Source organism: Podarcis bocagei (assembly GCF_964188305.1).
Source record: "Podarcis bocagei genome assembly, chromosome: 2".
Lineage (NCBI taxonomy): Eukaryota > Metazoa > Chordata > Lepidosauria > Squamata > Lacertidae > Podarcis > Podarcis bocagei.
This window is the reverse complement of record NC_138126.1, coordinates 104,345,097-104,620,767: the sequence shown is the minus strand read 5'-3', so window position 1 is coordinate 104,620,767 and position 275,671 is coordinate 104,345,097. Positions and strand designations below refer to the sequence as shown.

Genomic DNA, 275,671 nt, shown 5'->3' with positions numbered 1-275,671 from the left:
CACAAAAGCCTCTTTTGTCTCTCGGCAATTGCCAGTTGGAAAGAAGGAGAAAGATTCTGGGCTTTTATCTGATGCAAGTTTGTTCGCTGTCCAGGGTGGGGTGTGTGTGTGTGTTATGGTGTTGTTTTTTTTAAGGGAAATTTAAAATCACCTCACAAAAAACACACACAGCGTTTTTGCAAATGTTCCAGAAATGTTTTGCAAATAACGAGTTTAATCAGAAACTGTTTTACCTGTCAGGAAAAAGGAAGAAGGGTGTGTGTGCTTACCATATAAAGGGTCCAAATATTTTAAAATGTGACATTAAAAATAACCCATTGGGCATAAGGGATAGCTCAGTCGGTAGAGCATGAAACTCTCAATCTCAGGGTTGTGGGTTCGAGCCCCATGTTGGGCAAAAGATTCCTGCATTGCAGGGGGTTGGACTAGATGACCCTTGTGGTCCCTTCCAACTCTACAATTCTATGATAAGGCTATCATGGTGATTGCTGATCCTCACCAGCTGAATGGGAGATGACACATGCAAAGGTTCTCCATTTATTTCCCACACTCTCAGACATGTCTGGTTCTTTCCTGCTGTGCAGCACACCTGGACTCCTGTTTGTAACAGCAGAGGAGGGTGATCACCAGGATTGGGAGTGGGGAGAAGAGGCTTCAGTTGCCTCATCTCCTTATCCAACGGTAAGAAATGAATCTTGGAGACGTAACTTAATATCTCTAGGCAAGAGGTGGATCCAAGAAGAGTGAGATGCTTGGGTAGTTTATGGCAAGGGTTGCTAACCTGTGGTCCTTCAGGTATAGTCCAACTCCCCATCATTCCTGACCAACCATGGACCATACTGGCTGGGGCTGAAGGAGTTCATCATCCACAAGGCCACTAGTTCTTCACCTCCCTGCTATGGAGGCAAGGGAAAGAACATTGCTGTGCAGAAATATTCATGTTAGTGTATTCCACTGGAGGCATGTACTGTAGGAATTTTGGAATGGCTATCAAAAAAACTAACTTTTTAAAAGGAGGTAGCAAAACTATGGGGGTGTTGAGTAAGCTTGAATGAGCAGAGGGAAAACCATGTTAATCAGTCCAATGTTTCCAGTACCACCCACTCAGATGCCTCTGAGAAACCTATAAACAAAGCACCAATCCAGGAGCGCTCCTCTGTTGTATGCCATTATCTGGTATTCAAAGGTATATTGAATAATACAGTGAAGGAGCACTTAACCTCGTCTGTTTTATTTTGATTAAGTAAAATAATTTATTTGAAGTACATAAAAAAGGTCGCAGAGAAACTGGTGGTGGATTTCATGTTGTTGTGATAGGCACTAGCCAGTAGGTGCTTGCAGTTTCACGTAGCTACATTCCACATGGTACTCATCAGCAAAGCAGATGCACAACATGGAAGAAGCACTAGAATTTGCCAGCAACAAGGATTGTGATATAAGTGTTGGGGAATTTTCTCACAAGAGGAGTGCTGCCTTGGAGAAAAACATCTGGGGACCTTGACAACAACTATGAAGTTACTGTTCTAAAAATAATTGAGGAAGACACAAAGATCTGGAATATTAAATGTTTTACAACTTGATTCCATCTCAACATTTTCTTCTTCGGGTTTATCTTCCAGGTTTCTTCAAAGAATGTATAGTTCAAGTCCACAATAATTTCTTCCACGCCTTTTCTTTGAACTTTACAGCAGAAATGGGGAACATTTCCCCCCCTCAGCCTGAGTGTTGCATTGGCTCATGGGCAAACCTCCCAGAGGCCTCAAGCCAGGGATGGGCTTCGCCAGAGGCAAAAACAGACAGAGCAATGGATGTGACTCTTACCTTTGTCCAGTTGGCTGTACTACAGCTAGGAAAAAAACCAGACATTTCTACACAAGCGTCTCTCCATTCAATCAAGAGCCCTCATCACTGCTCCAGGACATATTACAGCCAAGCAAAAGCATTTGAGGACACAGAACAGGGACGATGAATCATGTGGCCTGAGAAGGATCCTGAGGGCCAGGTAGAAAGGCCAGGGAGGCCACGTTCAGCCTGTGAACCTGAAGTTCCTTGTTTCTGCTTAAGAGGCTGCAGTGTACCTGTTGATGTCTTACCTAGGATGAAGTGGAATGGAGACAAAACTTACTCAATCAGGATCACTTCCTGTCTAGTGCTACCTCAGTTCCTTCGCTGCCTGTAAAATGGAAGCAAGGGTTTTCTTGTTTTTGCTTTGAACATCTTAGACAATACCTCGAGGCATGTATTACCTGTAGGTATAGTAGGCCATGCATCTCAGCATTAGGCACAGAGAAAGCCATTTATGACGGCATTGATGCAGCACTGATAATAAGTTATATACCCGCTCTTTAATTACCCTTCCTCATATATGAGATCAGCTGCTTCACAGTCCTCTCTGTGTTGTTCCATTTCCTGCCCCTATTCTGGCACCCTTCCTCCCTCCCAAGAAAGCTGCAAGATGAGGCTGCTCTCTCATTGCCGTCACATACAATCAGACCCTTTGATCAGCCAAACAGAAATGGGGGCCAGGAGGAGGGGGGAAAGGGACAGAATCAAAGAACACTCGAGTCTCAGTTTCTCCGTGAAAGTCTTTCTTCTGTCTGCTATATTTTGGTTCCTGCTCTCTGACAAATAACCCCCATCGCTAAGCTTCCAAGCACTAGGCTTGAGAGGGCGAGCCTGCTGCGCCTAACTGAATTGGCCTATAATGAGACCCTTGCCAGGATTAGCACTAAGTCCATGAGGAAGCAATCCAACCACATCTGCCCTTTGGGTGGACCCAACACGGGCTGGAATGGAAATACAAACACAAAGTGTCCTTCCTCTGTCTCTCTATGAATCCTTAATGGTGCCATATCCCTGTTGCTACCCTGTGGCAAAGATCCATTGAGGGTAGCACCAAGATCTAGGTTGATTTGGAGATGAGGATTGGTCTAGGCAAGGTCCCTCAGATCTCGGATTTCTGTTAGCAGTGCTGAAGGCCAACAACATGGGCCCCTCCAGAGATCCTTTTAATTGTGCATTCGTGGTGATCTGTGCTCATGACGGCGCTGGGGTGGTTATACGCTATCCCACTTTCAACGCTCTTTATACCTGCAAAAGACTTTAGTGCTTCATTTCCAACCTGTGCATGTCCCAGAGCTTCGTCCTAAAATCCTGTAACTTTTCATGCCACTTCTGGGGTGAGGGGTGGAAGAGTGCCAGAGTGCTCTTCCGGATGGCAAATAAATAAAGCAACATTGGGGAATCACAACAACTAGGAAAGTGTAAAGCATGGAGGGTCCAGTATGAATCCACTACTCATGCACTATGGTTCAGTCTTTTGGTGGGCCCTCATATCTGAATACTAAATCTCAGCCTTTCCACCTCAGGTCCAATTATTGCACCGCACCTCCTGTAGTTTCATCAGCTAGGCTCTTCTTTCTATTCATGTGCATCAGCACAGACAATGTGATGTCATTTCAGCTCTTTCAATTTCCTTAAGATGCCTTTTTCATCCATCTGGCTTGTTCAGCTGCTTGGCTTAACTTTATAGCTTTGCTCCCAGATGTCTTCATATGGACTAGACAGGTTTGTTTGCTAACAAGTCTACACTGATTCACCACGGCAAGTTCTGAAGAATCTTGAAGAACCACGTACCAGCCTCTGAGCTGCATGCAGAAGGTTGCAGTTTCAGCCTCCAGCAGCTCCTCCAGGTAGGGCTGGGAGAGGCTTATTGAAGACCATACTGAGCTACATGGACCAATGGTTTGACTCAATATAAGACACCTTCCTATGTTCCTATGTAAGATGAAGCAGTGATTAAAGCTCTAGGATGGAAACCCGAGCTTTAACCTCACACTCAGTTGCCCTCGTGCAAGTGTATCAGAGTCTCAGTTCTTATCAAAAGAATAGGTAGAGCTTGCCAAATTGTCACAGCCATATTGCAAAGGCTATCTGAGTCTGAGCTCCTGTATTCATGCATCCTACGGCAAAGTGCTGTACCTTAGTGGCCGTGCAATGTTTTGCATGTAAAACACTTGTGTTCAGTCCCAGGTCGAGCCAAAACTCTCATCCTAAATTATGGAAAGTGACTGCCAACCAGCGTAGACCATGAATGAGTAGCCCACTAAACTACTCCCTTCATTTTACAGTCTGTTCCATCCACTGCAAACGTAAGCAGATTTTTGGCAGCACCGAAACATCACAGCCTCACGATCCTTTGCAGTAAGTTTAGCCAAGTTTAGCCAATTTTACCGCAAGCGATTCTTGCCAATTCCGCTAAGACATTTCTTGATTCACCCTCAGCTGGCTATCCTTTGCTTTGGTCTATATAGCACGCCTATGAGAAATATCTGGGGCATTCATTTGAACACTGGTTCCTCCATGGCTCAAATGGACCAATACTGCTGAGGCTTCGTGGAGCTCAACCATCATAAAGCCACATCCCAATAAGACTCTCAGTGACTTTGGCCCCGTGGAGGCACTGCGCTGAGCAATGAAACCCAGCGGTGCTCAGCGCTAATGATGAGACGGGTGGCCTACAACCTGCTAACCTGGCGGGCAACATCCCCGCACCAATTTGCTTTGAAATGAAGGAGTCACTGAAGGGGTGGAGAGGGAAGGATACACAGCGACAATGGAGCACTCAGTTTAACTAGCATGGCCAATAACTAGGAAAGATGGGAGCTGTAGTCCAACAACACCCAGAGACCCACAGGTTCCTCACCCTGATATCTACAATGCTGAGCTGGATGGACCAATTGCTCTGGCTCAGCAGAAGACAGCTCCTTAGGTTTTTAGCGGACATGTTTCAGCAATTAAAAGTTAAAAGAGGAGCCATTTTAGTCATTGCCCTTTCTCTGTAGATACTGACAGTGCTAATTGTGTTGATGTTCCTTTCATCTGTGGATACTTCCCAGTAAAGCATCCAGTGTATGTCCCACCCCCCACCCTTCCACAGATGCCTGTTCTGACGAGGTTGCTTCCGAGGACATCAGTGAAAGACACTAGTAGGCAAATGAATAGATTCCCTGTCCGCTGTTATGTTGCATGCATTTCTGTAGGGCATGTAACCAAGTTAATATGGAGCAGGACAAAGAAGGAGCTTGACGGCAATGGATCAAACATTAGAGGATGAATTTCAGTAAGCAAGCAAAAGGGTTTTTGTTTTTTGGGGGGAAATCAAATAGTAGCTAAAAGGGCCCAATGTTCCTTTTGATGACCATTATCCTAATTCTGGCCCTTAGTTAAGCAAGGATAGGACTGAGCATTTTGATCAGACCAGATAGTTTGGCTGCATTCATATGCATGTTTACCCAAGAGTAAGCCTCTTTTTATTCAGTGGGGCTTACTTCCATACAAATGATTGTTCTATTAGGCTACTTATTCCTAGGCAGCCCCTCCCACTGTTGGGTTACAATAACTCCCATCAGCATCCCTGACTATTGACCATACTGGCTGTGGCTCATGGTAGGTGGACTTCTGCAACATCTGGAATGCTATAATATCTAGAGAGCCGCCAGTTCCCCATGCCTGAGGATATCTACTATGCGGACTTTGGTTTCCTTCTTCTCTTCAGTAATGGTCACTGGGAGAGGACCCTTGTAGGGATATCCTCACTACAGAAGAATGTGGGGCTGTCAGCAACACCACGGTCAGCAGATGGTAACTGGGGGGAAGAGTGCAAATCCAGGTTTTAAAAAAATCTGGATACAGCAGCTGTGGGTGAACAGCTGGAAACAGTTGGAGCCAAAAGGGTGAGAGAGGCAGAAGCAGGGCAACACATGTAGTCCAGCTGCTGTTTCCCATTAACTGTTTGCAAGAAGGTAGTTTACAGATGGAAGCTCTTTAAGGAAGAAATAGGAAGATAAATGTGGTAAGAGAACAAGGGTTATGTGAAGCTTCTCTCCAAACTGGTGCCAAGGAAGGACACCTTTCCTAAGTGTTGCTGCAGGAGAAAATATATAACACAGAAAGGAGAATTCCTGGATACTACCGTAAGTTCCAAGTTTGGGGCAAGTACTCTTTGGTGAGAGAAGCTCAGCCGGGATTTAAAATCACAAAATATGTAGCAAAGTATGGAAATATAGGCAGTTAGGCCTCTGAAATAGTTCCTTCCAAAGTTTCCAAGTTCCTTCCAAAGTTTCCCTCTTCCCCTAGCATAGAAAAAGACCACATTGGTAAATTAAATTGGTTTACTTACAAACTTTCCAAAGGTCAGATTCATGTGCTTTTCCATACAGAGTTCAGAAAAAGTTGCACAGGCAGTAAAAGTTGGCTTAGTCACAGTGGTGAAAGCTTCAAAATTATTGCTACAGGAACTCAATAAATGCTTGTAAGAGCTCACAGTTGAACTTCTTGGGTAGACTGGAGGTTGAACAAAGGCTTGATTACCACATCCCTCCCAAAGTGAGCTAAGTCTGGCAGGACAGCTTACTCTATAGTGTTAACCCCTTCATGTTGGTTATATGAAGCTGGACATGAAATCTCCATTAAAAGGGAAAAGAATCAAGGATGCAGTGTGTGGACTTGGGCAAACCAATCCCAAAGTCCTCATTTGTAAAATGGTAATAAGAGACGTCCACCGCCATGAACGTTGCAAACGTCAAAGCACCTCCAGAACTGGGAGGCCTCCTGCCTAATCTCTTGCTTGGCCAAGTGGCAGAAGCGGCAAGCAGCAATAACAAACCCAACCAGCCCCATATGTTGGCCCTGATCCACTGCAGCCCTTCTTTTCGGAGGGCGCCTGCAAAGAGCTAGAAGAGCCTGGGGAGCTGCTGATGGATGCCCACGTCCGTAGGAGCCAACGATGACATGTATTTTGGAAATGTACATTTTTTTCCCTTTAAATTTTTTTTGGGCCCTAAGCTATAGCTTGTTTAGTTTATACGTAAATCCGGCACTGGGCGCCCCCCCCCTCCAAGTTTATTGGCATTGCCATTCAAACGGTGATCAGAATGTGATCGATTATGCGGAGCGGGACTTACCTGACCCCCCTCCAATATCTCATTCAAGTTGGCAGGCGCCCCTGCCGACCTCTTTGGGAACCCAGAGAAGGCTGGTTTGGCCGAGCGCGCCTTTCGCGCACACGTGTGCGCTCTCTCTGTGTGTGTGCGCAGAGCGGCGCTCGCTTGCGGAATTCGCCAGGGCTTGAAAGGGCCCTCGGTTTACAATGCTAACTTCCTGTTCCAGCCCGGCTGCCAACATGACCGCAGGCAGGTTCACCCAGAGAGTGTCCGGCGGCGGCAACAGCAGCAGCAGCCGCGCTTCTTGGCCGAGAGGAGATCCCGCCCCGCTGCCGCCTCGGATTTCTGGCGGGCGAATAAAAACGACCCGGGAATCCAGACGCTCTTCCAGGTAGACGAGGCTTTATTTAGAGACTCTTTCCCCCTCCTCTGCTCCTTTCTTTCTTGGCCGCCGCGCGGTTTCCAAACCCAGCCGGGGCGTGGCGTGGTGTCCTTCGCCTGGGTAAATATTTGAGCGCTCGCAGCCAAGGAGGAGGAGAGCCGCTCCGCGAGGCACATGGCGCGGAGACACCGGCGGGAAAGGGCTGCCAGGGAAGCCGCCTCCTCCGCTGCCGCCGCACCCTTTGTGCTCCGAGTGAAGCCCCTTCGCTTGTTGCAGCATCCTTTACTGTTTGGTCGGGAAACTTCCCCTTCAGGCTGGGAAGAAGGGTGGGCAGAGTTGAGAGGGGGACCTGCCTGAGGAAGAATTCAGACGAGAAAGGAAGCGGTGTGTTGTGTTGACAGTCGTCGTCGTCTTCTTCGTTTTAAAGTTTTTTATGTGTGTTACAAAACAAACAGATAAAGGGGGAAAGGTACATCTCTTGTCTCCACCTTCAACCTGTCGTCCTTTCCACAGTTTGTTTGCATTTAGTGAGAGACACTTTTTGTCATGGACATCTTGCACTGGGGTAGGAAAAGGGGTGTTGGGGGTCTTCTTGAATTTAGGGTGCAGGGGTTGTGTGTTTGTGTGCCAGGTCACTTTGTTTGGGCTTAGTTGCCCCCTGACAAGAGTATAGGTACTTAATTAATAATATAATGATACAGTGATATCTTGGTTCTCAAATGCCTTGGTACTCAAACAACTTGGAACCCAAACACTGCAAACCCAGAAGTAAGTGTTCTGGTTTGCAAACATTTTTTGAAAGCTGAACATGCTCCGTTTTGAGTGTTATGTTTCCGTTTTGAGTGCCACGCTGAGGTGTGTCTGCTTTTGCTATTTATTTTGCATTTTTGTTTTTGCGGCTTTTTTGTTTTGTTTCCGTGACTGTATGGAACCCACTTCAGCTACTGATTGATTGATTGATTGTGTGACTTCAGTACATTGATTATTGCTTTCATTTTATGGATCAATGGTCTCGTTAGATGGTAAAATTCATGTTAAATTGGGTGCCACTACCAAAAAGACCCTCTGCCTGGTTCCCTGTAACCTCACATCTCACAATGAGGAAGGCCTTCGGAGCTGAACCTCAGTGTCCAGGCCGGATGATGGAGGTGGAGACAATCGTTTAGGCCAACTCCTGCCTTTGGTTACCATTAGGCTTCTGTTTCCAGAGCCTGTTGCTTGAGAAGAATAACCCTTTGTGTAGAACGTAACAGCTCTATACAGTACTAGACAACTAGATATGTACTGTACTATATACTAGATATATTAGATAAAGGAATTATTATTATTATTTGTTATTATTATTTGAGGAATTCAGAACTATCCCACCAGCGTCCCATTCCCATTGTGCTGTTCTATAGTGTTCTCCCAAGTCAGTTTCCTGGGGTGCAGGATGTTGGGCTAAACATCTTTCAGAGCTAGTTGACTAATATTTGAAAATACTGATAAACTCTTTTAACTGTGACTTCACTTTTTGTGTTGTACAGAAGGATGACATTCCCCAGTTACTTGTGCAGCACACATGCACTCAGTAGCAAACTCAATTGAGTTTAATGGGACTTACTCCCAGGGAAGTATGTGTAGGATCGCAACCTTACTGAATCAATTCAATTTTTCTGAGCATCTGAGTATAGTTTGTCTCTTCCTATTGTGCCTCAGTTCTGGTCCCGACTATCTTAAATTTAAGGGACAAATTGCAGCTGTGTGACAGAGCCTAGGCAAACAGTAGAAGTCTGTGATATGCAATAGGACTTTACACTGTCAGATGGAGGTGTTTTAAATGCTATTATCCAAACAGTGTTCTCGCTCATCTGAAATACTGTATGTACTCAGGCGGCTCATCTCAAAAAGGGTATCGTCAAATTGGAGAGTGTTCAAAGGAGAACCGCAAAAAATGATTAAGGACTGAGAGGAGCTCTCCTGCAAAGAGAGAGATTTGAAAGATCTGGTTTGTTTATTTTAAAGATGAGACAATTTAAAGTGCAAGGCTAAAGGTCTGTAAAATAATGAATGGTATCAAGAAGGCAGATCAGGAATTTTGCTGTTTCTGTTTTGCAGGATGAGTGTGATATTGAAATGTGAAGATTGCAAAGTCCTAGCAAAGAAAAGGCTTTTCACAGTTAGGGATAATTTAGCCTGTGGAACACTCTAACACTGGATATTGCAAATCTTACAAAAATGGACTGAATCCTTCTAAAGAGTATTGTTTGCAAACCCAGCTGTCTTAATAAGCGAAGGATGGTTCAGCACCACATTCCTGTCAGTTTCAAGATATCATATTCATCTCCGATCCAATAGCTAATACTCTTGACGTAGCATCCATGCAATAATAATGCTCTGACAGTTCATTGATCCAAGAGGTACATAGCCTAGCAGCACCTTATAGGGATGAGTGGAATGTATGGTGCTGCTGTGTCATAGTATATTCGCTAGGCACTTTGATGACATAATCACTTGCCTTCATGCTGATCTTCAATCCAGTCTCTGGTAAGGTATCCAGCACCCTGTCTTATCCACTTCTGTGGAATGAGTTTCATTTATTGAGGCCTGAAGGTGTGGACAAGGTGCTTTTGGCTGTCCATGTCTTATTTGCGCTCTCCTGCCCATCCTGGCTCGTTCGTGCAAGTTGCAGGTGGGAGAGTGGACTGGCTGAATCTAAGAGGAGGTTAATGCATTCTTGCATGAGAAGAAGAGAAGAGTTTGGATTTGATATCTTGTTTTATCACTACCCTAAGGAGTCTCAAAGCGGCTAACAATCTCCTTTCCTTTCCTCCCCCACAACAAACACTCTGTGAGGTGAGTGAGGCTGAGAGACTTCAGAGAAGTGTGACTAGCCCAAGGACACCCAGCAGCAGCATGTGGAGGAGCGGGGAATCAAACTCGGTTCACCAGATTATGAGTCCAGTGCTCTTAACCACTACACCACACTGGCTCTCACCAGTGAGAGGGTGGTCACCATTGCTTTGTTGGAGGTGTGCATCTCTTCCTGGAAAAACCTATCCTGAACGCTGGGGTATTTGACAACTGTTGCCTGATTGCTAATACCCACTTTTTTGGGAAGGTTGTGACACTTTTGGAGTTAACATAATTTGGACCAATTCCAGTCTGGGTTCACGTATGGCTTTGGCACAGAATTGGCTTTGGTTGCCCTCTTCAATGGGGCAACAGGGAGAGTGTGAATCTGTTGCTCCTGTTGGCCCTCTCAGTGGCTTTTGATACCATGACCATGGTATTCTCCTGGACTGTCTCCATGGGCTGTGAGTTGGAGGTGCTGTTTTATGGTGGTTCTGCTCCTACCTGCATGGGCAGCCTCAGAGGATAGCATTGGAGGACTATGTGTCCAGATTCTGACAGGGTATCCCTAGTGGTATATGAAGCCATTAGGAGCAGTCACCAGGAGATTTGTGGCATGGTGTCATCAGTATGCTGATGACACCCAACTCTTATCTCCCAATTAATTCCAAGCCTTGCAGAAGCTGAACCAAGGGCTAGATTCTGTGGTGGGCTGGATGAGGGCCTGAAGCTGAATCCTGTTAAGACAGAGACACTGTGGGTGAGTGGTTTCCAGGTCTGAAGAGCACCTGTCACCCAATATTTTCAGGAATAACTTGGCCACTGTGACTCATATATTGGTAGCCTCACATTTAGACTATTGTAATGCACTTAGTGTAGAGCTTCCCTTATGGGTGGTCCAGAGGATGCAGCTGATGCAGAATGCTGCAACCCAAGTGGTCAGTGGTGCTCTGCATCAAGCACTCCAGTGCTAAGGGGTCTGCACTGTCTGACTGTTATTACCAAGCCAGTTTTAAGGTCCTGCTACTTACTTTACAGAGCTGTAAAGACTTCTGGACTAGGATATTTGAAAGACCGCCTTCCCCTCCATTGCCTGATAAAGGCATTCAGATTGACAAATGAAACCCAGTTAGAGTTGCAATAGTACTATTATTATATATTATTATTACTATTAATATATATTATATATTATTACTACTAATACTACTAGTATTATAATGGTCGGTGGTAACATAGAGATGGGCTTTTTGAGTGGTGGTTACCAGTGTTGGGAAATTCTCTCCCTGTTGAAATACCAGAGGCCCCATCAATATTGGCATTCTGCTGGCTCTAGAAGACATTTCTCTGATTTCCTGACCTGAACCTCCTGCTTTCATTTTTTTTAATTGCTATTTTAACTTTGAATTGTTGTGCTGTTTTATTGGGCTTTTATTGTACTTTTTAACCGTGGATGTTATTTTAACGATGGAATCGTTTTATAATGCATTTTAATTATGTGTGTTGTTTGTAATTGGTTTTATACTTGTAAACCACTTAGGAGCCACTTTGGCAATTAAGCAACATATTAATTAATTAATCATAATAATATATATTGATTCAGCCAAACTCTGTACATTAAAGACATGGGCAAGGATATTGTGTAAGTGAAGCATCAGTCTTTTGTTGGATTCTGACAGTCTTTACTTGCCCTGTAACTCGAGACAAGCTACCAAGTGGCAGCCACAAATCTGTTAGTAAGCACCTTCCTTTTACAGAGGATGTCTTGCATCCTCATCATGCTGAGGAAGTTGATTATGTGTCATGCAAGCTAGGAGAATAGCTTCCTATATATGATGCTTTTGTACTATGCCAGCAGCATAGGAAGTATTTCCCTACAACTCTTTGAGTTTCCACATTGCATGAAGTTTTGTGCATTGTTTCCATGCTTGATATGACATCTTCCACTTACACCAATGTGCTCAGGGTACTACAGTGAATTGGCACAGGGACTAAAATGACAGGCAGGTGCTTTGCATAGATCACGCACACTGAATCAGCAGGTCTAAATCCCAACAGCAAACTTTTGTAGGCATGCCATTATATTCCTATTCGTACAGGTAGCTAAGAAAAAGTGAGACACTTGATGTGAGCCCATGCTATAATATTATGGGAATTTGATCAATGCCTTTCCCCCTAGGCTTAAGATTGCCTGGTCATTAATGGGAGACAATGCAACTAATGTGCAATTTGGCTGCTGTAGTGTAAAGTCAGCTTGGAAAGTACCTTGAGTCACAGCCATCTGGAACCAGATTTGCTAAGCATTTTCAAAGGAGGAATATTTGGGAGAGGGACACGTTCCAAAGTTGCTGATGGTGCTTTGCGACGAGCACTGCCTGCTTAGATGCATTTTGCTGTATCCTTTAATTCCTGTTCAATCTGCATATCTGTAAGTAAACAGACCACTACAAACACATACATGTTCAGTGTACCCCTCTCCAAAGGAAACACCTTAGTAAAGGATGCCCTGAACTTTTCACAACTCCAAATAATATCCTGAGGTTGCTACCCGGTAGATCTATGGCTCAGCTTCTATTTGAATCTCTGCTTTCCCAGTTCTAGTCTGTCAGACAGTCTATTGAACCCAAATGCAATCCTTTGCAACGAAAGCCTGTTTCTGAATCAGGTGGAACTTGGCAACAGAACCCTCCGACATGAACATCAGCGGAACGGTCACTTTCAGAAAAAGGTACCCTGAAAAGAAATCCGGTCAACCACAGATAGGTGTGCTGACGTCTTGTTTTGGCTGCATCAATTCTCCACGGTGCACGCCAAGTGCCGTTCCTCCTAGCAAAACGATCTGTGCAAGTGGAGCAGAGATTTACAGCGGCTGACAACCGGCCCCTTCCACTCCTACTTGTAACACAGTGTTCCCATCGATCCTTCCCCAGACACTGACACTCTCAAAATGGAATGAGCGGCTTGTTCCCATTGGCAGTGGGGAAGGATTCTTCAATATTCCGCTGAGCAACAAGACAGCAGCAAGCAACAGTAGCAGCAGCAGCCAACCGCAGCAGAAGCAGCAGCAGCAGTCTCCGGCCCTCTGCAGCAGCCCAGCCCGTGTGCCAACACCACATCACAAGCTCCACAATCCGCCACGCCCCTCAGCAGCCACCACAATTGCTGTGACATCCAAACCGCCTCCAGCCATGGCAACATGCCACCTGCTATAGCATCTCTTACTTGCTGTTACGCCTCACTGTGACTTTCACCACCACACCGCACCACACACTGCAGAAACCCATTGCCGCCACACAGGCAGAACAGTAGCATGTTTCAGAAGAAGGAAGAGTCTGGCTGGGACTCATTCATCTATGGGAACGTAATTTGAGAAAATGAAATTGTATCAATTTTTAATCTCGGAGACTGAAGAAGGGGCGAGAGAGAATCCAGTGCTGCCAGCTTCAATGGTTTTTTGGGAGTTTTTTTAAAAACCCATAACAAATCACAAGCCAAATGCTTAGACCAGCTGAAAAAAATCTTTCATCCCCCCCTTCCAGAAAATTGTATTCTTTGGACTGCAAGCTGTAATCTTTTTAATTTTTAGAATGCACAATGAAAGCTTTAGCTGATTAATTAGTGGGGGCAATTTTGATCAGTAGGCTTACTATATATATATATATATATATATATATATATATATATATATATATGTATTGCTTTGGCTCTGATATGATATGATGCCATAGCAGGGACAATATTAGCTGAGGCCTTCTAACAGTAAATGATAGATTTCTTTATTAAACTATAAGTTATATTTTGCTCCCTCCTGTATTTCAGAAAGGGTACCCATGTTGAGGTTTAGGAACTTACATATTTATTTAAATTTATTTAAATATGAATTAAGTAACAATTACTACCAGGTAAAGTGTGCATAGGATTTGTTTAGGAATCACTTCCCATAAAACATCCTTAAACGATTTAACAATAAAAACACATATAAAAATTATTTCAATTTCGGCACAGACACAGATTGAGAAAAACAAAAAATCCACTTAAAGGATTTGTTGGAAAAGGAAGGTCAAATAAATATCTTCCTGGACATCTAGGTTGTCCATCAAAGCGGACCTCAAAGCTGTTTCTAAACATTAAATAAACAATCAGTAAAGCACAGTTAAATAATAATACTTAAAACAACTAAGTTTTATACAAACCTCAACAAACAATGAAATGAAGTGCCGGCAATTCATAATGATTGATTAATTGGTGAATGGTTAATTTATTGGTTGATTAAATAAAAGGAAGATTGTTAATCAACTTTAAATTCCTTTAATTTGGTGACAGCAATAAGCATTTTGTACTGTTTTATTGCACAAATTCAGAGCCTCTTCTGTGCTAATGGGAGGAGGGACTCAAGTCTAACTGGAAGTTGTGCAGCCATCTGACCTGGGAGCTCAATGATCCCTGATTCCTGCTGTGGAAGGCTTGCTTCAGTTACTGAGCGGGATAAAGCAAATGCACTCTCCCCATGCTCAGTGGCACTCTTAATATTCACTTGGAAAACATGTTTTAAAGCCTGTTGACATTGGAAAGCTGGCATTGGAAAACACATAGATGCAAAGCAATTCAGGTTGCAGTATGAGGCTTTGTGCTTCAAGGCCTGATCGTGAGAAACATATGGCTGCTTAATTTCTTTGACAAATGGAACTCAGTCCATTTGGATTCAAATCTGCGAGCATCCAGGAAGACGAGGAAGAAGCTCTGGCAAGCTCTTATATTTTGTTCAACTCTTGCAAGGCTGTGGTTGCAAGGCCAAAACTATTGCTCTTGAGATCTCTGGGGAAAGGCCAAGGTAGTAAGAATGCATTGGCCTAAGGGGACACAAAATGTAAAAAAAAAAAAAAAGGATAGGAGAAGAAGGTGGGTCATCCCAAAGTGTGGGGGCCACTGCAGCCACCCCTATTCACCACCAGCACAACCTGTCTTCAGGGACAATTTTGATATTGGCCACCAAAAACATGGGTTCTTGTCACTCTCATTCCTAGCCCAATCAAGACACATTCTCTTATTTATTGTATATGTTTTTGCCTGTATTTTTGTATACCACTTAGATATTTTTAGATGTGGTGGACACATTATAATATTACAGAGCTTTGCTACAGTCAAAGGGAGTAGCAGTGCTGGTGTTTTGTCACATTCAATTTTAAATTTTAAAGAGTGGGAAGATGTGAGGTTGCCTTGTACAGAGTCAGACCATAGGTTCCATCTAATTCAATATTGTCAATGAAATGGCTGACAATGGCACTGCAGGGTTTCGGGCAGGGAGACGCTACCTGGAGATGCTGTGAAGTGAAGAATGTGCTCTATCCACTGAGCTTCAGCTGTTCCCAAGGATGCATGAGTGCTCCTGCTATTGAGCTGCAGAGTGGGGATGTGGGATTAAACACCCCCCCCATAAAAAATACAATAAAACATAAAATACTGACAAATTGTGAGCATTGGGGAATCTGTCTTGCTTGTTGCACTTGTTGAACCACACTCTGCACGACGTAAACTGCTACGATTAATGTGTGTTTTGTGGTAGGCGGGAAGACCATTGCATCTTCCCAGCTACCAAGTATTGTAAGTGAATGCTAGGGAAGTGCAGGTTGCCTGCTGCAGAAGTGCTCGCTTGAGGGAAGATGGTTTGGATTCCATGCAATGAACTGACTAACCATGGTGGAAAGGGCTGCGTGCTAAACACTGCTTGGAAAGACCTTCTCAGAGAGCATCCAGAGAGCATCCAAGGTTGTTGCCCAAATGAGCTTGGTGCAGAATGTTTTTGTATCCGAATGTTTCGGTCATGGTTTGCTGCTTCTAAGCTGAAGTCACCCCATAGGGCTTGCCAACAAGGCAAATGTGAGCCTTCTTTCCTCATGGTTTCAGGCCTCAGACCATAGCTGTCAACCTTCCCTTTTTTGGTGGGAAATTCCCTTATCCTAGCACCGTTTCCCACTGCTTCCTGCTGCTATCCTGGATTGTTAGATATCCCGTAGACTGTCCCCGGGACAGGTGAGGCTGCTGATCCCTTATTTTCGAGGCTGCTGATCCCTTATTTTCAAATCTGAAAGTTGACAGCTATGCCTCAGACCCATGGCTCAGCCTTCGGCATCTGGATGCCATCAGAAGCATGGAAGCGGCAGAGTCAAGAAATTGGGAGGACAGGGGCTTAGATTGCTGGAGCAAGCTGCCCAAACCAAACCTTGACAGCAGTCAAACAACCAGGGTGTTTTCCCCACCAGCCTGAAGTCAATTCTGGCACCTCTCAGGTGGGCGCCATTGCCATTCTAAGAGAACAAGGGAGGTGTTCATGGTGAGTTCTTTTTGCTGCCACTCTTTTCCTAATTTTGCTTACAAAAATAGCACTGCAAACAACCAAGGCCCAATCCTAATAGGGGAAGTAGCCAACCAGGCTCTTCTGGTACTGTCTTATGTTAGTTGTTAGCTTATCAGAGCTGTGACATCTCTCTCAGTCTCCAATTCTGCTGAGCCGATTTCTGACACTCTCTCTGTTACAGCCTGCAAACACGCAAGATGGGTGCCTATGAGACAGACAACTCCCTCATAAAAGGTGGCATATACTTCAGCTTCGTCACTAGGCAGCGTTGGGAAGCTGAGGATGGGGAGGGGGAACAGGATAAAGGAGAGCTGGGTTCTCCTGTTAGTCAGCACTCTATAAACAACACAAATGAGCCTACACGATAGAGGAAAAGCCCAGCTCCACAACTGATCGCTTCTTCCCCTGGTAGCCACAGAGAAACTGACAACAGGGAGGCCCTGTTGCTGGAGAGAAGAGAAAGCAGCCCAATGGCTGACCTCAAAGTCTGACACCCACACCCCTTGTCTTGGGGGGGGGGGTTTAAGTCCATGACAATCTTCTGACATGTTTGACAATGAAAGGCAGCCCTTGCCAGGTCAACCCCGAAGGAGGCGACCTGTGACCCAGCATGCGGTTGCATCTCATTAAAAACATATATTTCCATTTCTGTATCGACGGGCTCACAAGGTGTCATTAAGGAAATATTGCAGCCCTAGGGCCATGGCGTCAGCTAGCAGTTGCCAGCGCATCAGTGCAGACTGTCGAGTAAACACAGCAGTGATGGTGCAGGGACAAAGTCTCTGGGCTTGCAAGGACCAGCGGCTGCTCCAGATTGGTTCAGCAGGCACAGGATGGACAGGAGGGAGAGATTTGCTAGAAGAACCCGATGAAAGATTACACTTTGTTTGGTGCAAGAGGCCTGCTTAATCAATTCCAGAGGACTTGGCGGCTGGCAGCAGAGCTGCTTACCTGGTCAGAGGAAAGATCAGCATTTGGCAAGGTCAAATAATGGTCAAGCTCTCTTAGCTCTTGATAGAGGAAAGCAATGTCTCTTAGTGAAGCCCAATGCTATCCGTAGGTAGTTACATGTGCATTATAGATTTTAAAACTGCCTTCCTCTATGTGGTCACCCCCAGATGTTTTGGTCTTCAACTCCCACCAGTGCCAACCAGGTTGGAGAAGGCTATCTCAAATTACGGCAGATGTTCTCTCATAGTCACCTCACCCATTGGCTTGATTTGTATTGATTTGTCACTGCTGCGATCCCTGAACCTTCCCAATTTCCACTGCTAGGCCCATCCCACGTGGTCCTCCAAGGTTGCTCCAAGAAGACCTCAGTTCATCATCTGTCTTGAAGCATTTTGTTCTAAACCAATGCATTATTTGCTGCAGTTGCAATTGCCTGTCTAGAAAGAGGAATAGTACTTCTCCTTCTTCTATGCTTGCGAATCCGACATGAGCTTCAAAGAGCATTTGCCCCTTTTAAACCAATCCAAATGTTGTGAGTGCTCCAAAACCTTATGAATCCAACTAAGAAAAGAATGTACTCTGCAGCCAGATAATGAAATCTAATTGCTATAAAAGTCCTAGCTTTATGCTACTGTTAACACATTCTTTGAGACCAATTATGTTTCTGTCCTATGGTGTCAACCTTTTACGCTACTTTTTAATGTCTTGGACTTGAAGCACCATTCCCAACAATTGACCCTCTCCTGTTATTTGGAATCCAATATTAATTTGGAAAATTCTCTCTCTCCACCACCCCGGAATCTTTTCCTCCAGTTGACACAATTTTTTTGGCAAAGGGAGACATTGGGATTGAGGTTCCCCTATACACATAGTTTAGTCCTTTGTGCTCTTAACATTGAAGCAAGTGGAATATATGACTCCAAGAGGAAGTCCTCTTTCTGCCCCAAGAGCAGCCTTGAGTGATGTGAATCAAGGGGCTGGATTTCTATCAGCAAGAACTGTTTCCTCCTCCTGCAATTAAAATCACTTTGAATTTGGCCTTCAGGAATATAGAAGAAGGGGAAATCCTGTCTTAGGAACTAGCAAGTGAAGCAACAGACAGCCTAGATGAGAGGCTTTGTAATCTGTGCTGGAAACAAATTTTGGCTCTGGGCAAATTGGATAACTTTGGAATTGAATTAGACACTCTTACCAGGTGCTCAGAATCAAATGAAGAGAAGGCAAGTGGTTTCTTTCCCTTACGAATAGCCTTTTCGTTCCTGAGTTCTTCACCATGGAATCTGCTTATTAGGAGACTTAGGACTCAGCTACATTAGTCAAAAAAATAGTGTTTTGAATATGTTATAAACATGCAACACCAGATGGTACTGTAGAGCAGAAAACTTTTCTATGCAATTTTACATAGCGTTCCCCCCCTTTCTTTATAACAATTTAATTTCTTGATTATTTTTAGCATTGTTTTTCCCCCTGTGTGTGGATCCACCCTGAGTCTTCCTGTCCTTGATAAAGGCATCTCTCAACTATATTTTACAGACTGTTTTCTTTGGCAGGGGGGAGGGGAGCAAATAGCACTGAACTCCTAAGAATGTATAGATAATATATTTTACTGGTTGGTTTTCAAATCTCTGTGAGATATACAGTGTCCTTGTTTTCACATAAATAAATGTGAAATAAATAATAGTGGTTTATTAAACTATGGTTTATTAAACCATGGCTAGGTGTTATGACTGAACCCTGCCCAGTAACTTAGATATGTTTTGTTCACTGCCAACAAACCATGATCTAAAGCCATGGTTTGTTGCTGCCTTGTGAATCTTGGTTTGTTTTAAATATGGCTTGGTGTTACATACAAATCCAACAGCCTTCCTTAACCATGGTTTGTTTGGCCAACCCACCCCAGACTTTCATCGTGCTTCAAAGGCATGAAACAAGAGCAGCTGAGAAACAAATCAGACTTTGGAGAACCAAGCCATGGTTTGTCTAATCAACTGTGTGACAATTTGGGGTTAACTGGTCCTCCCCCTGCCCCTGTAATAAAAGCTTGAGAAGCTAGTGGGGCCATGCCAGGAACACCTTCAGCTGCTTTCTTTCTGCATATAGGGAACAGGACCCAAAAGGTGATTATCCTATATCTGACATCCTAAACTGAACATGTCTTGACTCAACATTGGGACTTGAAGGTTTCTATTTTCTTTTTAACTGAGAGTCTTGAATTAATATTGTGATTTTAAAGAACTGTAGGATTCGTTCCCAAGGGGTGGCAGCATTAAAACCATGTGCTTCTCCTCCAGTATAGTGTTCCTTGAATCCAGTAGCAAGGAAGCAAAAAATAAAAATTGCTCCCTCCTGCCCACTCTCTTTTTTTTGCTAGCACTGCTGGGTCTGTGCATTTATTTCCATGGTTTTACTTACAGAGGCTTCCTGTTGGCAGACTGTTCTGCTACAGCAGCCGAAATGCAACAACCTGAGCAAAGTCCCTAGAGTAGGGTACGCACTTTGTGCAGCTGCCTATCACTGCAGCGTGTCTAAAGCAAAGCTAATATATGAAATAATTCTCTGTAGAATTGAGCCTGTAAGTTAACTGCTGTTTGAAATGAGTCCTTTTGCTAAAAAGGTGAAGGGCAATGTAATTTTTGCCATTACAGGCAAAGTCTGACTCCTGTGTTTGACTTTTCAAATCCCCTTCAGAGCTCCAGAATGGTCTGTTTGTCAAACTGAGAGCTCAACCTCGCTCTGCCAACTCCCAGTCATATATGGAAATTCACTTCCAGTGGGATGGGGCTTCCTGATCCACGTAAGGGTCACTTCCTTTAATCTGGACCCAGAGGACCTTATAAGCAACTCCAGAGAGAATGACACGTGGCTTTCCTTAATTTTTCCCTAAGGCTGTGCTCATGACAGGCAGGTTTAACATGCACACACACACACACATTTTATGTTCTAGTGCAGACCTAAGACTCCTACATGTGTCCACTTAAGGCACATTTCTCTCATTATACTGCAGCAAATCTGGGTTTGTTAGCAAGCAGGAGCCACAACCAATCATTTGCCCCTCTCCCTATTGTGATCAACACGTTTCCAAAGCAGATGTTTGTCCCTTTTGCACACTTCAGTTTCAGGCGTGCAATTAAATTCACTGTGTTTGCCAAAAATATGTTAACGTGTGAACAGTAGCGTAGCATGGGCTGCCAGTGCCCGGGGCCGTGCGGAGGGATGGGAGGGAGGGAAACTGATGGAGTACATATGCACATTCAACTGCAAAACAGTGTCTGCGTCACCCAAGAGATCACAGCTGCAGAGAGAAAAAAAGAAGAAGAGCCATTCTGTTGTCTGGAGAGGTCACTTCCTGGTTCGCACGGGGAAGCCATTTTCAGCAACGGAAGCATGCAGCTGTATTGAGGCAGCCCCGGGTGTTGAAATGTTGTGTCCCTAACAATTTTGCGACCGGGACAACCACCCCTGTGGCTCCGCCCCCGCAACAGTATGCCAGTGTGTGTGAAATGTCCAAAGAGGTTGAAAGCAACTTGCATCTCAATCCACTGCAGGGAAGGGCTGATTCCCACAAACTGAACGTAAGAAGATCAGACCAACCAGATGCCTATGGGAAACCCGCAAGCAGGATTTGAGCCCAGGAGCACTGCTTGCACATGCATCTCATCATTGTGATCACACAGCCAGCTTGTGATTAGATGGGGAAGGGTGAGTTGACACAAGATGTAAAAATAAATAAATTACAAATTCTATTTATAGTCAAAAGAATTGCCACTCTGCCCAAGGTGAAAGTGAATAAAAAATAGAGGAAAGGCACATCAGGGTTAATTTAGAATTCAACCACCCTGAACTAGGGCATAATAAACAACGCCAAATTCATGTTCTGATATCAGGCAGGCAGGGGAGAGACATTGTCTTGGGGGTTTACTCCCAAGTAAGTGAGTCTAGCATTGCAGCCAGGAACACCATCCTATATGAAGTGAATCCCATTGGATTTGATAAGGGCTTACTCCCAGGCAAATGTGCACAAGACAGTGCAACCCTCTACAGCCTCAACCAGAGCCAGGGCTTTTTCAACTCTGGCTCCGACCTGGTGGAACGCTCTGCCTCATGAGACCAGGGCCCTGCAGGATCTGATTTCTTTCCTCAGGGCCTGTAAGACAGAGTTGTTCCGCCTGGCCTTTGGCTTAGAATCAACTTGATCCCATCCCCCTCTTTCCATTTTTCCTTTCTCCTTCTGTGATGGAACTCATATTTGGCGACTTCCCTGGCTTTTTTCTGGCCCACGTAGGACCAGTCTGGATAGTTGGCCTTGGTGAAGACTTGACGTTTTCATCCCTCAAAAAGTTTTTGATTTGAGTTCCTACTGAAATGAGGCCGCATTTTAATGTTGTATTTTAAGTTGTATCTCAATCAATTTTTTTTGTATCTTGTGTTAGCCTCCCTGAGCCCAGTCTTGGCTGAGGAGGGCAGGGTATAAATAAAATTTATTTTTATTTTTTTTTTATTATTATTATTATTATTATTATTATTATTATTATTATTATTATTATTATTATTATTATTATTACATGCCAGCTTGGAAGTAAGTTCCATTAAATTCAGCGCGGTTTACACCCTGGTTTGTGTATAGGAATGTAGCCTTTGTACTTGGGAGTTTCAGAAGCCAAGCCAGCTCTGAAGCAAATCCAGCAGGCCATTTCCTGTGGCTTCTGCCTTTGATAGCCAGACTGCAGTGCGTTCTTCTCCCCTCTGATCCGTTGAGGAAAGGGGTCCTGCCCAGGGAGTGTTGTGTCATTCTACCTAAATAATATCTCAGCCCTATGAAACACACAGGGAGCTGCTTGCCTATTCTGTGTAGGCTTTGCAAGTAGATGGTGTTAGTGAAGTGGAGGAAGGGGGCTTGGGAGGTACTAAAATGTGAAAAGAGCAAGGGGGTGGGGAGAGACAAAGCCCCTGTGTCAGCACTTTGCCTTTCACTGGGAGTAGGGGCAAAAACTGCCCTTGAGACTGAAAGCAGAGTGGGGAGGGGGTTCTGGAATTGCCCCGTGGCAATAGGAAGAAAAGGTCTTCTGTTTAGTCGCTGAACAAGTGGGGGGAGCTTTTGATGTTGGGGAAGATAATTAATGTCACAAATGTCTGCAGTGATGATAATAAATGCAGATGGAGAGGTAGACAGCAGTATCTGGAGTCCAGCAACTATAATCCCCCGAGGGGCATCCCACCCACTGGAGCAACCACTCAAGCCACATTCTTCTGACAGCACACACACACACACACACACACACACACACACACACACACACAGACACTCATTCCCCTCCTGTTGGAACCCCTCCCTCAGTATCTCCCACCTTCAGAACAAAAGTTTCTCTTACTCTCACTCTTGTTTCTGCTTGGCTCCTGTTCCTCATTCCACTGGCAGCGTGTACCCGAAGATCCTGCTTTCAAAATGATGTATATTTTTGAGAAGCTCTTCCCCTTAGTTAAGAAAGTCCCAGCTGAATCACAAAAGTATTGGGGTGTGACACATATATAACTTTCCAAGAGTGCCGAGTATACTTTGCTGCTGCAAATAATAATAATAATAATAATAATAATAATAATAATAATAATGCACCAAGGTATCCCAAATGAAAGATGAAATGTTGCTATCAACGTAATTTAAGCACATTTGTTTATTTTGGTTCTGCTGATCATAAAGAGAGCAGGCAGTTCCAGCCACTTGGGGACTTGTGAGCACGTTTGCAAAGTGGATAAAGTATTGTGGGCTTCCCTGCAACATGCTCTATTGACTACAGCAGAAAGGTTCTCTCAAGCCTAATTTTAGGGGGAGGAGGGAGGGCACCCTGAAGGCTTATAAAGGGTGTACAGACACTACCTTGGGGCCCCCATACCACTGTTTGGGTATCCTTTTTAAATACCTCCCCATCTCCCAGGCTTCTACGATTCTACCCACAATTCCCCACACATTCTGAATTCTGTCGACACAGACCTAGACAAGGTCTAGACAAGGGAGTGAGAAAGCTTCTTCAGTTTGATGGCCACTTTCCCTTTCGGACAACCCCCTGATGGCAACATGGCAGTGGTGGGCGATTCCAGAGGCAGAAGCAGGCAGAGCAGCGAATGCACATTTCTGTTGTTTTATACGAGGTCACTTCCTACGCACATTCACAAACCCACCTCTGCCCTCTGTCCAGGCAAACAAGAGGCATTGACAAGAGTCCAAGGACAAATTCTAGCCAGGCAAAAACATTTGGGGTGGAAAACAGAGTGTGGCCTGGGGAGAGTTCCAAGGGCCAGGTAGTGAGGCCGGTGTGTGTGTGTGTGTGTGCGTGCACATTTGCCCCCTAGGCATGAGATTTCCAACCTAGAAGCTTGCACTTTAGATGGGGGATGGTAGGGTGGAACCTGAGTGTCTCAGGTTGCAGAAGAGTGTTACCCAATATTAATTTCTTTTGTGCTTCCACAGAGTAATACTGTGGAACACGTAACCTTGAGTTTACTGCTTTACGCTGTTCCTTTTATGTGCATCCATGCGACATCCCTGTGATACAGATGCTTCCCATTTCATAGATAAAGAATGAATTTTGGGATTCAGTGATTTACTCAAGTCCCGTTAGGAAAGATCTTTATCCACTGAACCTCCAGGGATGCTGCCACACTAGATGTTTCTTGCCTCACTATGGGAATTACTTCAAAGTAGACATGTATAGGATTGCACCACTAATAGTGCTTGAGGAGGCCTAGCCCTCCTTCAGCTTTTCTCTAATCCTTCACTTTGATAGGAGTTGCAGATTCTCTGCAGCCAAAGAGGAAACCATATAACTCATCTTGTTCCCAGGTTGCACTTCTAAGTGCTACTTTGCTTTCTGTCTGGAACAAATGGACCTCTTTGTACTCTGCTGGGTTCATTCTAATAGATTAGGAAGATGCCTGCCGTTATGGGGTTTGGGTGTGTGTGTATAAGTAAGTCATCCACTGTATGGGAAGGATGGTAAATTGCCAGGCCTTGCAGCAGGGTCCATTGCCATTGCACCTCTTCCTCAATGAGGACTGGATTCCATTTTGTCCTCATTGTAAACCAATATAAGGTAAAGGACCCCTGACCATTAGGTCCAGTCGTGGCCGACTTGGGGGTTGCAGCGCTCATCTCACTTTATTGGCCAAGGGAGCTGGTGTACACCTTCCGGGTCATGTGGCCAGCATGACTAAGCCGCTTCTGGCAAACCAGAGCAGTGCACGGAAACGCCGTTTACCTTCCCGCCGGAGTGGTACCTATTTATCTACTTGTACTTTGACGTGCTTTCGAACTGCTAGGTTGGCAGGAGCAGGGACCGAGCAACGGGAACTCACCCCGTCGCAGGGATTCAAACCGCTGACCTTCTGATCGGCAAGCCCAAGTCTCTGTGGTTTAACCCACAGCGCCAACAATATACCAGAGTGCAAAGTTTTACTTCTCTGCCGCCAACAAATGGCAGCTGTTCATCTAGTGGGAGAAAGTAAAGGGATGCTTTGAGAGACAATTTAGAGGTGGGGGCTAAACCTGCTCCCTGCCCCTGGTGATATCAATGGCACTGGCAATCAAGATAGAAGCCAACCTTCTTTTTAGCACTGTTTTAGACTGTCTCTTGTTCTTGGTCACAGTAGAGCATGACAGAATGCTTGCTCACACATTCCATGGAACGCAGATACAAGCTGTCTCTACACATGTTCAAGTGTTTGTTTGATTTGCGTGTACACTTGCTGATTTGCACAGCACATCCTATGCGAACACAGACTGTACACTCCTGGACTGTTACATGTGAATAATTGTAGAAGCGTACAGCTCAACTGTTTGGGTACACACATGGCATACTCACTCAGTGCCACTTCCTACTGGCTTGGGAAGTGGGTGTTCCATAGCTAGATGGCCTTCCAATGGAAAAGCATAGCCTACTCCTGAGATTGCAGGTGCAAAGCAGCCCCAGTGATTTCACAAGCAAAACAAAAGAGAGAGAGAGAAAATCTGACCCAAGTCACCAAAGAGGACAAAGATGGCAATAAACTTGTCACATGGCCACCTTTTAATTGTCCTGCTGTTCTGCTTTGCCTCTAAGCGCCTCCAATGAAGCTCCAATGCACAGAGACTTTTCCGACTGCAGGCGTTTCGAAGTGTCATATATGCAAATGTGAAATAGTCCCCTTTTCCTCCCTCTGGGAGAGGTGTAGCCAGTCAAGTGCTTAAGCTGCTGCCTCTCCTACACTAATCATAGCAATTCAGGCTAGCTAACCACAGCCTGACCGTTGTTCTCTCATCTATTTTTGCTCTGGTCTTCCAGAACAACCTCTTACCAACTTCCTCAATCAGCACAGCTAAACAGTGTTTGCCACCCACTGGCAAGTGAAGAACCATTTTGGAGTGTGGAGGGGGTTGGGGGGGGAACCTTCCTGTCTCAAAGCTCTTAACCTGCTGTTTCCCAGCAACCTTCCATCTCTCCGGAAGACTTGGCGCATACCTCCCTCTCTCTGAACACTTGTGCCTGGATCTGATTCTCTCTCCTGTCTCAAAGTGTGAGGTAGATCTCCCGAGAAATATGCAAGCTACGGATCTTCTCTGTGAAGATCTGGAAATTACTGATACAGTGGACGCTCAGGTTGCGAACGTGATCCATGCGGGATGCACATTCACACCCCGCAGCGTTCGCAACCCGTGTCTGCGCACGGGCGGGTTGCGATTTGGCGCTTATGCGCAAAGCATGATTTAGCGCTTCTGTGCATGCGCGACTGCCGAAACCTGGAAATAACCCGTTCCGGTACTTCTGGGTTTTGGTGGTCCGTAACCCAAAAAACGCAACCTGAAGCGGCTGTAACCTGAGGTATGACTGTATATTTGTTTAATGGTGGTTATACAGCACCACCAATTTGTAGGGACACCTGAGCAGTGCTTTTCTTCTAGAGAAAAAGAGGGTGCTGGTACTCGCCATGAATTTGTTGCACTGAGTGCCACACTTTTAACCAGTGTTTTAATTCTAGGGAAAAAAGGTGCCAGTACAGTGGTACCTTGGGTTACATACGCTTCAGGTTACATACGCTTCAGGTTACAGACTCCGCTAACCCAGAAATAATACCTCGGGTTAAGAACATTGCTTCAGGATGAGAACAGAAATCGTGCTTCGGCAGCGCGGCGGCCGCGGGAGGCCCCATTAGCTAATGTGGTGCTTCAGGTTAAGAACAGTTTCAGGTTAAGAACAGACCTCTGGAACGAATTAAGTACTTAACCTGAGGTACCACTGTATTGCATACCCTCGAGTTTCCCCCAGAAAAAAGCACTGCACTTTAGTATAAGAGAGCAAGTCTCTATCCAGACATCTTACAATCTATAAATTGATAGGCAGGAGGCAGCAGAAGAAATGGAGACAAGAGCAAATGGCGAAAATGTGTGCTATTTTAGTCACAGGTACTTAGGCCTTCTCACTTTAGGTCAAAGAAAGAAAACCTGCAGTCCTCTAGATGTTACTGGACTACAAAGCCCATCTTCCCTGTCCACTGGCCATCCAACAACATGAAGGGGGGGCAAAGACTCACTAGCCTTCGCATGAGGGCCGAGGGGCTGTACCAAAGGCTTTATGGAAAAAGGATTCTAAGGATGGACTTGAAGGAAAGAAGAGGCATCGCTCATGTTTAGCGCAGTGCAGTTTCAAGTACAAGGAACATCAAGGACAAAATGGTGGAGTTGTGGAAGAGATCAGGAGCTCTTGGACGGTGATGCTGGAAGAGTGAAGGTCATGGTCAGGGATGTGTTTTGATATAAGAGCAGAGGGATGCAGGAAGCGAGGTCATGTAGGACTTGGAAGGTAAGGAACCTGGATCTGGGAGCGGATGTGAAGCCAGTGTAGGAAATTTAAGGATTTAAACTGTGTCCTTTACAATCTAATTTGTGTGCTCATTCTCATTCCTCCCCCAGAGTGAAAGGCCGAGAGCAATATATTGTTCCGGGATGAAGGAGGGAAGGTATGTGGGGAGAAAACCTATTACTTGGGCAAATGCTTCGGCCTGCAGAAGACACTTCGGATTCCTCACACCAAAAATGTAATCTAATAAATCGTTAAAGAAATTAATAGTTGCCTCCAGGAGATTCCTTGCCACTCCACAATCTATACTAGTGTGTTTTGGAAAGTTGTGACAGTGTGTGTGTTTAAAACATGTGCGCCCCCCCCCCCATCCAACCCTCTAGATCAGGGGTCAGCAAACTTTTTCAGCAGAGGGCCGGTCCACTGTCCCTCAAATCTTGTGGGGGGCCAGACTATAATTTTTTGGGGGGAGGGAAATGAACGAATACCTATGCCCCACAAATAACCCAGAGATGCATTTTAGATAAAAGCACACATTCTACTCATGTAAAAACACCAGGCAGGCCCCACAAATAACCCAGAGATGCATTTTCAATAAAAGGGCACATTCTACTCATGTAAAAACACACTGATTCCTGGATCGTTCATGGGTCAGATTGAGAAGGCGATTGGGCCGGATCCGGCCCCCGGGCCTTAGTTTACCTACCCATGCTCTAGATGTTATTGGACTTCAGATAGTCAGGGGTGATGGATATTGTAGTCTAGCCACCTCCAGAAGGATACAGGTTCGCTACCCTTGATTTTTGTTCTTTTCTTTTTTTAAAGGAAACATTTTTTAAAAAACTTTTTGGAACATCCTCAGACTAGGGGATGTTCAGCTGACACATGATCATCACTCATTGAAATGATTCTGTGGATTTGCCCTGAGCTTCAAATAAAAAGAGCCCCTGAATTAGTCTGCGGGGACCCTAAACTCAAGGAGGGTGTTGACAAGCTGGAAAGGCTTCGGGGGATAGCTGCAAAGATGATAAAGGGTCTAGATAAAAGGTTCATGTGAGAAAGGTCTGAAGGAACTGGCTACGCTTAACCTAGAGAAACAAAGATTAAAGGGAAGGCTAGGCAGGTCATTTTTACCTATCAGCATGCCTCTCAGAAAGAAAAGGTGGAGATTCTGTTGCCTGCGTCCACTGTGGGTGGAACATTTCAAAGCAATAGCTAGTGGTGCATTTAGGATCTTTTGCATTTCCAGCTTATTGCACAATGAATCCACATTGGTTAGGACTGTCCCCCCACGCAGGTGCAAATCAAGGCTGGTCACCAAGTGTGCAACAAAGTGTAGATTTCTGGCTACTGTATACCTGTGTCATCTGTTGGGAGGGGGATAGGCCCCCTCAGCACTGAGGAGGCCGAGCGTGGAGCTCAGCGCAGCGTGGCATGGCTTCAGTGGCCTCCTCCTGAGCACGAGAGAGGAGGAGCCACTGGCCATTGAAGCCTCAACCTGCTGGGTTCCATGCTTGTTCCCGATGATGCAACATTGCACACTCAGTGTGCGCATGACGTCACACGCACACGACGGGGGCCCCCCTCAGTCTTGGGACACGAGTCGGCGCCTCTGGTGATGTCAGCCTCCGGGGAATCAGGTCCCTCCCACGGACACAGCCAAGAATCAGAGAAACGATCAACGTTCTTACCATGCAATTTATTCAATAATTCACAGAGAGTGACAAAGGAATGCAGCCTTCCCTAAATATGGCATTGCTCCAAGTAAAGTCCCGTTACCCCCACGTCTCCCCTATTTGATGCCATTCCTATGTTGGGTAATCTGAGCTTTCTGCTGCTGAGCTCTCTGTTCTACTACCCTAGTCCGGGGGTGGGGGGTGGGGGCTGGTCAGGAATGCTTTCCAAGGACACTGAATCTGTCAGCCGTCTCTCCCCTGGTGTTTCTTCTTCTACTTCCTGCTGTTCCTCTTCCAATATTTCCCAACTTCTGCCCTCTGCAGCCTCTGAAATATGCCCTTCTGCAAACCACTGTTCTAAATCTATACTGTCCTCCTGTTCTCTAGAAGCTTCAGGGGAAGGGGGAGGGTCCCCACTATTCTTCCTCAGTCCAGCCCCTGACAGGTGAGACAGGATGCTGGACTGGAAGGACCAATGGCCTGATCCCACAGGCTGTTAACGTTCTTATGCTCACAATCATTTCTTCTGGCCTCTGAGCCTGTCTGGGAGAGAGAAGATAAAACAGTAACAACGGGAGGCATTTGCATGGGAAGATACATCAGGGTACAGGATGGTGTGGAGAAAATGGCTAGAGAGGTGATTTTCTACCTCTCTCAAGGGGAATAGAACCAGGGCTCATCCATCCAAGGAGAAGGAGTGCCAGGAGCTTCTAGATAGACCAAAGGAGGTGCTTCTTCTCGCAGCGCCTAGTTAAGCTATGGAAGATGCAGTGATGGCTACTTAAAGGGAGATTAGAATAATTAGTGCAGGATAAGGCTACCAATTCCACTAGCCAGGATGGCTCTCTTACCTCTAATATCAGAGGCAATACGCCTCCCGAGTACCAGTTGTTGGGGATGATAAGTGGGGAGTGCTGTTGTGCTCATGTGCCGGTTGTGGACTTCCCATAGGCATCTGCTTGACCACTGTGGGGACCGAATGCTGGACCAAATGGACCTTTGGTCTGATCTAGCAGGGCTCTTACGTTCTAAAGAGCTTCAAACCACACCGCCACCCTTTCTAAATGTAAAGAATTCTTAAAACAGACAAGGAAGGCAGCATGAAAATACCTCTTGAGGACGCTTTAGGAAATGTTTATATGTGGGTTTTTTTAAAAAAAATCAAAACCGTGTGTGTGAATAGATGTACCGTGTGGCATGCAAAATTGTGATGAATTGGCTTTAGAAAACACAATGATTTAGTACCATGCAAACATTCATGTTTTAAAAACGCTGCTTTGGCTTGTTAGATGCATATCTGGCTTAGGGCAAGGTGTTTTTTTGTTTACTTAGTTACCCTTAAATTACTTCTGTGCTACCCCATAAGAGGAGTTCTCTTGATGGAATACATAACAGAAACTGCTAAAATACTAGGAAGACAATTTTTAAAATTAAAAATACCTATAGTGTAAAATGCCATAAGAATCATAAACAAGTTGTGGCAGAAGTTAAGTAATAAGATTAATTGAATAAAATTAAATGCAAACAGGTCTTACATGTCTTTAGAAATGCCCGAACCTCAGAATTGTTGTGATTCCTGATACACTCCATTCAAAACCTTCCTTGGAGGTTTCTAAGCAGAGGCTGGATGGCCATCTGTCATGGATGCTTTAGCTGAGACTCCTGCACTCCAAGGAGTTGGACCAGATGACTCTTCCAACACTACAATTCTATTATTCAGTTTCTGTGAAAATCGCCAAAACGTTTACCCCTGAGGGAAGGGGCATTAGCAGAGTAGAGTTAACCTCCAGCCATGGTTGCCCTGTGAATCTGATTCCTTATGCGTTGGACGCTAACTCCATTTGGGATGCTTCACAACTCAGTGGCGCAAAGTTCAGTGGTGCCTCGCAAGACGAAATTAATTCGTTCCGCGAGTTTTTTCGTCTAGCGAATTTTTCGTCTTGTGAAGCACGAAATCCCATAGGAATGCATTGAAATTCAATTAATGTGTTCCTATGGTCAAAAAAGTCCAAACAAAGCCAAATTTGGTACAACAAGAGTTTATTAAGTGCTCTTTAAAGTCACACATAGTGTAAAGAGCATTTCAAAAATTGAAGGAACAATAAATTAAGTTTCTAAACATGGCAGAAAAACATTTAAAAATCAACAAAGTGTACAGTACATTTTCTAAGACTCTGGGGGACAACTCGAAGAAGGTTCCTCTTCCACTCTTTGCTTCTTGCTGAAGAACCCCCTCCCCAACTGTTCCCCCAGCCGCCCACCACACAGAAATTCAAATCCAGATTTTTTAAAAAAAAAACAGCAGAGTCGCCCAATGGTCACAGAAAATCATAAAAATGCAGAAAAAAAAACACAAGCTTCCAGATTCTTGCAAACCCCTCCCCAACACCAAGTCCTTGAATTCCAAACACCCCAACCCAAAATCCAAAAACCGCCCAAAAAAGTTTTAAAAGTTTAAAAGAAGTTTTGGAAAAGCTTCAAAAATCACCAAAGTCTTCAAAAACTTCAAAAAAGGCTACCACACCGCGTTCTATGAGTTGCTCCTCGAAGTCAAGTCGCAACTGTATTAACGGTGTTAAGAAAAAGGAAACAAACTTGCAACACGTTTTCGTTTTTCGTCTTGCGAAGAAAGCCCATAGGGAAATTCGTCTTGCGAAGCAGCTCAAAAAACGCAAAACCCTTTCGTCTAGCGAGTTTTCCGTCTTGCGAGGCATTCGTCTTGCGGGGCACCACTGTATCTGCTTTGCATGCAGGTCTAATCCCAGACATCTCCACATAAGCCTGGACAACACCCATCTGGAACCCTGGGAAATCACCGCCCACCAATGTAGTTGGGACTCAACTATATGGTCTGACTCAGTGGTCCCTCGTGGTCCCTTCTAACTCTACACTTCTGTGATTCCATGTCCACATATTCTTCCCTCTTCCTTGCCCAAACCTGTGTGAAGTCCTTGCCCTTCCTCTCCCTCCTGATTGATTCAACTTCCATGGGGCCAAAACCCAGGGCAAAAGCTGTTGAATGACCAGAGGTGGACTGAACTCCTCTACTTTGAATAGGTGTGTAGAGACAAGGGAATGTCGGCGTGTTCGGCCTTTCTCATCCCTGCACAAGTTTCCTCTCCTAAGTACTTCCTGTCTATGCAACTATGAAAGGTGCAAGGGCTCCTCCCTGCGTCCCCATCCTCTTGCATCCTGGTCTGGGCACCCTTGGCAGATGCCATATACGGTTGATGAGTCAGTCTGTTCTAAGACAATCTTGGCTGAAAATATATTCCTTGTGATCAGGCGGTGTAATTTCCTGAGACTTACTAAGCGATAAGGATGTCGAATCTGTCCCACGCCTTGTGATGTGTTTGTCCTTTATCCTCATGCAACCAAATACAATGATGCAGCTGTGTTCCTTTACAAAACATGGTTTTACAAGCCCCGTCAAAGGCAGATGTGAATGGGAGCATGTGATACAAAGCAATGGGAAGCCATCCCTGCCTCAAGGAGTTAACCATCATTGAAAAACAACAACGACATTCTGATTTCAAAGTGAGCTTCTCAGGAAACAGGGAAGGGCTAATTCCCCACCCCACCCCTTGATTACTTTTACTTTATCTCCAGTTGTTTGCAGGGGAATGTTGGTAGATAAGCATTACTTGGCTTAACTGTGGTCACATCTACCTACAGTACAAATTTAAAACAACATGAAACTGATTGAGGGGCCAGGGCTATGTCTTGGGGACTGTGGTGTTGTGAAGATGCTGAGAATTTTTCTTGGGATCCCTATACAGTAGTGTTTTCACATTCAACTACAGTTCCCAAGTTCTATTGGTTGGGTGCTGTTATGGCCTGGTTCCAATTTCTAGTGCAGAAATAGCCATAATTATTGCATCAACCAATCCATATGCATATCTCAGCCTATGCCATGTTTATATTGTGGGAGAAAAATATGAATCTCTGTGACCCACTTTTGTGAGGTAAATGCCAAAAGAACTGGCTGGATTCAAAATGTGGGGCTAAACGCACTCTCCAGCAGGGGGAATCACCCAGTTGCAGAGTTTAAACTCACAAGGTAAGTAATGTAGGTTGTTAGATCATTTTATCCCATTAAGTTGTATACAGCGCTTGCCTATTTTTACTCCTCTTGCAATGAACAGACCACACACTGCTAAGTACTGTAAGTTAAAATGCTTTACTTACAGATTAAAAGGTCAGATTCATGCATTTATCCAAGCAGCAGCGAGGAGAACACAGGCAAAATACTCTTGGGGAGAAAATACAGAAAGATAGCTTCAAACACATGCAGTAAGCTTGGAGCAAAGCTGAGACATGTCCTTCCTCATAGGTTACGGAAGATAGGGCTTGCCCTTGGTGAATATGTACGGTGTTAGAGGATATGAAAAGAGGAATGACACCAACCCACATCAGCAGTGATCAGGGAGCTTGACTATTCTGGGATGTATGTCAAGTGCCAATATTCTGAAACAGATCCTCAGGAGTCAGAAAGTTTCTGCATTGGGCCAAAGGAAATCCAATACAAGCAAAATGTAAATCTCCAAACCTGTCAACATGGAGACTCCCCCCCCCCCCCAGTTTGTGATCTTCAAACTTTTTGAAAATACAAAAGTCATTTAAAAAACAACAACTAACATAATCCTTTTTTAAAGGTCTTTTTTAAATTCTTGAAATGCAAAACATAATACAGTGAAAAACACAAATATATCAGTATTTGTATACATACAAATATATCTGAAGGCTTTATCCATGGAAACAAAACAAAAAACCCTAGACATTTTGCCAAATTTCAAAATTCCCACCTGGACACAAATTTTAAGGCTGAGAAAGAAGATGTACTCAGGAAAAACCAGACGTATGGCAACCCTGGCCTCTCCCTGGATCAGAGCCCTCCTCCAGCTCCCTGAGTTCCTCCCACTCTTTCTCCTCACTCAACCAATCCCCTCCATGGGGTTCATGACGCTTTCAGCATATGATACCTCTGCTTAGAGATCTGCACTGCTTGCCCATTTGTTACTATGCCAGATTCAAGGTGCTACTTACACATCACTTGGGAAGACAGGTGAACTAATACCATTGTACTGGAAGAAGCAAATATCACCAGTGTTGAAGCAATGCTTCTTCAACATCAACTTTGTTGGACTGGTCATGTTGTGAGGATGGCTGATTATCGTCTTCCAAAGCAACTACTCTGTTCCGAACTTAAAAATGGAAAGCGTAATGCTGGTGGTCAACAGAAGAGGTTTAAAGACTCTCTCAAGGCAAATCTCAAAAAATGTAGTTATAAACACAGACAACTGGGAAACACTGGCCTGTGAGTGCTCCAATTGGAGAACAGCCTTTACCAAAGGTGTCATGGGTTTTGAAGACCCTTGAACGCAGGGTGAAAGGGAGAAACGCGCTAAGAGGAAGGCACGCCTGGCAAATCCACACCGCGATCAACTCACGCCCAGAAACCAATGTCCCCACTGTGGAAGGATGTGTGGATCCAGAATTAGCCTCCACAGTCACTTACGGACTCACTTTTAAAACCGTCTTTATGGAAGATGACCTTACTCGGCTATGAGTGATTGCCAAAGAAGAAGAGAAGAAGAAGAAGCTACTTACTGCTGCTGGTATGTAGGTTCTAGAATCATAGGGTTGTGAGGAGACCCCAAGGATCATCAAATCCAACCACCTGCAATGAAGGACTCTTTTGCCCAGTGTGGGGCTCAAACACAGTAAAGCCCTTCACAGACCACTTGTGAGATCTCCCTACTCCATAGATGTCCACTTCAACCACATCGATTTGTGGAACTGCCACTGTTACAGGTGCCACATAATACTCTGCAGTGTAAGAGACATCTATTTTAATGCAGCAGTACCTACACGTTGGAACTCCCTAATAATTTCAGCCAGGCACCTTCGCTGTTCTCTTTTTGGCACCCGTTTAAAACAGTTTCGTTTTAAGCCTATCCGGACATACAGATCTTGACGTGTTTTATTCTCCTTACTGTTGGTTTTAGTCACCTTCAAATGTTTTCTAACTGCCTTTCATGGACAATTTTAATATTTCTTGTAAATTCTGCGAGATTTTATTGCCATCAAGGGTTATATATTTTTCGATAAAAATGAATGGCCTAGCAAGCGATATGGTTGGGCTTTGACAGCCTGCCCTCCAAAACCTTCAGGATCTAAAGGAGGGGGGGGGGATTTTAAACAGAGAGCCAAGATTCTCAGCAAAGTTCAAAGGCTCATCCAATATTAAATTGCACACAAGCTGTGAATTTCAAGAGCAGAGGTGGCGGCAAGTTTTTGAGGCCTCACCAAAAAGCAAAGAAAAAAAGAAAGCAATGTTAGCCATACAAGGCAAGACCGTCGCTCCCTCTTCTTAAAAGTAGAGGGGGGACGTCCCTTTCACAATGCACACCTAACCCATAGCATAGAAAGTAGAAACCCATAGATTATCTCAGGGGTTCAGAGAAGCCTGGCCATTCCAGCTTTTAAGACCCCTAGCTATAATAAAAATGACAACACCCAAAAAAAAAACAGAATTAGGTGCCAAAAATAAAGAGGGATGTAACTTTTTTGAGGGGATACTTAACAAAGCCTTTCCTATCTGAGAGTGCGTCACATTTGGGTCCAGTGTGCATATAAACAAGCTGCGAAACTTATAAATTTTTTTAACAAGTGTCTAAATCTGAGGCCTCCTTTGAGCTCGAAGCCCCTGGGCCAAATGGTCACCCTGACACCGCCCCTCTGCCCTGATTGTCCCGGAGGCCCCAATAAACAGTAAATAACAATAGCCCCTTAGTGTGTAGGACCAATGAGTCGGCCAGAAAAATAGGTTTTCCCAGGGAATCGTCACATGATGGCTGGACCGTGAGGGAGGGGGAGCCCTCCGCTTGGCCTTCCCCCTTTGGCACCTCCACCAGGACAGAGCTCCCCAGTGGCAATGGGATCTGACAATTGGCTTTGTGTAGCCTGTCAGAAGACAGCCTACATGGCAATGACATGCTTTCTCCTCTACTTCAGGACTCCTCTTGCCTACTTGCTGGCTGACCTTTTCTGTAGCCGGCGCGGATGGAAATCCTAGCAGCAGCGGCAGCTAAAAGCAGGGAGTGCTCTGCAGAAAACTGATTGGCCCATCTGGGTGGATATATTGGGATGATTTGTGAAAATCCAGACAAGCAAACAAAGGGACAAGGACAGCAGCCCAAATAGGTCATGGGAGGCTCATGGGCTGTTGTTGTCGCTGCTGCTGCTGCCGCCACCACTCCTTTTTCCATCTCGAAGAAAACACATTTCTAAGACAGGAAAATGCTGCCGCCTGCGTATCCTGGTCCTTTAAAGTGCCCCCAGTTCAGCCTCACACCAGGTGTCTTAAGTTCCCCACCCCCAGCTCGCCATTTGCCTCCGCTCCAGAAATAAATCAAAACGTCTCTTAAAACTCATTTGTGTTCTTTTGCTTCTGAATGTCTTCAGCACAGTCTCTTTGCCAAGCCCTTTGGGCTGAATCACAGGCAGACATTAGCAGAGGACACTTCATCTTACCAACCTTATGTATCTGTTTTGTTTCTTGGAGGAGAAAAAAGAAGCAGGAGGACTGTGGCGTGGGGGGGGGGAGGGAGGGGGAAAGCACTTATGCAGAGGGGGAAAGATAGGGAGGCGGCTTGGTGCAGAAATGAAAAGGGCCTGAGTCAGAATAATGAATTGGGGACATTATCTCCGCTCTGCCACGCCGCTTGCAACTTTCCCAGACCTGCATGGGTGACACTGACCTTTAAAATGTCTGTTGGAAATGCACACTGAGGCAGACTGCAAGCAGAGCCAGAGAGTGTAGGGGTGGGGTTGGGGAAGGCATCAAATTCATTTCTTTCCCCATTCTATTGCATTTCCAAATTGAACCAGGACCTTAAAGTTTAGTGCTACTCCAACATGAAAGCTTCTTTCCAGTCACACCTTAGAGACCAACTAAGTTTGTCATTGGTATGAGCTTTCGTGTGCATGCACACTCTAAGTTTGTCATTGGTATGAGCTTTCGTGTGCATGCACACTCTAAGTTTGTCATTAGTATGAGCTCTTGTGTGCATGCACACGAAAGCTCATACCAGTGATAAACTTAGTCGGTCTCTAAGGTGCTACTGGAAGGATTTTTTAATTTTTTTTTTTTGACTACGGCAAACCAACACAGCTACCTACCTGTAACTAGAACAATGAAAGCTTTTGTGTTCTTCCTCCTTCCTTTACCACTTACCCTGTAGACCAGCCTTCTTGAACCAAGTGGATGTTTTGGACTACAACTCCCATAATCCCCCTGGCCATTGTCTGTGCTGGCAGGGGGATGATGGAAGTTGGAGGCTAAAACTTCTGGAGGCCACCAGGTTCGGAAAGGTTGGCATGCCATGTGTTATGGTAGGATGGGGTAAAGATTAAAGATAATAATGATGATGATATATGGGGCAGTTGAAAGAATAAAAAAAAATTGTCCAGTAGCACCTTCTAGACTAAGTTTGTTCTGGGTATAAGCTTTCGTGTGCATGCACACTTCTTCAGATACACTGAAACAGAAGTCACCAGACCCTTATATATAGTGGGAGGGTGTGTGGGGTTTTTTCTCAGGAGGGTAGTAGGAGATGGGTGATTGACTCAATGGGTATGGTAAACCTGTTGACGACTGCAATTGTTGTTTAGTTGTTCAGACGACTGCAATAAGTCCTACAGAAAAAGGCAATAGATAGTATGCAGATGACCAAAAATAGCTTTAGCATGTGTAATGAGACAAAAATCCAGTATCTCTATTCAGACCAGGTCTCTCCATAGTTTTCATTTTGGTAATAAGTTGTAATTCAGCAACATTGAGTCAATCACCCATCTCCTACTACCCTCCTGAGAACAAACTTAGTTGGTCTCTGAGGTGCTACTGGACAGTTTATTTTATTATTATTTCGACTGCATCAGACCAACATGGCTACCTACCTGAATCTAGATATATGGGGCAGTTAGCAGATATCAGCCCAGATGGAGTTGCTTTAAGGCCAGTGCCCATCCTTAGACGCATAAGAGTTGGAAGGGACCCTCAGAATCATCTAGTCCAACCCCCTTCATTGCAGGACTATGCAGCTGTCCCTTATGGGGATCGAACCTTGAACCTTGGCATTATCGGCACCTTGCTCTAACTATCCATCTACTATCCAACCAACGTTCTGAGGCGTTTTAGGGCCTTGGATACAACTTCCAGTTGATACACTCACTCCTATCGGTTAACATGGGCTTCAGTTCATCAACAGGGTCTCCTTTAACCAGCCTTGCACAAGTTCTGGTTCACTTCAGTAAGGCTTGCACAGTTAGGCTTGTGTGTAGATTGTGCTTTGTGGGTGAGAAGGCACCTGTCATGTAAATCTACCACCTGAAAATGTCACCTCAGCCTGTCGTCTAGGAGTGGCTGGATGCACAAGAAAGATGAGGCTTCCTGTACCTCTAAATAGTTTTCTTAGGAGACAGAATTTCAGCAGGTGTAGCTTGCAGACTTTGGTTCCTCCTGCTGAAATTCTGTCTCTAACACCATGGCTAAAGGTATAAAAATTCTATCCTGTTGTTTACACGGCCACTCGACTCCTGGGCAACCAATTGAAGTTGACCTCCACAAAACAGACACATGAAGTCAACCAAAATGAAATTTGCATCAAGCTTGATTGTAGACAAATGTTCAGAATTTGCAACATTTGTTCATGTTATTCCTTCAAAATTTCATGTCTTAATTTCTTACAAAGTATTTCTTACTTTTTTCTTAAAGAACTAACAAGTAAACTTTGAGTTCAAGCAGCAGCAAGAATCTGTTTTCTTGCCCTCCTTCCTTAACCCAACCTATTTGGGCACCCAGAACTCAAAAACTTGAGCAGGAGGGAGAAAATGTAATTAGTATGAGAGCAGGAGATGCCATTTATCACTCAAAGTCTTCTGCCAGCCTCAAGGGGAGGGGCCATCACTCAGAAGCAGGGCACATGCTCTGCATACAGAAAGTTCCAGGTTCAATTCCTGCTGTCTTCAAGTAGAGCTGAGAAAGATTTCTCTTTGGAATCCTGGAGAGCTCAATGGAGACAGTAGTGGAGCTGGTGGACTAGTGGCAATAACACAGTTCCCTATATTCCTAGATATTCAAGCCAGTCCATGACCTGAGGCAAATAGCTTCACTGTGGCGCTGTGGGTTAAACCACAGAGCCTAGGACTTGCCGATCAGAAGGTCAGCGGTTCGAATCCCTGCGACGGGGTGAGCTCCTGTTGCTCGGTCCCTGCTCCTGACGTGAAATCACGTCAAAGTGCAAGTAGATAAATAGGTACCGCTCCGGCGGGAAGGTAAGCGGCGTTTCCGTGCGCTGCTCTGGTTCACCAGAAGCGGCTTAGTCATGCTGGCCACATCACCCGGAAGCTGTATGCCGGCTCCTCCGGCCAATAAAGTGAGATGAGAGCCGCAACCCCAGAGTCAGTCACGACTGGACCTAATGGTCAGGGGTCCCTTTACCTTTACCTTCTAACAGAGAGGCACCCTTAGGCTCTCGGTGACTGTGATTTTTCCCAGAGTTCAGACAAAGTCTTTTTCTACTCTAGAGGTTGCATCAGTTGCTTTTAATTTCAGCCTGGACTTAAGGAAGCCAAAAGGTAAACATAACCAACAACAGTTCTCCAAGAAGCTGTGCTCCTCACTAGCACTTCCACTACCTAAAGACTCGGAGAAATCAAGAGAGGAGCTCCCAACTGTCCTCATCTCACTAAGGAGGACCACACCACGCTTAAACAGCCATTGTTTAAATCCCATGAAAATCCCTTTCCTTCATTGCATCCTTATCCTGCTCGGCTTTTTCTAAATAAGTGTGAGCTTTCCGCCTAGGAGAGGGCCAAACTCCGTTTGTGGGATTCGATGCCTGCTGTGCATTGTTCCATGCAAGACACTGCTGATGTGTCTATGCAACGCCGTGTGGTTCAGAGCAAATCTACAGAAGCTTCCCATCAATGGCTTCCTTTCCTGATTCAGCTTTTTGTACACCTGCAATTTAGGGCACACCACACTTAACGCAGGACGTTCAGAAATTTGACTTTAAAAAAACAACAAAACCCCCCCAAAAGCACTGAGTGATGCACTTTGTAATGAGGGACAGTTTGCAAGCTTTGCTCCAAGGGATATTGAATTAAAAACAGCCCTTTGGTACTTCTGGACGGGCTATTTCTATAATCATAGAGCTGCAACAAACTGCCTTTGCCATAGGCTTTTATTTGAGATTCTGATAACAGGCTGTGGTTTTGAGGAACTGGAGCTCTCGCTAGACAAGGCTCGGTCTTGTCGAATTATTGACTTTGTAGTGTATATCATTCCCCATTGTAGCGAGGTAATGGCAGCTCTCGCTAACACACTAGGAATATGTTAAGGAACTGCACAGTGCAGCGATAGCAAGTTTCTGTTTTATCTTGTTAGACTTACCCGACGTCACGTTGGTATTCAACCCAGCTAATGCCGTGCCGTTAAAAAGAGAGAGAGAGAGAGAGGGAGTCTTACATTAATGACTTTTGTCACAAAAGTCATTAACATAATAGGACTTCCACATCAAAATTGAATATTAATGCTACACCAGGCTGAGGTAGTAAGAGGGATAATTGCTCTAATACATTTTCCAGTCGGATTTTCGCATCGTGGTAGCAATTGCATTAGCAAACCCGATTATTAACACATCTGATACAATGGCAGTGGCTAATAGGAGTTAAGTTGGTTCTTTTTCTTCTCCCCACTCAGGGCCACAGCCCTTGTTCCAAAGCAAAAAATCACAGGCGCTGCCAAAATCTATGCACAAGCGTCAGCAGGACAGCACAGAGCACAGAGATAGACCGGGAATTTGGGATAAATTTGCGAGAAGGACAAATTACGCCTCCCCACTTTGTTACTAGGGGCAAATTGCTCCAGCCTCCAACTTTCCATCTGCGAAATGAAGGTGAGGGCTTCCCTGCTTAGATATTGTGAGGAGGATCCTCTTACTGTCACAAACAATGCTGAAAGGGCTGGTGATGATCACACGGAAATGAAAAATGTATGATTTTGTAAAAAAATGCAAATGTTGCAGTCAGGCTGATTGTGCAGGAGTGCAGCCATTGTCACTGCTAACTCTATGAATATTTCCCCTAATATTTTAGGACCCCTGTGCAAGACAGATAAACATGGAAGCAAGCCCCTTTGATGTTCGCATGCAGCATGCTTTGAAGTAAATGCGCTGCTTAAGAAAGCAATCCTGCAATCAACCGGGCAGGCAACTGAGAGGCTGTGGGATGGCTGCAGACCCTCTCCAGGTGAGAGCAAGATCAAGGGCAGAATGGGAGCCCATGGGCAGAAGTCTCCCTATTGTGGCACCTGAAAGCCCCACTGATGTCACTCTGTAACTGAAGATGCTCCAAGGCGGAGTTTCTCAGCCTGTGGGTCCCCAGATGTTGTTGGACTGCAACTCCCATCATTCCTAGCCAGCATGACCCGTAGTCAGGGATGATGGGAGTTGTAGTCCAACAACATCTGGGGACCCACAGGTTGAGAACCGCTGCTCCAAGGGGGAGCATGTCCAGAAACAGGGTGTGCTCCTGGGGCATGTTGGGGTGGGGTGGATGAGGGTGTTGGATCTGCCAGACCAGAAGCCGCTGCCCCCTCATTACCATGAAAAGAGTGCATCGTAGAATTGTAGAGTCGGAAGGGACCCTGAGGATCATCTAGTCCAACCCCCCACCCCTGCAATGCAGGGATAGTCAGCTGTCCCATACAGGGATCAAATCTGCAACCTTGGTATTATCACCACCATGCTCTAAGCAGCTGAACTAAAAGCAAACTAACTGGACAACATTTTCCCTACTGTTTGTGTCAGTGGCAGAATGTGTGTTCAAAATCTGCCTGCACACCTTCAGTCCTGGCTTGCTCAAGCTAACAGGGTTTAGGCAGTGGCATTTTTACTTCCACCTTAGTCTGTTAGGGCGTATAGCCTTTCTTCAGGATCGCAGCCAATTTTATAGCACACTCCTAGGCTTGCTTACCCAGAAGTAAGTCCTGCAGCGCATCAAGGGCATTTCAATCTTTCTTATCATTTCTCCTCAAAATACCCTTTGAAGTAGGTCTTTATTTTTCCTAGTTTTACAGATGGGGGAACTGAAGCAGTGGGAGTGTGGCTTGCCTAAAGCCTCCAAGCGGAAGTTCTGTCTGCTTGCAGTGCTCTGGTTTTTGCAGAATTCCAGTATTCTGACGAGGCTGGATACTGAAGGAGACCCAGACTGGAATGAGATGGATGTGGGAAGACTAGGTTCAGCATTGGACAGTGATGGTGATGGAGTGCTTTGCAGGGCGTGGTAACCTTGCCTCTAACAATTACTCTTCCGTGAATTCTAATGTACTTCTGGAAATCAAATTCCTTGCCAGATAGCAAATTTCCAGTGATGTGAATGTGTGTGGGGGTGGTGGTGGTGGGAATAATATATGCAGCCAAAAGATCAAAAGTTTGCAGAAGATCTGGTACGCAGGATGAGACCCTACCTGTCCACAGACTGTCTCATCAAAGTGGTGCATACCTTGGTTTTCTCCCGCTTGGACTAATGTAATGTGCCCTATGTGGGGCTACCTTCCAAGGTGACTTGGAAACTACAGCTAATCCAAAATGTGACAGCTAGACTGATGACCAGGAGTGGCTGCTGGGACCATATAACACCAGGCCTAAAGTATCTTCACTGGCTCCCAGTACGTTTCCGAGCACAATTCAAAGTGTTGGTGATGATCTTTAAAGCCCTAAATGGCCACCGCCCAGTATACCTGAAGGAGCGTCTCCAGCTCCATCGCTTAGGTCCAGTTCCGAGGGCCTTCTGCTGGTTTCTTCACTGAGAGAAGTGAAGTTACAGGGAACCAGGCAGAAGACCTTCTAGGTAGTGGCGTTGTCCCTGTGGAACGCCCTTCACATGTCAAGGAGATAAAGAACTTTTAGAAGACATCTGAAGGCAGCCCTGTATCAGGAGGTTTTTAATGCTTGATATTTTTAGATATGCTGTAAGCCAGTGTTCCCCAACCTTGGGCCTCCAGCTGTTTTTGGACTACAACTCCCATCATCCCTTGCTAGCAAGACCAGTGGTCAAGGATGATGGGAATTGTAGTCCAAAAACAGCTGGAGGCCCAAGGTTGGGGAACAATGCTGTAAGCCGCCCAGAGTGCCTGGGGAAATCCAGCCAGATGGGTGGGGTATAAATATTATTTATTATTATTATTATTATTATTATTATTATTATTATTATTATTATTAAGCTTCTATCAAAAATTGGGAGGGGGTTGTATAAGGTCTGTGTGCCAAAATACCATTGCTTAAACTCCTTGGGTTTCATCTTTCTCAGCCTAAAAACTATACATGCAGGATGGGTTTCTATACAGTTTGATGACAGTTTCAACCTGCTATACCTGCAGGGCTTCAGCTCAGTGAAAAAACAAGGGTTTCACCTTAATGCACAAACAGGTTTATACCTACGTATCATTGCCTAGAGATCAGCTCAGTTGTTACCACAGGGCTGTATGCTTTTGCTAACACACACACATAAATCAAATACAACCACAAAATGCAAATTCTGTAACCGGAATGCACCATGCAAATTGGGCACATTTAATTGTGTAAACTTAGTGCGAAGCATGCGTGTTCTACTTCCGCAATTCAGATTCTGAAATAATGGTGGGAGGGGAAGGGCCTAGCCATGTTCTACAGCTTTAGTGGCCAGTGCTGGCGCCACCATGAAGGCACATCATCGCTTCTTCTTCCTCTGAATCCTTGAGAGGGTTTTCCCCCAGCCTTGCTTGGGCATCCTTTTCACAACTGCACACACCTTTTCCCATCTGCCCGGCTTCTGTTGCCTGCCAGCAGTTCTCAATTTCTTTCCTTAAACTTAGTTCCAAGACACCTTTCTAAGAAAGGCTCACTTAGTTACATGTTGTTGTTTACAAATATTGAAATATTGAAACAAAAAAATACTGTTAATAAAGTCAAATTGTCAAGAAGGAAGGAAGGAAGGAAGGAAGGAAGGAAGGAAGGAAGGAAGGAAGGAAGGAAGGAAGGAAGGAATTTACTTTTCCAACTTGCTATGGGTGGAATAAAGGTATTCTATTATTTGGTTGGTTGATAAGCTTATACCCTGACCTTCAACAGATTTCCAGAGCCAGCAGGATGCCTAATGAAAAGTTTAAATTTACAGTAAAGGAAATGAAAACACAAACATTAAAAGAAGAACAAGACACCACAGGATAAATGAACAGTCAGCAGAATTACAAACAAATGAGCAGCACAAAAGCAATGTAGAAAGGATTAAAAAGCCTCTGGAAGGGAGGGGGGTAAAAGGTATTTCCCTTGAACCAAAATGGTATCAAGGTAAGTGACTGGCAAGATCCTCAGGGAGGGTGTTCCACAGTTGAGTGTCACCACCAAGTACACCCTTTCTGTTGCAGCCACCTGGTGCACCTAGAATGTCAACAGGAATCAAAAAAAAGACAACCACTTAAGTTCCTAGATTAAATGTTACAGCAGAGGAGAGGGAAACTGTAACCTGCCAGACGTTGTTAGACTTCAACTCCCATCAGCTCCAGCAAGCATGGACAATGGTCATGCTGATGGGAGTTGTAGTTGAGCAAGATCTGGAGGACCACTGGTTCCCCTCCCCTGCTACAGGAAGGTTTTCTTGGCTGGTGTGGTTGGTCTCCCTGAAGTTCTCTTTTGGCCGGAACTAGCTGATACGCCAACGGCTAGATTCACATCTACCATTTCTTAGGTTCCCCCATTCAAGACCCACATTGGGTAATTGGAAAGGAAATTATGTTCCAACCAAAGAAGAATGGTTGAATAAATTATGTGAATACTTGGAATTAGCAAAGTTGACTGATTTGATAAGACAAAAACAAAAACAATAATAATCCAGAAACAATGGAAATGTCTAAATGATTATTTATTTATACAAGGATTAAGGTATTGGTTGTGTTTAGAATAGATTTATGAAAGATTTAGAAAACTTATTGATTAGAATATTTGTGTGAGATTGTATGGGAAAAATACAGAATAACAGATACAATCTTGCTTAAAATGTATATAGGAAGTGCAGTGTAAGCGGTGGAAGTCAATCAATGAAATTTTATTATTATTTTCATATTAAGATATTTGTAGAATAAATTTGGAAGAAATTCTTCCAACTTTTCTTCTTCTTTTCTCTTTATTTTTTCTTCTTTTTACTTTTCCTTTTTCTCTCTTTTGTTCTTTTTTCATGTATATATGCTTATTTGAAGTGTATATGTGTGTATGTATTTGCAGTGTTTTGCTTATATTTTGTAACAATTATGTTAAATAAAATTAAAATTTTAAAAAAGACCCACATTGGGCTTCCATGCTGCTGACACGGTCGCAGCTATAGCCAGCTAGTTCCTGCCACCCTCATCATTCCAAAACTAGTACAGAGAGAATACCTCAGGTGGGCAGGAGCAAGGGGAGCAGGGAGGACCCGATTCTTGCTGGAATTGTGCATGGTGGCTTTTATGCCCCTGCCTCTCATCCAGGGGCCAGAAAGGCATGATTACACCAGGAGCAGCATAGTAGAAATGAAGGCACAGAGCATGGAAAAGGTCTCAGGCCCTCTGGAATGACTTCCGTCCTTTCAGGCTTATGGGGCAGAGATCCCATTTCAGTTATCTGGGAATTTCAAACAGAGGCCTAAAATACGCCCTAAACTCCAATCCACGTCCTCAATCAATTTAAAAGTAGAAGTTTCCCGGCAACCCTAGTTCCTTGCATTCTTGTGGTTGTTGGCACTTATTTTTTTTAATGGAAAGGAGAAGATGCATTTGCTCATGTTAAAGTATTTAAATTTATGCCCTTTACTAACAATGACCTTTGTCCAGCATGGAAACTGACCTTAAAAATTTAATCTACACGTCAGCTAAATTAGGGAAGCCATTTAAAACCAATCACTGGGTAAACCATCTTTTAATCAAGTCTACATGTATTCCAGACACATGCGCGGCCCAAGAGGACATCTGATTCATAATATTGATTATTGATTAAAACTCTTAATTTTTGATTTTTAATTAAAAAGCAAGTTTCTAGCCATGTTTGTGAGAAAGACATACAAACATTCAGAGGTGCTTTCTGACTTGCAAAGCAGTGGAGCTGTCCATTCTCAGTCGGATCAGAAGTTAGGCTGGCAATGATTGCCCCATTGTCATCTCTGAGCTTTGCAGCCGAGGATTTGAACCCAGGCCTTGGTCCAAAGACAACACTTGAAACACCTGCAGGCCGGATTCACCAAACCGGCCCCATCGGCAGAAGAACTGCACAAGGACTTCTGCTTGAGCAACAGGGCTTTCTCCCTCTTCTCCTCCTGCAGCTCCCAAATTGGTTTGGCGGTGGAGGAACCCCCAGAACAGCATACAGGGGGTGCAGATGGAATGATTAGAGGAACACAATGTTGGAATTTTACCCTGCATCTTTATAGAAGAAGAATAGAAACACAGAAAGCAAAAGAGCACTTTAAAGCCAAATGCTATAAATAATCTATAGAAGGTTTCAAAATTTTCTAGTTTCTATACCCCACCCCATGCCACCCAACTACGGTACTTTTTGAGCCCTTGTAAAGTCCCTGCATCAACATATCTTCTCAGGTTCTCTTCTGTAAAGCTAAAATAAAGATTGATAACCAGAGCAGGTGACTTAGAATGCCCGGATGTCCCTGATATCTGTGTGGCTCCAGGAGTCAGATCCATGCTCGTTTCTTTACTCTGGTAAGCATTTCAAGTTTAATTTAGGGCACATCTAAATTAAACAAGAAAACCAGGTGGGAAAACTGAAAGCCGCTTAAGGAACCTGCCTGCCTCCAGCGCAGCATCAATTTGGTGCAATTTAAACTGAATTAAGTGCGGGTGGTGCTGTGGGTTAAACCACAGAGCCTAGGTCTTGCCGATCAGAAAGTCGGCGGTTCGAATCCCCGCTCCAGTGGGAAGGTAAACAGCGTTTCCGTGCGCTGCTCTGGTTCGCCAGAAGCGGCTTAGTCCTGCTGGCCACATGACCTGGAAGCTGTACGCCGGCTCCCTTGGCCAATAAAGCGAGATGAGTGCCACAACCCCAGAGTCGGTCACGACTGGACCTAATAGTCAGGGGTCCCTTTACCTTTACCTTTAAGCCTGGTAAGAGTGTGTGAACCATCCCAAATCTAAAAGCAGCCTACAACTACAGACCTAACTACCCAGAGGCATAGAAAAGCTTGTGAGTCTTCAGAAACTCAGAAAAACTTTTTTAAAAGGGGGGAAAAGGGGTGGAGGAGAGGAAACAAAGCAGATGTCCTTCATGATGAAGAACATCAGAAAGGTATTTGAAATCACCCCTTGCCCTAAGCTAACAGGGCACCTTTCCAAAGAAAGGCAGGCAAAACGGGTACATTGACCTTTTCCATATGAAGCTGGCATGAGTAGGACAATACCCAGGCACGTCACCTTCCTTGCCCCAGATGACTAACCTTGCACCCAGCCGGAATGCAATTAAATACCCACATACTTCTCCATGTGGACACGATGCTCAAGACTTCAGCTCACAGACAAGGTGCTCTGGGGCATTTCTCTTTACAGCAGTGGAGTCCTCTGCCATGGGCTGAGGACAGCCTCTCCGGGCCTCAGCTACAGAATCAGTCTGAAACTTCCTGCTTTGCCCCCATAGGAGGTCTATGAGGTCCTCTGGCATTGCAGAAGGGAAGGGAAGGCAGATAATGTCACCAAGAGACATTTCACTGGGGCAAATGCATGTAAATATATACAGTGGTACCTCGGATTACAGACGCTTCAGGTTACAGACTCTGCTAACCCAGAAATAGTACCTCAGGTTAAGAACGGACCTCCAGAACGAATTAAGTTCTTAACCCAAGGTACCACTGTGTACATATATATATGGGGAAAACATATTAATAGCCTCTTATTAAATCTGGACTCTATGGCTTGAGATCTGTCAAGCCAAAAACATCCTCTTGCTGAGCGTTTGGGGCCTGCCAAGTGGTAGGGAGCCTACCACTTGTGCAGGCCTGGGCAGGCAAGAATGTCTCCTCTTCCATGTGAGTGGCTTCAGTATGGGGAGAGGTTGTGGGAAATGAGCCCCATATCACCTCTTGTTTCAGAAATCGAGCCGGCATGAATTCCCTTCTGTGCGCGAAGGTCCAAGCTGTGCAACAGGGGTGCCATGAGCTCAGAATGCGAGCTTTAACGTTGAGAGGTGAGCAACAAGAGAAGATGATAAACGGTTGGTCCCAGTGGGACAGGAAGTGATACCGCCAGGTCTTGTTCCAGTCCCTGCGGCGTCCGAGCAACAGGTAATGAGACATCCAAATCTGTATTCTTACTCAGGGGCAAGAGAGAGGGTGGAGAGGAAGGGATCTAACCATAGTTCTTCAAGGTAGGCATGGTGTGAAGGTAGGCAAGGGCAAAACAAGGTCAAGGAAACAAGGCATGTAGGAAGAGAAACAATGCACAAAATGTTAGAACCAGACTTCAGTCTTGTCTTCCTAGACTAGAGGGTCATTTGCATAAACACTATTCCACTATTCCCTGGAATTATCTATAGCAGTGGTGTCCAAACTTTTTTCAAAGAGGGCCAGATTTGATGAAGTGAAGGGCAATGGGAGCCAACCAAAGGGCCAACCAAGGTTGTTGACCTTTTTTAAAGAATTGAAGTTGTTGAGCTTTTAGGGTTGGAGTTGTTGAGGTTTTTTAGGATTTTACCCCAGGAAATAAACTGCCACAGGGACCGGATTAAACCGATCGGTGGGCCGGATTAGGCCCCCAAAACAGACTTTGGACATGCTTGATCCAGAGCATGTATGGAGGACTTGTTTGGTCCACCAGACCAGATACTGTTGGACTCCAAATCCCATCAGCCCCAGCCAGCATGGCCAATGATCAGGGATGATGGGAACTGTAGTCGAGCAACATCTGGAAGGCCAACATCTTGAAGGCATTCATCCAATGCAGTGTCAGAAGACTAGGTTATAATATACTCTAAGAATGGAGCATCATTGGACATGGACACAGCCACACACGGTGTTGTAGTCGTTTAGTCATGTCCGACTCTTCGTGACCCTATGGACCAGAGCACGCCAGGCATTCCTTTCTTCCACTGCCTCCCGCAGTTTGGTCAAACTCATGCTGGTAGCTTCGAGAACGCTGTCCAACCATCTCGTCCTCTGCTGTCCCCTTCTCCTTGTGCCCTCCATCTTTCCCAACATCAGGGTCTTTTCCAGGGAGTCTTCTCTTCTCATGAGGTGGCCAAAGTATTGGAGTCTCAGTTTCAGGATCTGTCCTTCCAGTGAGCACAGTGAAGATCCTCTAATATCACATTCCCCAGCAGCCAGCTGCCTTTGTGACTGCAGTATTGAATTTTATTTTATTTTATTTTATTTATAGCTTGCCTTTCTCCCAGTGCAGGACTCAAGATGGCTCATTGCATAAATTAAAATAGATACAGCTAAAGCCACACAATTAATATAACACATTACAAATCAATTTAATAAAGTAACTGATTTAAAAACAGTGCTGAAAACATTTAAAAGCACGCACAAAATCCATTCGTTTGAGAGCAGTTTCACTGGAATGCTGCAGCACAGCTCAAAAACAAGTAGGCATGGCCATTGCTTGGCTTTTATGGAACTTCATATTGACCCATTGATACCCACAAGTCCAGGTACCATTTTCATTACAAAGTGGCGGATTTCAAAGGAACCAGATGAAAATATTGCCCCTTATTACAGGCCTATGGTACTCCCTGCTACAAGACTGAACTCTTGCATGTGTGTGTGGAGGGAGGGGGCGCTGGGGAGGGAAAGGTGGAAAGCCGTGTCCTGAGGGAGTTTGTGAAGAGGCCAGGCTGGCTGTGCTGGCTGCTTCTGCAACTCTTCTGATGTCGATGACCTTCCAGGCATGAACAGACAAAAGAGGCTGAGGAAGGAGCCAGTTGGGAGCTCCCGGTGTCCCCCCCCCCGCCCCCTTGGAAGGAAAAAAGTGCAAAATCCACTAGATTCATCCAGCTCTTCCACCGGGCCATTGTTATGTCTGTGGCGCTGGGAGCAGCCGCGGAGTTTGTAAACTCATCTCCAGACAAGGACGGTGATATGGGAGGTGCCGTGGGGGGGGGGGGGGAGAGCGGAGAGGAAAAAGGGACGGCAGAAAAGAAACTTGAAAGTAAATGGCGAAGCTCTGGACAATATTCCTCCTCGCCTCCCTCCGGCTCTTGCAGGGTGTCTTCTGTAGCTGAAATTGCGAGTCTTGTGGGGGAGGGATTTAATTGAGAGGAGCCTGCTGCTGGGGCGGTGAATGGGAGCTTCTCTGGCTGTTGTGGAAGTACGTGTGGCAGATAGGCTGTGCAACACACGCACAGAAGGAGCCAGGGAACGCAAATCTCGGTTTCCTCTTCTGGTTTGGAACGCGGAGGTGCTGGGATTTCCTCTGCTCACTCCACCCCCCCCTGCACGCGCGCACACACACTCCCCCGCGCTGCTTTTGCAGCTGCAACAGGGACGTTACTTTTGTCTTTAGTCCAACAGATCCCGCTTGGGGTCGTCCCCCCCGCCGCCTTCCTCGCTCCCTCCGCCTTCACTCGCCCTCTCCTATGTGTGTGTGTGTGTGTGTGTGTATGTATGCATGTGTGTTGACGAGCTAGATAGCGCCTGTCTTCTAATAGAGGCGGAATGTAGCCGGCTCCAAAAGAAAACTTCTCATTTTGCGCATGAATATTTTCTTTATTTCCCCCCCCCCCTCTCTCCCAAAGTGTGGTACATTGAGAAAGTCCCTCCCCAACACACACACATATCCAAAAAAGCAGGGGTTCCGATTGCATTTCTTGAGCCAGGGAGAAAATGCCACTTGGCACTAAAAAAAAAGTCAGGTAAATCTCCGAAGCCCAAGCCGCAGATTCAAAATAAAATACAGCGAGATAAAAAGGGGGCGGGTGAGAGGGAGTGGAGAAGATGTGCGTGAAGTAGGATTGGGGGCGATTTCGGAAACTCCGGCAAGCTCCTTGCTCTCCCTTAGCACATGCCTCAATTGTACAGGGATCGCGAGAGGGTAATGAATAAATGGTTCGGATCATATTTGCCTCCGGAGACTATAAACTGTGCTGCTCTCCTCCCCACCCCCACCCCGAGCGCGCTCCCTTCTCACACCCACCACCGCAACCAACAAGAAAATCCTGTCTCGCCCTCCCCGCCCCCCACCCCGCCGCTCCAAACCATGGAAAAAAAGGCCAGCGAGTAGCAGCAGCAGCAATGGCGTGGAAGAAGTGGGGGGAAAGAGATTAGATTTCGCTTCTCTCTCATCAATTTTCTGTTTAATGTCACTGGTCTCCATTGTGGGAGAGAGAGGCACGTCATCCGGCCATAAATTTGAGATTATAGAGCCTCCAGCTCCGTCTTGGTGCCCTAATTGAATGGATTTACTCCACACGGGCAAGTAGGAGGGGAGGGGGACCTCGGAGTGGGAGCAGAAGACTCGCGACTAAATGCCAAATTCGTAATAATAATAATAACAACAGCAACTGCAGCAGCAGCAGCCAGAGAGAGGACTGTGCCGTCGCCGTAAAAAGCAAATCCTCAAACGCCTCGGCGGCGGTGTGGGGGAAAAAAAGAGATCTGTGATCTTGCGCGCACACATGCAAAAACCATCTCCAGTTTCCGCTTTCTAGAGACAGAGAAAGAAAGGAGCTCCGGGGAAAGGAGAGAGGGGGGGGGAATCACCTGTATTCTAATATTGGCGTTTTCCAGTCCACGACTTGGATATCTCCAGTGGGCCCCCCCCTTTTTTTACAGTGAAGTGGATTTTTTTTGTTTGTTTGTTCCTGCGGTTTGTTAAACAGAACTTTGACCCAGGAAAGCAGCGATCTGTAAGTAATTGTTTTGTCTCGATTTGTTCTCATTGTTTGTATTTGTGAAGTTTCTCTCGCCCCCCCCCCGCTCTTTTTATTATTTTTAACGCGTTCTCTTCTTCTGTTTTCCTTCTCATTAACTGCCGCATGAATGGAGATTTAATTCCAAAGCGGGAGGGGGGGAGGAGAGAGAAATGTCGCCTTCTGCCTCCCCCACCACATGGCAAAAACATTCCAACTCGCCCAGCCCCTGCCTGCCACTTTTGTACATCTCTCTTTCTCCCCCATCTTGTAACTCAAGAAGCTCCTTGCAGATTTCTCCTTCAAAACCTCCACGCGCGCATACCCAGCCGAAATCCCCCTCAAAAGGAAAACACTTCATTCATACATGAAAAATATATATATCACAATGCCCCTCCCTCCAAAATGCAATTTTGCTCTGTATTTCCTTTGGCGCTGTAAAGGAACTTTATTCATTGAGGAAGAGTGTACAATTTATTGCCCCCAAGTTACGGTTTTGTGTTTAAATGTGTGTGTGGGGGGGGGGGGGTTTACACACACACACCTCCACTTAAAATGCCCGCACCCACAAAAAAGAGGTACAGGGCTTCACACATCCTTTTAGAAAACCCGAGTTGGTTCCCCGTAGCGGTATCACGTCGCTTCTCAATAATTTTGAAATCGGACTGCTAGGAGATAGCCCACACCGTTTTGCAAGGTTGCGTGGAAATGGACATTTCTTCGCCTCTTTTGTTAACTTTGTAAACAACAACAATAAAACTAATGTGATGCCCTTGCATAGAACTGTGGTCAGTTTAGAAGGGGGCAGGAGGGCTCCCCGTTTAAAAAAGATTAATAAGGGGGACATTTTGCTTTTGAAGCGTACCAGCAGTCTGGGCTACAAAGACTTGCCTTAGAACAAAACCCGCGGCGCCTCCACGTTGTTGCAGGAAGGAAAGTAGAACCCCCTTCCAAACGTTGGCCGCGACTCGCAGGCAATGTTTTAAAGATAGCCTTTGAATCGAAACGCAAATCGCCCTTCTCCCCCTTCTTTGTATAATCAAAACCCCGATTTAAAGTTGCTTGCAAAAGCATTTTTTAAAAAATAAAAAACCCCACCTCGCTTCCCAATTGCCACACTCCCAAGTACCGGACTTTTTCTTTACGCCCGTTTTTAAGCTTGGCTCCCTGCGATCTGCTTTGTTCAGGCCTCGCTTTTGTTTCCCGCTCGAAGAGTAAGAAACTGAGCAATAATCCGATGCATGTTTATTCACAAGTAATTTCGATAAGACTTACTCCCTCGTCCGGGTGTGGGCCTTACTCAGCACCCCCATAAGCAGCACCGGGGCGCTTACTCCCGAGTAAACATGTGCAGGGTTGCGCCGTGAAAAGAAATCTGAGAAATCTAGTGCCTTGGACAAAAAAGAGTTGCTCAGAGACCCAGGAGTTTCTGCACGAAGAAAAGCATTAACTTTCTGTTTTTCTGAAGAGGCCAAAAAGCATGTAGATGTGCATCTGTGTTATATTTTAAAGTCCCTTGTTTCTTTTATTTTCTCTTCCTCCTCAAATCAAATTATCTCTGGACCTCGCCGCGCGAGAACCTATCGATGTCTTTGCAAATTCGGCATAGAAAGTATATTTGTGCTAGTAAAGAGATAGATTTATTTAACGATTTTTAATTAAAGGGATTGACTTTTCTGTTAACAAAAGAGGTAGTGAAAGGACGGGTTGGCGAGGCGGCGGCAGCTGGAGGGGGCGGCGGCGGCAACAACAACTGTGCTTTAGGAAGGAGGCCTCGGACCCGGACAGCCTTTTTTTGCAACTCCCCGGCGTTCTCTTCTCCCCATTCCCAGGCCTCTTTTGCTAGATCCTTTTCAGATTTCCTTGCTGGTCGGAATTTTGTTGTGAAAACGTTGTTTCCTTGCCTCTTTCTGGTGCGCTCATATATTGTGGCGCTTATTCCTCTATTAATGGGTGAAACTCATCCACTGCTAGGAAAAACGGAGGGGAAACGCTGGTTGCTACAGTCTATTTTGTTCCATCGACCAGGGATCCCGTAGGCACCTTTCTCCTTAACTCTCCCATTTCTTTATTTTTTAATTAAACCGTGAAAAGGGGCTATTTGGAAGAGGGGAGAGGGAGCATTTGCCTCTGCGCACAGTTTGCTAGCAATACCGAGTATGATCTCTTTTTGATCAAGCAGGGAGAGATCGCACACACTTAAGAGGGGCGCTTTTCAAGGGGGGGGCTGGGATCCAGTCGCGAAACCGCACCGATCCTAGGGAGAGAGCGATCGGCGTTGGCGAGGGGGACGAGTTTGTAGAAACCCAGGCCTCCTGCTGTTGCTGCTCCTCCCGGCCCTCCTTCCTCCCCAACATACATACGGCTCTTTTTGTTTTGCTTTTGTTTTTGCTCCTCGGAGGAATCGGAGCCCAGGAAGGTGAGCAGAAGACGGCTTCCCCAACCAACCAAACCCAGGGTAAAAGAGGGCGCGGGTCAGCGCGGGAAGAAAGCAAAAGAGGTCGCGAAGATGGCCGGCCGGCGACTCGCTTCCGAGCCAGCCGAGCGCAGCAGCTTCGTCTCCCGCCGAGGCCGCTGCTCCCCTCCGAGCCGGAGCTTCTTCCCTCGCTGGCCAAGACGAAGGAGGCGCTGCGGCTCTTCGCTTGCCTGTTTCCGAGGGGAAAATAGTCCAGTGTAAAAATACAAAAAAATAAAATTAACTTCTGCGTTCTAGCCGACGGCCGGGCGCACAGCTCCGGCGCCTGGATCTTGGGGCCGAGGAGGCTAGGGAGGCGGAAGATCCTTTTCTACCTTTGTGTGGAAGCCGAAGTTTGAGAGCGGAAGATCCTTTCGCCCCACGATCTCTCTCTCTCTCTCGCCCTCCCTCGCGATGGCAGAGGCGCGGGAAAAGGGTTTGTTTAGTCTGTCGATCCCGGAGAGGCAGCACAAAGGCAGCTTGGGACGCAATGGTCTTCCCTGCCTCCTTTTTTCTCCGTTTCTAGGGTAGACGAGTGGGGGGATCTCTTTTTCTCTCTCTCTCTTTCTTTCCTTAACCCCTCTTGCCGCCCCTTTGCAACAGGAAACTGGAAGCTCCGTTTGGGGAGCAGGGGGAGGAGGTTTGGGGGAAATGGAGAAATTTAAAGCGGGGGGGAGAACCTCCATTAAGGAGAGATCGTATTGTTCCCTCTCTGATTTCGGAAGGGAGGCAGAGAGAGAGAGAATAAGAGAATCTTGGAAGGACTTAAGACTTTCTCCCCACAACCACCACCTAATGTTCAGCGTAGAATGACCAGTCTCTTCCTTTGCCCCATTTTTGGACAGAAAAATAAAATAAAAAGAGGTGTATAAAACGATGGCGTCTTCTGTCCTGCATTGAGGAGGAGAATGTAAGAATTATCTGCCCCGAACACTGGACTGAATCTAGTTCCGCTGGAATATTGTACAGACGATATTTCATTCATGGATTATCTGGGGTCTAAAGGGAGGAGGGTGGACCCCAGATTCTCGCCCGCTTGTTTTTCGGCGGGGAGAATGGATGTAGAAGCGGAGGAGCCGGCTGCAGCTACGATATGATGCCTCCCGTTTTGAAAGAGAAGAAACGCACGAACTTAAAAAAGAAAAGGTCCCCCCATGAGGTTTACGTGGTACAATTTAACAACGTGGTAACAATGGTTGTATTCATGGTGGGCGAGAGGGGGCTGCTAGCACCAAATGGGGAATGGAAGCGCGTGGAAACGGGCGATGCAATCAAAGGCAGGAAAAATGGCATGAGGAAAAAAATTAATTCCTGTAGCTTCTCTTAGAAACTATTGATCTTTAATAGGAAAAAAAATAGGACCAATGCGTGGGGCTTCGGCGAAGTTGCTGTGCGCCCCCCCCCCCGGTTTTTGTGTGTGTGTGTGTGCGCGCGCGCGCCTTTCTTTCGCACTCACACAAGAGAGTTTCAGTGACTTTTAGTCTTTCACCAGCAATCCGGTGCAAACCCTCGCCGCTGTTTTTTATTAGAGAGCCGTGAAGTTAAGAGTGTTAAAAGTTGCTTGGGGTGGAAAGGGGAGTGGGGACTTGAGGAGTGGGGAGTTGAGGAATAAAAACAGGGATGTGATGTCAGCCAGTCTCTTGGATGGCTTCCTTCTGCTTCTTCTGGGCATGGCGTTTCAAATGCTCCCCTTACGTGTTTTGGGTTCTAGAAGACCCTGCTTAATATGTGTGTGTGTGTAAAAAAGCCTCTGCAGGAGGAGCCCCTCCCTCCCATCCCTGGATTCCCCCCCCCCCCAGTTAGTTTGCATTGATTCTTAACGAGCCCATAGTGCAAAGAGAGAGGGAGAGGGAAGGTGCGCGGCGGACACTTCTTCTCCCTCGCTCTCTCCCGCACTGGAAGCCGCCTCCCGCACCTCTCCCTCCTTTCTGGGGGGTGGGGAGAGCCTTGAGTTGCTCCCTTCTCCTATCGCAGAAGACCATTCCAGGAGAGGAGAGAGCTCTCTTTTTTAAAATGAAGAAAGACGACAAAAGGGGTCCCTTCTGAAAAGGCGTTCTTGGATGCTCTAAGATTTGGAGACTGGGGAGGTGACCGGGTTTTTACGTGGTCTTCGTTCCTGCCTGCCTTGGAGGTAGGAGCTCCCTGGCTGGGAAAGCTAAAGTGTCTGTCTTTCTGACACACACACACACAGAGAGAGAGAGAGAGAGCAGGGCCTTCACTTTACACAACAATAAAAGTAGTTAAGCATCCAGCACCATCACGGGAACAAGGCAGAGGGAGGGAGAAATGGACAGAAAGGATTGGACACCCCCCCACACTCCACCCCAGCAATGCATTCTGTCCAGTGGAGCCTACCTTAGGAAACACTTGCTGCTCCCCCCTTTCTTTGTGTGGATGTGGGTGGGTGTCTGCGTGGGGAGGGCGTTCCCTCCCTCCCTCCACGCTCCCATTTGCCTGACCCCCCCCAATCCGGCTGGGCCCCCTTCAGCCAATGGGGGCCCTAATGACCGCTTTAAAAAAAGCTTTGCAAATCCGCTCCTTGGGTGTGTGCTGCTGCTGCAGCGGCTATTATCTAAGTTGCGCCTTTTTACGCAGCTGCTCATACATCCTGGCACTAATTATGTGTTTATCAAAACAGGCACCCTTATGACATGTCACAACATGTTTGCTGGGGAAACGGTCTCTCTCATCTCCCCACCCCCACCCCAAATAACTCTTCTTCCCTTGCCCAAATACTTGCTGGGATTAGGTTGCCTTGACTCTAAAGAAGGGGCAGTGGATGACATTCGAGGAACCTTTATTTCTGCATCTGCAGGTAGCTTAGGGAGGTGGGGGCTGGGTCCTCTGTGTGCGTGTTTCTGTGACTTCGTTATCGCTCATCACCAAAGTGCCCAAACCCTCAACTTGATCCAGAAAGCGTTGAGGGGAAGTTATAGATGCTCGATGGCTAGTTGGTTTAGTTCTTAAAATAACAGGCACGCACAGCCCACACCTCGCCTCTTGCCTCCGAAGGTTTGTCCCAAATCTGGACTACTTTTTCCACCCGCAGCTCAAGTTCTATACCTCCCTCTTTCTTAACCAAAAATAAAAAGGTGGGGGTGGGTAGGTGGGAATTGTATCCCACCGATCGATCGGTGCTGTATATCTGCCTATCAATCTGGCTCCAGAATGGAAAGAGAGATTTGGCTACGCCTGGGATCGTTTATTAAACTCTCTTTAATTTAACCCAGATGGGCGGGTTCCTTGATAACCTCACACAACAAACACAGTGAATTATACTTCCAGTGTGTGAACACACTAGGATATATTTAGCTACAAATTACAACTCTGCATTTAACAGGGCTTTAGCTCAAGGTTTGGGGGTCTGGAACACCGACTTGCCCCCACCCTTTCCCTTTTTTAAAATCCCTTGTTTGGGGATGATCCAGCGGAGAACGTTCTTTTGGGGGGGGGGGAGTCTACGGCAGGTTGGCCTCTTCCATCACACCGTCCACAATTTCTTTTTAAAGCTAAACTACACTTTCCCTTATGACTTGTACAGTTCATTGGGATTTGAGGAGAGGGTGCAGGGCCCAGCCTGTATAGACTGGATGCGTGTAAATAGTGTGTGTGTGTAATATATGTGCACTAAGATTCTTGGTGGGTTATAAATGCTCATTAGCTCTGAGCAAAGTAGGACCCCTTATTTGTTAGAAATCACTTCTTGCTGTGTGCAAAGAGCCCTCGCTCACACGTAAGCACGCGCACACACACACACACACAACCTGCCTTTGGAAGCAGCAGAGACGTCTCTTTTGAGATTAAAAATGTGTTGTAAGCTCTGTGCAATATCGGTCTGTCTGCCACTATAAACTTTATCTATTTAGATTTATTTGATTAACAAATTTGTCAGTTTTCCTTTGTATATGCATAGAGAACCAGGGCTAGTGGGGGATCTCTCTGCCTAGTGCAGAAAACATCTTGTGTTGGCCTGGGGAAGGGTGTGTGTGTGTAAATAAATGATAGATAGATAGATAGATAGATAGATAGATAGATAGGGGGAGGGGGAGGAGAGGAATTTGACCATTTGCTTTCTTGTCCAGGTTTGATCGAAAGGCGGGGGGAAAGGGAGTAGATCTATTTGGATTCCACCTCTATCTCTTTCTCTCTCCCCCCCCCCATCCCCACTTCTCCTGGCTGATTGGACTGTCCAGATCATTGATATTTCTACTCGCTCCTGCCGAATTTGCTTCAATGCACACTCCCCCCCCCCAGATCTATGCCTTTTTCATTTCCCTGACTACTCTTTGTAGTCCCCATGAATAATGCAAAGTCCTAAATTCTCCCAGCTTCAACAAACATACATACAGTATTTAATAATAATAATAATAATAATAATAATAATAATAATAATAATAATAATAATAATAGGTCTATCTTAGCGGGGCAGGGGATGAGGATTCTCAAAGAATCTGAATTCCTTCCGAGCTCTGGATTCAGAAAACCTGGAAGACTTGGGAGATGTGTTGTCTTGACTTTCCCGCTTTCCTGATCCTGGTCTAGCTCACTTTGAAGGGACTATTTCTGAGAGATGGAGGAAGACGACCCAAGGCCAAAATCTCCAGCCTATGTTAGTGTCCTGTATTAAGGAAAGGGGTCAGTTTTGGAGAGGGCTAAGTGACCTTGCTGTGGATCCCTGACCACGAAACTGCAGCGCTCGTTCGCTTGCAAGTCTCTTTAAGCGACTGAGGCTTTCCGAGGCCGGTCAGCAGGCTGGTGCTCTTCGGAGGAGCTGCAGCCCTGTTCTGGAGTGGGGAGGGGGTTGCGCCCATCTTGGATGACTCGGGAGCCCCCCTTTCCAGACAGCGGGGAAAGCGAGGCGTGGAATGAACCAAGGCAGCAACGCACTGCGAGCGGCGCTCCTGGAAAGTAGGCAAGAAACCAGAAGGAAAGCCCGGCGCAGCAACGCAGGAGTTGCTTTTGTGGGTGTCACTGGAGGTGTTTGGTTCGCTTGTTTGTTTTGGAAAGGAAGAGGGGGAAGATGCAAGATGTCTCTTCCCCTCCAACAGTCCATGGAGCAATTTTGGAATAAAGGAGCAAACATTTCAGAAGGGAGAACAGGATTCCCCTCCAAGATATTTCGCAAACATAAGGGAGATATATATATATTCATTTCTAGGGAATGAATGAATATGAATGTGTGTGTGTGTGTGTATACACACCCACACACCCTAGAAACCGTGTGTCCAGTACACAAGCCCCAGTCTGTCCTTTCCCCTCTTGAAGATGCGCCAGGCCTAACCTTTAGCAGAGAATCCCCTGAACTGGGTCAGAGAGAGATTCGTGTACAAGCCTAAAAGGTTTGTTTATTTTTATGCTTTTTAACTGTCCCCCATACCACCCAAAAGACTAGATCGTGTGTTTATATATATTTTATTTTAAAACATTAATGCAGGCGCAGCGCAAACAGAGCGCCCCATAAACTGGGCTTTCCCTCCTCTCGCCTTTGTCCTTGTTAGATAAGGGGAAGAGGGCAGGTTTTCAAGAATCAGTTCAGTGGGACAAGAGATGCGGCGGAGCTGGGGGGAAAGAAAAGGGAAGCTCTGGGCATCTAAAACGATGGCCGAAGGAGCCTGACGCCCCTATCCGAGGGGGGCTCCCCTTCCTTGGAAGGAGCACAACTGGGTTTTAACCAGGAAACCTCCGTGAACATAAGCCAGTTGAGCCGAAGCACTCAGACTGAGCCGAGCCAGGTTGGACGGGGGAGCTCAGAAAATAGCTTGTTTTGGAGGCAGATGCGGAGAGACTTGCACCGCGCGACCAAGGTGTCTCTTATTCTCCTTCCCCTCCCCCGGAAAGCCAACCCCCCCCCCCGTGTCTCTGTCCCCGAAGGGTTTGGATTTGCGTGTGGTTTTCTCTCTCTTTTTAATCCTACAGTAGTCTGTTTTTTAGCATGTAAAATAAAACAGGGCATGTTCGCGCGGGGCTGTTGGCAGCCAAAACGCAGCACGTGCTCGGCCTCCCCTCCACCCGCGGACACGTGTATCTGTGTGGGGGGGGGGGATCGCGGGCTAGCTCATTGGCTTTAAGGAGATCCGGGCTGCCCCCTCGAACAAATCGAGGTGGGCTGCCTGGGAGCCCACCGGACGGATACTTTTTTCCAGAGGAACCCGGGAACGAGCTGCTGCAATGCTTTCCCTTCCTTTCTTTACGCAGAGATCAATTGGATGTACTCCGTGTACGTTCAGGATCGTACCGTGTCATTCATTCATTCATTCATTCATTTGTTCGTTTCTCCCTCCCTCCCTCCCTCCCTCCCTCTCTAATCCACCAACCTCTCCAACCCCAGAAAACTGGAGCCCGTTTTTAAAAGTTTGTTAAATGTACTGAGTGGGTAGGTCCCCCCCCCGCACCCTCCTCCGCGCCGCTTCCTCCCGGTTTCCAATGAGCGTTTTGTGCGCGAGAAGAATTAAGAGTAATTCTTCCTAGCCAAGAAATTGTTTCTAATTTGCTCGTTGACCAAATAGCACATGGAACAATGAACCGGGCCCAAACAATTGCATTAGGCAAGGCACCCAACATACAATTACCCAAATGCAAAGATTTGCGTCTCCCAGCCCTTATTAGGCAATTATTTAGCGTGCTGAGTTAATCCATAATTTTATTTGACATACTGGGGTGGGGGTGGGGGTGGTCCCCCGTCCTTCCTTCCTTCCTTCCTTCCTTCCTTCCTTCCTTCCTTCCTTCCTTCTCTCTTTTCCAGATGGAAAGATATTAAATTGCAATATTTTAACACATTTCCCCAGAGTGTGAAGGTTAGATGAGGTCTGAGAATTTAAAATGATTGCATATTCATTTGGACATGAAAAGGAGATGTTTTCATGTTGGTTACCTTGAGGAAAAAAGAAAGGTGCGGGGGCGAGGGGGGGTTAGCTGCCATTTCTTCCAATGCCAGCTTGTTTGAATACTGAACTTAATGTGAAGATTTGTCTCTCAGCGCGTTATAACAAGAGGAAAAGATGCTAACGGGCTGCACAACAAACGTTTTACCTACCAAATAAAAACATAAAAAATGGGAAGGATATTGTGAGCTTAGATCGCAAGTTAGTTATGTGGAACAGCTTAATAATTATGATAATAACAGGCCCACGGTGTTCTTTGAAGGGAGGAAGTGGGTGGCAGGTCCCTGCCCCGAGGAAATTGCATTGTGCGTTTTGACAGCGGGGAGACAATTGCGGAGGGAAGACGCAAAGGGAGAGGAGAGGAGAACAATGTCCTTTTTATTTTTTATTTTGTAAGGCCACCTCTTTATTTCGCCAAGGCAAAAAGCCACGAAATTGTGAGCAAACTGCCGAGTTCTCCAGAAGTCTTCATCGGGTGGATGGCAAACATTAAAAAAGACAAGGGCACCACTCGCGACAAGGTGGCAGAGACCTGGGCTAACGGGGAAGGAAGCCCATTAGAGTCTTCTACATCTGGCCCAAGCCTCCATGCAGTTCGTAGTCTGGGCTTTAGAAGTGGGAATCAGAATTCTCTCCCGAGTAGCTGGTGAAGGATCGGAGCGAGATGGCTTTAAACCGGACTGAAAAGAGAGTCGAGCTGCCTACGCAGAAGTGGCTTCTGCTAGAGCCCGATCCTAAATATGTCAGGGTTGCGTGTTTGTGTGTGTGTGTGTGTGTGTGTGTGAGTGAGAGAGAGAGAGAGAGAGAGAGAGAGAGAGAGAGAGAGAGAGAGAGAGAGAGAGATTTCCCTGAGGGCTGAAGAGCCGCGCTGGACACGCATCCTGCTCTGTATCTGCTTGATCCCCTCCCTCAATACTTCGATTTCATTGATTCGCAGACAGAACACGACACCGAGATTTGCGAGGCCTTGTGCCAGTTCTGCTTTAAACGCGATTCCTTGACAAGGCACTTTTTTTCTCACTCTATAAGAGAGAACGAAACTGACCAGGATCTTGCTGATCACCAAACCAGAGTTCTAGCAATTGCTTTCGGGAGAGGAGAGAGAGGGAGACAGTTTGGCTTTTAAATCTGGCCTTGAGAGATGAACCAAATCTTCTTAATGTGTCCCGAGATAAACGAGCTTAATTCTCTGCATGAGACTGGCTATATTAACGGAGTCCCAAGCGCGGCTTAATGGCAGCAGCGGCAGACCAAGCCTGCGCGAGGCTTACTTGCGAGTAAACGCCCACCGAACCCAATCCGGATTACTGCTGTGGAGGAGCAGTGAGGGTCGCCAGGGGAACCTGATCGATCCTGGATCGATTTATCCCACTCACTTCAGCTTCTAAACACCCATTATCATTTTTTAAAGGTAAAAGAGAGAGAGAGAGAGAAAAGAGGAAAGGTGAGCGTGACGGTTAAGCGGGTGCTTTGGACGAATTTACAAATAGATATATATATATATATTTGGGGGGGGGGTGCCAGGCGATCTTTCTGAAGCCTACTCTAAATATTTATTTCTCCTTCCATTATCTTCGCTCTCTTATGGAGGAAGTCTGAGAGAGATACCGAAGCTTTGCTCCTGTTAAATTAAAAACATTTGTTACCCCTGGACAGATTTTTAAAAATGGGGAGGGGGGAGAAAAGCTGTAACTTCTGCTGACAGTGTACTTGCGGCCCATCTAAAAGCTAAATGGAGTTTCCTCCTTTCTCGTCTACCTCCTCTCCTCTCTCTCCCCCCCCCCTCCATTCCCTTCGTGGAGAATACAAAACTATCTCTAAAAACTCTCTCTCTCTCTCTCTCTCTCTCTCTCTCTCTCTCTCTCTCTCTCTCTCTCTTACTTTGTGTAAGTGAGCAGGCAGAGTACGAGTGAACTGGTAATTTGCCAGCAGACCTCTGGTTTATACACTAGTCCTGTCTAAAGTTATTTGCTGTAACAACTGTTTTGAAACAATAAAAGAAAAACAAAAAAGAAATATCAGAAGTGAACAGAAGGAAGGGAGGGGGGGAGAGACTGGGGAGGGGGAGTACGCGGTGCAGATATGGAAGCCAAAATACGAATCTTGGACATCCGTTTCATATTATTATTATTATTTCTTTAAAAAAAATCTGGAACTGTGGATTTGAAGGGGGTGGTTCTTTCCCCCTGACCCAGCAAGTCCTAAGGTTGTCCTGATCAGAATCCTAGAATGGTAAAATAAAAAAAGAACAAGGAAAACAACAACAGAGAAGCTTCAGGATGTGATTCAGGATTTAGATCGAGACAAGTTGGGTCAGATTCGTTTCTGGTCAGCTTCGCTTATGGGTGCATCTGTTTCTCGACTCCATTCCCCTCGCTGATCTCTCTCTCTCTCTCTCAATTTGTTAATCTCTTTTTTTTAAATTTGAAATTATTTAAGGGGGTGGAACACACACATACACACAGTTTCTTACTATATTATCGGCTCTGGAAATATATTCGCCTTAAAAACAGAACCAACACCACAAAAAAAAAACCAAACACAATCCCGTAGACGCGCACACAAAAACCATCTTTGCTAAGCCTGTTTTGTCAAGATTCTGCACCCCCGTGGCCTGAGCCGAGTGACAAAACGCAGCGCCTTCGGGTCCTCGCCTTCGCCTTGGGGCTGGGAAGGAAAGTGTCAATCAAAGGACGCTTCAATGACCAGGGACAATCCCCTTTGCTGGACTGGCCTTCTTCAAGAGCAATCAGTCACTTTGCATTAATTACCCTTCCATCCATTCCCCACTGCAGGGCAACCGCTGCTTTCTCGGAGACCTGGCGCATTCATTACAAAACACCACCTGAAAGAGTGGTCAGCAGCCCGCCCCCTCCTCTAACCTCGTCTCTACACCCCCCCCGTGCAAGCCCCCCCAACAAATAGTTAAAAAGGGGAGGGGGTAGAAAGGCCTTAGAACTACTTCCCGCACTTCGAAGTTTTGCAGTCTCCCCCTTCTAATCCCCCCCCAACCCCTGGAATTGCTGGGGGAGGGGGCAGTAGTCCCGCCCTTTGTTGTTGTTGTTGTTGTTGTTACAGTCAGTAATCAACTGTTTTCCAAGTTTCCCGCCCAAAGGCCCTTCGGCTGCAATCCTCATAACCCGACTTACCTGGGAGTAAGCCCAATTGAATTCAACAGGACTTACTTCTGAGTAGACGTGATTAGGCTTGCGAATGCAATTTTGTGCAGAGTTGCAATCTTAACAGAGGTGGGACTTGCGCTTTTGAGCAAACTGTCCAGAATCGGGCCCCATACCCACCAGGTCATGCTTCAATCCAGAGAGTAAGCACGCATAGGATTGCGCGTAACGTTTGCTGTTTGCACGGTCCACACACACCCCTGCCCCCAACCATCCACATCAGCTTGGAAGTAAAGTTGTATATATTTCAAGGAGACTTTATTAAAGTGTGTTTTAGGATCGCCTTTTGCGCTCCTAAATATGATGACCTGGAAAAAGGATCCAGGAAGCTGGAATTTGCTTCCTCCCTGTAAACGCGTCCAGCTGCTTGTGCTAAATCCCTTAATTTGAAATAACAACTCCAATATCAAACCAATCAGCCTTATCCTCCCCCGCAAAATGGGATCAAGGGGCGAAGTTTTTTTGTTCGGACGTTGCGCGTCGGGATAAAGCGTCTTAGTGGTCTGGCTGTAACGTTTGAACGTAGCCATATTTGCCTTTATCTCTGGACATCTGGAGAGGCGATACGAGCAGGCGGAGAGGAAACCTCGAGACCGCATTTCCCCTCTCATCTGTTTACGGATGCGGAGTTGAAAGCTCTCCTCTGGACCTTCAGACCAAGGCAGAAACCTGGGGAAACAGCGGAGAGTTCTCGCACAAAGGGTTTCCTCTCTCTCACGTTGCTGTTTAACGCCGGATCCACAAAGGTGGAGGTGGAAGGGTGGACGCGGAGCCCGTTTGACAAGGGAGCCACGGTTAAAAGGAGTTGGAAATTTAAGGGCGGACAGGAGGGACTCCCCAATGATGGGAATGCAGGAAAGGAAGAAGGGTTCTTAATGGGTGCCAAGCTGGATATACTATGGGGTGAAGGAGGAGGACGCTCCCACTGTCCCGAAGCTAAACTGTTCTGGATCTGGATGGGTGACCGCTCAGGGACCACATGTATACAGTCTTGGGTTCCATGACGGAAGAAAGGCGGAATACAAAACCGAGGAAAATATGTACAACTCACTCGCGTTTCTGTTTTTAAACCTACTTCCTTTCCTTCATTTGTATTTCAGAAGATGTAGGCTAATAATAATTTAGAGAGATAAGGCGGAAGACACGTAGGCACGTTGCCTCCGTCCCCCAGTAGAAAAATCGTCATTCAAAAGTTTTCCGTGTTTCTTCTGTGCTGACCTGGATTTTCCTTAGGGCGAGTGGATATTTACAAAAATAAATCTGGACTCTCTACTTGCAGCTTAATGTAGACTGCTGAATGTATACCTTCATATAAGTTTCCCTGTCAAAATCCGGAGCCTACGGCTTTTTGTTAGAGAAACAGTCCATATATATATATAGGAAGGCAGGCACAATCGCACCTCTTGTGACACAGAGTGCTCCCCCCCCCAACCCCACCCCACCCGCCTGTGTCCTGGCTAAAAGCCTGGCTTGATGGATGAGCAGAAAGAGGGGCAGATTGAAGAGATCGAGGACAACACACAATCGTTATTTTGTGCATGCGTGAGAGTCGTGTGTGTGTTTACTGGTGATTTTTTTTTTAACTCTGGAGAATACCACTCCTCCAATTTCCATACTCCACTTCAAATCTGCATGCCCATTCTGTAGCTTCTCTTATTCTCCCGGACTCCAGATGAAGGTACCGTCTGAAAGTGCACTTGCGTGTCAGATCTTCCTTTTTCTCCCACTCGTCACTTTTTAAATCAGCGATTCAACACACTTGCTTTGTATTTGTCAAACCATTTCCTCTCCCCACCCCCTGGTCACAACACGCTCCTTTTCAAAACCCCATTCCCTCTTTAAAAAAAAAAAAAACAATGGTTTGCACGTTTGTAATTTCTTCTAGATACAATATTAAGATTCTCAGTAGAACTTTCTCAATCACTCTACACACACATCGCCTGTGAACTCACCCAGGGCCTCTTGGGTTAAAAGTTTCTTTCCCTTTGGAGATTCTCTCTTCCAAAGCAATTTTGCGCGTGTTTTATTGGGAAGTCAGTCCCTCGCCGCTGCGTCCAAGGGGCCTTATCCTAGGAAGTGTCTTCCAAGTGGAAGCCTTCCTAGGCTTGTCCGCGTGGCTCGTGCTTACGGATCGACTCTTTCACAGTTTAATATAAATACAGCGTTAGGAGCAGAAATAGAAAACTTGGCAAGTAAGCACCCAAACAATCCGCGGGCTGGCAAGTTTGTTTCAATCGGTGCCCTTCCTAGGTTTTAAACACGAGGCTACTTCGCTATAACCCCATCGTCACCACCGCGGTGAGAATTGCAAACACACACACACCCATTTGCGTGTATACAGGCGGGCGCACGCTTGCTCCTTCTCGGTCGCCTTAATTCAATTTGCCCCACCGGTTAATAAATAGCTCCATTGTAATCTAATATTACTTACGGGTTATTCTGATTTATTCTGCATTTTCCAAATCAATTACACTCCCTTTTAATTTTTTTAAAAAACCCATCAGTATAGGGAAGAGAATCTTTGCGCCGCCACCGCACGGCAAGCGCGCGCGCCTGCCTTTCCACCTCGCTCGATCACTAGGGCGCGGGCATTTCTCCCGCTTAGCTTCGCTGCATATTCCGCTTTTGCAAAAAATTTAAAATCCCCGGAGGAATATCCCGAGGCACGCAGTTTGGCAAAATGGAGGGCGCGATGGCCCTGTTGGAAAACTGGGGGGAGATGTGGGAACCAGCTGCGTTTGCAAAGTGGGGAGCGGAGCCGGATCCGGGCCCGCTTTCCCGGGGCATCCGGCTCTCCGTGTACGGGAAGGAGAAGCCTCGGCTCTGCCTCTGCTCCCCTGGAAACGCTAGAACTTCCCCGGCTGCTGTGCCCATTCTGCGCTGCTGCTGCTGCGACGGCGGGTGCTGCCGGGTCCCCCGGTCCCCATTCCTGCGCAGGGAGGCGAGGCTGCCCGTCCGCCCCGCGGTGCTTGAGCACCACCCTGCCTGGAATGAATGGCTTTGCTTTCAGACTCGCTAATAGTGACTCAGTCCGTTTCCCCTTTTCTTTGCTCCTTTTGATCCTCTCCACTCTTTGACCTTCTTTTGGCTCCAGGGACAGTCGGCTCGGCCTCGGGGGTGGGGGGGTGCCTGGGGGGGTGCGCTGGAAACAGTCCCCAGCTTATCTCCTTTCATCAAACCAGCCCCGGGCCCCCTGCAAACCGCGGGGCCAGTAATTGCTTTTTTCAGGCAGCCCAGTGCGGACTGGCGAGCAGCCAATCAGCGCCTTGTTTACACTGGGTGATGGACAGCGGGCTGGGGGACTGCCAACCAATCCGGGCGTCTACTGGAAGTGGGGAAGGGCGGGTTGGAAGAAAGGAACGGGGCGGGGGGGGAGGAGGAAGGGAATAAACGGAAGGCGGTGTGGTTAACCTCTCCGTCGCCGGTGTAAAATCGGAGGCTCGGTGTGGGGTGTGTGTTTTTGCACCATGCAGCTATTTTTTTAAATGAGTTTTAATACTATATAGGAAGGAGCAGAGAAAATTATGCGGCCTATTTAAGAAGCAGGATGGCGGGTAATCGAGGGAAGCATAGATGGTTGAAATAGAACACTCTGCCAGCAGAATCGTGATTGCAGTTTGCTTGCTTGTTTGGGTTTTTTGTTGTTTTTTTTTTACAATTTCAGCGAATGCGTTGGGAGCTTTGCTTTGAAGGTGGTTGAAGGATGGGATTAATGGTGATGCGAAGTGTGCGGCGGGTGAAAGAGAGCGAGCCGGGAGGAGGGAAAAGGATGACTGTACAAATAAATAGATCTCGGTTTATGGTAACCCACCTGGGAGCTTGCATGTGCCTCGGCGTAGCGCGAAAGAAGAGGGGCTTCCTTTGCGTCTGGAGAAGCACGTGCTCACGAAGCAGTTGCGCCCCCCCCCCGCCCCAAATCCCCATGGGAACTCGTGTCCTTGAGCGCTTTAAAGACTCCTCACCCCCCTCCATCCCAGCACGGAATATCATCCAGGGATGTTGAAATGCACGGGAGTGCTAGGGACCCCTACGGTCGTAAATCTCTCTCTTAAGTGTTTGGTTTGTAAAGGCATACCTTGCTCGAGAAAAAAGCTGCCGTGAGCCAGGCGCTCCCCGCCCCCCCGCAACGCACTGATCGGTGAAAAGGCGACTTCGTGGCGATGACTGGGCTCTGCGGCTGCAAGACACACACACGCACTGGCCAGCCTAGCTAAGCGAAAGAAACAACAACAAGGCACCCCCCCCCTCCAGAAACCCCTCACCACCCAGCTGGCGTGCGTGTGTGGGCTGGAGCCGCTCTCTCTGGCAGGGCTCTTCCCCTCCCCATTCCGCAGAGCTTTCTTCCTTCCCCCTCCCTCCCCCCCCGCGCTTGCTACGTATCCCCCCATTCAGCAAAGCGGAGGCTAAGCTGCGCGAGGGGAGCTGCGCAACTGGAGGGACTTGAATTAGGCGCCGTTGGGTTGAGTAGTAACCCTGCTGCTCTCTGATTGGCAGCTCCCTGGCCCCGCGCCAGCCTATGGGGAAGCCTGTTTACGCAGGGAGAGTGGCACGAGCTTATTACCGTAGAGGGCCGGGCGTCCAATCAGCGAGCGCGCTCACCCTGAGTGAGTGGCACGAGCTTATTAGTATGCAGGGAGAGTTGCTTGCAGGACTGAGCTGCGAGGTTGGGGAAGCTGGAGCCCGCGACAGGGTCTTTTTTTCCTTTCTGCAAGGAGCAGCAGCCAGTGCATTTACAGTGCAACAGTCAGCACAGTGCAAATACCAGTAGGAATACAACAAAGTCCCAGTCACTGATTTAATTGTATTGCGTTCCCTGTGTGCAAAGGAACACCCCTCCCTCCAGTAAGTAATTGAAATTTATTTAGTATATATATATATTTTTGAAAAGTGCATTATTTGGTTTTTTTATTAAAAATATATATTATTTTTATTATTATCGAGCACACCCTCACGGTGGTCAGGTCTGAATTAATTTATTTTTTACATTTTTTTGCAAAATATTGCTAGCAGAAATTATTTTGAGCTTATTTTTCATTTTAAAAGCAATTCAGACACCTGGTATTCGCTGTGTGTAACATTGATATCCACCCACTGACTAAATTGTATCAATTCCTTAACTAAATTGAATATAATTTAACGACATCCTTGGGGGAAGGAGATGCGTATTGTTTCTAACGAAAAGAAAGCCTGCGAAATACGTGCATGAAGGTTTATTTTATTTCTCAGTGGTTCAGCTGTGCCTTAGAAATGTTGTACCGAGCTCCGGGCAGTACTAACAAAACCCACGATTGTTCGCATATTTCTTACTGAAATTCTAGTTGTTGAATTGTGTGGGGGGTGGGGTGTTTTTTTTCTCCTAACGGAGACGTGAATGGGGGCTTTGCAAGACAAACAAACGCAGGCATTGTAGTATTTTTGGGGGGAGGGAGAAGGAATGCATGCAAATGTGTAGCCTCCCTTGTTTAAAAATTAAATCACAATAAAAATTAAATCACAATGCAGGCGAGAGTTAGGGTTTTCTGCTCGACGCTAAGTGCTGTCTGCGACCGAAAGTGTTTCATGCATATTCGGCTATTCCGAACTGCAAAGGGGGAAAAAATTAAAATACTTGGAACAGATGCATTCTAATTTATTTATGCCCCTGTCTGTGTTTCTGCGCATGTATGTCGATTTTACGTAGGAACTAAGGCTTTTAAGTTTTGCAGTGGCGAGGAAAATGCCGCCGTGGTGTTGTGAGGAAATATTTCATTAAGATTGGAGGTAAAGGCCTTTCTTCGTTTGTTTTCGGTTCAGCTTAGAAGGTTGAACCAGGTTGCGTTTTTGCACGGGAGAGGCAATCGTCTTGCAAGGGAGCAGCTGGGAGAGGCGCTTTGTCTCTCGCTCTCCGATCTCTCCCCGCGTCCGCCCCTCTCTCGGTCCTTCCTTCTCGGATCCCTTTAGTGATAGCTTTATTTTTAAGGGGGGGGATTGGCTCTGGCCGGAAAGCTACATGCACAGCAATTTCAGTCTGGCATCCTTTAAATCTCTCTAGATTCAAACACGCACACATGCGATTTGGCAAATAACAAGATTTGGAAAAATGTATAATATTGCATAAAATGCACCGTGGGGTGGCGGGGAGGCGTCGGTGGAGGCACTTTTAGGGCCGATCTCTCCGATTTCTTCGCTGGCCGATGATGCCTAGCGGAAGCTTTCTACGTTCCCGGCACCGGAAGATCCTTTTGCTCGCGGCCGCTCGAGAGGCCTCTTCGCTGGGCTATAGAAACAGCAAGCACCGCCGAGGCTGGTGGTCCTCTCCCTTCTCCCTGCCAGGCCCGAGATCGGTGCGCCGAAGCGTTTGAAAACTCGCCGGATTTCCCAGTCCCGTCCCCCCACTAAACGCCTCGGAACCGTCCGAGAGGATAAAATATTTCTGCTGCGCGCAAAACCGTGGATACTCGGTAGATTTGACAACACAGTATAAAACTGGATTATTACATTTCCCCCACCCCATTTCTTTCTCTATCCCTCATATATATATATATATTTATCTATATATATATTTTGGGGGGAGGGGGCGTAACTGACTGGAACCGAACCGTGCAAATTTGCAACATCCTTTTGTTCCCTTTGCAACGTCTGAATCCTCCGATTCATTCCAAACCTCCTCGCTCTCGCAAGCGTTTTGTTCTTCTAAAGAATCGCCTTAGTCGTTTTGACTATGCGGAAAGCAAGCGCTCCGGATCGAAGCCTCCCGCGAGATCCTCTTATTTTTGTTTTGTTTAACGCCCTCCTTGTTCTGCAGATAAGCCCCCGCGGAAGAGGCCGCTGGGGGAAGCCTGCTTTCCTCCTTCCCCTTCGGCTCTCACTACGACCAGGATGGACACGATCTTGCAGCAAGTCCTCTCTGCGGTACGGGGTGGTGAGAAAGCCTTGCTGGAGCACTCAGACCGAAACTTTGCGTCGGCCTGCAATCGCGTTTTTCCAATCAGCTGCTTTATTTCAGTCTTGCACCTCAGATTTTCTTACTGTTTTCCTTCTAGAGAGAAAAGGGGGGCGGGAGGGAGAGAAAAGAGAGGAGAAATCCTACACAAGACGTTTCCATTCACGTTGATGTATCGAACCCCAAAGTTGCTGAAGCTGCTAATTTAGCTTTTGTCTTCCAGGCTTCAATTCTTCTCTCCCTCTCCCCCCACCCCCCATTTCCCCCCTTTCCTGACTCTTTGAAGTGGGTCCCTCATATATAATCCGCTGGTTTTTACATGATTTTTGTTGATTGCTGAAAGGGAAAAACTGCTCCCCCCCTCATTGTAGAAGACAGAAATCCTTTATAATTCCTTTTAATTGCAAAGCAGAAAAATCTTAGTTGAGGGCAGAGAGATGATCCTTTCAGGGAAATAGAGAAAAACCCTGCCCTTTTGTATTTAGTAATTTCATTTATTTACAATGCAAAAGCTGCCCATATATTTATATTTTTAGCGTGTGTGTGTGATATATATAAAGCTTATCAGCTGTGCAAATATGTAGTCACTTAATACATTATGTTTTCAGTTGTAGATTAAATCAAACACCAAATAGTCCGGCACTGTTAAAGAGCTGCAAGCGTTGAATCCAGCAATTAAAAACTGTATTGAGTAAATGGGAAGCATCTCACAGTGCAATCCTCTGCCTATTTACTTAGAAGTACATCCTATTGTGTTCAATGGTGCTTACTGCCAGGTAAATGTGCACAGGACTGCAGCCTGTATGTGGCTTTGTTGTGATTGAGGCACACTACTGTGTGTGTGAATTCTAAGATTTACAATTATGCATTTTCAATAAACTGTAGTCTTTACCTTTTTTCACACACACCCTTTCCTTTTGGGTTTGGAGGTGCTATGAATCCTTCAGACATTATTGAGTCCCAGAAATATTAGATGTGTGCAGTAGTCTTAATTGTCTGGACATGGGGGTGGGCAGAAGGGATCTAAATAATTTGGGTGTGTGTCTCTACCTCCCATAGCAGATGCAATAGGGTAGCTCCCCCCCCCCATTCATATATCACATTTTTACAGGGGAGTTGCAAATATTTGTAGTTAGAAGTCAGCAAAAAATATTCCAATGCAACACAACCTTGCTTGGTAAATCTGAAGGGGGGTGAGGGGGGGCGAGGAGGGTCTTTTATTCCCCCTTTTCCCTTCCTCTTGGCTTAATGTTACACATTGGTCGTAAGCCAAAAAAACCCCTTACGTGTAAATGGATTGAATGGATAGGAAGGACTTTACATAACTGTTTCGTCAAGGAATACAGTTGTAGGATTTAAACCTCTGTCCTTGGAGGAAGAATGCAAGGCTTTGCCACTAAGGTGTCTTGTGCAGTGAAATATTTGTTCCTGGGCTTGAGTCGTGGAAGGGCACCAAGCTCTTTTTCTCTGGGCTGATCTCCTTTTTCTCTAGTTTGCTGAAGGGGGCTTTCTTTTTGGATCCCATCAGGGCAACTCTCGCCCATAATCAAAGCCCGTGTACTGGGGAGGGGAGAAATCTCTTTTTCTCTTCAAAATACCCTCACCCCACCCAAAATAACTTGAAATGCAATTGATCGAAGCTTAATAAATCAGGTTGGGAACCCACCCCCCTTTCCCACTGTAATGAAAATAACGACGCATTCGTCTGGTTTGGTTTGCCCATGGAAGAGAGCAGAACAGAGGACCCAAATATTATTGACCAGCTCTGGAGAGAATCCCTTAGCAACTCAAAGGGGGTGGGTGGGAAAGGGTAATAATCCAGTGATTTAAACTCGACATACAACTACAGCAGGCAAATAAAAACTTAGCCATTCGGGAAAAAGATGCATAATTCCATCTTCGTTCCCAGCCCCCGCTCTCGGTTCCTGGGCGCCCTGGGGGTTTTTTTGGGGGGGGGTTCTTTTCTCTTTTTTTTCAACACCTTCCTCTTCGTTTCTCTGCCGGGGAGCCGCGCAACGCGCAAAGGGGCCGAGGTAGCAGCGCCGAATCGACGGGGTCTTACCTCTCCAAAATAAATTTTAGAAAGGGCTTGCTGTTCTCTGCGATAAATCCGACGCTCGCTTCGGTAATCGATAAGGTTGGCTTGCTTAATTGTGTTGGGAAGCCTCCTATTATTTATTTTTAAAATAATAATACTAAAAATCACCAGTAGCCTTTTGCTGCTATGGCGGGGAAGCGTTGGGTTCCGTGCGCTCTCGGATCGTCCCCTTTCCCCGCTCACCTCCTCCAGTTCCCAGCTGCTTTCTCACGCTTTTCTCCGCTCTGTCCCTACCCTTCTGTTTTCTGCAGAGAATGAGGCTGGATCCCCGGGGCCAAGAGAAGCGGAGGAGCCGCGGAGGGCTGCCGCCAGCCTCGTGGTGAGAGCGGGGAGCCCTCGGTCCCCGGCGCCTGGTGCGCTGCCCGTTTCCTTCCGCGGAGGGGGACCCGCCTGCCCGCCCGTCGGTGCCGCTCGCTCGCTCTGCTGGCCTCCCTTCCCTGCTGGAGCTTCGGTGGCGGCGGCAGCAGCGCGGCCCCGGGATGGATGGCCGCGAGTTCGCGCCGCCGCCTCACCTCCTGGCCGAGAGGGGCCACCGCAACAGCTCCAGTCGCCTGGCTTCCTCCGGGCACAACTCGGTGCAGCACGCGGGGCACTTCCAGCCCGGGAAATACTTCCCCTCGCCCATCTCCATGGCTACGCACACAGGTCAGTGGGGGCACCGGGGTGAGGAGAGGGGAGCAGAGGAGGATCAGGCCTGGGAAGGAGGGAGGGAGGGAGGGAGAAAGAGGGGGAAGGGCCCGGTCACTTTTCTTCCTGGCTGCAAAAGGGTCGCGATCGCCAAAGGATGGGCGCGCAATTGTGCAAAGATTATATATTTACTGTTAAAAAAAATAAATTGCGTCTTGATCTTGAGGCTGATCGATCCTTGCTCCGGTTGCATCCGTGCAGAAAGATCTCAACAGCTTACTTAAGAGGAGCTACCCCCCCCAAAAAAAATAAGAGTTGAGGGGAGAGAGATGTTGCAGTTAATAGATTCACCACTGTAGATCGGCTGCTCTTTGCAAATGCCCTTTCCGCTAACGTATTTGTTTCTTGTTTTGGTTTTATTAAGCATTAATACTTTCTAAATTTTTAATTAAAAAAAACCTCTTGGAAAGAGGGGGCGCGGGGACAAACAAAAGCCCTCAGCTGGCCTTTGATTGCATGGAGGGCCGGGGCAGAGATTCCAAGCGAGGCAGGCATGTTAGAAAGGGGAAATCATCATAATTCAAGAGGATTCGGAGGGAGGCACGGTTTTCCTTTCCTTTCCTTTTTTTTTTTTTGCAACATCTTTTATATGGTAGAATGGGGGGTTCTCAAAAGTGAGGGGGAGACGGCCCTTTTGCCCTTGGCTAATAATTCATAATGATGGGGGCGCACGTGCAGCAGCTCCGTTTAGTGGATGTGGAAGAGGAGGAAGCTGTATATTTTCTCTCAAATCTGGATGTACCAGGCTGATAACAAGCAAAATGCCTCCCGTCCTCGCTCTCTAGCTCTCTCCTCCCCCCCCCCCCTGGCAACCCACATATTCCTTACCGTGGAGTCTTCCTTTTTTTAAAAAAAGAAAAATTTAGTCATGGGGGAGAAGTGGTTAAAATAAGGGCATTTCCACCCCCTACCCCACCCCCTTAGTAGCTGGAACTGAAGGGAAATAAATCCCACAGAAGAGAAGAGGGGGTGTGTATGGGGGGGGGGGGGAGAAACCCTTTTTCTGCATTAACATCCTTAAGAAATTCTATTGCCTGAACAAAAAGGCTGTTATTTGCCAGGGAAGGGTGAGCACCCAGGAGCCGGCTATGCTCTTTCAGATTAGGGGTAGCTGTATGTGCAGGGTTAGCATTAATAGAGCGGGTGGTGTAAGACTAGAAAATCCTGTTTCTATATAAAGCCCTGAAGTGTCAGGGTGAGAATGGGTTTGCAGTGCATGTGTTAGCTTTAACAAGTGCTTGTGGTATCCTGCTAAAGACACAAAGTTTGGCAAGAAAAATCAGAAGTGGGGGGGTTGTATGTGCCAGGAGATGGTCTGTGGCATCAATTAGTTGTTTGGGAGAAGGGAATGTACCAAATAGAATCTTTCGGGGCTAGCTAGCTAGTTTGCTGGATGTCAGGACACACAAAATTTAAACATCCACTGTATGCTAAACGACCCAACTCCAAAATTCAGAATCTCGTTGGAGGTAAGAACTATACTGTCTTGGAAGTCTTCATTAACATCCTTGTATACGATGAGGAGAAGGGATTTAAACTCACGAGGCTTGAATGCAAAAATTCCCTGGACTGGAATTTTCCCGAGGAAGGAATAAGAAAATGCTGAGTAAGGGAATATGACTTTGTATATTTTGCCTTTTGTTTCTGAGTATTTGTAGTCTTTTTGTTTGCGAAGGGTTTGATTTAGCTGTACTGGATTTATTTTTGGAAATGACATTGCTCTTATCAGGGATAGATGGTTTGGAGTTAAAAACATTTCGTTTTCACTGTGAATGTTTGAATTTGTTTTCAGTGTAACCTAACCAGACTCTATATTTAACCCAAAGTCGATAAATGCATTTCTGTCCTCAAAGTTTTTGTCATATGGTTGATTTTCAAATGCTGTGGCAGCCTCTGAATATGTAGTGAGCACCTTCATTTTGTGTATATTGCATATTGGCTATATATTTATGGTAGTGGGGATTTAATCTTAGATTTACAAAACCACACACAGCCAATTAAGTTTTGTTTACAAGTTACTTGAAACATCAGAGCAAAAAAGAAAAAGATGTTGCCGTTTTTATTTTTCTCTAAACTCAGCAGTCACAGCCATTGTTTCTAGCTTGATGAACTGTGAATGCTAATAAAATTATATCTGCTTTAATGGGATTACAATTAGTACATGGATTAAAAAAGATGGCATGAGGTAAAATTATCTACTGGGAGTGCAACTCAACGTTTATTTATTTATTTGTTTAAAAATACATACCCAAATTCGGAGTTCTTAATGGACTTTTAGCACGATCTGATTTAAAAAGTGCTAACAAATGTTATGTGTAACACAAGTTACTTGTGCTTTATTTGAAATAATTGAATCGTAGCTTTGCAGGGTTTTCTCTAGGCTTTAGATTTTATCCCTTTTCTTTAAATAAAATAGAAGATGCTCATTGGAGTGAAGTCGTCTTCTTTTTTTAACCTGTTAGGTTCAAACAACACCAGGAAAGAATTTTAAAATGCAAACCCAGGCAAATTGGATGAGGAGTATGATTGGTGTCAATCATTGTGCTTTTCTTCCATAGTCTGGATTCAATACCCCTTGTCCTTCTTCCAAGCCATATGAAACCCTTCTGTTGATCTCTTTTATTTTTCTATTCTATTGTGGGGTAAAAAATGAGAATTTTGATTAAGCTCATAATTAGAAATATGGGGAAGGAATTCTGTTCCTACAGCCTCTTTTCCTTTTGAATGTGTGCTTTTAATGTTTTTTGTTAGGTGCATTTTCCCCCCTTCCCTTTTCTTTTTTTACGTTCAAGAAGCAAACTGTCAATTCCCGTGGAATAAATTATTGATGGAATCTTGACACTGATGCACAATTATAATACAGGGAAAGGCCTCTCCAAAACCAGAGGTCACAATATGTGAATATACTGTGCTGTGCTGAATCTTTGCCAGGTGCTTTTCATTATTATTGTTGTTGTTGCTGTTGTTGTTTGTTGTTGCTGTTATTAAGTCTATAAAGGACGGTAAAGTCTGCCTAAGGTTTCTTTTTCCTTTTACACTTGGAACAAGCAACACACTTATCTCCTTGTATCATTCAACAGAGGTAGGCAAGAGACCCTCCCGCTTATATATAGTATAGTTAGTTTAATACTTAGGGCCTCACTCGCTCAAAAGAAATAGGTTGGGAGGGGCTGGTTCCGTTCGTAAGCTGCGTTTCGGGCACCCACAACTCTTTGGGCAACTAAAGCAGAAACAAAAACCGAGCACAGAATTCCAAAAGGCCGGATGCAAAGCAAATCCACTGGGAGAAGACTGGAACGCAAAGTGCTCTTGCAAGAGTGCGCTTAATTTTTATGTCCACTCGGACGAAATTCCACAAGGCATGCATTCACCGTTCAAGCATATATTCCAACACTCCCTTCTCTCTGGAATTCTTTCCCCATGGAGATCTGGTGTACCCTCCCTATTCCTTTCCTCAAGCAGTCTCTCTCTCTCTCTCTCTCTCTCTCTCTCTCTCTCTCTCTCTCTCTTTCTCTCTCTTTGAAACAACAACAACAACAACCTGGCCAACGAGACCTTGGATTTTTAAATTTTTTTTTTGAAGCTAGCTTTTAGCGTTTAGCAAATTGTTTTTCTTAAAGCAGAGTGCTGATAGTTTTATAATCCTGCTGTAGAAATTTTATGGTAAAGCGCTGTTATAGTAACCTTGTCACAAAAGGTGCAATTAAAATGTTTTGTCTCATTATTTTTCTCACAGCATTAGATTTGTGTGTTTGCGCGCGTGTCTCTAATGCAGATGGTCCAAAGTCAAAGCTGTGAAAAAAAATACTATTATTTTTTTTTAAAAAAAAAAGGAAGGAAGGAAAGAAAAGGATATTAGCAGCATTATTCATCATTACTCCTGCCTGGAGCTGTTTGGATTTTCACATTGCAGTTGACTCTTATTTGGTATTCAAACGAGAGTCCTACCAAGAGGGCTGGTGAAAGGGAGACCCAAATGCTATCCGTATCCCCCATATCTGAGGAAGGTAGCTGCACGCCATTCAATTCCCCCTCAAAGCTTGGCTGGAAATACTTGCCTGAAATAGCTTGTGCAGGTACATGAGATTAAAAAGAACCAATTGTAAGTAATTGACAGGAAAAAGAAAGCATGGTAGCTGCCAGGAAGGGGCTTATGCTTCCAACGAGCATAGCAAAGGATCTCAAAACAGACATTTCTTATGAATGAAAACTGTCGCAGCGGTCCTAGGCTGGAAATTTCCTTGGGAGTAATAGGGTGGGGGATTTGGTTTTTTTTGTAGATGCAGGTACCGTTAAATCCAGTGATAGGAAGAAAGACAATAAATTCCTGGGAAGGGAGACTCAGTTGCAGGATTCACCCCACCCTACAGTTTCCTCATCTGGCATGCTTCCCCTACCTACCCCTCTTTTAAAGAAAATACATTTTAGTAAATACCTCATTAACTATCTAACACCAGTGGATGTTTCTGCAACACAGTTCCTAGCATTAAATAGGTGCTAAAGGAGTTACTGTTCAAAGGCATGTTCTAAAGACTCTAACCATCTTTACTTATAAATGACAAGAAGCATGAGACATCAAAGGCAAGGCAGAGATAACAGCAAGGAACTGCCAGCGCTGATCTTTTGCACGGGAACTGCAAGGCGCACATGGTTACACAAGGTGGTTACGGTTGTACACGAGAGAGGGAGAGGGAGAGAGCGCACAAAAATTAAAGTTCAAATTTGAAATGTACATTATCCCACTGGGAATTGCTTTGCCATCATGTCTAATTATTCATATAAGAGGTAGATTTTCCCCCCTACAGGAGCAACTAGGCGCACTGTGTGTGTGTGTGTGTGTGTGTGTGTGTGTGTGTGTGACTATGATGCTAATTTAGAGGCAAGGCAATATTTCCACGTGCAGAACAAGTTTCCCAGTACAAAATTTACACCACTGCTTCGAAATGGGCCTTAGCCTCGGAGCAGAAGAGGCTGTTCAACATATGGGAGTCCAAATGCAAAGAAGGTTGTTTTAAATAACAGGCAGAAGCCTAAAAATATCCCTTCAGAAATATATATATATATATATGAGAAAGAAAAATGCCAAACCCTAGAACTGAAAGATCTAAAAATATTCAGGGCTTTGGCAAGGCTCATGAAGTTAAATAAATTATACAAGAGCCATTCATGGGAGAGACTACTTTCTCTTACAGGAACATTGTTCAAGCTAATAAAAATTATAATTTACTAGCCACCAAGCTTTTCATGAGTCTAAATTTAATTGGTCAGGCTTCTGGAGTCCATCATTTCCTGCTGGATTAGTAGATTTGTATTGGAGTTTTTGACATAGCAGAGAACGAAAAAAGACAGAATCATGAAATGGCATATTTCTGGGCGAGCGCACAAAGCGGGTGGAGTGGGGGGGTGCCTTGCTTCATCCTCCCTCCATCCTCCCCCCACCCCGCCCTGCACCGGGCAAACTCCCTCTTTTATTCCTCCCTACCCCATTGCATCTTGAGTAGCTTGGAAAGGTGGGAGGAGACTTCAGGGTTTGGGGGGGGGTTGTGCATAGATGCAGGGGGTATTAGGGACGCGAGAACGCAATTTAGATCTTCAGAGCCCTTTGAAACACAGCACAGTTATTTTAATTTGATAAATGATCGGGCACCTTTAAGAGTGTGTTTGAACAATCAAGATACACTTCAGCAAGTTGATAGGATGTATGCTGTCAACTTGCATATGCCATTAGCGTAGACTGCACGCATAAATAATGTGAGAGCACAGCTCCTCTCCCTACCCTTCAATTCTCCATGCGCTACCCACTTACAAAAGAGCCCTTTACCCATTAAACCAGGGGTCTTCAGAGCCAAAAAATCCCAATATTTCTGGCTCCCCTCTCTTCCTCCTCCTTAAGGACAGTCTGTTCTAACTGAGTGCCTTTAAAACAGGAACATATTAAGAATAATGAATGTACCAATCCACTTCAACCAGGGTGTGTGTGTGTGTAGAGGAGACAGACAGACAGAGAGACCCTGTTAGCTGTGAAAACTGCTTTCTTATCATCTCAGCTTTTTTTTTTTTTACCTTGTAGCACAATTCTCCTCCTTTTCACTGTTTTGCCTGTGGTATGTAAAACTGCGGGGTTGGGGGGGTGGAGTGTGGTATATGTGTAAATGCGTAGGGGGAGCTGGCATTTAAAATATGGCATGTAATAATTAATTAGACCCAACTAATTAACACCAATCATTTCCAATAAATAATAAAATAAAACCATCAGTTAGCTTTGACTTATGGGCGAACATCAGAAAAGGCTTTTGTGATAATTCATAGGCTGCTTGGTGTGTGTGTGGGGATCAGTGAAACTAACACGAGAGGGTGCAGAAATCCACCTGCCTTCTTTGGTCAGTTCCTTCTGCAGTTGTAAGCCAGCTGTATTTCAACTGGTCTGCCTATCTATCTATGTTTGTAGGTTAGGATTGTGCAAACTTGAGTCTCGCAGACCAAAGCGAAAAACTTGTAAGGCTCTTCTTGTCAGTCTGTTTTGGAGTGCCATCTTCCTCGCTGTATCTCTCTCTCCTGCAAGTCAAACTTAGAACAATTCTTATTTTGAACAGAAAGCTCCAAACCACATGGCGAAAATCCATTTTGGCCTCGTTCACTGCTTCCTAGGCTCAGTGACAATCTAAAAATCTATGGGATGGGGTGGCCATACAAATACATGAAGCATCATCGGTATTAGAAGTACAGCATGTGGACTCCTGAAATGTAATTCTTAATTTTCCTTTCTGTGTGCATATGTGTGTGTGTGTGTCCTGTCTGTTCCTCTGTTTGTATATCATTGAAATATGAATGCAAGTACTTAACCCATTTCTCACCAGTGATTGAATCTCTATAATCAAAAAGGAGAGGTGACGTTAACCGGAGATTCACAAAACACAGTTGTGTTTCTTTTAGAGTGGCCATTGTTCTAAATATCTTGAAAACATAACATAGCTGAAGAAGTAAGTAGGCAACTCTAAATGGTTCAGAGGATTCTTATTTCCCTAATTTACCAAAAAAAGGGGGGGAGGGAAACCTTGTAAAGTGTAGCCGTAATAATTTGTGGTTTATTGATCTGTGTAATTTCTAAGAAAATATCCATTAATGTTGGTGTGCTCTGACCACTTTGCCGCAGAATACATTCAGGGGATTCAAAATATATATACACTTGAATGTTGAGAGACTGGGCTGAATATCTGAGAATCTACTCAGAAAAATAGTGGAGATATAGTGGATAAGATATAGATAAATATCAAAATCCCACAAAACCTTTCTTTTGCATGCTATAGTTTTCAGAGTTTTCAGACTATATCTGAAACCGAAGGCTTGTTCCAAATGTATGTGCTATAACCTTAAACATGCTCCGAATATTACGCTTCCTGCATATAGTACTCCTGAGAACTTTATTACCAATAGATCATGTTTCCTGGTGTGTGTGTTTTTTTAACATGCGAAATCTGCAAAAATAGCAAACAAGGTACTTTTATACTTCCAAACCTACAGCGCCAAGTCTTTACCATTCTCCTAAAAATGTTGAAATAGCTGAAAAGTCTAATTAGAGTGTTGTAATTAATAACATATAATGGTAGTAAAGCCTTTGAGCAATTAAAATTCTCTCAAGTGACCAGAAGGGCTATTACGGCAGGCCCACAATCGCCTTGTAGCTATAAGGATATCATAAAGGGAAAATCCTTGAGGGTGGTGAATTTTAGACAGGGGCAAATTAAAAAAATTTCCTCTGGGTTCCCCCCGGTACTCTTACCAGTGGTGCCTGCCCCTTTAGGTTTACGCTAGAATGTCATTTCAGTGCTCTGGATGAATACATAAAATAAGAGATGCCACGATAGGCGTGGGGCATTTGGGACTGATGTGTCCTGCAAACTTATTATTGTACAAGGGGCCTGAATTGTTTTTCTCCCCCTTGGATATCTTAATAGCGCAATACAGTAGAAATTTCCATTTTCTAAAACCTTGGTTAGCTGAAGCTCGTGACTACCTAAACTCACTGTGGGTCTTCCATGTTAACACAACCCCCACATGTAAATGGCACACCCATTTATTCGTACAATTTGGATGTCCTTCAGACCATTGCAGATGAATGAGAAGCTACCGTACAGAATACAGCGTGTGCCTGTTCCGTATATATGCAGCAGTGTGTTTTCTTTTTTCCTGTTCAGCATTCTACGCTAAATAATACTTTTGGACGGTGCAGCAAATTGCTTTGCTGGGAAGGGGGTTTGCATAAGGAACAGTGGGAGTTCTGTGCAGGCAATCTCTTGAGTGTAAGCAAATGGCTGGATGAGAAGGAGATAGTGTCAGCTCTCTTTGGGCTAAGTCTTCCTGGCAAATTGTTTATTTCTTTTGCCTATCAGATGGTTGCATTCAGTGCCAAAGTTGCAATTGTCTCTCCTTCCTTCCCTACAGCTGTCTCAATGGATTAAATTCCAAACGGATCAGAAGCTGTTTTAACAGGGAGGGGGAGGCATTACTGGGAAATTGATGGGGCCTAAACAGGTGGGGTTGTGTACTATTTAAGAGAGAGAGAGAGAGTTGTTGCTTTTGATTTTCTAAGACCTTGAAAAGCAGCGGAGAGAGTCCAAGTCACCCAAGGTTGGTGGTAGGATCCCTTGATCTCTCTCTCTCACACACACACTAATATGTAGCTGTGTCTCCAACGCAGATCCATTGAGCACGGCAAATAAATAAAAGCAGCCCTGGGTGGGAGTGAATGGATCAAGCGGCAAGCTATCTTGAAACCTTCTATAAAATACTTTTTAAAGATTTCATCTTGGTGATTAGCGAAGCATGGGTCGAGAACACGCACGTACCCCCCCACCTTCATCCAGCCAGTTGCAGCGTGAGATGATAACCCATCATCTTTTATGGAGCAAGCTGGAAGATTTCCCCAAGTTTCATTTAGCTATTTATCATCCTGGCAGGCGCTCTCCCCCTCCACCCCATGCACATACTAGTCCTTCTCTTGCTCCTATCTCTCTGCAACACCTCCCCCCCCCCAAACACACAAAAATATGCCTCTGCAGACTCACTAGAAAATGAATTGTGTATTCTTTTTTTTCCTGGAGAAGGAAAAATAAAAAGTGTATGTCAAAGTTAAAACAGATTTTGAGATTAACTTGTCTACTCCTTATTAGTGGCACTCCTTCTGAAGCTTACAGAGGATGCAGATAGAGACACATGTGTCAGGCAGAAAGAAAGCAGAATCCCGAGAAACCAAAAATCTTAGAGAATTACGGTTTGAGTAGTTTCATCTGTGTGTTAGCGTTTGTTTTCTGGATCTTCCCAGAGATGCTATTTTGCCTGCTTGCATCTGTGAGAGATCGGATGGGTTACGGGGCCTGGAATAACTATGGGGCATGTTTTTCACTTGTGGGTACGAAAGGGTTTTTTGGATGTACTGTACATACTATCATTCATCCCAAAATTTTGTAGCCCGGGGTGTTCTTCTTGGGGCTGCAAAGCGGGCCTTTGGTTTAGCAGTGGCGGCTCTCTCTTTGATGTATTGAAGCCTCCTTGTAAACTTGTGAGTCATCATGGTGAAAATCAGAGGTGTAAATTCAAGCGGTTGCTTGTGATCTAAGCTGTATGTTTGTGTCTGTGGGTGAAAGAGAGAGAGAGAGAGAGAGAGAGAGAGAGAGAGAGAGAGAGAGAAGCAGATCACACAACACATGATTAGGACAGGGTTTTTATGGAAAGCAATTGTTAATAATAAAAACATTTGCATAGCCTGTTTTATCCTCCCAACTTTCAGAAGGCAGCTTAGTAGCACAGGTGGGATTCACTGAAATCTTTGTGAGGATGGCTGAGGGTGGGGCATCCATTCAGTTTCCTCCTGGGTCCAATCCATCAGTCACTGCAGCTGTGCACACTCCCGTCATACAGGGAGGGGGCAGGTGTGGGGGTTTTTGCGCTGGGGAGGAGGAAATGAACAGAGGTCCTGCCATGAGACTGGAAAAGTTTGTGACTTAATGGCTGGGTCCTGAGTTCTGCGCATAGGACGGAAAGAATCAACTGCCGTGTAGGCAGGATGTAACAAATGGCCGTGTGTTAGCGCTGCAGTGGCGAAGGAGATAAAATCTTAAGTATTTGTGGCCGTTGCCCACAAGAGCTAAACAGAACTGCCACGTTTAGGGGCGGTCTGGCAACAGATGCTGAGAGCAAACGAGAGAGCAGGATTTGTCCCATGTTGGATGCGGGGCTAAGTAGACCCTTATCCCCAAACCAGCAGGGCAGTTCTTATGACCCAGGTTTGCCCAACTGTAGCTACTAAGTCTCTCACGCCACAGCGGGCCCAGAGTCCACTGGGATGGCTTCTAGTTTTTTCTTTTTTAAGCAGATGTCAAGTAACATTAAAAGGAAAACCAGAGAGAGAGAGATCATGAATATTAAGCAAATCTTGCAATTTGGAGGCTGGGGTCTCCCCCCCCCCCCCCATGGTGTTCAGGCACAGAGAAGTTGCAGACTCTTGCCATGCAAATGGCGTTTAAGACTAGGGAGCGGAGGAATATTTCTCAGAAGTCGTTTATCATGGGGGCTTGCAGTGTAACCAAAGCTCTCTTCGAAAATGATCCCTTCATTCTGACAAGCCACATCCCCAAGGGTGTGCTGGGACGCAGAGAGAAGGGGGTAGGGGCTTCGCTCCTCCTCCTGGGCTACTCTGGGACTCCCCCAATTCAGAAGGGCGTGGGACAGACAGTGACACTGGCCGGGAAACATCTGTTCTGCAAAATTGCTGGGAATGTCGACTGAGCTACAAGGATTTGGAGAGAGGGCTGTGCTAGCGTTTGGTCTGCTGCTGTGTGTTTTGGCCTGTGTGTTGAGGGGGGAGGGCGAGTGAGCCATGTGCCGTGTGGCGATAGCCTAATTAAATATTAAAACACCCTGGTATTACAGCATCTTTTAAAATGTACTTTTCAGAAAGATATTTATGACAGCTCATCTCTGCGAGGAGGGCTGACTCAGCTGTCTCCCAGAAAAGGGGTGAATTCATCCTTGGCATTCAATCCCTTCCTCTGTGCAGAGTTGGGGGAAAGGCTGCTTCCAAGACATGGCCCAGGGCTTGTGCTGGGTAGATGTCTGAAGGGGTCAGCTGCCTGCTTTCCGCCCTAAAGAGGCAGACAAGAGATTCACAGGCAAACCACAGCTGTTTAGGAGTGGTCTTCGTAGCAATGCAACAGGGGTTTACAGATCAGGTTGAAGACCGATAATACAGTGGTACCTCAGGTTACATACACTTCAGGTTACAGTCTCCGCTAACCCAGAAATATTACCTCAGGTTAAGAACTTTGCTTCAAGATGAGAACAGAAATCGTGCTCCTGCGGCGTGGCGGCAGCGAGAGGCCCCATTAGCTAAAGTGGTGCTTCAGGTTAAGAACAGTTTTAGGTTAAGAACGGACCTTCGGAACGAATTAAGTACTTAACCTGAGGTACCACTGTAATAATAATTTAATAATTTATTATTTATACCCTGCCCATCTGGCTGAGTTTCCCCAGCCACTCTGGGCGGCTTCCAATCGAGTGTTAAAAACAAGACAGCATCAGATATTAAAAACTTCCCTAAACAGGGCTCAAGACCGCCCTCCCAAACATGGGATTTACTCTGAAATGTCTTGGGCCTAATGAAATATTTCCCTGTGCATCTGGAGCCTTCCTCTTTTTTCCCTACCAGCAAATGATGCCTTCTTGGGTTTTGGCTTCACACTAGTTTGTGACTCTCTGGGATGCTGGGAGTCGATGCAAAGGGCGCTCCAAGAATTTGGGCAGAAAAGAGAAACATGCAAGCCTTGTCTTAATCTGCTCCGTAATAGCTTAGGATGGACCTGAAGGAAATCAGGTACGGCACCTGAAATGTCCCCAAACTAAATATGTGGTGTTGGGCTCCTTGTCAGCACAGTGCTTTGATACCTGTGCTGGAGCCTGTATTTCGATATACAGTGCTTGAAACTGTATCCTTTAAGCTGCTTCAATATAGAAAAGCCAGGTACAATATATCAAAATAGAAGTTTTCATTGCATTCAGGGATGCTTCCTTCCTTCAAAGTAAACCTGCATAGGATCAGGCCGGTAACAGTGCCTTCTATATGGAAATTCCTCTTTTAAAGGGGGGTCAGAAGCACTTTTAATGCACACCTGTAAATAGCTGGTGGAGACTTCCATCCACGATGTTTTCCTAGGGGACAAAAAGGAAGAGTTTGGGTTTTGTTTTGTTTTTTGTAAATCAGGTGAGATGCTCAACTTCAGCATATCAGTGTGCCAAAAATGACTTACATTGGCATGCATTTTTAAATGGCTAGGAACTATTGTAAGGCTTCTCTAATGGATTAACTAAAATATATATGTATGTGTGTATGTGTACACCCCGCCCCCCGGTAAAATAAAATGAAGCAAGATGAGACCGGCAAGTCTCCATGTGGAACTACAAGTGCGTCCTGAACCCTAACTTGATCTTGTCTTTTTCTTTTTGTCCAGAAACAGCATTGTTTTCTTTCACTCCGCCACACCCCATCCTACAAAATTTGCACGCAGCACACTTCAATTGCTTGACACTTGTAGCCCTCTCAGGGGCAGTTGCTGTCTTTATTTAAAATATGTCTATCCCAGCTGCTGTACCGGGCTCAAGTCAACTTCTAACCACAAAAACACCACAAGTTGCAATGTCTTCCATTCTAGATCCTCTGCCTGTACAACAGAAAGAAAGAAATGGATCCCCTGGGGGCCTCTCCCATCTGTTCACCTGAAAGTTCAGCACCTTTCCTTCTTCTTTGCCTCCTCCTTCCTGAAGTCTTACAATTCCAGCTGGTCATTATTTGAAATCTGTAACTAGGAAAATGTGCCTGCATATTTGGTTCTTTCCTCCTCCTCCCAAATTTCTTTTCCTTTTGTGTTATGACTTGGCAATCTCAAGCCTGATATTTTGTAAATCGGAGGCCTTTTGGGGGCTGAAAAGCAGGGTGAAAACGCTTTAACTACATGAAAGATGTGGTGTCTAGTGCCCTATCCAAGCAATTTCCTATGTTTATAAAATCACTTTGGAGAGAGAGTGGTATTACCTGTTCTAGACCTGCTACCACATCATCATCATCATCATCATCATCATCATCATCATCATTATTATTATTAAAAATTATATACCACCCTCCATCCAAAGATTTCAGGGCAGTTCACATCTCAGGAGTTTGGTAAGGAAGTTGGATATTTTTACTGTTAACCCCCCCCAAAAAAAACCTTGTATTGGAACAAATAAAGCAGAAGGGTGAAATGGGCGAACAACAATGCAAGTTACTTTTGAAGTCCTTGGAGGAAAGGCGGAATATAAGTGCAAAAACAGGAATAATATAAAGGCACGTTTCTGGAACAGGGGAAGACAATCGTTCAACACTTGCCTTGGCAGTGTCTGAAGAATATGCACAATTTTGAGCATATGTATCCTGCCAAGCCATCTGTGCGCAGTCAACAGGATACATTTATTCAGACCTTTTGGACATTACCAGGATGTGCGTGTCTTAGGAGCAAGCAGGTTCATCCCCCTCCCCTTCCATTCCCCCCATGTCATCTTTAAGACACGAGTAAGGAAAACTAAGCATGGAGGGGGCAGGCGTTGAATCTGGAACAGGTGCAGGTGTTCAAGTGGGGCTGGGGACCCTTGTAGGTGCTGCTGGTTTTGTAACCTCAACCCATTCCCCTTAAATCATACTCTGGGCACGCTCAACTCTTCTTGGCTGTAACTCTGCCTTTTTCTTAATAGGCCAAAGGTAAAGGGACCCCTGACCATTAGGTCCAGTCGTGGCCGACTCTGGGGTTGCGGCACTCATCTCGCTTTATTGGTTGAGGGAGCCGGCGTTCAGCTTCCGGGTCATGTGGCCAGCATGACTAAGCCACTTCTGGAGAACCAGAGCAGCACACGGAAACGCCGCTTACCTTGCCGCCGGGGCAGTGCCTATTTATCTATTTGCGCTTGACGTGCTTTCGAACTGCTAGGTTGGCAGGAGCAGGGACCGAGCAATGGGAGCTCACCCCGTTGCGGGGATTCGAACCGTCGACCTTCTGATTGGCAAGTCCTAGGCTCTGTGGTTTAACCCACAGCACCACCCGCGTCCTTATCTTAATAGGCTGCCTGGATGCAAAAAGAGGATAGGTCTCCGGAACATTTTAATAGTAGTGTGGAAGAGGTGACTTCTATGGATGTAACAGGCATGCCTCTTCTGTGCAATAGTTAGGGTTCAGGAGTCCTGCTTTCTTTTGTATCTGGGAACCCCGCTTCTTTAAACAAGCAAGCAAGTTAGCTCAGATGTAATTTATCACTATATACTGCTGGACCATAGAGAGCACCTGGCGTAGTATTCTACCCAAACCACAGGTTGCAAAAGTGAACTGCTTTTTATGGCAATCCTGTGCCACCTCTAAACCTTCTGCTTTGTCCTCTGTGCTTGAAGAGTACGAGTTCTCTTTCACCATTGCTTCAAGCGTTACAGTCCGAGAGCGGTCACATGGAACGATTTCTTAACCTGTAACGTTGTTAACCGATGGAACTCACTGCAGCAGGATTAGGTTGCATCTAAGGACTCATTTTTGATGCAAGTATTTCTGTTATTACAACAGGGGCCTGCCCCCATACCCCCCAAAAATTGGCTGGTGGGGGGTTGTTGAGAGAACCCCCAGAACCAGCCCAGGACAAGCAGAAATGCTTTTGCTGATGGAGTGGTTGTAACAGTGAGACACTGGATTCCTCCCTTGGTTTGCTTTTCATCCACTCCCTTTTCTATGTAAGTAGTGCTCTCTTCTCAGAACACTTATGTCTATATCCTTTCCCAGTTAAACCTAACAGTTCCAAATTTAGTTACACTTTCTCCTCGTACATTTCGCTATTTCATTCATCTACCTGCTTGCAATCACATAGCAGAGCAATGAAGAAGCCCTCCTCTTAAGGCTGAAGTGGGATTCACAAAATAAAACCAATATTTATCTTACTGGTGGTTGGAAGGCACGCACCTATAAATTCTACTTTATTGCATGCAGCCTGTTTGGGTAATTTCTCTCTCCCCTCTTTCCCCCTCATGTGAGGCTTCAATTAAAAAAAAAAAGAGAAAGAAAGCCAACCACCCTCTTGACTTAAGTAGATTTTCAAAGAAACTCCTGCGAAGTTAATTTTTTAGCTATTTGATGTCCCTACACTCAGGGCCCCAGAGAATCTATAGCCTGTCCTGGATAGTATTTCCTTTTCCCTGATTTTTTTTTTTAAAGTTAAGTCCAGGATGTCCTGTGAATACACCAAAGGAGTGTCCGCAAGATCTTGCTGGACTACAACTCCCATCATCCCTGACAATTGGCTTTGCTGGTTGAGGCTAATGGGAACTGTAGTCCAACAACTTCTGGAAGGCCCCACATTGGCTACCCCCATGTTTTCCCAGATAGTGAACTATGGGAGTAAGGTCACCCAGTTTGGTAGGGGGGCAAAGGATAAAATAAACTACTTTCATGGACCCTCAAGTTGCCCATTCTTGGCTTATAACATTCCTGCTTATAACATTGGTCTAGTAGTAGAAATCACTGCACCTAGATTGGAAGATGAGACCTGTCAGGGTTTCCCAAGCTTGGGTCTCCAGCTGTTGTTGGACTACAACTCCCATCCTCTCTAGCTAGCAGGACAAGTGGTCAGGGATGATGGGAATTGTAGTCCAAAACAACAATAGTTGGAGACCCATAAATGCTTCACCTGCACAGGCAGCGAACGATTTGCATGGAGGTTATGTTCCAAGGCACCACACACTTACGTGAAATTGCATATAATCGGAGCACCCATGGAAAAAGCCTGGAAACACCGTTCTGCTGCCTTCTGGAGCCACGTATTGGAGCCTAGATGCGGGTGGTGGGGAGAGGATGAATTTGTTACTCCTCCATCTAGGTTCCAAAATTGGTTGGGGGGGGGAGAGGTGAATTTGTGGTTTTCAGGGGTTAAGTGACAGCTAAAGGGAGGGACTAAGGATTTCCACACATGGCAATGACCCTCTGCTGCACCTGCATTCCCATAATCTCTGAAAACATGCAAATGGGGCCAAGGCTGGAATGTACAACTCCTTGGAATTCGAATGGCTGGGGAGGCTCACCAAAAGAATAATGGGGGGGGGGGGGAGAGATATAGGGACAAAATGGCCTTGGATCTTGTGCCTCTACCTGGTTCACACTGCTGCTAAGGAGGTGTGAAAATTGCCAGCATCACAGTAACAGCGATTTTACACTCAGTTCTTCCCAGAGTGTGAATTACACCACCCAGGGTGAAGAGGGGGAACAATTGCAAGCTGCAGTGGGTGTAAGAAACCACATGGATGCAGCAGTTCTGCATTCTAATTTCGGAGGCAGAGCTGAGCAGGATTTGCTGCATATCTGCCTTTATTGCTGGCAGTGTGCTGCATCACACAAGGCTAATGTTATCCTTAGCAAGGGGTTAGAGGGGGGGTGAAAGACCCACCTTTTGACCACTGAAGGCCGCATGTAAGGCTGTTCCTGGAGTCTTGCACTCAGTTTTTGGAATCTACCTTTGAAACTTAAAAGTTGCTTTCTGTGTGTGCGCACACGTGCGCACAATGAAGAGAATGATCCAAGGTTTGAAAGAAATCTCTAAGGAGCAAAAGCTTTCAAGTGTGGCAGGCAGTTGATGGGGAATGCGGACAGAGCAAATGTTGACCACCTTAATCTCGGTTTCCAAACCGGGCTTTAGGCTATGGTTGCAGGGGGAGTCCACAGAACCGTGCCTGGTGGCCACAGGTGAGATGCAGCATGGTGACATCACTCCAGCCTAGATAGGTCAGTTGGCTAGAGTGTGGTGCTGATAACACCAAGGTTGCAGGTTCTGTCCCCACCATATGGGACAGCTGCATATTCCTGCATTGCAGAGGCTTGGACTAAATGATCCCGAAAGTCCCTTCCAACTCTACAATTCTGTATATCTGTACATACAAATCAAAGGAGCGATCCAGCTCCTCCACTGGCTGTGTGGCTGAAAACCTCTGGTAGGAGAATGGGGAACGTCAGAGCAACAGATCTGAATGTTAAAAGTCGACACGATGGTAGCGAACTATTACTTTTTACCATATGGCGTGACTGGATTCTCCATTAATGTGCCCATGTTGGAGGCTCTTTGAAAACCTGGACCCAAAACAAGAGGGGCTCAGATAACAGACGTTACAGTGGTACCTCGGGTTAAGAACTTAATTTGTTCTGGAGGTCCGTTCTTAACCTGAAACTGTTCTTAACCTGAGGTACCACTTTAGCTAATGGGGCCTCCCGCTGCCCCCGCGCAATTTCTGTTCTCATCCTGAGGTAAAGTTCTTAACCCGAGGTACTGTTTCTGGGTTAGTGGAGTCTGTAACCTGAAGCGTCTGTAACCCAAGTTACTGTATTCAGCTGGCATGTGAAAGTGGTCTTGAAATCTCCGACTTTTTGAGCTGCTTTGTCTTTTAGAGGTTTGCATGTGTTTCTTGGCTTTCTGCAGCAAGGAGTTTCCACACTATCTACTCATGAATGTCTGGATCTGTTCTTAGGGCACATTTCACAACAAAATTTGCTGGAAACCCCAAAACCTTGCAGAGCTCACTAGCCTGAAATTTTGCCTCTTTCTAAACTTCACATTTTATATAATTGTAATATCTCTTGGATATTATCTTTTACCTATCATTTTCCTTCATCCTTAAATACATTTTCATGCAGTTAGTTTTACTTCTCAGAAGCTTTCGGAGAAACTTATGGAGCAGTAAAGCATCACCCCTCTCCCATACGTGGATTAATGCATATCCCTTACAACAATTTATAATAAGCCTAGTTTCCCTATTCTTGGAACAAGTAGCAAAGCATACATTTAAGGTCTTTTTCTTTTTCTGGTATGATTTGGAAGCCATCTATGTTTGCATCTAATCAGGCCCAGTGGAGATAAAACTGAATGCAAATAATACTTTTTTTGTTTTCTTCCTAATCACATTATAGCTAATATAATTCTATTAGTCTGATCTCTACCACCAGTTGTCCTCTGAAAACGCCGCACCGTAATCTTAATCAACACAAACTCTGGGCATGCAAGCGGGGGAAGGCTTTTTCATCCTGTGGTTTTTTTGTGCAATGTCTCATGATTGCACCAACTGTTAAAAGCCAGTGCTCTATAGGCATGAATTTATCTCTCTGTTTCTGTAAGGATGCCACATAAATGTTGCAAGGGAACCGTATATATCAGGAGAACAGTCTTTTTTTAAAATGAAAGTGGGTTCAGGGGGAGATATTGTCTCAGCCGGTGACAGTGCTAGGGTTTCTTCTACTTCCGTTCCTCCAGGACTAGGTAAGCAGTTTATTTTTTGCTAGAAAAGCAAAGGCACTTCTAGGAAGTGTACCTTATGGATGCATGAACTGCTAGCTCTCCCACCTCAGAATATTCAAAGTATGGTGATTATCCCTGCATGAGATATGGTGGCCAAGTACTTGATGTGCTTGTCTGCGCCACTAAAGATTGAGGAATCACCCTTTACTGTACAGAACAGTTCTGTTGGCTGTAAATGGATGTGTGTTCCATTCAGAAGGTGACATTGGTCTTGGTTGAAGCTAAGCAGGTCTGGGTCTGGCCCAGTACCTGGATGAGTTACTTACCTGGGAAGCGCATGTGCGCACCTTCATTTCACGATGGAAGGAAGTTTCATAAATGTAATAAATAAGCAAAATAAGTTATACCATAAATTTCTTAACCCATGCCTGTTGGACTGAATACAGCTGAAAATGTTTCTAGCTAATATCCTAGGACAGGGGTGGCCAGACTTTAAGCTTGCTGGATCTACTTTGGTGGATCTCAGTTCTAGTAAAAAACAACAACCAAAGTTAGGTGCAAAATAGCGTCTCTGTGAATAGGGTGCCTCTGAACACATGCTAAGTCCAAGTCACAAGACAGGAGATTCCGACTTAAAATCTTAAGAACTTCCTGATGGTAAGAGCTGTTCGACAGTGGAACGGACTCCCTGGGAAGGTGGTGAACTCTCCTTCCTTGGAAGTTTTTAAGCAGAGGTTGGATGGCCACCTGTCATGGATGATCTAGTTGAGATTCCTGCATTGCAGTGGGTGGAACCAGGTGACTCTCAGGGTCCCTTCCAACTCTACAATTCTAAGATTTTAAGTATTTGTGATCCAGTCCAGAACTGAGCTCAAAAGCCCTTGCACACAAAAGTTCAACACCTTGTTTCCCCCCTGAGTGTTCCGTTTCAGCAACCTCTTTTAGAGTGGGCAGGAGAAAGATGCTTTTCAGTTAATGCTTCTTCCTAATTGCATCACAGCTCATAGTAGCAATGCAGCAATAGAGGTACTGCTGATCTGTGCCGCTGGTTTTCCTCTGAAAATACCATTTCACCAGTTGTAAACCTTTCAAAGATCCTTAATCTGCCTTCTGCCCACCTCTGTCCCAGAATATGTTTCGCCTTCCTGCTGGACTACAGGAAGAGATGAGAAGTTCTCCACACAGTTTGACATTTCTGCCCACTTCTTGTTGGTCACTTGGAGGACTGAAAATGGAAAATGCCATTTAAAATGCCATTTTAAAACACTTGATGGCAAAATAGCATGCAACAGGCAACTTGACCATGATCAGATATTTTATCAGCAGGAGCAAGAGATTTAATATTCTATAGAAGAAGATGATGATATTGGGCATGAAACCCACTCTTGATATTCTTCCCTCCTGTTGCACAATCTCATGGCCCTTATGAATCAGAAACAACAGTGTACTCCTAGCCATGTCTACTCAGAAGTAAGTCCAGTTGAATTCATAGGGTCTTACTTCCAGGTAAGCAGGGCTAGGATTGCAGACTAAGTTAGATGATACAGTGGTACCTTGAGTCTCGAACTTAATCCATTCCGGGAGTCCGTTCTACCCCCAAAACCATTTGAAAACCAAGGCACGGCTTCTGATTGGTTGCAGGAGCTTTCTGCACTCAAGCAGAAGCCGTGTTGGATGTTGTTCGGCTTCCGAGAAGCATTCGCACACCGGAACACTTACTTCCAGGTTTGCAGCATTCGGGAGCCGATTTGTTCGGCAACTAAGCTGTTCGAGAACCAAGGTACCACCGTACTCAGTTTGATTCCGATCAAGTAGGCTGTCCCTCTTGGGCTGGAGACAGAAGATAGTTTTAAAGAGTGTTTCATTTTAATTATTGGGTATATATGTGTATTTCATTTTTCTCACAGTCATCTCATGCAAAACAGGTTTTTAAAACAATACAAAAAATGTACATGAAATGATAGTGCGATGAGACTGTATATACAAGATGGGCTTTGATGCCTCTTTCAAACCACCTTCCGTGGTCTTTAAAAAACAAACAAACCCGGCTGTCCAACTCTTATCTTTAGTGGGTAGCTTGTTGGTATCCAAATCCTGGATATCCTGCTTTCAGTATTTCCCACCCACTACCAGCAGACAGGAGTATAAAGAATGCTTTATAGTTTTGTAGCCAAAGAAGTTCAGGATCTATTTGGGGCTTTCAACCATTGGCATTGATCAGGACATCTATTCTGCATTCTCTCTCTCTCTCTTCCCCCCGCCCTCTCTCTCTTGTCAAAAGGCGACAGATTGCAAGTGGCACTTACAACGTAGAGACTAGGTTGTGATTACCCATTGGATAACATTTTAATTGTGCTTCTGGCACTCTGTCAAGCTAATTTGAACTGCATTTCAATATTACAACATTTATTTAGGCCCATAACAATATGGATTAATCTTAAATTATAATACAGGGAGAATTCCGCATTTATTTCCTATTTGCCAAATATTTAAAAAGGGAGCCCTGACAGGAAACAGAAACGTGCAAGCACCCGAGAAAAAACAGCAACAACAACCCTTTGTAACCACTGGGCGAAGGCACAGATTGAATTGAGAAGAGGACGAGGAGAAAAACTTGCATTTATTAAGATATGTGGACAGAACTTAAGAAAGTAACTTTAAGCTTTCATAATGGCGCATCTCTTTCTTGATCGGCCTTTTGTGATTTGCATTGGCCAAGTTGCACAGTTTCAGTTTTCAGTGAAATTAATAGCTGGTGCACACTGATTTTTTATTTTTGTCTAAACAAGCAGTTTGGAACGTGTTCGTAAGCACACAAAAGTCCGGTTTGCAGGTCCCGTTAAACCAGAGATGATGAACCTGAAGTCCTCCAGATGCTGTTCTATCAGCCACTGGTTTGCCACCCCTGTGTTAAACCATCGCTAAAAACAACAACCCATGTTCCTACTTTAGGGAAGGGCCATAGCTCTGTGGTAAGAGCATCTGCCTTGCAAACATAAAGTCCCAGGTTTAGTCCCCAGCATCTCCAGGTAGAGTTGGAAGAGACTTTTGCCTGAAATCCTGGAGAACCGTTGCTGATCAGTGTAGACCAGAGTCTCCCAAACTTGGATCTTCCACTGGTTTTGGACTACAACTCCCACCATCCCTAGCTAGCAAGACCAGTGGTCAGGGATGATGGGAACTGTAGTCCCCCCAAAAAGCTGGAGACCCAAGTTTGGGGAAAACTGATGTAGACAACACTGAGCTAGATGGACTACTGGTCTGACTCAGTATAAGGGAGCTTCCTATGTTCTTAATATGAATAAGCAACATGCTGGTACGTACAGCTCAAAAGTTCTTGCTCTGTTCCTCCTCTGATGCTGCTACAGCACTAGAAACAAACTAGAACCTGGCTTGATGAGATGTCATAACCCAGGTTTGTGGTTTGTTCCACTCCAGATAAATTGTGAATGGTAACCATGGTTTGTTTTTGACTTACTGCTTGTGGTTTGATCGTGGGGAATAAGCCAATTGCATGGGTTTCTATATTATGATAAGACAGGCTCTTGACTCATGTGGAATGAGACCTTTTCAGCAATGTGCACCAGCACACTAGGTGTTCACATAAAACCATAGATTTTTTTTAAAAAGAAGCCTATGGTTTACTGTCACATGCAAAACATGCTATACATGTGGAAACCTAAGGTATCAGGTGATATTGAATACAGGTCTGCCTGCGGCAATTCCTGTGATTGTGACAGCTGTAAAATGTGTTGTCAGAATTGAATTATTGGTGTGGACCAATAGCCATGATCACCTCTGTTACAGATTACATTGTTTCAGCCTCCCAAATATGGTAAGTCTTGTAGACAGAAAATATAGCGTGTGTGAACAGGTTCTGAAAAATGTATTTTCGCCTGTGCAATGGAATCTCTTAGATAAACTTTGCTAGTTTTCTGTCTTCTCCCCAAACAAAATATGCCATTTACCCAAAGCATTGCAGATAATCTCAAAGTATCCTGAATTTATTTTGGATTAAGCCAAGGCCACTTGTTCACTTATTTTGTTTTATTAATACTTTATTGAAACACCTTTTCTGCCAGCAGACCCCTGATGAACTTGCCACGTAGCCATGTTGGACTTTAGGAATGTTCCATATGTATATTATCTTTTTGATGGTGCCCTGTGTTGGATACTTCAGAGAACAAGGTGTGAAAGTACCATATACCGTATTTTTCCGTGTATAAGACTAGGTTTCCCCCCTAAAAAATAATGTCAGAAATTAGGGGGCGTCTTATACATGGGGGCATCTTATAGATGGAAAAATACGGTACATTAAATCAATTATTTTAGTTTGCTGTCATTCTTCAACTGCCGGAGATGAACAGCACAGTTCTATTGTATATCGCAAGTCCAGCTAAGTTCAGTGGGGTTTAGACCCAGGTTAGTCGATATAGGATTTGCAGTTTTACTGATGCTTGGTGCAAAACGGTTTATTCTTCTCCCCTTACCATTTTTTAAAGGAATCCACATGCTGTTTGTTGTCAAAGCAATCAGTATCTTAAGCCAACATAATATCTAAAGCACTTTTGTTAATGTTTATTAACTTTAGGTATTTTATATGCCTCCTTTCCCCAGCTCCAGGCAGTTTATGTAATGGTGCAGCAACAAAAAAAGTAAATAAAAATTGCCAGCACTTTTGTATAATTAAAGCCTACTTCTGTCGCTTGCTAATTTGTCTGCTGAGGGAGAGTCTGGCCTTCATAATATTGCTTTGGTGCTGCAGAATATGCCTTTCTAGGAGTCCATGCCTTGATGTCTTAATGAAAGGCTTTGCCGTTCTCTCTGTGCCAAAGTTTGGGAACTTACAGGCAGCAGATGACAAGAGTCTTCCCTGGTATTACTCACTGGCTTATCCCTCATGGGCCTAAAAAGAAAAGAAAAAAAGGCACCCCATTGTTTTCCCTGGTTCCAGCAATGCTGAGAGGGAACATGGGAGCTTTTGAGAACTGCAGCAATGAGAGGGGATGTTCCGAATGTCTGACAAGTACCTTGCATATTGTAAGGGAAATATTGCAAGCTGGTGTTCTCTTCTACCCCACATGTACCCACCCCTTGGGTTCCAAAAGAGGCAAAAATGGCGCCAGAAGAGATCTGAACTGCCGGGAGCGTAAATGGCATTTTCTCCCCACTTTGCCTCCCAATTCTTCTCTGGGAGTTTATTTTAGGAAGAGAGGCATCGGTTGAGGGCGCAGCACTCCTCGTTGGCCGGCAGCCAGGCAGACCCCAAGTAATTATAGCGAAAATCCAAACAATTCTCGGGGGCTCGGAATCTTTAAATCTATACGGAGAGCACCAGGCCTTTTAAAGAAGAGGGTTTACAAGCAATCCCCTCCTGAAGTGGATGCAGCCATCTTGGGAGACACGGCTGACAGGAACCGTCCTCTGAGGAGGCTGTCGCGCATGCATGTAGTCGCCTTGTTTTAAGAAGTTCTGGCGTTATCAGCCGAAGGAACCAGAAACTGATTGGGAGATGAGGGGACAAGAGCCAAGAGGTAACCGTGTGCCTTGCCAATGGGTCACTAGGATGGGTTCTGACCCCAGCTTGCTTTGACTTGTAGCGGGGTCTTGTTTGTTGAAGCAGCTGGTGAGCCTCTCTGAAGGGGCTGTGTGTGTGTTGGGGACAAGGGCCTCTTCTCTAAAGACATCCCTGGTGGTTTCACTAAATTGGTCCCTGCACTTCAAGGGAAGTTGCTAGGTTAAGTGGCCCACCAGAACCCCCTCCCTCCTTTTGCTGTGTGATGGGTAAGGATGCCTGTGTACTGTCACTGCCTGCATGTGGCCAGCGTACCTGTGTGTGACAAGCAGCCTAACTCGGGGCCTTTCCTCTGTTGTTTACTGCAAGAGCTAACGAGTATTTTCAGGTTTCCTGGCCGAGAAACTTACTGAGCTCCTCTCCAGAGGTTGAGAGCAGATCCCAGGCCACTTCAGGGCCTAAGCTGGAGCAGGTTTCATCCTTCAAACAAGTGTCAGAGCTCGGAGCAATATGCAAAGAATTAATCGAATGCTCTGAGCATGTGCAGAGTGGTTCCCCCCGTCTCTCACAGACTTCAGAGGATTAGAGACAAGGGTTTCCAAGGTATATGTCTTCCAGACAGGCTTGAACACCAGCACTTTTTAGTATAAAAATGGTAAGCAAGGGTGTCAGGTGTCCCTACTTGTAGTGCCCTTTGCCCACCAAACTTGAATTTGTTACATACACAGATACAGCCTTCAATCTCCATTTGTGTACCCCCTCTGCCCTCCACAGGTTTGTATTTGGATGGTGTTAACAGTTTCCTCCAGTCTGCCCTTCCCCTCCACTTCCCAGGGTTTCCTTCCTCCCAGAGGTTCCTGTTCCATGGAAACCCTGTTCTACAAGGAAGGAGATGGGCACCCAGGAAAGTGGAGACGGGTGCAAACAGAGGAAGCAAACTATAGGCTGCGGGGAGGCAAAGAAGATATTCATTGACACTGGAAAGCAGCTGTTTTATGAATCATCAAGAGGAAGACTTGCTCACTTGCCCCTCAGCATGTCAGCCCTTGGGAGAGCTCGCTGCCACAGAACTGAGGCCTAGGCCGCAATTTCTAACAGGACCCCAAAATTGACCGGGCACATATTTTCAAAGCTGAAAGAGTTAAAAGTGGTTTAAAAAAAAGGTATTGTATTTCCAAGGGGTGCACATTTTCCTGGGCTTCTCTTACATTATGGGATTTTGCCACACCCACCCACCCTAATTTATATTGTTAGCCGCTTTGAATATCTCCATTGGAGTGGGAAAGAAAGTGGGATAGAAATGTTCTGTTTTAAATAAACTGGTTGTCTCACAATGGGGCGACTGCCAATCTTTCTCTGAGGCGTGGAGCGTTGCCAGAGTCGGAAGTGGGGCAGTGGCCTAGCAGGACTGAAAAGATCTGCTGATCTCATACGGCATTTCTTCTTCGGTGACATAACTAACAAGATAATAATTAAAGACAGTTGCTTTAAGATGCCTCCAGATAATCACCACCAAGATCTAAGAATCTGTGCCCTAAGCTCAATTCATAAGATCAGAAATAATACATTTCTTTCCGGTATATAGGGAAATCACCAAGTCGTACCATGGCTGCAAACGCGCACGCACAAACACAAATGCACACTGCTGTATCCAAGGTTGGACTACCTCAGGGTACCTAGAAATATGATCTTAAGCCATGTCCAGGGCTAATTCTGGGAAGTCCCAAATAAACATTTTAAGATTAGCACTCTTTTCCTGGCCATCATTGTTTCAGCAGGGACCATAGCCCATTGGCAAAGCACACAATGCAGATGTTCCCAGGTTCAATTCTTGGCACCTCTGGTTAAAAGAATCAGGTAGGAGGTGATGGAGAAGACTACTGTTTGAGACACTGGGTAGCTGATGCTATAGTCAGAGGAGACAATATTAGGCTAGATCAGGGGTCAGCACACGTTTTCAGCAGGGGGCCGGTCCACTGTCCCTCTGACCTTGTGGGGGGCCGGACTATATTTGGGGGGGGGAATGAACGAATTCCTATGCCCCACAAATAACCCAGAGATGCATTTTAAATAAAAGCACACATTCCACTCATGTAAAAATGCCAGGCAGACCCCACAAATAACCGAGAGATGCATTTTAAATAAAAGGAAACATTCTACTCATGTAAAAACATGCTGATTCCCGGACCGTCCGCGGGCCGGATTGAGAAGGCAGTTGGGCTGCATCTGGCCCCCGGGCCTTAGTTTGCCTACCCGTGGGCTAGATAATGGACTAAATAGACCGACATCTTCCTATGTTTCTGACTGTAGGTCCTTGCATCCCAGATTCCCTTCCTGTGGATTCTAATATTCAGCGTCATGCAACTCTTTGAACTGCCATGTGGGGGTCACTAGAGAGTTCCAATGAGGGATTGCAACACCATAACAGAAGTTGAGTTTATGTTCTTACCCTAACCCTACCCCCCCCACCTTTTATAAGGTGTTCACACAGGTTGTGATTGGGCACATGCTTTGCAGTCCAATATGGGGCGCAGGTGGCTTGCTGAGGCAAAACTGAGAAACCATCCACTCTTGCCTTTTGACACAGCTCCAGGAAGTTCTCCAGTTACCTTCCGAACAGGTTTGGGACTTGGAGGGTGCTTTCAGGATGAACTTGGAAGGGTTACTTTCTTCTCCATCCTGTTTCTTCAGGAGTGCACTCTAGCAGTCCCTGTGAACTTCCCTGCTTCCCAGACAGCGGTGTTTATGCAGCTGTGCCAACTGCTCTGTTACGTAGTGCTTAGAGCCAGGCAGGGACCATAACACAGCATCTTTTTTCCCTTTTCTTTTTTGGGGTCTGAATTCTACAGATTTGACCTCGTTTAGTTAGGGGCTTGCTTTTCTCCAGAGCTCTTTACAATAAGATTTAACTAGAGTAACCTCCATGAACCTAAAACACAGAGATCTGTTGGCGGAGGGGGGAGAAAATACTTTGAATTGTAGATTACCTAGGAAAACAGCCCAGGAGATCTTACCACCCCCTCCCCACTCCCCTTTTTAACTTGCCTCAACTCCACTTCCTCCTCAGAGGTTGAGACTCTTATTGGGCCTTCTGCCATTTATTCTTTATTTGTCGTGATCTGAGGGGCGGGTGTCTATTAATTCTCACTTTTCACGAGCATGAGATTTGTTGGAAATAGACTATTAAAACATGTCTCAATTCTTCAAAGTCTTTATAAAGTTTTTAGGTGTGCATCCTTAAGACTTTTACAAGGCTATGCCTGAAAATATTGAGTGAATGTGACTCACTTGTTTGTAAAAGGTGCATTTTAAAAAATAAATTATTTTTATTTCTAAGTTTCAGATGTTTACAAATTGATACATGCTTTTCCATTTCACTTTTGACTTCCCCACTGCCCGTCCATGGTTTGCCCCATATTTTCTAACATTGCATCATATCATGTTTGTTAAATGCGTGTATTGCACAGGTACACTCGTGCAAGTTGCCTGCTCTAAACATCCCATAAGATGCACATCACGTCGTATCTTGCGATGGGCTTTCATGAGAAGCTGCTAAGGGAGTCTATCTGGGCTGAAGAGCAGAATATAAATAGAAGTAATCAGGGAGCTGTGGTTGACTGTCGCTCCCTGTTCAAATACATATTGGGTGACAAACCTGGGTTTGCTTCTCATGTGTCAAATGCGTGAAACAGTCTTGAATCACGGTGGCCTGTATAAAGGTACCAAGATTTTCCTGTGTAAAGAGACCTTTTTGCCAGGTTGGATGGGGTTGAAAAAAGGTCTCTGTAAGAAATTCCACCTCCTTCTCCCTCTCTCCCTCAGTTCTTTGATCCTCCTCTGTCTCTAGCTTGTCACCCCTCATTTACCACAAAACATTCACCACATTTTCCATGTTGGTTGCAATTTATTTTTCAGTCACCAGCTGCTTTCCCAATCTCATTCTCTCTTGCACACAACCATGTTCTCTCCTCGCTCCTCCCATGCTGCCACCCTGCTGCTCCCAACTTTTTTAAAAAAAATATTATTATTATTGTTGCAATCATCATCGCCATTATTATTTTGCAATAAATTAGGAAGCGTAATCAATATTTGGAGAAGCCCAGTGAGATTTGTTCTGTTTGCATAAGCTGATGGAGTGGATGTTTCTCTGATATTTCAGTGTGTCAAAGGGCTTTATGGGGCAAATTGATTGATGAGCAAGACAGGCTAAGATTACACCGGGTGGTGGCAGCACTTACAGGGGAAGACTTTTGGAGGCCCAGCAATGGCGAGTGGGGGGGGGGCGTGGAGGAGTTCTTAGCCTGTCTTGCAAAGCTACTTGGGTGCTAATTTGCAACCGTTGGCTTCTCCATTCCTTATTACGGCACCTGCTAAACTGTTTACAAAGGCAGCTGCCAGATTGCTGGTTTCGCCACAGGCCTTTTCACACTTTTAGGGCCAAAACTTTAGAGATTGTTTCAATAAAATATAACGTTATCATGGAAATGAACCTCTTTCTCTTACGCTGTTGTTCCTTTACCCCCACCCTCAGATGAACAGCCGTTAATTGTGTGTGTGTGTGTGTGTGTGTGTGTGTGTGTGTGTGCTCGCTTATGTGCAATTTAGAATGTAATCTTCCCACCGTTTTATTTGCAGCAATATATCTCTGGATTAGATCACTGGTCTTAACAGTAAATTGAGCTAGTGGCACCTTCATTTAGTTCTTCTTCTTCTTCTTCCTTCTCCTCTTCCTCCCCCCCCCCCATCTCTCTGACACACATACACACGCAGGACTTGTGTGATGTGGGTGTGGGGGGGCAGACTTGTGAGCATCTATAATAGAAATAGAAACCTGGCTCGCATCTTCATGAGTCAGCACAATATAGCATTAGGTTTTGACTTGGGAAAAGTTGCATTCAAATGTGTATGCAAACCTTAAAAACACACACAGACACATACATCTTGAGGATAGCACACTGCTCTGAAGTGAAACCAGTTGCATCCCTAAATCTAAGCAAGATTTAGCTAACACTGAGCCCTCCCAGCCAGCGTTGTTGGCCTCCAAACTCCCATTAGCCCTAGCAGCTTGACCAATGGGAGACGGTATAATAAAGGAGGATGGAGAATTTGATGGGGTCTTCCTCCTCGTACAGAATCTAAATACCTGTTTCCCAACCAGTTGGATGAACTTCTGTGCTGTCTTGAGTTGGCTCTGTTCACCTGGCACAGAATTTATATAGTGCACTATGACTGATTGCACATTCCCTCATTTTATTTTTTTGAAAACGGCTTTGATTATGCACTTTCCTTCCAAGGCTGCATGCGGTTGCATCAGAGAGAGAGGCAACTCAAGAGGCTGCAGTGTCGCAGTTCATTTCTTTGCCCGGACCACTAAAATTAGGGTGAGATGTGCGGGGGTGGTGGTGGGGAATAACCACTGTGACCTTGCACAGCTCCCATTCACTTCAGTGGGGTGTGTGCAGGAGAACTTTCCCATGGATTTTATCCCAGTTTATTATCAAGCAGCTTTATTACACCTTTTTTATTCCTCAAAATGCTCTGCAATTCCTTTCTCACTCTGACTACTTAATGTGCTGCGATTGTAACAGGTACATGTTATAGCCTTACACTGTGTACCTGCTAAAGCCACAATATTTGGAGCACATTAATGTTTCTCCCCTTTTTTAATTAAAAAAAAACCATGCATGCCACAAAACAGGAGCTAGAGCCTCTGAGGATGCTTGGGCAATGTATGCCAAGTTTGAGAAAGACGTTCTACATTTCAGACATTTCCATTTTAGCTGAAGTTCTTTCCTGTTGAAACGGCCCCTAACTGTAAAGTAACCAAGCAAGACAGTGACTTGCCCAAGACTACGCAAAAATGCTAGAATTTGAACCAGGATCTCTCCCAGCCACCGTGCTGGCCCTCTGTAAAAATGACCCAAATTCCTGCAAACTCAGTTGAATTTTGAGCAAGCTGGCTTTGCCTTCTTCCACCATCGCCAGATAAAATGGTTATGTTACGTTATCTGCTGTAGCTCAGCTCGTTCTAAGCGAAGCCAAGAGACGTCAGGCGTTGGAATTGCAGAAGTTTTGAAAGAAGGCCTGTGTTGCATGCATCAAACCTTTACCCAAATAGCAACCTCCCATGTGAGCCAGCTAAGCATCTTGCTGCTGGCTTAAGACTTGCATCCATGATGAAATGCTATGAAAAGCTGAAAGAGCTCTGCGTGCAGTTGCTGTCCTGCCCCAGCCTCCTGTATGAGCTTGCACAATGTTCTCTCCCTATCCCAAGTTTGCCACCTCTTCCCCACTCTTTGCTGCCCATCCATTCCCCACCCCACAACAGAATTACTCATCCAGGGAACATTGTGTTTGGGAGGGAGGAACCTGCTCTAGGGATTGCTACACTGGCCTGCAGTCGAGTCTTTCCTGGCTGCCTGGATGTCCACAGAGATGCAGGAGAAGCCATAGCAGCAGTTGGAGTGGAGGCTTCCATACACTGAGGTTCCTGCTAGCGTCTGTTTTTGGTTCCAGTCTTTACAGTGCGCTGTGAGCGAGGACAGATGGTTAGACGTCATACCTATTGCTTAATGAAATGGGAAGTTGCTGGTGAGATGGGGTGGTGGAAGAGCTTGCATTCTCGTGTAGCCTGGGGGAGGCAGATCTTTGGTGCACCTGGGACTCCAAAGACGAGGTAGAGAGGGGTATAGGACCTGGTTTACCTCGATAGCCTTTGAAAGAGGCTGCTTCATTGTTTGGCTTGCCAACCTTTGTTGCCAACCTGGGCTTGCCAACCTGGCAGAGCTGCTGTCAGCACCTGAGTAATAGGCAGAAATCCAGGAGCAGGGTTTTTCCTTTTCTTCCACCCAATGCTGTGCTTCCCTGCAGGGAAAAGGCCCAGGTGCTGGATTTTCAGCCTCTCGTCTGTCTAGTAGAGGCACAATAACTCCCACCTTAGCCCCATCCTCCCAAAAGCTGACAACACTGTTTGGTGCTCCTGCTGCTTGAGGATTTTTTGGTGCTCGTCAAAGCACATTGATTTCCTCACTGGGAAAAATGTGTGGGCATCCGGATAGAGAGAGCTAGTGCCCCAAACCTCATGCCCCACGATTCTCCGTAATTGCAGGCTTCCACATCCGACTGACTCAGGAATAGAACGGAGTGCTCTTCTTGCCCAGGACTGAAATAAGAGAATAGTATTTGCTTTGGGGCACATGCCATCTAAGCAATTGATCCGCAACCTGCAAAGATGCATAGCAGGTGACTTTCCACAGCACCATTTCATCTCTGTGACACCTGCTAAGTTCCTAATTGCTAGCTGTTTAAAAGCACAGGAGCCCTGCTGGAGAAAATGGTGGCAACCGTAACTCCTGTCTTTGCAGAAGTGGTGCTGACTCCTACAGGGAAGGATTCCAGACCAGTGTGCATTTATTCTGAGTACCTGTGAGCTCTATTGTGCTAATGTGGACCCTTATATTTGACATCCTAAGAAACTTGCAGCGGAATCCTATGTATGAGCACCTGAGAACAAGGTTCTCTGTATTCAGTGTTTTCTGTGTGACTTACAAATTGCAATCACACCTATATTTTCTTAAAACCAACTCAGCAAGTCTTGTAATTGCTGAGGATTGCTAGTGGGTCATGTCTGATGTAAATTGCAGAAACCAAAGGAAACTGCTTGACTTGGATTTCAGCACTCTGTCCCTTTTCCAGAAAGTTACTGTTCATAATTTTCCTGATCCTGCTGATCACCTGTTGCCAGTCCCCTCCACCACCTTTCTTCTTTTTCTCACCCTGGTTTTTGTTGCAACACAAATTACCAGGTTCTTTGAAAAGATGAACCTTGGAAGCAGAAACAGCCATCCAATTAAGTTAGCATATTCAGATTGACGCCGCGGATTGCGGAATTTGTCTGTCCTTAATGTAGAACTTTGAATGAAGCCCAAATGCTATCTAAAAGGACCAGGGGACATCAAAGGGGAGAAGAGAGAAAGCCACGGTATTTTAAGGGGGGGGGCCGACCACAATGCTTACACACACACACACACACACACACACACACACACACACACACACACCAGTTCTGCTCTGTTTTAAAAGACTGGAAACCCCTGATGTTACAGAAGGAGCTGCTGGGTCTGCCTCAGCATGCCGCACTTTTGAGCTTAAGGCAGACTTTGCATCCCTTGATGTGGTCAGGAGGAATTTTGAAATGTACACATCGCAGTTCCACACCAACCTGTGGACAGTCTGAAAAGACCCAGTGAGAGCTTATATCCAATTACAGTTAATAACCTGTAATTCAGGCCAGTTTGAGGCTATTTTTCTCCTATGTTTGCCACTGCCGGCTATTAAGGCTGGGCGTTGATTATGGGCCTCATTCAGACGCCCTCTCTGATGAGATGTGCAGGCTGGGGAGGTGGGGACCAGGCGTTTCAGAGCAGAGAAAAGCCCCAAGCGGGAGAAGGAACGCAGATACAATTGGGCAGTGCATGTGTTTATATTGTATTCAGGTGCCGTCTCGCTCCGCCATGTGTACACGCAGAGGTTCTAGTGGGAACTGTCTGAATTGGGAGGGCAGGACGGTGCTCAGGGAATCTTTATGGTTGGTTGGCTTTGGAAGAGAAGCGGCTTTTCACATGCCCTTGAACGCAGAGGGCTGGCTGCGCTATCTAGAACCGGGCACAGCGCAGCTGGCTGTGCTTCTGTCACAGAGAGCCTGGGCATCCTGGCAACGAGCTATGCATAATGTAATTTATTTTTTTTAAGATGGGTTGCTAACAAGAAGGCCAGAGCTGTGGCTCTATGCTCTCACTGCTGTACATGGCTGTTTGGGACAGGAGCTCCCAAATACTTTGCTGTACAGTAGAAAGTCAACCAATCTATTTTTATCTTTCTTTGGGATCTGCCTATTAGTTCCGGCTGGTAGCCTGGAAGTGATCCACCTTGTACCCTATTGTCACTAGCACTGACAAGTGTGTTACTAGTCTGAACCTGGCAACTTTCCACAAAGCCGTTAGCAATCTACCTCTGGGCCATTTTGGGATATTTTTTGTCTCCATATGTAGAATTCAGAGATGAGGGTTCAGATGTCTCAGCATTCCCACTTACTTGATCATGTGGGCAGTTTAACTGTCTTTCTTTGGCACCTGCTATGACTCTTCCAATGTTTCATTATTATTATTTTAAACAGAGTTTTGTTGTTATTTAGGTGAGCGTTTTGCTTTTTGGGTTTTTTTGGTCTGTATTCTATTTGTTTGGGGGTATGTATGTATTAAGTGTCCTGCCTATTTCAAGGGAGTTATGAGCATTTTCAGATCTTCTTCTGTGAAATGGATATTTCATGGTCCCTGCAACCGTTTCTTGATTTCCAAAAGTGCTCCTAGGCCCTAAAAGTTTGGGAACTCCCTACTGTAAGGACTTACCAAAGGAGCAGTTACGTTGTGTGTTATTGTAATTTAATACTCTGGCCCCAGCAAACTGGAGTAACCACCCCAAACTGTTAAAAGTCAAGACATCAGGTCCTTAAAATTACAAGTGACTAAAAACTGTCAGATTTTTAAAAGGTGACGATTACTTATTTCCCTTTTTTATTTGAATTTTAATCATTTGGGGCACATGCAGCAGTTCTCATTTTTAGACAGTTATATGTAAGAGTTAAAATATTCTTTTTTTAAAAAAGTGGAAGTTTAAGTTCTCAGATTTCCTCAGTGAGTTCTCCTCATCTCAAGAAAACTGCCTTATGGGTAAGACTAACAACCAGACAAAATTTTACTAGCTGAACTCCCATGTTCTTATCAGATGTATACATAATGGCTTAGACTTTTTCTATGATTCAGGCAATATTTTTTTCATGTGTGTGTGTTTCTTATAGCTTCGCATAATGTCTATACAGATTCCACATATGCTCAGCGACACTGACTCCTTCAGGTTGTTTTAAAGCGTACACACACCCCCAAAGCTTGTTGCATTCACAAAGAAAAATGAAATATATTTTAAATAAGCTCAGAGCCACTCAACCCGAAGGGCCATAATTTTTGAAAACAAAAGCCAACAACCATACGTACAGACCACGTGATATTACTGTGTGGAAAATGGTATTTGGGCTGTGCAGCACATTGGATATCGTGCTGGCTTCTGGGTTTGTGTGGTGGTGCTGGTAGTTGTTGTTTTCACACTTTCCCCCAGATCCTTCTTGATTCAAGGATGGGCGCAAACCCAGACCTTTCCCATTCCCAGAATTTTCGCAAATCCAAAGAATTGAGCAACGGAAGCCCTGGAGCCAAGTTTTTGCCTCCCTCGCCCTCACTGGCACAAACCCTTAACAGCTAGTCCCTGACTCATGCATGTTGTGGTTTGCCTTCGCGGCCAAGGAGCTTGTTTCAAGAGAAACAAGCTCCTGATTGGGCTGAGCATAGGAATGGGCCTAGCAGTCCCCGGGCTGCCTTGCCTCTGCTATTGACTCATTAAAGTTCCCTTGGGCAAGGTCCCCTCCCTTGTTCCAGCCCTTCCCTCCCTTTGCTTCTCCAAAGAGATGAAGAGGAGATGAATTTCTACGTGCAAAAAGCTGAGAAACTCCACACGGAATGCACTTACTGCAGTTGCAGACCCTCCAAGGGTCCCTATTTTCCAGGGGTAGTCCCAGATTCACAGAAGCCATCCCAGTTTCTAATTTGATCCCGCTTTTCCTTAGGATGTCCCCATTTTCATCCGAGAAATGTTGGAAGGTATGGAGCTATTCGACCCCCCAAAGCCATCGGAAGGCAGCCCTGTATAGGGAAGTTTTTAAATGTTTAATGTTTGATTATGTTTTCATATCTGTCGGAAGCTGCCCAGAGCGGCTGGGGCAGCCCAGTCAGATGGGCAGCGTATAAATAGCAGAATTATTATTATTAAATAGGATGTCCCTGTTTTCATTGGAGAAATTTCGGGAGAGTATGCAGTTGGTGGTTTGGTAGCCAGTGGGGGTGGGTCAGATTCCCATCAGCCACATTGTTGGGTTTTTTATTTTTTAAAAAAAGGCTAGCAAGGTTATGTCTTCCTGCTTCACAGTGCCTTACACATATTGAGGGCAGTGCGTTGAGAACCCTTGAATGCACCAAAGGCGAATTTATGATACTTATCTGGTTGTGCATGACATGCCCTCTCTGCGTTTCTTGGTTGGCGCTTCTTCAGTGCTCAGCATTACATTTCTGTTGTTTCGCACCATGCATTTGAATGCAGCCTCCCCCTCCGCCTTACATTCTGCACGCTGGTGTGATTATGGTTGACTGTGCTGGCTTTGCATTCATGGGCATGCTTTTGGGTAGGTAGCGTTTGTTTGCTGTGAAGATTACACAGCAGGAAATATGTGTGTTTGCATCACTTCTTCGAGACAGGAAATGTGCGCTGAATAATTTGTGAAGCACTTAATTTGAGCTGGGTTATATAAAGGCTTGGCCCCGTAATCAAATTTCCACGCCGGGGCTTAGAATTAAATTGTGAGATAATCGTTTAACTGAACATGTGCAGAGTGCCTGTGATATATAAAGAAAATTAGCATGTGTCTGGGGTTAATGGAAAATATTTGCATCGCTCAGAGCGTATAGCTTCCGGTCAGAATTGAAGCTCAGCACCTCCTCTCTGGGAAGTACTACATTTGTGTAGCTATGAGGAGAGGTTGGTATTAGCGTTCTTCCTCTGAGTTTGGATCTACTAGGCATGAATCTGCTTCTCGAAGTTCTGTGTGACTTCTTTTTTTAAAGTTGGAATGTGTCTGGCTTCAGCTCTTGGTGTGTGCTAAGATGGCGGCTGTTCCGTTTGCGATGGAGCCCAGAGCTGGAGGTTATTTTCAAGGCAGTCCTAGCTGCTGAACCTTTTCCCAGCAGAGCTGGTTTGGGCCAGGCCTCTCCCACAGAACTTGGCCTCCTTTTCCAGCCACTGAAACCTGACTGGGAGCTGCACAGATGTTTGTCTGAGTATTTCCCGCACAGCCCCCAGAGGCTGGGGCTGGGTGAGGCCCTCCCCAGCGCAGCTCTTCTGGGGAAGTCAAGCTTGAGCCCAGTGACCTGTGTCCTGGGCTCAGCTACAACTTTCCAACCACCAGAATAGCCTGTTCCCTTTTCTGTAATGGCTCCTGAACCTGAAACAGGAGTGGGAAAACCCCCGCTCAGCTGCTTGAGTTCACTCACTTGAGTTAATCATGAAACAACACACAAGGTAGCTTAGTTGGCTAGAGCGTGGTGCTGATAATGGCAAGGTTGCAGGGTCAATCCCTGAATGGGACAGCTGCATATTCCTGCGTTGAAGGGGGTTGGACTAGATGATCCACGGGGTCCCTTCCAACTCTGATTCTATAGGGAAAAAGAGTTGGGCTTCCTCACTTCTGGCCATATTGTCCTTGTTTCCACTCCTCAGATTTGTTCTGTTCAGACACCTCAGTCCACTGGGCACCCAGCCGCCCCCTCTCTCACACACCCCCGAAACCCCTTTTGCTTCTGCCTCACTTGTAGGCTTCCCCCATATTGCCATTTCATGCCCAAGTCAGGGCCTGTCTGCTTTGTATAACCTCATATAGTTCTGTCACGTCTCTCAGGATCAATCTGTAGTTTCAGTGCCTGTTGTATTTCAGCCCGGCTGAAGTGGTTATTGAAATCTAGCTGGACAATTATAGTTCTTAGCATTTATATAGCGCTTTTGACTGTGGAAGGCTCTCGGGAAGCTGCCATTTTTCATCTGTGTGTTTCGGTCTTCATTGCATTCTGAGCCTCCAACTTTGGCAAAGAAAGTACATAGGGGCACCATTTTCCCCTCAAGTTAAATATATCAACCAACTATCCCTCCCTCCCTCCTGGTGTTTGATTAGGTGAGAGACATATGAGTTGCGTTTGATTTGTGTATCTATATCCATAGATATATATCTAGCTGCATGTGCACGAGTGCATTTGCAGCACAAAAATGTAGTTTTTTCTCGATCTGGAATCCATTATGCAGCCATCTCCAACATGTTGCTTCCAAACGAGATTGATTCCAGATCCTGCCATCCACAAAGGTGGGTGTGGTTACTTGATACAATTTTGAAAACCCTCCCCTTGATTAGGTTAGCTATTCTTTTCCCTCCCTGCATGTGCCCCAGGTGAATGAAGAAGGAAGGGGTGATTGCAATCTTTAGTATACACAACAGCATCACTGGCTACATCCATTTTCATCTGTTTTCAAATGGACACAATGCAGGGAAATGCAGAATCAATGTGCAATGAGCTATTATTTTCAGAATGAAAGCAGTTTCTCAAATAGCGCTTTTCAGGGGCAAAAAAATATGCAATAGATCTTGATTGTGTGTAGACTGTAAAAACAAAACAAAAACCAGGTATTCACTTCCCATTGATTCAAGTATAAAGTATTGTGCGTATGTATCCTATGTATTTGTGTGTGCATATAAGTATATGTTGTGTACTGTGAAGTATATCTTTATGGATGAACTGCTGCTTTGTCTGAAATAATCAATCACATTTATCCACGGAGGGCATAAATGCTCAGTTTTTAATGTCGGCTTCTGCTAGAATGGTTGTTCTGTAACTCAAAAGCTGGGACCAGTGAAAGATCTACATTATCTACCATTTTCTACCATTTCTACATTATCTACCATTTTCATTTGGCAGTACCTTTGCCAAGTGTTGTTAAAAGGAAAGTGAACAAGGAGTTGTCAGCTCAAACTATGAGAGTGTGAGCCCAACTCTCTTGGGGCGGGAGGGGTAGGAGTTTGTTGCTGGTTCAATTATTCTAGGTTCTAGAATAAATTCCAGCAAACCTTCCCCCCCCCCCGCCCCTCGAACTCACAAACTTATTGAGTGTGTGAGCCACAGATGTCTGAGATTCTAGCATGGCTAGGCTGGGGTGGTGGCGGGTAGGTGGGTGGGGAGAGAGATGTCCCACCACTGCTTTTAAACTCTAAAATTGCTTTACAATTCAGAACAATGAGGAAGCTGCACATCGAATCAAGGAGACCCACAGAAAACAGGAGATGTGGGCTGGCTGAGTCACAGAAGGCTTGTCAGGTAGAGAAATGAGAGGCTAAGACGGATGGGTTTGGAGCTGTGCATTGCCGTGCAGCAACAGGGCAGGCATGAATGGGTGCTGTTTGCCTCAACAATGGCAATCAAGGCAGCTGCCTTTGTAAGCCAGGGCAGCTCTACAGAGAATGTGTGTGTCATGCGCTGTTTGAATTGATGCTTCCAGGGCTGATAGAGTTGCCTCAGTAACATGGGGTAAGTGGGGACAACCTGGGCTTATCCCATTCCCCGGTTTCCGCCCCATTCACTTAATGATCTGGCCGCAGCGGTGGGGTCCCTTCCCTGAAGCCCAAATAAAGCTGCCAAACGAGAGTTTCAAAATAAAAAAACACCATGAAGCAATGATGTCTTGAAATATGGACTTAAAATGTGGTTGGAGGTTATTTTGGGCAGTAGAGGGGACGTTTGGGATGATCTGGAGAAAGGGGCATTGCCTCGAAGAACGAGGGGCAGCTGCAGTATCCAGCAGCTCTCAGTGGCCAGTTAGATAACTTCATCCAAGCCTCAGTGCAAATTAGCCTCTTCCCTTTCGCGCACACTGCAGAAGCTGAGCTGTTTGGAGAGGAGAGAGTTTGGAGCTCAGAGCCCAGGACATCCCAAATATCACACACACTCTCGCAGAAAAGTCATGCAAGCCTCCCACTCTCAGCTAGCCTGTCGTCGTCTCTCACCAACTTCCATGCTCTTTTTCACGCTGGAAATAAGATGGCAGACGGGCTGTGGATGGACTGAGGGGCACCAGCCAAGGCATGTGCGGGGCAAGGAGTGCATGGCTTTGGGGCAGAAAGGGGCGTTGCGGATTCATGCCATGGGAAGACTAGGAGCCCTGGGCTTCTCTTGCGGGTGGGGGGCGCCTAGTGACACCTGGAAGGTTTTAAGTGGGAAATAACAGCCACCTTTTGGGTCAGAGTTGAAGGGCATTAGTGTAGCTATGAATGATGGGAAAGGAGCCCAGCCCCGAGGGAGCAGCAACTGATAGCTCAGACTGAGTACTGTAAAGCCTTGGAATAAGGGATGCTGTAGCCCTGGCTCGGTATCCTATTAGTGTCCAGTCTGGAGCTGATTGCTTTGTTTAAATATGATTCACTGGTGGCTCCACTGATTCACATCAGGAGATCCTTAGGTGCGGCTAGCAGAATGTATCCATTACAAAGCAGCTGAACGGGCTTGGCACCGGCCTTGATGAGCCCTTCAGTCAGACTTTTCAGAACATTATTATCTAGCTCCAAGGAAAACCTCCCTCCTTTGGCCTAGCTTACAGAGCAGGGCTTGTTGCCTCAAACACCTTGTATTTAGGGGGAGGCGGTGTTGCTCCCTTGGCACAAGTGAAATTAAGCACACCACTGCTTCCAAACAATGCCTCCCCTAGCTGGCACGTTTTTCCACTGGGCTGGCCACAGCTTGGCCAGAGGACAGGTGCTGTTCTTGCTTCCTTTCTGCTGGCTGTACACTTTTTTTCGTGCACTTTTCTTGAGTCGTAATGTCTAGAATCTGCAGGATCACAAAACCTTGCAACAGTTTGTCCCTGCCCTGGACCAGAAACCACCAACATACCTCTTTGTGAACTCGAATTCCCTAAGGTAATTGGATTGGGCACCTTCTTCCAGCCCTTGAAAGTTGAAATCAGGCATCCGTGTTGGAGTTCCTGATCCTTCCAAATGAAGACTGGACTTCCTCATCCACAGTTGCCCAGAGTACCACATGCACTACTTTTCAGCAGCGCATCATCTGCCCCTGTTGTGTGTTGTGAGGCCCGCCCTGGAGATTGGCACAACAGTTAAGGAAATCCCTATTCAGAAAAGGAGATGAAGAGAGTGGCTGCTTGTCCCACAGTTTTGGGGTTCTGAAAGTTGGCTTTCGGCTAAGCTGTTGTTGATTGCTGTTTTATATGAACTTTTTTTTTTGTCCTGGTCTGCTTCTGCATGCAAAGTGCCTGTGTTTGACCAGGACCTGTGCTTTGCTCTTATTTTAGTGTCAGGGCTCAGCTCTGGCATACGGGAAGCAAATGTGAGAGTGAGTCCAGTGGGTGGTTTGGGAACAATAGGTACTGCAACATCCTGAAGCAAATGAGTAAACCTGATTTGTAGTCTGGATGAGACACCACTGGAAGCCTCATTTAGGGCACACATAAATAAATTATAAGAACATCAGAAAAGCCTTGCAAGATCAGACCAGAGGCCCACCTAGTCAGCCCACAGTGGCTCGCAAGCAGGTTTTGTGTGCAATAGCACTTTCCCCATCTTGTTTTCCCCATGCTGCTTCTGGCAATAGAGACAGAACATAGCAATTGTGGCTAGTAGCCTCTGACAGACTTAACCCTCCATGAATTTGTCTAATCCTCTTGTGAAGCTCCAAGCTGGTAACCATCACATACAGTAAATAACTAAAGGAAGGAATGAGTGCCACTGAATTTGTGCAAAATGGTTTTTCCTCTTCATTTAAAAAAAAGAGAAAACAACCAATAGCCATAGATCTGTGGTTGGAGTTGCAAACAAGCTGAAAGACTCAAGACTTCTTCCTTTAGAAACCTGACACTTTCCCCTTCCTTGTCTCCTTACTCTGACATCATGAATGAATTTATGGTAATTCTTGCCCAGTGGTGAAAGGGGGAAAGTCCCCCCCCCAGTGTTGTTTTTAAGGTGGAAATTCCTGTTTCCTGCAACTCATTTGAAGGGTTGGGGAACCAACATAGCCTGGTTTTTTCCACAGACAGTGGTGGATGGCGTTCCTCCTGGTCATAATGGTTTGCTTGCTAAGATATTTGGATTCTGCTTCTATGAGGATTTTATAAGGATTCAGATTATTATTTTTCCTGGTTTCCAGTGGCCAGAGAGAAGTAAAATCCCCTGTAGAGCTCTGGTTTACTGACTAAAACCACAAAGAGTTTGAATCAATGGAAAAACATGGGAAGCAGTTGCTTTCTCAGCCTTTGTTGTGTTACTCAATGAATATTCCTTTCCTAGACCTGCTTTTGCCTCCTGCATCCACATCTTGTAATGATGTAAAGCAAACTGAATTTCAAGAATTTAGTGGGATTGGACCTGGAATTCCCTTTTATACAGGCAGACATTCAGTCAACAACGGCTTTGAGGAGACGGATGCTGTGCTTCTTAAAGAATTGAATTACAAAAGCAGGGTAGGGTGGGAGTTGGGGGCAACTGAGCCTTAGTGGGCCCAGCAAACAAGATCCACCCCACCTTCCTTGAAACTTCTATGCTGAAAAAAGCAACCTGATCTGCAGAAATCATCTGGCGTTATCACTTGCTAATCCCTGCAGATCCCTAAGATGTTGCTAAAGGCACAGGTGCAGAGCCCAGTAAAATAGTTGGAAACCCTTCTTCCCCAGCCATGTTGCCACCAGACCCCAAGAGAGCCTTTTGAAATTCAATTTGAAAGGCAAATTTATCAGAGCAACTATCTGCAGCAAGCCCACAGCTCTTACGCACATTTAACTTGTGCTCATTCAGCTTGGCAATTATACTGGGGGAGGAGGTGGAGAGAGAAAGGGGCAACCGTCTGGGGGAAAAAGACTTTGGCAATCCCACCCGCCATTGAACCCAATGTGTTTTCAACTTACACAAGTTTTAGGTGCGGATCCCCAGAACATAAACCCTGTATAAGTTGCGGGTTTACTGTATGCACCAACAAGCTGTGAATTGCTGGTCATGTGAATTAATACAGCGGGGGGAAAAGGGGACAGCACCAAAACTACAGGTGAGGAAAGGAAGGAGGTGGAGACTCAAAATGATTTGATATCAAAAAAACCCAATAGGTTTAGGATGATTCTTTTTTCATGTATGGAATAATATATCTTGTCTGTGTCCATCCTTAGGGTCATTCCGTCCCAGAAGCGAACATCTCCATTCAGTTATGTGTTTTCCCCCTTTCCTTTCCTCTCAATTATTGTATTTTTGGCTCGAAATGACTGGGAGGAGGGAGTTGCCCAGAGATGCGTTTCCAGTTCATGGGATCCAGGGGCTCCAAGCGGAGCGCGAGAGGTTTGGCTAAGGATTTGGCTGTTTGAGGAGTGGGTGGGAAACTGGAGAGGAGCTGATCAGCTGCAGAGTCAGGGGAGCAGACACTGCCAGCAGCTTGTGACTCACAGGCTGGGAAACGCTGGCAGGCGTGAGAGAGCTGAGGCGGGGGGCTCCGTTCTCAGGGAGACGCAAGCCAAGGCGCCGCACCACGGCTTCTCAGATAGGCTCGGCCTAGAAACAGGAACCGCCTCCCTCCCCATGCCAGGACCAAGTGCTCCTCTCCTCCGTTCCTATTTATCCGGTCTCCTTGGCAGCTCGGCCTGAGAGGGCAACTCTTTTGCCCTGAAACGGCTTCAGAGTCCGTGGGGGCTTGGATACACGGCGGGGGTGGGGAAGTTTTATTTTCTGCAATGCATCCTGGGTTTGTCTTAGGCCTGGTAGTACTGCCCATACTCCACACACAGCTGTGGAAAAGCGGGATGGGAGAGGACAGGGAGAAGTACCGTAGCAACCACAGCTGCCGGAAATGGCACCGATTCAGCGGGATGGGGAACCGTGGGACGCAGAATGCTGTGTGGTCTGAGGCTGTGCTGCCAAATGGGTGGAGGTGCTAGGAATGCATGGCCACCGGCTTCCTGATTTGAAATTGTAGCTGCAGATAAGGTTGCTTGTTGAAGCGGGGAGCTGTAGAGCACAACACTCCAGAGCCAGGCTAATGGTGGCGCGGGCCTTGCTTTTTAATTGTCAGCTGTTTATTATACAGTGGTACCTCGGGTTAAGGGACATGGGTGGCGCTGTGGGTTAAACCACAGAGCCTAGGACTTGCTGATCAGAAGGTCGGCGGTTTGAATCCCCGCAACGGGGTGAGCTCCTGTTGCTCGGTCCCTGCTCCTGCCAACCTAGCAGTTCGAAAGCACGTCAAAGTGCAAGTAGATAAATAGGTACCGCTCCAGCGGGAAGGTAAACGGCATTTCCGTGCGCTGCTCTGGTTCTCCAGAAGTGGCCTAGTCATGCTGGCCACATGACCTGGAAGCTGTACGCCGGCTCCCTTGGCCAATAAAGTGAGATGAGCGCCGCAACCCCAGAGTCGGCCACGACTGGACCTAATGGTCAGGGGTCCCTTTACCTTTACCTTTTACCTCAGGTTAAGTACTTAATTCATTCCGGAGGTCCGTTCTTAACCTGAAACTGTTCTTAACCTGAAGCACCACTTTAGCTAATGAGGCCTCCTGCTGCTGCCGCGCTACCGGAGCATGATTTATGTTCTCATCCTGAAGCAAAGTTCTTAACCCAAGGTACTATTTCTGTGTTAGCGGAGTCTGTAACCTGAAGCGTATGTAACCCGAGGTACCACTGTAATGCTAGGTGTGTGACGGGACAGGGGGGGGGGGAATTTGGCCAGGAGCTTCTACAAGCAGGCTAGTTGTACGCCGATCAGCAGTTTTGCCTGTAGCCCATGTAAAGTGGGTTTGGGCATGTGCACATGTGCTCATTGGCCCCAACCACTCTTCTGAGTTCCAAGATTGAGAGAGGTAATTAAACCTGGTACTGATTTCTTGATTTATGGATTGTTCTAGCGGTACTTCTGTGCTAGCTGTTCACTCTGGAATAACCACATCTTGTTCACTTGCTTTTACAGAGAATCTATATTATAATGTCACCAAATCATTGCCCTCGTGTTGTCTGCCGCTTTCAGACTCTAGAAAAATAATAATCACATTTTGGGGAAAGAGCACTCGCTTAAGGTGTAGATTGTGTTAGCAATACGTTTCCTGTTTTTTGTTTGTAAAAAGTGTGGTTTTAATGTGTGTTTGTTATTTAAATATTTATAATATGCACTTCCTTGTGTCAAGGTGGTTGGTAACATACAAAATGCAATAAAACCAGACTATGAATGCCCATAAAACATAAATACAGTGGTACCTTGGGCTACATACGCTTCAGGTTACAGACTCCGCTAACGCAGAAATAGTACCTTGGGTTAAGAACTTTGCTTCAGGATGAGAACAGAAATTGTGATCCGGCGGCGGCGCAGCAGCAGGGAGGCCCCATTAGCTAAAGTGGTGCTTCAGGTTAAGAACAGTTTCAGGTTAAGAACGGACCTCCGGAACGAATTAAGTACTTAACCCGAGGCACCACTGTATAAAGACATCAGTAAGTACTGGTTAGCTAAGAAGTGACACTCATGTTTTAAGGGCCAGCCTAAATAGTATAGTTTTCAGGAGACATCTGAAAGGCAGGGATAGTTCCTGCCAAACGTCTACTGGCAGACAAAGGTCTCTTTGGCCTCTACTGATAGAGGTGGATCAGAGAGAACCCTAGATGCCGTACATGATTCTTCCAACCCTATCCAGAACAGGCAACTAACCTATCTCACAGACCTGGGAACCACCTGCCCCCAAGGCCATTTGACAGTGATATCAGGCAGGTGAACCTATTGCCATGCACCTTCATTGGCACACCCTCACTATTACCTTTCCTGTCAGATTAAATACTGTAACTGGTTTTAAACATAAGACAAAATCATGTGTTCAGAATCTTCCCTTCTCCACCTGCATCGCTGTGTCACACCTTCTAGGATGCATACACACAGGAAAAACTATGCTGCCTCCAGAAGTCTAGAAAATCAATTGCAATTCTGATTGTTAAGTTACTGCAGGATGACAATAGGAGCTACCAGCCAAACTAGAGAGACAAACTGGGCACGCCCCTATGATGCCAAATTTCCTTTCTGAACTGGTTTGATGAACTCTTGCATTCCCAGGGGGGAGCCCTCAGATCTCCACTGGGTATCTCAGACAAATATACAAAGATGTTGGTGGGAAGAAATGACGGGCATTAAAATTAAGATAAGAAAGTAGTATCCTGATCAGCCCTCAGTCATCTAATGTTATTTAATGCTCAGCATAGCAATAGTAAGGCACAAAATGGGAGATCAGCGTTTTAATTCAGCTAGGATAGCCCTTTAGTGGTGATTCCAAGGACTGGGGTGAGGATCTGTTTTTGCTTACACAATCACTGGCGTACTGTGATGCTCCAGCATGGAATTGCGGGGGGCGGGGACACAAGTGAGCTGCGTTTCCTCTTCTGGGGTTCCTTTATGACATTTGAGGCTGAGCCTGAATATTAGGGAGATATGTAACTCCTGCTAGAAAGAGAAGTGCTTCTCGCTAGTATTTCATTTCCCATCCTCCTTCCTGCCCGAACTCTTGTGTCTTCCCACGTTCTGGGCAATTATATACCGTATTTTTTGCTCTATAAGACTCACTTTTCCCTCCTAAAAAGTAAGGGGAAATGTGTGTGCGTCTTATGGAGCAAATGCAGGCTGCGCAGCTATCCCAGAAGCCAGAACAGCAAGGGGGGTTGCTGCTTTCACTGCGCAGCGATGCCTCTTGCTGTTCTGGCTTCTGAGATTCAGAATATTTTTTTTCTTGTTTTCCTCCTCCAAAAACTAGGTGCGCCTTGTGGTCTGGTGCGTCTTATAGAGCAAAAAATACGGTATCTGCTGACCTTACAAAGCCCTCTCTACTTACTGACTGCATCACCCAGCTGAGCCCTCTAAAAAAACCCACACAACGCCACCTGGAAGAAATACGAGTTCAATAGTACAGCTTTTAGATATTTGGGGTGCGGTGCGGGGTGTTGGTATGCACAAAACAACAACAAACAGCTCTGCCGCTCCCATTCTTTTCCAATACGGTATTTTAAAATTAGGTGTCACTTAATTCTTTTTGTCAAACTCAACAGGAGTTTAGGGATGTTATGGGGTTTGGGCATCCCTTAAGGAAGGAAGTCTGTGGCCCTGTTGGGCAGTTCTGGATCAGGTCTGAGACTCAGAAACTCCCCAGGGATCTCCTTAGTGCTCATAGGTTTGTGCTTAGCCTAAGGGAGAGCCTAAAGTGATAGGCTTTTAAAGCTCCATACTGGGCTGGCTCTCTCACGCCGCCACCGCCTACTCTGATCTGACCTAGTCTCTTCACAATGTCATGTCCAGAAAGGGACTTCCCTAGCTAGTGATCAGGCTCCCACCCCCACCCCAGCTGTGGGGAGAACTGCCTTGGCCCTGCCCTTGTAACCACTTCCCCACACTCATCGCTGAGGCATCCCAGTGGGATTAGCCAGGGAGCGTGGGCTGGCTTAAAGAGAGGAGTACTTCCTGCTTTTTGGCTGGATGCCTCACCAGGCACTCGCCCACGTCAAATACCTAGGGGTAATGACTAAAAGGTCTAGGACCGTTGCCCATAGATAGAGCACAGCACTATTTGCAGGCCTGGCCGGGTGAGCTGCCATCTTTTCTGGTAAGCTTTCCCCTTCACCTTAAGCAACTGTTTCACAGGCAGAAATTTGGTGGTGATGAATTTTCCCATGATGAATTTGAAACCCTGCCAGAAAACACACACACACACACACACACACACACAGAGAGAGAGAGAGAGAGAGAGAGAGAGAGAGATTTTAGTATCTGTAGAGCTGGATAAGCCATTGCAGTGAGTGCCTTGGAAGCGAGAAAAGCAAAGTAGGGGAACAAGCTTACAAACTTTCTGCATTGAGGAGTTTTCCATTGTTAGCTCAAGTCTTTTGCCCTAGCAGGGCCTGGAGCAGTAGCCACCCCTGAAAAAGCCAACCACCTTCAAGAGGTGCTGTTACACCTGTATAGCTGTCCTGCCATCTCACGGGCAGATACAGCCATGATCAGTAAATACAAGGAGTCCCAAGTGTCAGCCATGGATTAATAGTATTTCCTAAATAAACTGTTCTAGAGTCAGTTTTGGCAAGAAATCACAGGCTGGCCTGTGCAGTAACACTGTGCATTGTCTAGGTAAGCGAGTAATGTAATGCAGGTTTACATGAAATCATCTGCTCCCTCCCATGAACTGTGTTCTCTTCACTGAGCAGGCTATTAAATCTCATAGAGCTCCCACGTCACACAGCTCCCATGGGTATGGACTGGTGCACAAGTCGAGCTCCACTACCCTCAGGTGCTTAGCTGATGTGACAATAGCTGCATTTAAGGTTTGCTGCACTGGGGAAGTGGGTTCGGGATGTGTCTCCACAGGTATTTCAAAATGAGACGGGGTCCTCTTTCCAGTGGTTTGGAGGCCCAGTTGCAAGGAACTTGATTGCCAGAGACTCATTGACTCAAAATGTAGGAGGACTGCGTTGTTTCACAGGAACTGTGAGCATGTTTGCACTCTATACAGTAAGCAATTTTTGAATACTTCTTTCTGGAGAACTTGAATCCATCCGGTTCATTTCCCTATGGTTAATTCTCCCTTCCTGGAGTCATTCTGGACATGGAAATGGAGGTGCTCAATATGTTGCATCTGGGTTGTTTTCCTTTGCTCGTTCTGCAGGGCTGGTACATTTGCGTAGAAGCTGCTAGTGTTGAGCTGACGTATGAGTGCTGACAAGGTCACAGGCTTGTATATTAAAGGGTTCTGTATATGTGCCAGCTACTACCCAGGTTTCAAGGCCTAGTGACACATTTACCCACAGTCATTTGTTTCCTGATAAGCTTGTAGATTCACAACTATTAGTCGCAATGGATGCTCCCAGTCTTTCCTTGCTTGTATGCATCTAGGTACCATGCTCAGGAGATGCATCCAGTTTATGATTCTCAGAAGTCTTCGATGGGGATTCACATTAATACCAACTCCTTCCTTGGAGTAGACAGCAGGCAGATGATATTTGCCCACCAAAGCTTGCCAGATTGAGTGGGAAACTGTGTTTTTGCATCCAGGCACTGCGTGTAAAAGCACGTAGGTGGGCTGGAAGTGTTTTCTTTCCTCCTCAAGCCCGGTTCCAGGGACAAACATTTCAATGAACTAGGATTTTTATTCGATTATGATGAGCTAGGTCTTTAAGCAAAAATATGTATGGTGCTATTGCATAAATGTTGCTTTCAGATTAGTGCTTAGGTATTTTATTTGCAAAGTAGCGCACTGTACCATGAGCCTATGAGAAATCGAGAACTCAATAATTGCTACTGTAGAAAGTTTGCTGATCTTCATGCTGTCCATCCATATGCCGACACTCTTTCTTTTTCCTCCCTCTCCCTTCTCTCTTTTTTTGTGTGTGTGCATCTAGCAGGAAGTGGGTTGATGGGAAACTCACCTGCCTCGTCTTTTATGGGCAGCTTCCTCAGCAGCAGCTTGGGTTCAGCAGCACCGCCACATCCCACAGGCCCGGCGTCATCCCCATCAGAACCGGCCTTCCGCGGCCCCCACTCCAGCACTTCCCAGATTTGGTTCTCACACTCCCATGAAGGTAAAGGGGTTTGATGGAATTACTCAACGCTGCCTTGGTGGAATATCCAGAAGCACATGGAAGAGGGGAGCGGTGCTTCTCAATTCCTATAAATCTCTCAGTTCTGCCTGTATTCTATATGTGCACAAATTAAAAGTTCAAATAATAAAGCCAAGAGAGCTGGAATTCTGTGCTGCGACTGCTCACATTCTGCTAACAGAATAAATTATGAAAACCAATACGTATATATAAATTTCCTTAATTCATATATTAGCCCTGTCTCTCTATGTATATGGTATCTTCAAAAATGCAAGTTTTGTGATGGCAGAACAAGATGAATTGGTACAATGGCATACGTGGGAAGTGCGAAAGGAGGGAAAGGTAGGCTTGCAGCATATGGGTCTTTTGGGATTGTGGAGACTTGCATTTGCTGCCCAACCATCCATATTGTCACAACCACAAGGACTAGTAACATGACTTTGAAATAAAAAGAAAAGAAGACGACCAGTATTTTTGTACCAGGCATCCATAGAATATTTTGTGCATGTCAAATTGCAGAAGATACATGACCTTGTTTAGGGAGATCCCAGCATTTGTGAAAGAGAATGGGCCTCATTAATATTGACTCGAGTTTAATTCCGTATCATTGCATGCCCCATTCTTAGGAAGGAGGGGGAATAAAGTGTCAGAAAGGAACATTCTAGCCCAGGGACCAGGCCTATCTGTTTGAGAGCCGGTGTGGTGTAGTGGTTAAGAGCGGTAGACTCGTAATCTGGTGAACCGGGTTCGCATCTCCGCTCCTCCACATGCAGCTGCTGGGTGACCTTGGGCCAGTCACACCTCTCTGAAGTCTCTCAGCCCCACTCACCTCACAGAGTGTTTGTTGTGGGGGAGGAAGGGAAAGGAGAATGTTAGCCACTTTGAGACTCCTTCGGGTAGTGATAAAGCAGGATATCAAATCCAAACTCCTCCTCCTCCTCTTTGTCTTCTTCTTTTTCTTCTTCTTCTTCTTCTTCTTCTTCTTCTTCTTCTTCTTCTTCTTCTTCTTCTTCTTCTTCTTCTTCCTCCTCCTCCTCCTCTTCCTCTTCCTCTTCCTCTTCCTCTTCTTCTTCCTCCTACTCACCATTGCTTGAAACTCTTGCTGCCTAGTTGTAACTCCCTAAATGAGAGTTGGGGAACCTGCCACCCCCTCAAGATGTTGCTGGACTCCAGCTCCCTTCATCCCCAGCCAACATGGTCATTGGTCAGGGATGATGGGAGCTACATTGAAACTACATCTGGTGGTCCAAAGGTCCCTCATCCCTTGTTTAAACTGTCCTGTCATGGAAGCCCAGAGGTGGGGCCTTCCCCTTGTATATATGCTGGCAGGGTGTTGGAGAGGAAGAGGGATAAGTAAGCAGGAGGGAACAATGGGGTTGTTTGCATTTTCTCCTCACTTGTGAGCTAACATTTTCCTTCTTTTTAGCTGCAGGAATTCCCCTAAGATTTCCCAACTGGCCCCCTACTCCCTTCCGGTTTTTTTTGTTTTAATTGAAAAAAGGAGGAGGAACTTGGAAAATACTTTTAGAATGAACTTGCTGCAGTGGGGTTCCCAGCTTTGCTGCCCCTCACTCCCACCAAACCACCCCTTATCCTGGCCCCCAAATTCCCAGCCAATGCTCCCAGTCTCCCTCTCCAGTTATTCTGTCCTTCCATCCTTAGCTTGTGGGTGCAAGAAAGAAAAAAAATGTCCCGTTTTTGTGTTTCGTGTGTGACCCACAGCCCTCCCCTGGGGGGGGGAGAGAACTAGTCTCCCCCGTTCCCCAGCCGTCTCTGCTCCCAAACCACAGGTCTTCCTTGAACCCCCTCCCTCCCTGCCTTGGTCCCATTCCTGGCCGCCCCAGCCGTGCTGCGATGATGCTTGTCCCAACTCTAGCTACCCTAATTCTTCGCAGTGTGCTTTCTTCGCTTCTCCCTCTGTGTCTCCTGTGGTGACTCGCTCTCGCTGAGCCCTTCCCCCAACATCCTCCCCTCCGTGCGAGATGCAGAAAGTTCAAGTGTGAGCGGCAAGGTGCTGCTGGCACGGTGCCCTGGCAGCCAGCCCGACTGCTAGTTTGAACGGCTGCCAGCTGGCTTCCGGCATGCTGGGGCTGCTGGGAGGGGGGGTGGGTCGGGGTGCAGGCAATGCTCTCGGCATCATGCTGACGGGCGGCCTGTCCGGGGGGGTGGTGGATGGGGGTGGGGCAGCGGGGCTGAAAGTGCTGGTGTGTGGCTGACTGGGGAGATTAACTTGGGCAGACAGACAGAGAGAGAGAGAGAGGAATAAAGAGAGTTGGCTGCCTCTTCCTCCTAGAGAGGAGTCTAACAGACAATGGCGACGCTCAGACAAGGGTGCAGGTTAGGGTGGGAGCCTTTGGTGGCTTGGCCTGACACGCTGCACGTAGTGATTGCCACCGCTCAGATCCTAGCCCTGGGAAGCTGTGAGTCACCAGCGAAAGGAGCGTGGAAAAACTTTTCCTTGGGACTCTGCTGTGTACAGTGTCTGAGGAGATGTCTGTTGGGATTATTTGGGCTAGCTCTCATTATTATTAGTCATCTCTATAAATTGCAGGAATATATATATATATATATATATATATATATATATATATATATATACACACACACGTATATGTGCTCTTAGTAATGCAAAGTCTTTTCCATTCTAATTTTCAGGAGGACAACCACATACCTATTAATATAGTTCAACATACTAAATAAAAAGAAAGAAAGAAAGTGAAATACTGTCTAGCTCAGTGAGTCCCAAAACTCTGGTCACTGGCAGTTTTTGAACTACAATTCCCATCATCCCTAACCACCAGCCCTGCTAGCTCGGGGTGATGGGAGTTGTAGTCCGGAAACAGCTGGAGACCGAAGTTTGGGAAAAGCTGGTCTAGCTGAATGCACGCATCTTATTCCCCCCCCCCATTAATAAAGTACATGGCACTTTACTTTTTAAGTGGTACTTTTAGTTTTCTTCCCTCAGAGCAAACAAAAACTTTGTTCTTGTGTTCGCCAGTTTATTCCTACCAATATTAAACACCCATCTTTTTGGCCAATCCTTCAAATTGGTTTCCTTACTCTGAATTGTAGCAAGAGGCAGTTTCAGTTTCTGAAGTGCTTATAGTAGCAAGCATTCCTGTATTCTCCCCCAAATCTCTAGTTTGGTTTTAGTTTTCCCTTTTTTTAAAAAAAATGCACATTGCTGTTCCATCTCACAATATTAGTGAGATGTGTCACCCCTGATTCCTCTCATTTTACTAAGGAGGGAGCTGAGGTTAAGTTGTACAGAGTTGAGGTATTTATCTAAAGTCACTGCAGATGAAGTCTCTGGAGGAGCCAGGAACTGGGCCCACGTCCCCCTGAGCGTTAACATCCAAAACCCAGAGCTAGCGTTCGTCAAGGCTGCAACAGGCAGTTCACCTTGGTGCCCATCAAAACGCTTGGCTCTCCCCTGCCTTCCCTCCCAAGTAAAATCCTTAGCTGCAGCATTTGACACCTTGACCCAGACACAGACTGGCAGGAAGCCAGGAGGATACAATCCTAGTAAAGGTTGTAAAGTCAGTGACCGTGTTTATTTCATGCCTCTCTGGTAACTGCTGCACAGGAATGGATTCAGGTGCATATGGTAGCTCCAGGTTCTTTAAGATCTGGGCTATTCAAGTTAATATTTGAAGACGTTTCTAGCCTGCAGAGAGACCCCATCAGTGTGGGCCTGAGAGCATGTATTTTCAATCCCTTCAGCGGCTCCGCATTTGCCCCAGACGGCATATTCACTTATTCATTGCCTGACCCCACCGGCACATTTCCTCCTCTACCAATCCCATTTATCCATTCTCTCTATCGATTCTCAAAGCATTATTATTATTATTATTATTATTATTATTATTATTATTATTATTATTATTATTAATTTATTGGTAAAGCTGAAACCATGATGTGGAATAAATTATTGCAAATAAACCTAGAGGTGCTTGATTTCCATAATTAGTCACCCTGGTGCAGAACTTGATTTATTTATTCCTACTGTATTTATTTAAGCACAGGAGCATGCCCCAGCCTTGTGAAGAGGCAAGTGGAGGTTTTTTGCCCCCCCCCCCCAACTGCACATAATTGTGGGACTAATATTCGAGATATCCGTGCTAAATTTTATGAAGAACCCAGTGATTCATCAGGATTTTCTTGTGCTCATGCTATAGGGTGTTTTCATTCCCCCAAACAGCCTTTGTTTCATGGGATCCCCCTTCCCAAAGAGTCCCATGGGAGCTTCTTCTGCCCAGCCTAGCACCAGAGGAGTTTTCTGCTGTGGTACCAACAATTTCGGACTACCTTTCTATTCACCTCTTGCTGTTTGAAAGCCAGATATTTCCCAACACTGAGCACTGGGTGTTTATTTGTACTGCCATAATAAAAATCTGTCTTAACAAATGTTTTGAATATCATTCCCCACCCACCCACCACTGGCAGTCTACTTTTGGCATTTATGGTACATAGAGACAGATCAGACTTAAAGGCCCAAGCCAGGGACTTGACTACATGACCGCTGTGTTGTGAAGCCAGCATTTCATTCCTCGCTGCCTCTTGTTTTAGCTCCAGGTTACCCGAGGTTCTCCGGGAGCTTAGCATCCACTTTTCTTCCCATGAGCCACTTGGATCACCATGGAAACAGCAACGTCCTGTATGGCCAGCACCGTTTCTATGAAAGCCAGAAAGGCAAGTGTTGAGTCATGGTTGGGATTGCAGGGAAACGTGCAGATACGCCCTTCTAAAGGGGTAGAAGAACCACTACAAAGTCCGGCGCCTTATCAAGGGCACAGATTTGGGAGGCAGCTGCACAGAGAGGGAAGGGAATAAGGAGTTGGTTTTTCTGTAACTGAAGGGCATCTGAGGCCAATGCCACCATCCCAGCACAACATCTTTAGTCTCTGCCTTGCAAGTGGCACAATTCCTAAAAGAGAGCTATTGCAGCATGCAAGCAGGAGAGACTAGAACCTTTAGACTTGCTTGGGCAACAAGGCATGGGGGATATTATTATTATTATTATTATTATTATTATTATTATTATTATTATTATTATACCACCCTATACCTGCAGGTCTTAGGACGGTTCACAACATAAAACCACAATATGCAAAATACACAATAAAAATAAAAAGAAGAACCCAATAAAACCTTCTGCTCCCCAACACATTTTAAAAGGGCATTGGATGTCAATCAATATTTATAGGGGAGGAAGAGATGGGGTGTTTGCCTGGGGCATTATTTCTCGAAGGAGATGCTTCCTAACCACTTTCCCTCTTTCTCCAGACAATTTCTACCTGCGGAACCTACCGGCTCAGCCCACCCTACTGTCAGCCAATCACAACTTCCCCAGCATTGCCCGGGCCGCACCAGGGCACCCCATTGGCTCCTGCAGCCGGGACCGGGAGGCAGGCCACGGGCAAAAGTGCCACAAGGACTACGAGCGCTTTGTGCTGTCCAAGGGGGACAAAGGGGCCAAGGGCGAGGGGAAGGACCGGCTGGCCGAGGAGGAGGTGGCGGCCAAGGAGCGGCACAAGCTGGGGATGCCCATGACGCCTGAGGCCAACTGCAAGGAAGGGGCTCCCCAGCGGGGCTCCTGCGACAACCGCCCCAAGCACCTGCCCTCCTGCCTGCTGAGCTCCAAGGTGCTGAACGGCGACTCGGGCAAAGCCGTGCTGCCCAGCTGCGGCGGGGGCATCCTGCCACGCCACGCGGGAGCCCAGAGCCGCTGTGCCAAGGACCTTGGCCACCACGAGCCTCCCCAGTCCTACAGCGAGTGCCTGGAGCGGCGTCAGATGCTGCACCACTCGGTTTCCTACACCGTCCCGTCAAGCCTGCCCACCGGGCCCCCGGCCTTGAGCACGACCACGGGCAGTTTCCCCTGCCTGCAGCTCCACTCCAGCCCTGACGGGATGTGCCCCCTGCAGGATAAGGCCGGCCGGGAGCTGCGGATCAGCGGAGCCACCTTTGTGCCTTCCGTAGGCCACTTGACTGACAAGAGCCGCTCCTTCCAGGTGCCCTCTGAGCCCTGCGAGGGGAAGGAGCGCCCCCACGACGTGGGCCCCGAGCACCCACCCCCTTACGGGAACCACCCTTTCTCTCACCTCAAGGTGGAGGGCAAAGCCGAGCGGCGGCTGGACTGGCCGCAGAATTCCAACGCGGCCCGCCTCAAAGGCCTGGAGTACCTGAACAGCACGGGCTCCGACGGCCATTTTGGGAGCTTAACCCACCAGCCTAAAGGCGGGCACTTTGAGATGGTGCCCCCTCAGGACTGCGCGCGGCCTAGCCCTCAGGAGACGCTGTGCAAACTCAGCCAGTCCTGCTGCACTTTAGACAAGGCCCCCAAGGAGCCGCCGACGCCCGGCACCCAGAAAGTGGCCCGCATCCGCCACCAGCAGCACTTGCAGACGGAGATGGAGCAGGCCGGGGTCCACGCAGAGTCCAAGCGCAAGTCCATGGAGCTCGGCTCTCTGGGCTACAACGGGCCGCACCTGCCGCCGTGGCCGGTGCAGGGCCAGGGGCCTCCTCCTTTGCCCATGGTGGAGGAGAGGAAAAGCTCCTACCTGGACCCTTTCAGCAGCAGCCTCCAGCAGGCCGCACTCATGACTCAGGGCTCGGTGCTCACCCAGGAAATGCAGGCGCCGCCCGACGACGTGTCGGCCATGAAGAACCTGCTGAAGTACAGCAACCAAGCACTTATCGTGGGGCAGAAAGCTCCTTTCGTGGGACTAGGCAGCCTCAAGGGCAGCTGCGCCCACCAGGACGGGGGCAAGTTCCTGGGCGCCAAGGGCCAGCAGGAGATGGAGCGCCCGGACTGCGCCCGCAGCAGGGAACACGAGCTGGGACATGGGGACGGCGAGGTGCGCCAGCCTCCCGTGGGCATCGCCGTAGCCGTGGCTCGGCAGAAGGATACGCTTAGCCGGCCCGAACCGGCCTACGGCTCCAGCTCCAGTCGGCAGAGCAGGGCTGCCATGGGGCTCAAAGGTAAGATGGGGGGGCAACTGCAACAAAGTCCTTGTTTGGGGGACAGGGCCATTGGCCCCTCCCCAACATCATGCTGTCCCTGATGTCTACAGACCTGCATTGCGGGTGCCTACATGCACTTAATCACTAAACTGGGGCTCCCCAGACTTTTGGTGTTGATGGGCACATTTGCAAACTGTGGTCAGCAATACTCACATGCCCATGTGTGCAACCACAGCCCAGCAAACACTACATACTGTTCTTTGGGTCTCAGTAGAATGCTTCTTTTAAACCTATTTTCAGTGGGGAGGGGGACCCTGTGGGTACACATGCTTCCATAGGCAGCACCTTGGCACCTCCTTCTCCAGGCGGTTGGGGGATCCTGAGCAGTCAGGAATGCACACCCATTCAGTTCCCTGGTCTAGACAACTGCAGTCCCCAGCATGTAGGCCCTACATGGGTCTGGGTCGGTTAACTGGGAGAGATGCAACGCCATTGGCTTCCCACCGTGCGCCATTCCCAGACTTGCCACACACACTCCTATTCCTGATTTGGCTGCTAAGTTCTTGGAATTCATTGTCTAGCCATCTGCGTTTGATTTATCTCAAACACAGGATTTTCTGATAAGCCGTCTAGTGAGATTCCTATCTGTTTAATTTTTACATTCGGTCTATAACGCAGCCGCAACCGGAACTGAAACGTTAGCAGCTACGCTTTTGTTACTAGAAGTCTTTGGTTAAGTTTCGAGGCGTAGGGCAGCAGAGGGACACAATTTGGCACGCCAGATTTTTATTGAAGGAAAACTGATTTTGAAGTCTTTCCGTGGCCTGATTGAAGGCATTTATACAAACTGGGATCCCGTATAGTAGGGTAGCTGCTCTCAATATATGGGTGGCCAGGGGCAGGACTAGGGAGCTGTGCCATGCCGCTCCTTCCACATGCAGAGCCCCTTTAACATAGAAAGGGAAGGGGCTTCAGCCCATAGGCTTCTGCAGGATTTAACTTCCTTCCACAGGGCTTGTAAGACAGAGCTATTCCGCCTGGCTTTCAATTTGAACTTAGCCTGATCTTTTATTCCCCTTCCTTCCCTCCCCCTCCCCTTTTTATGAAGATTACCCGCTCTGGGATCCCACAACTAATTCTCCCCTGGTCTCCTCGTTGGCCCAAATAGGACAAACTTAGCCAGCTAGCCCTGGTGATCATCTAATGTTTATTGGATGGATTTCCCTCCCTAAATTGATTTTTGAATCATGAATGTATTGTTATTCATGTTTTATACTGTATTTTATGCTGTTTTTTGTTGCATCAATTAAGTGTTTTAAATTCGTTGTTAGACGCCCTGAGCCTGGTTTTCTGAACCGGGAAGGGCGGGGTATAAATAAAAAATTGTTATTATAATTATTATTATTTATTAACCAGACCATGGCCTTGCCCTCCCTCCTATCCGAGAACTCTCATTCCAGACTTGCAGCCCCTGGCGCTTGAGCTGCAAGCTCACTTTTATAATTCCATGCCGAGTTCTTAAAGAGGGGCCTGTGCTCCATCCCTTATTCTTTAAGTTCCAACCCCACCCTGGAGTGGGAGATGGAATGCAGAAGTGAGGTGCTCCTGTGACCTTCCTTTCTCCTGCCTCCTGCTCCTTCGCTTCCTGCCCCTGCTCGTGTCGCCAGGAAAAAAGATGCCAGCCCTTGGGGAAGTCCTGCCAGAAGGTGATAGCTAATCTTACCTTTTCCGTTCTTCTTTTCCTGCAAGCTGGTGCGGCACGGCCTGTGCATGTCATTGACCTGGATGCCGAAGAGGAACGGAGCCGGCTGTGTGAGGAGCGCCTGGGGCTTGCTGGGAGAGATCTCTTGATCCAGTAAGGGCGATTTGTGGTGCTTTATGGTTAGGCTGGAGAGGCTTTCAGAAGGCCCACCTGCATCTTGGAAGCACAGTTGTTGCTGGCTGCCTTACATCTGAGGGCAGGAACTATCAACTTTGTATTGATCTCTAAGCCACTCTGGGCTGGCACCAGGCTTGAGTGGGTCCTGTTAGTAGTAGGCCCTTACCTTGCACCAACATAGGCCCCTGTCTAGGTCAAATGTTGCCACTTCCCCTTCAGAGTCCCTGCTGCTGCTGCTGGCACTTTCCTTTACCTCCTCCCAGCAGAGGTCTTTATTGGTAGCGGTGCATATTACACTTCCCGGGAGTGAGAGGCGAGCACTGGCTTGGCGTTCTTCTGTGGCGGCGGCTGCCACATTGCATTTCCCAAAATGCAGTGCCTGCTGCCAAGCGTTGCATCTTGGGAAATAAATCATGGTGGTCTCTCTTCCACAGAACGAAACAGAGCCAGTGCTTGCCTCCTGTAACAAGCAGAACTGTCTGCCACCATCAAATAACGAAACAAGCACCACTCCCAATAAACAGGGAGAAGGCAGTGAGGTGAGTTAGGGAAATTGCAACAGCAAGTATAATACGATCTCAACTCATTTCTGATGTTGGCGGGCACTTCTGAGTCCCTGGGTCTTCAGCAGGTGCCTGACTGCGGCGACCTCTGTCACCGGCCTTGGGTCCCTTTTTGGGGCGAAAAATTGGTTTAAATATGTATGGTATCTACCATCAATTGGTATCAAAGCTGGGGAAGGGAGTGCAGTGGGTTTTGCATACAGTGCTCTTAATGCTGGACCCATGATGAGCCTGTTCATGTGATAGCTGGGCTTCTGGTTACTCCAGGAGCCTGACAGTGCCTGACCTTTAGACCTGGAGGCTACAGAATGACCATTACAGGCAAACCACCACCCCACCCCGGTCATTTGCGTGTATTCAACATGTGCACGACTGCACACGCATTGCACCGAATCTGAAAGGGTCCCGAAAATGTCACAAAAGGGGCAGAACAGGGTGTTTGCGGGCTTTTTCAGATGTATTGCAGAACAGAACTCCCATACAAATTTGGAGAGGGGGGCATTGCCTGTACATTACATGATAGCCCACATTGTGTAGTCCCTTTACAGTCCTGGACGATCCTGACCTGTTGCAGCTGACCTACCTTTGTCCCGTCTGATTTTTGATGTAACAGGGATAACAAGGACCTTGTGGAATTTGCCCGCATCCATCCGTCCAGCAGCTGCCCTGGAGACCTTACACCCCACCTGATGATTGCGGGCAGTTCCTCGTTGCAGGCCAGCCAGTTGGGAGGAGACCCAGCAGCCCATACCCACCCGGCTCATACCCACTGGTTGCCCCGGACCCGCAGCCCTTCTCTTTGGATGGGTGGACACTCATACGGTCAGTATTGCTGGGTGTCAACGTTCTACCTAGAACCCTTGCCTAGGCCATGCTGACAGCAGCTCCTCTCCTTATCTTTGGTCCATTTCTGAACTCACTTCATGCCTGATCTACAGTTTTCTACTCTGTTCTCCTGGCAGTTTCAGTTTCCTTCTGTGCTTTCCTGCTGCCCCCATCCCTTGGCGTTGCTTTTAGTCTCTGGATTGCTATTGTCCCGTTATTTGCGACCCCCTGTCCTGCCTGTTTCCTGCCCGTTTTTTTAACTGGTTATTGCGTAAGCCTCACCGTAACCTTTAGCCCTAATTGCTTTCGAGAGCCTAATGCTTAGTGACATTTAGGACCACTTCATATGCTTAAAAAATTCTTGCTTCAAGAAAGAGTCATCTGTACATGCAGCAAAAACACCTGCGTATACATATGATTTTCTATATGGAATTTTATGCGGGCAAAACTAGATTATTGCCTGTCCTATGACTCAACCTTCAGAGGTATTGCAGACCTGGGAGACTTCCTTCTCGGGGGTCACAGCTGATTGTCAGGTAGAGATAGGTGGAGGGGATTCTCCTAGATCTTGGAAGGCCTGTGTGATACATTGTGATCTTCCTAAGTGGATATTATCTGCGTAGTACATATGTGACCTGCTCTCTGCCTCTTGCAGTGGATTTTGGTTTGTCTGCATATGCACGAGAAGCCGAACGCTTCTTGGCCTACCCTGAGGGAACCGTGAAAAAGCAAAGCCTCACTTGGCTCTGATACGATCTCTTTCCCTAGGGAAGATGTGGCTACTGGGAGGGTGTGTTGAGTGGGCTGGGCTTTCTATGTCAAGTGCATTCTTCTCTCTAGGCATCGGGCACCCTGCTCTTCATCAAAACCTGCCTCCCGGCTTCCCAGCCTCTATGCCCAGTGCCATGCAGCCAGTCTTCCCCCTGTCGCAGGAACCACCTGCTCAACTAGTAATCCTGCCTTCTGAGCCTCCAGCCCATGGGGCGCCCCATACCCTGGGTAAGTAGCAGCCAGGCACTAATTGGCTGGCACATCCCACCACTGCTGCTGGATAGTAGCTGGGATGGGGTACACGGGAGCTGCCCCTCTGATGAGAGGAAATGGGTGTGGCTCTCTAATTCAGGAATCAGGGAGGCACCTCCATACTCTCTGGCTTTGTTTACCTCTCTGATTAATCTCCCTGTCTCTCAGCAGCTGAGGTGATGGATCAGGCATCAATTTGGCCACCCATGTATCCCAGCCGGGGGCCTGGCTCTCACCTGCAGCACACAGGGCAACTCCCTGTCTATTCCCGCTCCCAATTCCTGCGTCAGCAAGAACTCTATGCCCTGCAGCAGCAACAGCAGCAGCAACAGCAGCGTGCAGCACAGGCACTGGAAGTGCAGCGGCACACACACAGCCAGGTAGGCGTGCGAAGTGAGGCCATCATCACGGTAACCCCTCTCGGTACCCATCAGGCTTCTCTTGTTGGGCAGCTAGAAAGGATCTGCTTACTGAGGAAGGAGCCTCCTCCCTCTGGGGGACATGGGTAATCTGAGGTCGGGGGGGGGGACACACCAAGGAATCATCAAATATTCTCTCTGCATGAAAGTCTGGGCCACCCATGCAGCTGCTTTGCAAAAGCTCAGCCCCTACAGTCCAGGCTGACACACATTAACACACACGAAGCAAAATGCATTGCAGAAAGATGACTGCAGCTACAGACGACTCACCCACTAAGTAACCCACCATGCTTCAAGGGAAAAGAAATGTGCACACACACACACAGAGAGAGAGAGAGAGTGTTCTCCAGCCAATCTAATCTGATGAGAAATCCCTCACTGGCTCAAAATACGGTGCTTGGCCAGATTCTGAGTGAGTGTAAGAATTTATCTCCTGAGTCATCTCAAAGAAAGTTCTACTGGCTGCAGAGCTACGGTCGTCAACATCCTGCTTCTTGCTGCATGGTGGTGATAGACGCCAGTATCCTATGTGGAAGAACAGCACTCTTCCTGTGGGTGACGACCGGGGCTTGTGTGTGTGTTGCGATTCTGAGCAAGCACTGCAAAAAGCAAATAATAATTATGTTTGGCCTGAGGATCAACCTTCTCTGAAGCTCAGCTCCCCAAATATAGTTGCAAAGATGTGCTTGGAAAAGTGTGGGATTGATGCCTGGAGACATCTTGGAAACCAGAGGGGTGTGGCTGGATGAAAAACCCCAACAGTCAAGAGGATGGGGTTTCTGCCCCCTGCATAGGTTATTGCCTCCTGCTGCCTCAACCAGCAGAAGATAGATAAAATGATCCCTGTTTCCATAACTTCATCTAGGTTGCAGTATTTTGCTTTTTGCTGTTACGGAATCTGAGTTGCTTTGGCTTGGAATCCTGATTTATTTACAGTGGTGCCCTGCAAGACGAATGCCTCGCAAGACGAAAAACTCGCTAGACGAAAGGGTTTTGCGTTTTTTGAGCTGCTTCGCAAGACGAATTTCCCTATGGGCTTGCTTCGCAAGACGAAAACGTCTTGCAAGTTTGTTTCCTTTTTCTTAACACCGTTAATACAGTTGCGACTTGACTTCGAGGAGCAACTCATAAAACGCGGTGTGGTAGCCTTTTTTGAGGTTTTTGAAGACTTTGGTGATTTTTGAAGCTTTTCCAAAACTTTCCCGACACCGTGCTTCGCAAGACGGAAAATTCGCTAGACAAAAAAACTCGCAGAACGAATTAATTTCGTCTTGCGAGGCACCACTGTACTTGGAAGCACACACAGCTCACATCTGCTAGAGTGGCACAGAGCACTAGAATAGGAAACCCCAAATAACCTTCATCGGAAGTGTATCCAGGTTTTCCTTGAACCCATTGTTCCCGACTGAGAAGGGGACACAATCGAAATAAACGGCTACCGATTCAACCCGAGTATAGGATCAGGACTGGGGTGAGGAACCAGAGCTGGTGGGCTGATAAGGACGTATCAACAGGAAGTGATGTGGAACCAGACGTGTTTAGGATTGCAAAGCACTGGGAACAAATGCAAGTCTTAAGATGCATATACTGACTGTATTGCCGTTGGGTTAATTGCCCTTTTGTGAGGTTGGTTGCGTGGGGTTCAGGCACTCGCTGACCCGTCCATCTCTCTCCCCCTTGTAGCGGAAGCCCGAAGAGCCGCCCCCCGAGCTGGAGATTCCAGGCCCCGAGAAGCCACTCAAACCATCCCACAAAGCTGTTGCCTTAAACGCTCCCCCGAAGGGCCTGTCGCCAGCAGCTGCCTGCTCAGCCAAGCTCTCCCCGTGTTGCCACCCGCCCAAATGCCCTGCCCCCTGCACTTTACCTGTCTGCCCTGCTGTGGTGCCACGCTCGCCTGCTGTCAGTCCGGTGCCCTCGCAGAGCTCCACTGGCCCGGAGGCCGAGGACAAGCAGCCTGAAGGGAGGCCAGCCCAGGACTATCCCAAATCACTGGAACCAGGTAGGGATTCGTGGCAGGCTATGCATGGAAGGGGGCGTCGGGAAGAGACACGGTATATTTGTGCACTGCTTGCACCCAATATCGACCACAGGGCTGGTTACTAGCCCATGGCATGGACTCCTTCTCCCTGTAGTAAGTGTCTTGATCTGTGCCCTGCTAGGCATAGGCATCAGCATGTAGTTCAGAGTGCAGTTATTTTACGCAGGCTTTAGCCAACACATTCAAAGTTGGAAAGGGTGCACTTAAAGGCCCAGGAACCGGATGGGCTTCTAGAACAGGGTTTCTCAAACTTGGGTCTCCAGCTGGTTTTTGTGTGTGTGGTTTTTTTTTTTGGGGGGGGACGACTACAATTCCCATCATCCCTGACCACTGGTCCTGCTACTTAGGGATGATGGGAGTTGTAGTCCAAAAACAGCTGGAGACCCAAGTTTGGGAAACAATCAGTGAAGGATTTTCCACTGTTGAGGATCAGAACCTGATCAGCCCCTCTTGGTCCCTGTTCATGCTTTCCCCCCCTCTCTTCCCCCTTCCTACAGGCACGGTACCACAAAAGTCTGAACGCCATTCTTCCTAGGTAATTTGTAGAAAGTTCAATGCTGCCAGAAAATAAATAAACAGCAAGGGAGTATGTTCCATTAGCATAACTTACTGCAGTCACGGAAGTTGTGAGAATGGACCAGCCTTCTCTTAGGAAGGGTGCAGGATATGAGGTCAGGCTCATCTGAGTTATCTAGATAGATAGATAGATAGATAGATAGATAGATAGATAGATAGATAATTTATTACGGTCGGAGACCAGCTTATAAAACACACTTGGGGGTACAATCCCAGAAGGAAAACAAACATTTAAAACAATGTACAACAATAAATTTAAAATTTATAAATGCAATAAGCGTACAGACACTTAAAACTTTAAGATAAGCTACCGCAGAGAGATGACCCAGAGTCACCCATGGAACCGAGTTTGGGGTTTTTCTTAACAAACTAGTTTGGTCGGAGGATGGTCTGCGCCTACAGATCTGTACACAGAATCTGGTGACCATCCGGGTCATCTTATGATCTTTGCCTAACAGGAAAAGGTCAAATTTTTGCTTTTCCGGGAGGTCAGTGAGCCTCACCGGCAGGGGATCAATGGTCTCACTACGTGCCTCTTCATAAAAGGGACATCTAAAGAACAAGAGCTCTGGGCTTCCTATCTCCCCCAATGAACAGGCGCCAAGTCTCTGAGCATATGGGATTTTTTTAAAGGATCCTTCCAGGACCGGCGAGGGCAGAGCTGAGCTTCGAGTTATCTTGAGTTTTGGTTTGGAGAGTCCCAAGCTGACCCTGTGCCCCCTGCTCTTGTGTGTGTGCCATAGCTTATCTTGGTGCTCTTTCCTTGTTCTTTCTTCCTCTAGATCTTCCCCCTGGTTACTCCTACCCTGTGGCTGGCCTGGGCTATGCATCACCTTTACCCCTGGACCCAGCTGATCCTGACACTATGCAAACGGTTTCCACGGCAGCTGAGCCCGAACAGTCGCGCACCTTCCCACCGGAGCAGGAGCCACAATGCGAGTCGGAAGCTCACCCATCCAGCGGGGCTGGGGACCCCAAAGTGGATTCCTCCCACCCTCACCCTCCCCACCTCCTTGTGCACCCCCAGAGGCCGAGCTCCACAGAACTGGCCAAGGAGACGCCGTGTTGCCCCCTGCTGGTCGGGGACAGCCCAGATGGCTTGGACTCTGCCCCGAAGGAATGCCAGGAGGAGCCTAGGCCGGAAGCTGCTGTGCCAGGGCCTTCGCCGGAGGTGATGGCTGTGGAGGACAGCCCAGCCGCAGCACTGGAAGATGAATGCCAGGAAGACGAGAGCGATGCCAGCTCGCCAGATGACCTGTCGACGCATGCTGAGGTGCAGGTGGCCCCGTGCGGCCTGGACGCCCTCATTGCTGCCAGCATTGATCTGGGCGAGCTCCCAGCCTTGGAATCTCCACCTCCTGCAGATTCCCTTCCCCTGCCCTCGCCATGCAGCTCAGGGATTCCTGGCATTGCCCTGCTCAGTGAGCTGGCAGAACTGGAACTCCGTCGCCAGCAGTGCGATACTGCCGCCCATGGTAAGGAACGCAGGGGCTATCTTTCCTCTCCCCCTCCCTCTCGTCACTGTTTTGTCCCTTCCCTGTCACGGAGGCCAGTGACCAGCAAGCAAGCAAGGGGACTGGGAAGAGGAATCTGTCTTTGTCTGGGTGACTTGCCCACTCATTTTGTTCATGGTAGCTAAGCGCTGCTTACTTCTTTGGTTCAGGAGGGCAGCCTGCCAAGAGTCAGAGACGGGGCTAAATTTCCATTGTCGTTAGAGGAATGAGAAACTTCTTTCCTGTACGCCAGGGATGGGGAACCAGTGGCCCTGCAGATGTTGCCGGACTCCCATCACTCCTGACCATTGGCCTTCTTGGCTGGAGCTGATGGGAACGAGTCTGTCAACATCTGGAGGGTCAGTTCCCCGCCCTATCCTTGCTATGCACAGCCCTGCCTCCTGCCTGGACAGCAAGGAGTTGACCGCCACTCCTCTGCGTGTTGTAGGAGCTTGGGATGCGAAGGAAGGATGACAGCCCACTGGAGACTGAAAGGTTGTTCATGATGGGAACATTATCTTGGGACTGGAACCAGAAGTTCTGGAATTTTTCCCCAGACCTTGGTTCTTGTCAAGTTTGTGCCTTTGAGACTGTAGAATTTGCATCCGTGCCAGGGCCTGCTCCCTTGATATCTTCCATTAGCTCTCCAGTGTTGGCACTGAACGATTAAGCAGCCGAAGGGCAAATGCACATCACTCTCATGTGCGATCTCCCATTGAACTGCTCAAACAGCCTGTCCACAACTGTAGCCTTTCAGCGTTCTCCACTAGCTTGCCAGCAGGGCCCCCATTATTTGCCCCACATTGCTTCCGCACCAGGCATACTGCTGGTTAAGAGAGTTGCTCTGCTTCTTCCTGCCTTATACCCCTCCGTGAGAGCCATGCTGGAAGCTACCTGCTGCTCACCTCCCCATCCTCACAGGAATATTTGTTTAATCAATATACAGTATAGATAAGATTCCTCTAAATCAGGGTTTCCCAAACTTGGGTCTCCAGCATAGAAGGCAACTTTCCCCTTTTTTAAAGGAAAATTCCCTTATTCTGAATAGGACTCCTCGCAAGAAAAGGGAAAAGTTGACAGCTATGGTCTCCAGCTGTTGTTGGACTACAACTCCCATCATCCCTGTCTAGCAGAACCAGTGGTCAGGGATGATGGGAATTGTAGTTCAAAAACAACAACCAAAAAACCGAGCTGAAGGCCCAAGTTTGGGAAACCCTGCTCTAGATAGAAAACCTCTAAGCAGTTTACAAAGTAAAAGCCACAAAACCACAAAGCTAAAAATAACAAACAAACCATACTGCGGCTATCAGAATAAAAATGTAGAGTCAAAATACGAAGCCATGTAATCAAACCATTGTGACAGTCAGTATCTAGTGAACTAAAAGATGGCACCTGGTTGAAATGGGTGCAGAACAGAACTGCAGGATCCACTTTGATCAGGAGCTTCTGCCTCCCCAGTACTAACCCCACCACTTCCTTCACATAGATAAGTGATGCTGTCCCTAAGAACCCTGCAGGGCTCTTCCTAACAGCCCTGTAGGCCTTTATATGTACAAGTTAAAGGATCCCCTCCTGACCTTAAGACCCTCCTCGGGTTTGCAGAACAGTATCTGCACTCGCTCAGATCACCAGTAGAACTGTACCCTATTTTTGGTCCCTCGTAGGCCATGATATCCTTATGCAGTGCCTTTGGAGTTACGTGATCTGCCACCCAGGCAGGAAACTTGGACGGCTCTGGGGATCTGGAAGTTGAGAACCATGGCGAAAACCCCAGAGTTTGAGCAGCAGTTGCCTTCCTAGGCTTCTGCTCTAGGTGCACTCTTTTATGAAGTACGGACTCTGCATGTCGGGCCTTGAAGCATCCTGGTGCCTAGCTAGGGAAAACGGTGTCTTTCATAATTGCCGCCGTAAAGAAGAGCTAATCGTTAGGGGTTGCTTATTCCTGGACTGTGGGGAATGGAGTGATTTCCCCCCCTAGAGGCATGGAGTCTGGAGTCCTGCCAAACTGGGGAGTGAAGTCAGGGGTCAGGCAGCACATTGGGGGCTTGCCTAGCCAGCGCTAGGAGTAGCTCAACCTTTGATTTGAGCTCTCGGAAGAGGATATTAACCCCTTGTGAGTCTGGGAGGCAAGAGCCTTTGAGGCAGCTACTCTGTCGCATACAGAAAACAATTTAGGGAGGCTCGTCATCTAGTTTGGACCTTGAATTTGGGCAGTGTAGAGACTTGGGATAGGCCTGTTGTGATTATTATTATAAGGGTCCTTTAAAAATAGGAAAATACCTGTCTTATTCAACTGCATTAACCAGTGAACACCTTTCAGTGAGAAAGAGTTGCCTCCATATCACTTAGATGCTTCCTGTTTCAGAATCTCATCGCTCTTGAGAACTTTCTAGTGCTCTTGTTTGGCGGGGTGTTGTTTTATATATATATATATATATATTCAGTAGAATGAAAATAGTGAAAGTCTTGCTTTTTTTAGTCTCTACCACCTTTCCGCTGCCGTTTTCAGCCTCCCGTTTTCCCACCTCCCCAGACGAGGGGGTCTGCACCAGCCCACATATGCAGATGGTTATCACCCCCTGTGGCTAAGCAAAGTCTGCGCTTTTCATCTCTACGGCAAACGGTTACTGCTCACACACCGGAACCGTTCTTTGCCCACAGTGGAACGGAAACCACATACAAGGACTCCCCTGCATGCCTCCTCGCACATGTGTGCAGGCGCATTCGCAGGCAGACATCCTTGTACACAAGCACAAAGCAAATTGATGTACAGCAAAAACCTTAGCTGCAACTCTCCGTCCCCGCCCCCTCCTCCATCTGCTCATCATCTCCAGGGACTTTAAAAATTTGTAGTTTGGAACTACGTTACCCTTCCGATCAATCCCCTCTGGGCAAGGTTCTTCCCAAAAGCCTCCTCGCAAGTTTGATGCTATCTCAAGAGGCCCCTCTCCTTCCCCCAAGTTCAGACGGTGCTGGCTCCTGGCTGCTGCCCCCTCGGCTCAAATTGCCCCCCCCCCAGAAGTATGTGGCATCCCAATAACTTCCCCTCTGCCTGGATGAATGTGTGGTATGTGCCTGAGATAAACACGACCGTGTGCCTGATGTCTTTGAGTAGCAGGGTATGGAGAGCAGAGCAGGCAGAAGCAAGGCAACCTTTCCAGAGTGAGCATTGTGCCAGACTAACCTCCCCCCCCAAAAAAAAACTCTTACCAGTGGGTGTGTCCGAGAAAGGAACAGAGCCACAGTTCGCTCGGAAAAATAGGAAGACATGGCCAGTAGTAACAACAAGCCGGCACCCAGTCGCTACCCAAGGTTGCTTTGGGGGCATAGAGAAGGGACAATGGTTTCAGGGTGGTGTGCCCCTTTTATGTGCCCGGAAACACCCAGTAGAATCATAGAGTTGCCGAGTTGGGAGGTCATGACCCAATGGTCATGCAGTTCAAAGTAGGGATCTCAGCTAAAGCATCCATGACAAATGGCTGTCCAACCTCTGCTTACAAACCTCTCCAAGGAAGGAGAGTCCACAACCTGCTGGGGGACCCAAAGACCCAAGATCCAAAGACCAAGGTGTATGATATCTTAATGTATGTCTCTTTCCCCTGTGGATGAGAATGGTTTTTCCACCACAGTAACCTTCCCCCCTTTCCACAGTGCTGGATGAAGACCTGGCAGCGTTCAATCTGCAAAGCCTGGCCACTCTCGCTGCCGCCTGGGCCCTGGTCGAGGCAACTGGCCTGGAGAGCAGCCCCCCTGACCTCCTTGACCTGGCAGAAGCTGCTGTGCCCTGCGTGGACCTGCGCCCTCGCATGCGGGCCTCCCGCCGCAAATACATCTGGACCCCTAAGACCAAGCCTGTAAGTATCCTGTGTACCCAGGGCATTTAAAATAGGGGACAGAGAGGATGTGCTTGTTCGTTGATTGCAATCATTTGTGCCCTGCCGTTCGTTTCCTTCCAAGGAAGCTAACAGGTGATGTCAATAAATTAAAAAGCATAAGAAGAGCCTGCTAGAACAGGCCAGTAGCCCACCTATTCTAGCACCTTGTTCTCATAGCAGCCAGTGGGATGCCTATGGGAAGCCTGAAAGCAGAACGCCAGAGCGGTGGCACACTCTCCACTTGTGACCCCCTGCCTCTGACAGCAGAAGGAGAATAATCAATGTTCCTTCCAGGTGTCCATCATTCCATCCTGGCAGAGTTCTGGCCCTGACTAGAACAAGTCAGAAGTCTGGTGTTTCTCTGAACCACACATGCCCTGTTCCTTTTAAATCTGCAGAACTCCTAGCCACTTTATCTGATGAGATCCCCCTCTTCTGCTGCTGAAACCTGTCAGCTGAGATAGGGAACAGCTGGGCCTGTGCTTTTAAAATCCCTGACAATGCAATATTGGTTGTTCCCCACCTTTTTGGCGGTCGGGCCCTTATTTCTTTCCCTGAAAGCATTCAGCCAAAACCTGACACTGATTGGGGTAGACCACCCAAAGGTCAGCTTTTCCAGGCAGCTGGCCATCCCTACCCCTTCTTCACCTCTGGAAGTTCTTGGGCCTGCTACTCGAAGGGAAAAGAGAAGGTTAGGAATGAATGGACGACTTGCACAGAGCATGGTGCACGTGGCATGGCCTCTTTGTTTTCCCACCCCAGTGAAGGATCCTTCCCCCTCTCTCCCGCAGGTTTGCCCCCTGAAAGCAGCCATTGAGAACTTGGACACCCAGGAAGTAGAGATGCGGCTGCGGCTGGCAGAACTGCAGCGGCGCTACAAGGAGAAGCAGCGGGAGCTGGCCAAGCTGCAGAGGCGGCACGACCACGAGTGAGTGTCTTTGCCTTTTTTCAGCAGAATAAAAAAATTCCTTCCAGTAGCACCTTAAAGACCAACTAAGTTAGTTCTTGGTATGAGCTTTCGTGTGCATGCACACATCTTCAGAAGAAGTGTGCATGCACACGAAAGCTCATACCAAGAACTAACTTAGTTGGTCTTTAAGGTGCTACTGGAAGGAATTTTTTTATTTTGACTATGGCAGACCAACACGGCTACCTATCTACTACTTTTTTCAGCAGGTTTGCAGGGCAAGGTGCCCCAGAGAATGTGGGTAAGACCACAAAGCATTGAGAAAGAGGCGAGGGTGTGAAAAAAAACACCTGATCTTGGACCTGTCTGTTATGGCTCCTGCAGCCCAAGCAAGCAAATGGGTCTCTTGCATCGAGAGTTTCAAACTCCTCTTCAGCTTTGTAGACCATAGGCAGGCACACACACACACCACCAGCCCTTCCAAGCAGGAGCTAGGGGAGCGCTTGCCCCTTGGATGTGTGCTTATTGTGGCTGTTGCCCATAGGCGAGACGAGAGCTCCCGGAGTCCGGCTCGGCGGGGACCAGGGCGACCTAGGAAGCGCAAGCACTCCAGCACTCTCAGCTCCCTGCGCCAGGGCTCCATCAGCAAGAGCGACAGCAGGAAGGTCAAGTGAGTGACCGGGCTCGGTTCGCAGGGGGCGGGAAGGGCACCCTAGCCGCTGCGTGCGCAACACGCTGTGTTTCCAACGTGTGAGGAAGTGTGAGTGTGCGTGTGCGTGAATGAGTGAATGCGTGTGGGGACATCATTACAGGAGTGTGAGGGGAGAACTGGGCGTGACACTGGCAGGGCTGCGTGGCCAAATGCTGGGTAGCCGCCAAGTCCCTCTAGAAGCAGGGGTGGGGAGGGCACGGAACCTTTCCTCCACCTGCTGCTTTTCTTTCCAGATCGCCTTTTCCTCCCCTGCCTGCCTCACTTATTCCTCCCCAAGCTTGAGCCCATTTTCCGTCTTGGAACCGGGGCCTGCGGAGAAATGTGGGAAGCACAGAAAGGCTTATGCACCCCTTCTGTACCTTCTACTCTTGCGTTCACGGGAGCCAACTCCTAGGGGCTGAGGGGTCTTCACCACCACCACCCCGGTCAAATATTTGAAGGGGCCAACCCCCTCCCCCGAGTTGATGGACGTTGCCATTCAAATGGTGTGCATGCACCACGTTATGTGGGGCAGCCCTCCAAGCTACCCCACCGATCACTTTGCAAGCGCCCACTCTGCTTACGTTTACTAGGGTGGCTGTTGTGTATGAAGCTGTATGCATGCTTCTCCTCTCTTGCCCTGTTGTATCTTTATATACTTAAAAAGCCAGCACAGTTGCTAAGGAAGAGGGAGCAGGGGCACCCCCCACAATTCCCTGCGCTTACAGTGTAGCTATTATAGAGCATTGCTTGCATTGGCGGGGGGTAGTGCTGGTGGTGTTAATGGAGTCCCTTGAGGTCAAAGTCTTCCCGTTGTTGTTCGTGGCTGTTAACCAGTGCCTTCGCCCCAGAAGTGGTTGCATTTCAGTGCCGAGTGCAGGGGTTTGTCTTGCATGTTGCAAATGGGCACCGAGACCCAGGGGAGCAGCGGGGCTGGAGAGAGGCCTGCTCCTCTGTGCTCCCCCACCTCGTGACTGCCTTGCCTCCTGCCACCGTTCTGGGGGGAAAGAATTGCCCCTCTTTTGAAGAGGAAGGCAGTGTTGCATAAAAGCCTCTTTATCTGTGCTGTATAAAGTCATTGGTCACACTGCAGTGGTGTTCATTGCTGCTGGCGCTTTATGATTATCCATTAGCCGCCCGGCACAGTCATTCCCGCACTCACGGGCCCTGTATAATTGTCCTTCTCTGCTACAAATTGCCTCTCCCGGCAGGCCCATTTGCATAAATCCTCCAAGCTAGTCCAAACATGATTGGAGCACGCGTGTGTGCGCTGCATCAATCCTGATGATTTGGTAATAATAGTTAAATCTGTACTAAATGGTTCCTTCAATTAAGACAGAAGAAAAAAAAATTAATCTCTAGGTTTTATGTCACAAAACATTAGCAAATGTAGTGAAGGTTACAGAGGAAAAAAAGCAGTTAGTGTTGGCTTTGGGTTGCAACATGGCTCCACCATATGGCTCGTGGAAATCTTCCAGGGCTTGCTGGAGAACTTGCTTGCCTTCTCCCATTCCTCCCTCCCTCCCACCGCCCTTGCCTGGACCCTTTCCCCTGGATTTATTCCTGTTCCCTCCCCAAACCTTGCAGAGCTGTGTAGGTTTATGCAAAACCAAATCCAGAAGGGAATACATTCTTAGCTGATTTGGAAGGCAGTCCCTGTTTCGGGCTCTACTAAACTGTTCTGTGGCTTCAGAGGAACAGTGGAGAGGAGTTCAGATGGAGGCAGGAAACAGGGACCCCTCCAAATGCCGGTCTTTCCCACCATACTGTCTACATGTCTCCAGCAGCGTACGAGCAAATCTTAACAACCAAGCCTCACCACCCCCCTGCTTTTAAAACGTGGGGTTGCATCCTTTTGAGTTCTGTGACTTACACACATTCCACAGCGGTAGGAGGGCTCCCGACTGTTCGGAAAGGGAAAATACCGGGTCGGGAAACTCTTCCGCTTGAAAGGAGGGACGAATATCTTTGACCATTTTCATCAGTGGTGAAACGAAGCTGTTTATAGGTGGCAGGTTATTTGCAGACTTGAAGCGGGTATGGATAGAGCCAATATCCTTGCTCCGGGACATTGGCATTCCATCCTCATGTGGCCTCTGCATTTTGCAAATGTTATGAGAATCTGTAAGATACGTTGAACCAGAGACTATGGCAGGAGGAGGGCTGGGGGCCGTGACCTTCTGTAACGGGGCATCAATAGTCCATCATACTGCCTTCATGTCTCTGAAAAGCTGCTCTATTCAGTAGGTGGGCCCAGTTGGAAATAGCGTAACCACATTCTACCAATGGCATTGCATTGGTGAGGCTCTCACTGTCCACAGTGGGGGTGTTATTCTCAGGTCCCAAATATAGTGTATATTTAGGATGCAATGTCTGTCTGTCTATCTCTCTCTCTCTTCCCCCAATTTCTAATTCCTGTACTTAGGGAGTGCTTTTTGCATTCATGAGTTGCAACCTAAATAATACCTGCACCCTGTTCTACATGCTTTAGTGGGCTCAGAGCATGGTGTAGCTTTTCCTGGACTTTTCAAAATGGGCTCAGTAGGGGAGATGCTGTTCCAAATAGCCCTATAAACACAGCAACGGCTCAGCCCTTCCTGGGAGAGTTCGCGCAACATCGAACCGACACCCCCTTTCCCTGCAGATCAAAGTATTGCAGGATGGCTCCAAACCACACAGGCTGCCAGCGGGGAACTTGCACACCCACGACACTCACCGCTCCACACCTGAACGGCAGCTTGTGCTCCTTCCTGATTTGCATACTGGCGCACAGGCCTTGCCTTGTAAACCCAGCCAGGCGAGTCACGGTGGCACAGGATCCCATTGCTGTGCATTGCCAGGCCAAGTCTCCCAGCCATCATGGCATCCCTTCCCTGCTTTTGGCCTCGCTGAAGCAACACATGCTCCTGTGGCAGCTGCAGGCCCGGCCCCTTGGCCTGCTTCCTATCGGGAACATTCCCGCAGCTTCCCACGCCGAGCGAGAATCCCTGCCAAGCTTGCTTCCCTCCAGCCACTCCCCGGAACTGAGCGGTGGCCTGGAGCCACAGTAGCTCTCTGCCCGCTGGTGCCCGAGGTGTGAAGATGGGCAGCTTGGCTTTCTCCGGAGCCCCGAGTTGCTTGATGGCCTGTTTTCCGCACCCCGCCTTCTGTCCATGGCCCTTTGCCTGCCTGCCTGCCTGAGGGTGCTCTGCTCCCTTCCCATCCCTCTGCTTGTCAGGGAATTCCCTCTTTCCTCGCCTGCTGCAGCCGCAGGAATGGAATTTGGCACCAGCTCCAGGGTCAGCCCCGGGTCAGAAGGTCGAGGTGCAGGGGGCAAGGCCCGGGAGAGGAGTGTGAACAGAAGCCGTCTCGGGGAAGGGGGAAAGGGGGTTTGCGCGGCCTCAAACCCTGGGCTGCATTCCCAGGGTGGAGCAAACAAGAGGCGGCTTCTCTGGGTGCCGGAGTGGAGCAATTAGAACTAACGAGCGCTGGAGATCCGAGCGGGAAGCCAGCCAGCAGTACGGGGGGATGGGAACAAAGCCTTCAGGGAGCTAATTCATTTCATATTTACTATGCTGGGAGGACGCTGCTTGTGAAAGAACTGCCGGCGCGATGCGGAGCGGATCCCTTGCGATGGACTTTCCCAACTTGTATTTGGACTACAAATCCCACCAGCCAGCATGACCGGGCTAATGGGACATTTAGTCCCAAACTCATGAAGGGCACCAGATTGGGGAAGGCTGATTTAGAAGGTGTCAAAAAGAGAAAAGAAAAAAGGACGGCCTGCTTCAGATTAGGCCAGGCTTGATTCTTTAATTTGATTCTTGTTTATGGATAGGGAGTGTGCACCTCCTCTGGCTATTTTTTAGTCTTGATTCTGCTTGAAACATAAGAGTGTTGTTCTCTTTGCCTTTGCTTCCTGCTCCTTTTCTCCTGACATCAAGCAACGTGTCCCTTCGTTGCTTTTTTTTTCAGTGTGTCGGATGAGATTGATCCAGGCTTTCCTCTACTTGCTCTATGTAGCTTGCACACACAAACATGCTGCCCTTTGTGGAGACAGGAAGTGTTTGGAAGGCAGCAGTGACTACACACTAGCAGCAGGAATCCTGGCACTCTCCTCCAATGGGTTTTACTGGGCCAGTGGGCCATGGCTTATTCCATGGAAGAGCCGGGCACAGATGCCTGTGGTGCAACTATCTCGCTCCTCTAAGAACATGGCTTTGCATGTGCTGCAATTCCAAGGGAGCACAGAAGGGCACTAGGCATTCAGTTCAGCTTGAATGAATGCTCAGCTTCCAACAGAACTCTCGGCTTAATTTCCTTTTTTCAAGAGCATGTTTCTAGAACTTATCGCTGCAAAGATCTGCCTGAAAGTTACACAGCTGGTTTCTCCCCAAAGCAGAAAAGGCTGCTCAGCAGTGGTTTGGGGGCTGATCTGTAGTGTCCTAATATATAGTTAAAACGGCAAATGTCCCAGAATCAGTTTATGCAAAATAAAAGAAAATGCACAAACATGCTCAAATTCAGATAGGTCACGGAATTCTAATTTCTGTGGTGCAGAATTTGTGTTTTATACAGTATGCGCACGCATGCAGCCATGGCCGAGATACGCCAAGAGTTCTTGCCAGCAGCTGCGGGAGACTGTGTGCTTGCAGCAATGCTACAGAGCACAGATATTAACTCTGATCCCATAGTTTGCAAAAAAAACCCCTGAAAATTTCACCTCGTTTCTTCTGCATCTCATTTTCCTTAGCTAAGTTTTGTCCCAGTGCTGGTTATGAAGAAACAGCTCAAAACTATGCTGGCTGTTTCTGCCAAACTCTTAGGATCCCTTTGCACAATACCAGAGTCCTACACAGAAGGTACTTTGTGTTAGGAATTAATGTGGTGATCATTCCCTCAGATTTTTATGGTGCACATTTAGTTGGCATGCATATAGTGGGAATCTATGATAGCTCTTAGCTTATTAGTACATGCAGGAACATCAGATGTGATAATCTACGTGGAAGTTTCATTGCAGCCCCAGGAAAATGGGAGAGGTGGCTGAGAGAGCTTGCATTGGTCAGGAGGGCAATACAACTTAAGTCCATGTTACTCATAGTCCTTCCCCATGGCTCCCAGTCCTCCTCTTCAAGAGACCTATCCTGCTTCTCATATTTCTTCCATGAGTCCTTACAGGTCTTGCCCTGCTCCTTAAGTAGAACAAACACCCAGAATTTTGAAAAAAGAGGGGGAAAAGAAAGCATAGTCTTTGTAATTTGCTTTATCCAGTTGCATAATTTGAGTTGTAATACTACAGAATTGAGGGGATTTTCTTCCAGAATTCCAGATCTTCTTAGCTCGATTCAGGCATTTGTGTGAACATATCAGGGCTTAAAGCCAGTGTTTCCCAAACTTGGGTCTCCAGCTGTTTTTGGACTACAACTCTCATCATCCTTAGCTAGCATGGTCAGGGATGATGGGAACTATAGTCCAAAAACAGCTGGAGACCCAAGTTTGGGAAACACTGACTTAAACTGAAGATAGGAAAGCTTGTGATTCTCCAGATGTTTCTGGGGACTCTGCTGCCATCAGCCCCGGGCAGCATAGCCAATGGACAGGGATATTTGATGCCGTGGTCCAGCAACATCTGAAAGGCCACAGGCTCCACATAACTGAGGAGGGGAACAGGGCACACACACAAGCCCTACCTCCAACATCCCAACCTATGCCAGCTTCAGTCCAGACCTTGGTGGCACCCTTTTATTAAGGTCCCCTATTGCAGAGGCTTCAAAGCCCTTTCAGCTAAATAGGAGTCACCCCAAATTCAACATTTTCCAATTAACTGCCAGTTAGCATTGGACTTCCCCTCCACCACTCTATGGTTTCTCCAACTTTTTCAAATATTGCTGCATGTTATACACCACAATTTTCTCAGATATGATTTTACTCCTCTTCTTATTCAAAGCCTACTTGCGTTTTAACATGTTTACAATAGTTTTTTCCTTAAATAATCTACAAACATTTTCCACTCCTCCTTAAAAGTCTGCTGATCCCCGACTTTACTTGTTGAACATGCTGGTTCAGCATATTCCGTCAATTTCACCTGCCAATCCTCTTTAGTAGGTACCACCGCATCTCGCATTTTGCGCATATAGTATTCTCGCTGTGGCTGTTGCATATGAAAATAAATTTGTCTGCTTTGGCGGGGGGGGTACTTCTACCCTACCAGGGACGCGGGTGGCGCTGTGCTCTAAACCACAGAGCCTAGGGCTTTGAATCCCCGCAACGGAGTGAGCTCCCATTGCTCGGTCCCTGCTCCTGCCAACCTAGCAGTTTGAAAGCACATCAAAGTGCAAGTAGATAAATAGGTACCGCTCCGGCGGGAAGGTAAACGGTGTTTCCGTGAGCTGCTCTGGTTCGCCAGAAGCGGCTTAGTCATGCTGGCCACATGACCCGGAAGCTGTACGCCGGCTCCCCCAGAGTCGGTCACGACTGGACCTAATGTTCAGGGGTCCCTTTACCGTTATAATAATAATAATGGTAATAATAAGTCTGCACAAGTGCCTGAACAGGGCTCTTATCATTGTGCGTATCAGAGAGAGGCATGCCTCACTTAGCTTCTTGGTTCCCCCAAGACCCACATCCACCCACACACGCCCATAAAACCTGTTCCCTCAGAGCCAAGAGCGGCGGTGCTGAGGGAGTTAAGCTGCCCGGGCAGGAGCTCCGCTGTAGCTCCTCTGGCAATCCCCTTGCACATAAACCCTTCTGACAAGCTCAGCTGAAAGAAGCGATTGTCCCAAAGCCGCCCCCCCTCCCAATAGCTGGTGAATTAATGAGCTGCAGCAGAAGTGGCAGCCGCTCCGGAATGTTGCTGGAAGGCATGAAAAGTCCAAGGAATCTCCTCCTCCCTTTTTCTAAAGCAGCAACAGGACCTGTGGGAGGGATGCAGCATGCCATCTTCCCCACCTAAGGGAAACGGGAAAGAAAGAAAGGTGTGTGGGAGCATGCATCCAGCACTGGCGTCAGCTCAGACTCTTGTCTTGCGGACAAGACCCTCCAGCTGCTTTTACCTACCCCACCCCCCGGAAGTACCTTGTCCTGCTAAACTCCCCGTATAAACCCTCATACACCTTTCGACCCATAAGGGAGGCACACTTCAATTTCACTTGGTGAAGATGGGTGACATTTGACAGGGGTGCAAAGCAGGGCTCTTTACTCAGTAACGATCTCTTCTTCCCCGTTTTCTGAGCATCGCACAAAGGGAATCCATTCAGTCTCCTCGCCCATTAGGGAGGAATGTCAACCTTCCCTGCTTTGGGGGAAGGGTTTGCAAACTTGATTTGGCCACATTTAGATACCCAATTCTATCTGCTTTACGGTGGTACCTCTGGTTACGTACTTAATTCGTTCTGGAGGTCCGTTCTTAACCTGAAACTGTTCTTAACCTGAAGCACCACTTTAGCTAATGGGGCCTCCTGCCTCCGCTGCGTGATTTCTGTTCTCATCCTGAAGCAAAGTTCTTAACCCAAGGTACTATTTCTGGGTTAGCGTAGTCTGTAACCTGAAGTGTCTGTAACCTGAAGTGTATATGTAACCCGAGGTACCACTGTATGTGATCCTGTTTTAAAAGTTGCGTTCTGGTTTTTCTCTCTGTGAAAACAGAGGTGCAAGCAGAATCCAAGTGAGGTGTAAATGTGTGCACAGAACATAGAGGTGTATTTAAACACACACACACACACAAATACTGCTCCCCTGCCTGTCACAATCTCAGACATTTTCCTAGTAATACTAACTAGTCCTTGTATGTGTCAGGAGAAATTGGGTCTCCTGTTTTACACAGCTACCACAATTCAGTCTTCATCCAAGCGGCTTCCTGAGGAAACAGTGGAGTTCAATAAAACCCAGATGTCTTGGCACCTAGTTCCTGCTGTGCCCTCCTGCTCTGGAGAGATGGGGGGGGGGGGAGGAAGGAAGTTTCCAGCTCTTCTTCCCCAAAGGCAGAAGAAATGCTCTGAGCTTCTTAGAAACTTTAGTGAGCACCCAGCACCAAGACAGCTGGATCAAAGGGTAGAGACCGGGGACTTGAACCTGAACATTTGCCTGGCACTCTCCATCCTTGTATGGCAACCTTGGACTCCGGGGCATATAATGGTTATAATGACGCAGGTCCATTACTGTTTTACCAGAAGGAAATTCCCAGATCCTGTAGACCAAGGCAGTATTGATTTTCGTGCTCAAAATAAATTGTGCCAAACTGAAAAAAAATTCAGCACAAAATGGGCTTCTATTTTACAAGTTTGCTTAAAAGTTGCATGTGTCCTTCTCACCCAACACATTTTAACCCTTGTATACGGAGAACTTGGAATGAGTTTGAATTAACTGGGAGAAGGAAATGGGAGACAGGAGCGCGGGGCTAGGCAGGCAGCAGTAGCCACAAGAATTCTGCCATAGGTTTTTATCATATAGCCATAAAGTCTAGAACCAATGTTTCATGGTAATTGATGCTGCATGGAATTGCAGAATGCTGCGAACTGGCGTGTGTGTGTCTGTGTGTGCTCATTCCATCCTGAAAACCTAGGTAAAAATTCCTTTGTGTAAGGCTCCACCTCTGCACCTTACCACCCCGTGGCCTCCAGCCCCCAAATGGAGGTGTCAGTGAGCTGAATCGTCTTTCCATTGGGCTTTCTCCAAACTGAGCATTCTTTCCCATTCACAGGTCAGTAAAGGCCAGCTTATCTCTGCTGTGTGCAGAGCTGCGGGCTGAGGGAGAGCCGAAGAAGAAGAAAAGGAAAATATCAGAGACTGCTTATGGTGGCATTAAAAACTCCCAGGTGAGTCCAGCACAGAGCCTTATCTAGCACAGCCATCCTCTTCATTCTTTCACCTTCCTGGTCGTTGAGTAAAAAGTAGCTTGTCGGTGAACAAGCTAGGCCTGATCAGAACCATTGACATTCTGCCCCTGCCTTCCAAAGCCAGTCAGATGGGGATGACACTCACCACATCAACCACGATGCTTTAGGCTTTGAGGACTGGCCTAGTGAGATCTCTGGGATGCTGTATCTTAATATGTGAGACACTCGCATCTCCTTCATCTTCCAGTATATTGTGGTCCTCTCCCCCCCCCCCAAATAGGCAAAGTAAGGCAGAAATGTGCACAATTGTACAATTTGAGAGTTTCATTTTACCGATCACAAAGGAAGCTGCCTTCTACTGAACCAGACCATTGGTCCATCTTACTCAGTACTGTCTACACTGGCTGGCAGCAGCTCCCCAGCATCCTTTCCAATGTACCCTGATTGTAAGAAACAGATGTGAGCGGGAGGGAGTGGGAGACGGCGGAGAAGGCATCTTTTGGACTGTAGTGACTCGTGTTTGTTTCCCTGCTGCAGGAGAAGGTGCGTTGCAAGAAGAGCAGCTCCCAAAACAAGCTGGCTTCCACCGTGGTGCACAAGGTCTCCCATCTCAAGCAGAAGGTCAAGAGCAAAGGCTTGCCCGCAAACATTGGCCCCTTCCGACGGAAAGAGCCCAGCCCCGGTACCAGGATCCAAAAGAAACTCTCCCGGCCCAAGAGCTCCAAAGCAACGCCTTCTGCCAAATACCCACAGCAGGACCTCACTACCTCAGAGGTCAAGCCAAGCACAGGAAATAGTGATGCAGGTATGGATGGCGGTAGAGAAGGGTGGGGTTCGCTGGGAAGCAAAGGTTGGCAGTGGTGTAGACCCTGGTCAGAGATGCACGCCAGTTGCCTATTGGCTACCAGCATGTTGCTATTAGTAAACGAAGCCCTTAACAGCTTGGGAGCAGTTGACTTGCAGGATCACCTTGCCTCATCTTGCACTTGACCACTTCGATCTGTGGAAGTGGCACTGTTACAGGTGTTGCAAAATCCTCATTCCACACTCAAAATAAATCAGTCTTCGAGTGTGGCAGCACCTGCACTTTGGAACTCCCTGCCTATTGACAACAGGCAAGCGCCTTTCACTGTACTCTTTTTAACGACGTTTCCGTGCGCTGCTCTGCCACATGACCCGGAAGCTGTACGCCGGCTCCCTCGGCCAGTAAAGCGAGATGAGCGCCGGAACCCCAGAGTTGCCCACGACTGGACCTAATGGTCAGGGGTCCCTTTACCTTTACCTTACTTAAACCATTGTTTCTTTAGGCAAACCTCTTCAGACATGTAGCTGAATGTTTCATCTCTTTTTAGCAACCGTTGGTTTTAATTTTCTTCTGGATTTTTTTAAAAAATAACCTGTTTTAAACTGAGTTTTATCCACTGCGGTATTGCTTTATTTTATATCTTTGTAAACCACTTAGTGGTTTTCTTGCAATCAAGCAGTAACTAAATGTTCTTAAATAAGTAAGAGGTGAAGAGGATGTTAGTAACTTTGCAGCTGTTGCCTTGCTGTATCTGTCACGGCTAAAACAGGCCCTGGGACAATTGATGACCTCCGGCCCTGTGGAAAGGGAGTATGTGTGTGTCCTGTAGGGCAGTGTGCTGGACTCCCAAGACACAGAATCCCTACCAGCCCTCCCACCTTCCCACTAGGGAAAGGCAAAGCGCAATTAGTCGCTCCCAAGCCATTCACGGAGCAAGTTCATCCTCCAGGGGAAAAAAAACCCTGTTATCTTCTGCTCTGGCCAGGAGCTTTTGCCGCTCAGCGCGTTTCCTCCTGGCAAGCAGAGGAAGCTGTGGAATTTAAAAATAGCCGCACGTGCTGGCCTCTGCTGGGGCCAATGTCCGCTCCAGTTTGACTGCAGCCTTATGGGTTTCCCTTGGAGCTTCTGGGGCATCTTATCAGGAAGCCAAGGCTGAGACAGGAATCCTGCTTCCACTCCCCAAAGCCAAAAGAACAAAGGGACATTGTCAAGAGGGGCAAGAGCCAGGATGTAAGAACTCAAGATTGGGAGAGGGGGAGGAGGATACGCAGGCCAGATTTGCTGCGGGGTTGACAGAGGAGGGCAGTTGCGAGGCCCGAAACACCCTCCAAATTGTGTGCTTGGCTTTTTTTGTTTCGTTACGTTTGGAAGAGCTTCTGCCCCACTGTTGTACCCATGATGAGCACCCCAGGGCAGTTTATCAGGGGCTCCTCCTGCATTAAGTCCTCAAATCCAACGGTTCCCAAATGGTGGATTGCTGCCAAAAATTCATTAAAAAAGAGGCAGTGCAATAAAATGCCCCAAACAAGATGTATAAAATGTTTTGCGAGCTGCTGGCTTTGAACTCTGGCTTCTCAGTTCGTGTTAGGGTATAGGCCTCAAAAACAAGGCAGCGATTGTCTTGGGTGTGCCTTGATGACAGGAGCATGGGCATCAGTGTAGCGAAGCTTCATGTAGAATGCCTTGCATCCCCTCCCTGTTATTGTCCACACTGTCCTCTGAGTCCCTCCCCCATCTTGAGATGGCCTGCTCCCTCCCTCCCTCCCTCCCTCCCATTTCTTCTGATTCTCCTCTCTGCCCGCAGATGACAATCGCCACAAAGACTATGAAAGCGATGACGACGGTGGTGTTGACGACTTGACCAGCGACACCAGCTCCACCCTTCACGTGACAGTAAACCCTGCTGTGATTGGCCCCTCTCCTTCCTCGGTGGTGAAGATGGAAGCGAATCAAAAGGCAAAGAAGAAAAAGGAGAGGCAGGGGCTTCTAGGTAATGTGAAACAAAAAGTGGCAAAACGTTATTGGTAAGGTGCAGGATTCATCCCAGCTGGCAGAGATCAAGGCACTGAAGCCTGTTAAGAAAATAATGTAAGATTGCATCAGGTCCTCCTGTCTTCCCAGACAGTCCATCCTGCCAAATTGTGGCTGTGTATGCACTATGCCCTTAAAGCACATTCAAACCACATTTTCCCTTTCAAAGAATTCTGAGCACTGTAATTTATACCTCCCAAAGTTACTGTTCCCAGCAACCCTTAAACTACAGTGCCCAAATTTTTTTGAGTGGAGAGAATGTACTTTAAAGGTATAATATGGCCCTAATTTTACTCATGTGCAAGGATAGATGCAAAATGGCAGTGAAGGATCCATATGGGCCCAATTCTTAAATTACGGGGAATCTGTAGGTGCCCATCCAGGCGAGGTTCTGAGATCCAGCTTCTGGTATCACACTGCATGCCAAAAGCAAAGCCCCCAAAGAAGGGGGGGAGGCTATCAGATTGGCCCACAAGCTGCTAATAGATATGAGGCTGCCCAAAATCTGCACTTGTGTTATGCTTATTCCTATTATACAAGCCAGACTGTGCAAGGAGAAAGGAAGACCTGGCCAAGGCAAGGTATCAAAAACACAAAAACTCTTAGACTCTTTTGTATCCCCACAGGGCCCTGCCGGATCCCCAGTCCCGAGGGCCAAGTCAAAATCAAGCGGCGCCCGGTGAAGCCCGGAGTAGGGAGGCTGGAAAAGGTACCCGTCTGCCGGGCAGCATCTTGCGAGGCTTCCAGCAAGAAGAAGTTGAAGAGCAAGGCCAAGGAGCTGCAGTGTGGGCCGGGGACATCGGCCGTGAACGAGGGGCTCTTCTCTGGCAGCCAAGCCCGACTGTTTGCAACCCGGGATGACGCAGGAAAGCTCAATAGTGAACGCCTCAAGAAAGCCACGCGGAAGAGCAAGGTGCTGCAGTCGGCCCTCAGGGTGAGCAGGCGCGCAAAGAGGCCAGACTGGAGGTGTTCCTCAAGGGAGTGGGGGGTGCCAGGGGCAGTGTCCCTGGAAGGAAGGTGGGACCCAATGGGCTGGAGCGAGCTGGATGCAACAGGGGCGGGGTGTTTTTGCCAAACAGACGGGCCCCGTCTAGGTACGAGGCACTGAGGGAAGGGGTGGGTCTTAGGATTGACGCGTAGAATTGGAGATCAGAAAGAGGCCAGTTTTAAAGAAGATTGGGAAATGTTTGCAGAATACTTAAAAACTAAGTAGGATTTGAATAAGGGCAGCAGTGGGGGTGAACTTTCTGTTTTTCTTTTGTGATAAGGCAAAGGTATAAAATAACAATAATATGCAGCCTAAATTGAAATTTTTGGGGGGAAACATGGAGGGAGGGAAAGTTGTAGATGAAGAGATTGTTAAACTAGAAATGTTGTTGAAATGTTTTTTTGTTTTGTTAAAAATTTATAAATAAAATCATTATTTTTTAATAAAAAAGAGAAAGGAGGGTCTTTACAGCCATTTGTGTCAGGGTAGGTACTCTGTAGAGCACTGCTCCTTTGCCCGAAGATTTCTGTTGGCTGGCCTTTTGCCTAACCCCATTTTCTCCTCCCTCCCCCTTGGCAGAGAAAGAATGGGGCACTGGCGCTCTCTCCCCGCAATGCCAAGGCCATCCTCAGCAAAGGCAAGAAGCTGGCCAAGGTCAAGAACAAGGTGGTCAGCAAGCAGGTAGGAAACAGCCGCCACCTCCTGCAATGCAGGGCATGGGTAGATCAGCACCACTTGCCCCCTCCTAAGGGTCCTATGGCCGCCACCATTTTCTTCCAAGGAGGAGCTGGCTCAGATCTGCCTTGCTACTGTATTTGCTGGGTGGGAACTCCTCTGGCTGCCCTGAGAACTCTTCCAGTGGGAAATGGCCCCATCTGGCAAAGGTCAGGGTGGAGAGGTTTCACTATCGATTCGGGATTTAGGAGACCCTTGTTCCATCCCTTCGCGCCTTGGGCACAGACACAGTTTGTCACGTGTGATACATTTTCTCCTTGGCTTTTCCAGTGCAAAGGCCGGGCGGTCAGCCGGCTGATGGAGAGCTTCGCCATTGAGGATCACTTTGAGTTTGATGATAACAGCAGCTTCTCTGAAGAGGAGGAGATGCCCCCCACTGGTACGGAGCAAGACATGACCCCCAGTGAGTTTTGGCGCTCCCTCACAGTTTAGCATTCTGTTGCTGGGGGTGGAAGCAGGGGCCAGTAGAGTCTCTCTCTGCATGTGTGTGAACCACACAGATCATTGGACAAGAGCAAAGGCAGACGAAAGGAGGAAAACGTATTCGAGGTGGAGGGTGGTGGTGGTCCATAAGCTGCTGCTGAAGCGAAATCTGAGACGGGGCAGACAGGGGTGCAGAGCAAGACTGCTGCAGTGGGTCGCTGGGAGGTGCAGAAAGGATTCTGCTGAGCAGCTCTGGGATGATGCCGGGTATTGGAGCCCACACCACTGGGTGCATTTCTTGGCTCTGCTCCAGTCTCCACATGTGGACGAGGCTGGGGAAACATCCCCCAAGAGCTGCGGTAATGAAGTTTGTTAACGAGTCTGCAAGCCCACCCTCTGTTGTGTACTCGCTGCAAGAGATGCAGTCTTAATAGCTGCAGGTCTTAAATGAAGGTGCTTGCTGGCCAGCTGGATATTCCTTTTTAATAATAACTTTTGTCATATTCTGGAGGCAGATTCCAAACTATATATATAGTTGAGAAGTATGCTGGTTTAAAGGAATGGGGGAGCAGTGTGAGCTGTGGATTCATGCCTTGCTCTGCCTTGTTTGGCTGCAGCCCAGTCATGCACCATTCACAAGGAGGATCTCCAGGATGGACTGCGCGTGCTCATTCCCAAAGAGGACAGCCTGCTCTACGCCGGGAGTGTGAAGAGTTTGCAGCCTCCAGACATGTAAGAACCCCCATTTTCCCAGGCACAAACATGGGCAAGAGATGCAAGAAGAGAGGGCTCGGCGTTTCTTGCAAAGAACAAATGGCAGCACGGCGATATTTAAGGGGGCAGGCAGTTCCTTTCCTCTGCTCTCCGGGGCTTCCTTCCTCCTTTGTGCCTGCAGACAGTTGCAGTCCCTTTAATACCCTTTCCGTTAAAGCAGGGTTTCCCAAACTTGGGTTTACAGCTGTTTTTGGACTACAATTCCCATCATCCCTGAACACTGGTCTTGCTAGCTAGGGATGATGGGAGTTGCAGTCCAAAAAGAGCTGGAGACCCAGGTTTGGGGAAACGCTGCTTTAAAGGGAGGGATGGGAAAACCATGGCCTTATAGATGTTGTGGGACTGCCGCTCCATGAGACCCAACCAGCTTGGCCAGTGGTCAGAGATGATAGGTGTGGTGGCCCTCCAGATGTTGCTGGACTACAAGTTTCCCCATCTCTGCTTTAAAGTAATACCAGCACCCTCACCCAAGGCAACATGCTGCAATGTTCACATGACCTCAATTCAGTATCGTGGCCCTATCTTCCTTACCCGCAAACAGAGTGGCAGGTGATATCCATCCTGATCCTTGGCAATGCAAAGCCAATGCTTTCCCTCCGCTGCTCTGAACAAAAAGTACACCGTAGCCTCTGTGGTGCAGAGAACAGATGGATGTGAAAGTTCAGAGGCCCCTTCTATCATAAGTTTCTGGCATGGTCTTGGGTAAGCTTTTACCTGTCTGCAGAATAAGAGTAATAGCCACCTGCCCTCCATTAAAATTGCTAATTTTAAAATGTGCTCCATAAAAGCATTGGCCTGCCACTCCTGTGTTCCCTTACCTGTAAGTAAGCCTCACAGAGGTGAGGCTTACTTCTGAGTAATTATACTATTGGGTTGCACTGTTTATCCCTGTAGCATGTTTTTCCTCCATTCCTGAACCAAGCTTTTAACACCATTCCTGTCCCTAAATTGATCACCGAGTGCTCTTTGCCTCCTACTTATATGGACCTGTGGACTGAGCAGCGAGCATCATGCTCTCCCAACTGCTGGGCCAAAAGGCAAGCGCTCTGTTCCCTCCCCTGCAAACCGAGGATTGAATGTCCCATTTCACATCTTGTCAAAATGAGCCAAGCCGAGTTCTTTTCCAGCCTTTCACATCTCCAGCTGTATAACTCTCTGCCATTGATTTGTCCCTCCCGTAGCTACAGCATCGTCATTGAGGGAGAGCGAGGGAACCGGCAGAGGATCTATTCCCAGGAGCAGCTGCTGCAGGAGGCGGTGAGTCCCTGCAGATCATGGCCTGGGATTAATCAGGCCTGCTTAGGCAATTGGGGGCGGAGAAGCTGGGCTGTGAATGCAACTGGGAACAACAGCAAGTGGTGCATTCATGAATCTGGGATTTACCTGTGAGGCAGGGAGCAGAGAGTGCCGCTCCCCTGTGCCAATGTGCAAAGCGCAAGCTGGCACAGCACGATGGAGAGAAGCATTTTTTGCTGAGGCAAGCAAGGTACACTCAGGAGATGCATGTCTTCTGGGTACCAGGGCCTGAGATAGTGTGGTTGTAGGGCGAAGGGCAAGATGCATTCAGGCAAGGGCATGTCTACATGATTCTTTTCATTGCTTTGGGGACTTTAGGGCCAAAAGGTGATCTATAAAGACAACACAGGGCAATGCTAACTGCGAGGGATTAGATGCACTTGCACAGTGCACAGGATTTGCCATGGTCAGCCTAGCTTCAATGTTGATCTTCCACCAACCGGTATTGTGAGGCTAGCATAGAGTTTGTAGCCACACCTGGCTTCTTGCTTTCAAATGCTCTGGGGGACAGAATACCTCCCTTTCTTCCCAGCTGCGCATCACAGTGCCCAACAGGATGTATGAAAAGCTGCTGTTCATTTTGATAGTGCTGTTTTCCCATCCCCCAGTGAGGAGACAGCCTTAGCTGATGCTTGTGTTGTACTAAGACATATTCATCACACTTGGTGCAGACTTTTAGAATCCAAGCAGTTCTGACACTAAGGAAACATCAGCTCAGTGTTAATAAACTGTGCTAATCAAATCAATAATATGCCCAGTTACTGATTCTGCGGTTTGTCTGCCGTTAGCAACTTTGGTTTTTCCAAACCAAATCTTTGGAGCTTTGTAAAAGTTAGAGGGAAAGGGCAGCATTCAGTGGTGTCTAGGCAGAATGCGAGGAAAGAGAACGTGAGTGGAAACCATGGCAGATGAGCAGATAGCCATGCAAGGCAATGAATGCCGGTGCCTGAATACTAGAGCCTCTCCACACACCCAGTTCTGCCAAGCTTGTTCCATCTTCTCCTTGACAGTCACTCTATGATATACAACGTGAAGCATTGCCCTTGGCTAGGCAGTAGTGGCAGCAACGCTACTGCTAAGAGAACCTGCCAAACACGACCTTTTGTTTCTTCCCAGGTTCTGGATGTGCGGCCACAGTCAAGTCACAGCCTCCCACCTGGCACCCGAGTCTGTGCTTACTGGAGCCAGAAGTCCCGCTGCCTCTACCCAGGGAATGTCATTCGAGGTGAGAGGGGCTGGCCAATAGAGACCCCAAGGTGGGAAGAGTCAAGCATGCAGCGAGCAACCAGGTCCCTGGTCCAGAAAAGGGTTTAGAGCTGGCTTGAGATGTGCGCGTGTGTTTGTCTGTCCCCAAAGTTAACACAGATTCTGTCCCACAGGTTCCTCAAGCGATGAAGAGGATGATGCAGACTCGGTGCTGGTAGAATTCGACGATGGGGACACAGGCCACATTGCAGTGTCTAATATCCGCATGTTGCCACCCGATTTCAAAATCCAGTGTAAGCATCCTTGGATGGGAGGAATGCAGGGTCAGTTGTACCTGATGCGCTTCCGCGTTTTGTTTTGCCTCGGCAGATCCAAACCTGCAGAGGTTGTTATGCAGAGCCTCATTCATGTTGGGGCTTTTGCTAAGGAGCAATTTCCTTGATGCAATCTGCGCCTTGGGTGCAGCTTCACTGCACCTTGTGCTGGGTTGGTTATAAAACTCCCCGCAGCTCTGGGCACAGTGGCTATTCCCTTTGGGCATCCAAGAACGTCCTGCACTTTCTGGGCGCAGGATCTTTCTGGGATCTTGCTAGCCTGCACATGGCCGCGAAGGGCGGGAGATGAATATTGCCACAGGAGAAAGTATGAGAGGCAAATTCAGATGGGCCACCAACCTATGAATTCAGGAGGCACCCTTAGAGAGTTTTCACCTGCATCTGTCCTTGAGATTTCTAATTCTCCCCTCTCTGCTACAGGCACAGAGCCTTCTCCTGCACTCTTGGTTTCCACCTTCTGCCGTCGCAACAAGAGGTCTTCCAGTGATGTTCCCCATTCCAGTGAATCGGCACCAAGCCTGTGTGCTGAGGGGCGGGAGAGCTCAGAGTCAGCCAAAAGCACCGGCAAGAAGGCAACGAGCAAAGAAAAAGCTGGTAAGCCAATTCTCCATTGCTTGCCTTTCATTAGAAAGGCGCTCAAAGGTCCTGTGTCTGTCTTGCTTTTTATCCTCACACAAAACCCTGTGAGAGGGATTAGGCGGAGAGGGTGACTTGCCCCAGGGCTACCCAGTAAAACTTTGCAGCAGAACAGAAGCTTCCTTTTTAATATGTACACCGCCTTTCTACATTGTTACACACAAGGCAGTTTACAAGCCATAGAAATGATAAAATATGCAACAAAGATCACATGTCCTATTAATCTGATCCAATGCAAATCATAATGAAAAGTATAACTAAAAATAAGACGCTTGATGCAATAGTCAATAATCTGTTTCAAATACAATATTGCACAATAAAATGAACCCTTAACGTATCAGCAAATAATAATTAAACAGAAAATCACACCTGAAAAACCACAACAAATCATTACTGGACTGTAATCAATAAAAATAACAGCAAAGTCACAATGCATAAACCACAGATCATGTAAAAAAAAAAAAATATACTGAGCAGCAAAGTCACATAGCTTATAAAATTACAAAATATAGCTGGTTCCTTGCTCCAGGTCCATTATGTAATCCAGAAGTACTTGGACCCCTACCTGCAAAAAAAGAAGCCCATCTGAGTTATGGAAAGAGCAGCGTGTAAACATCAAAATGAAGCAGCACCATAAAAGGTGGGCCAGGGTTCATGAACCCTGACAAAGCGTTGATGGACATCAGTTGGGGGTGGAACACCAGGAAAGGGAGATAGACCAAGATATAATAGAGTTATAAACAAAACCCGGTGAACTCTGTACCAAACATTTTACTCTTCTTTAGACTGCAATTGCCCCAAATCCAACCTTTTTCATGGTTGTTCATCACTATTCGAAGACACCACCACCATCGCTGCTGCTTCAGTTGCCTTCTCTCCTCGGTCCCCCCTCCATTTTATTCCTCCTCAGGAGATCCCAGCCACTCAGGGACAATATACTCCAAGGGACAACGTAATTATGTGCCTATATATTGATGTCACTAAGGGCAAAAAGAAGTGAGGTCAATGCATCCTACACTGGACACATGGGAGACCCTAACAAACACAGCTCCTCTTTTGGCTTCACTCTGTCTCTCAGCATTTCTTCTGCCAAATGAGAATGGTTTGCAAGTCAAGGGGTGCTGGTGGGCTGTGTCATGGATTCCTGGGGAGGGAGAAGTGAATGAACAGTGAGAGCTGCTACTTCCTGCCTTTTGCCATTCTGCAGAAATACTTGGACAGTGTCCGAGTCAGACACTTGCAGGATCTGTGGCGCTCATCTAACTGTGATTGCTACCTATTTAGTATCTACTTTTTTAAACACCCATTTCATTCCCCACCCTTTCTGGACGGCTTTTTTTAAAAGCATACATAAGAGGATACAGTGGACCCTCTGGATACAAATTTAATTTGTTCCGAGGGTCCATGTGCACCTCGAAAAATCCACCACAATAGAGCGCTTTGCGCATGCGGTGAAACCCGGAAAAATACTTCCTGGTTTGCCACTTTCACAACCCGAAGTTTACGTTACTCAAGAGTAACGTAACCCAAGGGTCTACTGTAGTCCTTATCAGCTCAACCCATCTGACCAGGCCCCGGCAAGAATAAATGAAAGCAGTTGCATGGGGGAAGGACATAGGAAGATTAAACGCAGTTTCTTAGTGCAGTTGGCAGCCCCCACCAGTATTTCTTTAACCCTGTCCTTTCCTACCAGGTAAATCTGACCTGCTGCACCCAAGTTCAAAAGCCCTGCCTGGAGATCACTTCCTGGGCCGTCGTGCCAGCCCTCTGCTGAGCTGGTCAGCTGTGGCTCAGAACAAGCGCAAGACCTCCAGCAAGAGCACAGCGATGCGGCAGAACCTCTTCCAGCTCAACGGCAGCAGCAAGAAGCTGCGGACCAAGGAGGTGCTCTTCCCCGTGCACAGCGTGGCTGCCCCCATTTTTGGCAACGGCTTTGGCTCAGACTCGTTCAGCCGCATTGCCAACTCCTACTCGGCTTTTGGAAGCGCCGGCCTGGTTCTGCCGTGCACCCAGAAGCTTTTGCGTGCCAAGAAGGCCGAGCGGTTGGACGTGGAGATGGGCAGGGGAGGGCGCCGGAAAATGGGCGGCGAGTACCTGGTCAAGCTGGACCACGAGGGCGTGACGTCGCCCAAGAACAAAAACTGCAAGGCCTTGCTGATGAACGACAAGGACTTTGGCTCGCTGCCCGGCCACGGCTACGCTCACCCGGCCTTGGGGATCAAGGAGAAGAAGAGCACATCGCTGCCCATGGGGCTGGCGCTGCGCAAGTACACGGGTCAAACGGAGTACGGTCTGCACTGCGACAGCGACTGTCACAGCTCCTACTCAGACATGGATGAAGATGAGGTGGACGACCTGAGAGGAAGTGTCCCCTCCCGCTTCCTGACACGTCTTTCCGTCTCCTCGTCGTCCTCCGGATCGTCCACCTCCTCCAGCTCGGGCTCGGGCTCCACGTCCAGCCTCTGCTCATCCGACAATGACTCGTCCTATAGTTCCGACGACGAGGACTCGACCTTGCTTGTGCAGACCTGCCTGACGCACCCTGTCCCAGCCCTGCTGGCTCAGTCCGAAGCCCTGCGCTCCAAGGGCAGCACCCTGCAGAGGTGCTTTGGCGCTGGGGCCAAGGGCAAGCTCAGGCGCAAGGAGGCCCTGAGCTTCTCCAAAGCCAAAGAGTTCTCCCGCCGGCAGAGGCTGCCCTCGGTGGAAAACCGGCCAAAGATCTCTGCTTTCCTGCCAGCACGCCAGCTCTGGAAGTGGTCTGGGAATCCCACTCAGGTATGGGAAATGGATGCCAGTCCATCGGAGCTTTTTAGAACATTGCTCATATTCTCATATATAAAATATTCTATGTCATATGGCGCGATTGTACTATAGTATGCAAATTAAGGGAAATGGTTTTGAATCTGCTTTGTCTGGTTGTTAAAACTGTATCAATGGGGTTTTGTTTTGGCAAGAGCTATTGTGACAGAGCTGGAAGGAAATGGTAGGAGGAAGCGGTTCATAAGTCTTTCTGTGCCTTTCAACAGGAGGATAGGCTAAGCTTGGGAGGCTTCCTTCTCCGCTCTTCATACTGCCTTCCTGTAACTGACCTGGCGGAAAGACCCAAGTTCCCTTTCTCTCTTTTTGTGTGATAAAAGAACCATGAATTCCTGTTTTTACACTTCAGCCTAAGGTTAACGAATTAGGATGCTTGTGCTGCCCATCTCGGGCACACTTTGCTCAGATGTACATCCAAGTAAACACTTAACCACATAGACAGGCTCAGAACTGGGCTGCAAAACAGCCTTTGGGTCTTTCCTGAGCCCCACAGAGATTAGACTGGTGTTCGCTGCCGTGCATCGGCGGTCACCAAATCCTCCGGGTTGGCGAGGGATCACTGTCTTTACTAACTTGCATTCAGTTGTCCCAGATACTTCACACAGGAAATCTGCAATAGTGGCCAATTTTTTGTAAGCGCTTCTGCATTTGTGGGAACACGGCCGAGGTTTCATAACGGCTAGCAGCCTCCTGCGAGTGGCTGGCGGGAGCCAGTTTTCTCTTGAGGTGTGGGCTGGGTCTGCATTTAAGCTCTGGTGGGTATAGTGGGAACGAGCTGCTTCTCTTCCACGCACTCTGTTATCTTGCTCCCAGTGAGGCACCAGCCATGTTCTGTGTGTCTTGTCCCTAGGCTGCATTCCATGTCAATACAGTCCTTCTGGGCACCCGTACCTCGCAGGACATAAAAAGGCACCTGACAACCCCATTGGGTTTTTTGATGTTGATTATCCTCTCCCAGGGATTCTTGCTAAAGCCAAGCTTGCTTTTGATCCAGAGTGGGCCCCTCACTTACGCTCCGTTGCTACAGGCTGCGGAGGGCATCTTCTGTTGACATGCAGGGCTTTGTTTCCGTGGCAACAGTCAGAATCCCATAGGAGGCAGAACCCCACCAGGGCCTGTAGGTGGTGGGGACCCTATGCGAGACGCAGGCCCCTGTTTACTGTGCCTTAGCATGCTCTGCCCTTCCCTGCAGCGTCGTGGCATGAAGGGGAAAGCACGGAAATTGTTCTACAAGGCAATTGTACGGGGCAAGGAGACTCTGCGCATCGGTGACTGTGCTGTCTTCCTGTCAGCCGGGCGACCCCATCTGCCGTACATCGGCCGCATCGAGAGCATGTGGGAATCCTGGGGCAGCAACATGGTTGTCAAAGTAAAGTGGTTCTACCATCCTGAGGAGACCAAGCTGGGCAAGCGACATAGCGATGGCAAGGTGAGAGGCCAGAAAGTGCCGGAAGCAAACTTTGGGAGCGAGAGTTAGGTGGGGGGAAGGAGGGTGAGGCAGGCACAGGGTGTGGCTGAACTAGTACTACCTGGGGTGGCTCAGTTGGTAAGAGTGTAAAAACTCTTGATCTTGGGGCTGTGGGTTCGAGCCCCATGTTGGGCAAAAGATAGTTGCATTGCAGAGGGTTCTGGTTATATGACGCTTGTGGCCCCTGCCAACCGTACAGTTATACAAAGCAACACAAAGCATGCTCTGAACTAAAGTAAGGATGGACTGCTGGTAGTTTGGGATCCACTGGGAGATCATGTGCGATCCCATGTGCAGCCAGGAGTGGAGGGCCAGCAAGCTCTGGGGAGGCTGGTTGAACTTGCCCCATACGGTGGTACCTTGGTTCTCGGACGGCTTAGGTGTTGAATAAATTGGCTCCCGAACGCCACAAACCCGGAAGTAAGTGTTCCGGTTTGTGAACATTTTTCAGAAGCCGAACATCTGACGCGGCTTCCGCTTGAGTGCAGGAAGCTCCTGCGGCCAATTGGAAGCTGCGCCTTGGTTTTCAAACAGTTTCGGGAGTTGAATGGACTACCGGAATGGATTACAGTGGACGCTCGGGTTGCAAACGTGATCCGTGCGGGAGGCACGTTCGCAACCCGCAGCGCTGCGCCTGTGGCAATTTGCTGCTTCTGCGCAAGCACAGAAGCCGAAACCTGGAAGTAACACATTCCAGTACTTCCAGGTTTCGGCACATCCGTATCCCAAAAACGCGACACCTGAAGCATCTGTAACCCGAGGTATGACTGTATGTTCGAGAACCAAGGTAGCACTGTAATCTAATTGGCTAACGCTACCACACTGGGAGGGAGATTTCCGGAATGTGTGGACCCTAGCTTTCCATATCTCTTGTTGCTTTGAGCTGAAATGTGATTGAATTCCCACAATGTTGGGTGCTTGCAGACTGGCAAGCAACAATTCTTGCAGAGGACTTGGTCCTGGGCTCAGCACCTCGGTCCTCTTGTTTGCAAAAAACACAAGGCCGGGGTGCAATATTTTGACATATGGCCTTCTTGCAGAACGCGCTGTACCAGTCGTGCCACGAGGACGAGAACGACGTCCAAACCATCTCGCACAAATGCCAGGTGGTAGAACGTGAACACTACGAGCAGCTGACGCGCAGCAAGAAATACCAGGACCGTCAAGACCTCTACTACCTGGCAGGGAGCTACGACCCCACCACAGGCCGGCTCGTGACTGCAGACGGCGTGCCCATCTTATGCTGAGACTGCGGGATGCAACCACTGCTCCAGGACCGGAACACGGCTGGTGGGGTGGGGGTGTGGACAGGAGGGCCAAGGGACAGTGGCAAGTCTCCTCTCACCGTTTCCTGCCCGTTGGATGCAAGGCCCTGAAATATGCAAGGTTCCCGGCTTTGCCATGCCCCGGGGTTGCAGGCTGATCCCGGCTCCCCAAACGGCTCTGTACAGATTTGAATCCAAGCCATACTTTCCCTAGTACCTCTGACTGTTTGCCGCAGGCCAAACACAAATCAGGTTACCGCTCTATTTATTTCGTGTGTAAATAGTGTATTTCTGACAGGAAGTTTTATGGAAAAAGAAGCAAACGAGACAAAAAAAAAAAAAGAGGCAGGTTTTACGGGGGTGGGAGGGTAAGGGGGCTATTTGATGGGTTTTATTTTGTGTTCGATGCACTGTTTTCCCTCCAGCTTAGCTGGGGGCGCGGATGCCAGGCAAGCATGTAAATACAGAAGGGGGCACTTGAAGGCCGCGGCAGCGCAGGCTCCGAAAGGCTACGCTGACCTCACAAGACTGTGTACTATAGACTCCCCTCACCCGTCCCCTCCTACCCTTTTTTATTATTATTATTAATTATTATTATTATTATTATTGTTATTCTAATGATAATTATTCTGACAATGTCTGCGGATGTTAATATGCTCCTGTTAAAGAGAAGATTATATATATTATTATAAAATCAGGATCTAGTATTCTGGTCTCTGTATCTCGGGGTCGGGGATATTCCTAGCTTTGGTTTAGGTCTGTAGCTTAGCTGTAAAGCAACACACACCTTGCAAGGAAAAGATCCAATGTCCGTTCCTTGGCATCTCCAGCTAAGGCTGGGGAAACTTCATCAGAAATCCTGGCTATCTGCTCTCCATCCGTGTACAGTGGTACCTCGGGTTAAGTACTTAATTCGTTCCGGAGGCCCGTTCTTAACCTGAAGCACCACTTTAGCTAATGGGGCCTCCCATTGCTGCCGTGCTGCCGGAGCACAATTTCTGTTCTCATCCTGAAGCAAAGTTCTCAACCTGAGGTACTATTTCTGGGTTAGTGGAGCCTATAACCTGAAGCGTATGTAACCTGAGGTACCACTGTAGTCCAAACTGAGCTGGATGAACCAACGATCTGTCTCGGTACTGTATAAGACAGCTTACCTGTGACTTCTTTGGACACTTGACCCTTTCACATAAGATATAATTTCATTAAAGGAGCTTTGTGTGCAAGCCCCGCTGCATGAATGAATGGGACAAGCCCATCACATGCATCCACCCATGGGCAAATCTCATTCTTTTCAATGGGACTTGTACAACGGATGCAGGTACCTAATTTATTACAACATTTAGCAGAAGCTGTCACTCTCATGGGAGCTGAATGTACTTTGGCTTATGCCTGCCTGCACAGATCTATAGATATTATCGAGTTGACATGTTCCTGTTTGAGCAGCCCTTGCAACAGACACTTTGGGTTAGAGAACAAACGGCACTTGCGATATTTCAGTAATCTTACATGAAATTATAAAGGCAACATTCTGCCAGAAAATAATTAGAGAGAACCCTTCCAACCAAAGTAGCTGGACACTATTACTAGCAGATGAATTTTACAGTGAAGTTAAGATGTGCAAAACAAAGCCCGGAGAGTTTTATGGCTGCTGCTTGCAATATGGGATAGGCTAGATAGTGCACAACCTATGCCTCAGCAAGCTGGCTGCATCCCACAAGTTCTGTGACAGATGCTTGACAACCTTTTTTTTTTCAGTCCAAGGAGAGATCCCAAAAAAGAGAGAGGTAAACTGAGCTCCTGAGGGGACTGCTAATGTAACTATATATTTTCAATGTGTTCTTTTCAGTGCAGTGAGTCACATGTCATGCATCGGGATCATGGGATAAGGGGGTCAGGAGCCAGAGCTTTGTATAGATCTTCTGCTAGACTTAAGCTTCCAGTTATTCTGCAAACGATCCTGTGCAAGTTGTCTCCATAAGTGGAGGGCATAGAGCCTGCACCAAGTGCTAGATAGAGCTATGGAAGAAGCTGTGCATGTGAAATGGAAAGTTCCTGTGAAAGTAAGCAGAGCTGAAATTTGCTGCAGCCGCCATGTCCTCCCTCCCAGGTTTTATTCATTTCTGGCTGGACAAGGGGCAACCAATAATCTCCAGAGCAAATCTGTATTTTAGAAGATCACATAATTTATGTACTTTCTGGATCATCCTGGCTACTCAAGAACCTTCATCGTTCTCTGTTCTCCATGGCATGCTTGCCACCTTAGATGCTTTATAAAAGAGAAGAACTAAGGAAAAAATAGTTCAAACTGTAACATTCTGGGCTTTTCTCCCCAAGGGGGCAGATATTGGGCTCAGATAAATATGACCAAAGCCAGTTCTAGACATTTGGAGATTTTTTTCCCACATCAGGGTTTACAGACAAATTATCTAACTGCCCATTGGTTTCAGGAGAGCCTTACCGCTGCTATTTTACAATAGGTGTGTAGTCATTTTGGAATAAACGAAAAACTGAGCTAAACAGAGCTCCATGGGTCCAATTCCATTACTGTATTACTAAAAGGCACAGAAGATCAAATCATTTTCTTTTTATGGCTGTTCATGGCCACCATCCATATATTTACTCACCATGCCCCAGAAACTGCAGTATCCCTTGACTTTGTGAGGAACCAATGGTTGCCATCTTAAAAAATCAAATAAAAAACAAAAATAGTGGCATGAGTCACTATTAACCCTCCAACACACCAGAATAATGCAACACCTGGGGCATGGTGAGAAAATAAAATGGCTATCTGTAAAAGCTCTGCTAAGATAGGCACAGCTCAGGAAAGTTACCAAGTCCAAGAGAATGCCTGCATGGTTAATGAGCAGAGTCAAGGAAGCTATTGAAGATATAAGAAGGGGTCCTTCAGAAAACTGAAGTCTTGCCCAAATGAAAACAAAATTGGGCCTATGAAATGCAAGTGACAGGAATGAAGAAAATGAATTTGAGGAGCCTGTCACTAAAAACTTTAACAGTATCAGTTTAAGGAATGTTTACATTATAATTCATGGGTAGGGAGGCAAGCTGGACCATTGAATGACAAGAAAACGAAAGGTATGCTAAGGAGAGAACACAGATTGCATAACAGGTGAGTGAATTCCTTGCCTTCCTGCCTGAATTCCTACCTTAGTTCTTCAAACTTCCAGAAATTGTAAATTCAGGCATAGATATCTGCCCTGTGTATCTCACTGTAAAGATGAACAGTGGTGAGAAGAGATGAAGTTCCAGGCTTATTTACAAATTAAACATTTTAACAAATCACCAGTTCCAGATGGTATTCCATCAAGAATTCTAAAAAATGTGGAAGTGCTGATCTTCTAACAAAAAATACCTAGCTTGTCTCCAGGATCAGCATTCATATCCGGGTACTGGAAAGTGGCCAACATAACATCCATTTTTAAAAGGATCCAGGGGGGGATCCAGAAAATTACAGGCCTGTTAGCTTAATGTCTGTTCCGGGTAAATTGATGGAAAGCATTATTAAAGATAAAATTATCAAGCATACCAAAGAACGAGTATTTCTGAAAGAAAAATCAACATGGCTTCTGCAAAGATAAGTCCTGTCTTACTGATGTTTCTTTGAGAGTTTCAATAAGCATGTGGACAGGGGTGACCCAACACACATTATGTACTTGAACATTTGATAAAAGTTCCTCATTAAAAATATCTGAATAAACTTATTGGTCCTGGGATAATAAGACAGGTACTCTTATGGATTGGTAAACTAATTAAAGAACAGAAGTCGACAGTCACAAAAATTGAGAGAGATAGAAAGTCTTGATACAGATCTGTATCAAGACTTATTTTTAACTTGTTCATAAACGATCTGGAAACAAGTGTGCCAAGATTGGTGATGGACTTCCAGATTATTCAGGGTGCAAAAACAAAAAGGGGTCACGAGGGAGCTCCTAAATGATATCTCCAAACAGGACGAATAAGTTTTTAAATGGTAAATGTGGTTCAATATAATTAAGTGTAAAGTGATGCATACTGGCAGTACGGAATATCCAACTTCTCATGGGAACTGATGGGCGTTTGAACTGGTGGTGGCTGACCTGGAAAGAAAACTGGAAAACCGCCCATAATCGTAATGAATTTGAACAAGCCTGTGGTGCGTACGGTTCTGTTTGCTGCCTATCCAAAGGAGTGCTGGAGCTGGAAAAGGTGCAGGAAAGAACAACCAAAATGATGGAGAGGGTTGGAGCAACTTCTCTTCAAGAGAAGGCTGCAACGTTTGGAGATTTTTCAGTTTAGATGAATGACGAGTAAGTGGGGAGACATGTCAAGAGCTGCATGGCGTGAATAGAATTTTTCTCCCTCATAATACCAGAACCCAGGATCATCCAATAAACCTTTACGGACGGGATGTTCAGGACAGACAATAGAAAGATACTTCACACAGTGCATGGTTAAGCTATGGAATCTGCTACTATGCATAGGTGTCAACTTTTCCCTTTTCTTGCAAGGAATCCTATTCCCTTTAAAAAAGGGAAACGTTGACAGCTATGTACTATAAGATGTGATGGTCTGCAACTTGGGACACCTTTAAATGGAGTTAGGCAAATTCATGGAGTATAAGGTTGTTTATCAGCGGCTCACAGTCGTGATGACTATATATGACCTGCAGGATCAGAGGCAATATGCTGGGCAAGACAAGAGGGCAGGTGCGATTCCAGTCGCATCCTGCTTGTGAATCCCCCGATGGGCCACTGGGAACAGTGCTGAGCCACACGGTCCTCTGGTCTGAGCCAGCTGGGCTGCCATTATCTTTCGAAGCATCCACCATGGGCAATGGCCAAAAACAACTACTGAGAAAGGGGGAGAGCCAGGGAGACAAATGCAGCAAAACGAATGGAGTAAACAAGGCAAAAGTTCTCCCGTCCCTTTTGTGCAAATGGTACATGGCCTCTGTCTCCACTATATAACAAACTCCACAGAAATAAGGCTTAACCTCTTCTCATCCGCATGCAAACAGGTTCCTGGAAGACGCTTGAGCATTGGACCAAAATAGATGGGATGTGGAAAATCCATGATGGGATCCTGATTTAAATAAACAACAACAACTTTAAAACTGCTCTGCTAACAGAATCTGAGCACCCAGCAGCTTAAGTGTTGAGGGAGATGGCGTTTTAATTTTTACTCCACCCTCACTTTCCTGATCTAAATTCCTCCACCACCAGGTTGACATTAACTTTGTGTAGGTGGGGTGAGTGGGTGTGAATCGCAGATACAGTACAGTTTGAGATAAGCACATTAGATGAGGAAAAGAGCTCAAGGGGAGGGTTACACACACACACACACACACACACACACACACACACACACACACACTGCACTGATGCTCTGATCAAAACTTCAGATCCCTGCATCTGCTTTGAAATGTAAAAACAATTAAAGCAACCTGATCACAAGGTTTCCGTGCCCTGTTTGGTTCCAGACTGATCCAACCGCCCTTCGGAAGAACTTTATTCCTGGCTCCCCTGAAATCTCCATGTAGTAGAATTGCCCTGTTCAGTAAATCTGTTTACCCCTCCGAATTTCTGCTTGCTATACAGCTGTTAACAAAGTGCAGGAGACCCAGGAAAAAGGAGGGCAGGGCTGAACCCTCTTCTCTCTTGTAGGTGCTGCATGGCCACGCTTCAGGTACAGCATTCACTGTCACGTTCCTACTGGTGCTAGGAAAACTCCCTCACAGTCAATGCAATGTATGATTAAGGCTGCAGTGATTAAGGTTTCAGTCCTAGGGACACCTGTACAGTAAGTCCCATTAAATACGGTGGTGCATACACTTCTCAGTAAACTAGCATAGGATGCAGCAGGAAGACGAGACCAGCTGCCTGACTGATTTTGGCAGTGTCCCAAGTAGGGCTTGAACAGCTGTGCGATAAGCAAAGATCTGGGAGAGAAAAGTGGAATTTTTGTTCGACAATATTTTTTTTTGCATTATTATTTATCCTGCTTTTCTAAAAAGGCATTTAAAAGAGTTTGCAGGGGAATTATTATTTTTTTAAAAAATTGATTAAAAATAATGCACAACACTAAAATAGCAGCATTTATAAATCAAACGAGTTGAAAACAGCCAAGCTTAAAATCCCTAAAAGCGTGGTATTATTTGAAAATTAAAAGTCTGCAGAATTGTTGGGGTTTTTAAAAGTGTTCAATGGCTTAAAACGGCTAAAAGGAAATAATTGGAAGCTTGCAGAGCTCCATAGGGAAGACATTCCATAACTTTGGGGCTGGCAACAAAAAGGCCCTGCTTCCTGAAATCATCTATCAGATGTATTATAATGACCATATGGAAAACATGTCATCTGATGCTGACCTTAATGCCCAGTCAGGTTCATATAATACGGGGGGGTGGGGAAACTTAGGCCTAGAGAGCAAATGGAGCTGTCCAGGCCTCTCCACGGACCTCTCAGGATTTTCCCCAGGCTACATCCCTGGCTTCATACACATCAACTGCTTTTGCCTGGCTAGGATGTATTCTTGAACAATTGCTTGCCTAGATGGAAGGTGAAGAGATGTGCATGTGAAAACGTCTTACTTTTGTATGGCCAGAATGCAGCCTGCTGTACAAAGGTAAGAGCTGCAAATATTGCTCCAACAATATTTTTGCCTCAGGCCTTAGAAAATGTTCCTTGCCCCTGATATAGGAGCAAAGGGTTCTTGAGATCCCAGTTCCATGCAGGTGTTAAAAGCACCAAAGGCCTGCAAAACACACAGAGAGAGACAATTCCGTGTCTGAAGGAGGACTTGGGCACTGTAGTGGGTTGATTAATGACAATCTAAGTTTGCCAGCATACTTAAGTCTAATTAATGCACAAAGGGGTTAATAAAATAGAGCAAGCTGTCCTGCCAGACCTAGCAAGGTCACTTCCTCTTACCTCAGGAGGAAATGGGTAAGCAAGCCTATTGCTCAACCTCCTGTCAACCTGATAAGCTCAGCATATAAACAGGCTTGAGCTGGTCGCTCCAGTTCAGACCGCATGGCTCTCACAAGCCACTTTTGAGTTCCCATACCAGTAATTTAGGAACTTTCACCACTGTAACTAAGCCAGGTTTTACTGCTTGTGCAACCTTTTTTGAATGCTGTATGGAAAAACATGTGAGGCTGACCTTGGGAGAATTTAAGTAAACCATTTTTAACTTCGTAAACATGTGGTCTTTTTCTATGCTAGGGGAATTCACAAGGGCATATTTTAAAGTCCAACAACATATTTACATGCTTAACTTTGCTGCATGTTTTGTGATCTTAAATCTCCGCTGGGGTTCTCTCACCAAAGGGTACTTGCCCCAAACTTGAATCTTGGCATCCAGGAATTCTCCTTTCTATATACTTATTTTTTCCTTGAACCAACAGAAACCAGAAAATTGGCAGTGGTTCTTCCCCCTCTTCCTTCCCTGTTCCTTTGGTCTTCACACCTAGTCCACCTTTTCTGTGGCACTCTTGCTTCCTTATGGTAGCAGGCAGGAAGAAGATGCCCAAAAGGATCAGAGGAGGAACAACCTAGAGAAGCTGCGCCTACAACTTAACTGAAGCTAAAGGATGAAATCTCAAGGTTTCAGCCAGCGCCACACTTCTGGGACTCCTCTGTTTCACTGACACATAAAGGCAGCCACAACACACACAGGTGCAATGTCCCTGATCCAGCAGAAGCATTGCCACAGTTTGTGTGCAATAGGGCTTTATTGCATTTAACAGCTGTATGAAAAACACCCAATAAAGGGGTGGGCAGGTCACAGGAGCAGAAGCCCCACTGCTGCTGTATTACCATGATGTGGATAGCTTCTGATGTTGAATTTCTATCATGTGACTGTTAAGAAGCAAAAGAACCCTACTTGAGAGTAGGGATCAGCTGGCAATCTTATTTCCATTGCACCAGGGAGGGTGGCAAGTCCCAGGCTGACAGAGCTGGTTGCTTCCTGTGGCAGCCATTTTTCTCTTGCAGGTGGGAGAGAGAGGAGGGCTTTTTGTACCCTCCCAGTATTGGCCAACCCGGGGAGATGAGGCTCCTCTTTCCTTGCAGATTTGGGTGAGTGGGTACAGTTCTCAGCAGGTTCAAGCTACACAATAGGCTCCGCAATCAAGACAAATGACACCTCCTGCCCGCGGTTGGAGGCCACAGAATAATGGCAGTCACAAGCCACTCTGATCAATAAAATACATTTCATCGGGTTAGTGGTAATTAGTTTTTAATACAGTGGTACCTCGGGTTAAGTACTTAATTTGTTCCGGAGGTCTGTTCTTAACCTGAAACTGTTCTTAACCTGAAGCACCACTGTAGCTAATGGGGCCTCCTGCTGCTGCCACACTGCCAGAGCATGATTTCTGTTCTCATCCTGAAGCAAAGTTCTTAACCCGAGGTACTATTTGTGGGTTAGCGGAGTCTGTAACCTGAAGCGTATGTAACCTGAGGTACCAGTGTATTGCAAAGCAATCAGGAATGAGGCAGGCTTAATTATTCATGCAAGGAAAACTGGCACCTGCCCCTAATAAGGCAGAAAGAGCTTGACACCAAGGACTTTGTCTGTTGTCCCCCACAGTCCCTGGCTGGCTTGGGAGATACCAACCTAGGCCATCCTGCTAGAGTATACAGTATTACAGATGACTAAGGGCTCCTCCAGACAGCCTGTTTATTGAGCATGTATTCTGGTTTGCTTACGCGAAGGTTAGACTATGCCCAGTCTTTACTGAGCATTCATTCTGATCTGTTTGCAGGAATGTGATAAAACAATGAGCATTCATCTTTCAGGCTGCTTATATGTCTGGCTGCTGACTGTTTATTCAGCCCACACTTTTTAAAGTGTGTGTCTCTGTCACTTTCCTTAACTCTAAAACATATTGGTGTGGGGTTTTGTTTGTTTTTTGGGGGGTTTTTTAAGTTTGTTGTGCCGGGCCTACAAAGCACTGCAGTCCTCTTCAATTGAGTAAACCTAAATTCTGGGGATGCGCTTGAATCTCTCCCACAAAATAGTGACCGTATGAAGGCTCATTGTGGGTGATCACACCTAGAAAGTGGGCCCATTTAACAATTCATTCTTAGAGGCAGTTTCCACCCCTCAGAATTACAAAGGTACAGCTGCAGACAACCTCCTGGGCTGTGTATACAACCTGCAACCACACCAAGCAGGTCACAACATTCAGCATTCTAAGAATCTCTGCTTTCCTTGCGAGAGGTGGGTGGAAAGGAAGGGGGGGTTGCCCACAAACTTTGAAAGTATGTGGGAAATACCTGGAGAAATCTCAGGTATGGAGGTGGGAACAGGGAGGCAGAGCAGTATTTGCAGTGATTGGAAGCTGCAGCTTCAGTACCTACCATGTTTCTTATCCCTTCTGCGTAAACAGAAGCAGATTAAAACTACACAGCATAATCACCTATTTGCTAATTAGAATTGCTAACAGTTTTACTAGCTCCTGCGCCTTGAACAGCAGCTCGATCCACAGACACTAGCAGATTATAGTGACCCTCTGTGAAAAGCTTCTGCTCCTCATTTCAGTAGATCAAGCGGCTATTAATGGCACACAAAGCAGGTTAGGCCTTTTTTCTTCTTTTTTACTATCATCTGGTAACCATGGCAAAAATGGAAACAAACACATACAGGTTAGAACTGCCCCCCCCCAGCACACAATTGGGGTAACCAAGGACCAAAAATGTTAATATTTGTTCTTAAGAAGCTCAGGTACAGCCTAGACCAGGCATGGCCAAACTTGGCCCTCCAGCTGTTTTGGGACTACCATTCCCATCATCCCTGACCACTGGTCCTGTTAGCTAGGGATGATGGGAGTTGTAGTCCCAAAACAGCAGGAGACCCAAGTTTGGCCATGCCTGGACCTAGACAAACCCTGTATTTTCAGCCAGTGGGCAACCTGAGGCTCAGGCCCCAAATATGTGACACACACACCCCTCCTCCAGGCTACTCTGTCCACTCCTATAGACATAGTCATAGTTATAGTCATCCCTTGTGACAGTCACTACACTAGGGTTACCAGACGTCCCCGGTTCCTGGGGACAGGCCCTGGATTTGCAAATCTGTCCCCGGGAAATGTGACAGTGGCAGCCTCAGCAGCCCGGAACCAGTCTGGTAGCACAGTTGGCTCTGGCTGGCTTCAGGAGTTGCTCACTGCCGTGGCGTCCACCATTTTTCCGTGCCGGAAGTCCCCATATGATGTGTCGTGTGCGATCTCCTGCCCCCTTCCCCCTTTGTTTTGACTGATCAGGGGAAGCTCGGGAGTCGCGGGCGGGTGGCCGTTGCCCAGTTTTTTAAAAACTCTGTGCATTTATGTTTCACAGGGTGCGAAAGAAGGACTTTGCACCTTTATACAATATGCATGTATGCTTGGGCCCAGGGTCTTTTGCCTCACCATCTCCACTATTGACTCCGTTGCTACTCTGCTTTTTTTTTTTTAAAAAAAGTGTCCCCCGATTCATTGAAAAAAATCTGGTAACCATACACATTCTCACATGCTTTTGCCTTGCTGAAATCTATTCTTGAAATGCAGTCCTCCTACCTTTGGCTCGCTTGGTTGAGCAATGAAGAGATGCACACACCTCAGAAACCTCTGACTTTTGCAGGGCCTACGGCACAAAGTTTGCTCCATGGCCTCTCTTTGTCTCTGGCCCTGCTCCCTAATAGCAGATGGGCCCCCAATGGGTCGTTCATGAAGGAGTTTGGCCCTCGGTCTTAAAAAAAATGGCCCATTCGATTTGGAGTTTGGATTTGATATCCCACTTTATCACTACCCGAAGGAGTCTCAAAGTGGTTAACATTCTCCTTTCCCTTCCTCCCCCACAACAAACACTCTGTGAGGTGAGTGGGGCTGAGAGACTTCAGAGAAGTGTGACTGGCCCAAGGTCACCCAGCAGCTGCATGTGGAGGAGCAGGGACGCGAACCCGGTTTCTGTTCAGCTCTTTGGAGGAGACCAAGAAGAATGAAAGAACCCAAGAAGACTGCTCCAGCTGTGACTACCATCTCAATCTGCAAAGCCATTCATTCCAGCTGCTATAATTACACAACTTTGCTACTAAAAGAAACGCCATCCCTGTGCTCTCCCAGAGAGGAAAAGCACCTTACTTTGGTGCTTCAGTTCAGCTCATTTCCTCTCCATCCTCATGCTCTACTTACTTGTTGGTCCAAGAGTAATAGAGAAACCTCAGTATGTTGCTCAAAACAAAAAGGAATCTGGAAAGCAGGTTGGGGTAACTAGGGAAGGGAAGTATATTTTAAGTGCGCCCTGGGTAGCAGGTTTAAAACCAATTAACCCTCTAATTTTCAGAGAGTGGTGATTGCCTTTTTTCTGGCCTTCAGCACCTGCAAAATAGGCAGTCAAACAGGTGGAGGCCACAATGAAGAAGAAAGGCTTCCCCACTCATTTTATTTGTCTTCTAGCTGCTGAAGGCACAAAGCCTTGCTAGGAAAGCACAACAGAGGTGTCAACTGTATTTATTCTGAATCTGTGTCATGATGCTGCTCTGGCAGAGTTGCCAGATTCAGACTCTGGGTGGGTTCCTGTTCCCTTAAGAGTCTCATAAAACAGATAGTGCTGCAGTAATGGGAGCTGCTGTGTATGTAATAGTAAGGCCTATACCAGGTGAATTTTAAAAGCACATTTTAAAGCTTTCTCAAGGTCTGGGCTTGACAACTCCATGCACTTACAGTTTAAGAAGCCCATTAGCTCCAACAGAGGGAATTTTAATTGATCATCTGCGCTGCCTATCAGCAAGCAATCCCTTTTGCAAGTAGCCGTTTAAATCCAGTTCAAAAGGGGAAAGTGTGAATTGGCCCTTGTAGTCAATTCTGTTAATCCGATTTGTTGGGAATGGAGGAGGAAGGAAGGAAAGCTGGGAGGTCCTACTTGCTGCTGATGGGCAAATCAATATATGTTGTTGTGGGGCAGAAGCAAAGAAAGCTTTCCCAGGCACTGTTTGCAAGAACTATAGCAGGGTATTGTACGAAATTTCAGCTCAAGACTACACCCCAACATATTAAAATGTTCCAAACTGCATAATGTCACCAAGTTGTGCCTTGTCATTAAGGACAACTATAAGCATTAAGGAGCAACTAGAACTATTGCATTGTCACCAATACTATGGTTGTGGTGTCCCTCAGCTGTGTGAAAGAAACACTTGTGTGTACGTGTGCATTTAATAATCCATGTTCACACATATTTGAATGCTGATAACTCTGGGCCATAGTTACCAGACATGTGTATGAAAATAAGGTAAAGGACTCCGGGACAGTTAAGTCCAGACAAAGGCGACTATGAGGTTGCAGTGCTCACCTCACTTTCAGGTCGAGGGAGCTGGCGTTTGTCCACAGACAGCTTTCCAGGTAATACGGCCAGCATGACTAAACTGCTTCTGGCGCAACAGGACACTGACGGAAACCAGAGTGCACGGAAATGCCGTTTACCTTCCCGCCACAGCGGTACCTATTTATCTACTTGCACCGGCATGCGTTCGAACTGCTAGGTTGGCAGGAACTGGGACAGAGCAATAGGAGCTCATTCTGTCATAGGGGTTCAAACTGCCAACCTTCTGATCGGCAAGCCCAAGAGGCTCACTGGTTTAGACCACAGCGCCACCCGCGTATTGTAGTTTATGTATGAAAGTACATAAACTGCAATACTGTGGAAAACACTAGTGCAACACACTTTACATGTACCAGTCATTGTTGTTGTCACGTAACAAAACTATTGCAAATCCACTTGGATTTTAAAGAATATAGAAGAAGGCAAGCAATTTTGGGAGGGGAGAGAATCATGTAACTTAAAATATATTATAGGTTTTATTATAGGATTTATATCCTTTTGTCATCAAATGAGGGTGGTCTCTCCACTCTCCAGTGTGTTGTAAGTTTGGAACTATAAGAGAGGGTGTACTCACAAGTATGCAAAAAAGAATCCAGGACCTGCTGATCTTGAGATGCAAGAATTTGAGTGGCACCTGGAGGGAATTAGGCAGAAATGGCCCACCTCCTTGCAGACCTTTTGTAGAGCAAATTCTTGTGGTTAGCCAGCGCAATTGCTGCAAATTATACAAGCGGCATGGAGTTTGTTCCAGTGGGAGTGTGCAGTTGGCTCATGCAGAGCTAATCTGACAGTGTGACTGTGTGTATGTGTGTGTGTGTACATGAGCACACAAACCTTTCGTCTGGATTTTTCTCATGGCCCGGGGGAGAAAAGCAAAGCAGAGAAACTAGTTTTGGGGAGTCCTGGCTGAGATGCACTATCTCATTTGTTGGCACAAACAAAATACTTCTGTGCATTCTGGGGCTGTCCATTTTGCCACTGAGCAGGAGGCACAGTTAAAGTGGAAAGTAGGAAAGCTTAAAAAGTGCTCAGCATAAGTTGGGGAGGCACATCCGTGTGGATTTGATCTGAAAGGGTGGATGCAGTGAGAGCCCAGGTGAAAAACATTATTGCTTATGAACGTGTTTTACAGTAGCAGCCAAATTTAGAAGCCTGAATGGGTCAGAAACAGAAACAGAGAGAGCCTGTCGCCCTCCAGATGTTGTGGGATTCCTTCCAGCACGGCCAACGGTCAGGGATGATGGGAGTTGTGGTACAGCAGCATCTGGAGGGCAGCAGTTTACCCATTTATGCCGCACTACAAAGTGACACTTGCCTGTTATTAAAATCTGTCGAAGAGCAGAGTAGTGTTGTGAGTTACGATGAGTTAGGCTGTATGGCGCCCGCCGAGTCCCTTCTAATTCCTGGACCCGGCAAGTGTTAAAATCTAATTGGGGATCCCGTTGTTGAATTAGCCAGGCAAGGGCCACAATGGCCCCTAAGTACAGGAAAGGAAGTTGCTCTGTGCCAAAAGGGCAAATAGGTGGGCTCCCTCCATCACCTGGCTGGTAGTGGGAAGGACAACAGTGAGAGAACATGTTTGTGAGCTGGGCTGCAAACAGGTGGATGCCCTGAGAGCAACAATGGTCTCCTACTGACGCTGGCCTCCTTGATCCTCCTTCCTTAACCCCAAAGGGGAAGTGCTCTTAATGGTATAGTGATACACTCATACATTTGAAGCGCGCGCGCACACATACACACATCCTGGGAAGTATAGTTTAGCCCTCATGGAGCTACATTTCCCAGGACCTTTAACAAACTACTGTTCCCAGGATTCTTTTTTGGGGGTGGTGGTAATGGTAATTGTGATTTTAAAGTATGGTGCCTATGTAGCCTCAATCCAATTTATTCTAATACTAAGCCTGAAGGAACCCCCAAAGTCACTGTCCTGTTGTCCCCAAGTGCCCTTCTTCACACATTCATTTACGGTCCAGTGACAATTCTAAGGACTACGTATGAACAAAAGAGCCCTTCCGGATCAGGGCAAATGCCCATCTAGTCCAGTATCCTGTTCTCACAGTGGCCAGCCAGAAGTCTGTGGAAAGCAGGACAAGAGCACAAAAGCACTCTCCCCACTTGTGAGTCCCAGCCAACGGGTGTTCAGAGCGATGTGGTGTCTGGCACTGCAGGCAGTACATACCTATCATACGTAGTAGCTACATATCACTTTATACTTGGGGTTTCTATCCTCTGCAGTGAAAGGTTGTGTTGTGTTGTGTTGTGTTGTGTTGTGTTGTGTACAAGGTACTACAGAAACAGGCCTGCCTTGCGAAACCAGAAAGATGACATGGGCTGAACTTTGAGCAATTGTCTACCAGTCCTATATATTCACAGGAAGCCAAACATCTCAAGGTACATCAAACAGCAATGAGGGACCCAGTGATTTTATGGCTGCCCTGGCTCTGGACCCTAACTCCTCTGCGTCTATGTGCCGTGTGCTTTTCCCACCCCATGCTCTATGCTCAGAAGCTGAGCAGTTGCTTCATACCCTCCATCCCAGAGCAAATGTGGCAAAAATGAACTTGCACTATCACAACCGTACACGGAATAGATAGGAAAGTCAACCTGTAAAAAAGAGTGACAACTGCATCAGCTTGTGCTAGGGCGGTCACGCGAGTCTGCCAGCGAGTCACTACTCAGTGTTACACAGGGATCTGTTGTTCATGCACCACAGCAAACTCCCCCACCAACCAACCAACTGCCGCCGCTTAAAATGAACTAGCAGCAATGTAAGAAAAGTCAAGTTTGGGCTGAATTCTGCATGCCCTGGTGGATTCACATGACTGCAATGTCAGAAGCTGAATCTGATGCTGATGGAAGCCAGCAAGGGATGATTGATACAAGCTGAAGCGTTCTGAGTTGAAGGCAGAAGCGCACATTGTTTCTAGGCCTGTTGGAGAAAACCTGGATGGCCCTGCTTCATTTGGGATCAAGAGGCTGTTTAGCTTGGTTGGGGAATTGAGTTTACAATGGTACCTCGGGTTACATACGCTTCAGGTTACAGACTCCACTAACCCAGAAATAGTACCTCAGGTTAAGAACTTTGCTTCAGGATGAGAACAGAAATCGTGCTCCGGCGGTGCAGCAGCAGCAGGAGGCCCCATTAGCTAAAGTGGTGCTTCAGGTTAAGAACAGTTTCAGGTTAAGAACGGACCTCCAGAACGAATTAAGTACTTAACCCGAGTTACCACTGTACTAGATTCACCCAGGCATGGGTGTAGCTAGGATTTTGGTTAGGGGGGCAGGCCTTTTGTTGGTGGGGGGAGCAGAACCTCAGTTAGCTATGTATTTTTATTGATTTTTATTGATGGGGGGGCAGCTGCCCCTCTCTGCCCCCCCTGCCTACGCCCATGCAGCCAGGTGTTCTGGGCTGCGCTCGAGGCATTGAAGCCGGCACACCAAATGGAAATCACACATACAGAGCAAATCTTACATGCCTACTTGGAAGTAGGCCCAACTACATTCAGTGTGACTTGGTTCCTGGCATGGGCCTAGCCAGGATTTATGTTGGGTGGCGGGGCATGACTCCTACCTGTCATCATCCTCTGTCTGGCTCCATCTAGCAGATTCGGAATGAAATGTCTCAACAGCAGTTGTTTCAAATTACTTTCTTTTTAGACCCCAAGCGCTAAGAAAAATCTGTCCGAATCTGTCTACAATTTCTACTTTTAGTATTTTTATATATTTGCTTTGATGGGGAGGGACAGCTGCCCCCCACCCCGCCTACGCCCATGGTCCCAGGTAATGAGTATCGGACTGCAGCCTTAACAAAGTCAACATGAAAGTGTCCTTTAACTCACAGCTCCCACTACTGTAGCTGCAGCTGCTTACAAGGGCCCTGCAGTGTTAGTGCTGCCATGGGACCTGCCCATGGGTAGAGACTTGAGGATAACAGCTTCCATTTTTTAAAAAATGAGCAATAAATGCAAGCCCCTATGTGCGGCAGTGCCCCCAAATGAGCTGTCAGTTACATCTGAAATTAACATTAGGAGGCTGGTGTCCTTGGCTTTTGGGCTAGGCCCTAGGGGATGCGGGTGGCGCTGTGGGTTAAACCACAGAGCCTAGGACTTGCCGATCAGAAGGTTGGCGGTTCGAATCCCCATGATGGGGTGAGCTCCCATTGCTCGGTCCCTGCTCCTGCCAACCTAGCAGTTCAAAAGCACATCAAAGTGCAAGTAGATAAATAGGTACTGCTCCAGCGGGAAGGTAAATGGCGTTTCCGTGGGCTGCTCTGGTTCACCAGAAGCGGCTTAGTCATGCTGGCCACATGACCCGGAAGCTGTACGCCAGCTCCCTCAGCCAATAAAGCGAGATGAGCACCACAACCCCAGAGTCGGCCACGACTGGACCTAATGGTCAGGGGTCCCCTTTACCTAGGGGTTGAAATATGCCATGATGTGGCAGGCGGAAGGTATTCCTCTTCAGGAGAGCGGGGGTAAAAGTTGCGAGGAAACTAGAGGTTTTCTGAATTTCCACAGCTGTGTGAGCTTAATTAGACAACTACCTCCAGCAGCAGTGCTGGGGCAAGGTGTGCCCATGATGTCTATCCGAACTGTTTCTGAGCAATTATTGTCCCACAGCAAGACACAGCCAAAACGCTTCGCAAGATGAGACCAGAACGTGGATTAAGAGCAACAACTTTAGGCTGCTGTACGCGTCTACTACAAATCCAGCCACAGAATCCCCCAGCAGAGGAATAAGGATGAAAAAAGAGGTATTTGCCAAAACAAAAACAAAGAAAACTTACCTTCATGTTCTTCTACAGTCACTCCAGGAACCAGAGACAGTAACTTTCTAAAAAGAAAGAAAGAAAAATCTGTTAAGTATCTTCCCTGCTGACTTGTTTGAAAAAGGGCAAGTCTATAGCCCCTCATGATTCCTTCCTCTTCCTATGAGAAAAAAAATGCACCCTTGTTTAAAAGGACAAAATATGCAGGATGCTTTTCCTTTGTGATGTGGATTTTTCATTGCTCGTGCAAAGATTGCCCTCCTGTGCAGCAAAAGCTGGGATTCTGCATCTACCTCACCTTGGGCTGGCCGCAACTCCACAGATGCTGAACTGCCTGTGAGGAAACTCTGCCAATCCCTAGATAGAGCAGGAGATAAACTAGCTCTCCTCTGGGATGCCTGGAAACCAACAGACCCCAAAACAGTCTTAAGACATGCACCCAGTAACAGGCACCATGACACTTCATGTGGCAGCACAATGTACAAACATTTGCATCAGTAAAACACAGGTATTCTAGCATGTGCATGTTTCTTTGGCCCATAGGTATAGCCCCTGCCCTCAAGCAACACTTTGTCTGAAGTCTGTACCAAAACAGCACTTGTATGCACCATAATGGCAATAATGCCTTGGTGAGATCTTTTTTTATCCCTGACTTTGCATCCCCCAGTTCTGGCAACAGGACAAGAGAATAAAATTCTGGAGAGGCCAGTAAAAATTCTGGCTGGTGACAATCCTCCTAGTATCTGTGTCAGCAATTGGACTACTGCAGGGACCCAATTCCAGCTCTCATGCCAGCAACAATACGTGCGTGATTGATCCTCAAAGCTGTAGTCGCAGTGCAGTGGCTCATTGGATAGGACTATTTAAAAGGGGGGGGGGGGAGAGCACTTGAATGTGTGCGTTAGTGTTCCAGAAGAAGTGAGCAATGTCCTTGTTGCTTTTTCTTGCCTGTCCTTGAATGACTGTTATGTTCATGTTGTTTGCAGAACAGGTGCAACTAGGTGCAAATACAAGCAGAAACACTGGGGGATAGCCTTGGAGATTTTTCATGCCATTTGTTCTTCCAGGTAGGCCTACATATGGGGCAGGCAGGCAGGTTAACTTGTACAGCTTGGAAGTCCTCTTAGATCCTGGCATGTAGTCCTGATGGACAAATCGAAGGTGTGGATGACAACTCTGGGAGGAGGAGCGGAAGATGTAGGAGAGAATAGCTGTACCAGCCTGGCTCATAACCTAAAAAAGCTACCCTGCAAGTCCACCATCCATAAAACTGAGTGAGAGTCTGTCAACATACTACCTGGAGTAGATCAAGCAGGCACATTTCAGTGTCCAGCACATTTTAGGAGCATAGGAATGTGTGTCCAGTCTAAATATTTCATTTTCTGGCAGGCAACCGTTCTCCAGGATTCATGGACAGATGAGTGCTTCCCATCACCTGATCCCTGATCTTTTTAACTGGAGACACTAGATAACCGGGACCTTTTGGATTCAAAGCAAGTACACTACCATAGAAAAAGGTTGAAGAATACCTGGACCAATGGTCTGCCTTGGAACAAGGTAGTTTCCCTATGTCCCTAGATAAAGTCCTTCCCATTTTCTTGGATATTCAGATACATGGGCAAATCAAAAGCCGCGTCTCCTCTGCAACACCTCAGAAGCACAGTATTTTGAGTTGGGTGCAGAATGCAACCTCCTGAGAATATAATTTAATTTTTAAGCAAGTTGGCAGTCCTCATGACTGAGAAGACACACTTGATAGCTGATCCAAAGCTCAGCAGGGGAAGGTTTTCATCCCCGGTATAGTTCCTTCCCCTTCCCTATGTCTAGTGACAGAAGTAATTATGAAACTTACACAAATGTGGTATAAACTGGCCTAATTTGCAGAATTATAAAAGTGCCATTCTTGGCATAGAAGGTGGAGTATCTTACTGCATAATTCTTATTCTGTTTCTTAGAACAGAATACAAACGTCCTGCCCACATCTGTTACAAAAGGACATGAAGTGCAGTGTCACACAGGCCAGATTCTGTAGCATCCTTTGCCATGCCAAACAATACTCAGGTATTGGGGGGGGGTGTAGAGGGGATGCGCTTATGAGACTCCTCATTACAAGGTGGCTTGAGCAGAGCTAAGAGCTTCCTGGCTCTTGCATGTGATTCTCCGTCAGTTGGGACTCCAGGTTTAACCCTAACCATCAGGCCTGGGACAGAATCCATGGAATTTCATTTTAGCATATAATCTAATTGAGAAGTCCCAGGCTACAGCCCATCTGCGGTTTTATAGGGGCTGCTGGCGGTAAATTAGATCCATCCCCTTCTATTGGATGTGTTGTCATTTTTATGACTTTGGGGGTTATATAAATAGGAGAGTGGGGAGGGAGGGAGGCTCAGGCAGGCGGGCAGGCAAAGGACTAGTCCTGCAATTGCCAAACTCCCATCTCTCCCTTTTAGTGTTTGAAAATTCTGGCTAGTTTATAAAAATCTCACTCACTGTCAGTCTCTGGCGGAACACAATCCTTGTTGATGTGGAGAACAAGAGGCAACTTCAAACAGCTGTTGGCATGTGTCGGAAACAGATAAAGTGAAAAAAACAGAATGGAGTTCAGGGTGGGGTTCCGAGATCACAGGCCAAGCAGAGGAGGGAAAGAGGAATGTTTTAAATTAAAGATAATTGTGTGTTGCATGTGCACGCTACACAGGCTTATGCATCTGCATATGGGTTCTAGCGAAGAGCCTGTATTAAACCTCTGCTCTCAATCCAGAGCACCTGCAGATATCCCCATTCACTTCAGTGGAGGAAGAAGCTTTCTTTGTAGAACTGCCCTCCCTTTTGAAGTGACTTGGTAGTGGAGGAGCTCTGGGGGAGCACGGCAACCCACAGAGGCAGCCCCTGAGTTGGGGTATTTGTGTAGTAAAGGTAAAGGTAAAGGTACCCCTGCCCGTATGGGCCAGTCGTGTCCGACTCTAGGGTTGTGCGCCCATCTCACTTAAGAGGCCGGGGGCCAGCGCTGTCCGGAGACACTTCCGGGTCACGTGGCCAGCGTGACGAAGCTGCTCTGGCGAGCCAGCACCAGCGCAGCACACGGAAACGCCATTTACCTTCCTGCTAGAAAGTGGTCCCTATTTATCTACTTGCACTTAAGAGTGCTTTCGAACTGCTAGGTGGGCAGGAGCTGGGACCGAACGACGGGAGCTCACCCCGCCGCGGGGATTCGAACCGCTGACCATGCGATCGGCAAGCCCTAGGCGCTGAGGTTTTACCCACAGCGCCACCCGCGTCCCGGGGTATTTGTGTACTGCTGGGCAAGTCACGCAGTCCTCCTATGCAACACATGTCAAGAACACAGTAAATGCAATAGCCCTCCCCTGCTTCCTTTCTTCACACGCAGGGTCCTAGATGTAGCCTGGCACGTGTGGCCAATCTGGCACATGCAAACATACTTTAGGCATGCTGTCACTGGAAAACCCATTAAATCAGCAACACACCAGATCAAGGAGGAGGCACACATGTGGACCATACTGTCAACGTAGTGGTGACAGCTATTGACAAAGCACTTGGACTAGATAGCAATACAAAATTCCTTAAGGTGGAACCCTCTTATAGTACGAAACTGGAAAAGGAAATAATTCTTGCTTTGTTTTCATACTTGTCTCTGTGCAATTTTCCTTATCTCCACAAAATATGGTTATGCACACCCCATTGCCAAGTGCTAAGGGATTTCAGGGGTGGCAACGTATACCTCTGGTTTGATTTTGGGGGGTGGGGGCCAAAGGTCACTGGAGACTGTCATGTCTTTGTGACATATGGTTGTATTTACACTTATACATCAGGTTGAGCAGAAGGCAGAAGGACTCACAGCATTAACACTATGGGGAAGTTCTACAGAAACTCATTAACCATTTTGCCCAAACCTGCAGAGAGTTCGGTCTTACCATCAGCTGGGTCAGGACGTTGCCAACACTCCACCATCAGCACTGATAACCACATTCTTGAGCTGGTAGACAATTTTGTCTACCTGGGCTCTACCATAACCAGCAACTTCTTCACCAAATGCTGAGCTGGATATGGTATTGGCAAGGTAACTATGACAATGGCTTGCCTCTCCAAAAGGGTATGGGAGAATGTGATGCTAACAACCAATACCAAGATGAAGGTCTACCAAGATTGTGTGTTGAGCACGCTGCTTTATGGAAGTGAGTTGTAGGCAACTTGTACCTGCCAGGAGCGACATTTCAATGCCTTCCATATGCGCTGCATCAGGAAGGCTTTAGGCATCACATTGTAGGACAGAGTCTCAAACAAAGATGCTCTCTCCCAAGCCCACATTCCCAGCATGTTCACACTCCTAGATCAGCGATGACTACGCTGGCTTGGTCATGGCCACAGAATGGAAAATGGCATGATCCCCAAGGATGTGCTCTGTGAGAGCTGGCTTCAGGCACCAGGCCCGTTGCCAGAACAATTCTGCATTACAAAGATGTCTGAAACATGACATGAAGGCAGGCAACATTAACCCCGCCGTGTAGGAATCCCTTGCAGATGACAGCAGCACCTGAACACACAGGTTGTGTATCCACAGCAGCAACCAGAGGAACAATGACTCCTGGGAGAAGTGGAGAAAGAAGAAATGCCATGGTACACCTGCATGAGCGCAACTGGGCACCTTCATCTGCCCCAGTTGCAACAAAACATGTCTCTCTCCCATATCAATCTCTACAGCCACAGCAGGCACCGAAACTCTCCAGTGGTTTGACTTCAATTCCGAAGGCACGCTCTTCATTGTTTCCTGAGACAGACGCATGCAAACAACAACCCGCATTTTACAAAGGTTGAATCTAGCTTTGTTTTCAGCTGGCTTCTTTATCTCTGTACACACCCAGCTGCTTCTATAGGCTCAGGCTGCAATCATATGCATGCTTGCTTAAAAGTAAATTAATTGAAATCAATTAGACTTACTTTGAGGGTGGTCAGTTACACATTACCGAAAAAGAAATCTGTATCACCACAAAAGAAGACATCAATTTGCATATTTAAATTTCTATAATTAGAAATTTCTATTATATAATTTCTGTATAATAAATTTTGCCATGGTGGGAAAGACACCAGATGTCTTGTGTGCCCATTTGGTCTGTTGACTAAGAACTGCTGATGTTCTCATTTTTACAGTTCCTTATAGGTAAATCAGACTTGGACTAGACAGCCTTCCCAAAGAGAGTGCTGTTCTCTGTAAAGTAGGACACACGGCCACCCTGCTTATTTCCAATAAAATATCTTTAGGGCTGGAGAAAAGGATGCATTCATGATCATTTTTGCTGAGGCCTATAATATAGTAATAATTTAACAATGACAACATTTCTTATAACCTGCCCATCTGACAAAATTGTCCCAGCCATATGGTGTCATCTGGTCAGAACCAGTAAATCTTTTGTAGAAGTTTACCAGAGTGTGAGACTTTGCCACACTGGTGTAACCTATGAAGCTCCTTCCCACCTGCATTCCCTGTGCCTTGGTGTGGCTTTGCCTTCTGTGTAATTGAAATCCTATGACAGAAGCACTCAATAATGGAGGCCTAATTCTGTGCCATTCCCAGAGCAGAGTTCCTCCTGTTCTAATCCAGCAGTGCCACAAGCACTTCCTGCCTGGGCCACATGTCCTGTCAGTGTCACAGATTGGCCACCTATATGTTAGAACATCTACTGTAAATGTTGCCTTCTTGCATTAGGAAGAACTTCCTGACAGTAAGAGCTGTTCGACAGTGGAATTTGCTGCCAAGGAGTGTGGTGGAGTCTCCTTCTTTGGAGGTCTTTAAGCAGAGGCTTGACAACCATATGTCAGGAGTGCTCTGATGGTGTTTCCTGCTTGGCAGGGGGTTGGACTCGATGGCCCTTGTGGTCTCTTCCAACTCTATGATTCTATGATTCCAGAGAATCATTAAATGCAAATCTGTCACAACAGAATGCCTGAGAGGTCCCTGGCCCACACAAAGGTCGAAATTCTTAGCAGATGAGGGGGAGTTAATATAAATCAGGGGTAGGCAACATAAGGCCCGTGGGCCGAATGCGGCCCAATCACCTTCTCAATCCAGCCCATGGACGGTCCGGGAATCAGCGTGTTTTACATGAGTAGAATGTGTCCTTTTATTTAAAATGCATCTCTGGGTTATTTGTGGTGCATAAGAATTCGTTTATTTCTTTTTTCTTCAAAATATAGTCGGGCCCCACACAAGGTCTGAGGGATGGCGGACCGGCCCATGGCTGGAAAAGGTTGCTGACCCCTGGTATAGATTCACCGCAAAGCCAGCTCAGAGCCAGTGTTGCACAGTGGTTAGATAACATACTGCTTCCGCCCTGACATTATGGATTACAACTCCCATCATCCCTGATCATTGACCATACTGGTGGGAGTTGAAGTCCACTACATCTGGAGGGTTTAACATTGGCTACACCTGGCTAGACTAGAATCTTGTGAGATCCAGGCTCAATTGCCATTCACCCATGAAACTAACCGGGAGGCCTCAGACCAGTCGCCATCTCTCTGTTCAACCTACTTCACACAATTGTTATGAGAATAAAATGGGTGCAGGGAGAACTCTGTATGCTGCTCTAAATTCTCCAGAGGAAAGTTGGAATAATGTACTGTGCAAGCTGAAACACTACCGTATCATCTCATAGCACTGTATCATCTCATTATAGCACTGAATTTTAGGGTAGCCAGATTATTTGATTCCAGTTACTGTATTACAGTCCAGTTGAAAGTAAAGGATGCCCCTCCCAATAGTTTTCCATTTCCAGAAGGTTAGTTGTGTGTTAAGTCTGTTGCAGCAAAAACAAAAACGTGTTATGGCTGGCACCTTGAAGTCTAACAAATATATTGCAGCAAAAACTTTGTGCTGAAGTGGAGTGTAGTCTGCGAAGGCTTATGCCATCCTAAATTTGTCAGTGTTTAATGAACCACAAAGAGTCTTTGTTGCCCTAGATGCCACGGCTGCCGTACATTCTGCGACCGCATATTATTTGGACGGTGGTGACGTGAGGGCCTTACCGTAGATAGAAGTGGCTTTTCCCCCTGGAAAGACAGAGCCTAGGGCTACCTTGGATGCTACAGCCTCAGTGACATCTCTTTGCAGGTATTTAGGGGGCTGCCTGCAGCTACTTGTGATGAGGCCAAGGCGCTCTTCACATGCGCAGAGGTCTTTTCCTTGACGAAGACGAAGGGTCTCGGCAAGTGGGTTACAGCACAATAAGCCGCCTTGGCCTCGAGTCCATGTTATCAACTGCACGAGCTACTGATAATGCCAAGGTTGCAGGTTCGACCACTGCATATTCCTTCCTTGCAACGGGGTCGGACTAGATGATCCTCGAGGGTCCCTCCCAACTCTACCATTCTATAATCTCTCTCTCTATCTCTATCTCTATCTCTATATATGAGCGGCGTTGTTTTTTGTGTCCCTTGCACACAGCGACGTGGCAGCGCCGCATTGGTTCGCCGCAGCAGCATCGACACCACCACACAGCGTACTTATCCCAGCGCGGTGACTCGCGACGAAAACGGCCACGCCGGGCTGCTCCGGAGGGGCACCGAAACCAGCCAACCACCGCGGCCGTACAGCAAGATCCTCGCGGCGTCACGCGGGGTGGTTACCATGGCAACCCCGGCCCCTTGCCCCGCCCCGTCCACGACCAATCCTCCGGGGCCGGTCAGAGCGGTTCAAAAAGGAGTTTTGCCCTCTTTCGTGTTTGTGCCGCTCTAGGCCGCTCGCCCTCTGTGGTTTCTGGCATTCTTTTTCCCCCCCCTCCCCCTTTCTTTTAAGCATCCCGGAAGCGCCAACAGAGCAGGGGAAACGAGGAAGTGTGTGCGACGCGTTGAAGCCGGAGCCGGGTTCTGGGGAGAGGAAGGGGGAAGAACTTGACTCCCTGGAGTGTCCCTTCCTCCCTCCCTCCCTCCCTCCCCCCCACTACCCTCCACACCTTGGTTCTTCCCACGCCACGTCTGGCCCCGGCAACCCCGCCCCCTTGAGTTGAAACAGAGCTGTCAGTCCTCACCGCCCACCCTCCAAGAACGGTCCCTCTCCCTGCCTGCCCTCCGCCGAGCATGGCTTCCTCCCCTTCCTCTGGTTCCAACTGGGGCCTGATCATGAATATTGTGAACAGCATTGTTGGGGTCAGCGTGCTAACGATGCCCTTCTGCTTTCGACAGGTTAGTCCCGGGTTTGCGCCAAATTCTGCTCCTCCTTTTCTCCTCTGGCTCTCTCTGCCCCGATTACAGGTGATTCTTGATTATGCATCTATGGGAATTGGGGGGAGGCTTTCTGACTCCCACCCCCGTGCTCAGGGAGTTCCCTCCTCCAACCTCCCCAAATGTCCTCGTGGCAAGGAATCTGCACGTGGCAGGCAGATGCTCAGGGGGTTGCCTTCTGTTGGGAAAGCTGCGCCCTGTGAATATCTGTCTGCAGTCAGTCTGTCGGAAAGGCAAAAGAGCTCAGCCAGAAATAAAGCTGGGAATCCTACAGGTGGTTCTTGCTGCCACACCAAGCAAAGCCACTTCACCTGATTTTGTTGGTTGCCTAAGAGGGAAAGTTGCTCTTTCACTTAGTCCTCGCACTCACTTTCTGTCCTCCTTCCTTTTATGCTAATCAGTCTGCCCCCCCCTTTTTTTGCTTATGTTCTCATGTTTTACTTACTAATTTCATTTAAAAATTGCTTTCTGCTAACTGAACCTAACTTTGCATTCCCATTCATCTTTTCCCTTATTCTCACTTGGCCTGATAGTTACAGGCTTGCACTTATTGTTTAGAAAAGCCAGTTTTAGATGAGTTTGGATCAGTTGTTTGCCTTATACTGTACTGTATTGTTGATGGTTGTTTATGTTGTAGAAGGTAGTTTATAATATGCAGGTTAAGTTTTATGACCTGAGTGACCATGTTTTGTTAACGCTTGCTGAGTACTGACCAGTGGCGTAGCGTGGGGGGTGCAGGGGGGGCCGGCCGCACCGGCCGCAACATCTGGGGGTTAGGGTTAGGGGGCGCAAATCCACTGGTTAGGGGGCGCAAATCCATGGGTTAGGTGGCGCAAATTACTTGCCTTGCCCCGGGTGCTGACAACCCACACTACGCCACTGGTACTGACACAAGAGGGGTACTTTGCAGACTGTTTAGGACAACACTTGTGGTTTAGCCTATTTATTCTTAGTTTGCTTTTTAAAAATCCTGTTACAGTGGTACCTCGGGTTAAGTACTTAATTCGTTCCAGAGGTCCGTTCTTAACCTGAAACTGTTCTTAACCTGAAGCACCACTTTAGCTAATGAGGCCTCCTGCTGCTGCCACGCCGCCACAGCACGATTTCTGTTCTCATCCTGAAGCAAAGTTCTTAACCTGAGGTAATATTTCTGGGTTAGCGGAGTCTGTAACCTGAAGCATATGTAACCTGAGGTACCACTGTATTCTTCATCTTCAAGACATCTATCCCACAATAAAGATTTCAGAAAGAATACAAAATGAGACATGTAACAAAATGTTGCAGTGTGGTGACCTCCTGTTCAGGGTGCCTGCCAGCCATGCTGCCTTCCTTCTTACTGTACTCCATTCTATTTGTTGTTGTTTTCTCTTTCTGTCTCTGTTTCTCTCTCTCTCTCTCCCCCCCCCCTATTTTTCTGCCCACTGAGTATCCTCAGTCCTTATAGGGTTATTATGGGGTTTCCCCTCCCTTAGGTTTTCTTTGACAAATATTTTTGTACTTCTACAATCATTGCCATTCCCCAGTTCTTCTGAGTTCTCCCTCTTGTGTGTGGATGGTGCTGTTTTGCCTACCTAAAGATAGACTCAAAATGAGTTCACCATTAGCAGAGCTATGTCTGAGAGAGCTTTTCTCATCATGGCAACTCTAAAGTTATTTTAACTTTTTGCATAATAGTTCCCTTGCCTTGTCTATCTTGTCTATTTCAGATGGACCTTTGCAGTGGTGGCTCTCCATGTATGGAATGCTTTCCCTATGGAGGCTCACCTGGTGCTATCTTTATCTATTTTTTGGCACCAGTCAAAAAAAAAAACCTTCTCACGTGGACTTTTGGCCCTTAATTTGAAGGGGTATGTGTGGCCTCTTTTAATGGGGCAGGATCTTTAAGACCTGTCTTTAATTTATATAGATGCATTTTGTTTAAGTTTTTATTGATTGTGTTTATTTCAATTGGGTTTAGTATTTCTATTGTGTCCATAAGTCGCTTGGAACCATGTCCATGAGTAAAGCAATGTTGGACATTGTACTGAAGTTTTTCCGCACATGTATAACTTGTTTGGCAGGCACAAAAAATGTCACAGAATTGAGGAACGTAGGTGTTCAAATAGTTCCTGTGTTGAAGAGTGGCAGGAAAGCCACTTCACCCACTCCCTATTAAAGCCACCCTGCATCCCTGCATGGTAGCCCTTGTTTCTGATCTCCCCCTTCTCCTGCCAGGTCTCAAGGATGTGGGTTGAGGTTGTCTCTCAGGTAGTTGGGGTAGCAGGGTTAGGGCTTTTGCTGCTACCTTACATGTGGGGGTGGCAATCAGGTCTTCCTGAGTTCCTGGATTCATTCTTCTGTATCTTTTATTGCCTGCATTGGTTGTGCCTGCTGTTGTTTTGCTTATTGTTCCAGTTACTTTTGAGGTTGAATCCTCTTCATTGGACAGTCTGGGAGGCAGGTTGTGGCTTCCCCCCCAGTAATAAGTTCCATGCTCTGCCTGTTGAGTCCTGGATGAGGCACCATCCCTATATACCACACTGTGTATAACTAGGGACACGGGTGGTGCTGTGTGTTAAACCACAGAGCCTAGGGCTTGCCGATCAGAAGCTTGACGGCTCGAATCCCCGTGGTGGGGTGAGCTCCCATTGCTCGGTCCCAGCTCCTGCCAACCTAGCAGTTTGAAAGCACATCAAAGTGCAAGTAGATAAATAGGTACCGCTCCAGCGGGAAGGTAAACGGCGTTTCCGTGCGTTGCTCTGGTTCACCAGAAGTGGCTTAGTCATGCTGGCCACATGACCCGGAAGCTGTACACCGGCTCCCTCGGCCAGTAAAGCGAGATGAGCGTCGCAACCCCAGAGTCGTCCGCGACTGGACCTAATGGTCAGGGGTCCCTTTACCTTTACCCTATAACTGGGGAGGGTGATCAGCCTCCCCTTCCACAGACAGTTGCATGTGCACTGCATTTGCAGCATGCAGGGACCTATAACCAACTTCTGCTCCTTGCACTCTTTAAATAAAACTTTTACGTGCTTTGGGGGGTATATTGTATATGTGTATTATTATACAGGTTTGAACTTCCTAATTTGGTACAGAAATTGTTCTAGTAGACAAAGACATAAGAAGAGTCATGCTGCCTTAGACCAGAGGTCCATTTTCTCTAGCATCCCTCTTCTCACGATGTGCAACTGGGTGCCTTTGGGATGCACACATAGAGGACATAATGGTGATATCCCTTTCCTTTTTGTTGTTCCCTGGCAACTGGTTTTCAGTGGGATACTGCCTCTGAACCAGGAGATTCCATACACCACAACTCACAGGTGTCTAGCACTGTTGTTCTAACTAGAACTAAGGGCTATTGGTTGAGATCCTCCGAACTTTCAGAACAGCCTGTAATTGTGGTATCCAGTCTCGGTGGCATCGAAGTGGTCCCTTCCCCTTGAGCTTTTGTCAGAGTTCCTAAGATGCTGAATGCTCAGTTTTCCTGTTAAGACTAAGTTCTGTTTCTGAATTGGAAAGGCACAGCTGGTGTTGGCTGTTCAGGTTTTACACCTGCCACTTGCAAGGTAATGGTCGGCATCTCTCTTTACAAGCACAAAGAGTTCTACAATTTGTCCATTTAGGTTTTGTTCACAGAATCCAGCCTGATCATGCCTCTGTGAATGACTTCCAAACTTTTTAAAGAAAAACCTTGAATGGAGTTATATATTCAGGATCTACCTGTAATCTCACCTTCTTTCCCTGGAAGTTGGATACCTTCCCCATAGCTTTCCGTATTATTTTAATCCCAATATCTCTTGCCAGCCAGCTTTCTGATGATCCACCCGCCTAGGGCATGCAGCATGTTGGCAAATAACCATCGGTGGTTGGCTTCTGAACTGGATTAACCTTGGGTGCTGTTTACTTTATTTAATAGGTATTTATTTATACAGAGCATTTTTACCCAGTCCTTTAGCCAAAGAGGCCTTCAGAGCAGCTTATAAAATTTGACAGCTAGATAATTATTGGCCCATTTTTGCTGGGGTCACAATTAGGCTTGTTAGTTGCTTGTTACCCTGAAGTCTCCAATGGCTCAGTAGAGCCTGAGGCTCTTAATCTCAGGGTTGTAGGTTCAAGTGCCACGTTGGGTGAAAGATTCCTGCATTGCAGGGGGTTGAACTAGATGACCCTAGTGGTGCCTTCCAACTGTACAAGTCTGTGATTCTGTGATAAACATAGAATGGGATTCAACTAAGTTGTTGAATGTGTGGAATGTGGTCTGCTTGCAGAACAGGACTTTCCCCCCTTGCCCACATCTTCTAAATCTGATCTGGAGGTCTGTGGGAAAATCCAGAACAGAAGAAGAAGAAGAGTTTGGATTTGATATCCCGCTTTATCACTACCCTAAGGAGTCTCAAAGTGGCTCACATTCTCCTTTCCCTTCCTCCCCCACAACAATTCTGTGAGGTGAGTGGGGCTGAGAGACTTCAGAGAAGTGTGACTGGCCCAAGGTCACCCAGCAGCTGCATGTGGAGGAGTGGAGACGCGAACCCGGTTCCCCAGATTGCAAGACTACCGCTCCTAACCACTACACCACACTGGCTCTTAAACAGGTTTAAGGAGTGCCTGGTGGGAGGAGAAGGGAGAAAGTACTGTTGCATGAATGGGCTTTGTTCCACCCACTTGGTGCTACATTGAACTTCTCCCATAGATATATTGTACCAGTAAAAGAAAAATCATACAAAACATCTACCATTAAAATACACACACACAAATAGCCACAGGAAGCTTTGGCAGCACACTAATACAGACCATATTATTGCAGTCTATCAAAAGTTAGGTTTGAGAGCTAAGTTTTTGGGGGGGCATTGGAAAGATGTCAGTGAAGTTGCCAGGTGGACATTGCTGGGAAGAGCTTTCCACAGATGGGGAGCCACAACTGAAAAGGCCCCATCCTTTGTCATCATCATCCCAAAGTCTTTCAGAGGTGGGACCTGGAGAATGTTGGGAATCTGAGGTGAGATACCCACATAGTGGAAGTTCCCCCCAGTTCCAGTCACCATACGGAGGCATCTTAAGATCCAAAACAGCTTACTGCTGCAGAAGATCAGGCTTCAGTAAAACAGTTCTGGACATTGGTATATACATACAGCCTGTAGGCTTTGCAGATACAGATACATGCGAGTATAAAGTGTTTCTGTTGCTCCAGCAATTCAAGATGTAACACAGATTCCAACTCACTTCTGAGACTGACCCTGACACACGACAGACCCACTGACTGACTCATGAGCTAATGTGTCCTGCTCACTTATATAGATGGCACTGGGCCGTTGCCATAGCAACTGGCTTGAACCTGTTGACTTATCTCATACATGGGGTGATTTGTGCTCGTGAATAACCCCTTCTTCCATGTCCAGTTCCTCCGACAGAGAAGGGTATGAGAATAAGATCTAAGGGTCAAGGTAGGTTTCATATTGGGAGAGGTTTTGCAGAAGACACTGAGGTCTTCAGTGATGTCACATAGAGGAGGGAGAAAGGTTGTTTTCTGCTGCTCCAGAGAAGCGGACACGGAGCAAAGGATCCAAGCTACAAGAAAGAAGATTCCACCTAAACATTAGGAAGAACTTCCTGACAGTAAGAGCTGTTTGACAGTGGAATTTGCTGCCAAGGAGTGTGGTGGAGTCTCCTTCTTTGGAGGTCTTTAAGCAGAGGCTTGACAACCATATGTCAGGAGTGCTCTGATGGTGTTTCCTGCTTGGCAGGGGGTTGGACTCGATGGCCCTTGTGGACTCTTCCAACTCTATGATTCTATGATTCTATGATTCTATGATTCTAGGTCCTGAACTGGGCTTAGAAGTGTACAGGCAACCAGTATAGTTGCAATAGAACTGATGTTATATGAACTGTTTGCCCCAAAGCTGACAACAGTCAGGCAGCCACATTCTGCACTAATTGAAGCTTCCGAAATGCTTCCAAAGGCAGCCCACAAGTAAAGCGCATTGCAGTATAGAAGACATGACACACAAGGAAAAAGGGCTGGGAGGAGAGGTGGAAAAAAGCGGGCTCAGACAGCAGTTCTTAAAGCTATGTTTTATTTATCTTCTGTGGTGTTCCCATTGCACTTTCAGAGCTATTTTTGTTCTCTGAACTTGCAATCTTGCTCTCCACTCAAAGTCGCTTGATTTTGTACCTGCAGTATAAAATGGTCAGCTTTACAGTGTACTGCAGAGGATGCAGCTGCCCTAAAGAAAGTTTGGAAACTTCAGTAAGTGCAAATCATGGCAGCGACAGTGAGAATTTTGACTAGGGCAACCAGCTGGAATCACTGATGTTAAAAGATCTTAACTTGGCTGCTTGTGAGCTTCTGGGCTGAATTTCATGTGCTGGTATTGACCTATAAAGTCCTTGATGGCTTGTGGTCCTGGTGTCTGAACAGAACATGCCCTTAGATCTGGGGATGGGGGGGAGACCCTTCCTGTCCCACCCTTGGTGACATGGGGTGACATGGGATAGGGCCTTCCTTGTGGTGGTATTCCAGTTATGGAATCCCCACCCCCACCCCTGAGATATGCCAGGAACTGATTCGTTTGACACTCCTTAGTACATTGGTGTCCAAACTTTTTTCAAAGAGGGCCAGATTTGATGAAGCGAAGGGCCAAGGGGTCAACCAAAGTTCTTGAGCTTTAAGGGTTGAAGTTGTTAAGGTTTTTGTAGGAAATAAGGTGTCACAGGGGGGCAGGATTAAACCGACCGGCGGACCAGATTAGGCCCCCAAAGCGGACTTTGGACATGCCTGCCTTACTACAAAGCTAAAATCTGTATTTTTGCCCAGGCTCCTGTGCAATATTAGGTTTTACAATAAGATATATATATATATATTTATTCTGTTTTTCTAGAATTATTCGAATGTCAATTAGGCTAAAAACTATTCTGAAATAAAACAGAAAAATAATAGGAGGAATTTGACATCTCGTTCCTGGTTCCATCAGGACAAGCATTTTGGCTTGCCAGGAGGAACAATCCTCTCACTACTCCACCCAGTGCACTGGTTTGGTCGTGGTTCAGACCCCCTGCAGCCAATTTTGTGTGGAGAATGCAAAGGTGGGGGAAGCGCTATTGATCAAGTGGAAGTCTTTGCACAGGGCTTCAGTTGCCGTGACTCATTAGGTGAATCCCGCCCAATTTAATACTGAAGCTACATAGGATTTTATTCAAACTTAACTTGTTAAGTGTGTGGCGCTGGGGTGAGCTCCTGTTGCTGGACTTAACTGTTAGAGGTCCTTTACCTTTAACTTGTTAAGCTATGAATGGCAAGAAAGTTATTCCTTTCTTTTGTGAAGGCTGGAAGTCTGCATATGCTAACAAGAACCCACAGGCTTTTTTAAAAAAAGATTCTTAGTAGTTTCAGCAGTCTCTTGTTGGCTTATGATTCATGATCCCTACATAAAGTCAAATTTTGATATGGAACAATACAGAACAGAGTAAGTTATGTTTAGAAAAATGGAAGAATATCAGCTCCATTCTCTGTGTGTTTACTCGAAAGCAAGTCCTACTTAGTTTAATGGGATTTGCTCCTAAGTAAGTATGCATAGTTTTAGAACACAAGCTTTTTGTGACCAGAAACTAAACTTGCTGAATGCCTTTCATAAGCTGCTAAGTAAATTGATAACCTGATATTACTTTTTCAAGTAACTTTTGGAAGAGATTCCAAACCCTCCAAACCTTTGCATCAGAAGGTTCCAATCAATCAAGATGTTTAGCTGTTGGTTAGTTCCATCTTTTTCCCAACAGATGGCATTAGCATATAGCAAAGCAAAACACTTGAGTCATTTAAGTAGGTCCATTAACAGATGGTACCAATGATGTCGTTATATTTTTCTCTTGCAGAGAGATCTGAATCAGGGTACTCTTGCTGGAATATTTGACTAGTCAAATAATAAACATGGTTCTTTGATCAGAAAATAGCAGCTGAGTTGTCAGTTGAAAATAGCAGCTGCCATCTTCGGCTTTAACCCTGGACTGACTGAGAAATAGACTGTTTACCAGATTTTTGACATTCCCAGTATCTGTGAATATGCGACATGTTGTATATAATGTCTGAAGGCAAGTGATAGCCTGAGAGTATGCTTCTTTGCAATGAATGTCTGTGCTTTCCTTCTTAGATTCATTGTATTCATGGGCTTCTCTCCCCACAGGAGAGGAAAAGATTAAAACTCCTGGCATGATCATGGTCTGAATGCCCCAAGAGGCGACTTAGTCCTTCAGTCTAATAATGTAACCATCCCAGAGCCTTCTGTAGCTTGCCCCCCTTTAAATAAACCTTGTGCTTTGTTGTGAACTTTTTGCAATTTAGAAATAATAAAGCTCCCTTACAATTCCATTTCCCACTCTTACCTACAAATTCCCCAGATTAAAATGAATGAGCAAGGTAGGCAAAGATGCAAGTGTAAACAGGGTCTGATGAGCCTAAAAAGAAAAGCGATGCCAATATAATAGATCTTAAACCAGCCAAAAAGTGCATAGGAAATAAATGCACCGCTGTGTAAGGAACTGTGGCCATGTTGCAATATGTTAAGGACCTTAAGAAGAGAGAAAATATATATTGGGAAGCGAGATGGGTAGTAGAAGAGCTATTAGGCGTGTCCACATCTCCTCCTCAGGAAGCGCAGGCCTTTTCTTCCTAAGGTGTATCAGAGGTCGTACTTTTAAGACTGGTGTTGCTAATGACACCTCATAGTGCTTGTGTCTGTTTTGAGCCACATAGACAGATGCCCCTGCTGGTAAAAGAGACGCAGGTGTCGGTCATCGGACACTCGGAGGCATAGTTGATTTTTCAGTGCTGGACTTAACGGGAGTTAGGAACTGCTGGTAGTAATTAAGTCTTTGTGGTTGTAAAAGTGCTTACCACCAAATGATATGTGGTTATGCACATGAACATCTGGTCACAGATGCTTTCCCAATGCACGGCAGCGCTTGTTAACAGATGCTGCTAATAGATTGTGGTACTTGGTTGCACGAATGACCTGATGGAAAATCACAGTAGTAGGATACTAACTCCAGTATAACTTCTGCCCAGAAAGGTCTCTGTGTAGCCTTTGTTTCAGCAGGCCCTGGGAGACAAGGGCTTGCTTATCCTGTTTCACCTGCTTCCACCGAATCCTGGAAATGGCAATGACTTCCTTTATTTTGTGGGGACACACACACACACAGAGAGAGAGAGAGAGAGAGAGAGAGAGAGAGAATAATTGACCTGTGGCAGTGTTTTTGAGAGACCTTTGGAAGGCTCTGAGGTTCTTGCTGGTTGGTCCAACCTCACAGCTGCCAACTGATGTCAATAAGCCTTCCCTTGAGAAAGTAGCCCTTTGCCGCTATTTACGTTTTAAGGCTTCTCAGAGCAGGACATTGGTTTGTTATGCCCACAGTTGCCAGCAACTCCAAAGCTACAACTCAGAACAAATAGCAGCTGTGATTAAAGTTTAGCACCACTTGTTCCTGCGGAGTCATGCATTGTTTTCAATAAACGCTCAGCCATTCATGTCCTCTCTCTCCCCCTCCTTTCTCTGAGCTCCTTCCGCTTGCTTCCTCTACAAATACGTCCGGAGAGGGAGCCAGCACAATGCTTTCCGGGACAGGTAGCTAACAGGGTAATTTATGTTTGCGCTGTAAGTGGGTAGTACAGCCAGTAACACCTCTGCAGAGGAGTTCAAACTCCTGGATCAACAGCATGCTAACTTGTTTAACATGAATCTGGTAGGAGCTTGAGACAGATCACTGTTCTGGAATACGCCCAGAAAATGTCACAACAGCAGGGCATGTAGTCTTGTTCCCTTCCATAAATTGCTCTGGTTTCCTTTTCCAGGCAAGGAGGTGCTGCAACCGAGCCATTTAGTAAACAGGTGGCTGCTCTATGTCTTCTGCCATAAACTGTGTGTGTGTGAATAAAATTGAACTCGTACGTCACATTTTGGCTGACTGCTGTTCAGAGGCAGGGGATCTCCCTTAACAGACTAGTGTGTGGCTGCAAACATCCCAGGCAGCCTCTAGGTGCTATGGGACAGCAATAAGAATGCATGAAATAAGAGTTGTAGGGTGGGGGGGGGGAGAGGAGGGGGTGGTGGAGAGTGCTTATTATTCACCCAGCGCTTTTATTTCCTCCTTTCTAGTGTGGCATCTTTCTGGGAGCTCTGCTGCTTATTTTCTGCTCCTGGATGACTCATCAATCCTGTATGTTCCTAGTGAAATCGGCCAATCTCAGCAAACGCAGGACCTATCCTGGACTAGGTGAGCAAGGTCTACTGGGGGCAAGGGTGATTTTATGCCTTGCTTTTTACTCCCATCTTCCTAATTTACGGCACTCATACTGTTGCAGCTGAATTATTCACAGTATTCCAGGGTAGCCTTGTTTCTCTCCTCCTTTCTGTAATAGCAGCTGGTAGCAGAAACGTTTAACTCTTCGAAGATGACGCCAAACTGCTTTGACTGCACAATCCAGGAAGATAATGGTGCAAACGTGTGCTCTTAAGGGAGAGAGCTGGCATGACGGGTGTCTCTGGAATAAGTTATTGGTCTCTTCCCAAAAACCACTCACTTTCCCTGCCCAGCATGCTGCCGAGGACATTGGGTTCTGCCAGTAGAAAGCCTGGCATGGACTGTGGGCTCCTTGGATCGTGTGCTTGCGGCAGCACAACGGGGAGGTCAGGGGAAACAGTGTACAAAGTTCTAAGCAGCCAAGAAAACCGAAACATCTGCAAGATTCATGTGTGGGTTTCTGGCAAGGCCCGCCAGCCCTCTTCCTCATAGCTTGTCTGCTGTGCCTTGGCGCCAGGATCTCCATCTATTTTTGACCTCTCCTCCGATTCCCAAGGATTTGGGTGGGGGAGGAGATGCTCGGAGAGGGCTGAGGATTTAAGCCTTTCTGATTGGTATGTGTCGTCTTGTTGGAAAACAAAGCTGGGTAGAATAGCCCCTCTTGGGCTTTCTTAAAAGCGGCTGCTCCAGGAACAGAAACTCTGCCATACCCCATTCTAAGTTTGCCTCTTGCAGAGGTGGGATTTGTCCCTCGGGGTGGCAGAGGTGAAAGACTCTCATGGCAGGACATGCTGTTTTCTGCCCTCCCACAGCCATAACCCCATCTTGCGTTTCCTGAGTTGCCTCTTGGGGAGCCAGAGTGGGGAATTGGCTGGTCTCCCTGCCTGCAAAGGATTTAAAGAAATGTGCAGTCTCCTTAGTGACTGTTGACAGATGGATACCCTCAGTTCCTCTGTTGCCTGAGGCTCCTTCATTTAGCTGCGTAGCACAGCCACTGCAAAATATGTCTATTGGTAACAACAGAAATTAGAAAACTCGTGTAGTCCTGAAGGTTAAAGCCTTTCTACAAAAGATATGCTTTATTATAACTGCTCTCGCTCTCTCTCTCTCTTTTGGCAGGGTAGGGTTAAGGAGGCGAAAAGAACGGGGAGTCAGACATAGCTCTTTCTCCCTCTCGCCAGATGCCCGCAGTCCTTGATTTCCCCCTTCTGTGTTACAATAAGTCTTTGTACACTCCTCCTACTTTGCCTGAATACAGAGTCCTCTTCACCTTGGAGTGTCTCCCAGGAAGAAGAGGTTCCCTTCCCTTTCAAAAAAAAAACAAACCAAAAAAACTAAGCAGCTTAGATACACAGAAGGGCTAGTAAATGCTTCCAAACTTTTTGGCACACAAACATTGCTGCGGAAAGAAATGGCTTCCCTTTTCTGCCCGCCTTTGCCCTGGGAGAGATGCCATCAGCCCAGAGCAAGGGAGAGTGCCTGGGAAAAAGGCATCCTCTGCCCCGGGGAAGGCTGGGCCACAGTCATCCTAATGCATCAAGGTTGAGCAGCTACACACAGCAGCCTTTGTCGCTGGCTTTCTTCTACACCGGTCCAGCTGCAAGAGATCCTGGCAGAGCCCACGCCGATTCTGTGGGAGGCTTTGGCAGCTTTGAGGGACGCAGGAAAGTTTTACAAATCAACTTAATCTAAGCAGTGTCTTCCGGAAGAGCATTCAAAGCCTTGGCTACAAAAGCCAAAGTGGCAGAGGAACAATAGGAATAAACACCTCTAAATGTTGTTTGGGAGCGAGAGACGGGGTGGGCAGAGGAACGCTAGATGTCTGTCAAGTCCGGCAAATCAATAGCATTTGTCTCTGAGAAACGAAGCAGCAATGTTGTCCCCGTTTTTAAATTATATACTATTGTTTGTGGCTATAATTTTTCTCGGGCTTTTATAGGATCGTTTAAAGCAAAGGAGCTAATGCTTTTCACTCAGAATTGTTTATTTTCTTGATGTAGATGGTAGAAGTAATTCCACGGAAAGGACTTAAGTACGGCCTCACTTGGTCTCGTTGTGCCCCATCTATGTAAGCTTCAGGGATGCTGGTGTTGGGAGGACAGCTCTTGTCTCTGCTGCCTCCCACAAAAGGGATTCGCTTTATATTTCAATTTTATTTAAAACCTTATATTAAATTTGTAATGATAATGAATAAGCTTACTTTTCTCAAGTGTGCTCTGGAGTGTCTACAAACAAATTTCGAGACACACACACACACACACACAGTCGTACCTTGGTTGATGAATGCCTTGCGACTCAAATGTTTTGGCTCCCAAAAGCCGCAGACCCGGAAGTGAGTGTTCTGGTTTCGAATGTTTTTTGGAACCCGGACGTCCAACACGGCTTTCTCGGCTTCCGATTGGCTGCAGCAGCTTCCTGCAGCCAATCGGAAGCCGCGTCTTGGTTTCCAAACGTTTTGGAAGTCTAACAGACTTCTGGAATGGATTCCGTTTGATTTCTGAGGTACCTCTGTATATATAAAATCTTTATTACATATTTGGAATAATACTATGCACGACTGTAGTATTCTGTATTCTGGGACACTCCTACCCCAATATTATGTAGTAGTAATAAATTGGGAAATACACTAATATCTGCTTGATGCCCTTGAGTTAGGCAGGGTAAAATATTTAAATACACAAGACTATAGGTAAAAATATTTCATCCACTGCTATTCTCTATTGGTTGTTGGGCTACTGAAACATTACACAAGAATTCAGATACAGTGGTACCTCGGGTTAAGTACTTAATTCGTTCTGGAGGTCCGTTCTTAACCTGAAACTGTTCTTAACCTGAAGCACCACTTTAGCTAATGGGGCCTCCCGCTGCTGCCACACCGCCGGAGCACCATTTCTGTTCTCATCCTGAAGCAAAGTTCTTAACCCGAGGTACTATTTCTAGGTTAGCGGAGTCTGTAACCTGAAGCATATTTAACCTGAAGCATATGTAACCCAAGGTACCACTGTATCCACAAAGTTTGCAAAGTTAAGAGAGGAGATGTAATCCCAACTCCTGAAGGAGGGTACTGGGTGGACACTTGATTGTTGTTCTAACTAGTACAGGATCTTGGCTGAAAGCCATTTTGTCTGCATACTTAAGTGTGTATGAAGGTGTACTGGGTCTCACATTGTTCTCTGTAAGAATGTTGTGTGCGCTGGTTTCATTTTCATAAACATTCAGACATGGATGAGACCTGTAGACAGAAGCTGAGGTCAGTTTGTGTGTCTTGCAAGCACCTATGACCGAATTCCCCCTCCATACAGAAAATAAATTCCCTCTGTGTAGAAAACTAGCATAGAGCTAGCTAGGACCTTTCCCCCTGATGTTCTAGTTTTCTGCATGAAGGGAATATTTTATATGGAATTATGGAAAAGCATCCCATCACTTGAGCCCTGTCCTTCAGCCAACGCCCAGATTTATTTATTTTTTCATCTGTTTAATTAGACTAGAGAGTGGGACTGGCTGTTCATAAATGGATGACATGCTCACAACCACTGTGGAAAGTAGAGTATCTCCCATTTGGATCCTGCATACATATAAATACATATTTATAGGTTTAATTTATCTGATATCCCTTTAATAATCCGTCTCAACATAGGAAATCTAAAACATCTACTCATTGCCTCATTTTAGAACACCCAAAGACACTGATAGTTTAGTATCTTAGGCCTATACCTCAGCCATATAGGAACTGATATCAGTCTTGAAACATTTCCGTATCTATCATTATATAAATTAGAGAGCTGGTTTGATTTAGTAGATAGAACATCTGGTCTTGGATCTAGAGGGCCCAAATCCCGATTCTGGATCTGCAACGGATTTATTAAACGGCCTTGGGCAAGTTACTTGTCTCAGCCTTCATTCCTCATTTGTAAGGTGAGAATAATGTCCTTTTTCTTGAGGAGGAGTGTAATAAGGATTGTCAAGTCCTTTGTAATACTAAAGGACTGCATAACAATAATATATAACGTAATGAGGTTATTTCGCTTTCTGCTAGCTTTCCCTTCGCTCCCAGGTGCACACCTTAATTTTAACCCTAATTAACTAGAATCCACCTAAGAGGCCTAATGCAAAATCGCAAGACGGTTCTCTTCAATGTCACTTTTCCTTCTACACGGGCACAAAAGTTCAGTGTTTGACAGAATCCTTCTGTTTACAAAGCGCTCCACTTTTCCACTGACTCATTCTCCACCTCCCCCAACCCCCTACTGTTTGGGTTTGCTTTTCTGTTTGGTGGGGGGGGGCGCTTGTTGCTTCACATGCTGTTTTTACCCCTGCCGGTACATAGTCAGTTGTCTTCTGACACTGATGACATGCCAGATTAAAATATGAAATGCTGATGGGGCTGCCTGCGCATAGATGAATGAGATTCATTTGCAAACTTAAATTTTCAGCCTGCTTTATTGCTTAAAACGTAAGCCCAGGTATCTATGTTTCTTTTCCCTGCAAAAAAGCCATTTATTCCCATATACCGGTGGGAAAGTGAGTTATAAATAACTTCTCCCACCAGTGGTCTTCTCATGTGAGCAGTGCCTGAGAAAATGCTTGTGGAAGATCGCAGTGGCTCCTTCTGTAAAAGGGGTGTGCTGGAAACAAGAAATCTGTTTTCACAGAAGTAGCCACTGCTGTCTTGTGCAAGGATGTCAGCACTCAGCATGCAAATGAACCGCTTTTGCAAGCAGTCCCCCCCCCCCCCATATATTGGTCAGCTCAGGTAGTGCATGGACCAACTCTCAGTGAATGTGACTTTTACAAAACTCTCTGCTGAGCGAATGGCTGAGCTGGCATTTGGATCCAGTATTCCTCAGTCCATTTTTGCAGTTATTTCAAGGCCTGTTCTCTAATGCTCATCAAGGAAGAGTTCCTCTTGTGGGCTGCCTCTGCCAGTTCTTTGGCGGTAAAAGGTAAAGGTAAAGGTACCCCTGCCCGTACGGGCCAGTCTTGACAGACTCTAGGGTTGTGCGCTCATCTCACTCTAGAGGCCGGGAGCCAGCGCTGTCCGCAGACACTTCCGGGTCACGTGGCCAGCGTGACAAAGCTGCTCTGGCGAGCCAGCGCAGCACACGGAAACGCCGTTTACCTTCCCGCTAGTAAGTGGTCCCTATTTATCTACTTGCACCCGAGGGTGCTTTCGAACTGCTAGGTTGGCAGGCACTGGGACCGAGCAATGGGAGCACACCCCACCGCGGGGATTTGTCCCGCGTCTTTGGCGGTAGTTGGGCACAATTTCTTACCGGGATTCTTAAGGGTAGCTCAGTCCGTAGAGCACGAGACTCTTAATCTCAGGGTTGTGGTTTCGAGCCCCACATTGGACATAAGATTCCTGCATTGCAGGGGGCTGGACTAAATTGAGTCCCTTCCAACTCTGATTCTGTAGGCAGAAAAGAAAAAATCGCAAGCACTTTCCTCAGACCTGGCCAGAGGATGTGGGCTGTGAAATTAGAGCAGTTAATAGCAGCCCAAAGTAAAAAGGAGAACACCTTGGTAACCAAACTTCCTGCTCTTAGATCCAGGTGGTTGGAGCCAGCCAAGCAACCTGTCTCTTGTAGCTAGGTTGGGCTTGCTTCAAAGGGAGCTTTTGAAAGAAATTTGAGGGAAGTGTTTTCCCCCTCCTTCCCCACCTCTGAGGTATCTTGAGCCTTCATTCCTCAGTTGCTTGACTCAACAGATGGATCCCAAGTCTGTTGTTTAATTGATCCATTTTAATTGAAAATCTGCTTTAAAAATCAATCAAATCAATCTAGCTTTATCTTTGGGCCTTCCATTGGAGAAGGATACACCCTTTCTGTTGTCCTTATCCCTTATTTTATTACATCCTTGCGCTTGGGCGGCTGATCCTTTTTTTCTTTTCTTTTCTTTTTTTGCTGTTTTTGTATGTGCAGATTTCACCAAGAAAACATTCACATTGTGCGAGCCGAGGGGCTGAAAGCCCTGTTGCCTTCTGTAAATATTTCACATGAATGTGTGGCATTAGTAAGAGGCCCTGGTTAAAAAAGGTTCTCTCCCTCAGAACCGGAGGTGGCAATTTCCCTCTTATCCCCATAGTAAAACGCCTTTTGAAAATACAAGCTGAGCTTTCCAGAGGAACGGTGATTTCAAGGATGCCGGTTGCTTTGTGCTGCGAGTGGTGACCAGTGTATGAAATGAAAAAGAAATCTCTTGGTCAAATCCCTTTGGTGTGGGTTGTGAATCATGGATATTCTCAGGGTGGCTGCACATTCTGGGCACCATCTCAATCCTCCCATCAGCGACACAAAGTGGTTCAGTCATAATCGAGAGGGAAGGAATAAAAATGGGGACTTGATTGAAATTTTGCACTGCAGTAACTTTTTGCCACACAGTCTCTCATGCTCACATATTTTCTTTTTCCGCTCTGACTTTCTTCTTCTAATAGTTGCCATGTGTAACTCCTATTTAGTGCTGTTGAGTTTTTGGGGTTTTTTGTGGGTGAGGGGGGGAGGGAGGGAAGAACCTGCTTTGAATCTTCCCCCCAAATTTGTTTTTATGTGGCTTCAGATTTGTGAATGGTATGCCAAGGCGTGGGGTGGGGGGCTGTCCCAGAGTGGCGGTGGGATAGAAGAAAACTAACTCTGAAATACAAAACTAGCAAAGCCCTGCCTCTTGAATAGCCTCTGGTGGCTGTTGTTCCTTTAAAAAAAAATGCCACGTTTTGAACATATGTTTGAATAATTGTGACGATGATGTGTGTGTTTTCCTCCCCCTTTTCTTTCTAGCCTTCCATGCCTATGGAAAACTTGGGAAAATGCTTGTGGAAACCAGGTAACTTTCTTTTTTGCCCCACTCCCCTCTTCAAAATTCCAGTCTTTGAAATTATCTATATTTAGTTTAAATTATCAGTTCTGATCCCTTCAAGCCTGGTGTTCCATTTATTGTTTTTGGGCCTTTCTGCTTCTCTTGGCTAATTCCAGCCTCTCTCTTAGGGAACGTGACAGTATTTGCTCATATTGGTCCAACCTGTAGGGCAGGGGTGAAGAATCCTCTTCCCCTCCTGATGTTAGCTGAACTTCCAATTCCTATCATCCCTGAAAATTGGCCAAGCTGGCTGAGGCTGCTGGGAATCGGGAGCCCAACAGCTGGAGGGCCACAAATGTCCCACCACTGCACCTGGGATGGGCATTTCTAAGCACAGATTTCTCTTCTCAAACATCTTCCCAGCGTTCTGGACTCTCCAGCAATAGGTACTTATTGCTTAAGATCCAGATGACTGCCATAATTATTTAGGCAGAAAAGTGTGGAGGGTGTTGTGCACATTTGAAGCTTTGAACAAAACATTGCAGTGCTCCTGTTAGGTAAAAGTAATTTTAAACCCATCTGAATACGCAATTGGCCATTTCAACAACAACATGGTATGTATACAGCTGTTTCCTCGCATTCTTGTGGGCGAGACCCTACAGAATTAGAAGTATCCGTTATAATTTTGCTTCCAACTCCCGCAGATTTTATTAGTTAAGGTGGCTGGAGTAAATGGCTTGGTGTTGCAGTCCCAGCATTCTCAAGCTGGAGGTGATGGGGTCCATTTGCTTTGTTAGGAGGGTTGGGCTGCCCACCCCATTACGAATCACATATGATGACTTGGCTTTTCACACAGGGGAGAGCTGCTCAACGCTCCGGCTTTGGACTTGTCCATTATTCAGTAGGCATGGCTTTTTATCCTGCCTGTGATTATATCCCCCTCGGTAGAGCCAGGATGTCACTAGGTCATATTAGCAAATTAGCTAACAATAATAATGACACAATGCCACTGTCATTGTTCAGAGGTCTTTGCTTCATCTAACCAAAACTTTTCTCCTATAAAGGTAGATGTTGCTCACTACATCTTTAGCCTTGGTTTGCCCCAGAGTTTAAACTGTGGAAGAGAAACCTAGGGAAGCCTTCTGACTTGTCTTCTCCTGCAACTGTGGACGTGTGTCCCTAACGCAGTAAAAAGAGGGGCTCTGCAGACAGATCAGGCTGTAATTTGAGCGCTAGTGGCATCACCAAGTTGCTTTTTATGATGGAGGTTCTCAAAGTGGGAATCCGTTGGCATGCTGGACAGTCATGTGATCCTGGCTGTCTTCCTTATTCCCAGCTGCTAAACTGCTTTGAGAGGTGACTAAAAATATTCTCAGCGCTTCGTTTGCCATTGCTTTTCTATGTGAGCAATCTCTGTAATTGCTGTGGGGATGTTATACGATCGGAAATGGGAGGGGAAGTGGTCCGTGCCGCTGAGAAAGGGAACAGGGCACGGGTTCCCAGGATGATCACTTAATTAAAACGCCCAACCTCCTCAGGGAGGGGGTGAAGCCCAGCCCACTCTGTGGAGAGTGGGGCTTCTAGCTTGGTTCCTCCCACCCCCGACTGTGTGTGATGCTACACTTGCTCACACCCTCTGAAAGTGTGTAAGTGAATAATAGCTCCTTTTAAAGCACACTCCCAAAGTAGAGGTTCCATTCCTGGCTCTGGAAAGGCAGTTAAATTAACATGCCTGCACGAGGAGGTTAAAGCCTCCTCGAGTTGTATCGCTGCTAAGGTGTCTCCTTTATTAGTGTCTCATAAAGCCGACGCCCCGCACCTCCACTATGGCCCTTCCCATAGCCTGACATTATTTCATAAAACAGTTGCGTGACATGAAAGCAGCTGCACAAAAGAAAAGCGTGCATGCTTTTTAAAATGTCGACCTGCAAATTCTCCATTCTCTTCCGGTGGAGCAAAGTTTGCCATTATGCACAAAGTGTGAAATGGGACTGTTCGGGCTTCACCTGCGCTACTAATCAAAATGTGCCACGTGAGACTGGCTTTAGGACGCGTTTAATTTGGAGCTTATGAAAAGTTAGGGAAGCAGCTTCGACAATGTGCTCTAGACCATGTGGCTTACATGTAAGATCCTCTGTGACTTTCTTGGGTTCTTTAGAGCAATACTCACCATTAGGATCATGCTGTATGTGCAGGTAGGTCTGTTTTTACTACGTAGACTGCTAGCAGTAATGTCAATGCATTCCGAAACATGGCACTATTATGGCTCACTAATAAATTTGGCCCGTCTGGAGTCCCATCGTGTCTCAGCGGCTGCTTGTTTCACTTTACAGGCCTAGGCTGCCTTTCTTAGACTGTGCCTCTGGTGATAGCAGATGTGGACGTCTTCGTTTGGATTCGAAGTTGGTGTCAACCATATTTCTGTCGTTTTGTGTTTGCTCACTGCCTGCGTTAAGGAGCATGAAGCTCAGGCACCTGATATACAGAATCAATGCTTCTCCTGAAGCTGTCCTTTTAGTGAGGTGGTGGGAAATTCACAGCAAAGGTGTCTAGGGCATCAGTAGTGGATGATGTTACTGTTCACAGTGTTTGAGTGCTGATCGAATGCAGCCGTTAGCACATACCTGGCATGTAATAAGGGCTGCATTCCAAGGGAACACTCTACTTTGGAGTGACCTGCCCATTTTTGTGCTCTTGCAGTATGATTGGACTGATGCTAGGAACCTGCATCGCTTTCTACGTTGTTATTGGAGACTTGGGATCCAACTTCTTTGCCCGGTTGTTCGGGCTCCAGGTAAGCTTGCTTCGTATTGACCTTATCACCAGCAATTCAGAACATTTCCCCTTTCCTGTTGTTCTGCGTAAGTTTTTGCTTTTGAATGCGTCCTGCCTGAACAGTATTATTGTGATGCATCCAAGCATCTCTCCAGCCTGCTGTTTTCAAAGTTAGTAGCAAGCACTGAAGCCACAGAGCACTTTGTCCCATAACAGCCTGATCCAAGGCAAACTTAACTCCCACATAGAAGTCCAAGGGTCAGCCCCAAATGGATATTCTGCAAGTGTTCGGTTTCCTGCGTGTTTCCTTTAGTTTATTAGTAAGACTACCTCTTTCTGTTTATATAGTAGCTACACTTATGTTCAGATCCAGAAACATTTATTGCATTAGTCCATGGACCCCAGTAGAATGGACTTAGGTGTTTGCACCCCCGCATCCCCGCCGTTGTAGTGTTTTGATTTTCTCATCTTGTTTGTGAAGTGTTTTGACTTGGTAGTGATGTGAAGCAAGACTAGGCAGAGCTGGACCTGTTACGCTGACGCTGTCGACAAAAACCCTGGAGATAGCAATGCTAAAGGACCGTAGGGGAAGTCTGTGGCAGACCTGGGGGGTCCAGCACTTTGGAGAACTGAACAATACTTCAGGGCTATAGTGTAAGCCTTAGGATGTACCCGGTTGGTTTGTTAATCTCAAAGCTCCAAAAAGGGATCCACAACTGGATTGTGAATTCCCTGGCAAACCGGGTCAAGAAAGTGCAAGCACTGATAGCATATCTGCTGTTTGCCTTTTCGACAGAGGAACAGTTGAATTCCCCTTGGGGAAATAGGGACCAGAGAACAATCCCTAGGGGCAGGGGCAGGCCAGAAAAGCTAAATGGACATTCAGTAGTGTTTTGGCACGGTTTTTATCTGCTCCGGCCTGATGTAGTTAAGCTCTGATTAAGGAGCCGAGAAGTTTAAAAGATGCGTCATAAGCAAAGCCAAATTAGGTATTAAATATTTCTAGGCATTTCCAAACCTCCCGCTACAATAAATACCAAAAAGCTGCCGGTTAATTTTCTGGGTCAGAATTTCCAAGACTTCCATCTCTTCCTTCATTTCCACCCCCCCTTCCCCTTTCTGCAGCAAGGTTAGTTTTCATTTTATTTGCTGGAAGTACATAAAAGATATTCAAATAGGTTGCGTTCGGATTACCATTTAAAACAGCCAACAAGCTTTCGCTTTTAAAGTGGGGCTCGCTAAGAGCTTCGTAGAGCAACAGTGGCACCAAGTGACTATGTAAGTTAATCACAGAACGCCCTGTGGGAAGCGGCTTTTCCTAGCAAGCCGGCGTTTCCTTGCCTTTCCTTTGCTTTTGGAGTGAATCTTAATCTTGGTGTATTGTGGGTGGGGAAGGCATTCAGTCTTGCTGTGTCTTATATTGTGTGTGTATATGTTGTGTTTACGTATGCATGGTTTATATATAATTTGCTGGGCATCTGCCCCATTCCCCCAGAGATCCTTTTGGATCTTCTCATTGCAACTCTTCCTCATCTTCCAGGTGAGCGGCTGGTTCCGGATTGTCCTGCTCTTCATCATCTCCCTCTGCATCGTGCTCCCGCTGAGTCTCCAGAGGAACATGATGGCTTCCATACAGTCCTTCAGTGCCATGGCTCTGATCTTCTACACGGTGTTTATGTTTGTGGTCAGTATTAATGACTGGGAGGCTTTTGTTTTCCTCCGTGGCTGGTGGTTAATTCATCTTAGGGAAACCGCAATACAAATTTCAAGTTCCACGGTGTCCCAAGCTTTCCTCGTGGGTGGGCTCTCGGAGGACATTCAAATGGATGCCAGGTCTGCCTGTTGGCAGGAGCTCATAGGCTCGGGGTTTCGATTTGAAAGGCTTTCTGTATTTAATGTTACTGGCACTGCTGGGTAGAGGGCGACCATTACCCGTAACAGAGAGGCCGCTTGCTGTCCTATGTGGCCACAGACTTGGGAATGTGTCTTCTATATACTACTTAATGCTACACATTTTTCCAGGGAGATCATGCCACGTCCCCAGCTTCTAGCGATTCAGCACATTTTATATACCACAGTGCACTATGGGCTCTTAGGCCACACAGATTGCAGAAGAATCCCTTGATTAATTTCCTCGCTTTCTCTCACAGAGTGTATATTCTCAGGGTTCGCTTGTTGAGGGTTTGGCAGGCCCTCATGCCCTGAGCCAGTTGTCAAATTCTCCTGAAACAGGCATTCTGCCTCGGCCTCTATACCCACATCACATCTAATGGCGGTCCTAGGTTTTTCTCACTTCCCCCCACAAACTTTCCAGCCACAGTGCTTCTATTTGGGAGATAAAAAACATGTCTTCTTAGGCCACATTCTAGAAATAGCATATAAAGTTGTGCAAACTCTTTAAGATGCTGAATGAAAGCGGCTAGTTTGGTGGCGAGGTGGGGAGCTTGTGGCCCTCTAGATGTTGCTGGACTCAAGCTTCCATCATTCCCAACCATTGGCCAAACCGGCTGGGGCTTATGGGAGCTGGAGTCCCAACTCCATCCGCAAGGCCACTGGTCCCCCATCCCTGGGATACTTGGTACCATGTAACAAAGCTGGTGATGTTCGTGTAAAGATGCAAAAATATTCATGAACTGTTGCAATAAACATAATGCATACACCATGGGTAGGCAAACTAAGGCCCAGGGGCTGGATCTGGCCCAATCGCCTTCTAAATCTGGCCCGCGGACGGTCCATGTTTTTACATGAGTAGAATGTGTCCTTTTATTTGAAATGCATCTCTGGGTTATTTGTGGGGCCTGCCTGGTGTTTTATACATGAGCAGAATGTGTCCTTTTATTTGAAATGCATCTCTGGGTTATTTGTGGGGCCTGCCTGGTGTTTTATACATGAGCAGAATGTGTCCTTTTATTTAAAATGCATCTCTGGGTTATTTGTGGGGCCTGCCTGGTGTTTTTTACATTTATTCCCTCCCCCCCCCAAAAAAAATATAGTCCGGCCCACCACAAGGTCTGAGGGACAGTGGACCGGCCCCCTGCTGAAAAAGTTTGCTGACCCCTAGCATACACCAGTGCTACTTCACATGGTGCTTTACAAAGTTTCGTAAGTGTGCATGCATGAGTGTGTATTTATCTCTATTTACACACATATATCTCACACACATACGGAGAGAGGTCCCTGCCTTCATAGAGCTTACCTTCTGAAACCGTGAAGAAAGACAACCAAAGCAGGGAGAGAGGCCAGGATAACAAGGGGTAAATGTGACAAATACAGATTGTACATACTTAAATTTGGAACTGGAAATGAGGACTAAAGGGGTTAATCAAAAGCCCTTATAGAAAAGAACGATTCCAAAGGAGGAAAGAGAGATGGCACATGTCTCAGGAAGGAGTTCCACACACAGAGAGGGACAGCTAAGGAGAATAGATGAGTCGTGTTAGAGAGCAGAAGATGTTTTGGAGGCTGAGGATGATAGAGCTGGAGGAGCTGAAGATTACAAGAAGGGTAGGGTAGGAAAGGGGACCCAAAAGATACCATGGGACAAAGCCTCAGAGAACTTTAAAGCTGAGGCCAGGAGTTTGTCCTGAATATGGGAAAGGGATGGGATGCCAGTGAAAAGTTTGAGTAGCGTACAAAGCATCCGTTTGATGGCAGAATCGGTGGAGAGTAAGCCTCAGTTCTCTTGCCACCCTTTCTGTGTGTAGTAGACCAGTATAAAGTAAGCATCACATAAGCGGCACACAAAACACTAAAAAACCATTCTACGTTCTAAATCTTATATTAATAATCCCAAAATTGAGAGAGCTATGTACAAGATCCACTACAGAAGCCAGAAACAGAAAACTCATTCAAATTGTGTCCAAAGGAAGATTCAGTCCTTAAAGGTTCCTTTAGCCAGGCTCCTGTAGATATTCACAAAGTTAAGTTGGATCAAACGGTGATGTCGGTGATGCTACGCACAAGAATTAGCCAGGGTGCCGGCGTTTGTCACCTGTTTCGCCTATGAAGAGTCTCGGGCTTCTTCAGTAAATTCTCTCTCACGGTTTTGATATATTTATAAGCAAATTTATAAACCAAGTCCATATGTTACATTTCTTCTTAGATTAAGCTATAATATTTAATTTCTTTCTTCAGGAAATTCTCCCTCAAGATTTTGGTATATTTACATATATTGAACCTCATATGCTAAGTTCTTACTTGACTTAAGCATTTATTAATTTACTAAGCAACCCTTTCTGTGTGTGGCACACTGTTAATGTGTGGAACCTTATGAGAACTGTAGTTTGGTCACTCACCTTGTGGGGGGGGGGGAGGGCAAGGCCTAAGGAGACGGGACACAGCGCAAGGCCTCCCCCAGGGTGGAGGCTCACACTCGCAACCAAACGGGATGCCTGGCCCCTTAATCGTTTTCACGGCGCTCATCTGGTTGTTGCAATCTGGCTTGCCAGACGTTGGTTTGGGTTTGGCGTCTCTGTTGTCTAGATTGTAACCTCTCTTTTCTTTTCCTTGGCTGCAGATCGTGCTCTCCGCTTTCAAGCACGGCCTCTTTGGCGGGCAGTGGCTGCAGCGGGTCAGTTACGCACGCTGGGAGGGCATTTTTCGCTGCATTCCTATCTTTGGCATGTCTTTCGCCTGTCAGTCGTAAGTACCAGCAACTTCAGCTGCTTAGAGATTGCAGGGTGGAACGAGTTTTGTTTAAGGGCAAAGGGTCAGGGTGGCCTGTACGGGATAGATACCATCTGGTCCCCTCGTCTTCATTTTAATCAAAATATTTTACAGCCCACTGAGGTACAGCATCTGACTGGGTTGTGACCCTTTTGTTACCTAGCTGGGAGAAGGGGTTATATTTCACTCTGGAGTCATTGTGCTTAAGAAGCTTCTTGTTCGTAGGAGGCAAATACATCCCCAGTGTAATTTTCCGTTGGCTGTCATGTCTCTTTACTAAGGATGCTACTGACCCCCGTTCTAGATAGGTAACGAGAACTTAAGCGGACATAATTACACCATGGTAGGGCCACCAAAGCCCGCCTAAAATGATTTATGTGTGTGTCTTCATTAGGCATCACAACAATTTCAGCTAAGAATATTTAAGTAAACAGAAACAGATCTTGGGTCAAGTTGACATTGCTGATTATAGGATTCCTGTTGCCCTCTTGGGCTGTGGGCAGGGCTCTGCGCATTCTGTTTGTGCAATACACAAAACAAAGGCTAACCCAGAGTTTGGCTTGAGGCTCTTGGCTTTTATTAAAACAGCAGCAGCAACATGTTTTAAACCTCTTGCTTTGAGAGAAGAGGGTGGAGACTTTGAGTCACTGACATCTGAAGGCTCAGAAACCTCAATAGTCCAAATGGGATCTCTGTTACGTAATGCAACCCCCTCCTGTGGCTTTCCCTGGGCCCCGTATTCCGTTTCTTCCTGACTGCAAACTCCTTCTCTCCTCTCATGCCTCCCTCCCCCTCTCTCTCTTTCCACCCCTCTTTTCTTTCTGCTGCGTATCTCAAAGCCCCAAATCTGTCAATAAAAGTTAATCATGGAAGCCAATGCTGAGCATTGGCACAATCTATCCTGGATGGAAAACTTGTGGGGTTTTTTGGTGTAGCACATGCATATCCTTAGTTGTGGGGGTTTGTTGTTGTTGTGACAGATGGAAGCTTTCATCCACAGATGAGTCCCATTTACATTCTGATAGCATTGTCCTCGCCACCCTCTGATTTGTGGCTTCTCTGAAAAGTGACCCAGCTGAAAACATAGGTGTGTGTTCAGCTGGGGACCTGGGATGGGCAGTTAGCATTAGTTTGGCACGGCTGGGCTCTTCACCTTTCCCCCCTGCTTATTATGTCTCTCAGCTAGAACATGCCTCACTCAGTTTTAAGTGTCTCTGCTATAATTGGTGACAGAAGGGTTGATTCATTCTTTTGTAGCTGTACCTAGTTACCACAGCAGGCTTTTCAAAAATCCAAAATTGTCCTCGTTTTTTCTTGTGGCGACCATTCAGTAACCAACCTTCATTTGTTGGGAGTTGGAAACACAGGAAAATTATACGTTCTGGACTAGTATATTCACATATCTATCTAAATATAGATTGCTACACCACCAGTGTGGCAAGCCAAACCGAAAGCTTAAACCTATAATTTTTCCCAAGGGCAAGAATAACATAACACACACTTCTTGGCCCGTATGATGTCACATGCGGATGAATCCCAGAGTAGACAGGCTTGCAGTCACTGACCTCTCAATTCACACTCCCCCCCTCCTTTTTTTTTTTTAAGTGACAAGCATAAGACCTGAGTTCCTTCCCTCTAGAGGCGAAAAAGTAACATGCATCGGAATGCCCGTTGCTATGGCTTGCACAAGCCTACTTTCCTTGTGGTGTTGGCTCTTTCTGGCATTGAGGCTTGTCATTGCCAAATTCAAAGAGAAACGTCTTTGCCCCCTGCGAGCGTGCCATATGGTCTAACAGATTGTGTATGGGGCAGGGAGCCAGGAAGCATAGAAATGTAATATTAGCTCTGCTACAGCCTTCCTATGTTGACCTTAGGCTAGTCTCCCCATCACAACAGCTTGTTTGTAATGTGAACAATGGTGGTGTAACCTTTGAGGCAGGGATTTCACACAGAAGCATGGTGGATCCTTGAGTGAACGTCCCAACCCAGGTGGCCGGCACTATTTTTGGGGGTGAGTCTTAACACCACTGCCGTTCCTGGTGCAGTGGAAGCCAGCACTGTAAGGAAAGGTGAATCAGCCTTATTTCTACTCTCACTTTGACGAGTGTTCACCCATAAGTCCGTTCTCCTGTTTCCTCATTAATCGGCAAGCCGAAAGAAAAAAGAACTGCACAAAAACGTGCATTTAAATACAGTGGTACCTCGGAAGTTGAATAGAATCCGTTCCGGAAGTCCGTTCGACTTCCAAAATGTTCGGAAACCAAGGCGCGGCTTCTTATTGGCTGCAGGAAGTTCCTGCGGCCAATCGGAACCTGCATCGTACATTTGTGTTCCAAAAAACGTTCACAAACCGGAACACCCACTTCCGGGTTTGTGGCGTTTGGGAGCCAAAACGTTCGACTCGCAAGGCGTTCAGGACCCAAGGTACGACTGTATTTATTTCAATATGTGGTTTAAAGTGATATTCTCTCAAAAATATGCATTTTGAGGCATTGGTTCAGCCAATAACTATGTCAGAACATTCAGGAAACGTGAAATCTGGTGTATGAGTTCTGACCTGCTGAAGTCCAGAGGGTGTTAGTCAGCTCACACTGGAATTTGCAAATGTCGGATTCCTCAAGCATTCCTATGTAGCATAATGGGTGCTGTGTATTTTTAAACCTTTGCTTTTGAAAGACTCTGAACACCCATCCTGACGTTGACCACACTATGCTTCCTTTTCCCTTCTCCAATATGCAGGGCACGTCCCCATTTCCAGCCGAGTAGACTGGTGGATGGCCATCCATCCTCTGTAAGATGAAATGAGACTCAGATACCCTAACTGTGATCAAATACTCCAGCTGCTTGGCCCCTGAGGCCTCTTTTATTTTGCAGGATTGGGCCCTTTTCTCTGAGCTGTGTCGCTTGCTGTCCGTAATGAAACCCCCCCCCCCAAATGCTGCAAATGCACCCTTTCTGTTTTCTACATACAAGGGATTCCCCCCTTCTTCTTTTTTTGGTATGGCAGAGATGAAAATCTGTTAACAAAAGAAACAGCTCTCTCTTCATCAAGAAGGAGCTGCTATTTCTCTGTATCAGGTTCCGAAGCTTCTTGTTTGTGTTCTTTCTCTCCTTGTGTTCATCTTGGGAATAGAGAGATAAATGTAAAGGGCATTTGGTCTAAATATCTTCCTTCCGTCTACCCCGAGGAGTGGCGTTTATGTGATTGCAAGTGATGTGAAGAAACCTAAGCCTGTAGCATACAAAGTGTTTGTCAGACAAAGGCTTCTTCGCCCTGAATGCCTCAGTCCTGGCCTGGCCCTCAGGGTGGGCATTTTAGCTCAGAAATAAACTCCGCACACATTTAGGGTGTGCTGATTGTCGTGTGTGCTGGAGTCCCGAGAGTCAGGGTGTTGTGACGTGCCTTGCTGGTTTAGAGGACTTTTTACAGCTATATCTGGAAAGCCAAAATGTCTTGGGGGTGGTTCATGAAGCAGAGGCAGTAAATGACTTTTGATCCTTCAGACTCCAGAATTACTCCCTTAAAATATATAAGATTTTCAGCTCTAGATGAGACCACAAGTCCCTTCTAGTTCAGCATTTTGTCAACCTCTGGAGAATTCATAAGCAGGGCAAGGTGGTGCTGTTTGTTCTGCAGTACTGGGTAATTGTTCTCCAGTACTGAGTGATCGTAAGGTATACTGGGTCTGAATACAGATGTTCCATTTTTGCCCATTGCTACGTTGCTTGTGCTTCATATAATGCTTCCCTACTTCCTGTTGAGCCTCGGATCCAAACTAGATGTGACAAGGGAGATCCATGAACAAGACCTCTTGGGTGTTTATGTTTGTTTGTTTTTAATTAATAGCATTCATGGAGGACAGGTATTTGAATAGGGGTCATGTTGCTGGTGACGAGTGGTTATAAACCAGGCACCCCCAAACTTGGCCCTCCAGCTGTTTTGGAACTACCATTCCCATCCTCCCTGACCACTGGTCCTGTTAGCTAGGGATGATGGGAGTTGTAGTCCCAAAACATCTGGAGGGCCGAGTTTGGGGGTGCCTGTTATAAACCTTTCAGTCTCTCCTCTTTGTCACCAACTAAAATCCACCATCCACTCCCCATAGTGCCACCATTTGTGGCAATGAGCAAAAAGCATTGAGAGGCACAGTTTTGTTTTGTTTTTAATAAAAAAATTATTGGATTTTGCATTTGTATCTTATTATAACATGTCCAATCATCAAAATTCCCCCCCCCGACTTCCCTCAACTTCCTCTTCTGGTCCCGTCCCCCCATATTAACTCCCCCTGCTTAATCTCTATATTAATTGTTATTGTCTCTTATCCTTTTATTCTCATCTTTATAGTTTTTATACTTATTTTTTGTTAATTGTAAGTGTTTACTCAAACCCTGCTAGTGAGTTCAAATCTTTACATTGTTTCTGTTGTATTTACAGAAACAAGGCAAAGAGCATTGGGAGGCACAGTTTTAATTGGAAATTACATTAGTTGGAAAGGTTCAAACTCCCACCTCCCACCCCTTCAGTGCAATGGTCCTGAATCAAATCAGCAGGGCCTGCGGTTGCTGTTAACATCACCTGTTCTTTGGATCTCAGTTTGTTGGGAATGGCAAGGCAGAAGACGCCGCTTACAAGTGGCTTCTTGTTGGAGATCGCAAGAACTTCCCTAAGGTTGGATTTTCACACGCAACTAACACACCTAATCTTTGGAGTTCCCCCCTACCTTTTCTGTGCTATTCCCCACTCAATATACAAGCATATTGTCAGAGCTGCTTCCAGATCCTAGCTCACAGAGGATCACGCTAGCCAGCGGTCATTAAGTAAAAGTCTTTATTGAATTACAGTTTCCATTCTCACGCTGCTGTCTGCAACTCTACGTCTACTAGCTAGATCGGCGAGGCTCCGTCTGAGTCTCCGCCCCGTGCGCACCAACTTAATATCCTAGCCTTGCTCCACCTTTTCCTCCTGACTGTCCTCCTCTGGGTCCCTCTACCCCCCGGGGCTTCTTCCTTCCGGGATTCTTCTGACGCTGACCCGGACCCTTCTGCCTCCTTGCGCCGGGCTTTAGGACCCGGTTCCCTTTCGGGGCTGCTCACTGCGCCGCCTTCCTCTGCATTTGAACTTGGCGCGCGCGCCCAACCTTCCACTTTCCTCTTAACCGTTTCTTCGCTCCCCGATGGAGGTGTGGCCACTCCTGACTCCTGCCCTCCCTCCTGTGGTGAGCTGCCAGCGCTTCCCTCCTGGCTCCTTTCCTCTTCCCTGCTTCCTGGCGGTGACGCTGGTCCCGATTTCCAGCTGCTTCCCCCTGAGTCTCCTCTGGCTCTATCTTCCTGGGGTGCCTCCCTAGACTCCCCCCTTGCCCTGGCCACTGGTGCTCCTTTCTGTGAATCCTCTGATTCACTGGAAAGACTGGGAGATCTCGGGTCGTCGTCATCACTCATCCTTTCCTCTGTCTCCTCCCCTTCGCTCTCTGTTTCCTCCCTTGCCCGTGCCTCTGCACCTAAACCCCTGACACATATGTTCAGGGTTGGTTGTACTGACAAGCAACATTTGCATTGTATAAAACAGTGGTGGTAATAAAGGTACTTAGATAGATAGCATGACGCTGCCGTTTTCATAAATACTTAAATAGCACTGAACTGTCCAGTCCTCTGAATGATGGGGAGCTAAAAAAATAGATAAATCAGCTGCTAAGCAGAGCTAAGGATTTCCACACCACCACCCTACTTTCTTTTTTTTTTTTATAATGGTTTTTTTATTTGCTTTTTTCCAGGGTAAAAATACAACATCAGTAACACAACAAAAGCGGTTTTACAGAAAGGAAAAGAAAGTTATAAAGAAAAAGAAGAAATTCACTTTTTCAGATCCATTTTCATAATCAACCAGACTTCCCCACGTCCTCCATCCCCTGCCATCTTTACAATGAAAAATAAACAGCAAATTAATACCTTATTTCAGTTGTTTTTGTGTTTTCATTTAGTTATATAGTCCATAATTTATACGTTTCAAAATCTTAAAACTTAGTTTCAATCATTTACCAATTTCAATACTGAAGCGTGTTTTTCCAAAGCACTTTCTTGCATGGTAGTTTTCATAAGTGCTTCTATCCTAAATGACCTTCCTATCTACTTACCCTCTCAAGGTGTCCCTGTGTGTTCAAGAGCATGTGGTCAAGTCAGGCCCATGCATCCTCTGGCTGCTGCAATAAGCCGTACACCTGATGTTAGGAAAAAGCTCTTCCATGTGCATAAGCACCCAAGCCCCATGTAATTGGCCCTTCCGCTTTTCTGTGAGTTGAGCTCAAGCATCAGTGCTGAAATATGACAGGCGCAGTGTTTAGTCTTGGTTGTTTAACTTTTCTCTTTGACAATATGATGCTCTAGCTCTCTTCCTGCTCGTTATTCTGTAAACACCGCATTGCTTTAATTATCAGCTCGGGACGCTCCAAGAACAATAATCTGCAGTGTGCTGTCTGGAGCTCTGCCACTGGTGTCTGAGGCAAACAAGCGGTCATTCACGTTGCGACATTTTTATTTTTAAAATATGTGAAATATTTACATTGCACATGTGGCAATGGCAGGCAGGCAGGGAGGGAGCAGGAATATTCGGGCACCACTTAAACTTGTGAGTGTTGAGAAACCTCTTGGCGTAAACTGCAGTAGAGAGGCAAGTGCCTGAATTCCATGTGGGGAAGGTGTCAGCAAGCACACTCTACCAGCAAGGGAGAATTTCCTGCCATGTTTTAACATTTCCCTGCTTTTCTGCAGCCAGGTCTTGCCAACCTACGACAGTCTGGATGAGCCGTCGGTTAAAATCATGAGTTCCATCTTTGCCTCGTCGCTAAACGTGGTCACTACCTTTTATATTACGGTAAGAAACCTTTAAAAACAACAACAACTCCTCCTCTTTGCTCCATCTCCTTCCCAAAGTAAAAAATATTCCTCTGAGCATGTTTTGTAGAAGTGTAGAAACAACTGTGGGGACATTTTCTGCCACATGCAATAGACATTCTCCGGGGACATTTCCAGAGCAGCAGAGACAGCACTGGGAGTGTGTGGGGAAAAAACCCCTTACTCTTATTGAACAGTTAGAAAGATATAGTTTAAACATGATCCATACCTACCAGAGATGCCTCTACAGGTACTAGAAATACTGGGACTGACAAGAGTAGAACTTGTTTCATCAGTATCCTGAGACCAGGATGAGCATTACATATCTTCCTCATTTGCCCTTTGCTGCTCTCAGAGTTAGGGCTGGTACATGCCTGTGAAGGGGCAGGAGGAAGAAGTGGTGATGTGTTCATCACAAGTTAGTCATGGATGGAGAGATGGAGTGATACCTTGATCTGACATCAGCACAGCTGAGAGAGAATTGGCTCTGTGTACAACTTGGGGTGGGGACATGGGTTAAACCACAGAGCCTAGGACTTGCAGATCAGAAGGTTGGCAGTTCAAATCCCCACAACGGGGTGAGCTCCCGTTGCTCGGTCCCTGCTCCTGCCAACCTAGCAGTTTGAAAGCATGTCAAACTGCAAGTAGATAAATAGGTACCGCTCTGGCAGGAAGGTAAACGGCGTTTCCGTGCACTGCTCTGGTTCGCCAGAAGTGGCTTAGTCATGCTGGCTCCCTCGGCCCGTAAAGCGAGATGAGCATCGCAACCCCAGAGTCAGTCATGACTGGACCTAATGGTCAGGGGTCCCTTTACCTTTATAATAACAATAGTTAGAGAACCCCTTTTGGACTTTTTGTGTGAAAAGAAAATGAATTGATTTCAGACATTTGGGTCTCAAGATTGAGAAAATATTGCTTAACAGAAAGTAGAACAGTTGGATATTATCCTAGAGTGAATGTTTCAAATAATTTATTTTATTTAACTGACAGACAGAAAATCAGAAGTTAGTTCACTCATTCATTCCTTCTTTCCTTCTATTCTTTCCATTTTTTTTATCTTCCTTCTCTTTTTTCCCTTTTGTTTTCCTTTGTTGTCCTCTGCTCTGGGCTGTTATTGGGGTCCAAGGATTACACACACATGAAAGTGGTGGATTTATGGAAGGATCCTGAGTGAGAGACAGGGAAGGGAGAGACTGGGAGAAGAAAGCAAAGCTCCCAGGTGAGAGAGCATGGAGGGTCCACCACTTTCTGTGTGAGACAAGGGTTAAAAGCTAACTTTGACAGAGGACTCTGCACTTTCTTTTCTCTTTATTTTTTTGTTTTCATTTAGATTAGTTTCTTTAGAGTTGCTCCTTTGCTGAACTGTAGTCGCTCCTCTCCTCTCAGTACCATCAAGGGAGCCATTAGGGAGCCAGTGTGGTGTACTGGTTAAGAGCGGTGGACTCATAATCTGGTGAACCGGGTTCGCTTCCCTGCTCCTCCACATGCAGCTGCTGGGTGACCTTGGGCTAGTCACACTTCTCTGAAGTCTCTCAGCCTCACTCACCTCACAGAGTGTTTGTTGTGGGGGAGGAAGGGAAAGGAGAATGTTAGCCGCTTTGAGACTCCTTAGGGTAGTGATAAAGTGGGATATCAAATCCAAAACTCCATCAAACAATTAATACCATTGGTTGGGCTTGGAACATGGGAATTCAATGAACCACACTTGTAACATCATCATCATCATCATTATTATTATTATTACTATTATTAAGATTTTTATCCTGCTCCTCCTTTGTAGAGTAGCCTGAAGTACTTCATTATAAGCTTGTTGGCTGCTAGGAAAACTTGAAGTATGCCATGTCACATAAAATATATCACATAAAAGCCAATTAAATGTAGAGAACATCATGACAAGGGAGAGTTGATGTTTTGGGGTCGGTTACTTCTACTCCCTTGGCTACTATCTTGACTTCCATAGCAGTATTTGGAACAGTCCAAGGTCATTATCTCTACTCATGATGATAAAAATGTGGTCATGGCTTCAAAGTGAGTGTTCGCATTCGAGATGTCAGGGAAAATGTGAAGTTATTGCAATATTGTCACTTTTTGGAAGGCATCCTTACATGTTGTCATAGCCAGGTGCTTGGAATGACTTAATGTCACCCCACTGCTTTGTATCATAGTAGAGGATTTGTTTTACTCTGTCATAAATCCATTCTGCATCTGCTGTTTTCATACCGCATGCAGCTCTGGTCACCCAGCCTTGGGAAAGATACATGGGAATTTGGAAATGTATAGAGAAACCCAACAAAAGTGATGTGAGATCTCGGATTTTTTTATTTTTTTTTAAATGAGCCAGAGCTTAAAGAATTTGGACTAATCAGTTGGGAGTGTGGGATAAAGATGCGATTAATTGAAGATAGTCTTCCACTGTCTTGAGGAGAGGCCCAAGGGACGCCCAGTTTTCTGTTCTTTGTGTTGAACAAATGCATGTGACCACTGAAAGTAATTCCCCTTTCCTCCTTGAACAGGTGGGGTTCTTTGGTTATGTGAGCTACATCGGAGACATTGAGGGGAATGTGCTCATGAACTTCCCTTCGAATGTAGTGACCGAGATGATCCGTGTAGGGTTCATGATGTCTGTAGCTGTTGGGTTCCCTATGATGATTCTGCCCTGCCGGCAGGCGTTGAATACCCTACTCTTTGAACAGCAGGTAAAGCCCTTGTGGTTCAGTACAGTTCCTTGTTCTTGACTTAACTGTGATGTTTTTAGGCTTCCCTCACCTTCAACCAGGAGTGTCCTTACATCTTTGCCCTTCTCTGTTGTCTCCCCTCCCCACTTTTATCTTTCACGTGAAAAGAATGAGCAAAAATATTCCCTTCCAGGCTTAGAGGTGGTGGTCACACTTAGTGGCGTTTTGGTCTGATGTCTCCTCATTTCTTCATCACCAGGAACTGTAGTATTGAGCAAGTTTTGCTATGTTTGACTAAAAAGGAGAAAGTGGTTATGTTTCTATGGGAAAATAGCATGAAGTAGCTTTCAGGGTAGTCAGGGAGAAATCGTGATACTTGCTGTAAGCCTTCCTGAGCATAACTATATTGCCTGTAGAAACAGCCACAGGCTGTTATCAATGTATTTCAGGTGACTAGGTGTCATAAGGTAGTACATACCCTAAAACATACTGAACTCTATTGTATAGAAACAAGGTGGTATCAGACCAGCCATCACAATGTGTGACCAAATCCTAGGGTAGGGATGGGGAACTTGTGGTTCTTCAGATGTTGTCAGACTCCGACTCTCCTCATCTCTGGCTGGAACTGATGGGAGTTGGAGTCCAGCAACATCTGCAAGGCCACAGGTTCCCCACTCTAGTCTAGGGAAAGTAAGTGGCAATTACCTCCTTTTCTGTGCCTTACACCACTTTGTTTCCCAGCCTGCTATACGGAAAGCTGTTCTGACACTTGTGCTACTCTAATGCAGTGTATTCCCCTCCTTAGGTTCCTTGTGTTCTTCTGTATAACAACTGTACATACTACTCGGGGGCGGAATACACATGATGTAACTAGCAAAGTAGAATTATTTCTGCAGGTGGATCTTGGCCACAGGAACTATTTTATGACTGCTAGTTCAAATATCTGCATATTGGTTTGAAGTCTAAAAGTCACCTCCTGTGATCCACTGTTTTGGAGAACAACTCGCTTCCAGGCCATGAAAAACTTTTACACACATTTAAAGTTGGTTATGAGAGCTGTGATAGGCATATAAAGACAAAATCAAAATCCAACCTACAGCATTTGAACAGGAGACACCGAGTTATTTGGGAGTGATAAGAGGTTTATAACATCTGTAGGTGGCTTTTGGAGACTGACAAGGAGTCAAATGACTTGTTGCATACATTAGGGGATAAAGTTTAGATAGACAGATGGAAATAAATGATGGGAATGCTCCATGGTTAAAGCCACTATATAAAACAACATCTGCCACTGCCAGAGAGCGGTCATATAAATGGTATTTCACAGTGATGAAATTATCTCTGATAAACCCTAATCTTTCTCCTATATGTGGAAAGTGTGTGGTGTGGAAGGTACATACATCCATATGTGGTGGGATTGCCGCCAGGTACACATGTTTTGGAAGCTGGTATGCTGGGAGATAAGTCGGATTGCTGGTCTTGGAATATCTTCATCTCCAACTTTGGTTCTGTTAAATATGTTTTTTGGATAGAAATTTAGATCATGATCATAAAATGCTGTTAATTCATTTATTCTCAGCTGCAGAAGCACTGTGTAGCTCAGAACTGGAAGACGCTGCAGAACGTAAATGTTGAGCAGCAGTTTCAAAATGTTTGGCAAGGTGTCTTTAGAGAAATTAGCACAAGAACTAAGGGTAACCAAGGGACAAAAGATAAAAAACTAATTTGGGAAAATAAGGGAAGCGTTTATTGACTTTGCAAGTGTAAAGGATAATGCCTGCTCCCTGCCCTTGATATACTCTAGACTATGGACCTTTTGAATTATCTCTTCATCTCAAAACTCTGAAAGGGAAGATCCTGTAAACAAAATATAAAGGAGAAAGAAAGAATTAAGATATCAGTATGTATAGTTAATTGAGCTGTGTCAAGTCTGCTATGTTCATAACTCACTCTCTGTATCTGTTTTGCTTGTTTCATTCTTAATCTGTATCTTCAAAAAAGTTCAGTAACTATTTTTTAAAAAACAAACAAACAAAAAAATCAAAAGATGAGAAAATCTGTAATTTAGTAATCCAAATTATGCTGACCAGCAGTGGTGATCTCATAGCCTTCATTATATTTCAGGCTGCGGTCATTAAGGCACATTGGTATGGTTAATTTAGAAACTTACAGGTATAAGGCTTAGGCTTCAGTGGGTAATGCCCATATCATATCAAATTGTTGGGAATATTGGGAGGAGACTGTAGTTCAAATGGTTCCACGTGTGTAGACATCAGAGGCAAATTCCCAGAAACAGAGAGGAAAATCCCTTTATGTCTTAATAAAAAAATTAAAAGAACTGATTAATTAATTAGCCTTTTCTTTTTTAATTAGCAAAAAGATGGGACATTTGCTGCAGGTGGTTATATGCCACCTCTCCGATTTAAAGCCCTGACACTAGCAGTTGTGTTTGGAACCATGGTTGGAGGAATCATGATCCCGAACGGTAAGTGAAATCTGGTTCTTAATTAGTTGCATTTTCACTCTCCCCATCTCTAGTCTTTAGGGTTTGTAGCAGGTTTGCATGCCTCTAGGCTAAATTACACATATAAAAGCCTCCCATGTGCCTATGAAGATTTGAACGCGCATAAAATGTATATTCAGTTATTCTGAAATGCACATAGAAATGATCACATTAGTTTAATTATAACTACTGAAGTCTACTTCAAATAGAAAAGTTTCATAGTGCTTGGAGAAGATGCTTAGGGGCATTCTACAATAGCTGATTTTTTTATATTTTGTATTGTATCTTTGTAAAATGCTTAAAGACTGTTTTATTTAAGTGGCATATACATTGTTCAAATAAAAGACAATATCGGCACAGTCACAGGAAATGCCTATCTGCAGGTATTTACTGCCTTTGCTTGATGCTTCAGTAGAGACTAGTCAGGAAGTAATTTCTGGTCATGACACAGTACAGGGAATGAGCGAGTCTTTATGCATAGTTCAGGCCATTTAAATGCTGCAACTCCCGCCCCGCCCCCCCACTCCCAGTGCAATTTAGCACAGTTAGATGATGATATTGTAAACATTTGTAACTGCCTTAGATCATGCATTACAGTATGTGGGTGTTGATAAGCAGCCTGCTACTAGCTACCACCTCTTGAGCCGATGATTGTGGGTGTTTCATAGCGGCATATGGTATTATAAGTTTAAATATGTGTCTGTGTGCTGTTTCTTTATACCTCTGCATTCAGAGATGTGTATCTGTGCACAGAACTGGAGTGATTATACTTCTGAATGTTTGCTTATTATCGGCACACCATTTTTTTTCGTTTGGCTGTGCCCTCCATGTTTATTTCCACCCTTTTTTTTTTTTTTGCAGTCTTATTCCCAAGGATTTATATAGTTCTGGGACATCTTGCTTTGAAATTGTCATCGTTCTAAATAGGACTAAACCTAGCTTAACATTCTGTTCCCTAAGTTGCTTACAGCTATCTTGGTATACATAGTACCAACGAGGACATCAAATATCTATCTGCCCAGTGTCATCTTCAAGATCTGGTCATAAATATTTGTAGGGGAGGCAGAAGGAGAACTGAGCTACAGAGGGGTTTATCAGATTTCATGTAAGCAACTTAGCCAGGTAGAAAATTGGATCAAGATCTGCAGAAGGTCTGGGAGCCAGTGTAGTGTAATGGTTAGCGTATTGGACTAGGACATGGGATATCAAAACTCATATCCCTGTTTGGCTATGAACCTCACCCAGGTAGTGATTATCTCTTGCCCTAGCCTGCCTCACTGGCTAGGATAAAAAAAAAGTCCAAGGGTTTTAGAAAGGGAGGGGTAGAGGGAATAGGGAAAAGGGATTTCCTGGGTTTTTAGTTGCAATGGGTAACCACAGCCAGTTGTCCCAAGGTTTTGTCTCGATTCAAAGCTCCAGCATGAAGGATGAAGTTCTACACCTCATGATAACCTTAAGAAATCCAGACTCGGAGAGTGCATATTCAAAATTCACTTATCATGAATTAGTTTTCCCTTAAGTGCCGTTTGTCATCCGACCATACAAACCATCAGGATGCTTAGAAGTGTGCTTCCCATGCCCTTCAACACGTACTTAAGGGTGAAGCGAGTATTCTAATCCACTTTAGTGAGTGTGAGTATGCCACTACGGGCGTCACTTTGTCACGCTAAGGAATGCAGAGCGTCATGGCGTGATCTTGTGCTGTCACTGTCAAGTGGATTACAATCCCCGTGTTACCCATAGCCATACGGGGGGAGGGCAGGGGAAGGTTGGGGAAGGCACATTCTTCACCGTCCTGCTCATGAGTGGTCAAGGAGTGTCTGAGTCATGCTAAGTGACCTTCAGCTTTTGCCTCCGGACTCCCTTTGAACCACTGACTTAAAGGAACAGTTAACTCGAACGCAATCTCTGCCTTGGCTAGAGCTGTTGCTCACAGTTTGTTTGTTCTTCTTTGCCAGTGGAGACCATCTTGGGCCTAACAGGTGCAACGATGGGAAGCCTCATCTGTTTTATCTGCCCAGCTCTCATTTACAAGAAGATCCACAAGAATGCCCTTTGCTCGCAGGTCAGTGCTGATGCTAATTGACTCCTACCCTGTTTCCAGCTTGCAACAGAGCCTGGGAACTTGGTTAATTTCCCTGCAGCCAAGGAACCCAGTCAGGCCTCCTGTTCCACATGGGTGGGAGACATTGCAGTCTGACTTTGAACACACAGCTAGCAGTGTTTGTGTGCATGCATGCAAGCAAGCACACATTTTAGCCTGGGTAACCTTGGAATGCCCCCGCTTTTATCACTTGCAGCCTGAGAAGCACATTAATAGCTGCCTGCAGTCTCTGGGACAGTGTGCTCCATGCCTTTGCATTTCCAGCATGGAAATTGCATGCAGTATTAAAAGACCTTAAGAGCTCCACTGTTTCAACTTGGCACCCCTCCTTAGCATTGTGTGCCCTGTTGCTGACCGTTGACTTCCGGGTTCCAGCAAAACAACAACAAATGATTCATAAGAAAAGAAATATGCATACAGATGCAGTGTTGTTAGAATAATATATTTCTCTTTGTTCTAAGCATTTTTAATATAAAAAGCCCACCTTTAAAGTCCTGGTTCATTCAAAGAATATTACCATATTTACTTGAAAGTAATGTGCACTTTTTTGGCCAAATTACACTTGCGAAAATTAGAGTGCGCATTAGATTTGGTGGTACATTTACATTCGCCAGCAAACCCTTTTTGGGTTTCAAGGTTTTGAATATTGAGGTGTGCGTTAGATTCATGTAAATACTGTACTTTTGTGCCACTTTCAACATATTCTTCCTTCAAGACTGGCTTCCATCTTTTCATTTCCCCCTCTACTGCACTACTTTTTAAAAAATAGAATTGAAATCAAGGTGGGCTTGTCATTCTCTCTGACCATAATTTAAATATTCTCAGGCATGCTGTCATTGCTCTGAGGTTAAAGGTCTGCTAGTGCTTAGCAGTGGAATAGGGTTTTTTGGGGAGCCCTTAAATATGTAGGTTTTTAAAGTCAGTATAGAATATTTTGTCGTGTCAGTGCCATGGATGCAAAGCTGCAATAGGGCATTGAAGTTACTCACCTGAGCTGTGATCAGAACTGGAAGGGTGCCTACCTACGCCTTTCATGCTTTTGCTTGCATATATGCTGTGTTAATCAAGAAGGATTTTTTGAACGACCTTGCTGTGCAGGAGCAGGATGTTCAAGTTCCAGGGATGTCCTGTTCCTCCACTACCGTATCGTGTCCAAAATATAATTTTCACCTTCCCACTTCTCCGGGAGATCTCGACAGCTTTTGCATCTCAAACGTGGAGAAGATGCAGAGGCTATTATTGAGACATGACTTTGCAGAGAGGCATTGGGGGTTTGCATCGCTGTACAGAACTTGCTCGTTCCTTCCATCTTTAGTTGCCCCATATCATTCCACCATGTGATCCACATTACCTTGTGCCAGCGCCAAAGAGTAAGCAAGTTGGACAGGCCATTTGCGCCAATCGTTGGTCCTGATCTAATGCTACATTAACTATAGGTAGAGGCCTGAACTCTAGCCTGGGCTTTTGGAGGGAAGGAGCATGTCTGTCACAAGGTGCTCTTTTATGCAGGTTGAGTGGAAGACTTCCACACAGCAAAATAAATACACAGAGAGAGAGAGAGAAAGTTATATTAGCTGCCCAGAGGCAAGTGTCAGCTGCTTCCCAGTCAAAAAACTTGGGGCTTGCTGACTGCTTGACCCTGGCAGGCCAGTGACAAGGCAAGCAAAGCGGAAATGTCTGTCTTGAAATAAATTACCATTCTGCACAGAACACTAGGCCAACAGGTTATGCAGGCCAACCAGGGATTCTTCGGCTGTGTGCTTGTGCACAGCTTCAGGAAAGACATCTCTCCTGTGTCAACAGCTAAAAGAGAGCCATGATTCCAGTTTGGTTTTGTGGAAATGTACTTTTCACACTGCAATACAGTGGTACCTCGCAAGACGAACGCCTCGCAAGACGGAAAACCCGCTAGACGAAAGGGTTTTCCGTTTTGGAGGCGCTTCGCAAGACGAATTTCCCTATGGGCTTGCTTCGCAAGACGACAGCCCATAGGGAAATATCCGGGACAGCGGGGAAGCGCAGCGCGTCTTCCCCACTGTCCTCGGACCTCCTCCGAAGCCGGGTGGTGGGGCGGGAACACCTGCCCCCGCCGCCCCGCTTCGGAACGCTGCTCCGAAGCGGGGCGGTGGGGCGGGAACACCTGCCCCCCCGCCCCGCTTCGGAACGATGCTCCGAAGCGGGGCGGGGGGGTGGGAACACCTGCCCCCGCCGCCCCGCTTCGGAACGCTGCTCCGAAGCGGGGCGGGGGGGCGGGAACACCTGCCCCCGCTGCCCCGCTTCGGAACGAAGCCGCCAGCCCCAAAGAGCAGGTCGAAAGGGAACTCCCGCCGTGCTCCGGAGGCTTTGGGTTGCCTTCACTGAAAGCGACTGAACGCACCTTGAATGCACTGAACACACCTTGTTTTAGAGGGGGAGAACAAGAAAAAAAAATTCCAGATTTGTGCTGACAGTTTGCCTTCTAGTTAGTCTACCTCATCAGCTGTTTGTAGTATAGTCCTGCTGTATTGATAGTGTTGCAAAGCACCCTGAACATTTTTTTAATTGAAGGGCAGCACATAGTTCATTAAAACAAACTAGTTTTACAAACGAGCTTGTTCCTATGAGTAAATGAAACCCCCCTCAGTTGAGAGGTCTCTCTCTCTCTCTCTCTCTCAGCTCATGAACTTCCATTTACAAAGACTGGCCCATTTGCCAGTCATGGGACTATACCACAAACTGGGTGCCCTGTACCAAAGGATGGTGTATGTTTCACAGTTCAAGGTGGATCCTGGAGGAGGCGAGTGAAACATGTGCTCTCCCCCCCTCCAACTCGGAACCATTCCTATGGGGGGGAGGGAAAAATACATCCCCAGATGTTTTTGTTGGCTGGGAAAAGGGTGTCTAATTCTGCCAACTGGAGTTGTTAATTATTACAGACAGCTGGTCAGTCAACAGCTGGCAGCGAGCCAGAGACCAAGAACGGCAGCTTGGATTAAGTGGCACGGGTAGCTCAGTTGAAAAGCTCGGGATGCTGGAAATATGATTGAGTAACTGAGCAACATAGGGAAGTGTACAGACCCTGGGCTAGGCTTGCAGAGGCGCAGATGACCTGGGAAGCTCCCCTTTTGCTGTGATTCCTGTTGTAGGCCTATATCCTCACTTAGCATGGCGGGCCAGACCTAGGGGCAGACTGAAGATTGGAGAAAGTTGCTCGAAGGTCTGCAAGCAAAAATGCTTGCTTTGTGATGATGAAGAAGAGGAGTTTGGATTTGATATTCCACTTTATCATTACCCTAAGGAGTCTCAAAGCGGCTAACATTTTCCTTTCCCTCCCTCCCCCACAACAAACCCTCTGTGCGGTAAGTGGGGCTGAGAGACTTCAGAGAAGTGTGACTGGCCCAAGGTCACCCAGCAGCTTCATGTGGAGGAGCGGAGACACGAACCCGGTTCCCCAGATTACGAGACTACCGCTCTTAACTACTACACCACACTGGCTCTCATGATGGGGAAATGTTAGCTGCCTTTCTCTCTTGAAAGGCTTCCCGAAGCAAGAGCAAAGTCACTGAGAGAGGCAAGAGAGAATTGCATACATAGGCTATTCTTTTTTATATATACAGTGGTACCTCAGATTACATACGCTTCAGGTTACAGATGCTTCAGGTTACAGACTCCGCTAACCCAGAAATAGTGCTTCAGGTTAAGAACTTTGCTTCAGGATGAGAACAGAAATTGTGCTCCAGCGACGCGGCAGCAGCAGGAGGCCCCATTAGCTAAAGTGGTGCTTCAGATTAAGAACAGTTTCAGGTTAATAACGGACCTCCGGAACAAATTAAGTACTTAACCCGAGGTACCACTGTATTATTAGATTTGTACCCCGCTTTTAGAACAGAGCTCTCAAAGCGGATTACAACATTCATAAAGTACAACCCTTCCATGAAATACCTGATCCTTTACAAATTAAAGCACTGAAGGAAATTTGTGAGGATAGATGTTTGGGGCGGGGAGAAATGTAGTGATTCTTCTCTGACACTGGTTAGCAGACGAAAAGGTAGAAGCCAACATGCCTAGAAACGCTTGCGATCAGGTAGCATGAGATGTACCCATCTTGTAGCAGCAAATGCAGAACACGTGAGACTCTCTTTTTTTCTTCTTAAAAGGACCACATTTCTAACCATTGCAGGTTTGCACAAAAGTTTTGCATTTGTGGCAGTGTATGCTAAACCTTTGCAAAGTCAACAAGATGGTTAAGCTGAGCTTTCCCACCTGCCTGGCCCATTCAGCCCTTCTTCTATATAGCTGTTCACATTTTCCATTCACTTCTTAAATTTGCAAATTTTGCAGCCATCACTCCTCCCCCACCCCGGCTTATTTTTCAGCTGGATCAATGTGGAATGCTTAAGGAATTGCATCTGGTTGTTGTTTTTTTTTTTAATCACCGTTATCATTAGTCTGGAAGTCTAGATTAATACATGGCTAAAAGGCTCTGTGTTGCACTGCTCACTTGACAGCTAGCACCTCTTTTAGACTAATGATGTCTGAGGATCAAGCTACATGTCACATTGCAGCTGTGTGTAATACTAGCCCAACAGACCCTTCTACGTTGCGAAGCTCGGTGCGTTTGAGGCCCAGAATTGCAAGATAAACATGGGTTTGGAACAATGGTGGGGATAAAGCGAGTGGCAGAGAAGGGTTAAGCATTCCCTTCCTCCCCTCTCGCCACTCTTTCTCTAGTACAAAGCGCCTTCTCCCAAGGGCACTTTGCAGTAGAGAAGGTCGTGTTAACATTACATGTGGCTTTCTGTCACATAGTTTGGCCCTTGAACAATCTGTAACGAAATAGCCACCAACTAAGAATAAGTTTCCTGGATCAGGCTCTGGGTCCATCAGCATCCTGTTTCCAACGATGACCCATCTGGGAAGCCCATGAGCATGGCATGAAGGTGAAAGTTCCTCCCTGCTGTATTTATCCATGTTCTGGAATTCAGAGGTGCAAGTGAGATCTGACACAAACCATTTTGGCTTGGAGGGCTTCTCTTCAGTGTGCCAGCTCCCCAGGCCCTCTTTCAGAAAATATTCAGTCCATTCCGCTGCACCTGGGTTTTGCATTCCCCACTCCCACCCACACAGCAACAGACAATCAGCATTCTGCAGCTACTGAGCATTCTCAGTCCTTACTGGGCTACTTCCACCCCATATTTATATTTATATTTATATTTATATTTATATTTATATTTATATTTATATTTATATTTATATTTATATTTATATTTATATTTATATTTATATTTATATTTATATTATTTGCAAGCCTTGGGATTTCCAGCAGAATGCAGATGTCTCCCACTTGTTTGACAGTAGCCCCTCTTTGGCTGAAAAAGTGTCAAAACACAGTATCTGAGATTGCCGTTAGTATATGTTGTTGTTCTAGGTTCCTTTGGGAGGGAAGGGACCTAGAATGGGAGATGGGAGGAGAGGAAGGAAAAGTCCAGTCGGGCAAGCTGAAGTCCACTCTGTAACCCTTGACTTTCTGTGGTTGCTGAGCATGTTCAGTTCTCTTTGGAATGTGTTGGAGGGTTCCCCTAAAGTTTTTGCTTTTTGTTTCTTGTGTCTGTAAAACTGGGGTCCCCCAAGCCTGCTGATGGTGTGGGTGGAGGAGTAATGTGGTTTTGGAACTTGATATAAAAACATTAGTATACAGTGGTACCTCTAGTTACGAACTTAACTTGTTCCAGAGGTCCGTTCTTAACCTGAAACTGTTCTTAACTAGAGGCGTGCTTTCGCTAATGCGGTCTCTTGCTGCCGCTGTGCCGCTGGCACACAATTTCCATTCTCATCCTGGGGCAAAGTAATCAACTCAAGGTAACTCTTCCAGGTTAGCAGAGTTTGTAAGCGTTTGTAACTCGAGGTACCACTGTAATTAAATATATACTGTTTCTGAACATGCAAGTTTTGTTTCGTTGTCATGGCTGAGAGCTCTGTTTTCCGTGAATTTGGCTCACCTTTTTTTCAACCACCTAAGCTAGTTACCACCATCACTTCCTGTGACATTACCAAAGCTATGTTTTGCATGAAACAGTATGAACTTCTGTTTGCTCTGAACTTACCGCCTACCAATTTTACTGGACAACCCCCAAGTTCTGCTATAGTCTTCTATCATCTCCCCCTTTGTTGCCTCCCCCCTGCCCCTGCTAAAAATCCCCAAATGCTTTCTTTGTATGTGCTCCCAAGTCCTTGACTGCTGTGGCTGTTCTTCCTTATGTCTTTTCCAGTGAGATAAAGCTTTTCGGAGAAAGGGCAACATGAACTGTTTGCAGCATTCCAAATGTGGCTGGATGTCAAGCGCGCTTCCCTGCCAAAGGAGTGCACATAGCAGATAGTTAAGCATTTATGGTCAAAGATACCACTTACAGTCGCTTCTTCAGCTCTGGATAGCTATGCACACCCATCCAGCATCTATAGAGCAGTTGCAGCAACAGGGGACCCTCCCCCAGTTTATGTATCTTCCTCAAACGGGCTGCATGCACGCAGCTGGAGACTGTGCCTGCGTGGAAACGTCCTCTGTTCCTCGCTTTTCAATCCCCTCCTGGTTTGGGGGGACAGTGCTGTAGGAGAGGGTGGGGAAGCACCAGGCCCTGTAGATCTCTACAGCTTATTTTGAATTTCAGTAATACTTTGCACTCCTCCATGTCAGATTCTCTATGCTTCACAGATCAATCTGGAACTGGAGAGCAGTTAAGAAAATGCATAATACTTTAGTGTTCTAGGCCAGCTGCTTTTTCTATGCACCTGACAGCATTTTCGCATGCATGCTCGTGATTCAGCAGATCAGCATGATTTCCCTCCTGGCATAGTGATTCCCATCATACAGTGAAAGTGCATGTCCAAAGAGCAAGATCACACCTCTGTGGGATGAAGGAGGAGCCTTTTGTTTAAAGCCAGATTTACCTTCACTATGTGAGAAAAGCGGTTGCTTCCTGCTCAGTTGTGGGTTGGTTTGTTTTTGGAACCCCCTCCCCCACTGCTGCCGTTGCAGGATTACAGTGGTACCTCGGGTTAAGTGCTAAATTCGTTCCGGAGGTCCGTTCTTAACCTGAAACTGTTCTTAACCTGAAGCACCACTTTAGCTAATGGGGCCTCCTGCTGCTGCCGTGCCGCCGGAGCACTATTTCTGTTCTCATCCTGAGGCAAAGTTCTTAACCCAAGGTACTATTTCTGGGTTAGCGGAGTCTGTAACCTGAAGCGTATGTAACCTGAAGCGTATGTAACCTGAAGCGTATGTAACCCGAGGTACCACTGTATTGCCCGCCCCCATCACCAACAGCTGCTGTTGCATTTCCAGGGACAAAACCTGCGCCCATAGGGGTTTGTGTACACTTGGTTCCATATGGGCAGAGTGAGTGTTTGATACTGGTATGATACTGCTTTAAACGTAGAGTGCAGATGAGGCCTCATGTTTCCATTCCTGAAGCTTTCAGGAGGCTCCCCTTTGCTCTTGATTCGGTGTCTCTCCCTCCCCGCCCCCAAACATTGTGGTTGGGCAGGTGGAGGAAGACAAGCGTTTGAATATGAGCTCTTTTGTGATTCTCAAGGTACCTATTAGGCCAAATCACCACTGGAATTTACTTTGGGAACTCCCCTCTTGGCCTCTCATTCCTTGAACCTGGAAATCATTCCTGCTCTTTCCTTGCACCCAACATCTGCTGCTGCTGATATATCCACAAGGCTCCAGGGACCCTCCCCCCCCGCACTTTCCTCAGCTGTGGCCCCTGATGCCCTCCGTCTGGGAATGGTTCCCTGACCTCGCGTCGCACCTCCGCCTTCCCAAGCATCTACTTCAGTTCATTGTCATTCCGCGACTGTCCTCCCACTATCACCCACGGGTGACACAGAAGCAGGCAAAGTTCCTTTATTTTTATTTAAGTGCTCTCACCCACCATCTTGTTAATTACTTTGCTGGCATTACGGGAAGCTCAAGAAAAAGAGGCCATTTTTCTTCCCTTTTCCATTGAGGTCACTTCTGCTCATTGCCTACAGATGCCTTGTCATCTCCATTATATTTAACGGTCTTGTCACCTGCAAATCGGAAGGGGACTTTTAAAGACGTTAACCCTTTCAGAAAGCCTGTGCTTGGAATATGTCTTTTTTCCGTCTTCTTCTGGGAATTAATAAATCAGGCTTTTCCCTGAGGTGATGATGAGAAACATGAAGTTCTAGGGTAGCTTGGCAGGGAGGGGCCGGGGGTATCACAACACTGGTCAACCTTTCCAGGTTAATCTATACGTAATGTGCGGAAGGGTTTGGTGAGGGCAACAAAGTCTCTGGCAGTAGGTTGGCCAAGCCTCTTGGCTGTCACAGAGAGTTGGGGCAGTCTGAGGGGCCTGAGTTGTTAAGATCCTAAGAGCCTAGTTGCCATTGGCTGAACTGTTCCGGACTTACAGAGGGGGTATGACAGGCAAAAGGACCTCAAGGAAGGCAAGGAGGGGCAGAGCAAACAAGGGCCTATCAAAGGAAAGTTGGGAGTGCTTCAGAGAACGAATTGAAGGCCAGGAGATAGAGGATGTGAGGAGCTAGAAACTGAGAATGGGAGGTGGAAGGGAGAAGAGGGAAAACTGCAGGAACTTGCAGAAGCACAGAAGGCAGAACTTTATATATTGGTTTGAAATTTGGCTGAAGCAGGGACGCAGATGGCATTGTGGTCTAAACCACTGAGCCTCTTGGGCTTGCCGATCGTTAAGTCGGCAGTTCAAATCCGTACAATGGGGCCTGCCAACCTAGCAGTTCAATAGCATACCAGTGCGAGTAGATAAATAGGTACCGCTGCAGTGGGAAAGTAAACAGCATTTCCATGCGCTCTGGTACTCGTCACAGTGTCCCATGTGCCAGAAGCAGTTTATCTTTTTATTTTTTTAATATAATTTTCATTATTACCATTTCCAAAATCACATTCAAATATACATTTCCACCGTTAATATATTTATTTTAATTAAAGCATTCAACGATTTCCCTTCTTCCCCTTATCTGGTTCCTTTCATTTTCCCACCATACCTGCATATTCTTATTTATCCATTTAGATCAATTTCCAGAAGCGGTTTAGTCATGCTGGCCCCATGACACAGAAAAACTGTCTGTGGACAAATGCTGGCTCCCTCAGCCTGAAAGTGGAGATGAGCGCCACACCTCACAGTCAAATTCGACTGGACTTAACCATCACGGTCAAATTCGCCACACCTCACGGTCAAATTCGACTGGACTTAACCATCGACTGGTCCTTTACCTTTACTTTGGCTGAAGCCCTCTTAGTCACACTAAATGTTATGAGCTAGGCAGCTGACCAAGGCCAGGAAAACACTGGAGACATTACTTCTGAAGAAAAGATCCTGAAATGTGAATGATGGGATGCTTGAGTGAATGATGGGGTCGTTGAGTTTTCAGCTTTGAGTATGTCGGGAGGTGAAGTGAGGCATTTGGGTGTGTTGGCTCTATACTTAATGAGATTGATACACCGGCGAAGCCAAATAAAGTTAATTTCCCACAAAGGACAGGACAGGCTTGCGGAGGAGAGAACAGCACGTGCAGCCGGAGCTCTGCTTTCTGTTTGGCTGCGGCTGTGCTCACGGCTGAAGAGAGAAGCTGCTTTCTAAAGCGAATGGTGGCTTCTCTTATCAGCAGTGGGGGTTGCAGAAACCAAATCAAAAGCAGAGAAAATAAAGCTCCAGCTGCTCTCTCGCATGCACATAGCCCGTCTTTGGGTCTTAGCCAGCGGTGTTTGCACCCTGCTTCTATTTCTACTGCTTTGTACTTCTAAGTGGAGAACTGTCCACAAAAGAGAATAAGCTTCATTTGGCTTCTCAGGTGTTTTGAGCTTTATCGATTGGGAAGAAGGCAGCACGTCTAGCCTTGGAAACTCCAAATGCCTGACTTCAAGTCTGTGATATAACTGCAAGCTGTGGTTGAGCATCCTAACTCGGTTCTGTTTTCAGCATCTCACACACATGCACACTCCACCACCTCTGCCATGGGGAAGGACCATAGTGATGGTAGAGCTCCTGCTTGCATGTAGAAGGTCATCAGTCCAATCTCTGGTAGGTAAAGGACCCCTGACCATTAGGTCCAGTCGTGGCTGACTCTGGGGTTGCGGCGCTCATCTCGCTTTATTGGCCGAGGGAGCCGGCGTACAGCTTCCGGGTCATGTGGCCAGCATGACTAAGCCACTTTTGGCAAACCAGAGCAGCGCACGGAAACGCCGTTTACCTTCCCACTGGAGCGGTACCTATTTATCTACTTGCACTTTGACGTGCTTTTGAACTGCTAGGTGGGCAGGAGCAGGGACCGAGCAACGGGAGCTCACCCTGTCGCGGGGATTTGAACCGCCGACCTTCTGATCGGCAAGTCCTAGGCTCTGTGGTTTAACTCACAGTGCCACCCGCATCCCTCCAATCTCTGGTATCTCCAGCTAAAAGTATTGGGTAGATGGTGGTGGGAAGAACTGTTATAAGAAAGAAAGACCAGCAGCCACATTGAAGTAGAAACTGAAGTGCCTCTCCCTCAGGAGTTTGTCTCTCCTTTATTGAATGCCACCCCTCCTTCCTGTTCACACTTTAATCTCTGAAGAACCAATAGTGTGTCACACCAAAAGGACCTCTGGCTCGAGAGCTTGGAGAGTCCCTGCCAGTCCAAGCAGACAACACTGGGATTGAGGCACTGATGTTCTGACCCTGGTACAAAGAGGCTTCTGGTGTTGGGGAAACTTGTGCTCAATGATAGAGCACAAGCTTTGCATGGAAATTGTCCCAAGCTCAGTCCTTGACATCTCAGTTCAGGTTGGAAAAGGCTCGTTCCTGATTGAAAGCCTTGAAAGCTAAGCAGTCCTTGAGGACAATAAGGAACTAGATTGTGCCACTCGTCTTCCTTCTTATAATGCCCTACATTCTTCATTTATTTTTTTACCTAGCATTGCTCAGGGATTCTAAGGCACCAAAGAACTCGGTGCAGTTTTGAAATCAATCAAAATGGCATCCAATTTGTATCTAAACATAGACGAAAACCTACCCTTTTATCTCAGGAACCTTCATGCAAAATTTGTTTACAACATCTTAAGAGGTGTCCAAATGCACAGCAAACAAACAACTTCCCAAAATATATCGCAGATTCACTTTCTATTGTTCTTCTGCCATGCCTTTTCTCCAAGAAGCCTAGGGAATTGTGCACCTTTCCCCTGCCCTTAATCTTCACAACAACCCTGTGAGGTAGGTTAAGCTGGGGAAAGGGAGGTTTACTTTGATGCTCACAAGAAATGTCAGTAGCTATCTGCTCAAATATCAGCAGTTTGGGGATACTGTAATACTGGTTTTAACAACTGATAGTTTTAAGGCAAGACAGATGTATTAGATGGGGGAGGATTGAATTGCTTAATAGTCTGCTTTGTAAAAAGCAGAAAAAGTAAGGCAGGTTTGAGGACCTGTATGCAGGCCTACCAGGGAATATTTTTTCAATCTTTCAGGATAAGTGGGTGCATGTCTCCCCTTCCTTCCCTGCCCTTTTCCCTTTGCCTGACTCATATCTATCATGAATTAAACTTGCACAATAAGACAAGTGACACACACAATGTCCGTTTTGGATTTTCATGGGAGCATAGTCTATTCAGGGCAAGCTGTTTTGCATGATCATCTGAAGGATGGGTGTGAGCCAGTAAACCATGTAAAGCAATTCTGTGTGAATCCGGTTTTAGAGGTGCTAACCTGGGCTCAGAGCACAATATAGGAGTTTACTGACTGGGTTTCTGCAACAGGGAATTTGCCTTTTTTTGTCTGGCTCTGCACAAGGTTTCAGCCTCACAAGTGCAAATTTTGATATGGACCGTGAGGATTTTCTTTGATAGGCCAACTGTACTGGATGATTTTGGCTCTTTGGGGCACTGTGTCCTATGGTAAAAGCTGGCCTCCTGCTCTTCCTATATTCCTGTTCTGATCAATAATGATGAAGACGTTCTGCTTATTTAGTGAGGAAAAGAAGGAGGGAAAGTGAATAGTCTGAAAGTGCATCATTCTTGAACGTGTTTTGTTGCTTTAGGAACCATTCACAGAAATTCTGTGTTCTTTCTCTACGCCGTTCCTTTGCTGAGAGCTGACACAAACTCTGTTTTCACTCATGCTCCCAATGCAGAGGCCTCAGATCCCTTAGCTTTCAGGAAGTGGTCAAGGGCAGTGCTAAGGGCAGAACATACAGAAATGTGCAGCCTGACAAGATGTTGGTTTTTCCTGCACACCCGTTCCATGAAGTCACGCTCCTGTGGGAATGGTTGACCATTTTGCTGCCTTTTCCTTCATGACTCTGGCCAAGGATTTGGCCCCTTCACTGCCTCAAATCTGTAGGATGGGTTATCAAGAGACCTTCCACTTTGGCTGACATTTGGCTCTCTTGATCTCCCAAGTTTCATTCTCCAGAATGGCTGAATACCTGACCAAATTTTCAGTTCATCCATGTCTTTGTCCTTACTCTGTTCTCTTCCTCCACGGATGTCTTCTTCCATCAAAACCCTTCATCCCCCCGACCTGCTTGTCTGGGTCTCAGTGTTCCGTTTCTCAAGGGCAAATCTTGCCAATCCCTGTATCAAAAGTGTCTTTCATTTTCTCCTTGAGCATGGACCACCTGTTCCCACAATTTTTTAAACATTTTTTGCAGAACTCTCCATTTGATGCCCTGCAAAAACCTCTTCCCTAATAAAATCTGCGAGAAACTAGTTGTTGAAGCTAATTCTGTGAAATGCCTATAACTGATTGACATCTGGCCTTTTGCTGGCCCATCCTCTGTGAAGAACTTTGCCACTTCTCCCCTCCTCCTCCTCCTCTACCCTTTGCATTCTCTGCAACCTTCCCCATTTTTAATCCATTCTATCTGCTTGTTACATATATCCTTAATTTAAGATGGTGTTTTCCCCTAAATAAAAAGAGCACAGGAAACACTTGGCTGTGAATACTGGACAGTGTAACATTAGACTGTACTGAGGATCCCTGGGCTGTAAAATGTAGTACGCGTGTACTACACACGTACACACACTTTTCCTAGCATGCGTTAGCTAGACCGGGGCTTCACAAAGGTTAAACAGAGCTGCTGTCGTAGTACTAAAGCTGCAGACCAACTGGTGTTGAGTGTATAGTTTATCAACTGATGGATGGTGAGTTCAGCCCTGCGCAGTCAAAATCAAACAGGTAGATTTGCCTATTTGAAGATCTTGCTGCCTCTGAACGCAGAATGTGGCTGGGGTTGTATGAGCATTCAGTCCTGTTCTGTGAATGAAAGTTTGACATCCTTGTTAGAAGAGTGCAGTTCAGGGGCCACTGTTCCTGGTTAGTCAAGAAGGCCGAACCACTTGAGAGAAGCCTTTTAGGGTGTCTGCCTCCCAGTTGGCAGTGGTGCGAGGGACTCAATGGCTGCCCCTTCTCCGCAGTGAGCTTTGGCGCCTTCTTACTAGCACCTTCTACAGGGAACATCTCTTTCATTTCAAAATACAGTCGTACCTGGGAAGTCGAACGGAATCCGAATGGAACGTTAGGAAACCAAAGTGCGGCTTCCAATTGGCTGCAGGAAGCTCCCGCAGCCAATCGGAAGCCCCGTCAGATGTTTGGCCTCCAAAAGAACATTCGGAAACTGGAACACTCACTTCCGGTTTTCGATCGTTCGGGAGGTGGAACGTTCGACTCCCAAGGCTTTTGGGAGCCGAGGTACGACTGTATGAAAGAAGACTAGTCCAACTTGGAGGTATTCCACTTGATCTGCTAGCCCTTTGAGGAGGGAGAGTGCGTGACCTGAGGCTTCCTTATACCTTAACCAGCCCTTTTCTGCATCCCTGTTGACTTATTTGCCACCTTCTGGCCAGTATTACTGGCGTGGTTTTTTGACAGTGCCTTCTTGGTTCTCCCAACACCTGTAATAGTGGCATCGTTGACATGCAGGCCAGGTTCCGTGTAAAGCCCTTGCAGTGACAATTACAGTGATTAACTAGGTAAAAATAATACATCAGAGTTTAATTAAATCTCCTTCACTGTCAGCCAACAATCCACCCGCTCGTCTCTCTCTCTCTGCCAGTACCCTTTTTCATTTAGAGTTTGGCAGCTCTGCTGCTCAAGCGAGGCAAACGCTCCTGATGCCCATATTGTTTATCCGTTATTATTGTGTATCTGCTCAGCTGATCACCCCTATCCAGTAGCCCATAAATTACTGAAACTTCAAGGGATAGCTTAAATCAAAGTGCAATATGTGTGGGTATATTCCAGTACAAGCAATGAAACTGCTGTAATGACCAGGAAAGTCTAGAATTCTGCTGCCTTAGGAGGCAAGACCCCTCTAATTTTGCAACTAAATCCCACAATCAGTCATGAAAATTAAAACGATATTGCGCGCATTTGCATAATCTACTCGCAAAAAATCTTAGGATAGAGATTAATTTAGTGGGGAAGAATACAGAATGGAAGGAACGTGGAGCGGAGAAGTCCTTCTTCCAACAATCGGGAAAGTACTGTATTTTTTGCTTTATAAGACTCACTTTTTCCCTCCTAAAAAGTAAGGGGAAATGTGTGTGCATCTTATGGAACGAATGCAGGCTGCGCAGCTATCCTAGAAGCCAGAACAGGAAGAGGGATTGCTTCTTTCACTGCGCAGCAATCCCTCTTGCTGCTGTGGCTTCTGAGATTCAGAATATTTTTTTTCTTGTTTTCCTCCTCCAAAAACTATGGTTTTTGTCTTATGGTCTGGTGCATCTTATAGAGCGAAAAATACGGTACATCTTGGTTTGGTTTTAATCCTGAATCATCAGCTCATGTTGTTGCCTTGTTTTCAAGTCATCCCCTTCCAATGATAGCTGGACATCATTTTAAAGTGGAATAAGATTCCCGCCCCCCCCAAGGATGTTTTTGCATCTAATATCAGATTCTGTGCAAATTGGTTAGGTGCTCCAAGCACATTTCAGCTCTTCAGAGCACAGTTAATGGGATCATGCATGTCTGTAGTCCTGTGCTTCCATCTTGCTCTTCTTTGCCTTGTTTAGCAATTTCTGTACACCCTTAGGCCTAGGACACCTGTGCAGGTTCTTCCTCTCTCCTCCCTCGTCTCCTGAATTTCAAATATCAAGTTTGATGTTTCCCCCCCAATTCGGTTGTGACAGGAATGTACAAGATGCACAGAAAACTGCATTGTTCAGGGTGGAGACTTTGTAAGATGGGTGCGGGCTTATCCTATGCAGGCAGGGCCCAAAGGAAGGGTGAGAAATCTGGCGTATTTCAGATGTTGTTGGACTCTCCCTTCCCCTCAGCCCCATCTAGCATGGCAAAGGTGGGGAGGATGAGAATTTGAATTGAACAACCTCTGGAGCACCACAGCTTCCCCACACCCACTGTGCTGAAGTCTCATCAAACATTTTTGTGGGTCTGTGCATGTTCATTTGCTGCACCTAAGGATATTTTCTCAGATGACAGGGCTGCCATACATCTGGAATGTCCTGGACATAGCTGGAAGTTCACATTCTTAAAAAATAGCTAAAAACTTTAATTTTGGGGGTGAGTATGCACACAAAAAACAAAACAACTTTTTTGGGGGGAAGGGGGGGAGAAAGGAAGGAAGGAAGGAAGGAAGGAAGGAAGGAAGGAAGGAAAGAAAGAAAAACTTTGCCCCCAGAAGCTCAACCTTTGTGTCCGGATTTTCACTTTTTTGAAATATGGCAACCCTATCAGATGACAATCTCCAGATTTATAGAAGCTTTATACCTGATCAAGTGATCCTTTATAAGGAATTTCCAACAGCCAAGTTTCTGTATTATTTGTTTATCTGAAGTGGCAAGAAACAAATGTGGCTGCAAAATATCAGTTGTACACTCCTCATCTGTAAAGTGGTAGTCGTGATTCTTATATCTGACACTGGTGATTAACGAGTTGGGGTGCAATCCAGAAATTAGGCATATGGAAGTATTTGGAAATTTGTGTAGCTTAAGAGCACTTACACGGAAGGACTTATGCATGCATAGTTTTCACTGGTAGATTGCACTGTTAGTGAGTTCACTGTAAAGTGCAGTTTTAATGAGACACAATCTATATTGTAGTGCTCCAAGGGAGTTTGTGGTAGTGGTGCTGCTGAAACCCCTGCTGTGGTTGGTTGAACTGCTGTGATGTCACAGAGAGCACTGCTGGGCAGAAAAAAAGATAGAAAGGGTCTCCATTGGCTGAGTCGCTGAGAAGGAGGCAACGACAAGCAGAAGGGATTAAAAGAAGTAGCAGCAGGGGCTTAGGAAAGGAAAATGCAAGGGACCTGAGAAGGCAGCAGGGCAAGGGAAGCTGGAAGAGAGATCTATGAAAGAAGTGTGGAAGAGGGAAAAGTTCTGAATAATATTACAAGAGAAGTTTGTGGCAGGGAGATGAGTGATAAGGGAAACCGGTGGAGTACAGAGGGGAGAGGTGCCTGTGATCAGGAGTTGCAAAGCTGAGAGATAGAGATGTTAGTTTTGAAATAACCAGCCTAATATTTGGCTTCTAGTTTCTGTTAGATGTCTTTATTCCACCACCACCCTTCCTTGTACCCTGTCTTTCTTTGTACCTGCCATTAAAAGATCTGAAACATCTCTTTCACAGATCATATTGTGGATTGGCTTGGGAGTATTGGTCATTAGCACGTATACCACCTTATCAGCAACTGAAGACATCCCAGGAAAAATAGAAGCGGTGGAACCAGGCAAGCTCGCAGCAGAAATAAAGAAAGTGTCGGATCAGGACTCTGTGAAAATCTCAGGTACGTGCCACTGTGTTTGGGTGTGGTGTTGTGCCCTTATCTCAAGGGTTTCCACTTGAGCAATAGAACTCCGCTGCCCCCTTCACACCCTCATCAAATCTGCTGCAAAGGGTTGAGCAGGGCTGCCATAGGTCTTGAATTTCCTGGACATATCCGGGATTCGTCTGCTGAAAAAAACGTCCAGGTGCATGGCAGCCCATATTGGAAGTGATTTTCCTAAAATATAGCTAAAAAAAACTTGGGGTGGGGTGGGGTGGAGATTTTGCAAAAAATTAAAATAAAATAAAATAAAGCTCAACACATTACCATAGTTTCACTTTTTGAAATATGGCAACCCTAGAGTTGGAAGAATCTCTAGCACCGATTTAGGGGGTGCGCTGGAGGGGGTGGGGAGAGAAGAGTGGAAGGACATTTACTGGTGGAACAAGAGGCTTTGCCTTACACTGTGTTCCACCCCTAGCTCCAAAAGAGCCAAACAAATGGATTCTTTTCAATACTACTGCTTCACCTCATCCGCATCTCTGCAGGGTGGTTGTACCCTGTAAACAATTTTTAAAAAAGGGTTTTCAAGAAAGGGTGAATGGTTGTCATCTCAGTTGTTTTCTTGGGATTGTGTGTGTGTGTGTGTGTGTGTGTGTGTGTGTGTGTGTTTTGAGATGGCTTGTTAGCATATTATTGTCCTTTTTGGGGGGAGATCTGCAACGTGGGGAGGCCACAGCTTACGGTGCCCCCTGGTGAATTAAGTTAAGAACTACACAAGCGCCCGTTATCAAAGACTCTCTGTGAAGCCTTGAGATAGCACTGTCCAGGCCACCTGTATGAAGGGCACTAGCAGCCAAAGCTGTGCCGTTTCAAGCCTCTCTACTGATGATGTATTTCCCAAGGTTTCAATAGTGGCCCATTCATCATGCTCAAAATTTATGTAAATTTATGGGAGCCTCCTTTCTTTTTCCTTTCCTCGCCCCCCCCTCCTTAAAAAAAAAACAAAAACGTGGCATGGATATAAATTTGGAGCTAGTTTTCGTCCTGACAAAGGCTGCGATTATGCTTCAGCTTTGTTTACTGGCTTGCATTATTTATTATTTGTTTACTAAGGTTGCTGATGGAATTATGGCTTGGCACAGCTGCAGTCCCACCTCACAAGGCCATCGCAAGCAGGTGTCTGCTGCCCCTCGACTGCCCCTTAACTCAAGCAAGCCGTGTGTTGTTCTCCCCCCACACACACACCGGCACCCTCTTCACCTATTCTTCTTGAGTTGACTGGTTTTTGTTGTTGTTTTGTTCCCAAGTGGCTTAAAAAATCATTGTGAAGACAAAGAATGGAGGCAGTCAGAGGGAAGGCTTTATTCTGTTCCCTTTGAGGCCTTTGCTGTGTTCCTGGTGCAGCCTGGAACTTTTCTGATAGAGCCTTGGCGAAGAAGTTCTCTCCTGGGGTTCACCATCCCCAGCAGGTCTAGGCTTTTGTACATACCTTGCCTAGCTGCAAGGCAATACCCTTCCTTCCCCTTCCTATCGCACCCATACCATTTTGAAGAAGAGGGGGGTGACGCTGAATTCAATTACAGAATCTTGGGTAGTTTCAGAGCATCAGCGGCTCAAGAAGCTGCCCAAACTGCCTCTTTAAACGGCAGAAGATCTCTTGCCGCTCACATCTCTTTCTCTGTTAACCTCAGAGGTGTGCGAGAAACTGGAAGGTGATCCTTCTGCAGCTAATTGAATCTTGGACTCAGCCCGATACTTGCCACCTGCTCTGATTTTGCTAGGTGCTGGCTGACATTAAAACATGGCAGTGTGTTGCACTTTCATCCCAAAGAGGGGTTTGTGTGTGTGTGTGTGTGTCCTGTGGGATTTTCTTAAAAGTCCTGAGAATTCCAGCTTTTTAATTTTAGGAATGGAAATTGCCAGCATTTGAAAATAAGCCAAAAGCTTGCTTGTTTTCTTTTGAACCCTCAGGTGCATTGTATTGCAGTTCTTGCTACAGCGGTACCTCAGGTTACATATGCTTCAGGTTACATACGCTTCAGGTTACAGACTCTGCTAACCCAGAAATAGTACCTCAGGTTAAGAACTTTGCTTCAGGATGAGAACGGAAATCGTGCTCTGGCGGTGCGGCGGCAGCGGGAGGCCCCATTAGCTAAAGTGGCGCTTCAGGTTAAGAACAGTTTCAGGTTAAGAACGGATCTCCGGAACAAATTAAGTACTTAACCCGAGGTACCACTGTATTTCCTTCAAACAAACAAACAAACAAACAAAAAAAGGTAAAGGGTTAAATAAAACACGTCATGCTGAAGGTGGCAAATTTAGGATAGGAATAGCCTATTATAGAGCATAGCTTGCTCACTAGCTGCAGCTCAATATCTTCCTGGCTAGTAAAACTCACACGCAAATTGTTAATTGCAGGCCGCTGAAGTATACAAATTAGCTGTAGTCCTCCAGTTCATAGTATATTTATGATGTGGCCCTCAGGGCTGCAGAGTTGTCCACTCTTGGAATTAAGCAAGCTTGCAGCCTTGGAGGAAGACGAATCGCACCTTTCACTTTGGGGGTGCAGCTGTGTAACCCTCCCTTTGCCTCACCCCCATTCTAATACGCATGTTAGCATTGGAATCTAGCTCGTCAGCTTTCCGTCCATTTGTTACCTACTAAGGAGGGGTTTACACAGTCGACTGCCGGGACTGGTTTGAGGCCTCTTGTTTTCATCTGTGACGCTGACAAATATGATCGAGCCACTCTCTCATGCCACTTACATTATGTGTGAATGTTGTTTGTGCCAACTGGATATGTGATAGAGAAATTTAAGTGAGTGCTTTAGCCATTGTAGGCTTTGCATTATTTTACTAATGTTCTACATTCATTCATTCATTCATTCATTCATTCATTCATTCAGATGTAGAGTCCCATCCCCAAACCTCAGGGCAGGTAAGAGTTTGGGGGTGCAAGTGGGTAAGAGTGCAGAAATAAGATTATTTCATGAAATCCTGCCCCGCTTTGCCAAGTCTACTGTGGGCCGGAGTTCCCAAGCTCACAGTGGGCTGTTGCCGAGAGTGTCTCTCCTTGCCCTTGCTGACTGAACCTGACACAGAGATGGTATCATTAAAGGGCATCCTTAGTAGACCTCAAAGATCACAAAGGAACTTGAGGGAGGGACTGGGGCTCGGTTGTTTAGGGTTTTGCCACTCACAACCAGCACTTCAAATTGTGCCCAGGAAAGAATAGGAAACCGGTTCCAATCACAGAGCATTGGTTTAACGTTCTCCTGGTGGCCCCGGCCAGCCAGCTCCATTCCTGCCGCAGTAAAAAGTTCTGGATTGTTGTCAAAGATGGCCACATGTTGTTGAGCTGTAGTTGGTTAGTCTAGTCTTGAGGCAACTGAGGAACGATAGCCACCTGGGGCACTCTGAGTGGAAGGCTCACAGTTTTCTCTCTCCAGTCAGAATGGGCGGGGATGTACCCCTGGCCACCCCAGAACAAGTCGGTTTAAGCCACACGTGTACAAAAGCTCCCTCAGCTACACGCGAGAGGGAACAATGCAGAAGAATAGGCCCTGAGGGAAACCAAACAACAATGAACCCAACTCCCAAGGCATGCTGGGAGCGGCACTGTTCCACCGGAGTGGCGCTGCTTATTCATCGTGTTTCCGTTCCTCATGAGATTGCCTTTCAAGCAGTTGCTCTCTGTTCCTCTGCCACCTTCCCTCGACCGCGGCTTATTCTGCTCCCCGGGCAGATGCATCCTGTCATTCAAAGCATGCATGGGGCTGCAGCGTTGCTCGGCTGTCCCTGGCGCACCCTCCTCCGGCCCACATCTGTTTCTTATTTCTTGCACGAGCCTCTCGCGGAAACACATGGCTTTTCTCTTCAGGCAGCATGCAGTTTGTTTTTAGCCTGTCCCTGACTTTGGGCCCCTCCTGTCTCCCCCCCCCCGCCCCACTTTAATTGATGGGTTGGTGTGTTGAGGCAATCCCTACAGCCACCCTGTGCCTTTTCTTACCCTGCCTTTGCCATGCGCCCCTTGCCTGTCAAGTGTGCGCCAGGAGGTGCAGTGTGGGGGTTTTGTCGTGTGTGTGTGCGCGCGTGTGTGCGTGCATGTTATTGTTTTTTATTGCCGCCTTTGATGTTGCAGAGCCCAGAACTGTACAGACTTTCATTAAAACCCTGCCCCGTGGGCCTGGGGATTATGAATATTAGAACGCTGCCCTTTTATGTGAACACGTATTGACCAGCGAACTTCGAATAGTGTTTTCACTAACGACACCCAAGTGCCCATTACGCCCCCATCTGTATTGCTGGGGGTTTACTGTCAGACGCTCTTTGGGAAGGTATAAAACCTCTTTCAGAGAGGCTCTGCTATTACACACAGTGCATACGTACGTTAAAAGGTTGCTAAGCTGCCTTTGAAAGCACATGAAGGCAATTACCCACTTTTTTAAAAAAAAAGAAAAAGAAAAAATCTAATTAGGCAATTTCTTTCTGCTTTTGAAAGATACCTTCCCCTCCCCCAGAGGGTCTCCCTGGGCGGATTAAGATTTTGTAATATTTTTCAGCTCCTTACATGAACATCATTGCTTAGATTCCACCCCCTCTCCCTCTTTCCTCATCTCTCTGTGATTTTCTATATCAAAGACTTGATTCACGTTCTTTCTGTGCTCTTTCCCTGACAGTTTCAGACAGTCATTTAAGCAGCCCAAATTGGCCGCAGCGTTTTGTTATATTTTATCTATCCACTCGGATTCCCCCCCCCCTTTTTTTTTTGCATCTGATGAGACATGGCTCTAGCTTGGTGTCTTGTGTGCGCTGCTGGTCTGTTTAATTTATGGTCGTCATGTGCAGTTATCGGTGAGAGCCTGCAGTCCTGACATCTGCGTTGCATGCAGGCCAGAGGGGATATAGGGAAAGATGGGGGGGGGGGAATGCAACACGAGCTTCTAAACTTGCACCTGTGGCAGGCATTTTTGGATACACCTGCCTTGTCATCCCTGTCTTCCTCCCCACCGCCAGATTGCTTTTGGTTATTCTTCAGACGAGAATGCCGGGTTCTGTGCGAAACGTGGATTATGCACCGTTCCCCCCTCGGCTTCTAATAGCTGCTGGAACAGCTTGGCTCACTGGAGCACTCCCTTGTGCTTTGGGAAGAGCATTCTTTTAATAGCTCCTGCGACACAGAAAAAGGAGCTATTGCCCTGCTGTCATTTTTTGTTCAGTTTTACAGTCTGTGTGTCAGGAGAAAATGGTGAACTAGTTTCCCTGATGCCATTCAGTAACCTTGCGAAAGCTAGCAGCTACGGTCTGTACTTCTTGGGGGAAGTCCCTCTCCTCATTCTTGCCAGGCATGTGCTTGCAGAATCATCTGCAGCCCCATTGGGGGGGGGGCTCTGCAAAATGCAGTCCGATCTTGGAATGTCGCCCATGCTAGAGACTCACACACAAGTCAGGATCTGGGCTGACACTGCAGCATGATATGCTGAGCATCCTAAGAAGGACTTTGGAAAGACGTTTTGCTGGAGGTTCCCACCACCCCACCCCCTGGTCCCTATTTTAAAATGCATGGCGCATGACTGTCACCTTGCAGGCTAGGGATCAGAACTGGGCAACCCAATCTGATCCTTTCACCATACCTATTCCTCCTCCTTCGTATCCCAAGAAAGCCAGAGGTAGCCAGTGAAGTACTCTGTAATGCACCTGAGTTATTCCCAGCTTGGAAAACATCTCACTGGGGAAAAGACTTGTCCTGCTGATTGATTAAAGTCCCGTTCTTCTCTTAAATACTGTGGGGTACATTTTCGCCAAAGGCCTGATTTATCAAATGGAAGGAATTACCCCCTACTTTCAGATGAATTAACTTTGAAGGCATCTGAAGTTGTGCAATAAACAAACCGTTCTCTTTTTTTCTCCCTGCCTAAATAATTGCCACTGTCCGCTGTCTTCACCTCTCTCTGTCTCAGAAGTATCTCGTGTGTTTAGCAACTTGTGCTGTCGGTACTCCATGTTGTGCCATTCAGAACTGTGCAGGTTATTGAACTTTAACTTTCATAGTCGCCCTCCCCAAAGTGTTGACAGTTTCAGATTTGCACATGAGAAACGGTGCTGCCAGTGGGCATTATACCTGCCCTGTATAAATAACATCTTAGCTCCAGATGATTTTTCTCCCCTTTCACAGTCCTTTGAACCATTGGCGAGAAACAAGGCGATTTGGAACAATAAGCACTGGGCAGAATTTGTGTTGTTCTGTGTTTCCATTAATAGAAGCTTTCTCTTGTGAGCCTAATCGAAGAGATCGAGAACAGCATTTCTTCTCCTGCTTCTGTCCCCATCCCTTTCCCAAAATTGATGGGCGCCTTGGGAACATCTGCAGTATATGGTGTGGTTTGCTTGCTTGAGTACTTTGTGTTTAGTTTCCTAAAGCTTCATTCTGCACATACCTGTGTTGTTATGGGACACTTTTTTAGTTTCTTGTGCCCTCTGACTGTAGCACATTTTAGTTGTTTGCTTGTATTTCAGTTTAGCTGGACGCCAAGTGTTATATTTCTCTGTTCTGTGAGTTATTTTGTTAGGGACATATTGATTGCAGAGGATCTAACCTCATGTCCCAGAGGCTGGTCTGTCTTACCTTCATGGATCTTTAGAGCCAAAGAAGCATGTAAGTTGGTTAGCAACCTGTTTCTTTATCCAAAATCTGAATTGAGTCATGCATGCTTAGAATCTAGCAGCCAAATATTGAAAAAAAAAAACAACCTGAACATCAGTGATCCTAGAGAGGCGATGCTGTTAATATTTGGAGTGGATTTCTCTTTTATATACAACAAGGATTACACTTCATTGATCTCCTCTTCAGAAACTTACTGAGTTTTGAACAGGCTGACCTATTCCTAGGAGAGAGATCAATGGAAGCAGACATTCAAAATGGAACCCTTTTGTAGCTATCATCTCCTTATAATAGATAGAAAATGCCAACGTTTTCTGCCCAGTTGGTAGTCCCCCATCCCACCCTCTGTTGCTCACTTTCTCCACTTTCCATGGCATGGGTAGCTCAACTTCTGAACAGAAGAAAAGTTTGGCTTCTTGACACATTCCTCTCCTTTCGCAGGAGCCCAGGGCCCAGTTAAAGGTCAGTGGGAGGAGAGGCTATGTCAAATGATACTGTAGGATGCTCACCTTAAACTGCAGTTTTGCTGCCTGTGAAATGAGTAGATGTTTATGCAGTTTCCTTTGTACACTTTCCTCAGTCTTTTGTTGTTGTTTAGTCGTGTCTGACTCTTCGTGACCCTATGGACCAGAGCACGCCAGGCACTCCTGTCTTCCACTGCCTCCCGCAGTTTGGTCAAACTCATGTTGGTAGCTTCAAGAATACTGTCCAACCATCTCGTCCTCTGTCGTCCCCTTCTCCTTGTGCCCTCCATCTTTCCCAACATCAGGGTCTTTTTCAGGGAGTCTTCTCTTCTCATGAGGTGGCCAAAGTATTGGAGCCTCAGCTTCAGGATCTGCCCTTCCAGTGAGCACTTAGGGCTGATTTCCTTCAGAATGGATATGTTTGATCTTCTTGCAGTCCATGGGACTCTCAAGAGCCTCCTCAAGCACCATCATTCAAAAGCATCAATTCTTTGGTGATCAGCCTTCTTTCCTAGTCCCTAACATTTCTTCCACCACATATAGTAAATTGCTTCTCAGACTGCCCAGCTAAACTGTTCCTTTTCTGCTTTATGAGGAAAGATAATTTCTGAGCAGCAAGGAGTTATTCTGGGTTTGTTTGTTTTTTAGAGAACATTGGTTGAAATGTTTTCCAGCTCTATGTCCCATTAATGCTCTCCCAAGTTGTCCAATAACACAAACCGGTTTGATCAGGTTACGCTATCTTAGATGCCTGAATCGGCTGTAATGCAGCAGGAGCTGTGGGCAGGAATCTGGCGCGAGCCACACCTTCCTGGGAACATTGCTGCTATCCTAGTCAGATTTCTTGGAGAGGGAAAAGGGAAAGCTTTTAGGGTTGCTCATGATGAGATTTTATTAGGTCCCAGAGAGACCGATTCGTGAACCATTAAAATAAATGGGGACACTTCGAAAGCCCGTGAGAAACGTCCCCTTCCTCACCCATGTTGCAATGCAGACAGAGTAGTATGATTTAGCTTGGGCTGGCTCTGTGCGCACCATCATTCAGTCTTCAGCACTTGGGCACGCTCCCAACGTTTGGGGTTTTTCCTTCCTCCTCCCCTCTCCACGCTTTGCCCGCCCAACTCTTTAGCCCTGAGATATATATATTCTGTTGTTTTTGTAAGCCAAGAAGCTTTTACAGCCTCTTCGCCTTTTCCTGTTAAGCCCAGCACCCCTCATAAAACATTAAGAGGCACAGCATTACTGTAACATTATCCAAAGGGACCACAAGGGCGACTCTACAGTTTCAGCGATTATTACACATCCTGGGCAAAATGGTTCTCTGCAAACCACATATAGCCCCTTATAGATTTCCAAGCAGCGTGAGAGGCCATTAATTCACGCCCTGATGATGAACTTAATTTTGCTTCCTGCTGAGAAAATGACGGCTTAGAGGCAACTTTGTCTTATTACAGAGTGGAGAATTTTATCTCTCTCCTTTTGTTTTGCTCTGTGTGTAGAGAAAGAGAAAGTGTGTGTGTGTGTGTGTGTGTGTGTGTGTGTGTATCTGTCTGTCTGTCTGTCTGTCTTCCTGTTAGATTTGTAACTCGGTGGCTATCCCTGGATCGGCCATTGCTACAAACTGCAGAAGCTTCTGCAAGGAATTTAATTTTATCACCGAGACCTTGGTCTTTTCACCTGCTCTGGAATGCTGGGCGGCTGCAAGCTTTATTTTGTACAGGTTGCCCGCCTAAATTCCTGTGAAATGCAGGAAATATAGAGAACATTCTCTGTTTCTTTTTAGTTTTCTATTCCCCCTCTGATAAGGTGGGAGTCTCAGTGGCGTTGCTTTATTAATGCTTTGGGTGTGTTTACTGGTGCGGAATGTAACTAGCAAACTTCTGTCCAAACCTCTGGCCTTGCAGCTGCACAGCAAGGTTTCTCCAAAGTTATTCATAATCACAGTCGTCGCCCCCCCCCCCTTTTAAGGGCTGGGGAGAAGAAGGTCCTTGAAGTCTGTGGGACTGCAGACAAGGCGGGGAGTTTGCTTAGCTTTATGTAAAATCAAATGCATTAATTTTTGTTTAAAGCAAATTCCACTATATGGCAAAAGAATGCCTATTGGGCAGTGTGTCTCCATGACTTAGGGCTGGTCCATGCACAGTGTTTTTCCTATGTGGGCCTTTTGGGTGGTGGAGCATACGCCATGGTGTTGGGAAGATTACATGCCCTGTTTTACGTATGTTAGGAAGCAGCAATGCAGCAAGCTTCCAAACGCATGTAGATAACAAAAGGAGACGTTTCATGTGGCCAGTGGGCCTCAGCACTAGAGGATCGGGCTTCCGAAGATCAGAGAACTTAGGTATCCTCCATGCTCCTTGATGGCTCCTGGGCCAGTCTTCTTGGCCATTCCTCTCCTTTTAAATCCATACTGCATTTGCTCCTCCTTTTAGGCCTCTGTTCCTTACCACCTCCAACCCCCAAATATCCAAGTTATGTGGGCAAAAGCTGATAAACTGTTCAACAGAGAGAAAATATGAAAATACAGCGACTTTTTAGAAATTTGCATAACTTCTTCTGATTGCTAAGTGTTGGCTTTCAGCAGCGCGGGAGCTGAGCAGAGTCTTGCAGGTCCTCTGCCTTCATTTCTGTGCAAAATGTTGTGAGCTCCATTTCCGGCTGTAAACACAAGACCACAGGGAAACAATAGAATCTTAAGAGTTGGAAGGGATCCCAAGGGTAATCTAGTCCAAACCCCTGCAATGCAGGAATCTCAGCTAAAGCATCCATAACAGATGGTCACCCAACCTCCGTTTAAAAACCTCCAAGGAAGGAGAGTCCACCACCTGTTGGGTTACAAGTACTAGGGAATTGAGAAATCTGTGCTGCCCATATTCTGCCTAGGTTCCTGTAGCCCACCCAATTCTGCCTTGGCTTATCTGGCAGCTTCTACAAGGCTTTATCAAACTTCCCAACCTGCCAGGTTCCTCTGACCCCCTCAAAGGGGCCAGGGCAGCAAAGCTTTGAAGTAAGAGTTTGGTCATGCTGTGCTGCTGGAAAGGGCTCTAGCTCAGTGGTGGAACGTCTGCCTTCCAATCAGAAGATCCAGGTTCAATCTCCAGGTATGGCTTGGAGAGATCCCTGCTTTGATTCCTGGAGAAGCCACTGCCAGTCAGTGCAGACAGAATTGAGCGAGATGGACCCAATGGTCTGACTTGGTATAAGGCAGGCATAGGCAAACTCGGCCCTCCAGATGTTTTGGGACTACAATTCCCATCATCCCTGACCACTGGTCCTGTTAACTGGGGATGATGGGAGTTGTAGTCCCAAAACATCTGGAGGGCCGATTTTGCCTATGCCTGGTATAAGGTACCTTCCTGTGTTCCTATGCCTGTATTGGTTGTGTAGTTCCACCCCCTACAGTTTCTCTTCACTTTGAACGTTCTCACTGTGCCAGGGGCCCTGCTCTCTTCTTTCTCAGAGACATTTGCCTCTGGGACACGTTGCCTCTGGGACACAATTCCAGACTGCGGAGCAGAGGAGGAAGCAATACCAGTAGCCCAACCCTCTGAGCCAAGCAGCAGTTGGTTTCACATGACTGTGCTTCTTTGCAAAATTATTCCCCAACTTGCTTTCATGTGCACCTTGGGGGCTTTTCCCCAAGCTCTCTGTGGGTGTTTTGTGCCAGTTCCTGCCACCTCTTACCTGGCTTGCAGCGGTTTTCAGCCGTTGCATTCTGTTGCCTAGAGCCCTTCTTCTCACAGAGGTGGTAAAACTGAGCAGTACCACTTCAGATGGCAGGTGGGAGCTCAAATAGTGAAATGGTTCCCCTTGAGAAAAAAGACTCCTACACATAAAACAGCAACATTTCTGGGAGAACGCTAGGCCAAACCCCTCATCCTTGTCATGCTAGCTATGATGCTTAAAGTTTCTGTAAATCCCCACCTGCAATTTGAAGTGGCACATCCAGACACAGGGTAAGAATTTGGCCTAGATGTGCTGAACTATGTGTGTTCTGATATCCCACTATCTTTGTGCAGAATTTGGTATTGGGTGGCGCTGTCGTCTAAACAACAGAGCCTAGGGCTTGCCGATCAGAAGGTCGGCGGTTCGAATCCCCGCAACGGGGTGAGCTCCCGTTGCACGGTCCCTGCTCCTGCCAACAGAGCAGTTCATAAGCACGTCAAAGTGCAAGTAGATAAATAGGTACCACTCCGGCAGGAAGGTAAATGGCGTTTCCATGCGCTGCTCTGGTTTCACCAGAAGCGACTTAGTCATGCTGGCCACATGACCCGGAAGCTGTCTGTGGACAAACGCCAGCTCCCTCGGCCAGTAAAGCAAGATGAGCGCCGCAACCCCAGAGTCGTCCATCACTGGACTTAACTGTCAGGGATCCCTTTACCTTTACCTAAAGAATTCAGCATCCGTGCTATTCTTAGCTTTTCCATTTCTCCTATATTACAGGTTTCTAGTTGCTAGGATTGTGGAGACTAGACTGTGAAGAAAAGTTAGGATCATTGTGTCTGGGTGAAATTGCAAATCCTGAGGGGAGACGGCTAAGCAGTATTTCCAGGGGGTGGTGAGACTTCGTTGCCTTGTTTAAATCTGTATTTCCTCTCCTGAATAGCACAAGCAGAATAAATCATGCAAAATAAACAAATGTATGCACATTGATTAACTTTGTGTGTTTATAAGGGTCTTTATTTTTAATGCAGCGTGTATACATAGCCCTAACTCCCTGCATGCTCACACCACAGAAATAAACACACTTATTCAGCTGTGCACACATGCATCTTCTCTATTTCCTTGCTGGGTGAGGGGAGAAGGATTTCCCCTGGAAAGCAGGGCTAGTGTTAGGTTGCCATTGTTGGGCATCTGCCAAGGCTGCACACTGCTGCAGCCCCCTGCCCCACAGCGACCCCCAGAACCTCCTGACCCAGCTGCTCCTTATTCTCACTGCCTGTTCACCTGCTACCTCTGAGCGTGCAAGTAGTGACACAAGACACATCCTCTGATTGCCTTGCATTCTCCCTTTGGGCAGCGGTGTGATTTAATTGGGCAGGAGCGAAAGAGGTGAGCCCACTCAGAGAGGAGGACCTCCTTTCATGGGGGATAATGCTGCTGGAGGCAAATACCGTTCGCCGGGAATCTTAGGTGCAGGGTGTGCTTTTGCACTCAGATCCTGTTTGTGGGCATCTCAGAAGCTTCTGGTTAGACCGTGTGAGAACAGGACATGGAATTAGATGGGCACTTCAGCTGATCTAGCAGGGCTCTTATTGGTTACTTACTTTGCGCAGGGCAAAGCTGGTTTTTAGTTCACCTGAGTCCAAGACCTAGTTTGGCACACGCCCCACGGTCATTTGTACGCATACACAGGCTGGGAGTCTCAATGGCGCCCCTTTGGAGACTACACCCGGAGCAAATTGGACGCTCGCTGCTCCCAGCTTCTCAAAACTACCTCCGTATACCTGCTGGAAGTCCTCTGCCCCCGCTTGGAAGCGTAGGTGTAAGCAGAGTTTTAATTCCCAGGAGGAGGCGAGAGTGAAAATGGCACAGGGTGGAGTGTAAGTGTGAAAATGTCTATTTCAGACTTAACCGTGCAGGAAATGCTTGGCGCGATTTCAGCTGCTGCCAGGAGCGAGGGAACAGTCAGGGCAAGCTCTGCTCTGCTTGCAGAACTGCATCCGCGGGGCCCCTGGTGACTGGGTAGGAAAATGCAACGTTGTATGGCAACTTCCCTGACCTGATGCCCTCCAGATGTTTTAGACTGATTCCACGAGGCCCGGCGAGCACAGCTGGAAGGCAGCAGGCTGGGAAAGGCTGGTTTGTTGCTTTCCTGGCAAGGGGTGGTGGTTGGTGGTACTTACCATTTGACCAAAAAGCAGCTGCGAGCGAGATGGGTATGCCCCCCTCGTGTGCATCTCTTGATGAAGGGAGCCGAGGGTTCGGCCTGCAGAGGTTTGGCTTTTTTTAAACCAGGGCAGGAGTCTCTCTCTCTCTTGTTTGCTGCAGGCTGCCTCCCTGCAGAGTGGTAATCTAGGGTAATTGCAGGCTTTAAACCGAGGTATTATTGGGAAAGACTGGAGCCTGCTGTGTGCGCCCCCCCCCCCCCCGTTCCCCGCTTTCTAGCTATGCTGTTTGTTTTGTGCAATGATCTTTGCAAGCAGAGAGGGATCTGCTGGCGATTCCTACAGGAGGATGCAGTGAATTAACAGGCCCCCCAAACTGCCGCTTGTGTTTCTTTCTGGCAGCTTTTCAAGCTTTTTTGGTCCTCTCCCATCTGGGGATTCCTTTTTGTGTGTGTGTGTGCTTGCTATATCTTCCTCGCCTGCTGTGACTGTTTTCTTCCTCTGCCCTTTTTATTGTGGAGGCCGTGTAAGCCAATCCCCTGTTATGTTTCCTCCTGGTTGCTAACCCCAGCAGGTGAGTTCCCTTGGCCATGCCTGGCTTCTTCACTGTGCCTGTCCTGCTGCTTGACATGCACAGAATGCAAATGAGCAAGAGCAATGCTGCCATCTAGTGGCTCCAGCAGCAGCATCTCATTTGTTCTTAGTAAGTGCAGCGCTGTGGGTTAAACCACAGAGCCTAGGGCTTGCCGATCAGAAGGTTGGCGGTTCGAATCCCCATGACGGGGTGAGCTCCCGTTTCTCAGTCCCTGTTCCTGCACACCTATCAGTTCGAAAGCACGTCAAAGTGCAAGTAGATAAATAGGTACCGCTCCGGTGGGAAGGTAAACGGCCTTTCCGTGCGCTGCTCTGGTTTGCCAGAAGCGGCTTAGTCATGCTGGCCACATGACCCGGAAGCTGTACGCCGGCTCCCTCGGCCAATAAAGCGAGATGAGCGCCACAGCCCCAGAATCGGCCATGACTGGACCTAATGGTCAGGGGTCCCTTTACCTTTACCTTTAAGTGCAGCACGGGGCGGGGGGGGGGGGGGCTTAGGTGAATGGAGGAAATCCATGACCAGATCGCCCAATGTTTACTTTTTCAATGAAATGCAGCATGTGGGTGGGGGGGAGAGCTGTTAAACAACTGAAGAGGCACAAGGGAAGTGTGGGCAGCTCCGATGCAATTCCCCCAAATTTGCTTCCTCTAGTTTCTGTTTGACTTGTAGTCCTCCCCTACCTACCCTAGGTCAAATAGCAGTAGAGTGGAATTTAGATCAGGGGTGCAAGAGAAAAGGGTCAAACCTCATTGCTGCTCCAATCAAATTGTCAATACCTCTCCTGCACAGCTGCATTTAATTAAGAGCAGAAAGCAAGAGGCGATCCAGTTGCAGATCTCCTGTGCAATGTGCAGTTTGGCCTAAGCCAGCTCAGCAGTGCAAGAATCTTGGCCTTCCTTGCTCGCTTAACCATCTCCACCCTTTTCAGACCAGAAACCAGCCATTGAAGAAGCAGCCGATGGCCGCGACAAACCCAAATTGCAGAATAGGAATGAAGAGCTGGAAAAGGCACAGATCTTGGATCCCATGGATGTGCCAAAGAGAGGCGAGAAGGAGAAGCCGAAAGAGGAGGTGCAGCTGGACCGGCCTGACCAAGGTAATTTAGAATTGGAGCTGGGGAAAGTGAGAGACTGTCTGTGAACTTAGCCAATTCCACAGCTCTTCCTGTAGTTCCTAATTCTAGTTTAATTTCATCTTCAGCCAGGTAGATGAGATAGCAGGGAGTGACACCTTCCTTTGCAGTGCTTCCTCTGCTCTTTGCTGGCTGACCCACCTTCCTTCTCTCCCCACAGGCATTGCACAGCCTGTAGGAGAAGCCCACCGCCACGAGCCCCCGGTGCCACATGACCAGGTCTTGGTGGATGAGGGCCAGGACCACGAGGAGCCTGAAGACAAGCAGCCGCCAGCCAAGAAGAACGACCTGGCGGAGGAGAATGCTGTGTTGGGGAAGGAGCAGGAAGAGGCACAGCGGAAGCCCGTTCCCGAACAGGGAAAGGGAGAAGGTGGCCAGAAAAAGGTGGAGGACCACCCAGGGAAAGAACCCAAGCCTCCTGCACACGAGGATGAACGCCCCCCTTACAAAGACATCCAGCTGGACAAGCATGGCGAGAGGGATGGCTCCCGCCTGCAGCAAGCTGAACACTTGAAGGAAAAGATGCAACCTGAGAAGGAGATTGAGACAGGTAGGTTCCTTCCCCCTGCATCTTCCCAGGGAGTTCGTTTTTATCCCTTGGGACCCTGAGATATTTTGCATTTCTGCAGTTAAACCGCAAATCAGTGCAGCGCTTGGCTGTTGTCGCAGAATTCTGGAAGAGGGCACCGCTGGCTGCAGGGGCACCTGAGTTGCACACAGCCGGAACTTCCAAAGGCTCAATAAATCACTTGCTTTCCCATTCCCGGTGCTTATCCATATCTAACCCCCCTCGCCACATGACCTCTGCCTGCCCATCCCCAGAGCCTAATTTGCACTGGCATTTTCCTCCTGCCCATGCCAAAAAAAGGAAAAGATAAAGATCCACATTCTACAGCAAGACAACACAGTTTCTGCCATCTCGAGTGAAATAAAAAGGGTTTGCTTTCTTTGTACAATCATACCTCGGGTTACAGACGCTTCAGGTTGCATTTTTTCGGATTATGGACTGCAGAAACCTGGAAGTACCGGAATGGGCTACCTCCGGGTTTCGGGAGTCACGCATGTGCAGAAGCGCTATATCGCACTTTGCGCATGCGCAGAAGCACCGAATCGCAACCTGCGCGTGTGCAGACACGCCGCTGTGGGTTGCGAACGTGAATCCCGCACGGATCATGTTTGCAACCCGAGTGTCCACTGTACCTCGCTTTTAATGAGTCTTTATATAAGGGAATTTCCCAATGAGGAGTTCTCAGGCCCCCTGCTCAGCCACTGCCTCCATTGTAAGTGTGGCTGGATCGGTTCACCTCTTTTAGTCATTGCTGGGGTGCGTGCAACGAATTGCCTGGCACTGTCAGATCCTGCATTATCTACTTCGCAGTAGCTTGCTCACTTGCAAAAGCATCAGGTGCTGTGCTGTGCTGTGCTGTTCACCAGGGACCCAGGGCTAGAAGAGCTCGACAGGTGCCACATTGCTAAGTGCCCACTGCGAAGCTCTGTAGGGTTAGGGTTTGCATTTCAATGGGCTCGGGCAGTTAGCCCTGGTTTTGTTGCCAGCAGGCTCTAGCGCTGTTAAATATTTTTATGACTTTTTCTGCAGTCATCAAGTTGGATAAAAGCGGCGTGCAGAGGGGGGAGGGGAGTGGGGGTGGAGAGGCAGAGAACATCTGTCGCTTTCCTTTCCCCATCAAGGAGTGTCTGTCTGTCTGTCCCTGGTATGCAGGTGAAAAAAGGGAGCTGCCTGCTCCAGAGAGGCCGGAGCCAGCCCAAGCGGAGCAGAGGGAGCTTCGTAATGCGGAGGAGAATGCAGACAGCAAGCTGGAGGGTAAGCGCTGTCCTTGCTCTGCCCCCCAGATGCACACTCTGGGGCTCCCATCTGCCTCCCCGGCAGCCCTGGGTGTGCGTGTATGTGTGTGTGCTCAGCTCGTAGTTTCCGTGAAAGAAAGGAACAGCCCAATCAAGGCTAGGTTTGCAAGGCCAGGTCATCTTGCCTTGGCGTAATCTTGGGAGTTTGTAATCTGAGGCTGCAGCCACCTGGGCACCACAATCCCATCGGTGCCGTAAGCCAACTGTGAAAGCGATAGCGCTTCCAGGAGAAAATAGCCGCCCCTGCTTGTAATGGAGAGCACACTCCTCTCTCTATTCAAGGTTGCTCTGAAAGGGGAACAGCGCCCCTGGAAAAAAAAAGTCCGTTCCCTTGCTCCAAGCAGTCTGCACCTGGATTGATTTATCATGCTGTTATCCTGCTTTATAGCCCCGAGAGACTCCCAGAGCAGCTCACGAAAGATTTGCACAGTCCAGTCCCAGGAAAGTTTGTATATAATAGTCACATGGTGCCCAGGTTTATTCAGGCACTATTTGCCACCTTCATTCTTGCTCTTCCCTGGTTATCACCAGGCAGCAGAACCACTGGGGATCCCTAGAGCAAGCGAGGCTGAGCTGCTGGACCTTACTCAGCCCATGATGGAACCAGGTCTTCCTTTGCTGGTAGCTGGCAGTCTTCTGATGGCCTGAAACAAGTGGACTTTCTTTCGTTCTTTTGTTTCTCTGTAAGCAAGGGGGAAGATATTCCTTGGATACAGGAGATTCTCTCCTTTCCGCTGCTGGTTTCTCCCCTCCCTTTCCCTTGCAATGCTTTTAAAGGCCACTGACACAGAGATTGCTCTTGGACACAGGAGCTCTTTCTTAGTCAAAACACACAGCCTCGGGCTCTGCTGATCTGGTGAGTGAAGCATAACCTCAGAGCAGGTCCTTGCTGGAAGTCCTCTGGTCCGAGCTTTTAAGCTGTTACTGTGGAAATCTGATACGACAGAAAAATGGGGGCTTCCTAGAATTAGATGTGCTCTCTGCCAGTCCTCTCATGTATGGATGCCTCTGACAAATAAGGAGATTCTGGGCAGAGCAGCTCCCGGCAATCGCATGGAAAAGATTGTGTCCCTTTATCAGTCCAAAGCACTTGACTCTCCCATTTCAGTGTAACTCTCTGGGGCAATTAGCTTTGCACCCAATCCCATCTTGCAGGACAGAAGCTCAGTGGCAAAGCATCTGTTTTGCATGCAGAAAACCCCAGGTTCAGTTCCCAGCACCTGCAGGTAGAGCTTAGAGAGATCCCTGCCTGAAACCCTGCACAACTGCTGCCCGTCAGTGTGGGCAGTAGTGAACTAGACGAACCAGCGGTCCGGCTCAGTGTAAGGTTGCTTCCTATGTTCCATGTCATGTTCTAGACTTCCATACATTGCTGGCAGGAGGTCTGTGGATTAGTGGTGCACAGGGATAGGTTTGCTATCACAGTGGAGATGTTTTGAGCCTGTGATGTGGAAACTGGGACTGTTCTTGGCGAAGGGAGCATTGGTGGTGTGCCGCAGAGCACTCTTCTAGAATCGGTGGCATTCCTGCTCAAACAGAGCATAGCTAGCAACCTTAATTAGGAAGTAGCAAGAGCCCTGAGAGTAAGCTACGAGCTGAGTGTTCTAAATAAGGTAATATATGGTCAGTGTGACCTCCATGTAGGAAAGGTAAGCTGGCAGGTGTCTCATTAGCAAATATGTAAGGGGAAAGATGGGTAAAAGCTATAGGGAGTTAACAGTAAGAAGGTGTGTTCTCTTACATGAATTCCTACGTGACAATAGTGATCACGCTATGTAGAAACTTAGAAGTATCTTTCGTAATCGCTGAGCCTGAATAAGAGAGATTCCTAGGCAAGGCTGGTATGCTTTTGAGATGAGGGTGTCACAGTTTTTAAACCCTGCTCCCTCCCCATGTCAGACTTGTACAGCACATACAAAAAGATTGCATTTAAACATGTGCAGAGTGCCTTCTCAAAGAGGAGCTCCAAATATTCTCTACATACCCATGGGCACAAGGAATTGAGCATGGCTGTGATTTCCTGACAAAGTGGAACCTCCCAGCATCGCTCGTTTCAAGTTTTAAACCATGGCATACTTTCATGAATCTGTGCATATGGAGGGGTGCAAATGCACGTATTTCCAAACACCAGATTCATCAAGTGCTTTTGAAAAGTTGAGAACGCTCGCTTCTGGTTGCCTGCAGATCACCTTCCGCCAGTGTCATTCATCTTCTCAAAAAGCAACCCACTTTCCCCCTCTCAAAAGTAAATATAAATATAAGTAAATATTACTGTGGAAAGTAAATATAAGGTTTACAGCATGCTACAGATTAAGAGAGAATTTTATGAAGTTGCAGCATAGGTGGTATTTGACACCAAATACACTAGCAAAAATGTCAAAATCAATAAAGGGTAATTGCTGGAAATGTAAGACAGAAGTAGGAACCTTCTATCACATGTGGTGGTTGTGTAGCATAATTAAAAGGTACTGGGAAATGATCTAAAATGAACTAAAAAAAAGTTTAAAAAGTCCTTTCCTAAAAATCCAGAAGCATTGTTGCTGGGGTTAATAACAACAGAAGTCACAAAAAAGAGAGAAATTTGTTCCTGTATGTGAAAACAGCCACCCATGTGTTACTAGCCCAAAAATGGAAAACAGACAAGGTACCAACAAACAAAGAATGGCACATTAAACTGTTAGAATAGGCAGAGCTTGCAAGAATGACCACTAGAATAAGAAATCAAAATGATGAAAGATATAAGGAGGACTGAATATTGCTTATTGAATATATGAAAAAGTATTATAAATAAACAATCTACCTAGCAGGATGGCAAGATAATAAGAAATAACTTATAAATAACTAAGAAATAACTAAAGTTTATAAAAGTAGTTATGATAAATGGAGTGAACCAAGGAAACGCGGGAAGAAGAGGAGATGAAAGGAACCATGGAAGGAGAGGATAGGAAGTTGGTTAAGTAATGTTTTATGGGCTTGGGGTTTTTTTGGTCTATTCTTGAAAATCTTAAATTGCAACCTCTTTTTTATTTTAGAGATTCTTTTCTTATTGTATTAGAGTCGTGCCTTGGAAGTCGAACGGAATCCATTCCGGAAGTCCGTTTGACTTCCAAAACGTTCGGAAACCAAATCACGGCTTCTGGTTGGCTGCAGGAAGCTCCTGCAGCCAATCAGAAGCTGTGGCAGCCCAGTCAGACGCCCGGGTTCCAAAAGAACGTTTCCAAACCGGAACAATCACTTCCGGGTTTGTGGCGTTCAGGAGCCAACACGTCTGAGTTCCAGGGTGTTTGGGATCCAAGGTACGACTGTATTTTTGTCTACATTTTGTTGACATGGAATTATATCAGAAACACAAATAAATAAAATTATTGATCAGAGAAAGGACAAAAAAAGAAGGGAAATGATCTCAATATCTTATCCGGTGGGTGTGTCTGCTCAGGTATGCAACACGGAGCTGGGTCCACACATGCAAGGTGGTTTGGATGAGGCCTAGTGTGCAGTTCAAACTTAGGCAGGGGGAAAGGTGCCTGAATTGACTCTGGCTACGTTGTCCCTTTGGATGGCAGGCAGTAATTCCTGCTTAGACGGTCGGTTCCAGTGAACAGGGATGTGGCTTTTCTTCCCTTAGCCCAGTGTTTCCCAAACTTGGGCCTTCAGCTGTGTTTGGACTACAGTTCCCATCATCCCTGACCACTGGTCTTGATAGCTAGGAATGATGGGAGTTGTAGTCCCAAAAAGAGCTGGAGACCCAAGTTTGGGAAACACTGCCTTAGCCCAAGAAGCACCCATTGTGAGATTGGAAGAGGAGTAGAAGGGAGCCAGCAGGAAGCCAATAGGCAGCCAGTATTCAAGGTTTGTGTAGGAGAAAACAGACCGACTACCTGAGAATGACTTGTCTGCTTACACTGAGGAGAATAGGCTGCCTGAGTCACCGTGTGACCCACTGTAGGATGTCTCCTAGTCCTCCGTCTGAAAGCTGGCTTGAGTTAAGATCAGCCTGAAATAAAAAGACCTGTATTTTCCATAAAAAATCTCCTTGCGGTACATGTCTATACGTTTGATTACTTGTTTTCTTTTTTTGTTCTACAAAAAAAAAAAAAAAAAAGCACCATGGTTTCATAATGTCTTTTTCCCTTCTGCTTCACAATGGGACTGAAACAGCCAAGATTAAAAAGCTAGTTGCAGGTATGGATCAAAATAAATTGCAACTTTTAACCCTAAACCTCCAGGATTTGAATTTATACACAGAGTGTATGTTGAAGGCGCTTGTGAAAAAGCACTGTGTGTTTTTAAGCTTGAACTTCTTGCAAGTACTCGAGTCTTCACACTGTCCGTGGCTTGCTTTTGACTGGGCACCTCGTCCTGGAATCTCTTGAGATTTCATTGGTTCCTTCACAGCTCCCAAACCATTTAATCTCAACGCGCCTGAAACTCCCTCACTTGAAGTACTGCTTCCTTTTGAATGTCACGCAGTTCGTTCCCTCTGCCTGCCTTGGTTTTCCATTTCGCTTTGATCCAAACTCGACTTCCCTTTGGAAAGAGCCGCCCCTCCCTACTTTGAAATGCAATGTCGGTGTTCAGCGTACAGACAAAAGAATACATGGCAAGAGAAAACGACCCCAGAATGATAATTTATTTCCAAAAGGTGCTTGGGGAATCGGGTTTCTCGTGGCCATAGGTACCAAAGTGAGCTATGACCTCAAGATCTGATAAGTGCAAGGCTATGCAAGTGTTTTGTGGAGCCAGTAGCATGCCCACTACTACTCTTTCCAAATTCCTGTGTCTGGTAGACCATTGGGGTGCATTCATTCCAGCCCCATTTCCCCCCCTCCCCTCTCTCTTTCTAGAAGCTGGGAAGGAGAAGGTACTGGACCATGCCGCCTTGTTAGAAGTGATTAAGGAACAGCAGGTTCAGCAGAAGCAACTCTTGGATCAGCAAGCAAAGTTGCTGGCCGTGATTGAGGAGCAGCACAAGGAGATCCACCAGCAGAGGCAAGAGGAGGAAGGAGAGGAAAAGCCAAAGCAAGGTAAACAACAACAACAACAATAGAATTAGTAGGGGTTCGGGAGCCACTCTGAGAAGGGTGGTGTCAGTGGACCATGAACGGAGCCCATTTCTTCAGCTTTGCCCTAGGAATGCTTCTTCTCCAGTTCCCTCCTTTCCATCTAGCAATACAAAGCCATTCTGGAAGCCAGCAGAGCAGAAGCTGTTTCCTGGCGTGAAAATTCTTACTTGTGTGTAATTGGAAACCACAGGAGGATAGATGGAAGTGGAGGAAAGGCGACATTGGGGTTTGGGGAGACATCCACGTTTCTCTGCAGCCGTTCGGAGCTGCAGGAAGCCTGAAGCTTAGGAGGAGTCTCTTCTTTACTACATTGCTACCCTTGTTTATGAGTTTCAGAATTAACCTGGTCACCATGGCAGTCAGACGTGAGCGGTGGTAGGGAGAATTTGGGGTGGGGAATGGTGTGACCTCCCTATGAGGCTGTTGTGTGAACCCCCCGGTTGTTGGCAGTAGGGAGATTTCCCCTTTGTTAGAACGTGCAATAACTAAGAGCTGTTTGCTTTTCTCTGCAGCAGAAATACACCAAGAACCTGACCTGCCTATCCTCAAAAGTAAGGAAAGAGAGGATGGTCTTGAAGATAAATTTGAAGACGTTGGAAAGATTATACCAAAGAATGGACTGGATCGTCCTCAGCATGGGCTTGACAACCACCCCCAAGATTCTAATGGCCAGGGAAGACAACAGGCCGCAGGAGAGCAGCAAGCCGACAGCAAATTTACTGGAGCGCCACCTAAAATCCCTGCAGCTCATCCAAATGAGGCTGAGAAGATTTCACTGCACCAAGCTGGGAAAAATCAAGCTGGGAAGTTAGCGGAGCCGGTCAGAAGCGACTCACAGGTAGCCAGGGCTGGTGGGCATCACCAGGAAAAGCAACTAAAGATTGTGGGGTTGAAAGAAGGCCAGGATACTCAAATGGCCCAAAACGCCCTGGAAAAGATCAAGAATGTCCAGAAAATGGTTGAGGTTGCACAAAGAGCTGTAGGCCAAAGAGAGATGCCTGATGCAGCCAAAGTTCATGTGGCGGCTGAGAAGATTGCTCCAAGAGTCTCCGAGAGAGAGCCGCTTGCCAGGGAGGCGAACAAAGAGGCGCCCCGTCATCAAGAACAGCAAGCAGATCCTGTGCATAAACCAAAAGTCTCCGAGAACATGCACGAGAACCTGGAGGTCCCAGGAGTTGTGAAGGTCGAGAAAGTTGGAGAGAAGCAGGTGTTACCTTTGGACCACATTGGTAAAGTGCAAGGCCAGGGGGGTGGTAGTAAAGAGGGGGTGGCAGCCGGAGGCCACAGCCCGCAGCCCCATCGTGCCAATGAGCCAGGGCCAGATTTGGAGAGCGAGCGAAAAGAGCCAGAGAAGTTACAGGAGTCGGAACACGACCCTGCTGTGAAGCCAGAGAAGGCTAGGCTTGCCCCCAGGGAGCATGAAAATGCCAAACCCAACAGAGACCTCAAGTTGCAGGCTGACCTAGACCTGCGCCGTAGGAGGCGGGACCTTGAGGAAGAAGAGAGCGAGACGGGGGATGTGATAATTGGACTAAACCCCCTCCCAGATGTGAAAGTCAATGACCTCCGCAGTGCGCTGGAGACTCACTTGAACCAGGCAGCAGAAGGTGCCCAGCAAGCACTTCATAGTCGGCAGATTAAACAGATAACTGTGGCAGAGGAGGAGGAGGAGGGGTGAGAGGGGAAGGCTTTGCACGACTGAGACCAAACGTCGGGCCATTTTGGGATGCCTTGTTACTGAGCTGCCTGCAGTTGGAGATGCAACTGTCGGCAGCCTCAATCAGCTAGCTCTATCTGGACCGGACAAATTTGACTGGCGCAATCTTGAGGGAAGAAGAAACTGCATCGCTGCCCAGCCACTTTCATACTTCAGTACTGCAACAGCTTGTCCCTTCTCCTCATTTCTGCTGGTGGCTAACCTGCAGAGCATCTCAGTTTTGGAGTGCTTTGTGCTTGCCACCTTTCCAAAGAAGCATTTGCATTTTATTCTCGCTCAGTTGCCTTTTAACTATTTCCTTTAACTTCTGTGTGTTTGGAACTGGAACTCGTTTTCATGCTTGCCGTTTGATCTCGATCAAATCTGCCTCTCCACGCGCATCCCTTACAGTGGGGAGGGGGAACCAGGGACCCTCCAGATGTTGTTGGACTCCAGTTCCCATCGCGGGCAGTGGAAAGGGATAGTGGGGGTTGTATTCCAGCACCACCTCGAGGGCCTGCCTTTAAATTAATTTTGGATTCTTCTGTTATTTGGGGAATGGGTTGATATGCCTTTGGGAAGAAAGGGGGGGAGAGAAGTTTCATGAGTGTCTCAAGTGAGAAGACATTCCATCAGTTTAATGGGTCCAGAAACGCAAAGCTAGTTAGTGTCAGAGGCATCCTTAAACAAGCTCATAAGCGGCTGTTCTGATGCATCAGGGGTCCACGTTAGCAATAAAGAGGTTGCCCATCATTTCCTCCTCTTGCTCGACTATCAAATATTAGGTTTATGCTTTTAATACATTCCTATCCCAAGTGCATTATGGAACCATACTGTGCATGAAAACTCTGCCAGCCACCTGCTGCAAGAGGAAGCAATTTAAAGGAAGCAAAACGAAGAGATTCCAAGTCGGCGTTATTCCAGTGGGCCAGCCTGCGTCTACCTCTTTCCTCCATTTGGCAAGTGCAGGCAGCGCTGTTTAAAGCTACCCCTACCTGGTCCAGCAGTCCAAGCGTTTGTGAAAGGTGCCCGTGCACTTGAGCAGAGCGCCGCTTGGTTTCAGGCCTCCTGGTAGGGTTTGTGGCATTTGCTGTTGACAAACGATGCGGCGAAAATGGAAAGCTTTTGACTCTTGGATGCCCCTAACAGCTGATGGTATCTTCCCATCTAATCTAAGATTCTCCATGCTGCAGAAATAATAGAATTTGGCACTGTGGGAATGTTTTGTTATAAACAAGCAAGGTCCTTGAGTCTGTAAATTGGCCTCTTTCTCCTATCAGTCTGTTTATCTGGAACAGTTATGGGTTTAGGGTGCAGAAATACCTGTGATGGCATTGCTATTAGGACAATAGCAATGCCATCACAGTCTTGACAAGTGAGGCAGAGCTAGATCCTGCCTTTGCCGTATCTTGCCTGTGAAGTGTGCTTGATGTGTCTCCATTAAAGGAGACGGAGAAATGTGGCTGGTTCCACTTAACCTACTTTGAGGGACATTTTGCCTTGTCATAAGCACGATTGTCATTATAGCCTTAATCTTCAGAAGACTCACTGGGCCGATCTGGACATATCACTAAACCATACTTTAGTGTTACGAGAACAAACCTAAGCAAGCCTTGAGTGTATATATTTCCCTCCTGTGATGTGAGCTTTAAAAAAAACAAAACATTTAACATCACCTGAACACAACAAACTGTGTTTAATCTTAACTATGATTTGCTAGAACAGCCAACTTCAGGTAAGAAACTGGCTTGCTTAAACAAACTATATAGTTAAGGTTGATCATAGAGTGGGATTCAGATGCAACATTAAGGTGTGGCTAATGTGGTGTCTTCCATATATTTTGGACTGCAACTCCCATCAGCTCCACTCAGCATGGTCAAAGATGCTGGGAGTTACAATCTTATCAACATCTGGAAGCTATCATGTGGGCTACCCCACATTAAACCAGAAGTGTGAGCTTCTGATCACAGCCTTGCATCTTTTTTGCACCAGAGGCTTACTGCAGCTTGTTCTCATACCCATGGTTTAGCATTACATGCAACCACCTCAAGTAGTAATGCTGCTCAAAGCACAGTTCAGCCACAGCTGAGACTGCTGTTACTTCAGTTTAGTTTCGTTTGTTAAGTAAAAAGGGGTTAAATGTTTCTATGATCTTTCTACATGTGTTCTATTTGTAAATACCAGGAAAGTTGCTTTAATATTAAAGGGTTATGGAGATGTCCTTGTATGTCCTTGTCAGGCTTTTTCTGATCAAGAGCGATGTGATCATGTGCTGTGCCTGTTCTGTAACTAAAGGACCAAAGATACTTGTGACAATGCTCAATAGAGCAACTGAATTTTAAACAAGCCATCTCCCTACAATTGTGGAGAGTGAAATCTGGGGAAGGAGGCTGTGGACTGCACCTGGTGGATTATGGACAGGCTGCACACACAAATAAAGTCAATCCTAGCATTTTCACCTGGAGCCTTTTGTTGTTCTTGATGCAAATAACATTTGTTTGTATTTCACAGAATGTGATTCCTAATCTACAACCAATATGCACCAGTAAGGAAGTGACCCTTCCTCTCCTGTTGATCCTGGCTTGGTTTGAAGTCTCTTACATTCTCTTGAACTCAAATGCCACCCAAAGAGCCATCAACTTGAGAGTGTTTAGCATAAATCTGGGGAATCGGGAGTTCAGTTCTTACTAAGTACCAGGGGGCCATTGCTTGTTTCCAGCCATTTTGCTGCCAATGCTTTACATATACTGTGAGTAAATCAGTTTGCGACGCACACTTGTAAAATAGATTTAGAGGTATTCGGTTGAATGACAGTTTTAAATATTTTTACTTACATCCAACCACATTAAAAAAAGAAGTCATGAATCCAGCGTTCTTTGATACAGGGCCCACTCAAAAGACCTATCTAAATGGAGACTTGACTCCAGATTTGAACACTTGTCTAAAATTGTCCTAAGAACCTTCATAGCTCTTTGGCCTTGGATGCCTACAATGATGAAGGACTCACTGGCTTTCTTTGGTAAGTAGGAGCCACAACGCTGCACCAATCTTTGCACTTCTAGTGGGCGGATTACTAAGCTGTTCAGTAACCTTGGCCTATAAAGCCTTTTTCTCCTTAGGCAGTTTCACTGATTAGATTTTTTTTTCAAAGCCTCAATTAGGAAATGCATGTTCAGAAGGGAAATCAGGCATGCAGTTACAGATTCCTCAACACGGCAGGGTTCAGGGTATTATTATTTTTTAATATGTTTTCCCGCCACAAATTAACAAAGGCTATTATGGAGTCCTGACACCCTGGGCCTTCATATTTCCTTGCCCCAAATCTTCAAGAACTGGAATTAACAAAAACCAACTATCTTGAGCAAAGCTCTAGCTGTAGTGCTCTACTTTGCATTTTGTTCCTGTAAGGAGGGAGGGAACGAGTAAATCCTCGGGGCAACATTGATACTAACAGCTAATTTAACTATCCCACAGGCATTGGAGAAGGAGGGCTGCTTATTTACTAATTCCATATTTCCTCAATCAGGCACCTCTGGTAAAAGTGCAATTTTATCATGCCCTTCTTGCTTGCAGCACTTCCATAATCAGATTGACTAGAACAGGGATCCTCTTGTAGTGCAAAAGGTTGATTGAATAGTCTTTCCATGCCTTCCAGTCCATGATGTAGTATTTTGCTCGCTCCCTGCCCCCACCCCAAACTGTGTATCAGACATGTTTACACCATATTTAAATCAAAAACCCAGATGCACTGGGTCTTAGAAAAATTAGTTCTGAACAAAGCTTGTTTACGTGTGTAATTTGAACAGCCATAGATCTGCATATGTTGCAAACTTTATTTTTTTAAAAAAATAAATAAATCTCTCTCCTTGGTACAATATGGGTGGATCAAGCACAAAAAAACAACTATAAATCCAGGTTTGCAGTCAGTTGTGTGTCTTCAGTACTTCACTTTACATTCCTTTTTGCCTGTAAATGATGATACATTCTGATGAGTCATTGTCACTAGGATTCATATCACTAATTAAGGATTATGTAAGTATCTGTTGATATATATGTTGCACCATAAAACGTGATCTTAAAAAAAGGAGTACGCCAACCCTTTCCTCTTCTGATGGGTGACTCCAATATGCTAAACTCCATTTTAAAGCAGGATACCTGTAATTACCATGCAAAGATCCTTGCAATTATGCATTTGAGCGCCAGATGTTTTGGACTACAACTCCCATCAGCACAACAGCACAGCCTAATGGGAGTTGTAGTCCAAAACATCAGGAGGAAAACAGCTTGGCAGAGCCTAATGCAAATAGTTTCTCTTAAAGACCACAAACTGCTTTTTAGCAGCTGCTTTAGTCAAAACTCCTTTTCCTGCAAAACATGGACACCCACATGAAATGAATGCTTCTGCTAGCAGGCCCTTTGATCATAGATGCTAGTAGTGAATTCAGACTCTATAGTAGATGTATGCGGAGCCATGGGGATTTCTGGCACCAGTTGTGCTAAAGAGAAGATACGGT

General features: G+C 46.5%; 2 protein-coding genes and 2 long non-coding RNA genes across 13 annotated transcripts; 2 read left to right on the top strand and 2 right to left on the bottom strand.

Annotated features, from left to right (window-relative positions):
• The first annotated feature begins 51,232 nt into the window (after window positions 1-51,232).
• On the top strand, window positions 51,233-167,798 carry BAHCC1 (BAH domain and coiled-coil containing 1). Of its 9 annotated transcripts, none has more exons than XM_081180801.1 (29): window positions 51,233-51,880; window positions 73,670-74,063; window positions 122,054-122,233; window positions 126,821-126,943; window positions 127,538-129,235; window positions 130,967-131,072; window positions 131,531-131,635; window positions 132,273-132,481; window positions 133,325-133,483; window positions 133,676-133,887; window positions 135,610-135,925; window positions 137,323-138,015; window positions 141,685-141,887; window positions 142,700-142,836; window positions 143,360-143,485; window positions 152,187-152,301; window positions 152,860-153,127; window positions 154,932-155,117; window positions 155,785-156,092; window positions 156,726-156,827; window positions 157,152-157,284; window positions 157,922-158,036; window positions 159,260-159,335; window positions 160,491-160,599; window positions 160,754-160,873; window positions 161,336-161,509; window positions 163,245-164,326; window positions 165,561-165,797; window positions 166,877-167,798. In XM_081180801.1, exons 2-29 carry the CDS (start codon window positions 73,898-73,900, stop codon window positions 167,081-167,083), a joined length of 7,665 nt encoding a protein of 2,554 aa, XP_081036927.1. In that variant the 5' UTR covers window positions 51,233-51,880; window positions 73,670-73,897; the 3' UTR covers window positions 167,084-167,798. The 9 variants fall into 9 exon arrangements, with proteins under 9 accessions (XP_081036927.1, XP_081036930.1, XP_081036929.1 ...); XM_081180804.1 differs by lacking the exon at window positions 51,233-51,880 and adding an exon at window positions 69,023-69,240 and having other exon boundaries at window positions 157,152-157,260; XM_081180803.1 differs by lacking the exon at window positions 51,233-51,880 and adding an exon at window positions 69,024-69,240 and having other exon boundaries at window positions 122,057-122,233.
• On the bottom strand, window positions 54,895-56,797 carry LOC308579911. Its single transcript, XR_014004630.1, has 2 exons — window positions 56,694-56,797; window positions 54,895-55,229 (listed from the first exon to the last, which is right to left on the bottom strand). It is a non-coding gene; the product is annotated as an uncharacterized lncRNA (long non-coding RNA).
• Window positions 161,652-191,731, bottom strand: LOC308579898. Its single transcript, XR_014004612.1, has 3 exons — window positions 191,261-191,731; window positions 184,238-184,284; window positions 161,652-162,116 (listed from the first exon to the last, which is right to left on the bottom strand). It is a non-coding gene; the product is annotated as an uncharacterized lncRNA (long non-coding RNA).
• A 166-nt stretch (window positions 191,732-191,897) lies between these two features.
• SLC38A10 (solute carrier family 38 member 10) lies at window positions 191,898-273,615 on the top strand. Of its 2 annotated transcripts, none has more exons than XM_081180856.1 (16): window positions 191,898-192,415; window positions 202,576-202,693; window positions 209,494-209,539; window positions 212,213-212,306; window positions 213,828-213,971; window positions 216,804-216,928; window positions 223,718-223,820; window positions 226,354-226,536; window positions 228,889-229,000; window positions 230,977-231,083; window positions 247,718-247,874; window positions 262,332-262,499; window positions 262,696-263,085; window positions 264,256-264,357; window positions 269,243-269,422; window positions 269,977-273,615. In XM_081180856.1, exons 1-16 carry the CDS (start codon window positions 192,311-192,313, stop codon window positions 271,137-271,139), a joined length of 3,297 nt encoding a protein of 1,098 aa, XP_081036982.1. In that variant the 5' UTR covers window positions 191,898-192,310; the 3' UTR covers window positions 271,140-273,615. The 2 variants fall into 2 exon arrangements, with proteins under 2 accessions (XP_081036982.1, XP_081036981.1); XM_081180855.1 differs by having other exon boundaries at window positions 191,899-192,415; window positions 269,974-273,615.
• Window positions 273,616-275,671: the final 2,056 nt, after the last annotated feature.

What these genes read in the sequence shown, in the direction of transcription:
- SLC38A10 (XM_081180855.1), top strand. Translation starts at nt 192,311, where the DNA reads ATGGCTTCCTCCCCTTCCTCTGGTTCCAACTGGGGCCTGATCATGAAT. An exon ending in TGCCCTTCTGCTTTCGACAG is followed by an intron (nt 192,416 to 202,575) that starts GTTAGTCCCGGG and finishes CCTCCTTTCTAG; the next exon opens with TGTGGCATCTTTCTGGGAGC. An exon ending in AGAATGCCCTTTGCTCGCAG is followed by an intron (nt 231,084 to 247,717) that starts GTCAGTGCTGAT and finishes TCTCTTTCACAG; the next exon opens with ATCATATTGTGGATTGGCTT.
- BAHCC1 (XM_081180801.1), top strand. Translation starts at nt 73,898, where the DNA reads ATGGATGGCCGCGAGTTCGCGCCGCCGCCTCACCTCCTGGCCGAGAGG. An exon ending in TTTCTATGAAAGCCAGAAAG is followed by an intron (nt 126,944 to 127,537) that starts GCAAGTGTTGAG and finishes CTCTTTCTCCAG; the next exon opens with ACAATTTCTACCTGCGGAAC. An exon ending in AGCGGCACACACACAGCCAG is followed by an intron (nt 133,888 to 135,609) that starts GTAGGCGTGCGA and finishes TCCCCCTTGTAG; the next exon opens with CGGAAGCCCGAAGAGCCGCC.